The 288358-nt window shown below is 36.4% G+C and overlaps 1 protein-coding gene and 1 long non-coding RNA gene across 2 annotated transcripts; one reads left to right on the top strand and one right to left on the bottom strand.

The window, feature by feature from the left end:
* Nucleotides 1-58243: 58243 nt before the first annotated feature.
* Cdh2 (cadherin 2) lies at nt 58244-282236 on the top strand. Its single transcript, XM_048363252.1, has 16 exons — nt 58244-58604; nt 89423-89534; nt 222815-223041; nt 224683-224829; nt 225555-225710; nt 228620-228764; nt 230665-230837; nt 239061-239198; nt 239813-239998; nt 242356-242609; nt 244370-244512; nt 246728-246961; nt 247270-247503; nt 249419-249558; nt 269369-269533; nt 280823-282236. Exons 1-16 carry the CDS (start codon nt 58545-58547, stop codon nt 281027-281029), a joined length of 2721 nt encoding a protein of 906 aa, XP_048219209.1. The 5' UTR covers nt 58244-58544; the 3' UTR covers nt 281030-282236.
* On the bottom strand, nt 139629-153359 carry LOC125363914. The gene is made up of 3 exons (XR_007213387.1): nt 153348-153359; nt 144683-144685; nt 139629-141574 (listed from the first exon to the last, which is right to left on the bottom strand). It is a non-coding gene; the product is annotated as an uncharacterized LOC125363914 (long non-coding RNA).
* Nucleotides 282237-288358: the final 6122 nt, after the last annotated feature.

Below are 288358 nucleotides of genomic sequence, written 5' to 3'. Positions count from 1 at the left end.
ATCTGATATTTGACAAAGGAGCTAAAGACATACAATGGAATAAACATAGACTCTTCAACTACTGGTGCTGGGAGAACTGGGCAGCCATATGCAGAAAACTCAAAGTAGACCCAAGCCTATCACCATGCACCAAGATCAACTCAAAATGGATCAAGGACCTCAATATCAGACCTGAATCCTTGAAACTACTGAAGGACAGAGTAGGAAAGACACTAGAACTTATAGGCACAGGAAGGAACTTCCTGAATATAGTCCCAGTGGCAAAACAAATAGGGGAGAGACTCGACAAATGGGACTACTACAAAATAAAAAGTTTCTGCACAGCTAAGGACATAGCCACCAAAATAGAATGACTGCCAACCATATGGGAAAGGGTCTTTACCAGTACATCAACAGACAAAGGCCTAATATCTGTCATCTACAGAGAACTCAAAAACCTAAGCCCCTCCAAGCCCAGTAAACCAATTAGGAAATGGGCAAAGGAACTAAAGAGAGACTTAACAAGAGATGAGATAAAAATGGCAAAGAAACATATGAGAAAATGTTCAACATCCCTGGTAGTAAAAGAAATGCAAATTAAAAAAACCCTGAAATACCACCTCACTCCAGTGAGAATGGCCTATTCTCTGAACTCAGGCAACCACAAATGCTGGAGTGGGTGCAGGGAAAGAGGAACCCTTCTCCATTGTTGGTGGGAGTGCAAATTAGTACAACCACTTTGGAGAACAGTATGGAGGTTTCTCAAAAAGCTCAATATAGACCTACCCTATGACCCAGCCATTCCACTCCTAGGCATCTATCCTGAACATCAGGTCCCAAGATATCAAAAAGACATTTTCACTTCCATGTTTATCGCTGCACAATTTACAATAGCCAAAATATGGAAACAACCCAGAAGCCCCTCCACAGATGAATGGATCCAAAAAATATGCTACCTATACACAATGGAATGCTACATAGCGATTAGGAATGGTGAAATATTGTTATTCGCAGGGAAATGGTCAGAACTTGAACAAGTAATGTTGAGCGAGACAAGCCTAGAACACAGAAAACAAATGGGCATGATCTCCCTGATATATGACTGTTAAGATGGGGTGACGGGGAGACAGTAGAGACCAGATCTGTGAAACCAAAAACCTCTTGTCAAATGGTATTTCCCACAGGTTTGGGTCAGTGACCTACATTATATAACTAAAACAAAACAACTACTCAACATATAAAGGTGAAAAATTGACCTCTCAGTGGATCACAATAGCTCAAAAGCAGTGCATATAAAAAAGCTATGTTCATATAAGAATATTGTTGACATACTGTCAATTGTAGACATTACATTTAAAGACCTAGGGGAATTTTCTTTGGCGAAGGCCACGTGGCTACTCTATATGTTCTTGGTACATTGTGTATTGTATATATGTCTACGTGACCTAGGGAAAGGAAAGAAAAACACGGTGTAAGATAACACAAGAAATGTACATACTGCCCTACTATGTAACTGTACCCCTTTTGCACAACACCTTGTCAAAAAATTTTTGTTTAGTAAATAAGTAAATTAAAAAAAACACATCCAGCATATAATTTTGTTGAACTATCTTGCTAGCTATATATTAAAATTAGAACTCTGAAACCAACTGAAAAATCATCTTGATGCATTGCTATTTACCTTGATGGATATCTTTGCATAAAACATTTGTATATTCAGATTCATTTTGTTGAACAACTATATATGTACTCTGAATACATGTAAAGTTTCCTATCTATGTTTGAATCTAACTTAAAATGTTTTCTGAAACTCAGCACTTTTAGCAGAACACCATAGCTTGGAATGAATTTTGAATTATTAGGAGATTCTTTTTACTGGATTATTCTTTTATAATTATTAGTGGGTCATTCTTTTGTAATTAGATTTTCATACATATTTAATTATGTAATCAACTTTAAACATTTGAAGTTAGGGATTTAGCTCAGTGGAACAGTACTTGCCTGGTGAGTTTAAGGCCCTGAGTTAGGTTCTCAGGTCCACAAAACCAAAAAATATTGACTTTTACAGCTCGTTGATTAAAATGTACCAGTGTTGTGAAAACTTACATAACTACATGATTAAAAAAAAAAGTTCTACCATCCTTCAATAATAATTCTTTTGCTAGTGAATCAAAAAGTCTCAAGAACTCAATGACCTAAAATAGTCCCCACAGGCATAACCTCAAAGAATTCCAGCTTAAAATTTCATTTATTAATATTACATTTTAAACAGTAATATCCCTTGCCCCTGTCTGTCAATGTCACATCTGCATTATCAGTCATGGACAGCAAGTTCCTGGCCTCTGAAAGCTGACTGAGGGAGTGGACTGCAATGGCAGCAGTGAGCAGGGTTATGATGATGGGAAGAGGAACATTAGAACCCTCATGAAAGACTTGAGTGGAGGAGATGCACTCAAAATTATCATTATCATTAAGGCACTCTCCATTTTGAAGCAAGGACAAGAACATCCCATGGTAAGAAAGAAGCTTGTGGAAGGCAAGGAAACAAGGATCAAAATGGAGAAACCTATTTCAAAGAATGATAACAACATACCAAACACAATTATGGCCAGTTTCACAATTTTGCATAAAATCTGCTCAGCTACCTTCAGAAAAAGGAATCAATCAACTGCAATAAGAAAGCCTGTTCTGTGTTTTTCAAGATACTAAGGCTTCTAAGTCAGCCCAACATTCTGGCAGCTGATTGGAAGTAGGATTTATTGCGGTGACTGTAACTTGGGTGGGTAGATGCTTAACCCAGTATTCTCTAAAGCACTGTCACCCTGACAGGCTGACAACAGGTCCTATTCCAAATAATGTTTCCAGTTGATCAGCTTCAGGAAACTCGGCATCCTATATTTCTCACATAAAGAATCAAACTTTAATTATCGTCAAGTAGTTGCACGAAGGAGTTTCAATTCAACACCGAAGCTTGGAAGTTGAATGAATCTTGATTGTCATCCCTTCCATTGTTCTCCTATCTCTCCCAACCCCATGCATCCCCTCAAGTTATCTGGCTCCATTTTCATATACACACACTCATTATGACTGTATTCATCCACTCTTACTTGCTGCATTTGTCTTCCCCTCTCTATTCCACCTTCCCCCACAAAACACATGTTCCAGATTTCTGGTTTTCATTTTGATGTGTGTGTGTGTGTGTGTGTGTGTGTGTGTGTGTGTGTGTGTCTGTGTGTGTCTGTGTCAGTGTCTGTGTCTGTGTCTGTGTGCTGGTACTGGGATTTATACTCTTAGCTTTGCACTCTCGTTATTTCATTTATTCGTGGCTGGATTTCTATTACTTACCACAGTTTTTTAAAACATTTACTTTATTGTTGTTTTAGATGTAGCATAGAATGTGGTTACCATTACAGGTAATAAGCACATTTCCTTCCACATAGTGTCATCTCATTCCCTCATTCTCTTCCATTCTCACCCTTCCATCTCTACCCACAAGTTTCATAGTTCCCTTTCATCAATGTCCAATATCACGGGTGCACTCCACTGCTGAACTTTTTCAACCTTTTTCTCTGATTCCATGCCCTTTCCCGCCCTCCTCCAAATGTCCACTTGAATACACCATATATAAGGTAAAAAAAAAAAAAGCAGTCATCAGAAAAAATATTAAGAAAACCATTCTTTGTTTCCATGCCTGTGAAGTGCATTTCACTATGTATATTATTTTATACATGTATGAAGAGGCACTTGGGTATTGTGCTTTTGTGATTCTCTCCTATAATTATCCTCCTTTAGTCTCACTGTATGTGAATATCTAGAGTCCTGTGTAATTTGTCATATCCCATTATGTTTCAAATCTAACTTCCACATACCAGGGAGAACATGCTACTTTGGTCTCTCTGATCTTAACTTACCTCACTTAACACAATTTATTCTAGTTCCATCTATTTCTATTGAAAATGACATTATTTTATTCTTTCTAATAGCTATGTAAAATTCCATTGTACATAAGTACCAATTTTTTTTATCCATTCATCTATTGTGGGGCATCTGGGTTGTTTCCATACACACTGGCTATTGTGAATAGTGTGGCAATGAACATGGATATGCAGGTGTTCCTATCATATCCTTTAGCCAAAGCTTAATTCCAAATTTTTGTTGGCTAATTGAGGATAAAAATTGATCAGTTTTGTCTGCTTTGTCTAGCTTAAAACCTCATTTTTCACATCTCAGCCTCTAAAGGCACTAGTAGGCATGAGCCACCAGTGCCTGGCAATAATCAAAACTTGTATCATATTAAAGGCTTTGAAAGTTTTAGAGTTAAGAAATCTTTATAGAAATCCACATTTCTTAGAATTATTGAACCTTACAAGCATGTTGTAAAGCTTGTATTTTGCTGGAAGTGAATGTTGAAATGATTACAAACCACTTCATGTCAATGTAATTTGCTCTTAGTTAAAGACTGTGATAGAGTGGACAAGATAACTGATGTATGGTGCAACCAGTAATATCTACCACAAAATTATGGTGTATTACAGGACACATCTTTTTTTTTTAAGTTTAGATTAGGACAATTTATCTCTATATATTTTTTTTTATCCAAGGAGAAGGTCGGTTTAATAAAGAAAGTGCTGTAAAAGACACTTTACATTACATAGGATGCCACATTGTATACATACAATTTGGAAAAGTTAGAGTAAATACTGCAGCCCATTATATTAACCTTCTTTGTTTAGGACATTTTTTTTCTCAAATTTTTATTATCAAACTGATGTACAGAGAGGTTACAGTATCATACGTTGGGCATTGGATACATTTCTTGTACTGTTTGTTGCCTTGTCCCTCAGGCCCCCCTCCCTCCCCCCCTTTCCCTACCCCCCCAGGTGTTCAGTTCACTTACACCAAACAGTTTTGCAAGTATTGCTTTTGTAGTTGTTTCTCTTTTTTTACCCTGTGTCTCTCAAATTTGGTATTCCCTTTGAATTTCCTACTTCCAATACCAGTAAACACGGTTTCCAATATACTCAGATAAGATTACAGAGATAGTGTAGGTACAAACATAGGAAGGTGATACAAAACATCATCAATAATAGAAACTACACATACACATAGGACGTTGAAAGTAGTTACAACTGTGATATATCACTTGTTTCCATAACATGGAGTTCATTTCACTTAGCATCATCTTATTTGTTTCTAAGTGTATAGCTATTGGGCCTTGTGATGCTCTGCTATGGCTTGCCTAAACCTGTACTAATTATTCCCAATAAGGGAGGCCATAGAGTCCATGTTTCTTTGGGTCTGGCTCACTTCACTTAGTATAACTTTTTCCAAGTCCTTCCATTTCCTTACAAATGGAACAATATCATTCTTTCTGATAGAGGCATAAAATTCCATTGTGTAAATGTACCACATTTTTACAGGACACGTCTTTTCTGTTAATATGTCTTTTATTTAAAAATATTGTATGAAATAGAGTCTCCAATGGCCATTACTAAAACTTCACATCGTATACCTTAAAAATGTGCAAGGGCTGGGATGTAGCTCAGTGGCAAAGTTCTTGCCTAGCAAGTGCAACATCCTGGGCTCAATCCCCAGTATCAAATATAGAAAAGACAAAAAAATGTGCAAATGTTAAATTACAAGGTGCCTCAAACAGTGAGTGGACTGAGTGATTTAAAGCATAAATATACATTTGACCCATTTTACCATCACTGCTCCACTGGGGCCTCCTGATGAACTGATAATTGTGCTGGTAGTTTTAGGGATATTGCTTCCTGCCTATCTGAAAATAATTTCCCAATGACTAATCGAAACCAAACTTTAACACACAATATGACCAAGAAATGTGGTTTCTGCATGGTTTTGCCATGTCTATAAACAAAATTAGAAAAATACATTCTAATATGCATAGAGAATGTAGGACAGGATGCAAGAATATGACTATTTCTATGATTAATATGTTTTCTAAAGCAGTGTCTCAAATTCTGGAGTTCTTTATAGAACAAGATTATGGTTAAAGCCCTTCCTAAATATCAGAGCATATTGGGAATTTGAAGATTTGTGTAGCAATACTCAAGTTTTCTCAGTCTCTAGCAAAACTTCTATGCCATCCACCTAAACTTTTGAAAGCATTCATTTTGCTTACACAGAAACTAGGTTCCTTCAGATTACAGACTCCTAAGTAGCTAAGATTCCAGGCATGATGAACTAAAGACACTTGACTTAAATTTGCAATTTCTATATAGGTCAGGAATTTAACCATAAGCACTTATAAAACCAGATGGTAAAAAAAAACCCAGGGAGAAAAATGGAAAGGAAATTAAAAAAAGCATAGGATGCAAAATATTTCATATTATGAAATAACATTTCATAACTTTATTTCTACTTAGCTACCTAGATTGTATAAATGAAGATTCTAGAAAGTGCAGAATATTTTTGACCTCTATGATAGTGGATTCTCCTGTTAAATATCCATCATTTGAAAGATGATACAGTAAAATCTAGCAAGAGAGTATATGTGGAATAAGACATAAGGCCCCAAAACTTACTCCCATAGACAAAGCCTGGAACTACCTGGTCACCAGGCATAACCACTCTGCTTTGCAACATCACATTAGCTGCCCATTCCATAACCACATCCCTTGTGTTTGGACTATCTCAACTATTCCAAATACATTGCATTTCCAAGCTCCTGTTTTGCTGTGTTTCATTTTTCAATGTGTTACTTTTTTACTAATATTATGAGTTTCCTCAGGCACTGATGTATCCACTTCTTCTTATTCCACTCAACTAAATTATTTTTCCCTTGAAGTAGAGATTCTTGTCCTTGTCATGCTGAACATACTAGGATATGAGACCTTTAATAAATAGTTATATACTGTTGAAGAATATTACATAACCTCTTAGATCTGCCTCTTCCCTTGCTGGAAAACGATAATAATAGTTTTTGCAAACACTGAAAATAAGATGACTAATGCACCTAAGCATTTTGCATATAATAAGTCATCAAAAAATGAAAATGATCTTTGTCACGTCTTCTTTTCTGAGACACAGACCCTTCAAAAAGATGGAAAGGGTATATTATAATAGTTGAAAGTCTTTTACTTCCAGGTGGTTTCATAGCCATTTTTATAGAGATTTCAAGTAAAGATTATGTTTAAAATTGTATCATGTCTCCAAATGACTGTTCTAAACATTTTTTCAAACAAGCTAAATTCATTTCATTTTCAAAAACTGATTGTACCTACTTATGCACCGTTGTTCCTATATATCCATATAGATTATTCCCAAATGAAAAAGGTCAGGAAAAGATTGTTCTCATGAAATTGACACCTTGCTTCTGAAATTAAACAATTATATTTGCCACCTGCAAGGTAAATCTCGGGGAGACAAAAGGATAGGTAAGATAATTAAACATATACACCAAGAATGTCTTCCTTCTGACCATAAGAAAACTGCATTCAGTTCTGTTTCCTCAAAGATTGATCTTCTGAAGAAGAAAAAGAAACACAGACTTTCTCCTCTGAGCAATTAAAGGTCCCAAAGGAAAATCTAGAGCTAGAAAATTATTAAAAAAAGAAAATCATACAAAAAGAAACCATTAAAATAAAAAGTAATTAGGGCTGGCATTTTACAGAGCATAATTGAGAGATGATACCTCCTTAATAGCCCCCTTGATTAAAGCTCAGCATTTAAAGTGAACTTACTAAAGCCACATACACAAAGACAGAATCTTTCTTCTTTTTTTTTGAATAATTATTTATTGCCAAAGTGATGTACAGAAGGGTTACAGTTTCATACGCAAGGCAGTAGGTACTTTTCTTGTACCATTTGTTACCTCCTCCCTAATATCCCCCCTCCCCTCTCCACCTTCCCCTCTCCCCCCATGAACTGTTCAGTTAGTTTACACCAAATGGCTTTGTAAGTATTGCTTTTCGAGTCATTTGCCTTTTTATCCTTTGTCTCTCGATTTTGATATTCCCTTTCCCTTCCCTAGTTTTAATACAAGTATATACAGTATCTGAAAATGGTCCTCAAACAAGAAACAAAGATCCTTCCATTGACACAGGTGGAAAGTGAACCTTGGACAGCAGAGAAAAGAATAAGAATTTTCCAAAGGGAGAAAAAGCATTGAGAAAAAATTTCTTTTTTATTATCTTTAAGTAGTTATTCTAAAGTGTTCCCAAGAAAGCCCATAATCATAGATCTCAGAAATTTTCTGTACTTTTATATAAATTTTGTAGCTACTATGTAGAAGTAAATTAGGACACGTTTATTCATGATATTAATACTTTTGCATCCTGCTCTTTTTTATTGCTTTTCTACTTTTCTTCCTGTTTTTCTTTAGTTGTTCAAGTACTCATAGTTACATTTCTGACCTGCATAGAAGTAGAGTTTAAACCAGGTGCCTGTAGTTCATCATGCCTAGAATCTTAGCCACTCAGGAAACTGTAACCTGAAGGATCCTCATTTATTAATACAACTTATTTTTTTATCCAAACTTGAGTAAGTGGTTCCCCTGATTCCTTAATTAAAGGTCATTTGACATTTATACCAGAAATGCATCAATTATATTGCACCATAAATAAATATGCTTGTTTACAATATGGTTCACAACACATTTTCTTTTATATTAGTATTAATTAATTATACAATTATATAATTATACATGTCATTTTGACATGTCATGACACGTACAATAAAACTTGATCAGATTCTCCCTCTCCATCATTCTTCCACCCTCCTTCCCAAACCAATCCCAAGTAGCTTCACTATTTCATTTTCACACATGTGCATAAAGTATTTTGACCATGGTTATCACCTTTGCCGTCTCACTTTCCCTCCCTGGACATTCCTCCCTGTTTCTAGCAGTACCCACACCACAAACTGAACTTTTTTCTGGTTATTATTTTTTTAGTTCATGTAAATTTCTCTAAGGAGCTTCACCATGGTATTTCACACATGCATATACAGTGCTTTAGTCAGGGAGATTTTGGTAGAAATGTAGACATGATAATCACTGTGGCAGTAATAGAGATAAGGAAGTAGAAGGAAGGCTCTTGGAATAGAGATGAACTAGCAGGAGGGGAGAGTAAAAAAAGGACTATAATGGTGGGGATAAACATGATCAAAATAAATTGTGTAGGTGCATAGTGAAACATTAAGTATTCATATAATAATACAAAGCCCTTTTAAGATAGCTAGGTTGCTAACAATGAAAAGGAGAGGATTTAACACAGTGCAGATCTTAGTGACTGACTCGATCTGGTTTTGCTATAGACTAGGGAATGAAGTACAATCCACACCGATTTGTAGCTTGAGCTGATCTGAATGTGTGACACTGCAGTTCTTAAAATTAGGGGACAAGAGTTGGTTGATGGGAGAAGATCACAAATAAAGGCTTTCCATGTTGAATTACAAGCATGTTTGTGGTAAAGAAGCACAAATATTGTTCAAAGAGTTAGACATGTAGATATTTTTGTCAGAAAAGAGATAGGTAGAAAGGGTCTAAATTTGGAAGTAACAAAGCTTTAAATAAGCTATACATTTTAAGGTGTATGTAAAAATACTCTTTTTATTCTTCTCACTCCTGCTTGTTTTCCTCTTCCTAACTGCTTAGGGATCTCATCCTAACAGTTTTCCTTTACATCCTGTCCTCATCTTCTTCCACACTGGGCTCTTTTTCATTATAATTTTATCTATGTGAAAGTTTCCTTTATGTTTAACAAGTAAGAAAGCAAGCAAAGTCATTGTCTTCTACCACCACACTATTTCTACTTTACAGAATTATCTACCTTTCCTCTTTTTAATTTATTCATTTCTTTATTGTCAAAGTGATATACAGAGGGGTTACAGTTTCACCTTTCCTTTACTTAGTATTTCCTAAAATACAATTTCTGCTTTGTATTCCAATGTCCATCATCATGATTCTACCAGAATCATTCCATGTTTTACTATTTTTTGGTTTTTCATGTTTTACGATTATTTTCTATAAGTAGTTGCACCAAAAGGTTGCTATTTAACAAAGCAGTTAATGAATATAATCAATCTTGATCAATGTCACCCCTTTCAACATTCTCACCCATTCCTCCCCTACCCACCCTTCCCCTCACACTTCTTTTGTAGGATATACATTGGATTCCTGTGTGCATGTCCCCCCTCTTCTCCTCTTCATTCATGTACTCCTTTCTCTTTGACTCCAGTCCACCCCTTTCCAGTACCTGCTCCCTGGTGTTTTATTTTGCTGGTCTTTAATTTTTTACACTATGTGTACACTGTAGTTGGCTGTGAAGTGCAACAACTCAGAATAATGCTCACCTCAGGGGCTTCTGAGCTCTACCTGACACTGTTTATCCCTCACTTCTGGAAGCCCTCACTACACTTAGAGACCCTCTGTCCCTCTATTTCTGCTCCTAGGTCTCTTTTATTGCCCATCTCCCAAAGCACGATTCTCTTCTTACTCTACGTGCATGTCTATGTGATGCTATTTGCTTTTGTGGAGTACTGTTGTGGAATGGTGATTCCCAAGTCGCTGTATCTGTGACACAGAACTATCAGAGAAGAGTACAGGAAGACAAGATAAAATTTCTTCATCTTAGCTAACCTTGCAATCTTTCATAATATTGTGACTGTAGCTTATCTACTGAGAATTGCAAAGAAAACCACAGCAAGTACACTCAAGTTCTTTGATTGTATCTATTTCCTAATGTATATTTCTACAATGTCCTATTAATTGATCAGTATGTTTTATCACTCTTTTGGGACAGTGTATGATTTACATCTGTAGTAGTTGTTTCTTTAACCACTCCTCTCTCTGTATTTCTATAATGTGACTACACATACTCAGCACAGAAAAGGTAAGTACATGCAAATGCAAGTAAAACGGACCTAGAATTTTTCACCCTAGAAGATTTACTCTTCCTTAGGCCACAGAAAAGTGTGCTGATTAACTAATAATAACAACCATGAGCACAAATAGGAAAGGAGTAACCTCAACTTGCACTTTTATCATCTATGTTAGAGCTCTTAACATCACTGGCCATAAAAGAAATGCAAATCAAAACAACATTGAGATTCCATATCACCCAAGTAAGAATGTCCTATATCAAGAAGACTAACAATAATAAATGTTGGAGGGGATGTGGCCAAAAGGGAACCCTACTTCATTGTTGGTGGGAATGTAAACTGGTCCAGCCACTCTGGTAAGCGGTATGGAGATTCCTCAGAAGGCTAAACATAGAGCTCCACTATGACCCAGCATCCCCAATTTTGGGCATCTACCCAAAAGACCACAAACAAGAACACATTAAAGCCACCAGCACAACAATGTTCATCGCAGCACAATTTGTCATAGCGAGAAGTTGGAACCAACCCAGATACCCCTCAGTAGACGAATGGATCAGGAAAATGTGGTACACATACACAATGGAACTTTATGCCTCTATCAAAAAATATGACATTGCCCCACTTGTAAGGAAATGGAAGGACTTGGAAAAAATTATACTAAGTGAAGCAAGCCAGACCCAAAGAAACATGTACTTCATGGTCTCCCTTATAGGGAATAATTAGCACAGGTTTAGGCTAGTCACAGCAGAGGATCACAAGACTCTAATAGGTATGCCCCTATGAATGCATAAGATGATGCTAAGTGAAATGAACTCCATGTTATGGAAACGAGTGATATATCACTGTTGTAATTACTTTCAACATGCTATGTGAAACCATAGCTTCTATTGTTGATGATTCTCTTGTATGCCCTTCCTATGGTTGTACCTGCACTATCACTGTATCTTATCTGAGTACACTGGAAACTGTGTATACTGGTATTAGAACTAGGAAAGTGAAAGGGAATACCAAAATCGAGAGACACAGGATAAAAAGACCAACGACTACAAAAGCAATATTTGCAAAACTGTTTGGTGTAAACCAACTGAACAACTCATGGGGGGAGAGAGAACGGGGGGGAGGAGAATGAGGGAGAAGGTAACAAACAGTAGAAGAAATGTGTCCAATGCCTAACGTATGAAACTGTAACCTCTCTGTACATCACTTTGACAATAAATAAGAAAAAAAAAACTGTTGCTATTCATCTCAATTGTAAATGCCCTGTCCCTAAAGCCAGATTTTAAATAACAAGTCAAATAAAATAAAATGTATTTTGAGGAAAAAATAAATAAATAAATGGATTCATGTTAAATGACAAAAATAAATAAATAACAAGTCAAGAGCTGGGTTTCATTCTCCATTGTATTGTCATCATAAAAAGTTAATGATCAACATTTTAGAAATAAGTAATGCACCAACAAAGAAAGTTAAAAATACTACATGTCTTATTATCCTTTCTCTTTTCTTTGAAGATGCATTCCAAAATTAAATCACCTTACTCAACAAACCCAGATGGGATTATAATATTTTAAGAGAACACATTTTCCTTAGAATCTTATGTAATCTTTTAAAATTCTATCAGTCTTAAAGTATATATTGTGTTTGAAATGAGTTCTACAAAACCATAGCCTTTATCAAAGGCATAAGTGAGTTTTACTATTAAATATCCCTATTCATTTTCTATTTTTTTAAAAAATGACAGTTTGAAATATGAGGTGAGTTTATAATCCTGAATGTATTTTAGGAGAAAGGAGTCATGTGGAGAAGGTTTTACAAAGACAATATCACAAAAGTAAAAGATGATATGGGCAACAAGTGTCTATAAAAAGAATTCTCCCTTGTCCCTTTGCCATCTCCCATGAACTGTCTTACAAACATGTTCTTGGCATGCTGTATGGTTATGACAAGAGATAAGACATAAATTTCATAGTAAAGATGAAGGGCCTCTTTAAACATATAAAAATCAGAATCATGAACCATAGACTTAAATATTTAATATTTCTATTTGGTTCCCAGTTTAAATCATTGTTTTAATATTTTTTGTATAGGTTTGGTCACATTTAAAAGATAAGTCTGAATTTCCATAATTCCCAGACTTAGTTTTTAAAATTTTGTTTTCATTCTGTGCTTTGCTACCTTTCTGTAACTGAACTGCAGAGGAGAAAAGACATACATAATTTTCAGAATCACATAGGCCAGATTTGGAATCACACTTGGCTTCTTTATTTCCAGTGATTTCAGTCAAGTTGTTTACCGTCCATGTAAGTTGGGAAATGATTCTTATCAGCAAAACAGGGAGACTAATACGTATCACACATCAGGAGCAAGATGCCAGGTGACATCAGGAGACTAGGGAGCACAAAACTAAGGAAATGGAAAGGTTTGGAAAATTTAAATATTAAGTGAAGTAAGCCAGACCCAGAGAAACACAGTTTGCATGGTTTCTCTAATTTGTGGGAACTAGAATGTGCCTGTCAATCTAGAAGTAAGCACACTGGTGTACCCAGTGATTATTAATGAACTGAAGTACAATAGAACCTAAGGATACAGCAATTTGTATAATTCTTTAGAAAGACTACATCAAAGCCCAACAAAATGGGTAGTAGGAAATGGGTACATGAAAGGTGGGGAGGCAGCCAAGTGGAGAGGGGTAAATGAATGAATAAGGGAAATTAGTAAAATATGGGCAATAATGCTTTGTATATGCCACAGAGCTAAGAAAAAATAAGGGAAGAAGTGGGCCGAAGGGAGGTGAGGATGTTGAATGGATGATACAGATCCAGATGCCTGTACACATGAATTGCTTTGTTAAATGGCAAAAATTTAACATATAGCCTAAAAATTAAGAAACATGAGGGAAGGCGTGGGGTGAGAGTGGTGGGTGAGAATGTTGAAAGGAGTAACATTGTTCAAGAGGCACCGTATTCATAAACTGCTCTGTTGAATGGCAACTCCTTTGTTTAGTACAGTACTTAATGAAAATAATAATATATTTTCCAAACTAAAATAATGATCTAAATATCAGTTATGTAAAAAAGAAAATTTCTTTAAAAATTGAAAAGACTATTATCCACATTACTTCTCAACTGACCACACACACAAAGTATATGTATACATACACACACATATATGTACACACATATGTATATGCGTGTATACATAATACACACATATACAACATATAGTATCATAAAGTTGAATCACCTTGTGACATTGTAGCCTTCTTAGTTTGTGTACATATACTCAGAGATGTTCACGCAATAAAAATCACATAACTGCCAAAAAACATAAGTAGTTGCTATTTTTGAATATGAATCTTGTTTCAGAGATCAAAATAATATCACAAGCTGAAAATCTGAATGTAAATTCATTGGTAATTTTAGCATTCATTAAAATATTTGCTTGACTAAAATCGGAAAGGACAATATCAATTCTTAAATGTAAAAATAATTTTCATTTCACAAATGGTAATATTCAACCATTTGATTTGTCACATTGGTTGGGTTGTTGTTCATTATTTCTTCTCTGTTTTCACACTTTTTATACTTAGAAAATAAACAGTTGAATAGAAAAGTTTCTAATATAATTTACAGTACACCAATATTAGTAATATGCGGTGTATATTTAATATTTGAAATGAAATTCTTAGCAGGGCATCTGAGCTAGTTATTTTCAAAAGGTGTTCACAAAGTATCAGGCAGTTTCTTAAAGTTTTGTTCTGTTTTTTATGACTCATGAATTCCTAAAATCTCTTTTTTTTCCCTTTGTGCTTTTCTAAAATTGCTAATTATGTAGGAAGAATGTTGTTGATATATACCAGACCCAACACATAATATTTTTCAACATTGAGGATTCTTTTGTCCTTCTCTAAGAATCCTTAACAATCTCTGTTTGGGCTACCACTGACTGGCCTAGTGTGGTCAACAAGAGAGGCTGAGTGATGTCAAGATCCCTTCAAGCCTGAGCAATGGTCAAAATATCACTTGGGCTGGCCATGTGGCTTAGCAGTAGAGTGCTTACCTAGCATGCACGAAGCCCAGGGTTCAATTCCTCAGCACCACATAAACAGGAAGAGCTGGAAATGGATCTGTGGCTCAAGTGGTAGAGTGCTAGCCTTGAGCAAAAAGAAGCCAGGGGCAGAGCTAAGGCACTGAGTCCTAGTCCCAGGACTGGCAAAAAAAAAAAAAAAAAAAAAAAAAATCACTTGGGGGGAGGGATGTGGGTCAGGAGGTAAAAAATGGGGAGAAAAATGAGGAAGAGAAGTGACACTGTTCAAAAAGTAATGTACTCATTCCTTCACTATTATAACTGTAACCCTTCTAGTACATCATCTTTACAAAAAATAAATCAATCACTTGGCAGCTACAGCGAGTTATTTTTGGCAGAATGTAGGCACCCATCTGCCCCTTATCATTTCTGCACCGGGAAGAAGATTTTACAGAGATTTACTTTTTCAATTAGCGTGATACAAATTTTGATTGTACATAATGTAGCAGGTTTGGAGATGTGAGCTCCAACCCCAGGCTAGCATGAAGTCTTGTAAATAGGATAGGAAGAGACAGACGATGTCTTTTCAGGAATATCGAGAACATAGAGGCTGAAAATCTAGGATTAAAAAACAAATATATGATGTAAGAATTAAAATTTCATAGTACCAGGTGCCAATGGCGCCTGTGTGTAACACACAAGGGACTGAGGTTAGCAGGCATACGTGACAGAATCTTTCTCAACCAATAGCTCAGGCAAGGTGGTGTGTGCCAATCCTTTCAGATCTGAGGAGCACAATTCCAGACCAATCAGAGAAAAAAGTTCCATCTCAGGAAGCTGGACATGATGACAAATACTTATCATCCCAACTCCCATGCAAAGCCTAACATTCGCAGAATGCAGTCCAGGTTGCACACCCAAGTGAGAAGAGCAACCATGTCTTGAAAAAGAGTTTTCTACCACATAAAACTCTGTAATATACACTTAAAAGAAATTTGGAGCACTTTGAAATATATATATCAGAAGCTTTCAGCATCCTTTTGAGTAAAAAATAAAATAAAAACTAACTTTGTAAGCCATTCCAGTGGCTCACACTTTAACCCAGGAAGCTGAGGTAAGGATAGAAACTGAGTATGAGATTTCAACTCCAAAACTAACAGCAGAAAGCCAGGTTGGAGCTATGGCTCAAGTGGTAAGAGTTCCTGCTTTACAAGCTTGAGTTCAGTCAGAATATGGCAAAAAAAACAAACCTTTATAATATTAATAGTTTATATTAAAATAACTTTGTTTCAGGGTGTTCCAGAAAAGGCAATATGTTGTATATTATTATTGAATTTTATCGCTACCTGGATTTTCTAAGAAAACCACCTACCAGGTTCTAGTAAGATTAGGAAAATGACCCATAAAATTGAGTCATTTGCTGAACATTAATTCTCAAGAAAAATACAAGCATTATGCTATTTCTGAAGGGTGAAAATGTTGATCTCTTGGTAGTATTATAGGAATCAATGTGATAGTACACTGCAAACTCCTCAAATAATGGGTTTTAAGTAAGAATCAAAGCAGCAACCATATGTTAAAATCCTAAAAACTGTTCTCAGAGGTCAAAGACAGAACTTTTTTTTACGAAATAATCTTGTATTATGTTCTCTAAGGCTTCAATTTGAGAGGACGAAATTTTATTTTCTCGGATGTTTTAGTGACACATAATTCTATGAAACAAATTAGATCAAGATATGAAACAGAGGACACCTGGAGATAGATGAATTGGAAAGCTAAATTTGAAATGAGTCATTGAGCTAATGCATAAATGCTTTGGGTTTAAGTGTTTTATCCACACTTCCTTTTCTAATTGTTTTTGCTTCCTGCTGCTGCTGTATTGCCATGATGTTTTTAAAAACTAAATTGATATGTGTGAAGAATAAAGCCTGCCACCTTCTGTGCTTAGAGATCCTAGAGAGCTATGGCCTTTATTTAATTCATTGGTAAAATGATTTCTAAGGTTAGAAAATGTTGATGCTCCTATCATTTACAAAAACACTTCTTAACTACCTGAGGTAAAACTGACTGACCATCTTGAGCTGAGGGCTGACTTGTACTTTCCTCTTCTGTAAGATCTTCGGAAGTAGAGAGGTAATCTGATGATCTCCATGTTTGCCTCTTGTCAAAGTTTCAAAGTAAAAGGCCGACAAAAATGTCTACTCGAGAAAATGTTTGTTTCTAATTATTCAGATTAGCATACTTTTGCACCAAGAAATGAAACAATCATAGAAAACTTTGTTATTTTCAATTGGGACAAAAAATGAATATTGTCTGCACAGAGTTTAATATGAATCCACCCCATTCCTATAGGCTAGCTCAATGAAAGTGAAATTATTGTTATTCTCATGCATTAAGAGGAGAATCTAATCTAAGCAAAGGACCCAGACTTAAATTAAATATTAAAGTTAGGAAAAGTTAGTCCTTTAAATGATATAACTTGGTAGCTCTTTCCTACTAATTACTTTTATCTTTGTCATTATATACTTTTCTTTACCATATGAATCAGTGTTAACTTTTGTGGGTATTGCTGCCCTACTACACAGATTATATAGGGTACATATTATGATATTTAGCAATCTAAAGCTATGATAATTTGCTTTTGCACACAAAAAATACAAAATGATGATTTTAGGAACCCTATGCCCAATATTGTACACGTACAATAAATGATAAGAGCCTGTTGATGAAGATTTCTAAAGTATTAGCTGACATCCACACTATTACATCTAAGTAGTTAAGAATGAATAACACTTTGTGATTTTAGTATCAATATAACTAACATTAATTTTAACATTTATATTTTATTAATTTTAGCATTAATTTATCAATATAATTAATATATTTAATATTAATAACTACTATACACAGAAGTATCACAGAAGTACCCACATTGCTACCACATATCAATGTCCAACATACAACAGGCTTCCCACTATTTTACAATAGATAATCTAATAAAATAATTTGTCACAAAAATATATATTAAATATATTTGAAATATGTTCATATATTAAAGGAAACATTATTGTGTAGACTCTAATTATTGCTAATATTTTCTCATTTGAATAAAAAGGATTTTGCCAATTATAGTCCCAGCTGGAAACAGCTGGCTCACTCAAAATGCCACTGCAGTAATTTAAAGAGTAATTCCTTATTAAAACATAGTTGTTAAGATCAATCAACAAAACATGTTGCCTTTACCCCATTTTCCTAATATAAGTTAATCATTCTGATTATTCTTACTCAAGCTATAGAAATTCCTTTCTTATATGTGCTGTGTAATCATCACCCATTTTCTCACTTATTCCCTTCCCTGTGTCTTGCTTGTCAACTGCTTTATTTTATTGTTTAGTTAGTTGGTTGATTTCCTCTCTCTTTTTGTTTCTGATTACATATATTATTCTTCAGTTACTTGGAAATGCAGGACATATTTCCAATACTTATATATTATATTATATTTCATTAAGCTAAACTCATAGATATATTATTCTGATCCCTGCATTAATTTAAGTCTATGTCATTTACATTTTTGTTATATATGCATACTATTTTCATATAAATTCATAAATATGTAGGTACATAGCTATACATATACACATGCACATACACTTGTATACATATATGCATATCTACCTATAAATATGTATGCATATACATTTATACATGTATCTACATATAAATAGATATATACATATATATCTAAATGGAGATATTATTGTCAAATTTTATCACTACCTGAATTTTTTTTAATTTTTTTTAAGTATTTATTATCAAACTGAATTACAGGGAGGTTAGAGTTTTATACATTAGGCATTGGATACATTTCTTGTACTGTTTGTTACCTCATCCCTCATTTCCCCTCCCCTCCCCCTTTCCTTCCCCAACCCCCATGAGTTGTTCAATTCATTTACACCAAACAGTTTTGCAAGTATTGCTTTTGTAGTTGTTTGTCTTTTTTTACCCTGTGTCTCTCGATTTTGGTATTCCCTTTCAATTTCCTAGTTCTAATACCAGTATACACGGTTTCCAATATACTCAGATAAGATACAGAGATAGTGTAGGTACAACCACAGGAGGGTGATACAAGATCATCAATAATAGAAGCTACAGTTACACATGGCACATTGAAAGTAGTTACAACTGTGATATAACAATTGTTTCCATAACATGGAGTTCATTTCACTTAGCATCATCTTATGTGTTCATAAAGGTATAGCCATTGGGCTCTTGTGATCCTCTGCTGTGACTTGCCTAAACGTGTGCTAATTATTCCCTATAAGGGAGACCATAGGGTCCATGTTTCTTTGGGTCTGGCTCACTTCACTTAGTATAACTTTTTCCAAGTCCTTCCATTTCCTTACAAATGGAGCAATGTCATTCTTTCTGATAGAGGCATAAAATTCCATTGTGTATATGTACCACATTTTCCTGATCCATTCGTCTACTGAGGGGCATCTGGGTTGGTTCCAACTTCTCGCTATGACAAATTGTGCTGCGATGAACATTGTTGTGCTGGTGGCTTTAGTGTGTTCTTGTTTGTGGTCTTTTGGGTAGATGCCCAAAAGTGGGGCTGCTGGGTCATAGGGAAGCTCTATGTTTAGCCTTCTGAGGAATCTCCATATCACTTTGCAGAGTGACTGAACCAGTTTACATTCCCACCAACAATGAAGTAGGGTTCCCTTTTGGCCACATCCCCTCCAACATTTGTTATTGTTAGTCTTCTTGATAAAGGACATTCTTACTTGGGTGAGATGGAATCTCAATGTTGTTTTGATTTGCATTTCTTTTATGGCCAGTGATGTAGCACAGGTTTAGGCTAGTCACAGCAGAGGATCACAATATGAACACATAAGATGATGCTAAGTGAAACAAACTGCATGTCATGGAAACAAGTGATATATCACTGTTGTAATTACTTTCAACATGTGATGTTAAACCGTAGCTTCTATTATTGTTGATCCTCTTGTATCCCCTTCCTGTGGTTGCACCTGTACTATCTCTGTATCTTATCTGAGTACACTGAAAACCGTGTATACTGGTATCAGAACTAGGAAATAGAATGGGAATACCAAAATCGAGAGACATAGGGTAAAAAGGACAAATGACTACAAAAACAATATTTGCAAAACTGTTTGGTGTAAATGAACTGAACAACTCATGGGGGGAGGGAAGGGAAGGGGAAGGTGAGGGGGGAATGAGGGAGGAGGTAACAAACAGTACAAGAAATATATCCAATGCCTAAAGTATGAAACTGTAACCTCTCTGTACCGCAGTTTGACAATAAAAATTTAATAATAAAAAGACACTAAAACCCTTTCATTGTTTTTAATTGTCTGAAGTTGTCTGCCTTATGTTGTCAACGTAAATGATAAAAGGGAATATTTTAGCCAAATATTATTCAGTTGTGTTTATACAAATTTGAAAAATGGCCAGTTTCCTAAACATCAGAAATGTCTTATTCCTCAGTGTCTTCTTACTCCCAGTTTCTAACCTAATGCAAAACATATAATGAGCACTTACTAAATGACATTGATTAAATTACATGTTATATTAGGTGCAAGGCAAATCAACAGTTTATACTGTCACACGAAACATCCATCCAATCAGTGTTTGTACAAATTAGCCACTGTAGCCATTGCAAAGGAAAATTTAAGGACTTAGTTTTTATGGGTAGTCACAGACATTAAAATCCAAATAGTAGGAAATTTGAGATTATCAAAAACACTACTTCACTCTACCCTAAATTCTAACCCTCCTGAAGATCTACTTAAGTATAGAATTTTTGTTTAGTGATTCATGCAAATCAAGTAAGTGAGGTTTGAAGTATTTTTGGTGAGACTATTAAAAATGGATTTTGACAAAAATATTTACTTTCTAGTTTTGTGAAATAATTGTCTCTGTCATAAAATTTTGAATGGCTCTTTTTCATCAATTGCTTAGTCTCACATGCTTTGTTTGGAGTCATATGGTGCTTTCAGGATAGTTTTCCTTATCTTCAAATATGTTTTGAAAAAGACAAGCTATTAAAAAGAAGTGTGAACTTGCTAATATAAGGTCTGATAAATAAAATTTGAGTTTTAATTACAGAACTGGGCTAAGGAAGTTATTCAAGGCTCATGGCAAAGAGTATCATTACTCCACATCATAATGTAGGACAATAAGGATAATAAGCCTGAAAAAAGTGTCATTAACACATTGATCTTGTCTTCCAAACCAAAAAGCAAAAGGCCCAATCACAATTCTAAGGGTACCTCATGGCCACAGTGGGACAGCAATTTGGATTGGAATTGTTCTAGAAGATCTGAATATAGGATAGCAAGGTAACAACAACTAAAGTTAAATCAACAAGAGTGTTCAATCTATCTGCATCATGAGCAGTGGTTCTGCATATAAATAAGCTTTTCTAGAAGGTAAGAGATGTAGATTATTCATCTTTATCACTCATTGCCTACATTAAAAAGATCTGCCATTTCAATCAATCACTGAGGGTAGTTTTATTGAATATTTGTAATGAAGACCACTAACTAATGGAGACACTTCTTAATTGATTAAATAGGAATATATAACTCTAATGTCTAAAATTAAATTTGCATGCAATGCTTCATTACTGTAAAAAATGAGATCCATTGCGCTATACATATCAAGTTACCTGATTTAAAACAATAAATGATAGAAGTAGGAAATACACCTACATTTGTTCAATAATTGCAATGGATTAATCACTATTTAAGTATATTAGCGATTTTGTCAAAGTAGTGCTTTCCACATATGAGAAAACCAGTGTTCAAGAACAGTAAAGAAAAAATTTAAAGCCACACTAGTAAATGATTACTGAAATAAATGAATGCAGATAAGCCTGAATATGCAGAAATTAGAATGGTATTTGCTCTTGTACAAAGACCCTTGCTAAAAAAACTTAACATTTGTTCAAATGGATAATGTGAAAAAACAAATTATAGCAGTTTGGGTCTTTTGACTCTTTTTAGTAAAAAAATAAAATAAAATATATTACCTTTAAGTAGTTGTATAAAGGGGTCACCATTCAACAAAGCAATTTATAAGTATAATGTTTCTTGATAGCTATTACTCTATTCTTCCCCATTGTTAGTATTCTTAATGAGTTTAATGTTTTAAATCATTTTCAGATCAAAAAGTAATATAGAATTTCACCTTGCATTTCTTTATTATCCTCGCCTAGAAATTGGTGTGAAAATAGGTGATAGCACAATTAATATTTCTTATGTAAATATATTGAAAGCATCCAATTAGTTAGAGAGCTTTAGATTTAATTATTAGATTTAATTTTATTTTATTTAGCTTTAATTATTAAAAGAAATGCATTAAATCCAGTGTGTAAAAAGTTTAAAAATTAAGAAACAATGGTCAACTTTTACTTTTGATTAGAGTAAAAACTAACGTGTTGGGCTGGGAATATGGCCTAGTGGCAGGAGTGCTTGCCTCCTAGACATGAAGCCCTGGGTTCTGTTGCCCAGCACCACATATATAGAAAACAGCCAGAAGTGGCACTGTGGCTCAAGTGGTAGAGTGCTAGCCTGGAGCAAAAAGAAGCCAGGGGCAGTGCTCAGGCACTGAGTCCAAGGCTCAGGACTGGTAAAAATAAATAAATAAATAAATAAATAAAGTTCAATTTCCAGATCCCATTATGTCACAGAGCTGCTTTTATCATTCTCTCCTCACCATTTGTAGACAGAGAACTAGAAACAACATAAAGGAGTGCCTTCCTGCAGGTTCTTGAGGAGCAGAGTTCCTAACATACCCTAAATTTTTCCACCTGAGAGAACTTCATTTGAGACCACCTTGATCTATTGCTGTGACTCCAATTCACTGGGTGTTTGGCATAGCTTTAAAATACTTAAGCAGGGCGCTAGTGGCTCACACTTGTAATTTTAGTTACTCAGGAGATTGAGACTTGAAGCTCGTGGTTCAAAGCCGTCCGGGGCAGAAAAGTCTCCATGAGACTTTCATCTCCAATTAACCACTCAATAACTTGGGGTGATACTGTGGCTCAAGTGGTAGAGCCTTAAGCAAAAAGAGGCTCAAGAACAGTGCCCAGGCCCTGAATTCAAGCCCCACAACTAACAACAACAAGTAGAGGGTTAAAAAAAAAAAAAAAAGCTTAAGTATGTGGTAGTGGTTGTAATCATAAGGTCATGAATTTGTTGGTTTTATTTCAGTCATAACAAATGAGAATTTCCTAAGCTGCTACCCAAAATTTGAAAACCAAATGCTTCATATACAAAGACTGGCTCTACAGAAGGTAGGTAGAAAATGCTTGTATGTTGTTACACATGATGAGAAAGAAAGTGTAATACCCATTGCATATTTCTCAGGAATTCTTTGTCATTTTTCCAAAAATTCAGGAATTTGGGTCAGGGTATGATTTCAAAGATCATCAGAAGCTTTTCCAGAAACATTTCCAGAAGTTTTGGGATAAATGTCCTCAAATATAAACCAGCCCATGTAGAAGGCAGATTGAGGGTTGCCATCTCTCCAATTTCATGGTTTCAGGCAGTCTTATATTGGTAAGAGTTAAACTGAGGAAAACAAAGACGGAAAAACAAAACAGTTAATGAGCCAAGAAACAAAATAAGAAGAAATTGTTGACCATGATTATTGTCTAAGGGAAGTGGATGGAAGCCATTGGGTGTTGAGGACAAGTTGACATTAAAGAGTATGCCCACCTAGTCTCATGCAGCTCCCATTTGCTGCCTTAGAGAATATAAGGAAGCAAGGGGACCAAAAAGCTGGATTAGGGTTCAATGAATTACTCCCTAAACTTTGGATCACTTCAGCTTGTGGCTTTCTACTGTGGTAAAGCAATTCCCTCAAAACGTTAATAAGAAATAATAATTATTTTAGAAGACAAACCTGTCAGCCATAGAGGAAGTTGTTCACAGAATGGATGAAGAGTCTAAACAAAAAAATGTTCTTTATAGTCATGAAAACATGTTTACCAGAGGAATTTCAGTACTGCCATGGACTTCTGTTCATTTCTCAACCTTGCACTTTTGAAATGTAAAATTATGTTGGGGATATTCTATTCATGCTGTGTCAGTCTAGCACTTGTCAGAGCCTCATGCGCTTGTTCAGCTTTTTGTTGTTGTTTCTTTTTTGCTTTCTTTCTTTTTTTCTCATCACTGATGCTCTACCATTTGAATAGGCCTCTACTTCTAGATTTTTGCTGGTTAATTAGAGATGAGAGTTTTGTGGATCTCTGTCTGGACTTGCTTCAAACTCTGGTTCTCAGATCTCAGCCTCCTGAGTAGCTAGAATGATGGAGGTGAATTATTGGCCCTGGCATGCAACTTCCACTCTTCTTTATCAGGGGTGGAAAAGGAGATTCAAATAATTGACTTTTGAAGAACCATTTCGTGTGAAAGAGTTGTTTCTGACGCTGTTGGACTCTGAGTTGGACTCAGAAAGTGGAGGGGGCTCTGGCCCTTCCTCTTTAGGGTAGGGATAAGTGTGCTATCTGTGTGAGGAAGTGAGCACCATGCAAAGGCATAAACCACACCATTGTCTGTTAAGCTTCTTTTTTCTTTTTTCCCTCTGTTTTCTGTACAGATCACATTTCAGGAAAACTTGTTTCTTCTTTCTGTTTTACCTACAGATCACATTTCCATCTATTTCTTTTATTCCTGTAAATGACAAGTTTATTTACTGCACCTAAGTTCATATGAACATAACCTTCTCAAAAGACCATCAATGCTAATTAATTCATATGTGAGATTGTCTTCAGGAATGGTAGAATAAAGACTTCTAAAATTATTTGGATAACACTTTTTTCAATTTTCTTACTTAAGTATCTTCAACAAGAAGAAAAAGAGGACTTTTTCCCCCAACAAACCAAAACATCTTCTATATTATTCTCTACATAATTTATCCATAGAATAATCATGTAGTGATATAATTGCATTTGATAAACATAGTGCTGGTTGCATTTGTCATCTCTTAATAACATTTATTTAGAGATCATATTTTTTAAAGGTGACTTTTATGAAGCACTAGGGCTTTATGCCCGTTATCTTAGCTACTCAGAATGCTGAGATCTGAGGATAGTTGTTCAAAGCCAGACCAGGCAAGAAAGTCCAGGAGATTCTTATCTACAATTAGCCACCCCCCCCCCAAAAAAAAAGGCACAAGTGGAGCTGTGGTTCAAGTAGAGAGCATAGCCTTCAGCAATGAAAATCTCAGGGGCAGTACTGAGGCCCAAGACCTGGCATCCTCAGAAAATGTAGACAAGAATTCAATGGCATTTCTTTTGATTGAGATATGGATATTTCAAATCTAATCAGGGTAAGAAAGTTGGTGAGACAATGTCTCCAGAAGAATCATCAAAAGGCAGAGTTACAGGCATCAGTCAAGTGGAAGAGCACCAGCAAGCAAGTTAAGTGAACTTGAGGTCTTGAATTTGAATTCAGTATTGCCAAAAAAAAATTACACCAATATCTGACAAGATAGTTTATCTCTCAATTAAACTTAATTATTAAAAGAACAAAAAATGTATCTAACATCAATTCATGAGACTTAGTCCAGAAACTCACCTCATTTGCTTTCCTCTTTGGAAAACATTGAATGAACAAAACGTCATGTTACAATCCAATTTAGAAATAGTGAAATTGATGGTTAATGTGGCCATTAAGAAAGCACTAAATAGTTTTGTAGAGAGAACAAAAGAGTTGAGAAGATGATATCTCACAGTTAAGATGCTAATACTGTTTGACATGTCTAAAGTACAAAGGCTGAGCTGAGCTGCCTGAGACTCATGCTCACACAATGCCAGAGAGTTCTCCTGTGTTAGATCTTCAGCCTTACATGAAATAACACATTTATGTAAGAAAGAAAGGTGATATGCACATTTTAAGTATACGAAATAACAGTTATGAACTAGAGAATTAACACTGCAACTAAGCATAACAAAATTTTACAAAGCCATGAGGAAGAAAATACATTTTATCATCTTTTATGAACATGTTCTATTTTTTTAAACCCAGAGGAGATATAGAAGTATGTGGTGGGTTTTTTTATCTTTCTAAAGCAATTGTGTCATAAACAAAGAAAGCAATTCAGTACTGACAAGACAGTTAACTAGTAAGGAGGTTTGTCATATAAAAATTCATTTTACTAAATATCACACTATATTTATTTCTTTGCAGAAATTCTGGACAAGGTATGAAGGACATTTCTGAAACGGATTGGGTATTAAATAATTCAAAACCCAAGTGTTGTGATCAAACAAATCTGTAGGCATATGTAAGTACCACTGAGGTGAAAGTGCCAACCAAAGCAATTAGAATGAAAATTAATGTCTGGATATAATCAATGGAAGAACTGGCTGTGGTGCTACATGTCTGCATCATCTTTGTTTATTGCTGTATTTCGTAGGTATTACAGGAAAACCAACTCATTTCTCAAAGGCAGAGAGAGGATGTTTTCTTCAATTTAGGCATTTCTATATTAAATTTGAATCCATAGGAAGTGATTCCATGTTCAGAACTTAAGCTGATTTTTATTAATACTGCTGGCCAGTAATGAAGATAAATGGTAAGCATATTTCACTTAAGAAAGGAATACAAATGCAAGATTGGGATAGTTGGGAGTGATTAATTATATGCTGTCTTCAAGGGTTCATGGAAGGGCTAGGGTTACCTTTCCCTCCACTGTTGTCCTTTACGTGACATTAACATCACTAGTATAGGAGCCATCTACTTGACATTCTCTTCCGTTTCCAATTGTAACTTAGAGGTAGTATAATGAATGCTTCCAGGAGAGTCCATCTTGGACATGTTCATGGCATTCTATAATTTACATCATACCAGCTGAGAAAATTACAAAATTCTAACAGGACCAACATTGCAATCATTTGTGTGATAAGGGAAGCAATGTTAACCTCTCATGGACGAGATTTTCTGGATAACTGAGGTATGAAATAGAAAAACTTGTTTCATTCCAAACTAAATGTCTGAGCAAAAAGAAATCTTTGTAAAATGCATTAGTCCACTTTACAGTCTTGCTAAGTACAATATACCAACACTAATCTAATCTATTTTTTTATGATTGATGACTCTACAGTGCTTTGGGGTCAGTAGGAATTGTTGTTCAGGTAATAAGTCATAGTATATTGGACTCTGAATTTGAACTGACCAGATATTGGTTTATATCATTATGTTTTGCTTCTTTTTTCCTAAAATAGAATACAGAAAAATTGACTGGTTCTAGGTAGAGCTGTTTAGTATATGTGTTTGCCACATGTCTTGCTTTTTAGGACAAGTAATACACTGAAAGTCCTCCATAGTCCTGCCACAGAGTCTTAGAAACTCCAAAACCCCTGGTTCTAATTGTAAGAAATCACTATGAGTTCCAATTAATTTACAGGTATTACCATGACTTCACATCTCTGAAAATTTCAATGATATTCAATCAGTAAAGAAATATGCACAAGTGTAATTGGGCTGTCATTATTACTAAGACCTTCATGGCAAATTGGCAGGACAATTGTGCTCTGGATCCTGGTCTTTTAATAAGAAGATAATAATATAATTGACTTTCAAATGACTCCCTCAATGGAAAATACCATCCTCTGAAAGTATTGCCCGAGTAATAATCTGCAAATTTTTACCCAAGATTTCTCATTTTCTCTAGGGGGTTTTGTAGAAACAAATATGGAGTACTTCACCTAGAACTTCTTCTTCAAAAGGTCATGTGAAGATCCTATCACTAAATTTCTGTCTTTGTTATAGAGTCTCTTCACTTTGTTCAAACAAGGAACCATGACTATAAAAAAATAAAACCTTTAGGGACCAAATATAGAGAGAACATAATGGGACAGGATTTCTCAGGAATACTATTTATAAGAACTGAAGGGCTGGTTCTCTCTATTGCAGTGAAAAATCTCAGACTGGGATACCCATGGGAAATTAAAGAAAACTGCCTGGTAATGGCAGTGGAAGATGGGTGAAGGTTATTCCTAGTGTTTCCATAACTTTTCTAGCCTAAAGCTTCAAAAGCCTTAGGTTTTCATGTTACTAAAGGTTCCACAGTATCATCAGACACCTAAGGCTGGGGGAAGTTTGGGAAATATCTCTTCAGAAAGAACAAAAAAATGTTCCTTGCTCCTTTGTGAGAAAGGAGGTAGAGGGAATTGTAGGAGAGTGGAGTTTGTGTGTGTGTGTGTGTGTGTGTGTGTGTGTGTATTTTAATCATCAGTGACAACTCCAACTGATAGATACAAAAATTGTGATTTAATTGTGATATAATGGGATGAAGGAATCTGCCCAGGTAACAATAGCAACTACAGTAGTTTTCAAGGCCTAGAATGAATGAATGCAAGTCAGTAATAGAGTACCTTCTTAGCATGTACAAGACTGAATTTTATCCCCAATACTGCAAAATACTACTACTTCTACTACTACAACAACAACTAATACTACTATTGCTGATAATACTAATAATAACTGATAGTATTTATAGAAGCCAATTCTATCTCAGATGGTGTAAGTCCTTTATAGGCATCATGCTATTTAATGTTCACAAAACATGATAGAGAAAACATTATGTACTTTTAATAAAAGAAGAAGCAAAAGATCAGCTAGATTTAAGTGCTTCCTAATACTGAAAAAAAGAAGCTGGAATTTTTATTCTGGTTTTTCAGAGTCTAAAGCTTAGCTTTAATCAGGAGAACCTATAGCCTGGTTCCCACTAGTATTGAGTAATATACACAGATTCAATTATGTAATTGCTGAGTGAGAAGTTTTCTCCATCAAAAAATGAAATTTTTAAACTTGGGCATAGTGATCCACACTTGTAATTCCCACTTCTCAGGAGGTGGAGTTGGGAATATCATAATTTGAAGTAAGTCTGGGAAAAAAAAAACAAAGTTTGGAAGCACCATCAAAATTAATAGCTAATTATGCTGGCATAAACCTGTCATCCTAGCTACATGGGAAGCATGAATAGGAGAATTGCAGTCCAGACGGTCTGTACAAAAACCAAGAACCTATTCTCAAAGTAAGTTAAGCAAAAATGACTTGGGTTATGGCTCAAGTAACACACTTTCTGCCTAGGGAAGGCTCTAAGTTAAAAACATAATACTGCACAAAAAGAAAAGACTTTACATTGACATAACATAAAAGAGGTAAATGGAAGAAAATACAGATTGTGAAACCATAGTTAAATTAACATTTTCTAAATTTTGTTTTATTTTAGTTTATTGCAAAGGTGATGTACAGAGGGTTTACAGTTTAATAAGTAAGGTAATTAGTATATTTCTTGTTGAACAGTTACCTCCTCCCTCATTTTCTCCTACTTTTCCTCTCTCTCCTCTTCCTCCCCCACCCCAAGTTGTAAAGTTCATTTTCAACCAAGTGACTTGTGAGTTTCACTATTGCAACATTATTTTTCCCATTTTTTTCTTTATTGTCAAAGTGAAGCACAGAGGGGTTACAGTATCATATGTAAGGCAGTGAGTACATTTCTTGTTCAACTTCTTACCTCCTCCCTCATTTTCCCCCACCTCCCCTCTGCCCCCACCATGAGTTGTACAGTTGGTTTACACCAAATGGTTTTGCCAAGTATTGCTTTTGGAAGGGTTTGTCTTTTTTTTTTTCTTCAAATTTTTATTATCAAACTGATGTACAGAGAGGTTACAGTTTCATATGTTAGGCATTGGATACATTTCTTGTACTGTTTGTTACCTTGTCCCTCATACAGGGTTTGTCTTTTTATCCTTTGTCTCTCAATTTTGGTGTTCCCTTTCCCTTCCCTAGTTCTAATAGACATATACACAGTATCCAGGGTACTAAGATCCGACACAGTGATAGCAGGGGTAAAACCACGGGAAGGGAATATGAGAGAAAAAAAGAAAAAAAATAAGGGTACAGTTTAATATGGTGTGTTGAAAATAATTACAACAATAATATAACACTTGTTTCCATAATGTGGAATTCATTTCACTTAGCATTATCTTAGGTGTTCATAAGGGCACAGCTATTGGGCTATTGCGATCTTATGCTATGACTAGCATAAACATGTACTGATTATTCCCTATGAGGAAAACCATTAAGTCCATGTTTCTTTGGATCTGGCTCACTTCACTCAGTATAATTTTTTATTTTTATTTATCAAAATTTATTTAAGCCAGGATTCAGTGATTCATGCCACTACTCAGGAGGCTGAGATCTGAAAATCACTGGTTCAAAACCAGCCCAGGTAAGAAAGTCTGTAAGACTCTCATCTCCAGTTAATCACAGAAAATCAACAACAACAAAAAAAACGGAGGTGGCTCTGTGGCTCAAATGGTGGAATGCTAGCCTTGAGCAAAAGAAGCACAGGGACAGGGGCTGGGGATATAGCCTAGTGGCAAGAGTGCCTGCCTCGGATACACGAGGCCCTAGGTTCGATTCCCCAGCACCACATATACAGAAAACGGCCAGAAGAGGCGCTGTGGCTCAAGTGGCAGAGTGCTAGCCTTGAGCGGGAAGAAGCCAGGGACAGTGCTCAGGCCCTGAGTCCAAGGCCCACGACTGGCCAAAAAAAAAAAAAAAAAGAAGAAGCACAGGGACAGTGCTCAGGCCCAGATTTCAAGCTCCAGGACTTGCCAAAGAAAAGATATGTATTTAATGAAGAATTTCATTGTTAGAATTGGGATGTTCAGGAAGTAACCAAAATCAAGGGAAGATGAACCTACCAACTTTACTCCAGTTTTTGCTACCCCCGTCAGTCTCCCCAAGCTCATTTCACAGAGGACATAGAGTGGAGTAGGTTATGAACCAGTATTAGTTTGATTTCAGCAACTTTATGCATTTCATTGGACAACTAATATTATATTTTGATTAGCATAAGAAACCATGGGATGAGTAAGGTGCTGGTGGTGTGCTTTTAATCCTAGCTACTCAAGAAACTGAGATTTCAGGACTGATATTTGAAGTCAACCCAAGCTGATAAATCTATTACACTCATCTTCAGTTAACCAACATAAATCTGGAAGTGAAAGTGTGGCTCATTTGGTAGAGGCACAGCTCTGAGTGGAAAAGCTAAAGAAGGGAAAGCATGGGTCTCTGTATTCAGGCTCCAGTATAGGCAAACACACACACACACACACACACACACACACACACACACACACACACACACAGGGAAGGAAGGATAGAATAAAAAGAGAAAGGAAAGAGGGAAAGGAAGGAAGGAAGGAAGGAAGGTAACCATGGATAGTGAAAATGCAAAATTACCTTAAAAATTATAAAGAAAGTTGAACTATAATAATCAAACTATCATAAATACTTCCTAATTACCAATTATAGGACAACCTTGATTTCAGTGATAGCAAACATGAACAAATTACTATATTTTAGTCAATGAAATATTTAGTGATCCAATTCCCAATTGATTCTTAACCTTAGTCTGCAAATTGATTCTGGATTAGTGAAAATCTGATCTGATGACTAGGAATAAATTAAGGCTGGAAGAGTCTAACTAATAATTTACTTTAAAACAATAATATAATTAGAAAGAAATTACATAGTTTTGTAGAAAGAGCATGAATTTTATAATTAAGCATATTTAAGTTTTAACACTAACCCCATGCTGTATATGCAACATGGGGAAATACTTGATCATTTTATATTTAATTATCTCATCTATAAAATGGAGGTAATCCCTGGTGGATCCGCAGGTTCTCTTACAGGTTAAAGTCAGATATTAATATAAGCACAGATAAATATTCACTAAACAGTCGTATATAGACTTAGTGGGAATTTGCAGCCTACTACGTGAGTCATTCATATTAATATGAAGGCAAAGGATTTTTATCCAATCCTATAAGAAAATCCGCTGGCCCTTCTTTCCTTACTGTCACCACCATATACTTCTCTGGTGATGATGTGCAGAACAATGGAAAGATCCCTGAACTAATGAATGAATTTAAAGTTGAATAATTTGTAAATCAACTTTTCAAAATGCACTGATGATGCCACAAAGAAAACAAAATGACTAAATAATATTAAGCCCTATAGATAATAAATACTTTGTTTCACATTCAGAGGTAAATGGAGTCACAAATGTTAATATATTGCTTTTTTCTGAGGAATATACTATTTTCAAATGAGTTTTGTTTGCTTGCCTGGTTTAATTTGTTCATCATCTCTTATAATGATCTTTAGACTTTTGTTTCTCTCTGGGGATATAATTAACTAAACTTTCTTATATTGTGGCTGATTTCATTTGTGTACATTAAATTCATTTTGATCTCTCTTTGTACTCCATTCTAGCATATGGATGATCCAATGTCCTTACCTTTTGTACTTTTTCCTTCAGCAATATATGCTATCATATTAGCTTAAACCCAATACAAAGAATAAGAAAAGTCTAAACATATTAGAACAAAGAAATCTGGGCTCTCAAAAAAGCATTCAACCAATAAATATCCCTCTGAAAGCACATTTTTGTGTGTGAAAACAAAAATTATTTATTAAAGAACCAAGTTAAAAAAATAAGCTCCAAATAAAGTTAACCAAGAGCTCGCAAGAGAAGAAACATATATGATCAGTAAATACATGAATGGCATTAACTAATTAAAATGTAAAAATAAAAGTGATGTAAAGTCTTGTTTAAGCTCTCATTTTAGATCCAATATGACATGTCAACTAAACCATTGCTTTGGAAAGAAACACAAAATCTCAGAGAAAATGACTGCAAGTTCAATGCCTGTTCCAGGTGCCTAAGGAAGTAAAGATCACTTAATAGAGACCTCTCTCTCTCTCTCTCTCTCTGTGTGTGTGTGTGTGTGTGAGTGTGTGTGTTTGTGTATGTGTGTATGCATGTGTGCATCTGTGTTCTGGTTCTGGGGCTTGAACTCAGGGCCTGGGAACTGTCCCTGAGCCTCTATGCCCAAGGCTAGCACTCTACCACTTGAGCCACAGCTCCACTTCCAGCTATTTTATTTTGGCATTTATTGGAGATAGAGTCTCACAAACTTTCCTGCTTGGGCTGGATTCTAACCTCAAACCTGAGTTTTCAGTCTCCTGGGTGGCTAGAATTACAGGAGTAAGACACCAGTATCCAGCTAGAACCCTCTTAAAAAAATAACCTGAATTTTGGAAACAAAATTCATAAAAAATTTCCAATAAATCTAGAAAAAACTTCCTAACTTGATAAAATAAAAAGCCCTACCACCATATTTTTTGTGAAACATGATAGGCATTATTAAGTAAGGCAATTGGGTATTATTGGGTAAGGCAGTTATCTAGCACTTCCCTGCTGAGTAATAGCCATGAGGCTCTGCTCATGTATTATGCTGTAATACATGGAATGAGCACCAAAAACATCCTCATCAACAAAGATGATCTATATTTCTTATAGCCATTTAGATAGAAGAACATGTTTCTTAAGACAGTAGTATTGTCAGATATTTTCTACTGAAAGAGTCTTCTTTAGTATGTTTTTCTTGTCGTTTATTTCCACCTAAAGAAAAATCCTCTCACATTAGAAAGTAGATTCAAAAGTATCAGAGAGGAAGTGGCACTGTGGCTCAAAGTGGTAGACTGCTAGCCTTGAGTTGAAGAGCTCAGGGATGACACCCAGGACCAGAGTTCAAGCCCCATGAATCAAGACCATGCCTGAATTTTGCTCTCTTCTTGTCTAATTGCCTAAATGAAGTGTCCATTGAAGATGAGAATTTGGGGAAAAGGATACCATAATAATCCATTCTATTTTAAATAATAACCACAAGTTTCTGGAGGTAACCTAATAACTTCTGACTGAACCACATTTTTTTTCACAGAGAAACTGATGAGTTTAAAAATCTGAGAGCAACGCATGTGCCAAAAACAAAAGGGCTCCCTGAATTGTTCATGTTCTTGTAGCCAAATACAAAGCCAGTAGATTTGATAACTGAACTGAAGCCTAATGATGCATCTTTCAGAACTATAAAGCATATTGAATTCACAGCCTTTCTTAGTACTGTATTTGAAAGTTAAGGACCTTACTAAAAAGGAGTGAGGACTTGGTGGTCAATGCCAATGGGTAGGAGACTTTTTGCTCCTTTCTAAAGGCCAGAGAGACTGCCCCTGAGGCATTTACTTTGCAAGGTGACTTTCTATAGGATGTGTCCATCACCTAGCATTACTTCCACGTCTGGAACTAGAGCCAGATCATAGAATAAGTACAAGTCTCATTTAGTGAGGAGAACCTTACATAAAACGAATCAAAAGTTTTTGATGGTTTATATTGGCAGAATCTTGAAAAAGAATGCTAGAAAACCAATTAAATTATATTAAGCCATATTTACTAGAATAATTGCACTTTATCTATTATTCAAATCCAAGATCTTTGATGTCTGAGTATAGGACTCTGACTTACAATATAATTGCAAGTAATAGTCAATAGACTGAACTTGAACTTCATGATGACCAAAGCTAAACAAAATTGAGGTGCCAAAATTTCTATGGGTTAGTTTCTGTGAAGAAACATGAGGATGTACTTTTGATGGATCAAGTAGGACTTGTTCCCTGCATCTTCATGTGTCACCATAAAGGTAAAAAGGACATATTCTTTCCAAAACACTCAAGGGAAGTAACTTCATTGAAATGAACTTCTGAAATTTAATAGGGAATAAAAGGATCATGAAAGTGACAGAGGATCATGGTTGCAATTAAGCTTTAAAGCCTGAGGCAAGGTGGAAATGATTCCCAAGGGGGCACCAGGCTAAAGCATTGCTTTTTACATTGATGCTCTGGATTATATATATCTAATATCTAAGGTAACACTTTGCTGCTTTAGAGGTTTTTAAGATCTGTTGCATTTTCAAAGTAAACTTGGAAATTTTGAACTTAACTGTGATAGTACATTTTGGCCATTTCATATTGAGCATCTTTGCCCCACAGAGATAAAAATCCTAGCCAAAGAGATCACAGAAGCCATTGGACTGAAATTTTAAAAAAAAATCTGCCTCTACCTACTATATTTTCATAATTAAATGCATTATATATCTCATGAAAATTGACACTATTGAATCATGTTTCAGATTTCCTGAAATGAAGCATAGGCCAGACTCCTTTGAAGAAGTACCTGGTCTTCAACAGAATAAGAAATCCTAACCATTTCTCAAAGGGATTTACAATCAGTGACAAAGTGACTAGACATTTTATAAAGCAGGTAATTTCCTCACTTTCTGAAGGTATAGTGGGGAAAAGATATACTTCCAGAGCCATATTTTCCTATGTTGTTTCTTTAGCCTTTAGATATTAGGAAGGGATAATTCTTGGTCCTTGGAATTATTTCCTATTTCCAAGTACTAAGTCAAATTGGGAATTGCACAGATTCTTGTCATCAAAAAAAACTAGAACTATGAAGATATAGGATTCGTGCATGAACACATTGACCAGGGCTGAAAATAGATGGCCTTGAAGATAGTGAATTATTATAAACATAATCAGAAAATAACTCTGATTGCAGCTGCTTTCCCAGATGTGATCTCTCTCTCTCTCTGTGTCTCTCTTTTCTTAAGTAAATTAGCATACCACTGACATCTTCTGTACAGCTTTGGTCCAGAAAATATCTTTTCTATTTGTTATTAAAAATAATAAAGATATTTGATTCACCTTAATAGAGACAAAAATACTGTATATCATCATTTTATCTCAGGACTAGATCAACTGGCCTTCTGTCATGATTTTATCCACAGATATTGATCCTTCAGCCAATCTATATGACATTTTTCTGAAATACTGCATTTGTGACTACCACAGGTTGCATTTTCCAAAGTACAAGAATATATGTATATATATGTGTATATATATATATATATATATACACATATATATGGGCATATCTTAACCTGTGACTAACTCTACATAATACTTTGGCTTTGCTTGAGAAAATACTGAAGTAGGGTTGTTTTAGACTAAAGGAATAAATATTTCAATATGAACAATGTGTTGGTCCCAGCTAATACATCAAGATGCTATTTCTTTACCTTCCTTGCATTCTTTGGATATGGTTATGATGTGTATGGCTTGGAAGTGAACTAAAGATATCTGGTGCTGGTTAGAGGAGCCTTATTTTTCATTATGGCAGCTTGCTAGTTTTATAACATGGTAATTGGATGGTAATTCCCCTTCCTGGATAAGTGAGCAAATGATTAAATATTAATGTTAGCATCCTTGAACATATCCAAATGTGCAGTGTCTGGCTACTCCTTCTGTGGGGCTCTCACCATTCAAACTTAACAGATTTGGTAAAATATTGTTAAGTTGAGTCTTTCTTGCCTTCATTCAGTCATCTTTGTATGAATCCAGTAGATGTGGGGTATGATTTTGATTTTTTTGTTTGTTTTTTTCTTCCTGTTCCTACACCTCCATTTTCAAACGGTTTGTAGCTGACTTTCATTAAGAGAGTAAGTACTTCGAACTGTGCCACTGATGGGAGGAAATTCTAACTAAGAAAATATATTTCTTTACAGACCTGTGTCATGCCATCCTTTGGGCCTTTTGCTGGAAAAGTAGAATCACGTCTCAATAATGCCTTTTTAATTGTATCTTCTAGTATTATGGACATAGGACAGTACTCTATCATCTCTCTGTGAATATTAAATACCTATACCTGCTTCTTGATGCATAGTAGTGACTGTGCTTTATCAGAACTGTTTTTAATTATGTTACTTGAGAATGTTTTCTTTCCAGATGATGATTGAGAAGCTAATAAAAAAAATGGTTCCAGGTACCACAACAGTAACAGAACTACACATTTTTCTGTTTTTTTTTTAATCTTTTTTTTCCTTTTTGTTAATGGAGTGTGCTGGATGTCTAATTTTGTTCAGATGACTGAAGAACCTGGAAAAGCTGCTGCTGCTATTGATGCATAGCACACTGCTATTATTGGTGTTTTTAGATAAATATAAGTCAATATATACACATATATATAATTTGAATTTTTGGAACCTTTAGCTGTGCTGTCAGCTTTGGAAAAAGAAGTATTCCAATTTATTATGTTGGGTTGGCATTGTACAAAAATTAATAGCCATATTGGTCTATAAATGTTAAACTTATTTTTTTTCATTTGTGCCAGGGTAAACACACTGTGTTAAATATGTAAGGTCTTATCTACATGGGTTTGATTATAGAAACTAATAAATTGTTCTCTAAATAATTGGGGGGAAAGAAATATAATATCCTAGTGAATAAGAAAGACTAGTAAGATTAACTAATCTGCTCTCTGTGTGTGTGTGTGTGTGTGTGTGTGTGTGTGTGTGTGTGTGTGTGTGTTTACATCAGTCCTGGAGCATGAACTCAGGGCCTGGGAGCAGTTCCTGAGCTTGAGCCACAGCTACACTTCGGTCATATGTGGTGGTTCACTGGAAATAATAATCTCAAGAACATTCCTATCTAGGCTGGCTTTGAATCTCAGTTCTCAGATCTCAGCATCCTGAGTAGCTAGGATTATAGGCATGATCCACCAGTTCCTAGTCTTACTGTGACTGAAAAAAAAAAAATCAATGTGCCACTTTTGTTCAGTAGCTCAATGCAGAAAAGTTCTAGGGAAACCCTTCTATTTGAGGCAAAAGTCATTGGAAGTCTTCTTGTTCCTACGAGTTCATGATGAAGTACAAAGCTGGACCCTCAAAAAAGATAGTGTCCCTCTCAGCAGCTTAGAAATTGTGACATTTAATACTGATAGGCAGGAATAAATTGTTTACAGTTCCCTTCTAGAAGCTTCTTCAATTAATTTCCTTTGTTTGGAAAATTTTTATGCCTCTAAAATTCATAGGTTATTTTGTTCAGTTCTGTATCCAAGAACTAAAACTTTAACATGGTAGGTGCTCAAGAGAAAATAATTTGTCGACTTTGGTGTGTTTAGGGACGAGGTAACAAACAGTACAAGAAATGTATCCAATACCTAATGTATAAAACTGTAACCTCTCAGTAATTCAGTTAGATAATAAAAAAATAAGATACTCTGTCTGTCCTTAAGATTAAGTATGACATGACACTTAACAAAATTTGCCCTTTGGAGTTGACTGTTGGTAGGCTCTGTTCTCCTGGAGACAATGCATTTTGTTGTCCTTCTCTTCGTTCCATCTGCCCTTCTGTCCTTAATAAGTAAAGATGTTTGAGACAATATGAATGACACATGCCTCTAGTCCCAGATACTCAAGAGGTGGGAGTAGAGGATTATAATAGGATCTTGCCAGGGCAAAAGTGTGTGTGTGTGTGTGTGTGTGTGTGTGTGTGTGTGTGTGTGTATTAAAAATGTAGGTTAAGCATGTACAGGGTTTTTGTGGGGTTTTTTTGCCAGTCCTGGGGCTTGGACTCATGGCCTGAGCACTATCCCTGACTTCTTTTTGCTCAAGGCTAGCCTCTACCTCTTGAGCCACAGCAGCATTTCTGGTTTTTTCCGTTTATGTGGTGCTGAGGAATCTGACCCAGGGCTTCATGCATGCTAGGCACTTTATGGTTAAGCCACATTCCCAGCTAGCATGTAGACTTTTGTATCCCACCATTTTTAAGGGAATCTTGTTCTTTATACAAATCATATTTTTTATCATTGTCCTCTCTTATCTTTTTTTTTTTTTTTTTTTTTTTGTTTTTTTTTTTTTGGCCAGTCGTGGGCCTTGGACTCAGGGCCTGAGCACTGTCCCTGGCTTCTTCCAGCTCAAGGCTAGCACTCTGCCACTTGAGCCACAGCGCCTCTTCTGGCCGTTTTCTGTATATGTGGTGCTGGGGAATCGAACCTAGGGCCTCGTGTATCCGAGGCAGGCACTCTTGCCACTAGGCTACATCCCCAGCCCTCCTCTCTTATCTTGAAAACCTCAACTTGAAAATGTATTGGTTCTTAACAAGTTTTAAATCTGTTTTATATCTCAGAAACGCAGTATGGGTGGGTTTTTTTTTTTTTTTTTGCATCAGTCCTAGCACCATCCACATTTTCCTTAAGACCTTGCATTGAATAGAGGAAAAGGAGACATCTGGATATGGGAGAAACAAAGCTTATTCATTAAAATGTAAGATATTGATACAGTACACAGGGAACATAGAAATATTGTAATAGTTCCCTAAGTGTATGCCCTAATTTTAGTCACTTTACACCAAAATCCTACTATCAAAATAATTCTCATAAGGTACTCCTTTTCACATGTGATTATCCTCTTTCTCCAATTTTGTCTTTCTAGTTTAATTAATTATTTTAGAATAAAGATTGTTTTTTGTTTATTTGTTTTGTTTTTGTTGCCAGTCCTGGGGCATGGACTCAGGGCCTGAGCACTATCCCTGGCTTCTTTTTGCTCAAGGCTGGCACTCTAACTCTTGAGCCACAGCGCCACTTCTGGCTTTTTTCTATATATGTGGTGCTGAGGAATCGAACCCAGAGCTTCATGTATACGAGGCGAGCACTTTAACACTAGGCCGTATTCCCAACCCATAAAGATTGTTTTTTAATTTTAAGATTCACATATCTGGTGATATAGTCCTTTTTTTTTTCTTTCTTGGATATTGTAGGGTGAGAACCCAAGCCCTTGTACAGATAGGCCAATATTCAACCATTGAGTTGTATTCTAGGTTGCTTTTTCTGTTGACCATGATTTCTTTTTTTCCTTTGTGTACTTTTTATTTTATTTTTTTCTTTTATTGTCAAGGCGACGTACAGAGGGGTTACAGTTACATATGTACAGTAGTGAGTACATTTCTTCTCAGACATTATTACTCCTTGTTTTTGAGCATTATTTCTAACATATTACATACCCCCATTGTATTAACCTTAACTTATGTCAAAAGGATATCTGTATTGCAGATTGGAACTTTCATGATGGATGTATACCTTCTAAAAGTATATCTGCAGTAGATTCCATTTGTGGGTTTGGTCTAGCTCTAGAATCTAGCATGAGTGTTACATATTTAAGGAATATCTAAGTGACATTAGACCAAATGTCTACACTCCGAAATAAGTCACCCTGTGGGCCATCAGGCTCTGTGACAATAGATTTTCTGTCTTATTCTCAAGAATCAATCCTAACAATATCCCCAAATTATTGTTTGACATTTTTACTTTTTTTTTTTTTTTTTTTTTTTGGCCAGTCCTGGGCCTTGGACTCAGGGCCTGAGCACTGTCTCTGGCTTCTTCCCGCTCAAGGCTAGCACTCTGCCACTTGAGCCACAGCGCCGCTTCTGGCCGTTTTCTGTATATGTGGTGCTGGGGAATCGAACCTAGGGCCTCGTGTATCCGAGGCAGGCACTCTTGCCACTAGGCTATATCCCCAGCCCATTTTTACATTTTTTATTGAAAGCCAACCAACATCTTAAGTAACCAATAATATGTTCTTATTTTATTGAGATCTTTTCATTTTCCTTGCTACTCTAAAGCAATATATATACATATATGTATATTTATTTTTTTGCAGAAAGTAAAATTTACCACCAATTCTTGTAGTCTTTCTGCTATAACAGAACCTAGAATGTATTCCATTAGTCAGGATTTCACAGGGCTGCAAGACTGAGAACTCTTCAATAATTTATTCCAACACCTTGGATTCAGATAAATAGTCCTACTTAAATTTAGAGTAATTATAAGGTATACCTTTATATAATTTAATATTTGTCTAAAGGATTTTTCATTAAATGTGATATAAGACAAATGTGACTGCAATTCTGATTTTACATTTCTAATCTTCTCTATTTCATATTTTACTTACGCAAGAAATTCTGCAAAGGGTGAGGGAAAAACAATAGTTCTTTAAAACTTCCTTCCAGTGACATCATTAAACCTTTTACAGTTTGGAGCACTCTCTCTGATGACAGCTATTGTCCCAGAGCATTCTATTGTAATGGCAATTCTTCCCTGTCATAAGGCCATCTCTCAATACACTTCTGTAAAGAGATTGCAGTAATACAGTGATGCTTCATGACTTTTTTGTGGTTCTCTGTGGCTCCTTTTGAAACCTCCTTTTTCTCACTCACTCTCTGTCCTGGCAGGCTTTCAGTTTGGAGAAAGATCCACTTGTTCAAAATTACCCATATAACCATGCGTTGAATTAGTTATAGAGAAAGGATCTCTGTTAATACTGAAGAGCTCCATGATAGTCACTCCCTGGCCTCCCAGAAAGCTGCATGTAAAACTAAAGATATGAATGAATTCACAATCTCTTATTAGTATAACTTATGAAATTTGTTCATGCTGCCTCTTACAAGGTTGTTTTAAAACTTTGGAATAAAATATTGTGGTATCTTCAATTTACATTGTTTTTACAACTCAGATTTCATGTCATGGTATAACCATTCTGAGTGTACTTATTTCTTTTTAGAGTATTTGTATTTAGTGAATTTGGAAAAGAATACAACCCTTTTAAAAGTATGTAAAAAGCTACACCTATAGGGAAGCTAATATAAGTCCCATTTTCAGCTTCCATGAGTTTCACGGCTAAATAATAGGGCTTTGAATAAAATAACTCTATAATTAACCCAGTTGTAAATGAAGGCAATTTTTCCTGGGCATAGTTTGCAATATTTCCAAATACTACAAATTTTTATCATTTCTAAAGGAGTATAGAAAATACTACTTACTACTTACTACACTTGAATCTTTGTGTTAATCCTCTATTGGAAGGCATTAAAATTATTTCCCTGATGTATTTTAAGTATATAGCAACAGAAAACTAATATTATGACAATAACTTTTCAAGAAATCTGAGCTGTTTGTTTGCAAAAACCAAAGGTACAATTATAACTCTTTATGTCATCAGAAACCACTTCATTGGCTAAAGTTGTGTGAAATAAGAACAATTTTGTAACTCCAAAAGCCTTTATATTTATTTACTATCTCAATTTCAAGGAGAAATAATAAAGCATAAGAATTTACTTAAATGTACAAGTATCAACCAACACATTCTGTGTATTTTCCACTTCTAAAAAATTCACTTAATGGTGCTCATTATAAATTAAACTATATATACAACTTTATTTAACAAATCATAGGCTAATAAGTTGAGAGTGTTGTTTAATCTTAATAATACAGATAAATATATTTCCTCATTTCTTAAATAGCTAGCATTATTATCTATAGTATTCATGGGCTTTACAAAAACAGAGATGAAATGTTTACAGCAGTAAATGGAAACACAAAGGTATTATTACACTTAAAAGATCACAAAAACTGAGCGCCAAAGACTCATGTCTATAGTTCTAGCTATTGAGAAGGCTGAGATCCATAGGACTCAGGCTCCTGCCAACTCAGGCAGGAAGTTCCTGAGATTGTCTCCAAAATAACCATCCAAAACAGTGGTAGTGGGCTAACCCAAGTGGTGAAATACCAGCCAAGTAATCAAAAAGCAGAATAAGCATGAGATCCTAAATTGAAACTCCAGAACTGTACCCCCCCCCCCAATTATAGTAGTTTGCACTTTAACCTTCTAGTTGTGAATGAAAGTGAAAATACTGTTAGTTTGACAAGGAAGACTTCTTCATACTCCACTGACTACAAAGAGTTTGGTTTTTGTGTTGTTTTCACCTACAGTGCTCAGGAATGACTCTAGAATGGATTGGGGAAAGAAATGGCTGAATGGATGTGTGTAGAGGGCAGAAAAAGGGCTTCCAGTGCTGGAACCTGAACTTCCTGACCCTCCAGCACCACTGCCAAGAACCTCTCAATACTAGATAGAGTGTAGATGGAAAAATAACGCAGATCTCAGTCTTAACCAAAGATGTTGAAGATGGATTCCCAGGAAGCCTGGAGAGTATTCTTCAGCAGGAAGAGAAAGGGTGATAGTATAGCAATCCCACATGCCTCTAATAAGAAAATAGCAACAGTTAAGGCTTCAAAAATAAACCTTTGCAGAGCAAGCAAAAGAGCAGTCCTGTTAAGTAAATGCAAGGATGTTGTTTCATTTCACCCCAAATTTTTAGCATTCTGTGAAAAGCTGTTGATCAAAGGTCTAGCATTATTTTTAAATCGGAAAATAAGAACATTTCATTTGTGTTCAGCATATTTTTGAGTGAAAGAAAAAAAATCTAGCTAGAAGTTTTGACACACCTGCCCCTTTTTCCTATGATGCATGTGTGTAACAGAGGAAAAATGGCAGAAATAATTAGGCCAATGATACATTTTCCTTCTCTATATTCTTAAAAGGCACATGAAATCTTTTTGATCACACTGACGTTTAAACTTTATTATTATTTTCTAACTAAATTTAAGGGTCATGGTTCCTCCATTTAATCTAGAAAGGACATGCTTATCACCACAAGGCTTTCTTTACTGCAAAGACATTTTATGAAAAGAGACTGCATGGGGAGATTAATATTAGTCCCTAAAGACCCCTGACAGTGTTGCTGTACTGATTTTCTACTCCTTTATGAGGTATATGTCCTCTGGGAAACTTAGGTAGGCAGCATAAAGTCCCAGATGTCAGACTGCAGACTAATACCTTTATGGAAAATCTTTACTAATTTGAAAATGTTTATTTCTGTGAGGGACTTGGGCTGATACTAGTTGGAATAAATTAGTGGCTGCTTCTGCCAGAGACCTGAAAAGTCATGCTGGTCAAATGGTAAGATGCAAAAAGGTGTCATCCAGAGCTCAGCCTTCTACTCCTTCTTAGTACCATTCCCCATTTCTGCCCAACCACTCTTTCCTGCCCACCTAAATTTTCAAGGGCCCACTTTCAACATGGGTGATCTAATATTAATTCATTATGAGTTAACTAACTGAAACAGATTGCAGATTGTAGGATATGGAAATATAGGCAGACTGTAATCGCTGGACAATCATGTACCAAATTAGAGACTTAGTATATGACTATATCATACATCAACCTGACTGGTAAGAGGAGAATTGCGCAATGAACATCCTTTGGATTCTAAGCTAGTAATTAATGATAGTGTTTTGGAATTGACTTTCAATTTTTGCTTTTTGTCTTTCATCTGTAGATCTACAGCTAAGAATTAGAGAGATATAGACTATTAATTTGACCCACTGAGTTTTGGGGAGTTTATTTTTAAAGCACCTTTAGACAATTCTTTAAAATGTTAAAATAATGCATTCACTTTTTTTGGACTTACAGTCATTCTCCAGTAAGATGTAAGGTTAATCTATAAGTACTGATTTTAAAAGTCCACTTTACACAAAGGACTTCAGTGTCTTATGGATCTAGGGTGCAAAATGCCAGGCTACCAGGAGGTGTCACCAAATACACTGCCCAGTATGGACACAATCCCTCTCAAAAGTCCAGGTCAACATTTGATGCCTACTATTGAACTGAGTGCCAAAGATAGGAAGTAGAGTAAGAGAAATGTTCCTATTCAGTAAGAGTTGACTTCAGATAGTAATATTTTCTTTTAAATGTCAGCTCCCTATTTTCTCAATTGCACCATTTGGAAATGTTATGCATCATTTTCCTTCAATATGGAACATTTTAATAATGAATATTTAATGTCACTCTTTGTCACCCTGATCTTGAGTCGACACAAGATTATTGAAGCCATCATTAAATCAGGTAAGTAATTTAAGTGCAGTATTTTATACTTGCAGTATTTTGCAGAGAATCTAAAAATCTTTTAACAGTAATTTATGAAGAAGTAGCCTAAAATGCTTTGTTATTCCCAATGGGAACCCAGCAAGGGTTACTGTCCTTCAGTCTTCTCTGCTTAGATTGGATCTGTTCTAGCAAACAGAAAACAATGATGGTGGAAACAAAAACAAAAGTTAATGGCCTGAATATGCCTCTAATATATAAATAACTGAATCTGCTTAGGAACATAGACTCTAGCCTATAGGGTATATCTCTATATCCCTACAGGAGTATCCTATAGGCTTAATTTACCTTAGCAGAATCATTATATCCACAATATAAATATACTCTTCCATTTCACACAATTAGATGCAGCCCTTGGGAAAACTTACTGACCACTACTATCGTCATGAATCTCGACTATATCTCTCCAAAGGCAAAGGGTCCAAGAAGTTTCTTTTTTTCCTTGTCAACTACATGTTTTTCTTTTAACCTGATGTGTATGTCTGAGGGCCTATTGGTGTTCTGTGGTGATAGATGCCACAGAAACATTTGTTTTTTGGACTAATTGGATGACTTTGCTTCCCAGAGCTGTCAGCTTGACAACTTTGTTTTGTTTTGTTTTTCAAGTGGTGAATTCAATTGAAATAAAAATTCCATAATTAGATAAATTCTGTAAGATGTCAAATCTAGACCACAGCTAGTGATAAAGTCTTGAAGATTTGTTCCAAACTCTGGTCATCTCCCAATAGCTATTTCAAAAAGCAAGCCTCAACTCTACCCCATTAGAAGCAGACATTTAAAAAGCACAGAAAAGTAACAATGTTGATGACAGTGTTCCTTGCCAACTGAAACTACCTTGCTTTTTCCTTGTAGTGTGGAAAATACTGCAATCTGATAAAGTATATTAGAGATTATTTTTCTTCTTTATTGTCAAAGTGAAGTACAGAGGGGTTACAGTTTAATATTTAAGGCAGTGAGTATTTCCTATCTAACTTGTTAACTCCTCCCTCATTTTCCCCCCCATTTCCCCCATCCCTCTTTCTCTCTTCCCACCCCAATTGTTGTACAGTTGGTTTACATCAACTGGTTTTGTAAGTATTGCTTTTGGAATGATTTGTCTTTTTCTCCTTTGTCTCTTGATTTTGGTATTCCCTTTCCCTTCCCTAGTTCTAATACACATATACACAGTATCCAGGGTACTAAGATCCGATACAATGATGGCAGGGTAAAACCACAGGAAGGAAATACGAGAGAAAAAAAAAGAAAAAGAAAAAAAAAGGGTATGGTTTCACATGGCATGTTGAAAATAATTACAATGATATAGCACTTGTTTCCATAAGGTAGAATTTATTTCCCTTAGCATCATCTTACGTGCTCATATGGACATAGCTATTGGGCTATTGTGATCTTCTGCTATGACTAACCTAAACATGTACTAATTATTCCCTATTAGGGAAACCATAGAGTCCATGTTTCTTTGGGTCTGGCTCACTTCACTTAGTATGATTTTTTCCAAGTCCTTCCATTTCCTTAGGAATGGAGCAGTGTTGTTCTTTCTTACAGAGGCATAGAAATACATTGTGTAAAAGGCCCAGAAACGCAACAAAAAAAAGAAATGTTGGACAAATGGGAATGCATCAAACTGCAGAGCTTCTGCAAGGCAAAGGACATAGCTTGCAAGATACACAGAAATCCCACAGAATGGGAGAAGATCTTTACTGGTCATACAATGGAGAAAAGCCTCATATCTAAAATGTATTTATAACTCAAAAAATTAAATTCCTCCAAAAAAATCCTTAAAAAACCAACTTCCCCTCAACAAATGGGTTAAAGACCTAAAAAGAGACTTCTCTGAAGAGGAAATGAGAATGGCCGAGAGAAACATGAAGAAGTACTCTACATCACTGGCCATAAAAGAAATGTGAATAAAAACAACACTGAGATTCCACCTCACCCCAGTAAGAATATCCATTACTAGGAAAACTAACAATAACAAATGTTGGAGGGGATATGGCCAAAAGGGAACCCTACTACATGATTGGTGGGAATGTAGACTTGTTCAACCACTCTGGAAAACAGTATGGGCGTTCCTCAGAAGGTGAGCTCCCCTATGACCCAGAAGCCCCACTTTTGGGCATCTATCCAAAAGACTACAAACAAGAACACACTAAAGCCACCAGCACAACAATGTTCATCACAGCACAATTTGTCATTGCTAAAATATGGAATGGACCCAGGTGCCCCTCAGTAGACAAGTGGATCAGGAAAATGTAGAGTTGTTTTTTTTTTTTATATAAGTTGAATCTATAAGAGCAAAATTAGCCATCATATTAGCTATGGATTTTGAGTCAAAGAATGGCAAATGTTGGAAAATGTTTAAGGAATACCATAAACATCAAATATTACAAAATAAAAATGAAAGTTGAGTAAAATGTTAATGAACAATACAACAGTTTTAGGTTAAAAATTTTGCACAAAAATTTAAGAATTTTATTTCTGAAGAAAACATTATGTTGTTGATGGTTTAAGCAGTTAGGAGGGCCTGGCTGTTTTTAACACTTAGTTGAGATTTTTAACCTTCAGTTCTTGAAACATTAACTTGAAAAAGCTATAAAACTTCACCTTTGATGACAACCAGTTAGGCTCTATTATAAGAGAGATACTGGTAAAGACCTGAACTACTGAATTTAGGATGCAAAGGGATCTCTTGAAGATTTGCAGCATGCAAAAGACAAAATGTTCCTTGGGGAAATATTTTTAAGTTGTGAGCCAGGGTCTTGACTTAGCTTTCCTATGTTGTGCTGATCAACCTTAAAGATTTGTTTCTTATTATGTTCTGTGGAAGTTGCTTTCCTTCAAGCAGGAGCTATAAGAATGGATCCATTTTCACCTCTAGCTCTTTCCAGACAACTTGAAATGTAATATCTCACTGGAAACCCTCCCTCAGGATGTGGGTCCCTGCTTCCTCAGGTGTTACTACCCCCAGCCTGTTGATGGCGCTGTGGTTCCTGCAGTAAGTGCAACAGCTGCCCTGAGGTCGGCTTGCCTTACCTATAGTCAATGGAATGAGTAAAGGAAAGTGATGTGATGTTGGTCTCAAATTTAATTATTCTCACTTAAGTTCTCAAATTGGACATAATATTTTAGAATATTAACTTGATTTGTTTGTTAATTAATTAATTAATTTATTTATTTATTTTGGTGCCAGGTTTTAATTCAAGGCCTAGGAGCTGACCCTGTGCTCTTTTCTTTTTTCCTTCAGGGCTAGTCCTATACCAATTGAGCCACAGACAGCTCCACTTCCAGCATTGTAATAGATAATTGGAGATAAGAGTCCCACAAGCTTTCCTGCCCAGGACAGCTTTGAACGATAGTCCTCAGATCTGGTCTCCTAAGTAGCTAGCATTATAGGCTTGAGCCACTGGCACTCGGCTATAGAATATTAACACTTTTAAAGTATCTTCTGCATAAGTAAAAATTGCCCTTTCCATCTCCCAAGTTAATTATAAGTAGCTGGTGTTTCACTGTAAGGAAAAACTGGCTAGTTTGTACAGATATGTTAGAACACATTTCTTACAACATTGTTTGAAAATCTATGTTCTGATAAAGCAATGACAGATTTCCCCTCTCCTCCTTAATACTAGAATTCAAACACAGGGCCTCACCTTGCTTGGTTTGCTTGCTCAGCTAACCATACCCCTAACCTAGTTGTTGTTTTTTTCTTTTTCTTTTTTTTTTTTTGTTAGTTAATTTCAAATGGAGTCAGGGACTTTTTTAAAATTTTTTGTTTTGCATGGCTGATTTTGAAACATAAGCCTCTGGATCTCAGCCAGCTGAGAGGGTAGGATTATAAGTGTGAGCCACTTGCACCAGGCGGTGACTGAATTTTATACATCTATTAAGGGTATCCTGATAGCTAAATCTCTTGAATGAATCCTAGCATTGCAAGCCTAAGCTAAAAATCATCACAGATACAAACATCTATAAGGTGAAGGGACTCTATACTGATGGATAATAAGATATAAAGGTCAATGTATAAGACATCAAATGAATTACAGAAGGTCCATATTAAGTGAAAGTGAAAAAAAGCTAATTAGTAAATCATGATTCTTAACAGCAGGGTAATAAAAAAAGTAATATAAAAAGAAGGGATGTACAGATGTATAGAAAGAAGGAACATACCATGCTGTTTGGGGCAAGTTATACATTAATCAACATATACTAATAAAATGAGCCTCTCCCAATGTGAGCTGCTGTTATTAGTACATGCTAGCAAACGTGTGTAGTATGAAAAGAACAAAAAATGAATATAACCGTACCAATATTGTAGTTTCAGGGAATTCCTTTCCCTTCTTCTATGAATCCCAGGTGTGAATTACAAATATTGTCAACTTACATTTCTTACTGTTGATTGGAAACATAAATCTATGCATATTATGTAGACAGGTACTTTATTCTGGATTGATTTAGTGAAAATTCAAGTGGAACACATTAAGGAGAATGGACCCCTATGGATTGCTTCAACATATCTAATACTTTGAAAAAGGTTTTCATAACTACAATTAGATTATGTTAAAGAAGAAAGCATTTAGAATTACTTTTAAAATGCTGAAAATTATAGGGACTGAATTAATAATTTAGGACCTGGTAATTTGTGGAGATGACACCATTTCTATAGAACATGAAAATTTGAGGGAAGCGTCTTCTTACTAGCTTCTCAAAGGGCTGGGTTCCAATGAGATTTCTAAGCTAAAAGCCCTTCAAGTTTCTATCACCAACCTGGGCCTTTGCTGAGAGCGAACTGTATCTCATCTTTAGGAAGGGACAAAAACAACCAATTCAGACAATGAAATAAGAGTTGGCAGTCATTCAGCCCCCAGAAAATTGCACAGGGTGCCTTCTTTCTCCTTAGTTGAGGAATAAATCACAGATAATACCTTGGCAGAAGTCAATAAGATGAAGCCACCAGCAGAGTGCACTGTGGCTTGAGCCAGATTAAGTGGAGAAGGTTCATTGGGCAATGAATTTTCAGGGCAAGAGCTCCACTTGCAGAAGTGGAAGAGGCATCTGGTTCCATCATGGAGTGACCCCTCCATTCCAAAAGTGGGAGAAGGCAAAGGTTAGAGGGGGTTTAGCTTAAAAGTCTTAAAGACTGACTTGGAACTCATGATATAGCAAACTGAAGCAGGACTGGGTGCAATGTTCAACCCTGGAGGTGTAAATGAAATGCTGCAGGGGCAACAAAATCCACTCCCCCAAGAAGAACTTGGGTATAAATGACAGAAACAAGTACAAACACTGCAAGGAAAGAACAAAAAACGGAGCTAATATAGGAAGCAAGAACAAAATGACTTCTGAACAATCAATAAAGAAACAAAAAGAAACCCTTACATTCATATAGAAAAGAGCAATTTTCTATCAAATAAACTATTAGAGAGCCACCAAAAGCTCTTGGAATTTGAAAGTATTAACAAATTCTTAACAGAAATCTTGAAGGACAGAGTTAAAGAAATCTCTCAGAAAAAATAAAGTTTTCTGGTATTTTCAGACATCCTTGGGAAATGTTTTTCAATAACATGTTTGCAAGTGCTCATGGAGACATTTGTATTTCTTTTTTTTTTCCATTTCTTTATTGTCAAAGTGATATACAGAGGGGTTACAGTTTCATAAGTAAGGCAGTGCTGTACATTTCTTATCCAATTTGTTACCTTCTCCCTCAATTTTCCCCTGCCTTCTCCCTCCCCGCTTACCTCCCCCCGCCTTGAGTTGTACAGTTGGTCTATACCATATAGTTTTTTAAGTATTGCTGTTGCATTGGTTTGTCTTTTTACCCTTTGTCTCTCGATTTTGGTATTTCCTTTCCCTTCCCTAGTTCCAGTACACATATATACAATATCCAGGGTACCAAAATCAGTTACAGCGATATGAGGGGTAAAGCCATGGAAAAGAAAGACAAAAAGATAAGGGGCATAATTTCACATGTTACGTCGAAAATAACAACAAAAATGGTAAACCACTTATTCTCATAGCTTGGAATTCGTTTTGCTTAGCATGATTTTATGTGTTCATATGGACATAGCTATTGAGCGATTGTGATCATCTGCTAGGATTATCCTAAATGTGTACAAATTATTCCCAGTGAGGGAAACCACAGATAGAGTCTGTTTCTTTGGGTCTGGCTTAGTTCATTTAGTATGATTTTTTTTCCAAGTCCTTCCATTTCCTTATGAATGGGGACATTCACATTTCTAGTGTTGTTAGGATAGACCCTTGCTGAAACAGTAGTCTTAGAACTGAGAATAGCAACTCACGTTCCCAGTAAATATCTGAGAGACTTTCTAACTTGTGGATGTCCCAAGAAGCAATGTGCTAATGGGAGAGGTCAGACAGACCTTCTCTTGGAGAACTGTTGTCCCATAAGGTGGATCTTCTTATCAGTTCTGAATGCTGAAGGTCTGTCCCCTTGTTCAGCCTCTAACTCTGCTTCCGATTTTTCTGTGCAGCTCACTCTGAAAAACCAGGACAATTCTTTTTGAGCAATCACTAAGATTATGATCTTTCCAGTACCCTATAGTTTTGTCACCCACATTCTATTCATATCATGAGCTCCTTTCTGCTTCTGGAAAGACCAAACTTCAAGTGCTCTTGCTGGATAGTCATGTCCTTTTATCCCAGACCATGAATACACTCTTCAAAGTCCTCTTCCCTCAAGTTCAGACCTCCTGTATCCCAGACAGTCTTCAAGAGTTTCAGATTTCATCTAGGTTGAACAAACAGTTTTTCATACAAACACAATTTTGCTATTGCCTGTTATAAGAACTTTAAAAATGAGAATATTCACATCATCACTTGCAAACATGTCTTTGAAACCCTTTTCTCAAGTAATAGCCCCCCTCACAACTCCAGATAATGTAGATCTGCAATAATCACTCAGCTCTTTTGAGCTACAAAGCAAAAAACGGATCATGGTGACATATATTATACATTCTTTAATAAAGAGAAATGCTGGTTTTTTTTTTTTACACTCACTGTTTCAAATCCTGGCATCTCGACTAGTACTAAAATATAAGGAAGAAGTATAATGTATGAGCAATTGTGATGTGTTTAATGACACAATTTTTGCAACTATCTATGAATGTTGCCTTTGTGATGTGAAGGATAAATATGTTACTCTTAGAATTTGCAGGTAAGTGGAAGAAAAGGAGAATAATTTAATAAATACTTAGTGGCTTATTATGCTCATTGTTAAAACGTGGCTTAATTTGAGATGCATGACAATTGTTCCTTTTATAGTTGAATCCACCCTCTTAAAAAATAACATGTCTTTATCTAAGATGTCTCTGTAAAGGACTAAATTAGTTTTACTGTCATTTTCTTAGATTTTTCAACATTCTTGTGAAGAAAAATGACATTATTTTTGTTCTATAACTAATATATATGCGCATATGCAGAAATTGAATGGAATGCCTCAGATTCTTGAACTACCCAGAGATCTGGGAGGAGAAGGCTAGTCTCTTGAGTATAAGCCAATATTGTTATCAACTGCCTCAATTTTCATTGGAGCAATACAGTATGGTATCTCTAAGTTCAGACACTAAATATGTTTTAGTATCTTCTAAACACTGACATCTGTATGTCAGAACTCTTCTGAAGGCAGATCTCACTTCTAAAAGGACACCAGGGCAAATGTTTTGCACAGCTAAACATCACCAAAGTCTTCAGTGTGATTTGTTTTATTTCCTCAAGATCTGCTCATCATAAAAAAGTAGGCCTCTGGCTTTTAAGTAATCTGACATTACTCTATCAGTATTCATACTTCAGATGCAGAAGTTAAACTTCTGGGATATTATGAAAATTTTATTTTCCTGAGTGCAGCTCATCTTTAAATGGGAGTTGTGAGGTCAGAAAACTAGACTATTGCAGATCATTGGTGAAGTGGCTCAAGAAACAGAAGTCAAGTTCTCAGGAGAAAGGGTCTAAGTGAAATAAATTTTACTGATGGTCTTTGTAGTTTTGTTAATTCATGAAGTCACTAACTTCAAAATGAGTTTGTTTTTCAATATATAGACCAATATATTTATAGTGCATATATTAATTTCTAGGAATATTTTCATATGCCCAAATTTGTTTGGGGTAATATTGCAAAGTCACCAATTTTTAACTTTCTTAATCAATCTGTCAATTATTTACTCAGCATTAAGCTATATATTAAAGACTTTATGTTGTGCTATGAAATTTGAACAATCCAAATGAAGTCATATTTTAAAAATCCACATAGAGGGTTTCACAAGTGGTATAGCCCTGTAATCGCAGCAATTCAAAATGGAGGCCAGGGATCATGGTCAGAGGCTAGCCCTGGCAAAAGTGTAAGACCTTTCCTGAAAAGTACACCAAGACAAAAAGAGCTGGTGCTTGGCTCAAGTTGCTTGCCAGCAAGCAAGAAGCTCTGAGTTCTAGCCCCAACACTGCTTCTCTTATTATTATCATTACATTATATGAACATGGTAGTCAATAAAAATAAACATAAGAATTATTATAAATATTGATGTTGTTATGGACAGAACTGGGGGAGGAATGAAGAAGCTCCACTGAGAATCTTAAATATCTTTGCTTGGGATCCTCTATGGAAATCAGTATGTTAAATATATATATAAATTAAATGCTCAGGCTCAGTTGTGTTCCACTGGGCTCCTATAAGGCATTCTTATAAGAAATACTGGTGTTATTCACATTTTGGAAACAGGGAAAGAGAGGTTTAGAAATGTTAAGACACGTATGGTCATACAACTGGGTCTACTTGAATCCAAAGTTCCATATGTTTATTGTATCTTCCTACCTTCTAGAAGATAATTACTCCTTCCTTCCTTCCTTCCTTCCTTCCTTCCTTCCTTCCTTCCTTCTTCCTTCCTTCCTTCCTTCCTGCCTTCCTTCCTGCCTTCCTTCCTCTCTTCCTTCCTTCCTTCCTTCAGTGCTCAGGCCCTGAGTCCAAGGCCCAGGACTGGCCAAAAAAATAAATAAATAAAAATAAAAAATAAACTTCTACCTTGGCCCTTGTAGTTGAATTCTCTAATGCTAATGGGGGTCTGCAGAATAAGGTAAAAAAGTTAGGTATCTCTGGGAAGAAGAGAATTCGGCTTCCATTCTACATTACTTACCTACTCAGCTGGCTTCCTTGTAATATCTTTGAAGCTTCTGGAACACCGAGATGGAAAGTAAAGGGTTGCATAGACCATGTCTGAAGTTTTACTTAGAACATTCAACAACTTACTAAGACAGAAGGCAGGTCACTGTTTAAGGGGAAACTGAGGGTAGTTTGTAAAGGACAAAGGGCAACCTTAACTTTCCCTGGAGATTAGAAGTGAAGGAAGAAGAGTGTTTGTCCAATATTTGGGAAGAACTCTTGGCTAATACCACTTCTAGGCATCTATCCTGAAAAGCAGGTTCCAAGATATCAAAAAGACATTTGCACTTCCATGTTTATTGCTGCACAATTCACAATAGCCAAAATATGGAATTAACCCAGATGCCCCTCCACATATCAATGGATCCAAAAAATATGGTACCTATACACAATGGAATACTACATAGCGATTAGGATTGGTGAAATATTGTTATTCGCAGGGAAATGGTCAGAACTTGAACAAATAATGTTGAGCGAGACAAGCCTAGAACACAGAAAACAAAGGGGCATGATCTCCCTGATATATGACTGTTAAGATGGGGTGACGGGGAGACAGTAGAGACCAGGTCTGTGAAACCAAAAACTTCTTGTCAAATGGTATTTCCCACAGGATTGGGTCAGTGACCCAACATTATGTAACTAAAATAATACAACTACTCAACATATAAAGGTCAAAAATTGACCTCTCAGTGGATCACAATAGCTCAAAAGTTATGTATGTACATTCATATAAAAATATTGTCGACATATTGTCTAATGTCGACATTACATTTAAAGCCCTAGGCGAATTTTCTTTGGCATAGGCCACGTGGCTACTGTATATGTTTTTGGTACATTGTGTATTGTATATATGTCTACCTGACCTAGGGAAGGGAAAGAAAAACAGGGTGTAAGATATCACAAGAAATGTACACACTGCCCTACTATGTAACTGTACCCTTTTTGCACAACACCTTGTCAAAAAAAATTTGTTTAATTAATAAATAAATTACAAAAAAAGAACTCTTGGCTAGGTGTCAGACACACAGACAAGTGTAGGTGGCATCTTGGAGATGTATCTGCAGGGAGGGAAGGGGGCTATAGGGTAATCCACTGTTGCACTTGTTTCTAAAGTGAGAACCTTTGTACAAACACCCATTCGATCCATCCTTACAATAACCATCCTTTGTCGGAACAAAAAAAGAGTAAAAAGTGATCTACATTGCCATTCTGTTTTAAAATGAATCATGACGCCTGGAAATATGGCCTTGTGGTAGAGTGCTTGCCTTGTAAAATGAATCATGACATCTTCATAGTATTGAAGGCTGGTTATATTGTAGGTCACCATTGAATTCAGTCTGTCTACTGCTTGGTACACATTCACAACTGCAGAACTCTTTCAGGAAAGCAGCATTCCGCTGCTCAAAAGTCAATGATTAGATTATTCATTTACTTATTTGTGCTATTACCAAGGTTTGAACTAAGAGCTTTTGTGTTCAAGACTGGTACTCTGTCACATCATCCCTTCCAGCTTTTTGATGGTTAAGTGGAAACAAGATCATGGACTCTTCTTCCCTGGTTGGCTTCAAGCCACAATCCTCAAATCTCAGCCTTTTGAGTAGTTAGGAGTGCAAGCATGAACCAAAGGCATCCAGTTAGATTGCTTTTTAATAGCAATTAATTCACTAATTAATTCATACTTTTTTTCTGTTTTCTTCTTTCCCACCTCCAATACCAACTATTGGCTCATGCAAATCCTATCTTTTAGATATGCGATACTTTGAGAAGGGACTAAAAAGTTGAGGGTCTGATTGGATACTTCCTCAGATTAATGAATTGCTCCATCAGATGATGTTGGATATACTATTACACAAGTAATGATGTGCTAGATGCCATAGTCAACACCATATCTACTTTATTATAATCAAATAGGAGCACAAAATCTCCAAGAATGTGATATTAGGCCAGCCCATCCTTTGAAACGTTGATTAGCAAGATGAACTAAAAACAATTCACAACCATGGAAATGTGATAGGCATGCAAATATTTTTCCAATGCTGCAAGTTGTTTACCTTAATGATTAAAAAAAAACCCTACTGAAATCAGAGAAGTAGCTGACAAGACAGCCATTCCAAAGCATATTTTGAAGTCCTATAATTAGAGTTGAATTTATAGGGAACGTGGCATTTGAAACTTTAAACAAGCAGTAGTTAGTAATGCTAAATTTTGCTGCACCTCTAATCAGAATGGCAATAAAAATCAATGGCCATGGCTGGGGGGATTGAGAATACCCCTAGACCCCATACACAGGACCACAGTTTAATTTTAAGGCATGATAATGAGCTCCATAAATCCCATTTCTCACAGTGACAAGCACAACTCTGTAAAGCTATTATTCTACGCTTATGCATGACTCCCTGAGAATAAGTGCTACAAACTATTGCATTTAGGCTCTTATCAGTAGTGTGACAATAATATCTAGGAAAAAAAATGGAACAGAAAAATAAGCAGTCCTGAAGAGTACATTAGCTAAGTCCTTCATTTCATCTTTTAAACTTAATAAACATAACCGTTCTTATTTTGAGAAGAAAATCATGGAAAAATGAGTTTCATAAAAGTGGCTTACAATATTATGCTTTAATTAAAATTGAATAAACCTCCCAATTAATATGAAAAAATTAAAAGCCTCACCAGCCATAGTGCATTATTAAAAGCCGCATCAGTTATGTTGAAGAAATTAGTACTTGATTTCCAATTTCATCATTAGATTCTTAAGTGATCAAGGTCTTCAAACTTAAATTCAAATAATGCTAGCATTTCATTTGCTCCAAGACTGAGTCAGCACTAAAACAAGAATATGTTCGCTTACTGCAAGTAAAACCACCTATCTCCCAAGTGTTGAAATGCTTACATGAAACAGATACTTTATTTACCTGGAAAACCTTCAGGAAAACATAGGAGTCCCAGAAAATGGATCACCACATAAGAATCAACTGCTCCCCACCTTGCCTAGGATGAATGCCTGTGACTCAGATGTGTAAAGTCTCTCATTCTTTATGTCTCCTTCTAAATCCATGTCATAAAGCGACAATCCTTGACTTGCTGCAAACTCTTTATTATCATCTTTTAGATAAACCGTGAGTCTGCCTGTCTCCGTGTGTGTGTGTGTGTGTGTGTGTGTCTCCCGTGGAGATGGTGCAGGAAGGAGTTAAAAGTCCAGGAAATTGTTTGCCCTGAATACCACGCAGGGGTAAAGACCTCAAATGAGAGATTTTGAATAATAACAAAAAAAGCTAGCAGAAAAACGAAACAGCATTCGGTCCCCAACTCTGAGACGCAAGAAAAGCAAAACCAAATTACAAAAACTTGAGCTGTTCTAGTCCATTGCAAGGGTGGGGGCTGGAGAGGTCCAGGCGCCCGAGAGAAACCCAGGCCTCCACTTGGTTCCCCCGCCAGCAGGTTGCTCTTGGCAGATGCCTTGGACAACAATGGCCAAGTATTACTTTGGTAGGTTTGCCCCAACCCGGAAAAATAATCTATCTGGAAAGAACAACACAATAAAGAATCATGCTTTAGGGTACTAAGGAGTCATCCTTCTTCTCCCTCCAATTCGAATCCCTTGATTCCCCACCAATGACCAAAGGTGAACCCGCCGCCAATCAAGTTCCCTTTGCAAGTTTCCCTTTGATTTTTTGCAACCCTTGCACCTGCTGGGGGTGCTCGGTGCACACCAGCCATCTGTCCGGCGTCTCCCCCCGCCCCCGGCTGGTTGCAGCAATAAATAAATAAACAAATTGAAACAAAACAAAACAAAACGGGGCGCGAAGGAGGCAGGGCGGGGGCCGGGCGGCTGCCACGGATCCGGCCCGCAACCGCCGCAGCTTGGTGGCCTCCCATTGGCCGCGACGTTGGCGGGGGCTCAGCGGAGGAGGGAGGAGGAGGCCGGGGGGGGGGGGCGAGGGCGGCGGCGGGGAGGGACCGGAGCCGGGAGCGGGCCGCGCAGCCTGGCAGCGCGTGCGGGCGAGCGCGGGAGAGCGGCGGCGGCGGCGGCTCGTCCAGGTCGCGCTGGCGGAGGCCGAGCTCGGGGTGCGCAGGCAGCGGGCGGCTGAGGGGGTGACGCGCGCCAGTGAGCGGCGCCCGGCGAGGACTGGCGGGCGCGTGCCGGGTGCGTAGGCAAGCCAAGGAGCGGCCGCAGCGAGGGCTGCGCGGGACGGAGCCGCAGCGACTGCTACTGCGCGGGCCCCTCGCCTCATCCCCCGCTGGGTCGCGGCCAGGCAACAGTCTCCAAGTGGCTCAGGGGAGCCAAGAAGCCGCGCGTAACCCCTACGCAGCGGACGCAGGGGCGGCGGGGCTACTGCCCTTTGTGGGCGCAGCACGAACGGCTCCGAGCGCCCTCCCCGTGGCGCTCTTCCCCGGCATCTTCCTTCACACCGTGCGGCCCTGGAGAGGAGACCGGAGGAAGCAAACCCCAGAGCTTGAAAGCTCGCGTTGAGGAGCTCCTGGGGAGCGTCATCCGCTCCCCCTCCACCTCCGCATCCTCCACCGGCCGCGGTCCCCGCCGCTGCATCCCTCGCGGCTTCCGCTGCGCTCCGGGCTGGGGCACTGCCGCCTGCGCCGCTACCGCGGCCGCCTACACACTCACCCGCACGCGGACACACGCACACGGGCGCCAGCGCGCGCACTCACACACGCACACACACGAACTCCCGCCCTTCTCCTCCGCCCCCTCCCCGCCTCCTCCCCAGCTCCTTGATCTCCCGGTCTGTTTTATTACTCCTGGTGCGAGTCCCGCGGACTCGGCGGCCCGCTATTTGTCATCAGCTCGCTCTCCATTGGTGGGGAGAGAGGCCGTGGAGAAGGGGGTGGGGTGGGGAGGGGAAGGGAAAGGGGTGGAAACTGCCTGGAGCCGTCTCTCCGCGCTGCTGTTGGTGCTGCTGCTGCCTCCGCCGCCGCCTCCGGCTCCTCGCTCGGCCTCTCTCCGCCTCCATGTGCCGGATAGCGGGAGCGCCGCGGACCCTGCTGCCGCTACTGGCGGCCCTGCTTCAGGTAACGCGGAGGTCCCCGCGGTCCGGGCTGCGGGTGGGGTGGGGCAGGCGGCGCCGGGTCCCTTTGTTCCCCGCGCCGCTGCGGGGCCGGGCTGCGCACCCGGGAAGGAAGGTGCAGCACCGCGCGGCCGGGAACTGCGCAGGCACGAGGCTCCAGCCGGGTGCGGAGCTCGGCTGGCCGGGGCCACCTGGTCGGCGGCGCTCCCTTTTAGCTGGGGGCTGGATCACCGGTTCTTTCCCCGGCCCGTCCTGCTCTAGTGCGCCGACGGGGCCCGGAGAGGTAGCGGGAAATGTCCCCCAGGCAGCACGAAGGCTGAGGCTGGATAACTCCTAGCTTTTGCAGTTTGCTATGTGCTTTTCCCCCTTGGCGTTGCACTTTGATTTTTGTTCTCTTTGGTTTATGTCTTCCGGGATGGGTCGTGAGTTTGCAGGAGGAATTCTCTCTCTAGTGTCTTAGTTCCGGGACTTGCTTCCACCCCACCCCACCCCACCCTGGCACCCGCGCGCCTCCCGAGGCTCCGGGCTCTGCTGTCCTATTGTCTTTAAGACAGCCCGGAGTTTTTGCTTTCTTCTTTTTCTTCTTTTTTTCTTTTTCTTTTACCCTCACAATTTTCTAGGTAGATCCCACCAGGAGAAGCCTTGATCCCCAGTTCCAAGGAGAGCTTGCCCGCTGGTGCCTGGGCACGCAGCCTCTGGTGGCAATCGCCACCAGCTACCCAGCTGGCCAAGCGGGGAGAAAGAAGTTCTGCTACAGGGGTTTTATTTCTATGTCTCCCTCTCTGTCCCACTGCCATGCCCCGAGAGAGTCTCGGGGGCGCATTCGCCAGGCCCTCCTTACTTTGCACTACAGAGAGAGCGAGCAAGAGTGCCAGCCTTTTCTTGGACTTTGTGTGAGGCTTTTCGGCTGCTGGAAGCACCTGCTCCAGGCAGATCATAGATTCCCTCTTCATTCCGTGTTATGTGGGCCCCTCAGCCCTTGCTCCGTGCCCAACTTTCTGTGTCCCCAGGCCCCTCCCGTGAGGCCACGCCGCACAGCCTTGGCGGCGGCAGCCCTCGCTGTAAGCTGGGGTTGTGCAGCTGGGATCTGCGGTGGGGTCCCGAGGAAGCTGCGGGAGAGAGGTGGTGCGCCCTTGCCCCGGGGCCGGAAGATCTACAGTGGACCCCCGGTGCGCATCGCCCTGGGGATAGGGAGGTCTGCGAGGTGGCCGCCTGATAAGTGCGGGCGCGGCTCGGAAGTGCCGCCGCGCGGGGGCTGGGAGTGGGAGGTGGGGACAGATGGTGCAGATCGCCCCTCTCCCCGCCCTCCCCTGTGGTCTTCACGGGTCAGGGCCTGGCGCACTCGGGCCTCGGGGAGGCTGTGGGCGCCGGGGCAAATCGAAGCCGGCGCCCGCGGTCTCTCGCGCTTTTCCCCGCCTCCCCCTGGAGGGGTGTGGGCCGCGGCCGCGCGGAGCCCTGTCCATGGTGCGCCATGGTGCGGCGCGCCCGGCCCTGCCTGGCTAGGCTCCCTCGGGTCGCCCTCTTCCACTTTGTAGCTCTTTCTCTTAGCTCTGGCTCCTAGGCCGCCTGCGTCCGTCCTGTCCTTCTCTTTCCCCTTTCTTAGGTTTCTCCTTTTGTTCTTTGCTCCCCTGCTGGTCTTTCTCCTCCTCCCCCTCCACCCCACCCCCTTCCCTCACCCTTTTTCCTGACTCTGGGATTTCCGAACTATTAGACCACACATTTTTGGTCTCTGCAGTTTTGGGGGAGTAGATGGAATTCTTTCTAACTTGGAGGAGGAGACCTGCCAGTCACTTGCTAACAAAAGTACCTCCTGTTATAAAACCGCCCTTTATTCTCCCAGCGCACGCTCACTCTTTTTCCTCCTGTCACTTCATTTATTGTTTCTTCTTTTTAAAAATGGGGTTTTTGAAAGAGGTTAGGCTGCAGGAGAAGGAGGAGGGGGAGCACTCTTTCCAGTGTTTGAAGTTAGGGGGGTGATGAGGCAAACTTAAATCCTATGTGTATTATATTTTAACAAAGGAGATGTTATGTAAGTCAGACAGTTCTCAGAGTATGAGTGTAGCAGCAAATGGCCATTTCACCAACTTTTGATCTAAATGCAACTGTGCATTCAAGTTATGGCAGGAGGCAACATTTGTTGGTGATCAGTGCCAAGGAAAGTCAAAGTGGGGAGTGAGGTGTGATTTATGGACCTCGTTTCTAAGCATGCTTTATTTCTTGGGGGGGGGGCTCTTTTATAAACATGAACAAATATGCTCATTTTTCCCCATGGATGTTTCTTCTATGTTGGTATTGATTCATGAAAGAGGACATTATAACTTTGTCCTCGAAGTTATTTGTCAGTCCTGTAATTCATGAGTGCAAGTAGCAATACCTTTGAGTAACTTGGAAGGGCATTAGGAGTGGGCTCAGGGCAGTTTCTGCATCGTGAATTATAGGGTTAAGTGTACCTTGTGGACTGTACAACCGAGATTAGAAATGACTTTCAGGTAATGGTCTGCTTTATTCTCCAGAAAAATAAAGACCTAGTTATCTGCAAGGTGAACATTGAATTTGGTTCCTCTGCAATCATCTATTAAAAGTGTGTGTGTGTGTGTGTGTGTGTGTGTGTGTGTGTGTGTTTCACTCCAGAGGAAGCAACCAAGGTTTTAGAGAAGAGACTGCATGTTATTAGCATAGATACAGGGAAACCTTGTTTTATTTTCAGAACAGTTAAACATAATTGAATGTGCAGAGGACTGCTTTTTAATTGTTAACTGCAGAGTCCATATTCCTGCTTTAGTTTCAGGATACTCTTTTATTCGTTGAGTTATTCTGTTATCTTGACATATATGAATCTAATTTATATAATTCTAACCAATTCTGCATAATGTGATTTTCTATCTTCATATTTTTTTCCTTTATTCCTCATTTTAATCTTAGCTATAAGTGTTGTCTACTACAGTAAAAAAAAACACAGAATTTAACATTGAACTTGACTAGTTAAGGGGAAAATATATCAGAAAGTTATGACTATCATTCTTTTTAAATCATAAAATCTTGCATAAATTTATTGTTAGATTATATCTTTTACTAAGAATGCATTAATAGATCAGGAAACTTATTTTTTTTAGTTCACATCTTAATTTTTTTTTTTTTTTTTTTTTTTTGGCCAGTCCTGGGCCTTGGACTCAGGGCCTGAGCACTGTCCCTGGCTTCCTTTTTGCTCAAGGCTAGCACTCTGCCACTTGAGCCACAGCGCCACTTCTGGCCATTTTTCTGTATATGTGGTGCTGGGGAATCGAACCCAGGGCCTCATGTATACGAGGCAAGCTCTCTTGCCACTAGGCCATATCCCCAGCCCCGACACACATCTTAATTTTTTAGCACCTTCTAGTTTAAATATATTTGTATGACTTACATAAACTTAAGGATAATAACTTAATGTTCATAGAAATTGTAGATTCTTAGCCTGATCACTTAACTCCTGATTTCAAATCTACATGAGAAAGTTGAAAGAAAGGCATAAACTATACATATTTCTCATCCATTAGATAGAGACTTCAGAGATGTTAATATTCAACACGGGTCATAAAAAAGAAAGGAAGAAGCTATATTTTAGGATGTGAAATTTTTAATATTTAATAATCACCTTAAGTATAATATGTTTATTTCATTATTTTATTTTCTGGAGTCTGTAAATAAAGTTCTTAAGAGGTTTAACAAGATCCAACTAAGTTGGGCTATCATAGTTACTAAACATAGTTATATATTATATTATATTATCTTTGCTGTTTTCTTACCTTGGAGCATGTGAACATTAGTAATAGGTGATTCATTACCAATGAATTAGGTGTGATTTGAAAAATAATCTATATGCCCTGACGCATCTTTGCCTTTCTCTTTCTTTTTCAGATCCCAGTTAGCTCAGAAATTACCTACAGAGTGTAGTTTGTGTGTGTGTGCCTGTGTTTGTGTGTGTGTGTGCCTGTCTTGGTGCTGGAACTCTGGGCCTGGGTGTTGTCCGTGAGCTGCTTTTGCTCAAGGATAGCACTCTACTATTGGAGGCACAGCTCTCCTTCTGGCTTTTTTTTTTTTTTCTTCTTTTGTAATTAACTGGAGACTAGAATCCACAGACTTTCCTGCCCAGGCTGTCTTAGAATCATGATTATGGCTCCCTGCTAGAGTATACTTTTTTTTTTTTTTTTTGCCAGTCCTGGGGCTTGGACTCAGGGCCTGAGCACTGTCCCTGGCTTCTTTTTGCTCAAGGCTAGCACTCTGCCACTTGAGCCACAGCGCCACTTCTGGCCATTTTCTGTATATGTGGTGCTGGGGAATCGAACCCAGGGCCTCATGTATATGAGGCAGGCACTCTTGCCACTAGGCCATATCCCCAGCCCCTAGAGTATACTTTTTGATGTTCATTCCTTTGTGGAAATTTATCCTGATCTTCTCTGGAAAGTTCAAAATGAGATTTTAAGACTTCCCTCCTTCCCTCCCTCCCTCCCTCCCCTTCCCTTCTTTTCCCTTCCCTTCATCTCCCTCCCCCTCTCTTCTCTCTGTCTCCCCCCTCCCTCTCCCTCTCCCTCTCTTTTTCTCTTTAAAATTCCTATTTTATAAATGTAGAGATTGAAGTATTCCTGGAGCAGATTGTCTTGGTGACAGTATATTGTACCAAACTAACCTTCATTTTCTTCTTCAATAAAAAATTTTCATTTTCAAATGTGTTATGCCTTCATAAAGTTATAGGATTATAAATCAAGAAATGTGAAGAGTTAAAGAAACAGTTAATAATGCTTTAAAATGCTTCTTTTTAATCCTAAGTGACACAAATCTCCATCCTCTGTTCAAGGAGATGTTGTCAGTTTAGAAGAGACTTATACAGTAAGATCAGACTGTTATTTAGGAAGTGTAGTGTTTATGTATACACTCTTATATACACTCTTACCATTTTGCCCAAGTTAACATTATTCAAATTTGTTCTTTTGGCTCAAATACAAAAAGTAATCAAGTTTAAGCACTGCTTAGAGTTGGCAGTGAGTTTTATCAACCATTTAAAAATATGATAGGTTTGGATTTTATCACTTGAATAAGTATTCCAAATAAGCCATGAGTACATCTTCTACAATCAAAGCTTTTTTCAAGTTCGGTAAAGCACTAAAAGTTGAGGTATTTTTGTGACAAATCTTTGTGTTTTCCTGTGGTTTTCCTTAAAAAGCTATTTTTTTAGAGACTTTTGCCAGTTAATTGAACAGATATAGATATATAGGCTTAACAAGTTACCTTACATATGTTTTAATTAATCAGTCTAATTAATTAGCCTGCCTATACTGGACAAGAAGTTCATATAGATGAACATTTAACAAGAGCTCTGTTATCAATATATAAAAGTAATGGAGGGCTGGGAATATGGCCTAGTGGCAAGAGTGCTCGCCTCATATACATGAAGCTCTGGGTTTGGTTCCTCAGCACCACATATATAGAAAATGGTCAGAAGTGGCATAGTGGCTCAAGTAGCAGAGTGCTAGCCTTGAGCAAAAAGAAGCCAGGGATAGTGCTCAGGCCCTGAGTTCAAGGCCCAGGACTGGCCAAAAGAAAAAAAAAAGTAATGGAGCTGTTGATAGCAACTCAGAAGGTTGAGCTCTGAGGATAGAGGTTCAAAGCCAGCCCAGGCAAGAAAGTCCTTGAGATTCTTATCTCTAATTAACCAGTAGAAATCCTGAGAGTGGGGCTATGACTCAAACTTAGGGACAGAGCCCAGACCTTGAGTTCAAGCCTCAGGCTGACACAAACAAACAAACAAAAAACAATAGGAAGTAGGCAGGTGAAGGTAAGTTGAGAAGCTAAATGGAGCTATGACTCAAGCTCAGGGATAGAGCCCAGGCCTTGAGTTCAAGCCTCAGGCTGACACAAACAAACAGACAAAAAACAATAGGAAGTAGGCAGGTGAAGGTAAGTTGAAAAGCTAAATGGAGCTATGACTCAAGCTCAGGAATAGAAAGCCCAGGCCTTGAGTTCAGCCTCAAGTTCAAGCCTCAGGCTGACACAAACAAACAAACAAAAAACAATAGGAAGTAGGCGGATTAAGGTAAATGTTGAAGCTAAATGTGTTATAGGTTACAGAAGCTAAATAAAAGATACAGGTTTGAAAATTGTGATTTACAATAGAAGATTTCAGGGAAATTTTATATGACACATAAGACATGTTCCGTTTGCTATTCCTTGTTGCTCTTTGATACTCTTGAGCTTCCTTGTTGGAGGTCCATCTGAATTTTGAACATCTCAAGTCCTTGAAATAATACATGTACACATACACATACATGCCTCCCACATATATCTGTAATGTACATATAATATTTATTTTATGTGTTGCATATATTTGTTAAATATAATACATATACAAATATGCATACCTATACATACATATATAATGTGTTTATGGGTACAGGTATATATGTTGATTCTTATGTATGTTTGTGTCTCTCAGATTTTCAATATGATTTGACATCAACTACCAGTCAATAATTAATTGCTATGTGCATTATGAAGAATGGTTTGGAGGTCTGGGGTATAACTTTCTTCTGTGCAAAGGAGTTGCTTATGGATAGTATGGAAGGCAGGAAGGCTGGGGTTCTAATGTGGTCTAATGAAAATGACCTCCTTTTCCTAAAAACTAAATCCCTGGACCTGAGTAAATTAATTAGTCTATAGGAAATTTCTAATTCTGTAATTCTTTTCAACACTTGAAACTTTTTGAATTATGTTCCCTTTCATATATTTTGGAATGACTTTTTTACCTAATTATAAGGATTTTCATATGCCTAGAGAAGTAAAATGTGATTTTTGAAGGTTTTTTTTTGTTTAATAACAGTGTTTAATCTATCTTGCATGATAGATTAGAAATGATTTTTGTATTCTTGAATTTTTCTACATTAAATGTTTATTTTACAAGTACAGTGAAATCATTTTTGTGTGGGGAAGGAGCTTAAGCTTAAAAAAAGACAACACAAATATTACTTAAGATAAAAATGGTTTGTTACTTTTATGCTATTGCATTTCTTTGAGAGAAGATGACCTCCATTAAAACCTTCAGATGGAATGACATAGTTCCCTATTGCCTATGACAGTGACTCCCAGAGTCTATGACAACATAGACTTTGTCCTAAAAAGTCCTATAGTGATATTTCTGCAGATGTGTCTATATTCACATTGTACAAATGGTATATACGCATGTGCAAAGATAATCATTATTATTACAAATGATTATATTAATTTCATTAAGAAATGGTTTAATAAGTTAATGATATGATTTGCAGCCAAGTTTAAAAACTCCTACTTCATGGGACATAAAATTTTAGTTCTACAACATTGGGTTTAAAGAAAGCTTGTCAAGCCACCTGTTTGGGAGTAGTTATCATTAACCTAGAAAAACTTCAGAAGAGGAAGGATCCCAAATCATCAGTGGATTTTAATCTTTGGTGTAAAGATAGAGTAGAAAAATGCCACAGGCAGTAAAGGAAAGAACTGAAGAAAAGGATATTAGATATCATAGAAATAAGCTGAGGATGATCTAACAGCACTAGAACTTTGCAAAAAGTTTAGAACAACCTATAGCAGACTAAGCTACATGCAGGTCTAAAAGTTAGTTAGGGCAATTGATGGGTAGCTAAATAATAGTTAAGATTCCATACCGAGGTGATGGAAAGACCCCATTATATTTTTCTGTGTCTGAGAGATTAAGCTGGTTTGTTAAACTATTGTGGTAATTTTAATGTTTTGACTGATTGGATATTTGCTTTTTTCAACTAATATGACAGTAAAAAACCTAGTCTAAAGTAGGCCTTACCTGTAGCTGACATTTGAGCTACAGAAGCACAGTCAGTTTAGAAATCAGATATCTGATAGGTTGACTGTTTTCATTAAGTACAGCAAAAGAGTTCAGTTTGAGATTTTCTAAGAAGCATTGGAGGAATTGGTTATTATAAAACATAAGATGGCATGCCTAATAGACTAACATGTCAAGGTGCTTGATACATGATCTGTTCTTAGAAAGTTCCTTTCACCAATTATAATTATGTATACTAGGAAAGAAAGCAGAGGGAATGTAGAAAGAAGGAAAAAGGAAAGGACTGATAGAGGGTAGGAGAGAGGAGGTTTCACAGTAGTACTTACTACTACATAATATATTTTCAACATTTTAGGTGCTATCTTTAAAACATTTTTATTGGCTATCATAATTTTAAACACTTGGATTTTCTCCCCATTTGGATGAATTATTAATGTTATATTCAATCCACCTGTTTATACTTCCACAAGGCCAAGATGACATAGGTGATCCACCATATCCTGCTACTGGTCAGGAAATAGAGGATCCCACTCATTTTATTTTCTAGGCTAGCTTTGAACTTCCATTCTTCTGATTTCAACCTACCAAGTAGCTAGGATTACAGGTCTAAGTCACTGGCACTTGGCCTTATTTCCATTTTAGAGATGGAACTGTGACTTTTTGAATCTTAGGCACATGTATATAGAAGAAAAAAAAACGTGTTTCTTAGTAAAATTGAACTTGATTCCTAGGCAAAAGATCTTTTTCCTCAGGATGAAATGTATATAATGAATACTCAGCAAAAGTCACATGATAGGACTTCTCTACTGACTGGATTCTTTTTATTGGTAGTTAATTTTTGTGTTACACTCTTTATCTTGGCCTTAAACATTTTTCCTTATCATTAGCATTTGAAGCCAAAATGTAATACTGAGTAACAATTTTAATCCTTTTTTAAAAAATGCTAGAACTGGAGGTTTTTTCTTTTACTCATGGCTAACATTTTACCACTTGAGCTGTTCCACGACTTCTAATTTTGCTGGTTAACTTGAGATAAGAATGTTTTACACAAGTAAGTCATATCCCCAGATCTCAGCCTCCTGAGTAGGCATGAGCCACCAGCATCTAGACTGTGGCATCTATCTCCTAAATAGTTCAGTATGGAATTTTGTTTAATGGCTAGTGGCACATGTTCCATTTTTGTATATTTGGAATTACTTTTTTCCCCACAAATGAGGAAATTTGATATGTTTTAAAATAAATATGGTGACATCTCCAAATGACCTAAATAGGTTGCTGTGAAAAATTTATGGAATGACTAACCACAGACATTGATTTGTTTGTTGTTGAGAAAGTCTAGAACTATTTTATTTGCAACATGACCTGCTCTGGGTGGGTGGATACACTTGAGTGCTCTTTAATCTTGCACAAAATGTTTGTTCCTTGGTTGGGAAGTTATGAAGTGAAACCTGAAATAAATTACCAAAGTCCCATTAATTTTATTATGTTTAAAAGAGATGTAATCTACTACTGCTTAGCATAAATCTTTTAGTAAACTAGAAACTGTGCCCACTTTAACTTTTTTTTGTCTTTTGTTGTCACAGTTGGTTGATAACAAAGTTCAATGTCTGAGGTTGATTCTTCATGCCTTTCTGGTCCAGTAAATAAAGAAAATTGTGCTATGTGTTGCCAAAATACTGGACTTTGGTTATTCTTTTGGCACCCACTCTGGTTGTGATTTAATTGATATCACCATTTCCAAGGTGGCATTCTATTATCTTGCTTCTTTATATGTAAGGGAATTAAAAGCATACATATCCATAAATGCACATACATGCTCAGAAACATTTACTTTATGAAGTATCCAATGCATACAGTTAATTGAACATATAAATAAACTTCTCTTTTATTCTTCCTATACCAAATATGCTATTTGTACTTAAACTGCCCTGGACCAAAAAATATCGGCACCTCCAGAGTGTCTCTGCCAATTTTAGTCACCATCCAATGGTGGTTGCTTGAGTTTTCTTTCTTTTTCAAAATCTGTTTTTCAAAAAACTGTTTTTTATGTTGTTGTTGTTTGTGAACTTGAGATTTGAAAGTGCTTGATCTGTTGAGTCATACTACAAGCCATTCTGTGTGCATTCTGCTTCTGAGATAGGCTGTTTTAAAACAACTTTTCCAGAGCTGATGTTAACATTCAAGGTCCTCCTGTCTCTACTTCCCAAAGAGGCTCAATTACATATAGCTGCTACCTCACCTGGATATTTTGTTGTTTTTTTGCCTTTGCTAGTATGTCATTCAGTCACATGCCACATTTCCTTTCATGTCTGATACCACTCACTCAGTAGGTAAATATTATATATTTCTGTCATAGGTGTTTAAAATAGCTACAAAATTAGGAAAGATTCATGGATACCATAGAAATATCCGCAAGGTAAAGTAAGATTAAACACTGATAAAGTTCACTGTAAGTAAAGAAAGGTCACTTGTACTTTCATGGTTTGAAGCCACTAAATACTTTTTGTGGGTTTTCCTGTTTGTGTATCTTTTCCTGTTTTCCTGCTAAGTATATAATATTGCTTTATCCAAGAGGCAGAGAAATTTGGAGTTCTTTGAGTACTGGCCTTTCTTGCCCTTTTTCAGAAGGAGAGTAGAAACAAGAACTATATATCTTTTTCATGATAAATTTTCATGCAGAAGATTTGGGTGCTAACAGATTCTAATCTTTTTAGTGATGGTTCTCAATAGCTTCCCTCGGCTTACCAATGACCTACTTTTCAACAAGGCCCTATCCAGTTTTTATTTTCCTATTTAATTTTAAAAAGGTTACATGGAATGCTTTATAATGTTACCAATTGTAGTTTTCTGGCTACTCAGCATATATTGGGTACAGTTGACTCTGTTTTGTGTTTGTGTAGCTTTTTTGAAGAGCTCAGAGTTTGCCAGAAGAATTGCAGTTTCTACTTGTCCAAAGATCATTCCTGAATACTTTCTGTCCATTTTTATTATTCTGTTAGATCTTGTCTATTCTGTTAGATCATAGTGATTGTGTGGTTAGTCTAGATCGAAAGTAAACAAACCATGGGGAAGACAAGACATCTAATTCTATAGGCAGTTGCCCACTGAGGATTTGCGTTCTTTAAGTGGGCTTGTGCTGGTTCATATCCTTACATGTGTGGACTTCATGTTACTGTACCAAGACTGTGTTTTTCATATGGCCTTAGAATATACATATATAATTTAAAAATCAACTTGCCTTAGCCCCTATACATTGCTCATTATTTTTAACCATAAAAATGATTGTTCATATACAGTGTTTGTGATGTAGGCCTTAAATTTTATTTATAGTTTTGTCTTCTCTGTGTGGCAGATAAATGAGAACATTAGGTGAGGAAAATCATAAACATTGATTTACAAATCAATTTACAATTAAATACCTTTTAAACGAAACATGCAAACCTATCACTTGGTTTATAGGGATTTTTTGTTGTTTATTTCTTTTCTTTTGTCAGTTGTGTGGCTTGAACTCATAGCCTGGGCACTGTCCTTGAGTTCTTTGGCTCAAGGCTAGCGCTCTACCATTTTGAGCCACAGCTCCACTTCTGATTTTTGAGTGGGTTAGTTTGAGATAAGAGTGTCACAGAGACTTTCTTGCTCCAGCTGGCTTCAAGCTGTGATTCTCAGATCTCAGCCTTCTGAATAACTAGGATTGAAGGCATGAACCATCAGTGCCTGGTGCTGAGGCCTTCTTGATGGAGCTTTATCTTATAAGAAAATAGTTTACTTAAATGGCTTAAATAGCAATAGCTTATTGAACAGATTTGTAAGATTTCTGTGAAATGGTTAGGTTACATTGTTAGCACTGTATTTGCATGTAGATAGTAGATACTTTCAGGATTTAATTCCTTATTTTCATAAAACATGACCTGTAATAATTGATACATATTACTGTGTGGGTAAGCCAAAATAAATTGACCGATGTCTGATAGCTTATTCTGTACTGAGTTTTACTTACCTGTTTATGTCTGCACATTCAGAAACTTTACTTAACTGAGATTCATTTTTGAATGTGTTTTGAAGTAGGATGAATATGTCATAACACACATGCACATGGTAACAGTTATTCTCATTTATTAAATTTAATTTTGTGTTTTCTCAGATCTGAGATGCTTCTTTTACCAAAGCTACCATTTCTATAGCATTTTGGAATTTCATCCACAGCCCTGGGAGGCACTGCGATACAGTAGTTAAGAATGCTTGCTCTGGCGCTAGATGTTTTTTGGCTTTGATACTAGTTTATTGTGTGAGCATGAACAACATATTGGACATTTTTATCCTTCAGTACCCCCATTTGTAAAATGTGGATAAACACTATAATAAGGTATGTTGTTGTGAAGACTAACTTGGTATATGGGTATATAGAAATTACTTTCATGTAATGCACAAAATGTTTGATTTTTGAAGATTGTTGCATTGCTTTATACAAGCACAGTTAATGAAGGGAAAATGCAATTGCTTTAATAAATTTGTGCAGTTAATGTGGGAAGGCTTTGTTCTATATTATGTTCAGCATTAAATAATATGTATTTAATGAACTACCTACACCAGTGCTCCTCGAACCACGCTTGGAAACTACAATTGAAAGGCAAATATCTTCACCGTCTTCCTTATAGTCTAACAGATGTATGTGTAGGTCGATATACTCCCACCATCTTTGGAATTAGGAATAGGGATTAGTGTGCATAAAGTGTATTCTCCTGATGATTTAACCAGAGAATAGTAGATTATTCGAGTGGAACTAGTCATCTGTCTTTTCCTAGGTTTTCGTCTTGTTTCTCTAATTTTATTTTTTGATGTCCTGCTAAGAAATCATGCATTGAAGTGTGTGTTGTCCACATGCACATGTGTGTGCATGCACACACTCCCCCCCAAATATACATTGAGATTGGCTGATACCAAGTGAGCATAATTTGTCATCTTTGGTTGATAATCAGCATATTTTCAACAGGAATGAAGGTGGATTTGGTGTTATCATTGTTGTGATGATTTATTGACAGATGAGGGAATGTGTTTTTGTTGTTGTTTTTTTTACTTTATAGTCATTCTATTCTGGTCATGGCTTATTTTTTCTTAATTTCAACATATAGTTTATGAGTACAGTGCATCTTGACCAATGTGACCCCTTTCATAATTCTCCCTATCTATGTGTCAGACCCTGTTCTAAACACTTAACATTTATCAATTTATTAAAAAAATTTGCACATTATGTATCTTGCATGTCAATATGAATGGGTTAACCAAGGTGTTAGAGCTTCTTATTACAAGTAATGGAGCTAGGATTTATATCCAAGTAGCCTGATGTCAGAGTTTACATTCCTGGGCTTGATATATATTTGAATTCTAGTTAGAGGGGAAAAAAACCCCTTCAGATTTACACTCACTCATTTCCATTATTTAATACATTTGAAGATCACCGGGTCATCACTTCCTTTTGTTGTGAAGTATGATCACAAAAGGAACATGTAAAGCATATGTATATGCCTTAAAGAAGAAAGTATATAAAAATCATCAGTATAGCCACCAGGCAGATTAACAAGTAGTATATTGCTACTATAATGGACATCCCAAGAATACGTCTCTATTCTCTTCTATTTTTCCCCCTTCCTTCCTGACACAATTACTATCTTGAATTTCCAAATATGTATTCATTGCTTTTCCTTATAGATCTATTGTCTATGTATGTATTTGTTAAATATATATGTACATAAGCACACGGGTATGTTTTATATACATATATATGTCATTTGATAGAAGTATAAATACATAAAATATTTTTCCATGACCTTCTTTTTCTGCTTCTTATTGCCTATAGGATACAGTTGAGCTGTGTAGCTATAATTTGCTCATTTTCATTCATGTAGAGCATTTCATGCTATGAATATGGTATAGTTTTCTTACTTGGTTTATAGTTGATAGGCTTGGATGTATAGGTTCAGATTTTTGCTGCTGTCCATATTCTGATACATGCCAGTAGGGCATGAATGCTGGAAATACTCAAGGGTTGTGTTTTTTCAAACTTGAGCTTATATAAGAATCATCAGAAAGCTTGTTAAAACAAACCCTACTCTCTGAGCTTTGATTCAGTAAGTCCACAGTGGAGTCTGAGAGTTCTTATGTCTAGCAAACTCCCAGGTGATGTGATGTTTCTCTGTTCTGGGTATGTACCTAGGAGTACAATTTCTGGATTACAACCTGTGTACAGGTTCACCTTTAGTAGCCAATATAGGAGAAATTGTCAAATGTATCCATCAAACATTATATACATATATTCTTACAGTTTGTTTTAATCAAATTTCGAAACTTCTAAGTGGCTTAGATGGTGATATCTCATTTAGGTTTAAATATGAGTTCTGATTGCTAATGAATTTGAGCATGTTTTTATGTGTGTTTTAGCCCTTTATTTCCAGGATTTTTAAAAATTATCTTTAACTTCTACAAAGAAGTTGGCATTTAACAAAGCTCAGTTTATGAGTATAATGCACCTTGATCAATGTCGCCCGTTTTGACATTCACACTCATTCCTCCCCAAACCACCCCTTCTCTCACTCTTAATTTTGTAGGATATACTCTGAATTGGCTGCATTCTCTCCCTCTTATTTTTGTCATTTCTTTAGTGAGATGATCACTGCCCAATTGAGTGAAGGTCATAACTTACCTTACGTTTGTTGCCCATTCCCTTTGCCTAACAACTTCTAAGACTCGTAAGAAGATGACTGCCCAAGGATTTCTAGCCTTCTTCAAAGTGGATGTATGGTATAGAACTCATATTTGCTGAGGGCTTACTCTGTACTCAACCAACCAAGCAAAGACAGTGATCTTTGCAGTGTTTCATGAATCCATATGTCAATCCTTTTTTTTTTTTTTGGTAACAGCCCTAGATACTTCTTATAAATCTTCAAGATAGTCAATCCATTGGAAGCAAGATAAGTCTCTTCTAGATGTTTCTAAACTGCCACCTTGAGCAAGATATGGGCTTTAGAAGGAAGGCATCAGCCATTTCAGTTTCTGTGAATATGTTGCAGCTTTTGAAGGGAGCTTCTAACAGACTGAGGTAGATGTGGAATAAATTACTCTTGAGCTGGATTGATTCTGCCATTGGCCATGCAGCTGTGTAGAGATGACTTAAATAGATCCATGTATATGACCAAGGGTTGACAGCTTCTGTAAACTGTTCTTATTCTTTTGACTTTAACATTAACTTGGTCCATAATAGAACTCACCCAGTAAACTAGGGGTATACATGTGGGTTTCTGTTTCCCAAAGCACTTACAGAGTCTTGGTGGTCAGCTCTCAGGTCCTCAGTGACCTTAATAAGCACCTGCTCGGGGCTGGGAATATGACCTAGTAGTAAAGTGCTTGCCCTGTATACATGAAGCTCTGGGTTCAATTCCTTAACACCACATATAGAGAAAAAGTCAGAAGTAGTGCTGTAGTGCTGTGGTTCCAGTGGTAGAGTGCTAGCTTTGAGCAAAAAAGAAGCCAGGGACAGAGCTCAGGCCCTGAATTCAGGCCCCAGGAATGGCAAAAAACAAAACAAAACAAAACAAAGCACCTGCTCATATCCTTAATGGTATATAACCATGTTATTTGGTCTGACTCTCTTTTTTACTCCCTTCCTCCCTTGCTCCCTCCCTCCTCTTTCCTCCCTCACTTCTTTCCTTTTTATTTTTTATTTTTTTTGCAGTAACCCAACTCCTTGCATATGCTAGGTGCCTGGGCCATTAGCCAACCTAATTTCCTTTTGCTTTTTAGCTTTGACCTTTTAGTCCTTGGTAGAGTTTTCAGTTTGTGAGACATTTTGTTGTCTTGGAAAGTTCCTAAACAAAGTGTTTCTCACCCTTCAAAATTCTGGACAAGAAAGACAAAAGAATCAGAAGATGGAGAACCAGAATACAACCTTTGTTAATGACAGTGACCAAGTCAGTGAATGTAGCTTCAATGTATGGAATTAATGATTCCTCACATGCCATCTTCGACAGCTTAGGATAAGGTCATCCCTCTCCTTAGGACCAGTGGTATAATTATACTGGCACTGACTATAACTCTGTGTATGTGTGTGTGTATGTGCACGCACGTGTGTGTGTCTATGTGTGTATAACAGCTGATGAGACAACTGTAGTCTATATGCTTCTTTTATCCAAACTGGCCAGAGAAGTAGACACAGCTCACAAATATCATTTCTAATTTAATCCCCACTCCACAGAAGTAGGGAATAAAGGTTCTATGAAACTGGTCTCAGATTTTGGAATCAGCATTGAGCTCATATTCTTAACTACCAAATATGTTCTCAGGAACCAGTATGGTGACTCCTCTCAGTGGGGAGATAAACATCATTTAGGAGAATTTTACGTCCAACTTCCTGATGTCTTAGGAGGTCTACAGCTACTACTAAGAGTCCCAAATGGGTTATGTAAGATGATTGTAGCCATCATTTTAACATCCTATTAAGTTAGAGAACAGACAAATCTCTGCTCTTATATGTGTTATCCCAGACAAAAAATGATTCCCAAGAACCTGCCCTTTGTGTTCCAGAGATTATAGTAGGTAGTTCATGATACCTTCAGAAAAGCTTGAGAGAGTCCAAAAAATGTTCTCTATTTTAACCTTTTCTGGACACTAAGCTAAGCCTCTTGTCTGTAATCTACTACTGTTAAATTTTAAACAGAGTTCAAAGGTGAAAGTGTTGCAACTTGAAGATACTAAACATACTGGATGAGACCCGGAAACAGTATGAAAACGATGGACCAAAGGACAACATCTCAAATGCCAACTTTCCGAAAGAAAACCCAGTATGACAAGTGGATCCCTTTTCCCTAGACAGTAGTAACCCAGGCACTGAACTTAATCTCCCAATGTGAGCTTCTCAGTTAAAAACTCAGCACTTCTGAATGCCCTTTCTCTTTGTGCCCTTGAGTCTGACAGCCAGTGAAGGCTTCAGTGAGGGCTCAATCTGGTGAATTACTGGTGGACGTGCTGTCTGGGGAGCAGCTGTTCACAGCCTCTGGTTACATTGGCTTCAATGGCACTGTGGGATTCTTTACCAAAGCAGGCTGGCTATCCGGTAGATTTCTCCTTCATTCGTAAAGAACATCCAGACTACTCAGTGGGAGTTTGACCTTGACCTATGGTCAAGCCATGAGAATCTAAGATGTGTCCTTCTCCACCCTGAATGGAGAGTGGAATTTGAGGCTGAAGCTGCCAATCCTTTGCAGCATTCTGCTTGTCATGAATAATTTAAAATGAGAGCCTTGCTAAGGCTTTTGAGCTCATTGTCATTTAAAAATAGCAAATATTTTTCTGTTCACTAGTCTTCAGGCAGTAGATATTAAATAATCCAATTTTTTTGGTACCTCAGCTGCTTCTACTTGTGCAGGTCAGGACCCACCAGAAGTCCTGTATTAACTAATTCTCTGTACTAAGACCAAAAGTGTGTGCCATTCATTAAGGTTACTGTAAATCCTTCCGTTTCTAAGATTCTTTATTTTTGTTCTAAGACCTACTTCTCTAAAAACCACTTCTCTGGAGAGTAGACCACAGTATGCTCTGGTCACATATCAAGATCAAAACACCTTGTGGTTTATTTTATTTTATTTATTTATTTTTTTGGGGGCCAGTCCTGGGCCTTGGACTCAGGGCCTGAGCACTGCCCCTGGCTTCTTCCCGCTCAAGGCTAGCACTCTGCCACCTGAGCCACAGCGCCCCTTCTGGCCGTTTTCCATATATGTGGTGCTGGGGAATCGAACTGAGAGCTTCATGTGTAGGAGGCAAGCACTCTTGCCACTAGGCCATATTCCCAGCCCACTTGTGGTTTATTAATTAAAGCTTCTTGAAGTTAAAGTCACCTACCTAACCATAAAAAACAGCCAATGCACAATAAAGACTGCAAACCACCAACTTAAAAATATCCAGGATCTGAGTAACACACCATTTCCTTCTGCCTGAAACTTGAGTCTCTCATGAGCACTTTGTTCCCCAACATTGGGACTCAATTTTTTTCTTCTGTATTTCTTAAGGTCCTCAGATGGTTCAGTGAATGCTAAAATCTTTGAAGAGACCCACTGAATAGGAGGTCTCCTTTGGGCCCAACTTCTGACTCTCTGAAGAGTCAGCAGATAAGAGAGAAAAACATCACATGGGTTCTGATAAGTGCAAGACTAGAGGGCAAGTCTTCATTCTAAACCTGAATTACTAAATCACAGAATTCCAAATATGGCCCTCCCCCAAGGCTGCAGGGACTGCAAACTCCCAGCATGGAAAATGAGGTAATCACGCTTGTTTTCTGAGGGCTAGGCACTCCCAGGTGAGAGAGGAAACAGACAGGTTGGGCACCAGATGCTCAAATTGTTCTTTCTAATGCAGCCTTCTGGCAAATTCAGTCCATCCTTCTCTTCTCTAGAAAAACAATTTACAAGCTTTTTAGTCTCTGGATTCTTTTACATTCTTAAGATTTAAGTACTCCAGTGATCTTTTAAAATATATGTAGTATCTGTTAGTCTTCACCACAGAGAAATTAAATTAAGAAAAATTGAACAATATTAATCATTTAAAATATTAACTCATTGCATGTGTAACATAGATAGTATTTTTATGGGGGAAAAAGACTACATTTTCAAAAAAAAATCAGTGGCAGGAGTAGCATTGTACTTCTATGTTTTTGCAATATCTTTGGCTTCTGGCTTAGTGACAAGACTGCAGATTTTTCTTATCCACTTCCGCATTTATTGCATAAAGGTATCATATGCTACACTGCTTCTGGAAAAACCCACTTTACTCTTATGAAAGAATGGGAATGGAAAAGGCAAAGGATATTATGATATTATGAAAGTAGTTTGGCTTTTGCAATTCTCCTGAAAGGATCCTGGAAACTCTTAGAGGAGTTGTCATAATGAAGAGAAACATTGTGCAATGATTTTATTACCATATAGCCTATGTTATATCACATAACATTTGAACATCATATTTTAGGAAAAATCAATTATGGGAGCAGACGGGTATTTCACTTGTTCAGAATTCATGTGGAACAATTTCCAGGTCTTCAGCCAGTCTGCAAGGACCTTGTCATAAGAACTGTCTTCTTGGCATGGCTGGAGGGCAGAGTGGAAAGAGTGGGAAAGCTACAGTTAGAGGAGTCTAAGCATCAGGAAGAAAAGATCTATTTCCTTTACATAATATGTCCTATTTAGGTCCCTCCTGGCATCCACACAGTAGGAAGATGCTAGTCCTGGGCCTTTGAGTTGAAACTCAAAGTCTTCTCTGATCTTAGCAGGATAGCCTCTCAGTTATTGTGAATTGCTGACTTCCTTCTTTATGGCTTGATCTATTTGAACTACTTTGGACAGATTTCTGCTTCTGGAGCAAGTTAAGGAATGGCTTTGAACTCTAAAATTACTGACAGTGCCCTCCTTTTCACTGCAGCACATTTCGTGCCACAACTAGTATTTTCTCCCAAGAATATTATGATTATTGGGCTTTGTTTATCTTACCCTGGACTCCAAATTAGGTAAATTAACACGGTGGCTAGCTATTCAAATTAACTCAGAGTTATGTAGACTATAACCATCTGTAACCATTTTTACAAAGTGAAACCATACTCAAGGTTGTATGAATTAAGCCTAATTGTACATGAGTATCAAGGACTCCGGAGTACATGTACAAAGAGTATATTACAGAAAGACTGTAATTATTCTCTCATCAGTATCACAACTGAAAATTAATACTCAAGTCATGATTAGTACTTACTGCTAAATTTCCTTCTGTATTTTTAGGAGGATTTGGGGATGAGAGGGCTTTGATTTGAGTTGCATAGAAGCAAGATATTTCAACAGGGTTTGACCCGTTGTCTTCCTTTCCCCTCATAATGAACAGAAGCATTGGAATGGTTTTATTATATAACACATATCATATGAGTTTCATGTTTTAGGTAAAAAAAAATCGTGAGAGCAGGAAGAGTTTTTTTCTAATAGTTTGAACTTATATAAAACAGTTTGCAGCCCTTTAGCCAGTTATATATTATGTGTCATTACACATGGCTCCCTGCCAATGGCTTTCTAGAGTCATTGGGCAGTGGTTAAAGGTGATCCCCAAAGCTCTTTGGAACTATTTGAAAACCATACCTATGTTGATTGGCTAATCACCTAAGGCGAATTTCCTCTCATTTTGCTTCCCTCACTCCCCCCGCCAAAAAAAAAAAAGAAAAGGCACTGCTATTAGTACTATGGTGCTCTATTTCTGATACTATGCATGGAATCTACTGTAGCACACTTCCTGGCACACAGTTGGTACTCAGTAGATATTGGTAATCATTGATATTCTATGTAATCAGTTGAATGAATTCCCAAGTTGATTATAAATTCAGGCTAATGCCAAGTACTACACTATTTGACATTTTGATTATTACATACAGGCATGTTGCAGTCTCTGGTGAGTATAATGAGTTCACAATGAAGAATCAATCTAAGGTGGGATTGACCATCTCTTCTGGAATTGCCCTGGGCACTTCTGGAAGTCTTAATGACAGTTTAATTGCACAGCTGACTGTGCCACTGTCTAATGGTTGTGTTAAACTTTTAGTGAAGCAGACTATAGCATTGTTACTACCCATTCCATTAACCATGCAGTACACTTCATGTTAGCTCATGTCAGACTTTTGAGACTCTCAGAATCCTAGGAAGCCCCTAATACTCACATGAGAGGGGACCTGGGGCTATACAGATATATGTGAATGGCACTTAATGGACTTTTGTATATTGTCTCAAACTTCCATAGGCTTACCTCTTGGGAAGATGACATTCTAAACCATATTTTGTATGTTGGACTCAGACTTTATTCCATTACAAATAAACTTCTTTATGTGGTGCTGACTTGTGCTGACTTATGCCTTTCAGTACAGTTTCTCCGGGTTGTCAGGTTCCTGTGCCAACATCCAGGCTAAACCTTGATCATTCTATTTGTCCTCTTTTGACTAAAAGAAACAATAATTCAAAAAAATAATAGTGGTGCTAGAGATATCCAAGTGATATATTCTAATAATATACTTGGAACAAAGTAGGAACTCTCTGGAAGATGTGGCCTTGGGCAAGTGTTTTTGAACTTAAGTTCATCTAGAGTCCAACATGAAGGTAAAGAAAGAGTCCAAGACCCCCTGCAAAATTCTGCTCCCTCCAGACATGACAAAGAAGCAAAATATCCAGGATTAAGCTGCACATTTTAAACATGTTTCTAGGGACATGAATTTCTAAGTGTCATTAATGGCAGTAGAGACATAGAAAATATATTAAGAATGTCAGCAGCTCTTGAATAATCTTAACATAACCAACTTCATGGAGGCAGTCCTGTGAAATGTAAATAATTTGGTAAATGAATTTGCATGAATTGGATTAAGAAGTAAAATAAGACCAAATGTGTAGAATTGAGATTGGACCATTCCATAATTCTATTATGGAGCAGCCAACTAACCATGTTAATGGTGTCTTTGTTAGTTGTTTATATTTGCTTATAGTATTTGGAAGATGTCACCAGATAATAAAAGAATTGCCACAGTCATACCTCTCAGCCCACAAAGCATATATTATGAAAGGAATTCCACCTGCATTTACTTTTGTCCATGTTTGTGAGTGAAATTTCTTTTTCACAAAAAAGAGAAAATCTGCCTGGTGCAGGTGGCTCATGCCTGCAATCCTAGCTACTCAGGAGGCTGAGATTTGAGAATTGTGCTTCAAAGCCAGCCCTTGCATGAAAGGCCTAGAGACTCTTATCTCCAATTACCCACCAGAAAACAGGAAGTGGCACTGTGGCTCAAAGTGGTACAGCACGAGCCTTGAGCTAAAGAGCTTAGGAACGGTACCCACACTCAGAGTTCAAGCCCTGAGACAGAAAAATAAATAAATAAAAACCCCACAAAAAAACCTATAACCAGCACCATAGCAGTAGTGTAATAATTATCCCTTATGGCGAATCAACAATTACTTTTAAGTCCTCTTTTATTCTTCACTACAAACATCTTAAGGCTTGACTTTGTTTCCATTACTGTTATTATTACAGAGATTGAGGCTGGGATAGAGATGAGGTCTTTAGCTAGTCACTGTCAAATCAGTAATGTGGAGCAGGGGCTGGATTTAAACCTAAACAAATTTTCTGTAGATCCCTCAATCTTACACAAAGCTGCCTTTTTTGTTGTTTTATTTTGTTTTTGTTTTCCCTTGCAAAGAGAAGAGACACAAACACCTTAGGGGCATTTTTTTTCCTCCAGTTCAGTTAGCTGCATTTTATTATCAACTTCACAACAATCGATTGTGATTAGATTATGGCCATAGGATAACAGATTGTGAAAAAGGAAGAGATGAATGTTTGTGCAGAGACCAGTAGTTGATTAAGATCTTTGCGATAAAGTGGTTTAGGCTTTAGTTTTGCAGTTTTCCTAGAGAAAAAAGATAATGAATTTCATAAGTATGTGATATTTTCAGATGGGAAACTTTCAATTTTTATAAATGAACTGGATTGAGAATAAAGTGAGACAAGTGATGTAGAGGGTCTGTTCATTGTAACTCCACATGGAATATTTAAGAACTTGGATTTAGGAGGGAATTGGACGGAATTGGAAAGCAGATCCAGAGACCAAGCATAAGAACTAAAAAGAATAATGATAATGGAAACCAAAAAAACACAGTGGATTCCAGGCTTTAAACTATTGAGACTGTGGAAAAATTTTAACAAGAACAAAAAAATCCAAATAGAGAGGCTAATACTGACAGGCAAGCAGTACTCCCCAACTCCTATTACAGTGCTACCTTTTTAGACCAGGAGGTAGATCTTCAGCTCCGAAAGAGTAAATAGTTGTAAGAGGAAATTGAAACTCAAGATGGGTGAGCTGATTGTGTAAGGGTGCAGAGAGGCACTAAATGAGTTCAGATCCTCTGACCAGCATGAATCTCTGCTCTGATAGTCAGAGAAACTTCTTGACTGCTTGTCACTTTTGAGCAGTGGTGCAGAAGAGAATTCTGAAAGAATGGGCAATGGATGACTTCCCTATTAAAAGCCAAATAACAAAATGAAAAGGTGTAGTTTTTCAGTAAAAAAAAATAACATGGCATTTAGAAAGGACCATGCTTGTTTCTTTCTTTCTTTTTTTTTTTTTTTTTTGCCAGTCCTGGGGCTTGGACTCTGGGCCCGAGCACTGTCCCTGGCTTCTTTTTGCTCAAGGCTAGCACTCTGCCACTTGAGCCACAGCATCACTTCTGGCCATTTTCTGTATATGTGGTGCTGGGGAATTGAACCCAGGGCCTCATGTATACAAGGCAAGCACTCTTGCCACTAGGTCATATCCCCAGCCCCATGCTTGTTTCTTATTTGCTAAAGTTATTAGATATGAAGACTAGGACTAAAAAGTAGATTGTAGTTTCTAGAGTTCTGAAAGGTAACTGCAGACAAACATATGTTAAATATACAAATTTTTCTACCATATTTCTTGAATTTCTATAAGGGAGGCTGTTGGGATCCCAGAATTTGTCTTACACTTTATTTTTATTTTGTGGTGGTACTAGGTCTTGAACTCAGGCCCTGGGTACTATCTCTTAACTTTTTCCACTCAAGGCTCCCATTTTCCCACTTGAGCCCCATCTCCACTTAACATCTTTTTTTTTTTATGGTTATTTGGAGACAAGAGTCTCATAAACTTTCCTGCCTGTGTCTCTCAGATCTCAGCCTCCTGAGTAGGTAGGATTACAGGCCTGTGGCACCAGCACTCAGTGGATTTATGTTTTTGACAAGAGTTGTAATAAGGTTGGGAACTACCTGGATGTATGACAGACATCCCATGAGTTAGATTCATGGTGAAAATAAGTGTTAATCCACTATGAGTCAGAGCTGAGACAGTAAATGACCATGTGCGAGACACTCTCATGAGTGCTTTAGACATATTAACTGGCTTAATCCTCACACCTGCTTTTATGAGTGCTAGCATTAGTAATCTCACTTCACAGATGGGGGAACTATGACTTTTCTGAGCTCTCACGGACAGTAGTGATGGGCTGGGATTCAAAGCCAGGCAGTCTGGTGTACTTGAAGTCCATGTTGCTTGGCTCACAGCCCTGTGTCAGTAGGAAGGACCATGTGTGAGTATGTGGCATGCCCAGTCTTTAGCATCTGAGTTTGATTTTTACAAAACACTGGGGTCTATTACTGTACTTTCTTGGTGAATAAGGCTGGAAGGAATGTTTAAAATTAACTGGAATCATTTGTAGAGATATAATTTGAGAGAGCTAAACATAAGTGACTGCTCCTAGTAACCCAAAATCAGTAGCAGAGATGCTAGAAAATGGCCATGTTTTGTAAGCTTGGTTAAAGATGAGGGGTATTATGGTGGACTACAAGCTCAAGATAAATCAGTAGGTGCTTTGTTCCACTGTACCTTTTGCCTGGGTTGCACTTTTCCACTTCTTCCTCTTTGTTCTGGGGAAAATTTTTTTAAAATCATTTTTAAAGTCAAGGCCTAAATGTCACATCAGCCATGGAGTCTTCTTTGACTTCCCTGGGCAGATTTATCATCCCATTCTTTCTGCTTCTTTAGTACTCTGTTCCTGGAATTGTAATTTTGTGATTATCTTTTCTTGTTGGTGGCACCTGTGTCCAGAGTTGCACAGCTGGAATTGGGGCGGGAGGATATCATTTCCTCCCTTCCTCCTGTAAGGTCTACCCCTGGGAGGGCTCCATATTTAATCTGTCCACCTATTTAAGTCTGTGTCCAGTACCTGAGTTACCTAGGTAGTTGGCACACCTGGAGGCAGTTGCCTCGTTCTCTGAGGTCACATCCAATCTACCTGGCCAAATATCCCACCTTTTCCTATATAATCCGCCTCAACACAGTCCCCGTCTCTTTCCTTTTCTCTCTTGCTCTTTTCTTTTTCCTTCTTCTTCCCCTCTGTCTCCCATCACCTCCATCTTGTGTGGGCTGGCAGTTTGCTTTCCCCCCCAATAAACTCCTTTCTGCCTGAACCATGTGACTGGTTTCCTTTCCTGGGAACCTTACACCTCCCACTGCTAGTCTCTGCTGTCACTAAGCCCTGTCGATTTTAATTGTCTGCATATTGATAAAATCTGCCCCTTCTTCATCCCTGAAGTCCCTGTGCAGCATACATCCTAGTCAGTATGCTAACTCCTCTCCCTACTGTCATTTGTCAGCCACCCCCTTCGCTCAGGCCCAGGAAGCAATCAAAAAATTCTCTTATCAAACACAATCTTTCTGAGAACCCTCACCTCCCCTTCCTATCCCCCCCACTGACACCCAGTAGAGTAGCCCTCAACCATCTATAATCTAACCCTGTCTAACTCTCCAGTCTCAACTTTTGACTTCCTGCCTTGCTGCTTGGACTGCAGTGACACTGAACTCATTGTAATTCCCCAGGCACTGCTGCTTCTTGCTCATTTTGCTCAAGCAGTGAGCCTGGGATGGCTTCCCTGCCACCCCCAACCTTCTCTATGGCTATGTTTGGCTATGTCCCCAAGCCTGTTTGCCTGGGCTCCGGATTATCTATTTCTACTTCCATAGGAATCCTGGAATTTTTGAAGTCAAAGATTCTGCTTTATTCTAATTGATGTTCAGTGTTTTATTTATTTATTTTTCTTGAAAGAATTGTTGTAATTGGAAAGACTGAATTCTGTCTTTGCCTCTTTGAATGTGAGGTTTGGGGTATTTTGCTGATATTTTTGTCCCTTCCCTCAGTAGACCCCTATCAGAATTAAGTGAGATAGCAGTGTTGTCTAAAACTTTTACAGTTCCAATGATCTGCACATGGTAGTCTTGTTGCCTGTTTTTGTATGGTCAACAATTCTTTTCCACATTTTTACAAATGTGCCAATGTTTTTATGAAAACAAAATCAAAAGTGAAATATTTTTGACAGTAGACAAAATGAAATTCAAATCCTGGTGTCTGTAAATCAGGGTTTATTGCAATAATTCTATCCAAGCTCATTCATTTGCCAGTCTTCCCTTTCATTTCAGTTGTAGTGCTGATATCTTCAGCAGAGATCCCATGGCATACAGCACATACTGTTGGACCCTTAATAGGGAAAAGCTTGATGGCCTTGCTCTATCCAGATACAGGAAAATGCATGTCATTCACAAACTCCTCCTGTATGCATAGCAAGTTTGAAAAAGGAGACAAGAGACAATCTTTCCTTCATCCAAAACGTCATCAAGGGGTCTTGGCAGGGTGAGGGATTAATGTGAAAATATGCTACTACAAGGACTGCTTTGGCTTTCTGGAAAAGGATAGTCAAATAATAATTCAGAGGATGAAATAAGGTTATAGTGAGCTTCCCACTGATGTAGGGATGAAAGTGTATATATAAAAAATATGGTTAATCTAGGGCTGGTGGCACATGCCTGTAATCCTAGCTACTCAGGAGGTTGAAATCTGAGGATCATGGTTGAAAGTCAGCCCAGGCAGAAAACTCCCTGTGAGACTCTTATCTTCAATTAAACCACTCAAAAACTGGAAGTGGATCTGTGGCTCAAAGTGGTAGAATACTCGCCTTGAACCAAAGAGCATGGGGACAGTGCCCAGGCCCTGAGTTCAGGCCCATGACAACAATGACAACAAAAATCTGGTTATCATTTTATTAACTGGTGTTTATTGCTATTTTGGGTGAGATAGATCCTGTCCAATACATGGTAATATTTAACAACCTGCCTGGCCTGTACCCACTAGAAGCCAGCTTCCTCTGCTTAAGATGTGACAGCCAAAAATATATTCAGACATTTCCTGATGTACTCTGGGATCAAAATCTCCCCGGACTCGTGTAATGTGGATGCTTCAGTATACATTAGACTAAAGAACTTGCTGTGAGTCATTATGGAAAAGTTCAAGAGTAGATTCAGCTTCTCTGAGTAGTTTCTTGCTAACTATATAATCCCATTCAACTATAAACCTAGTACTAGCCCTGATCTTTGCCTGGGAGCACAGATGAAATATAGATTTACTAGCATGGTACTTAGCATAAAGAGGGCTACCATCTCTCTAGTGTGGAGATTTGTATTCATTCAAGTGCTTCCTTATTGATTGACCACATAAATTGGTTATATTGGACTAAAAGTCAGCTAGAGGGGGATTAATAATCAATTAGTAGATAAAAACATTTTAATAATTTCATGGAGCCTCTAAATTCATAACAGCATGGTATGTGTGGATCTGTTTTTGTCTTTGGAAAGAATTTAAAATAAACCTTTAACTGAAAATTTTGATACAAATACAAGGAAATGGGTTCTTAAAATGGTTAGGATGGGTCAAGAGGAGGGTTTTGGCACATGAAGAGAAGGTGAGGATAATGCAGTCAAAATTTAATGTATAGCCTGAAGAGAATTGAGGGAGGGGTGGATTGGGAAGGATGGGTGGCAATGTTGGAAGGCTGACATTGATGAAGATGCACTGTACTCATAAACTACTTTGTTGAAAAAAAAAAAGCAGAGATAAGCTGAAAAAAAATCTCCACACAATAGAGGGTCCCAGCAGATATTTATTATGAGTAGTCAAGAGCTGTTGGGAATGTTCTTTACAAACATTGTTTTGGCCATTCTTTGTCCCAGCATACTTAGACAGGTAGGGGCATTTCATAGTTGAGTAGCGTGAATACAGAGAAGCTAAGTAAGGAGTAATATATTGAGGACAGAAGGTCCTTTCTTTAAAATAAGTGGAAAATTGAAGATTAGAATAGCACAGCCACCTTATCCCTGATGCTCTTCAAGTGGCCTTTAAATCTCATTTCTTTAGGTTTGGACCAAGAGACTATTACTGCTGGTTTCATCTACTTTAGTCCAGGCAAGTCTTACAGTTGAAGAAAGTCTTCCTTCCATTTTTCCTCTGTTTTCAGACTTCATTTATCTCTGATTGCTTGCATATAAAATTGTACTGCATGTTGTTCTAGCCATCAGGCCAGATTAAATGATACTCATCTTTTCTATGTTCCTCCTACTGTTCCCTCCTGGCTCTCTGCTCTGCCCTGACCTACCTCACTGGCTAAATATTTCAGTCTTTTCCCTGGTTAGAGACCTGAGTTAGAGGTGACAAAGTAGACCTCAGACATCCTAGTGGCTTATAGGTTCTTGGCACCTTGGTTTCTTGTAATGTGGCCAAGTGGAAAGTTCCCTTTATTTGGCTAGATAAAATCAAAATCATTTTCTCACTGATTGATCATTCTTCCAAGCTGATAAAAGTGCCTGGTATTGTAATACCTCCTGGAGTCCCAAACTGGACAGATAATGGAAGCCTTACTTCCGAACTTTTCAGTTGTTGCCTAACATTTGATCTTTTTTATTATGAAATATAGAGAGCATATAGGTCCTAGGGAATAATATAATTTGTACCCATGGGCTTATAAGCTTATACATACATAGCTTCATATTTTACCTTGTTTTCTGTGTGTGTGTGTGTGTGTGTGTGTGTGTGTGTGTGTTTGAGAGAGAGAGAGAGAGTGAGAGAGAGAGAGAGGTATGTACCAGTATTTGGTCTTGATCTTAGTGACACACACTACTCTGTACCATTTTAGTCACTTTTGGCTTTTTGTTTTTTTTTTTTTTGTTTTTTTTTTTGGCCAGTCCTGGGCCTTGGACTCAGGGCCTGAGCACTGTCCCTGGCTTCTTCCCGCTCAAGGCTAGCACTCTGCCACTTGAGCCACAGCGCCGCTTCTGGCCGTTTTCTGTATATGTGGTGCTGGGGAATCGAACCTAGGGCCTCGTGTATCCGAGGCAGGCACTCTTGCTACTAGGCTATATCCCCAGCCCTACTTTTGGCTTTTTGCTGGTTAAATGAATCAGGGTACTTCCCAATCTAGCTTGGAATCACAATTCTTAGATCTCAGCCTCCTTAGTGACTAAGATTACAAGTGTGAGCTACTGGTGCACAACTATGAGATTGTTTCTGAAAGGGATGAATTATGACATAAAAATTTAAAGCTACTTGTATATTTTTTCTGATGCCTATCTTATTTTTCTTCCCTCTGGGATTACTACTATTACTAACAGGTACATTTTTTAATATTCTTTTTACATGTGTATGTCCATAACATTGTGCTATTTTTTTGTATTTACATTTTACATAAACAGAATCATTATTCATACTTTCTATTCTATGGCAAGATGTATCTTGCTCTGGGTTTTGCCTTGTTTGAATTTGGAGTACCACACAAATAGATTTTTGAACTTATTCATAGTAATAGTTATCCCTAGGTTGATCATTTAATTTCTTTTTCTGTCTTATGTGAGACTTAAATTGAATTGGCTCCTTTTTTGTTTGTTTGTTTTGTTTAGTTCTGTTTTTGAGATGTAGCCTTGTGGATAAATTTAGTTCTACTTCTTCAGTTTTAATATTGGTAGCTGGGTTTTTTTTTTGTTTTTTTTTTGGCTATGTGAAAATGCATTGGTCTATTTTCCTGCTGATGGACATTGATGATAGACATTTACACCCAAGGGGTCCATAGTCCTTCTTTAGTCACAATGTTGCTACCACCGTGCTTTCAGGGGACATTCCTGCTCATGTCTACTAGGTCTCCTAGCTTTGCTACGAGTTTACAGCTTTGGATTTGTGCACATTCTTCTTCACTGTATTGGCCAAGTTGCACTCTTAGGTGACTGAACCGGCTTCCACTCACACCTATGAAAAGGGGTCTATCTCTCTGTAGTGTGACTTTACACAATCTTGTCTTGCACACAACAGACTTAAAACTGTTCACGAATTTGATGGGTCTGAACTCGTCTAGTCTCTTACTATTGTTCAGAATAATATTTGAGATTAAAGACTGATATTTAATGTAGTTTAATTGTGTTCTTTGTATTTTTTCATCCTTGAAATGTGTAGTGTTGCTTTTGGATGAGTCTTATTTGCACATTTTTCTCTGCATAATCCAGACATTATTGTAATTATGAAGCTACATGGGATAGCATCATCCAGACACCTGTTCTTAGTTCTGCCTGTTGCCAAGGTTTTCCTGTCTTCTATCTTTGGTGGTTGAATCTCTGAACCATTATAAAGTGTGCCTACTGCTATCCTTGTGGCTATTAGATGGCCTCCATGTACTCTTCTACTTGGTTTTTATCTCCAGCGGTGCAGGGTAGAACGTCTCAGAATTAATGGAAATGCTACCAGAAGTAGTGACACTCACTTGGAGAGTTATTCCAACAGCACTTGGTATGACTAAGATTTAGGCAAATGAGTGATACACTGAATGTGTCAATCGAGAGCAAGATGGAAGAAGATCTGTAGCTACTGTGTACCTTGATGGATAAAAGAGAAACATAACTGGATTGGCCTTTGTTTGCTATTTTTAATATATCCCTGTTCTTCACATCAGGAAATAAATATATTTGATTTTTTTCATTTTTGGCATAAATTATATCTTTTTTTTTTCTCAAATTTTTATTATCAAACTGACGTACAGAGAGGTTACAGTATCATACGTTGGGCATTGGAATATAAATTATATCTTACAGCATCTGCATTATCATTTTGTTTTTAAATGAACAGGGCATAGTGAAACAAACAATACAGCATCAGATAAGAATATAAGGATCTGTGTACTTGAATACGTAAATTTTTTTCCTGGGAAATCTGGTTACTAGCAGCAGTGTGTGGAATGCGAATGTTATTTAGCTCTCCCTCAACCCCATCTCCACTTGGTCCTTCTGCAGTCACAGTGGCCATTTTAATGGAAATGACCAATCCTTAGAAGGACCTGGAATTTGTATTATTTAGATTTTACTGGACTAGACAAGTGGTATTTGTTTCTTCTCCTGCATTTATCAAAAGATTAACCCTTTGCCCTCTTCAGTCTGATTGTAACCAGTCGGAAACAAAGGAGTTGTTTGTACAAGATAGTTGAAAAAAAAAAAAAGAGGCCCCCATGCCTAGTGGAATGTTTCTCAGTTGAAGGAGGCAGCAATCATTACAACTTTTTTTCTTGTGTTGCAGGCTTCTGTAGAGGCTTCTGGTGAAATTGTATTATGCAAGACTGGATTTCCTGAAGATGTTTACAGTGCAGTCTTATCGAAGGATGTTCATGAAGGACAGCCCCTTCTCAATGGTACCATCTTTTAAGATATGTTTGTGCATACAATATCGATGCTTTTGAAACACATTAGTCATTTAAAAAGTCTGTAGATCATCTGTATGGTATAAAGAAGTTTTTCACAATCTCTGTAATGAGATTGTAGGGGCTTTGTTTTAGGATTGCAGAATAGCTCATGTATCTCTCACATACACAATTGAAAGGCTCCTGGTCTTTGACAATTTCAAATCTCTTTTCAAAAGTCTGTGGTAAGTCCTTTACACAACTGCTTTTCACTGTATTTCTGCATATGCTTTTCTTATTTAGAAGAACTGTTTTTCAGATGTCTAATTCCAGTAGTTTTTTAAATTATTATAAGCATCTCCTTAGAATTCCCAATTAATGAAAGAAAATTATTATAATATCACCTCTGGTAAAATATGTCAAAGTTTAATATTTAACTAAATTATAGTAAAAAAGTTTAACAAGTAATGTTTCAGTTCTGGAGCATGAAATCTGTGTTTTTTATGATATTGTTTGTGGAAATTATTAGATGGCTGTAGCATATGTAAATCTCAAATATAGACCCATTTTCCATGTAAATATGGATCAAGCTCATTATAGTTATATGAAAACTCATGCCAATGAGTATAGATAAAATATGAAGTACAACCTGGGCACAAAAAGCAGTGTTGAAAACCACCTTCCTCTAGCTCCAATAGATAGCAAATACAATTTTGGATAGTGGTATTTTCATGTGCTTATTTATCATTATGCCAAATGTCATTGAAATGTGAAAGCAAGAAGAAAATTGATTAGTAAATTATATTTAAGCCATATTTTCTCACAAATCTTGCATATCTCAGAAGCTGTTTTTGAACGTTGCATTTAGAAAATCTGTATAACCTCAACTAATTAATTTACACAGTGCTCTACACATAGCCTTAATTGAAGTGTTTCCATGACACCAACAAATATTCCTGTTACAGTTCTTTAGAATATCATAGAAGACTTTGAAATGTAAATGGCTTCTTACCTATTAAAGTTCTTTGATGCATCTTCCATTTCATTTTAATTTTCTGTTATGTCTCTTATGTCCAACTAGTTTTTCTAAGAGCTGATTTTTAAGATTTTCTTAAAGCTGTCCTCCACTGCCTCATTACATGGTATTTTAATGGGTGCCTGAATTGCTGCTATCTCTAGAGCACAATGGGTGACAGGATGGCAATTTAATTCAAATCATAATGTGTAAATTTTGTTTAGTTCAGTGTGAATCTTGAAGCTCATGTTTTAATTTTCTTTGAATCTGTGAATTATTAAGCATCATCCTAAATTGTGTAATATCGAGATATTATTTGAATATGTAAAGAGATTTAATTCTAAGAAATAATTGAGACATATAAAATATCAATGGAATTTGCATCTTTGTAATACTTTTTTTGTGATTTATTTTTAAGTGAATACTAACTTCCTCTCAAGTCTCACAATTTGTTGGTTACAAATAAGCACATGGCCTGTCACTAGAAGCCATTGATTTAAGATTACTTGTGCATGTTGAATGGTTTTGAAAATAACACATTGTTTTCTAATCATTTGATAATGCTGCTGACAGCATAAAATGAAAATAGTTTTCCTCCAGCATCTTTTTAGTCTAATCTAGACACTTGAGATCTTTGCAAACATTGTAAATGTGAAAGATTAAAAACAATTTTTGACTTTGTGCTGAGAACAGTATGATAGAGATTTCCATATATCATGCTATTACTTTTTTTTTTCTTCCCTGAGATTTTAAATAACATCAGCATCTTAAAGCTTATAACATACTGATTAAAAATGTTGGTTAGTAGAAAAAATAAGTTTTTGAAAGGAGGAAACTTTCTTATGCTTTCGTAAGTCCCAACATCCTTCTTTCCAAGAGTGTCCTTACCATTTAATATTTCTTACAGAAAAATTGTTCCTGAAAATAGTTTTAGGCTTTATCTTTCATGTATTTTTGAAGATTTTAGCGGTATGGTTATCTCTCTATACACAAAGCACAAATAGGTTGCCATATTATTTTAATGAACGTTGTATACTGCAGTCTTCATTCCGTTCATTTTATTTACCCAGCAGCAGAAAGGGACCCATGGACTAGTCAAGGAGACTGATTACTTTTGCCATGGCTTAGTGGGCTATATGGTTTAAGGAAAGAAATAATTGTACATAAGAGGTACATAACAATCTTTGAGGCCTTTGCTTTATAGTATATTCTGCCATTTAAGCTTGACCTTAGAGTCATCACTATTTAATTTCATATTTTTTTCTCATTTTGTTCTCTCTTTGTTCTGCCAGAAACATCCCTTTTTAAGTATTATGGCATACATGGGTTTGGCCTTTTTTAGGATCAATTTTAGTATACTTAGGCAGTAATTTTAAGTTGAGCTTTTCTGTTCTATTTTTTTTTTCATTTTTTTCCTCTATTATAAATGTGTGGTACAGAGGGGTTACAGATTCATATGTAAGACAGTGAATACACTTCTTGTTCTACTTGTTACTTCCTCCCTCATTTTTTCCTCTGCCTACCCGCGTCCCCTTCCCCTCTACCTCCAAGAGTTGTGCAGTTGGTTTACACCACATCATTTTGTAAATGTTGTCTTTTGAATGTTTTGACTTTTTGTTCTTTGTCTCTTGATTTTGGTATTCCCTCTCCCTTCCCCAGTTCTAATACCTGTATAAATAGTATCCAGGGTACTCAGATAAGATACAGTGGGGGTACAGCACAGGAAGGGAATACAAGAGAAACAAAACTAAACAAACAAATCACACAGACAAACAGACAAGGAAAACAAATGTATGAGTTCACATGACATGTTGAAAATAATTACAAAAGTGGTATAACTCTTGTTTCCATAACGTGTAGTTCATTTCACTTGGCATCATCTTTTGTCATCATATTGATGTAGCTATTGGGGTATTTTGATCTTCTTCATGACTAGCCTAATCATGTACTAGCTATTCCCTATGAGGGACACCATAGGGTTTCTTTGGGTCTGGGTCCCTTCACTTAGTATGATTTTTTTTCCAAGTCCTTCCATTTCCTTATGAATGGGGCAGTGTTGTTCCTTCTGATGGAGGCATAGAGTTCCATTGTGTATATGTACCACGTTTTCCTGATCCACTTGTCTACTGAGGGGCCTCTCAGTTGGCTCCATGTTTTAGCAATGACGAGTTGTGCTGCGATGAACATAGTTGTGCTGGTGGCTTTAGTGTGTTCTTGCTTGTAGTCTTTTGGGTAGATGCCCAAAAGTGGGGCTGCTGGGTCGTAGGGGAGCTCTGTGTTTAGCCTTCTTAGGAACACTGCATTCAAGAGGGGTTGAACAAATTCGCATTCCCACCAACAATGTAGTAGGGTTCCCTTTTGGCCACATCCTCTCCAGCATTTGTTATTATTGGATTTCCTGGTAATGGGCATTCATACTGGGATGAGGTGGAATCTCAATGTTGTTTTGATTTGCATTTCTTTTATGGCCAGTGATGTAGAGCATTTTTTCGTGTGATTCTTGGCCATTTTCATTTCCTCTTCAGAGAAGTCTCTTTTTAGGTCTTTAGCCCATTTGTTGAGAGGTCTGTTGGTTCTTTGATTATTTGTTTTGGAGGAATTTAACTTTTTGAGTTCTGTTTATAGTTTAGATATCAGGCCTTTGTCCATTGTATGGCTGGTAAAGATCTTTTCCCAATCTGTGGGCTTTCTATTTATCTTGGAAGCTATGTTCTTTGCCTTGCAGAAGCTCCACAGTTTGATACAGTCCCACTTGTCCAGCCTTTCTTTTATTTGTGCATTTCTGGGCTTTTGTTGAGGAAGTTTCTTCCACTGTCTGTTCTATTTTTTCAACATAAATCGTAGCTCCTCATGCTTGCAATTTCTTTTAATTTCTCATGGATGACATACAGGGAGAAGAAGGCAGTGTCTTGCTAGTTTATATAATGTGGTTTCATGGGATATATCTGGCATGCTAAACCTTGTACAAAAATTCCATTTTTGATATATATATATAGAGAGAGACTATGAATGCTAATTAGTTTTCAAACCATTGAGTAACCATCTCTTTGAATGTACTTGAAAGTACTAAGCTTGAGGATCTAAGGTGATAGTACTCATGATTGAAAGGTTATGGAGAAAAATCATGAAATATACACACTAGACATCTGTTCAGGAGCAGCCTGTCTTCTTTTATCCTCCTGTTAATTTTTGGTTGTCATAGATTTTATAGAAATAACATAACACATCTAAAGAACCAGACCTGCCCTTCTAGATTATCTTCTGTTTTTCTTTTTTTTTTTTATCATGGTTTTTGCCATCTACCTTCATGTCTCATGCTGTATCATGTGAACACTTGTACTTGTTGAAGATACTCTAGCATTTTTTAAATGGCTATACAGACCCATGATCTATTTTGTTAGCCAAACCAGACTTTGCTTAACTGTGTCTCTATTTTTGAACATACAGGTTGTTTCCAATTTTTCTGTCTTATATATAGCGCTGCTATGGAGATTCTTTTTAGAGAAATTTGATTTTTCTTTAGAGATATTTTCTGTGGGAATTTGTGTTTGGAAGTAGAATTACTAGGTCAAAAGGAATACAGTGTTTGATAACTGTTTTAGTTGGTTTTATGAATTTACAATTTTTAAATGGATTTTATAGGAATCTTCTTTACAAGAGTTAAAGTATGTTCTTTCAGAGTACTCATAAGTAATTTTACAATGTTTTCCCTTTTTTGCTGTAAACTATCTCTGAAAAAATATTTCTTTTGTTACTCTGCAGAATATATGTGTTTGCCTTTATAAGTTAGGATTGGTTCTTCTGTGTTTAGGTCATCATTTTTACCTTGCATTTTTCTATTCTGTTTTCAAAGCATTTATTGCTAAGCCCTTCATTTTACAGACAAGCAAATTAGAGCTCAGAGAGATTATAGGCTTTTTCTCATGATTATATAGCTCTTTGGACTGTTAGCTTCAGCCCTAGAATTAGAACTCAGGCTTCCAAATAATTAATTCAGCTCTAGTGATACTGATGATCTCTCTCTCTCTCTGTCTCTCTCTCTCTCTCTCGCACACACACACACACACACACACATACACATACACACAGAAGAATGAAGGTTGAAGGGCACTAGTTTTTGGTCTCAGATGTATAGTGGCAACTTTCTTAGAGTTGGTTTTTTTCCCCAAATTTGGACTATGGCTTTGGCACTTCTAGACATATTTTGGAGATATTAAATTTAAAACAGAGTACTTCCTCTAGTTAAAAATAAATTTTCACTCAGCATTCTGTGCATACCATTATAAGCAGGAAAATATAAGTCTCTGGAAGATATTTAGTCTGCAATATTTAACTTATACTCCACTCGAAAGGGAAAACAAAACTTTTGTAGTAGAATATACTTGAAAATAAAATAACCACACTCATAAATTTCAATTTTTTTGCTAACAGTGTGCCTGACATTCTGGAATCACAACCACACTGTGACTTTGCACAGAGGCTCTTGGTCTGCCTTTCCTGTGGAAGTCATGAGTTATATTCTTGAGTGTTTTTCATTGGTTGTCTAAATGCTTAGACATTTCAACTAAGTAAATTCCTCCAGATCTGGTCAGCATAAATAGCAACCAGCAATTACCATAAATATTTTTAGTAATCCATTCATATTCACCACCTCTGGGCAGCACATGATGATTATTTTCAACTAGATGGAATTTGATTTAGATTAGTTTGCTTACTCATTGAGGCTTGTCTGCGTTAAATGGGAGCTACAGTGTTGGACTGTTCTTATTAGTTTAGTAGAACTATACTGTATAGCTGTACTAATTTTAAAAATAGGAATACGTACCTTTGTATGACATGTTTTACTGAATTATAAAAGAGACCCGTTTCTGTTAATCTGCCATGAAACCATGGCTTTTGTTTTTTCTTTTAAATGGTTGGTAAATTTTTACTGCTAAGTGTGCAAATATTTTTAAATATTTGAAAGGTGAGTTTGTAAAATCAGGCAGGCTTTTGCCATCCATTGATTTTCATTTGATTATAGAAAGTAATATGAGATTGAGTGGATCTTGGTGCTAAATTAAGGGGGAAAATACATGAAATTCAGCCAGGAACATTCTCATGAATGACCTTGGCATATGTGATAGGTGGCAGGATTTTCTTTTCTTTCTTTCTTTTGTTTTTGTTTAGTTTTGTTTGCTAGTACCAGAGTTTGAGTTCAGGGCTTCATATAAACTTGGCTTGCTCACTCAGCTGGTTCTCTACTACTTGTACAATGTCTCCACCTCAGATTTCTGCTGTTTATTTTTGAGATTATGAGTGTCACAAATGTCAGGTCCCACTCAGTATACTGAGTAGGTACCATTATACACATGAGCCAATAGCTCCTGGTACTTTTTTTTTAATTAAATTTTCTTTATTGTTATTATAGAGGTGATATAAAGAGGGATTACAATTACATGAGTCAGGTAATGAGTACCGTTCCTTTTGTACAGTGCCTTCTGTTCCATCATTCTTTTCCAGTTTGTCCCTCCTCTATCCATGAGTTGGATAGTTCACTTTCATCAATGTCCAGTGAGCTACACTATTGTACTTTTACACCCTTGTCCTTTTTTTAACTGTATAGTAAGATCAAGAAAAGAATCAAGAACTTTCAGCCTTACTTTTATTATAATTGTATGCAGACTTTAATGCTTGGAAAATTTTCTATCTTTTAGGAGGTGTTTTTTGATAACTGTGCTATAACTATCAACAAGTCTAGTTGTGCTATTCTTCTTACGGTCTTTTGTCAGTTATTTCCAGACTTTGGTAGTTTGGGATAGTGAAGGCTTACTTCTCCATTACCTTGCATCCAGAATATATGTGTTAAAACATCTCAAGGTTCTACACCTACATCCTTAAAAGCACCAGCAAGCAGACAACTTAGATATTTGAAATTTGGCCTTATTCTGTCTGCCATCTTAATCGGTATGGTGAACATCTAGCATGGGCTAGAAAATAAATACCAAACATAAGAATAATACATATGTGTTAGATACTATGAGGAAAACTAAAGCAGAAAAGGGAGAATAGTTGTTTCTGAAGTTTCAATAGGGAGGTAAAGAGATGACATAGATGACAGTGGAGTGAAAACTGGTGTTGATGTTGTTCAAGGGCTGTAGATATATTAGGGTTCAGGCATTGCCAACAGATTAAACAGCAAGTGCAAGGACCCTGAGGAAGGAGTGTGTCTACAATGTTGAATGAGTAGCAGTGAGCCCGGGACTGGAGTGGAGAAAAAGAGAGGAGGAGGGCAGATAAGGTCAGAGCAGTAATGGGCTACTTTGTATGGTGCATTGTAGACCATTCTAAGGACTTTGGCTTTGACTATGAGAAGGTAAAGAACTATTAAAGAGCTTTCAGCAGAGGAAGGACATGATCTGACTCTCAAAGCAGGATATTATTGGCTGTTATGTTGCAGAAAGACTAAAGGATAAGAGAAAAAGATCAGAGAGAAAGTTGGTAATGACCTAGGTGGGAGAAGGTGGAAATAATGGATCAGCAATGAGGTAAAAGGAAGGAACTGGGTTTTGAATTTTAAAAAAAGTTAGTCAAGTGAAATTTACATAATGTAAAATTAACAGCACACCGCACTTATTATTTTCAAAGTGCTGTGTAACTGCACTGTGTAATTTCTATCCAGTTATATGCACATCCTTTATTATCAAAGAAAAGCCCTCTAACTGCTAAGCACTTGCTCCCTTGTTCACCTTGCTTCACCAGATTTGGACCTTGCCTCCTTCACTTAACGTAATATGTTGCAAGTTTACCCATGATCTAATTTGTGTCAGTACCTCATTTTTTTTAGGGACTAATAGTATTCAATTTCCTGCTCACATACACACATACACACATATGATGTGTGTATATTTTATACATATGCCTAACTTTCATTTATTGTTGATATATGTTTAAGATGTTTTCATCTCTGCGCTATTTTTAGACAGTACAAGTATGTGTACTACTTATGAGTACGTATTTTCATATTGCTTTGGGTATACACCCAGGTATGGAATTGAGAGGTTTTGTAGTAAGTCTGTGTTTTGCTTTTGGAGAATTTACCAGATTATGTTCTACAGCAGGTGAAGAGCCATATTCTATTCTACCTAGAAAGCACGTGGCTCTGTTTCTTCCACACATTTGCCATCGCTTACTATTTTACATTCATTTTCAATGTCGCCATCCTTGTGGGTGAAATGGTATCTCATTTATTTGTTTTGCATTTCTTAAATGACTACTGATGTTTTCTGTCTTTTCATGTGTATCGCTTATATATCTTTTTGGTAGAGATATTCATTTAAATTCTTTGCCAATTTATTTTACTTAACTGTCTTTTTTTCTGTAATAAGTTTTCATATATCCTGGATACTTTTTTCTGATACATGATTTCTAAATATTTCTGTTATTCTGTAGATTTGTTATCTTAGTCTGCTTAGACTACTATGACAAAGTATTATCAGTTGGGTGGCTTATCAACAGTGAAAGTTAATATCTCACAGTTTGAAAGGCTGGGAACTTCAAAGTGTGGGAAGGAAATTTGATGTCTGATAATGGTCATTTTCCTCATAAAGACCATCTTCTCATGGGCACAAGTGGTAAGGAATCTGTCTAGGACTTCGTATAAAGAATACCATTCATATTAAGGATAGGGTACTATTCATCTAATCACTTTCTAAGAGTCTTATCACAGTGGTGGTTAGATTTTTAGTATATGAATTTTGAGGGCAATATAAATATATATTCCGGCCATAGAGAAGTCTTTTCAATTTATTTCTTTTTCATTATGTTGATATGTGTCCTTTTTTTTTTGCCAGTCCTGGGGATTGAACTCAGGACTGGGGTGCTCTCTCTGGCTTCATTTTGCTAAAGGCTAGCACTCTACCACTCAGGACACAGAGCCACTTTCTGCTTTCGCTGTTTATGTGGTGCCAAGGAATCGAACGCAGAGTTTCATGCATGGTAGGCAAGCACTCTACTCCTAAGCCACATTCCCAGCCCAATATATGTTCTTTATACATATTTTTGAGGATTCAGAGTCCCCCTCTGTACTTTTTCAGTGATGTCCTTTGATGGACAAAAAAGTTTTAAAGAGGCATAACTTAATGTTGTTGCTCTTATTTTTGAGATTACCTTTAAGAAACCTTCATAGAACTAAAGGCTGTGATTTACCTGTTTTCTTCTAATGGTTTTGTAACTAAAGAAACTTTCATGTTATTGATCTGTGTTTGTGTATGGTGTTAGATAGTTTTTAGATTGTTTTCTAAGTATGCTTTAAGATATAGCTGACAGGGGCTGGGGATATTGCCTAGTGGCAAGAGTGCCTGCCTCGTATACATGAGGCCCTGGGTTCAATTCCCCAGCACCACATATACAGAAAACGGCCAGAAGTGGCGCTGTGGCTTAAGTGGCAGAGTGCTAGCCTTGAGCAAAAAGGAAGCCAGGGACAGTGCTCAGGCCCTGAGTCCAAGGCCCAGGACTGGCCAAAAAAAAAAAAAAAAAAGATATAGCTGACAGGATATGATGAATGGTGGATATATGTATTTATGAAAAAAATTGAGATTCACTGCATGCTGCTTATTTGAGTACTGGGAAGGTTGTTATTGCTTGTGTTAAAGAACACCAGGAGCTCAATTTGAATCTGTTGAATTGAAGATGTGAGATATCAGGACAATGACACATGATTTCAAGTTCATTGAAGAGGACCCAGCTACAAAGAAGACAGTGCCAGTTGTATACAGTGTAGCTAAACTATGGCACATTAAGAAGCTAGTTTGAGGAGGAAACCAAGGAAAGAAGAGAAACAGTTTTGATATAAAAACTTTAAGGATTCTAGTGTAGGAAATCATAAACTGAGTAAGGACATGAGACTGAGAGAGCAGAGAGGTGGGAGAGATGCATGTATAGGGCAGTGTCTTAGATAATACATAAAGAAGTATTTCTAAGGATCAGTGTATTCATCTTCAAAAGAGATCAACTCACATGAGCACTGAGAATTCACCAGTGGATTCAGCACCATGGAGTTATTCTGATACAAAGTCTCAGGGACAAGGTTGCAAAAGCTTGATTTGTGTGTATATGATAGGTGGATGGGGGATGTTGAATACAGATTAAATTTTCTACTAAAAGAAGGAGAAATTGAGTCAGAGAGGAAATAGGTCAACTAGGGAATAAATTTTCAAGGTGGGAGTTAATATGTTTAGATGACAGGGGAGGCTGGAGAGGTCATGGTACAGAAGAGTGGAGACAAATACAGTTACTGGGTCAGTATGGAGTAGGCCTTGGAAATGAGATGAGGTGTGATCAGACCACACATGTGGTATGTACCTGGATTTACAATGCATTATGCCATGTTTTGTTGAGTTACTCCTCAAATGGTTAAATGTCTTTATTTCAACTGGTTTTTGTCAGCAGACGTTTTCTACAGAAATGACATAGAGGATAAAAATGAAACCCTTGTGGTGTTTGCTGTTTCACTGCTGTCCTATCCTGGACAGATGGCTATCCATTCTCTGCAAGAGTACTAGTGCCACTTGCTTTCCCAAAATGGGAAGGATATCCCTCCCTTTCCAAGCCTTCTCCATCCTTGGAAAATTTTATCTGTCAAAAAGTGACTTCTTAAAGAGTTTCACTGAAGCATATGTCTTAAAAATTTTTATCCATTGGTGCTTTTGGCACCATGTAGAACAACTGTAGTCCCTTATGCTCTGATGATTTCCTTCACCATTTGTTCATTTCAGCAAGTATTGCTGAACACTTGTCCCTTACCACACCTATGTCAAAGAAATAGGCAATAAAGTTCAATAGACCAGGAGAAGCCCTGTAGAAGGTGATTGCTGGTAGACATCTTCAGATACCTCAACAGGATTTCCTGAGTTCCTTTAATTTGATTTCTTAGCTGAACATTCAACAATTTCTCAGTGGTGTTTGAACATTCTACTTCACTCTCTCCTCCTGACAGAGGAAAGTGAGTTTCCCTCTGAACATAATACCTTGTGCCCTGGTGTGTACCACTGGCATCCCTCTTGCCTTTGATGTGAATGCAGCACTTTCAGCCCTAGGTGGAATTGGCATTATTTATAGCTGTATTGTTCTGTTTGCTCCTGCTAAGGTTGTAGTTAACTAAATCTCCTGGGTGCTTTTCAGACACACTGCTTATCATCTTGCACTTGTAAAATTGATTTTTATACACAAATGTTAGACCTGTAGGTTGAGGTTTTGTTAAAGACCTTAGCTTCAAACTAATCTGCAAAATCTATTAACAACCAAATACACAGCAACCCTGGGAAACAACATCAGTATTTTGAATCCTCTGTAAAACTCATGGAGTAAAATCTTTCCTTCCTTCCCTCCCTCCCTCCCTTCCTCCCTCCCTCCCTCCCTCCCTCCCTCCCTCCCTCTCTCTCTCTCTCTCTCTCACACACACACACACACACACACACACGTATGTACATGTCAAACAGAGACTCACAAACATTCACACATTTTCTTTGAGTCATTAAATGATTCAATCATTAAGTTCCCTACAGCAAGTGACAGACATATGTAAAAATTATATTTCAATTTTTGGACCATGACTTTCTTCAAATAGTTTTTGTAATGTCAGGCAGTAGAGAGAGTGCAGCTATATACTTTCTTTTTTTTTTTTTTGCCAGTCCTGGGGCTTGGACTTAGGGCCTGAGCACTGTCCCTGGCTTCTTTTTGCTCAAGGCTAGCACTCTGCCAACTTGAGCTACAGCGCCATTTCTGGCCTTTCCTATATATATGTGGTGCTGAGGAATTGAAACTAGGTCTTCATGTATAGGAGGCAAGCACTCTTGCCACTAGGCCATATTCCCAGCCCACAAGTGCAGCTATATAAAGGCATCAATAACAGGGAAGTTGTGTTATCACCGCATCATGGCAGTATGTCTACTTCAGATTACTGCTGAAACATGAATTTCATTTTTAACAAAGAAATAAAAAGCTGCCTGTTTTCAAGAATCATATAGCTTATTATAAACTGTTCATTTCTTTTAGTACACTTTATGTCAATAGATGGTTCTCCTGTGAACAAATAGAACAAAGAACAAGACCAAAATCTTTATCATATTTATTGACATGATCACATTTTGTGGGGCTGGGCATCAGTATCTTTGTGTTTTACCTGTGCCTCTATAGGAGGCAAAGGTTGTCTTCTTTAATTGCTCATTGTTGAATCTTTTATAGGTGGTTTTAGTTGGGATTTTACTTTGTAAGGAGAAAGTTGTTGGCAGCCTTGTTTGCAGGTTTTCCTCCTTCAGTGTGAAAAGATACTCTTTATGGGTGATGTAATTTGCTGTTATATGTATGTATGGGGTGTATCTTAGGGTTCTTTCTATGTAGAATTGTATTTGATGCTAATATCCATACTTTGTTGTATCAAGAATGAAACTGAGAACATCACTTCTGAAGATTGTGTGCATTTACACTGGGGCGTGCCTCTGTGTATGTGTGTCTTTCCAGGAGCCAGCCACTCTGTGACAACACATCACTTTTCCTGTGATGAGAGTTTTCCTTACTGAAAGGAAGTTCCCTTCAACAAATGTACTCATTAGCTTTTATTATTATTATTATTATATTATATATTATATATTACATATAATATATGTAATATATATTATTATTGTAGCACCTTTTGTGTTGACTGCTACAAGATTCTGCCATATTTCTGTGCATTGATTTTTTTCCAGTTCAATTTTTTTTGTTTTCTGTGACTGTATTAAAAAAGAAAATGGATTTGAAATTCTCTTGAATGTCTTTAAATCCAATAGCATTGTTTTTTGTTGTTGTTGTTTTTGTTTTTCAGATTTTGTAGTGCTTGAGAATTAACTCAGTTGTTAAAGTGTGACTACCTGGGCTCCATCTTAAACTTGAAGTCTGCATGTATGTCTGCATGTATTCAAGTGAATTACAAGTGATTCTGATGAATGTGGCTTTTTATCACACTTATATAGATGGCTTTAGTATTTATCTTCATAGTAGAAAGACATGTCATGTTCAGTTCTGTATATAGACAGTCAAACCATACTAATCCATATGGATATCCAGGAGTGTTTGGGACGACTACAAATTATCTTCTGCCTTTTTATGTAGAAGCCTACTTTTTGTCTTTGTTTGGACAGATATTGCCAATATCTAAAATAGAACTTGAAAAAAAATCTAATTCATGTTATCAATGGACCAGATCCTATCTTGTATACACCATTATTATATGTTTGTTTGCTTTAAAGGATCTGGATATTTATTTCAGCAGATGCTCAAATAGAGTAGCAGGTTTTAATAAAAAATGGTAAGTAAATACAAACTAAGGTTCTTTGCTTACCTGATAATAGTAACAAACTAAAGACTATAGTAAAAGAAAATGTCCCCTAAGATCTACTTCTCATTTCATTCCTAGAGCTGAGAGGTCCTCCCTCATGTCCACTTGACTTACCTGCTGAGACTGTGGTCTGAGTTGGTTGTTCTAAGAGGCAGAAGCAGCTGTTAATATCACTTTTGATTTTCTTTTGACCTCATCTGGCCATTCTGGTACTCTCCTTTTCATCTCTATCCTTGGTAGTTTGTTGGATTCTGTTTTCAAAACCTATAAATCAGGTTAGTTCATTATTACTTTGACTATCATTTCAAAAGTTATCTTTAAATTTAGCATTTTCAGATTTAGTACATGTTATAAATTTAAGAAAGTGTTGACAACAAGGAAGTTACAGGAATTAGGAAGTATTTGTGTTCTATGTATTTATTCAACAAATGTCTTTTTTCTGCTGTTTATGAAGAAGTCACTGTCATTGCCTTGCAAAATGCCAGTGCCTAGATAACACTGATTAGTTGTGGTAGTGGGGTAGAGTAATTATTTGTGGAAGTCATTTGAATTATAAATGTTTCCTTAAAGAATTTCTACATGATTTTAAAGGGCAAAAAATAATGAGACACATTAATGATAAGATCAGAGATTAATGTCCAAGGAGTTGAATATTTGTTCTCCTAATTTCTTGGTAAAATTAAGTTCTGAAAATTCACAGTATGCATATATATGTATAAAATATATGTATATATGATTATTTCTTCCATCAATCATTTAGTTCTACTGTGGCATCTTTTGCTGATTTGGCATCTCTTCTATTCATACAAAAGACAAATTTATTGAAGGATTTTGTTGTATTTATAATGCAGGAAATCATCTCTTATAGGGTAACCGTGTACTATTTCTCAAAGTCACATAGTAATTCTCAAATATGGTGTGCTCACTCCACTAACCATTTACAAATTAACATATAGCATCAATTTGAAACCCATGTTATTGATCCATTCTCCTAGATTTGTATTTTATATTTAAATATACTGACAGTTTAACTACATCTTAAGGAATAATTTCTTATTTTCCAACAACCATTAAAATAACTAAGAATAGGTTCATCCTACGTTAGTTATTGATATATGTGTTTGCTTTTCAGGCACAGATACTTCATCAAAGCCACATTATAATTTGTGGGAATCAGGATACTTGTGGCATTCAGAGTGGTTAATTGTAAATAAAGTCTAGTTTCACAACATTTTACATGTCTTGAATAATTTTATAAACCTTACTTTAGATGTTGTAAGATGTGTAAGCGCAGACTGTGATCTGGGATTGTGCTCTGACTTCTGTTTATCATAAATGGACCTTTTCCTACTGCCTGTGACATCAGTATTTCTCAGTAAGTATACTTCTGATGGAGCATTTTGGGCACATTCCATTTTCTCATGTCCCACATGCCAGTACTCACTTACTTGGCAAAGATTTGCCATCCATGTTGCCAGTCACAGTGCAAATTCGTTTTCCCATCTGTTTCTCAAGAATGATCCTAAAACCTTTCTTGATTTTATTGAAATGCCAGTGAGTGCTCTTAAGGTTCTTCTGTGGTCCTTGATTTTACTATTCTGTCTTTGTGAGCAAGTCTATTTTCAGCAAGTCCAAGTTCTGTTTTGAGGGTAGGGCCAGTAGTTGGCATCATCAGCTATCTGTGTAACATACTTTAAGGCATAAGTATTTTCTTTAGAGACAGTAATTAATTTCTATGGTGGAGAATAGGAGACAAATGCAGCACCTCAGCTTTGCAGTATACAGAGATAAGAAGTTATGCCTTTAATGTAGATATAGACATCAACTTACTAGTTTCTCCTAGACTATCTGTTAAGTGAAGATTTAAGTGAAAAGCATGAGAAAGCTACAAAATTTCATACAAAGCCAAGCATGGGATATCATAGCTCAATAATATTATTCATAATAGATTTTATTTATCAAGTCAATTATATGTGCCCTGTTCTTAATAAAAATTATCTCAGGTCTTTAAAATTGTCTTGAAAATGTTAATCTGGTTCAGATGACTACAGAACCTCTGGAAACGCTGTTGCTGCTGTTGATGGATGACATACTGCTATTATTGGTCTTTTAACCAAAAAAAATATATATATGCATATATACATATAATTTGAATTTTTGGAAACTTTAGCTGTGCTATCAACTTTAGAAAAAGTTTCCCAGTTTACTGTGTTGAGTTGGTATTATACAGAAATTAATAACTATATTGGTATAGAAATGTAAAACTTAATTTTTTTCCATTTGTACAAGGTAAAACACACTGTATTAAATATGTAAGGTTTTTTCTATGTGGATTAGGTTACAGAAACTAATAAAGTATTCTCTAAATAATGAAAAACATGTTAATCTGTTTATGGTAAGGGAATTCAGATACAAATATTTTAAAGTTACTTACTAAAGGCATATAGTTATTGAATAATGGCACTAGGATTTGAAATGAGGCATATGGAGTTTCTACTCTTATGTTTCATTTTTATTTTTGATTTTGTTCTTCAGATAGTGTCTTTATGTAGCCCAAGCTAGCCTTTTTTAAAATATATATATATTTTATTATCAAACTGAATTACAGAGAGGTTGCAGTTTCATACATTAGGCATTGGGTACATTTCTTGTACTGTTTGTTACCTCGTCCCTCATTCCCCCCTCCTCCCTCTCCCTTTCCCTTCCCCCCACCCATGAGTTGTTCCGTTCATTTACACCAAACAGTTTTGCAAGTATTGGTTTTGTAGTTGTTTGTCTTTTTTTACCCTGTGTCTCTCGATTTTGGTATTCGCTTCCAATTTCCTAGTTCTAATACCAGTATACCCGGTTTCCAATATACTCAGATAAGATACAGAGAAAGTGTAGGTACAACCACAGGAAGGTGATACAAGAAGATCATCAATAATAGAGGCTACAGTTACATATGGCACGTTGAAAGTAGTTACAACTGTGATATAACAATCGTTTCCATAACATGGAGTTCATTTTACTTAGTATTTTCTTATGTGTTCGTAAGGGTATAGCTATTGGACTCCTGTGACTTGCCTAAACCTGTGCTAATTATTCCCTATATGGGAGACCATAGAGTCCATGTTTCTTTGGGTCTGGCTCACTTCACTTAGTATAATTTTTTCCAAGTCCTTCCATTTCTTTACAAATGGGGCAATGTCATTCTTTCTGATAGAGGAATAAAATTCCATTGTGTATATGTACCACATTTTCCTGATCCATTCTTCTACTGAGGGGCATCTGGGTTGGTTCTAGATTCTAGCTATGACAAATTGTGCTGTGATGAACATTGTTGTGCTGGTGGCTTTAGTGTGATTATGTTTGTGGTCTTTTGGATAGATACCCAAAGTGGGGCTGCTGGGTCATAGGGGAGTTCTATGTTTAGTCAGGCTAGCCTTAAACTAGCAATTGTCTAGCCTGTCTCCCTAATGTGTTACATTTCTGACTGTTCTTGTATTCTTTCTGATGTACTAAGCTGTCATCACAAGATTGCCTAAAAATTCAGGTGAGAGATCAACCAGATCAAGTAGGTGACATTTTCAAAAAGGCCATTGAGCTCTATATTGATTATTTCTATTGGAAAATATATCCCAAAGTTTAGACATGTTCTGAATATGCTGAGTGCCAGAATGAGGAATCTGTTGACTGTGTGTGTGTGTGTGTGTGTGTGTGTGTGTGTGAGTGTGAGTGTATGAGTGTATGAGTGATGTGTATCTGTGTCCCTTTGTATATAGGTACCCTCTTGAGCCATGAAGAAGACTTAAGCAGTTGGGAGTGGAAAGTGGAATATGGATGAAGCTTTCTTTAAAGATGGTGCGAGAAAACTGTGTGTGAATCCAGTTGAAGAGTGGATATTCTGGTGATCTCTTCAGGAACCCATTTCTTCACTTTATGTTTGCGTATTTACTTCCTGCCTCCCACAGGCCAGGCATAGCTTCACAAGAAGCTAAACTTTCTGGAAACCTCTGCCTCTCTAGGGATGAGATACTACAGTTCTTTTCTCTTACCACAGTAGCCTTTTGGGCCAATGAGATCAAATAAGGGAAATTGTCTTACTTCTCATCCTGTCTGTCTTTTGTCTCTTTGTTCCTGTTTCTCTGTTTCCCTCTTTCTTCCTTCCTTTCTTGGATGAGGACAAGAAAACAATCTCTAAAGCCCTTGTCACCCACCCACTTGTAGGCAGAGTGGAAAGAAACCTGTCCCTAAACAAAATTACTGAATTGCTGAATTAATATAATCCAGGGTCGTTTCCTATCCCTGGGCCTCTAGTCATCTTATTGATAAGCTCCGTTGATTAAAGCACTGTGAGATAGCTTTGTGTTGCCTGTAGTGAGTTGCATCCTAATTGTCCCACTGAAGGTTACCATAAAGATGTGAGCTCAGGCTTCATACCTTCAGAAGAAGGAAAGGCTCTTACAGGTAATACATTCAAAAAAAGGGACGAGACATTTTAGAGATGCTTTGACCAGGGGTATATGAATCTGTAATAGTGGCCAGCTATCTAAAGTGAGGACTTACTTACCCAGTACTCCCAATACTGAGCACAGTGCTTGACGCCTTTAGATATGTTGATAGATTAAAAGTGAATTAATATGAACAAAAGTTTGGAGATTTACTGAACACCAGAAAATGTATCCAGTTTAGAATGAAGCCTCATAGAGAATAGTTTGAATTTTTTAAATGAGGTATTTGTTAATTTACAAAGATAGAAATGAGATGGGAGCTTGTAAATTGGTAGAAAGTATCTGGCTAAAAGGAAATTTTAACTGAGCTTTAGGGGCACATTTTAGGTTATAAAATGGTTTCGGGAACAGTTTCTTCTGTACTTTAATTGTTTTCTCACTCTCTAAATGGACTCACTTTTTTTCTAAATATATTCCAAAATATTTTGCTTTCCTTACAAAATATCCTGTGAGATAGAATACACAGGGGAAAAAAAATCAAGGACTTTTTCTAGGTCATATCTTAATATAAAACCAACATGACAGTGATTGATTTTGCTGTGTGAAGATTCTATATAGGGGTGCCTGTAACTTGCCTATATAGAGGGAAAAGGTTGTCATTAAAAACCCACCGTGTGCTCACATAGGGTCTCTGCTATGATCATTTTCAATACCCCCTCCTGGGTGGTGTCTATTCTTCCAAGTTAGTGAGGCAAAAGTCACTTAGAGTATTAGTCTTAGAAGCTGACAGAAAATTTACTACTTTCTTCCTAGCAGAAAATCACCAAGCTTCAGTATTTTTAGAAAAGCCATAATGTATTAGGTGATCCTAGATTTGCAGAAAAGGTAGAAGGAATTTCTCAGGAAATTATTACTGTCAAGTACTGTAGAACTTAGGATATCATTTTGAGCTTTTCCATGTAGGTCTCTTTGTCACAGAATTACATTGATGTTTCATTGATCTTAAATAACATCTACTTTTTCAGGTTTTTGAAAATGCTTATTGGTTATATGTCTGGTTAGCTGGGAAAGTGAAGAGCTGTTTGTTTTTTAAAATTAAGATGCCAGTGAATATATGAGTGTTTTTTCTTGTCTATGTGTCTTGTTCTAAATTTTTAATGAGCTTGATCTTTCAAAAGTAGCTCACCAAAACTTAAGATTACTCACAGCTCAGTCTCCCATAGATATTTAATCCTTTTTCCACTCTAGGCCACTTTCAAGGAAGGGGTGATTGCTCTGGCAGTCTAACTGCTCTTTGGAAAGGTTTGGCAGCATGAGAAAACTCACTATGCCCCTCAGGAGGTAACATAATTTTCAACTTCAATCACTGGAGACAAGAGCTCAAATCCTCTCCTGCAGAGATCCCTGGAAGAGGCCTGCTCAGTGGCCCTGCACAGATCTAGATGGCCTCAGGACTTAGACCAATTGGTTCGGGCTTCTACATCCTAGAATGGCATGGTGTCATTACTGTATAAGTGTCCTACCTGTACAGAGTGGTTGTACACTCTTGTCTTTTAAAGCAGTTGTGGTCAAATAGTTATGCAAGAACTTTGACTTTGTGAGTCTGTATTGATTCATCTATGTATTTTACATTATGTTACCCTTTCATTTGACTGTTCAGTATTCCTTTTCACATTGTCCTGCTCCAATTATAATAGTAAATACACTGTTTCACTTTGAGTGGCAAGCACTGCCTTTTTTCTTGTGAGCATTTTGGGAAAACTGGTCTCCAGGGTCTCAGGTATGTGTCTTTGTGTCCTCCAGTGGATGTGGCTGGGGGAGGGGGGCAATCATGACCTACACATGCTCATGTTTTTTGTTAGCATTCATGCATTGATGAAATATTCATGATTCTGACTAACAATTCTTGAATACCATGCCATGGTTATGACAGTGTTTTGTGTGAATTATCTTCAGTGTACTTAACATTCATCTGTTAGATATGGGTGTTACGATTGTCAGTCTGTTTTATAAAAGGGAGTAGAAACAATGATAGGTTCATTACTCTTCCAAGGAAGTAGAAGAGTTATGCTATGCTTAATACCACATTATTTCCACTCTTTTTCTATCTTGTGGCCTAACAAGATACTTACGTTATGTAATTATAGATTTCCTAAAGAAGAATCATAATTAAGGTATCTAAATAATCACTGTTGACATAGATTTGTTCAGTTTGTATAAGTTATTAACTTATTTTTTCAAGTTGTGGCCTGGTCTAATGTCTGACAGATAACCATCTGTTTTGTAAATCATAAGCTAGACTGCCCTTAAGAAAAATACTTTATTTTTGTTTCATATACCAAATATTTTAAGGCAGACTTCTTTCATATATTTTTGACATTTATCATAATTAAAATAAATTTGCTTAAGCTGTAGATACTATTTTTATATGTAAGTTGATGGGCATTTTTTGTGAGCTTGAATTTTTTACAGCTGTGAATTAAAAATGTTAAATTTATGATATTAATTTTCTTAGGGAAAAATAATTTAGCATCCTAATGCATCAACATTGACTCAGTGCTATTTTGAAAGGCAAATTATGACTTTCAGTGGAGTAGCTATTAGCCAGAAGACTACACAAAGGCAGTTGAGGTTCATTTACATAGTGCAAGGACAAGAATTATACAATATTTGATGCTTAACTTTATTGAGTGGATTAGGATACATCTGGAAACTACCTATGAAGGGCTGATGTCCTGAGATTGTGGGTGTGACCTGTCAACTGTTGTTTGCATCTGAGATTAGTTTGCAAATTGGCTTTTAAATGTAAGCTAAACAGTAGTCCAAATCTTCTTTTTATTCGTAGCACTGGCTTATCCACCAGAATAGAATAAGTAGTCGCTATTGAAAATGTATGGCTGAGTTCATCCTATTGTGCTTTTTGTCTTTCTGTGGGGAGTAACTTCATTAATTATGGGCTTAATTCTGAATGTACCATTCATTTAACTTTTTAATTCAGGAGTACCAATGAAGCATATTCAAATAAACTCCAAATATTAGAATCAAGCAACCAAGCTTCTGTGGAGTGTAGTCAAATTTTGTACATTATGAGAAATAAACATACTGCAGATATGTTAGGTACATATTTATATTATACTTGTGGAACTCTTAATGCACAATGCACAATGCACAAAGTACTTATTTGTACTTAGTACAAAAAAGTAATGTGATTGTGAATCTTAGTTAAAATTCAAGGTTTTTCAGAACCTACTTGCATATCTTGGTTTAGCTTATTAATTCACTTTCAATGTTCATTTTCTTTCAGGAAATCAAGTGAAAAACAAACTTCATGATAAAAGTTTTGAAAGACTATCAATTGAATAGATATCTTAAAGAATGTCAATAGAATATCAAAAAATTTAAAGAATATAAAACCTAATCATCACAACACTTTTATAGAACTGTCAGATGTCAAATAAATATTTTAAATCATGTGAAGTGAGTTGTCATAGCGCCCATTGAGAGATTAGTGACAATCCACCTGCCTTGAAAATATAGGAGGTATTCTAGGATGGCAGCCGGTTTGTTACTGATTATTCTTTTATCATTTACTCCACTGTTTAAGTTGTTTGGCACTCAACATTCTGTTAGAATTAGAATGTAATATTTAGTAGTTTTGTTTTATAAACAATTGGACCACTCTTATCCTTGGCAAATATCACCAGGCACTTTGATGCTTGTGTGCATATAACTTCAAAGTAGTTTAATCATGCGATTAGTAAAGTTTACATAGAAAAAAAAATGAAAAAGGAAATGTCACATTTTTATTCCCTCAGGAAAGAATTCTCTTACTGTGTTTGTACTGTAATAGTAGCCTTGATGGACTTGTTTACATTAGTGAACCTTTACCTCCACCTGTAACCTGTAATCAATGCTACTTTTTGCTGGATCTAATTGTATTTATAACATTTGCATTTTTGACATGACTTAAATGGCTATCTTGTGGTTAGTGTTGTTATTCTGTAAATAGATTATTTTCCTTGAGTGGAATGAAAACAACTCTGTTGCCCCACTCTTCTAATCCTGAGATCTGAGGATCAAGGTACAGAATCAGCCACTTGAATTATACATTCGGTTAATCAGCAAACTGCCAGACAAATGGTGTGGCACAAGTGGTAGAATATGAGCTGTGAGCAAGAAAGCTGTGTGAAAGTACAGTTCTGAGTTCAAGCTCTGTTACTGTCATGGAAAAGAAAAGGTGGAATGGGAATTACTTTAATAACAGTAAATAAAATCTTTGTTTGCCATAGCCTGTTCACAAGGTAAATTGGCTTGTTAATTGCTCACTATGAACAAAATATATTTCTTCTGCTTGGGCTTGTGGCTGCTTCCTAAACTTTAGAAAAAGCTGGAAAAAACTGTTACTATGGCTACCAGAATTTGAATTTGCTGCCATTAGGGGGAAGCTAAATTCCCAAGCCACTCAGATGTTGGATCCATTAACTAAATCCATAACTACTCTCATAGGAGCTAGAAAGAAAGCCCTTGAGTTTTTTGTATTTTTCCCGTGCTTTGGGTTGGAGGATAGGATTACTTGGCAGTTATTATTTTATCTACAAGTGACGATATTCATAAGAGACACAATAGTTACCTTAAAATAATAATACTGCAGTTTTTTTTAACCTGTCCTTCACAATATTGCCGGAATTCCTCATACAAATAAACAGTTTTCCTGTATGAGCCCACAGTGCCTTAGACCCTTCTCTAGGACCAGCATTCACACTTTTGGACCTGGCTCTTGGAGCACTTACACAGAATCTTTACCTGCCACTTTGTAAACATTCTGGACTCATTATATGGAATTCTTACTGATGATTTCCAGCTACATGATCACATTGGTACACCTTTGCATATGTTGATCATTCTCCAGAATTCACTGCCTGTCACGGTTCACCTATCACTTCTACACAAAAGTCATCTTTTCCTTACCAGTCTGTTGGACTTTCTGGGATGGTCTGAGTATAGTCACGTTTCCATATTCTGTGTAAGTACAACTCTCAATACATGTTTAAAGTGTATGATAGATACCCTTTCCTTCTCTCCTTATTGAAATGAAATTAGAAAATATTGGACCAATCTACTCCCAAATTAAGATTTATAGATAAGACTTTAGAAGCTTCCTGACCATACTTTTATTTGTGGAAGATTGCCAAATTTGCTTTAATTCCACATACTGTGTTAAAAAGTCTAAATGAACTAGATTAATTATCACAGTAACCAGTTTGGGTGGATTTTATGTATATTTTAAAGGAGTTGACAAAGTAAATTCAGAATTGTTTGGGAGTTTGTACCAGCACCCAATGGAAAAGGAAGACGTTTTATTTTCCAGAGGTCACATACTAAATATGCACTATATTTAAAATAAATAATTCATTTTTATTGTGTGTGTGGAGGGGAGATTTTTTTAGGTAGCCATATTGACCCCTTGATTCTTTTTAAATGTCATTTTACATGTGTGTTTTTCTCAGGGTGGTGGTAGTCTTTGTATGAGAAGATTTGAACAGTTTAAAAACACACACACCTAGAAGCTCTTACAGAATAAAAATAATATGATAATCTAATAGTCTCATTTTTATTAAGTATTTACCTGTCTTTCTTTAAACGTGGACCATAGTCCTTTCAATTGGAACAGGTAACAATATTAGATAGTGCTTTTGTCCATTGATTTTTATCTTTTTTCCTGTAAACATACTAAAGTTTCCATGGGTTTTAATTTCAGTGGTACTTTCAGTTCAAATTAAGGAAAATTTTTTTAAGTCTTGCATATTTTGTATACCTCTAAGTATTTCTTAAAGGTAATTTCATATGATATTATATATATATAGTAACTAAGAGTTGTGATCACTGATCATAAATGATAGCTGAGATTTAACCATTTACTTTCTTTGCTGAAAAACAAGGATATTAGCATTTTTATAGATCTTGTATGCTTGTCAGGATAAGTATATTAATTAGTGTTTATAAAGCACAGAATAATTCTAGCAAATATTAAGTGCCAAATAAAAGTCTAGTAGGGTAGTTTAGAATTTTTTTTCTTTCTACAGCTTTTCAATGTGAAGCAAATTTGGAAATACATTTAATGTTTACATAGTCACAATTACATGAATGCATTAGGATAGCTAAGTCTTTTGATGTAAAAGGAAATTTCTGTTTACTTCCTCCTCCTTTCTCTTTCCAATGTATTTTCATTAAATCCTAGCCAGGTTATTTTAAGGAGAAAATTAGTTATAAAAATTAAGGTAAAACCCTTCCTCTTGCTTCTTAACTAGACATTGCTTAATACCAACCGCCCATCTATAGCACAGTCTTGATAAAGTGGATATATTTTATCATTTAAATTCCAAATAATTTTTAAAGTAGCTCATATTTATATCTAATACTATTTTCCTTTTTAAGATATAGTTTTATTGTTATTATTAAAGTGTACAGAAGAGCTACCATTTGGTAAGTCAGGTAATGAGTGCATTCCTTTGTTTGGACAATGTCACTCTTTCCTTTGCTTTCCCTCAATTTTCCCCTCCCATCCATGTGCACAAGTTATATAGGTCATTTTTCACATAGTGTATTTAATACTATTTTAAAATTGCTAATATAAAATTATTCACGAGAGCCAATCCAATGAATGGGTAACATGTGCTCAGTAATACTAAAACTGGGAGACCAGTTGCTGAAGATGCTGTGCTGTCAGCTTGGTGCTGGTGGCTCACAACTGTAATTCTGGCCAGTTTGGAAGATGAGAGATAAAGGATCATTTTTAAACAGAAATATTTAAGAGGTGACTTCTGAGCCAGTAGGAGCAGCAGTATGCATATGAAATGCCAGTCATCAGGAGGCCCAGGTTGGGAGGATCACAGTTCCAGGCTTGCCCAGTCAGAAAAGCCCATGAGATCCCTTCTCAACAGATAAAGCTGGGCATGGTGGCTGGTGCTTGTCATTCTAGTTGTGATGGGAAGCATAAAATAAGTGAACTATGTTTCATGCACAGGCCTGGATAGAAAACAAGACCTTATCTCAAAAATAACTAGTGCAAAAAACAAAAATAAGGTTGAACTTATAGCTAAGTGTTAGAGTACCTGCCTATGAAGTGTGAGACCTTGAGTTCAAATTCCAGCACTGAACAAACAACAAATGCTACACTGTTCAAGAAGTTAGGGGCCAAACCAGGATTTAGATTGTATTCCAGTTCAAATACAGCCCTGAGATGACTTTCAAAGGGGAGCCTTTATTTCTTTGAAAGGAATTAAGAAACTTCAGAAAGATTACTGCAGTGATCGAATACAAAATTATGCCTTTCTCTTTTTTAAATACCAGAATATTAGGGTAGTAACAGCAGATGAGAGTATTTAACCTTTGAATTTGGAAGACAAAATGGAAAGCCTTTGGGGAAATATTCACTTGACTGATGTTTAGAAATACAATTAGGCCTTTCTTTTATTTGTTTAAAATTCACAACTCTTTGACAGTGTATAGATGAACACTAATGGAATTTAGCAACATGTGGTTGACCTGTATTCTGAAAATATTTAGGGTAAGGGGTATGGTTCTATTGAGACAAAATTGTTATTCTCCTTAGAAACGTGCAAAGGAAATATTCCTTTTTTAAAACATCATTTCACCTTTAAAATATTATTCTATCTTTTTTTTTTAATCCTGAAAGTCTTTGAATTTAACAAGAGCTGTGGCTCCCTCCCTGTTCTCTAACTGAATGCTGTCTATTATTTTAATCATGTTAATCTACTACTTAGGGTAAAATGCTGCTCTGTGGCTGCCAGCGAACAAAAGTACTTTCTGTTCTTCTTTCCTTAGTGAACTGAGCTTCACATCAAGCATGGTGTGGCAAACAGTTAGGGGTTTAGTCTGAGCTGATCAATACATTCAGAACCCTTTATTTGGTGAGATCAATACTGTGTAATGAAGTCTGTGCTTCAATTCCCTTCCCAGCATCACTTATAGGGTAGGAAGGTGTCTGTTTTTCAGTTCTAAAGCAAATTTTAAATTATGTTAGAGGTTTTTGCCTTATTACTCAGGACAGACAACATTTTCCTGAACCCTTTCCAAACAAGCTCCACAAAGCTCATTCTTGGCTTCGTCTAGAGACTTGCTCTCTGTGCCTACCAAAGAATGAGGGAACAGGAATTAATTCAAGAAAGAGAAATATGTATGCTAGCAAAACACTGATCCAGCTAATATCTATGACTTATTCACATAAGATGATTTCAGCTAAATGGTTTCAAGTGAAACTCATCATTTTTATGAAAAATGTATCCACAGATTAGTGATATGCTTATGAAAAGTATATGGCTGATCATAGGATCTGAGAGGTGATCTGTCAGCTGTAATTTTAATATAGATACAGTCATATTCATCATGAATACAATAAATTTTAGTATGTTGGACTCATGAGTATTCATATTTTGATCAGGGTTTGCCCTTTAGTATCTTTTAAGTTTAGTTTTCTTTTTAACTTTAAAAATATTGCATCTGTTCTTGTGGATGACTCATGCCTGTTATCCTAGCTATTCAGGTAGCTGAGAGTTTAGGATTGAGATTCAAAGCCAGCCAGGGCAGGAAAGTCAAAATGTGGAGCTGTGACTCAAGTTGTTGAGTTCCAGCGTTGAGTGAAATGCTAAGGGAGTGTCCCAGGCCCTGAATTAAGTTCCCATACTGGCACAAAATGTAAAAATAACATAAAAATACTCATATTGGCTGGGGATATGACCTAGTGGCAAGAGTGCTTGCCTCGTTCGTATACATGAGGCCCTGGGTTCAATTCCCCAGCACCACATATACAGAAAATGGCCAGAAGTAGCACTGTGGCTCAAGTCGCAGAGTGCTAGCCTTGAGCAAAAAGAAGCCAGGAACAGTGCTCAGGCCCTGAGTCCAAGCCCAGGACTGGCCAAAAAAAAAAAAAAAAACAAAAAAAACAAAACTCATATGTTTGGAGTAGTAATTTAGAGTATTTGACATACTAACATTGTATGCAGATAGGCTGAGCTGAGGCAGCAAAATTGATTTCCTATACGAAAGCATTAAAATAGTATGACACTATTGTCTAGTGTTTTAATAAGCCATAACATAAATTTATGATCTTAGAATGTTTTGAGGATTTTTTTGCTGGAAAAATATACTTTGATGGTGATTTTTTTTCAGAAATTATTTGTTTGGATATGATACCTGCCAAGTAATTATATCAGCCCAATTAGAGAATTTCTGTTTTGTAGTTTATATTTTACTTAATGTTGGGAGAAAATGTTTATATTCATAGACATTACATGTTCATACTCTTTGTTATTAAGAATGAAGTTCATTTATCTGCTAAAGGGACTGTGTTTAAGAACATCTGGAGAAATCTTCCTGGTTGTTGACCGAAAAGGTTGTTTTTTTTCTGTATTTTTTATCATTAAATATTCTTCAGCCATTTATTTTTACTGAAATATTCAATATTGTGAATACAGAAAAAGTAGTAATAAAATAGTACTTTTTAAAACAACCTAATATATTAAAATTGTGACATTTTTTATTTAAAATTATAAAGTAATATTCCAATATGAAAAGAAATAAAAATAATATATGATGTGTGGTAAACTATATTAACTTTTTAAAAATAATTATTTATCGTCAAGGTGATGTACAGAGGGGTTACAGTTTAATACATAAGGCAGTGGGTACATTTCTTGTACAATTTGGTACCTCCTCCCTCATTTCCCCCTCCCCCCCTCCCCTCTCCCCCCATGAGTTGTTCAGGTGGTTTACACCAAATGGTTTTGTAAGTATTGCTTTTGGAGTCGTTTGTCTTCTTATCCTTTGCCTTTTGATTTTGATATTCCCTTTCCCTTCCCTAGTTCTAATACCAGTATATACAGTATACAGGGTACTCAGATGAGATACCGTGATAGCATGGGGGCAACCACAGGCAGGGGATAAAAGAGGATCATCAACAAAAAAAAGCTATGGTTTCACATGGCATGTTGAAAATAACTACAACAGTGATATAACACTTGTTTCCATAACATGGAGTTCATTTCACTTAACATCATCGTATCTATTCATAAGGGCGTAGCTATTGGGCTCTTGTGATCCTCTGCTGAAATGTTAGTGCTAACTTTTCTTAACTAACTATATTTTATGTGCTTGAAATCTAGTAGAATTCTGGACTTAAAAGAATTTCTTAGATTAAAAAACTCCCTTTAATCTTGGAGCTTACTTAATTAGGTTTGGTAATAGAGTAAAATGAGATTGTTGAAATATTCTCTATAACCAAAGCCAGTGCAGTAAGTACAAAACTATCTACTTGGAGAAAAAGCAGCACCTTTGAGTACCTGTTATGTACAAATATCAGGGCAAGAGAGTGAAGAGCAATACTTTTGCTTTCCATGAGTTTTCCAAAACAGTAGCAGCGCTATTGAAATACAAGTAGTCAGAATATTAAGCAATGTTTGAAAGATTAGTGCAGTTTGAGATGGGTTGGGGAGAAATTTTTCTGTATTCAAGTCATGTGTACTAATCCCTAAACACAGGATTTTCGGTTTGGTGGTTAGTGAGTGTGAGGTAACAGAAATTGAGAGAAACTTAAGAATTTCAAGGTTTTAAGTATAAGTGATCAAGAAGAATGCTGATATCACTAAACAAAATAAGGAAATAGCAAGACCAAGTGTGAAGAGTGAGAAGGTAAGGCCATTTTCATTCACTGGTACCTTTGATCCTCATTCCACTGAATGAGGCCATTCTGAAACCCTCAGTTCTAAATTTCTGTTCTTACCACTCTTACCCCCACAACTATTTCACTGCTATCTCCTCTGCTGGACATTTTAGAAAAACCCAGATTAAGTGACACAGGCACTGGGTTCTTCTATCCCAACAGATAAACCTGTTATTTAAAAATCACCATTGATTTGAGTATGGTTTTATTGTATGAGACTACAGTGAGTTTGTTTTTCTTGGCAACCCTGTACCAGCCATGATTCAATAGATATCTGTTAGGTTAGTAAAAAGAGGGTAAACATTACCATTCATTGGAAAGGTGATTAATGGAAAGACATCCAGTATTAGAGTTGATGCCTGGAAGCCAAAAGGTAGATAAAAGGAAAAAATACAGAGGACTGATATGTGGGACCCATTTGTGGAGCTGAGGAGATTAAAGAAGCCAGTAAACCTAAATTGCAGACAAAGAAAATTTCCAGACTGAAGAAAGAACCCAAGAGTCAGAATAGTTCAATGACTCCAAGAAAAGTAGGGCATAATGAAAAGGTAGCAAATGGTGAATAAGCAGGCTTTGAGGTCCTTTGAGAATAGTTGAAATAAAGTGGTTAAGATGAAAATATGTGTTTCCTTATGTAAACATTCACACGTTTTCACATGACATGTGCAATGATATGTTGGACTATTTTGCTTATTTGGATGTTCTGTATTGGCCCTTCCCTCCTGAGTAAACAGAAGGTTTAGATATCTTGTGGTCAGTGGGGGTAAGACATATTCAAAGGACTGGATAATTATGTGAAACTGCATAGATAAACATTAGTGTTTTTTTCTGTGACTCCCATGGATTTCTGTTTGTCTTTGACTTAGAATGCCTATATTAGCTATAAGTTATCAACAATTTATATAGGAGAAATCTGATGCCATCAGTCAATGTTTCTACCTGTGATTAAAGGGGATCTGTTTTGAGAACGGGAAAAACACTTGCCTAAGGAGTTTAATTTCCATACTAGAAAATTAAAATTAGTTTCAAAGGAAATGAAACCAATACAAAACAACTTTCAATGGGGTGGGTAATAGTTGTGCTTTGCAGTGACTTTTGTGTATTGTGTCTGAGCATCTGTTTGATACCGTTCTTTCACATTTCGATTTAGGTTTATAGTTACAGATAAGATAAATAGTCAATGAAGTACCATAGGTTTTCTATCTTACTTGGACATAAATCATACATTCTTTTTCTATCTGTCTTTTCTGAATTGCTGCTCATATATCTTTTTTATTGTGGTTATGCCTTGTGTTCTAAAAACACACAGGCTGTTCAGCCACGTACTATTGGATGAAATAATCAATTTCGGTCATTTGTAAGCATGTACTCATTTTATGTCTGTGATGATACAACAGTAGAATTTTTATGTTCATAACTTTATTCTTTCTATTACTGAATATTTTGTGCCTTCTTTGCCCCAGCTCTTTCAACTAATTATGAATGAATTGGGAAGAGAGACTATTTTGTTCCTGTCAGCATGACAGGTCATCTGAAAATGACTAAGATTTATACACACGTATACTCATATGATGCACATGCATGGGAAGCCATGCATATGTGGGTATATAGGTCCACTCACAATGAATAAGTGTTTCTGTTACAGTTTTTCCCAATATACATTGATCTTCCCCTTGGTTTGTGAACTAAGTAAAATAAATACTTGGCTGTGTGAAATAGCAATTATTTAAACAACAAACAAGGTTATTATTTTTAAAATCTTTTTACAGTAGTGGTGTCCTGTCTGTTACGTCTGTGTAACTTGGGTTATAGGCACAATCACCAACCTTATTGCCTAATTTGTGAATCTTGTTTAACTTTTTGCCAAGTTGTAACTGGTTAATATTGCAGGAATTTTTTTTCTCAAAACCTCCTCTCCTTCAATTAGAATACGATTTATCTCACATATTACCAGAATATGACCAAATTTAGACCTGTTTGCTAGTTTTATGAATGTTTTTTTGAAGATTAATGTTCCCTATGTTTCCTGAATGAATTTTTGGTTTTGAATTTTTTTTTGTGTTATGATGCTTTTGCTGTTAGGGCCACTGGAACATAGTAGTGAGCAAATAGAATACCATTATATAGATTTCTTTTTTCAGAATGTGGCAGTTTTTTTTCAGTATAAACCTGATAAGCCAGGTGCTAACCGAAAGAGCTAAGTCCATGAGGCTCTGACCTCCAGTTAACTTCCAAAGAGCTAGAAATGGAGGTATAGCTCAAGTGGTAGAGTGCTAGCCTTGAGGAAAATAAAGCTTAGGATCAGCAGCCAGGTTCTGAGATCAAGCTACCTGACTGGTGCACGTGCAGGCACATACACACACACACACACACACATATGCACATGCACGGGCACATACAAGTAAAAAGAAGCTATATGTAGGACTATAATTGTTGTTTCCTAAAAATTCACAGTGAAAATTTTTATCACTTAATCAGACTATTACATTTGGATTTTTAAAATAATAAAGTCTTAAGTAATAAAAACCTGATTTTTTAAATATAAAATTAATGAAAGGCATCAATTATCATTACATGTGCTAGACAAACCATTCATCATACTGGCTGAAGTGCATTGTTTGGTTTTTCTTTTTACAATCCCAAACACAGCAAATTATGGAATAACCTCTAAGCAGCTCAACTTGGAATCAGTATACATGTATTTTTCATGTACATAGACACACACAAACATATGCATGAAAACACACATTTAGCTAAACATACATACAAACCAACATTCCTTAAAAGTAAATGCATGTATTATAAAATGACAACAAAGAGCTCCTGGCATACCCAGTTTCATCTTAACTTTTGCCATTCTTTTTTTTTTTTTTTTTTTTTGCCAGTCGTGGGCCTTGGACTCAGGGCCTGAGCACTGTCCCTGGCTTCTTTTTGCTCAAGGCTAGCACTTTGCCACTTGAGCCACAGCGCCACTTCTGGTCATTTTCTATATATGTGGTGCTGGGGAATCGAACCCAGGGCTTCATGTATACGAGGCAAGCACTTTTGCCACTAGGCCATATTCCCAGCCCTGCCATTCTCTTTAATGGGAACTGTAGAATTTTTCTTGGTAAGCAGCATTCTTTCCCAATAAAGTTGATTATTTTCTTTGATCATCTAGAGGAGCAATACTGATGTCACTTAATGCCAGACACAATAGAAGATGGAGTACTTTATATACTTATGAATATGCAGGGCTAATTTGTGGCAAAATCAGCATTTGGTTTTAATTCCATTTCCCTGTTGCATTTGTCCTTTTTTATTTTTTTACCTTCCTTTCAATCTTCAACCACTCTCTGCCCTTGAACATAGATGTATGTGGACATTAATTATCATATAGACAGCTTCTGAAAGTTGCTATTTTATAGTCTGGCTAGAATCATATTGAGAGAAAATACACAAAAGCATATAATGTATATTACCCTAAGTTTGATATGAGAGATTGCATTTAAATATAGATATGCAACATCATTATCCTTTGGTTATATTTTTAAAACTTAAGTCAGATGAAGCACTTAGTTTTTGCTAGATGAAAGCTATTGCATCTGTTTCCCATGGGGATGTGCAGGCCATTTAAGCGACAGATGGTCTAACCTATTAGGAAAAGCATAAATACTCTAAGAGTCAGGGAACTGGGATTTAGCTTGGGTTAGTCTACTAACTTCAGTATAAATGTGTCATGGAGTTCATTTCTGAGCACACCCTTCACCTTCTCATCCTCTGTACAATGCTGGGTTTACATTAGGTGACTACTAAGATTTTTCTCAGGTCTGTGGTCACTCTGCTGGCCACTTTAATTTGAAAACCAGCATAAGATTAAACAAAAAGTCAACATTAAAAAAATCCATGTTCTGTAAAGCAGGCTTTGTACACATATCTGTGTCATTCACCTTGCCTTAAGGCTGAATACTACTTGATCATTTAAACTCTGTGAATAAATGTTTTTACATTTTTTTATTGTCAAAGTGCTGTACAGAGAGGTTACAGTTTCATACATAAGGCAGTGCCTACATTTCTTATCCAACTTGTTACCTCCTACCCCCCCACCTTTCCCCCTCCTTATTCCCCTTCCCCATGAGTTTATACCATATTGTTTTGTAAGTATTGCTGTTGCATTGGTTTGTCTTTCTATCCCTTGTCTCTCGATTTTGATATTCCCTTTCCCTTCCATAGTTTCAATACATGTATATACAATATCCAGGGTACCAAAATCAGTTACAATGACATCAGGGGTAAAACCATGGGAAAGAAAGACAAAAGAAAAAGGCATAATTTCACATGGTATGTTGAAACTAACAGCAACAATGATAAACGACTTCACTTAGTATCATCTTTTGTGTTCATATGGGCATAGCTACTGAGCTATTGTGATCTTCTGCTAGGACTCTCCTAGACATGTATTATTCCCAAAGAGGGAAACCAGAGAGCCCATGTTTCTTTGGGTCTGGCTCACTTCACTTAGTATGATTTTTTTCCAAGTCTTTCCATTTCCTTAAGAATGAGGCAATGCCATTCTTTCTGATGGAGGCATAAAATTCCATTGTGTCCTCTAAATGTTTGGCTTTGGTCTCTGAATTACAGCCTCAAGCCTCTTTCTATTATACTGTAAGATCTCTGCCCCAGCTCACAAAAAAAGCTCTCAGTGGCAACTTGGAGCAGACAATCTAACCGGTTGAGTATCCTTCAGGGGTATAGGGCCAGGTGGCAGCTTTGAAGGGGGATTTGTGTCCTACTGGTAGTGGAGACTTGGTCTAGCCCTCTATTTGTCTTTCAGTCATATTCTCCTTAGATCATGTGTCTTCCATATAGATTAGTTTACTTACTTTAAGGTTGTTATTTCCATTTTCCGTTAATCTTATTTAGAACAATTTGGTTTATTCCAGGAGGTGAATAGATTGTGCATTGTGTGCTATTCCTTTATTTTTGGTAGTTGCAATCAATTTAAATTTGAAGGGCATATTAAGTATCAGCATAAAATTGAGTCTGATAAGTAAGCCTTGAAAAGTTAGATTTATTTCAGAATACATTGTGATTTGTGAGGGAAGGCGAGTACACAACCAAATTGCAAGTATATTTGTGGGAGATAAAGCTATTTAATGAACCCCTATCTAACCTACAATATTTGAGTAATACTGGTTTGAAAAACATGAAATACAGATTCTTCTCTCTTCATTGTTAAAACAGGTACTTATTATATGAAACAAACAGCTGTTTCTTTTGACTTTGTCAGTGTTAACTCCTTTTAAGTAATTCAGTTATCTTTGGTAAGCCCGATTCAGTTAACTAAGTCAGAAGTTTCTTATGCTAAGATGTTCAAGGTTGGGTGTTCTAACACTGTTGTGCCACACTGATTTTGTGCTCAGAATCAAAGACAGAGGAAGGACAATTATGACTGTGTTTTTATAAAAACAAAACAAAATTCTTAAATGCCAATGACCTTTGGTGTTATCTGATTTACCCTGGCCTTTTTGAGAGTTGTTTCAAAATTAGGCACTTAGATAGTCCATCTCTCCCATTAAAAATCTTAGGTAAATAACTGATTTCTTATTGGAAGTGTTATTTTTTTGAGAAACATTGCTTTATATTAAACTACCCAAGGTTGTTTGCAAAGGGGCATTCAGAAATAATACCAAGCCAGATGTTGGTGTCTTATTCCGACAATCCTAACTATTCAGGAGGCTGAGTGCTACATGAGGATTGCAGTGTGAAGCCAGCCTAGGCAAGAAAGTCCAAAAGACTCTTATCTCCAATTAACCACTACAAACATGGAGCCAACAAGCAAAATAACTTGTGAACAGTGCTCAGGCCCTGAGTTCAAGTCCCCAAATGGGTACATACACATAACAATAATAAAAATACCTGAGTCAGATGAAGAAATACTAAGATATTTAGTAGAAATTAAAACAGTATTTGAATATGCTGTTTGTCGCCATTTTCATTTTTCTAAGTGAAAGGGTTTGAAAGTTATTTAATCCAAAAATTCTTTGATAATCAAACCCTGCCTTTATCACCCAGTGACCTTCCCTTAAATATGGTCCTTTTGCCTAGCAGTGCCAACCCTTTGAATTTACAGTCAAGTAAAATATCAACAAATACACCTAGTAAAGATATTAAACCATAGATTCTCAACTTGGTTGATTTGAAGGTTCAGCCAAATAATTATTTAATGTGGGGTTGACCTGTAGAGTGTTTATCAACATCTCTGACCTCTACCTACCAGATGCTCAGTTATAACTATCAAAATGAATCTCCAAAGCTTGCCAGATACTACTTTGGAAGAAAAAGAGTTGTTTTTGGTTTAGAACCACCGCATTAAATAAGAAAACCATTATTTAGCATTGTTTACCAGTGGTTTCATAAGTGGCATAGTATGACAACTAAAACTGACCTAATAAAAATGCATTATTAAAGTTTTGTGAGGTTTACTGATTTTACTTGTTTTTGTAGACACTTGTGACCAGAGAGTACAGGTGAAGCAGAGTTCAGCAGCCTACTTTGTTCTATTACTTTAAAAAAGTTATAAAAATTCTAATTCACATAGATGTACTTTATATAAATGGAGGTAACAATTTTTAAATTGTTCCACTGACTTCAGAATATTCTGAATGCGTCTGAAAGCAAGCCTGTGATTAATTGAATGGTGGTTCTGATGTGGCTCCAATGAGAGCTTCAGATATCTTCCTATCTGTCCTCAGGATTGTGTAACTAGAGGATCCGATATCAGGAATTTCTCTGATTAGCGGAATCTTTGCTACTAGCCCAGTGGCAAAATCCTTAAGGGTTGACTACCTTGACTTTTTTTCCCCTAAGTCACCAGTGGATACTGAAGTGGTAAGCTGCAGTGAGCAATGTGCTTCATACTGGGGCCCATTCTTTCATCTCTCAATTTGGAGAATCTGAAGAGCAGCTCCGGAGTGAAAAGGATATGACTCATGTTCCCTTCCTGCACGGTATTTCTTATGGAAGTAACCTCTGTTACTCTTGTGGATAAGGGAACCTTTGTCAAATATCTTCCATCTTATCTAGTCCTAACTTCTACCCCAGGAGACAGCATTGGGAGTAAATCTAGGTCTTTCTGAGATGTTACTTTGGTTCCTAGGCTGCCAACACAAATTGAAAATTCTGAGTATACTAAGATCCTTTCTCCCCCCCCCCCCCCACCTACATACATGCACGTTCTTGTTATGCTAGGGATCAAATCCAGATCTAGAAGAGATATTTCTCAATGTAGGTTTTTCATTTTGTAGGTAACCTATAATTTGGATGGGAGAATGGTAAGACATGTTTTAGGATGTTGGAGAGAAGTTGTGTTGTGCCTAAGAATCTGACATATTTAATAACACAGTAAGAACTTCAAACTTTGTAGACTTGATAACTAAAATCTCTCATGACATAGTGACCTAAGTATTTTACTGACACTAACTCAAGATGTCAACTTCAGAGCTATCTCTTGATATGCAAGCCATTGTTAAACACTATCTTTTGACAGCCCCATGGCATATAATGTAAAAAAGAACATAATTTAAATGAAACCAAAGCCCATTTTCTTGTTCATCAATCATTAGGTCAGTTTAGGAATAAATTTCGATAAAAGCTCAAGCTAGTGGGAACTACTTAATCACATATTTTTTCCTGTTGAATATGTTTCTATGCTAATGATATGATTACCAGTTGGGGAAAAACAGCTTCTAGTGTTATAAGCAGACTTGAAATAAATTCAAAGTATTTTCAGATTTACTTCTCTTGCTTTGCCTAACATGTTATTTGTTGGAAGATGCTATTGCTAAATACTTTGAAATCTGATTTTTTCCAAGTGACTTTCCAATAACTGTAGTATATTTTGTCTCTTCTTACAGATATTGTCATTATTCTTTGGTGGCTTTAGAAATTACATGAATGTCTTCATCAAGCTCCTAGCAGTTCATATGAATTTCTCATCCTCTCATGGAGGGTAATTTCAGATACATTAAGTTGTTGATAAAATTACACACACACACACACACACACACACACACACTCACAGAAAAGCAGTGATAATTGTTTTTTTTTAATTATATTTATTTTATGTAGTTTTCCATAGAAGTGGATTCTGAACAAATGCTACAGTAGAAATGCTTTGGTGCTATCAATTATGAAGTTCTGACTAATGTGACGAATGACCTTTGTGTTTATTATCTAACTTTATCTAACTCCCTTCCCTTCTTGAGCAGTAGAAGTATCAGTACCATATACTGGATGAATGAACATATTCTCTTCTTTTTATCTAGCCTAGTGGCCTCAAGTTCTTTCCATTCCCTGGTGTCTCAGAGTATTCTGACATATCTGCATTCCTGAATATTAACTATGTAGGTTTGTGCATACACTGTGTGATTTACAGTAGCCATTTTTGGCTGTAGATCAGCTATCATGTTGCTACTGTAGATTTTTAAGAATGAAAATAATGAATAGTAAACAAGTTAACTCCATTTAAAATGTTAATTTATGTTGACATGATATTATTTTAGATACACTTAATTAAATATACTACTGGAGTTATGTACTTTTTTTACTTTTTATGTCAATTTTTCAAAATAGTATGTTACATGGTACAGTTATTATACATGATTATAAGGGTACTTTGATCCTATTTATCTTCCTCATCTTCTCTTACCCTCTACCCTTCCATTATTCTCTTCCTTTTCCAAAATAGATCCTCTTCTAATTTCATGTTGTTTCATTTAGATTCTAGATGAAAAAATATGCCTTATTTATCCTCAGAGTTTTATATGTCTCTTAAAATGGTGGCCTCCCAATCTATTCATTTTCCTGAAAAAGACACAATTTCATTCTTCTTTATGGTTTGGCTCTATTATTTAGTATACCCTGTTTGCTTTATCCATTCACCTGAGGAGTGTTTCTATAACTTGGCTGTTGTAATAGTGCTACAATAAACATGATATGGAGATATTTTTATTCTGATTAACCTTGATTCCTGTATGTATATACCGAAGAGTAGTAAAGCTGGATTATAATGGTAGTTGATTATGTTTTTTTTTTCAGTTTACATTCTTGCTAATGGAGCATTTATTACTTCTCTCGCCATACTAAGGTTTGAATTCAGTCCTTCTTTATCAACCTTGATTTGCTTGCTTGTTGTTGGTGCTCTACCACTTGAGCAACACTTTCATCTCAGCTTTTTACTGGACATTTTGGAAATGGAGACTTTTAGACTTCTCTGTCTGGGCTGGCTTTGAACCACTTGAGTAGTTAAAACTTATAGGCAGGAACCACCTGCACCTGGCTGTCTTTTGTTTAGTGATTACTGTTCTGACTGGAGAAGAAACAATCTCAATGCAGTTTGGATTTGCATGTTTTTCTGACAGCGAAGGATGTTGAACATTTTTTCTTGTATAGTTTGGCCACATTTACCTATTACATAGTAGCTTACCTAGTCTTTTGACTCTGGAAATTTCTACTCTATATCTCGGGCAGTCCTACTTTTTATGGTTGTTGTTGTTAAATTTTTATTGTCAATCTGAGTTACAGAGAGTTTACACTTTCATACGTTTGGCATTGGATACATTTCTTGTACTGTTTGTTACCTCCTACCTCATTCCCCCCTCCCACCTCCACCTTTCCTTTTCCCCCCCATGAGTTGTTCAGTTCATTTATACCAAACAGTTTTGCAAGTATTGCTTTTGTAGTCGTTTGTCTTTGTTTACCCTGTGTGTCTCGATTTTGGTATTCCCTTTCTATTTCCTAGTTCAAATACCAGTATACCCGGTTTCCAATGTACTCAGATAAGATACACAGATAGTTCAGGTACAACCATAGGAAGGGGATACCAGAGGATCATCAATAATAGAAGCTATGGTTTCACATCGCATGTTGAAAGTAATTACAACAGTGATATGACAGTCGTTTCCATAAAATGGAGTTCATTTCACTTAGCATCATCTTATGTGTTCATAATGGCTATTGGACTGTTGTGATCCTCTGCTGTGACTAGCCTAAACCTGTGCTAATTATTCCCTATGAGGGAGACCATAGAGTCCATGTTTCTTTGGGTCTGGCTCACTTCACTTAGTATAATTTTTTCCAAGTCCTTCCATTTCCTTACAAATGGGGCAATGCCATTCTTTCTGATAGAGGCATAAAATTCCATTGTGTATATGTACCACATTTTCCTGATCCATTCGTCTACTGAGGGGTATCTGGGTTGGTTCTAAATTCTAGCTATGACAAATTGTGCTGTGATGAACATTGTTGTGCTGGTGGCTTTAGTGCGTTCTTGTTTGTGGTCTTTTGAGTAGATGCCCAAAAGTGGGGCTGCTGAGTCATAGGGGAGCTCTATGTTTAGCCTTCTGAGGAATCTCCATACTGCTTTCCAGAGTGGCTGAACTAGTTTACATTCCCACCAACAATGAAGTAGGGTTCCCTTTTGGCTATATCCCCTCCAACATCTTGTGGGAAATCCTATGTTTTTTTTTTTTTTGTTTTTTTCCTTTTTGGTTCTTGGATGCTCAGATTCAGTGTTTTACTTAAGGCCTGATAAATTCCAGTTGTGTTGAAAGCATATATATTAATCACTACACTATGTGAACACTTTGAAGTACAGTAACCCCTCAGCATCCTAAAATTTTGGATAAAATCTTTTATGTGTTTTCTTATGTTTTATTTATTTACTTTTGTAAAGGTTATGTACAGTGGATTACAGTTATACAACTCAGGTAATGAGTACATTTCTTTGTAGATAATTTTACTTCTTCCCTTTTAAGGTTTTTAATCAACTGATGTGGTCTCTGATTCCCTGTGTTGTCTCTGTGGTTAACTTTCCTTCCATGAAAGAGATAGTGCACACACACTCCCACTGGCCCTGGACCTTGTTTGTTTGCCAGTCTGGGGAGATAAGGGAGCTTTCATTGTGGGCTTTGATCTTCCTGTTTGACTTTGGAAATCTGTTACTTTGATTTTGGGCAAGGGATTTTCTGAGGATTTTCCTTTGCTTTCCCCCCCTCCCCCTTTCTTGTTTATTTTTTCTTTTCCGTTCTTCTTTTTTCTTTCTTCTCTACTTTTCAAATAAAGTTTGAGTTGGGGTTAGGAGATATTTATGAGACTACTTTTAAGAAGTAAAAATGATTAGGTGTTAAAAAGATGACCAAAAGATCACTACAATGTAATTTTAAGATACACTTTTTTCATACAGGACTCAATCATTTCAAAGAGTGTTTGAAATGCTGAGTGAAATTTAAAGTAGACTTAGCAGCTTTTTGTGGAATCCATCACCTTGGTGCCTTTTTCAAAGGAATTTGAGTCTGGCCTTTTTCTTGAGTAGCCATTTGGGATCTTGTGAACCTGAGCAGCTTGGAATCCCTGTGCCCTTTGTGCTCATTAAGACTATGGTGTGGAATTCCTTGGGCTGAGACATCACTAATCCATTTTGGGACATTGAATCTGGAAAGTCAGAAGGTTTTATTTTGGCTCAGTGAATTTGTCTGTGACCATGGAGCTGAAATATGAAACAAACCAGGTCTGGAGACATACAGTCTTGCATTTATAGTGGGAGAGATTAGATAAGTGGTCTTCTGGTGACAAGGACATGATTCATGCTCTATCTACTGATGACTAAACTTTCTAAATACTTTCAGTATCCTGATAGCACATTTCTTAAATACTAAATATATCTAACTGTTAACAGCTAATTGTCTGCCAAGCTCATTGTCTGTTGACCTTAAAGGCTAAGGTCAAACTGTCCTTCTAGTTTAGTAGATAAAAAATACAAATGTGTGGCAGAGGCAAGGGAGGGAATTCTAGAAGCTGAATGAAGGGAATGGGAGGATAGTAAGGACATAGGACTGAAATGCCAACAGTCAGGAAGCTGAAACTAAAGGGTTTCAAGTTCAAGGCCACCTGGGAAACATAGGTACAGCCTGTCCCAAAAAGAAAAGGAAAGAGAAATTCTGTTAAAAGTATAAATGTAGACTTACAGAACTTGGTTACCTTAATGTTTTGCAATTAATTGTTTTCACTGCTGTGAAACTATTGAAATTTTATTATTATTATTTTATTTATTTTTTTTTTGGCCAGTCCTGGGCCTTGGACTCAGGGCCTGAGCACTGTCCCTGGCTTCTTCCCGCTCAAGGATAGCACTCTGCCACTTGAGCCTCAGCGCCGCTTCTGGCCGTTTTTCTGTATATGTGGTGCTGGGGAATCGAACCTAGGGCCTCGTGTATCCGAGGCAGGCACTCTTGCCACTAGGCTATATCCCCAGCCCTGAAATTTTATTATTTTTGGCTGTTGTTTAGTTTGGAACAGAATCACAGAACTTTATATCTTGGGGCAGAGGGCTTTGAAATAATTGTTTCTGATAGTTATGCTAAGCTAACAGATTAAGTGACTTTTCCAGGTTTGTGAGTTAAGTGATTTCATGGTGAACCCAAAGTTTTGACAGTTCAGTGTTCTTAATGTCAGTGTTTGGCTCTCCACTCCGTTTTTATGTGGTTCAGGAACTCTTGTCTTTAATTTCACAGAAACAACACTTGCCTCTGATCCGCAGTTACTTCACTTCTAAAATGATGAGCTTTAGATGATTTCCAAGATTATTTTCTGCTCACATAAATTATAGTACAGAGTTCATTCCTGTTTTTCCTTCTTAATGTGGGCAGTTGTGATGACCTCAAATGCAAATGTTTTCAATCTTTTTAGAAAGCCATTCTATTTCAAGGTTATGTTAAGTAACATTTAAAATCCAGATGAAATGCTGGTGTTTGGAGGAGGTGGAGCTGGAGGCACTCATATGTAGACACACATACATATGTGTATAATACACAGGCACTGAGGTGTTCCCATGAAGGACAGTAGGCAGGTTCCAGGAGTCTGAAGTTGAGATTTGATAATAAAATCCTGCTCCCTTGTTTTCTTCCCTGGCAGCATTTTCCTGCTATTTCTATGGCCTGTAAGTAGGCCAGGAAGCCACTGCAAGTTGGCCTTGGAATTGATAAGAATTCTTCTCCCTGTGCAGCATTAAGTCAGAGAACCACCTGCTGTGGATTTGCACATTTTAATCACAGGATGAACAAGTTCGTTCTTTACATCCTCCTTCATTTCTTTCTTATACTAACCTTGTTCAATCTGATTTATTCTGAGTTCTGTTTGCTTTGTGAAATAGTCCTTGAAGAAAATGTAACTTGGTAAAGAGAACTCAGGATTTATGGACAAACAACCTGGATGCTAGAACCAGTTTTATCCTACTGAGCCACATACCCAGAGCAAAGTCTTGGTACTTGTCATAGGTTTCAACTACAGCTTATTTATAGAAATGAACTTCTTTCTCATTTGAACATATCTGCTGAAGACATGCATGTATATCATGCTTATTACTTCCTTCCCATTTGCAGCAGAAAGGTATCTTCACTGTTCCTTTAATTTTCTGAAAGTATATATACTCCTTCGCCCTTGATCATATCAACTTTTGCACAGGTGGATGAGCCCAGTAGCTTGCAAATTTATTATTTCAGGCATTAGCCAGAAAAGGCTAAGGCTTCTGAGATAGGAAAATACTCTGTTACTGTGAACATTTGACTCTGGTCATCTGACTCTGTTGGTTCTGTCCTCATTATTTCCCTCTTTCTAAGTTTGATTGACCCTCCCTCATTGTAGAAATCCCTCACAACTTCTGGCTTTAACTCTCAGAGGCTCACTTTAATTCTGGAGAAATAATCTATGCCAAGAAAGCATGTTGCTGACAATGGGTCCCATGTAGTGAAACATTCTATCTATTGTTATGTTAGTCTTTGGTTGAAAATAAAACAAAGTAGTATTAATAATGAGACACTGCTTAACAGCATAGATAAGAGCAGAGGTCCCTATGTGTGTGATTAATACAGAACTCATTTCATGTATTAACATGGACAACACTTCGTTCTTAATTGAGATGGGGAATAAACTCATATGTGTGTCAGATTATTACTTCTTACCTCAAGAAAGGACATCCTAGGTCTCTGTACTTGTATACTCTTTTCCTGCCAGTTCCTTCTGTCAAAAATGATTTTATCCAGAAGTATGGAATGTTAATTCTTGGCTAATGGTTCTGAAAAAGGAGGAAATAGTACTTATTAACAAGCATTTTTGAAAATCCAAGCTTAGTGTCTTTATGTGTTGACACTGTGTTTTTAGCTATCATAAGGATACACAATTTTACAGACAGTAAGAAAAGCTTTCTTTTTGATGTTTAGATTATCTGGACATGAAAGATAACTATTTTCATATGTGCAGAGTTTCATATTCTTAATAGGAAAGGCATCAGAAAGATTTGACACCAGTTCTTTATGAAATCACCTTGAAGCCAATACTTGATTCTGTCATGAATATTTCTTACATTTGCAATAGTAAATCATTTCTTATTTCTTGAAGCTAACCAGCAAAGGTGTCATGTATGTCACTCCCATATTTAGCTCCTCACATAGTTTACATTTATTTATTATCATAATACTTATGAAGAAAAGTGGCCAGTGATTTTCAGTGATTACATTTCACTTATGTTCAACAAATCTTTCTGTTTGAATCATTCAGGAAGTCACCTGGGCAGAAAACAATCACTCTTTACTTGTAAATATGTGAGGATATGGGAACCTAATATTGAGTGATAATGCATTTTGGTCATTTTTAAAATAAATTAGTGAAAAACTTCTGTTCATTTCTTTAATGGAAAATAGTTATTTAACATCACAAGCTAGCTAAAAACGTATTTATTTTGCAGAAATCCATATCTTGTTTCTGCAGAGAATGTTTTTAATTCCTATTGGGCATTTAAAGAATGAATAATCTCTTGCTCCTTACTAGCTCCAGTAGTAGAACTTTGTAGATACAGTAGTTGTGTCATTAGCAGCTTAATTATTCTTCCATCCTGCTATGGGTCAAATGCTGGTTTAATAAGATTAATCATACTGCCTTCAGTACTGAAGATGGTGCTCTTGTGTTGTTGAAATAGTATTTAATGTTCAACATGAACAAAGCTTTTTGGGTTATGACTGTCCCAGGAGCTTTTCATAATTCTGCTTTTCTTGAATAGCCAGGTAAATAGAATTCTACTGAGTAGGAGAATCGAGAAGGAAGCTTGTATTTTTTTGTGTAGATGTTACTTCTGCTTCTACATTAGGATATGAAAATTTGGGAAAAGTTGTTCTAATAGCAGATTTTTTTTAAGGACCTCTAATGTTTGTGCAAAGCAGAGTTCATATGACCTGAAAATGGCTATTTAAAACCTCCTGATAAGATATTGAGTACATATAGATCCATACAGTAAATGCAATTTAGAATTTTCTAGTTGAAATTTGTATTCATTGGACATAGGAAAATGTGCTTTGTAGATTTAGAATAAACGACTTTGTGAGATTCCTCATTGGATGGGTGCTGTGTTTGACTGAAGGGACACAAATGTGGCTTTGAGCTGCTGTTTGATTAAAATCTGAACTTCAGTCTATCAAGGTAAGTTAGATTTGGCAAGGATTCAAGTGTGTATGATTGTACTTCATCTTTTTGCAATCTTAACAAATGGTTCTCTTTCTTGGAGTATTTGTAGTTTTTCCTTCAACAATGATTGGATTTACCAATGACTAGAGACTCCACTGACCAGAAATAGTTAATAACATTTTTTTTTTGTAGAAGGTTATGGTTCCCATAGTAGTTTTTAAATTTGTGGCTCAAATAAGCAACTAAGGAGAGTCTTCAGCTTTTTGAGGGGGCTTTGGAAGCTGTCTTCAAAGCCTGGTCCAAAGAAAATGAGGCCATTTTTCTTTCCAGGGGTTTCTGTAACCTCTAAACACCTATGTGTTAATGGGTTAAGTAAGAGTGGTTTTCACTTTTTGAATCCTGCAAGCTATCAAATGGAGAGCAGGAAAAAAAAATGGAGAGGTTTCTGCTTCCTCTGTCTATCAGGTTTTATTATGGAAACTATTTGGCTAGATAATTGGGTTTAATTTGTAACAGGGGGGAAGATCTGTATTGCAAACAAGAAAGTTCTTTGAAGATAAATCTTGTCAGTAGCAGTTGGAAGGATGCTGGAGGAAAGCCTTGAATTATCTCTCTTTAATGGCCTGGAGTTGGAAGGTGTTTTGCCTTCAGTCTTTTTTTAATTCTTCTTTTTTTGCTAGACTACAAACTGTTGGTGGGGGCTCGAAGGTGATAATTAGTAGCCTTCAACTGCTTCCTTTTTTTTCTTGTTGTTTTTGCATGCTGACTAATTAAAATGCATTAAAACTTTTCACTTTCCCAAAGGGAAGTGTACTTCTTAGACATCTGCCTTTTTTCTGTTTTCTCCCACCCTTCCTTGCTACCTTTGTGTCTTATGGACTGCTTTTTTATATTGTTGAGTAGAACTCTAAGATGTTTATTTGTAACTCTTAAACTTGATGCCTATGAATCTGATATATAAATGCAATATTTGTGGCAATATGTATAAATGAGTTATGACCGATTTAAGTTAAAATTTCTTTCATTTTTTTCATTCTTCATTTTTTTACACATTGGGCTTTTTATTGTCTAGTGCTGTCATTTTAAGTGAACTTGGTTAATAGTATCTCTAGAATCCTTTATCTTACAATACACTCTTAAGGAACAGTTTCCATTTTAGTTTACCTGCTATCTCACCCAGTACTTCACCATCACATAAAGAATCAACTAATATTTCAGCATTCTAAACAAAATCACTAGGATTGGGTGTAGGATATTTAAGTGCAGATTCCTTTTTTAAAATTTTAGTCTCCTGGCTTCAAATAGTTGATTATTCTTACAGAAGGGGATTCCTTAGATCACTGAAATGATGAGCTTTGATTTTTTTTTTGTCTGAAAAGGTGCTACAATTTTTTAAAAATTATTGCCTTGTTATGTATTCTTTATGTATGCTTTAGTTTTGCTTGTTTTTGAAAGTCAAACGTGAAAATTTTCAATTTTGCTGTTTTCAAGTTATTTAACTTCTCACAAAATATCATTGCAGTTGGTCAAAAGTACTTTGTGTGTATGTGTGTGAGTGTGTGAGTGTGTGTGCGCTTAATGCCAGATTGAGTTGCCCCTTTGTACATAATTTTGAATTCTAATGGAGTTGTTTTGTTGGTCTTGGGGTTTGAACTATGGGCCTGGGTGCTGTCCCCGAGGGCTAGCTCTCTACCACTTGAGCCACAGCGCCACTTCATGATTTTGAATTCTTTAGTCATGCTATATGCAACATAATTTAACTAAATATTTGTCACTGGATTAAACTCTAGAAAATAATTATTTCATGCAGTTGGTGATATAAATTATATAATTAGAGTGGCCAAGCACAAATTATATACTACTTTAAGGGCTTTAGTTTGAATTTTTAAATGCTGCTGTGTTTTTATCATTATACAGTAGGACAGTTTTAAGGAATAGTTTAGTTTAAGCCAGAAACAGGAGCCTATTATATGAGACAGATGCTCTGAAACTCAGAAACAGAAATAAAGGCTTCTTATAGTTTAGCAGTTGGATGCTGTGTGAAATTTGTAACTTTGGTGGGTATTTTTTTCTTTTCACATAAAAATGTAAGGTCAAACCATCTTTTTGGTGGGGGGGAGAAAAACTTGTCTTTGTGCTCACAACATACCTAGGATGTTCTCCTGTTTCACATATGCTAATGGTGACTGCTGGCAGGAAATGAACATGAAGAATTTTAAGAACCTCATATTCACAGTGTAAATTAACTGTGAGTGAGGTCCTATCTATCATGAGGGTATTTCTGAAGAGAATCACTTCCCCTCCATTACAACTGCTAGTTACTTTGCAAAAACCCTCAATTAACCAATTCATATAGTTGACGTATTTCCTGATTAATTAAATCATGTAGAGGTTAATCAGAAACCCATTGTTATTTCAAGCCATATTTTTAAATATCCTTGTAAAACATACTACTATAGTTTGGCTACTATAACATCTAAAAGAGGAGATTGACCCAGGTGACTTCTGAATTTAACATTTCACAGTACAGTTCTGTGATTCAAGCCATAGCTCAGAAGCTAGAGAGTAAAAAAGGTTTGTTTAAAAATTGATAGAATTTTCCTCAGTTATCATTTTGAACTTTGCTTCTACGATTGGAATATATTAAAAAAAAACTTAGGTATGTAACAGATTCTGTGTAACTGAGATTTTATTTTTCAGTATGAGAAGCCTCTTTTGAAATGATAGCAGGAATTTGGGAGTATTCCAGATCTCTAACATTCATTTTTAATAATTTTCTTCATTCAGATTTATTTTGATTGGCATGCTATGTTGTATTCTGAAATTTCTGAAATCACAACCTCTTCATAGAGTGTGCTCTATTTTTGAATTGTTTTAAATAGTAACTTTAGAATTTGCATTAATTGAAAGGTACCTTGTCATAACATTTGCTTTGTGTCATGAAAGGTTATCTATATTTGGAAGTAACATTTTGGTAAAAAGAAGATATGGAATATTTATGAACTTTTTTCTCTCACCGACTCATAGGTTAGTAGAGCAGGATGGAACTTCAGAGCTTTTCAACCACAGCCTTCTCAGATTACAGGTGATTGAAATGAGTTCCAGAAAGATCAAATGACATGCCCAAGGACATACCACTAACAGAGGATGTGGGAGGGATTGTTGATGGGATACCTAGCACCAACCAGGTCAAGCCTTGAATTTACCATGCAAAATGTTTTTCAGTAAATATATAGTAGTGAAAAAAATACTGTGATATAAAGCTAGAATGGTGTGAGTTTGAGCTGTATACTTTATTGTGGCTGTGTAGATATTTGAATATATATATGTATATGCACATAAACACTTGTATTTTTTTACACATTTAGATAGTAAAATCCTTTTATCTTTTTGCCTACAACAGTAGGTTTGATTCTGTTTTTGAATTAATCATGGAGATGGGGATGATTGTACTTGAATGTGAGCTTAATGTTTTTTATTCTTGTGACTCAATTTTGGGAGTATTACTCCTTGATAATATCTCCATACAATTAAGAGATGAGGATAAGAGTTCTATGTAAAATAACTTATTCAAATCTTGGACTGATTCATGGTTTCAAAAATTTTTTTGAAGAAGTATGAATATTAAATGCTATCTCTTCATAGTCCCTGATTCTGAGATACCAGCAATTCTTAATTTTCATGTAACCAGTCTTTCTGTATTGACAATTAATATCATATTTATTTATTGGTGGTGCTTCAGTTTGAACTCAGGTCTCACATTTGGCCGACTCTGTACCACTTGAGCCCACACATCCCTCTAGCCCCTTCAGTATTATTTTTCAGGTGTCTAGTGCCTTCACCTATGACTTTGATCCTCCTAATTTATGCCTCCTGCATAGATAAGATCACAAGCATGTTCTACCATGCCTTGCTTGTTTTGTTGAGATGGGGTCTTGATATCTTTTTGCTAGGCTGGCTTCAAACTGCTATCCTTCCTATGACTACTTCCTGCATAGCCTAGGTAACAATTTTACCTTAACCTGCCCTACTTTGATTGAATTTCTATTTCGAAGCACAAGTTTTGGAGGGACTGTTCAATGAGTATATGTTACATATTTTCATGAGTGACATTTAGTAGTGAATAAACAGAAACTTTTCATAAAACATTGCAATTCTCTATTGGAAATTTGTTTTAGGCACCAAAATCAATAATATAACCAACTGAAATGAATGCTGATTGCTTTCCTCCAGAGGCAGTCTGGAAATCGTCACTATTACTAGGCTTCAAGTAGTTCTACAATTTTCAGTGTCGCTGGCCAGAGCTGGTCAGATTCAAAGAAAATAAGTGCATCTCAAACTTGCCTGGAACTCTGTATCCCCTGTGGTCCAAGTAGATTCCTCAAGTTTTAAAATGCACTTTGTAGATATAAAGCAAAGCTTAATATTCAGATTTAGTATTATTCATTTGCTGAATATTAACTGAGTGACTAATAGACTGCATTAGGAACCTTTTATTAACAAGTGAAATCAGTGGGTTTTTCATAGGCAAACTATATGTTTTGGTTACAATATGTATGAATGTATGTAAAATGTATTTCATCTGTCTTAAAATTCATAGCCTATTTTTAAATTTTTTATCTTAAGGGTGATGTACAGAGGGATTACAGTTATATAAGTAAGGTAATCAGTATATTTCTTTTTTTTTTTTTTTTTTTTTGGCCAGTCCTGGGTCTTGGACTCAGGGCCTGAGCACTGTCCCTGGCTTCTTTTTGCTCAAGGCTACTAGCACTCTGCCACTTGAGCCACAGCGCCACTTCTGGCCGTTTTTTTTCTGTATATGTGGTGCTGGGGAATTGAACCCAGGGCCTCATGTATACGAGGCAAGCACTCTTGCCACTAGGCCATATCCCCAGCCCCAGTACATTTCTTTTTGAACAGTGCCATCTCTTCCCTCAATTTCGCTCATTGCCCCCTCCCTGAACCCCCCACCTCCTCCAAGTTGTACAGTTACTTTCCAACATAGTGTCTAGTGAGTATCACTGTTACACTGGTTCACTCTTTGTCCTAGCAATTCTGTGATTTCCCTTCCCTTCCCCAAATCAGATAAACTTATATACAAAACAAAGGGTACAGTTATTTCTTTTGTCTTTTGTCTTTTTTCTCCTTTGGTTTATAGCCTACATTTTATATTATAGAAACCAGTTTGAAGAATCTTAATGATTCTTAGCTATATAGCATTGCACATTCTGCTCTATCCTATTTTTGTGCCTTATGTTTTATTTCCATTTCCATTTCCAATTCTCTGATAAGTAGTTTTGGGCAACTTCCCATACTGCTTGCCACTGCTCCCTGATATCAGCCACATACATAAGTCCTCTCAACGACAATAACTCTCTCCAAACCATAAGATATGTTTTAGTATTTTCTATATTTAATTTACATTAAGTGCCTAAACTCTTGACTTGAAAAGGCAAGGGAATAATTTGCATACTCATTATGAAGTAAATAATCTGCTGTGTGACTGCTCTTTCCCAGGTACTCCCTACTGTCGCTCACTGCTGGGTGCTCACTGTAGAAAGGGGCCTCATGTATGGAACAAGGCCCCACTGTCTGGCATGCAGGGTTGCATATGCACTATCAGAACACAAGGAAACTGGGCTCTGGCACTGTCCCTCTGCTTCCAGTGTAAGAAGAAAAGATTTTAAGAAATGATTCTGCAGAGATAGACCCTTAATACTTTGATTGTGTTTGAAATTTTCATTTCTTAATTCTTTAGGCTTTTTGCCCATTAATCAATTGCAAACACTTGAGATTTCATCTCTCCATTTAATAAAGGCTTTTTTTCCTACTAAGATTAACCCTTGACTTTCCGATTAGTGGAAAATGGAATTTTCCTCCAAAGAGAGAAGAAATTTAGTTCCTTTTGTGTGTTCTTCCTTACTTCCCTTTCTCTTCCCCTTCTTTTTTGTGACAGTATAGTGTCTTGAAGTTAGAACCTGTCATTAGCTTGGCTATTGTGCTCATGATTGGTGCTCAGCCACTTGAGCCATGGCTCCAGCCTAGCTATTTTCTGGTTAAATAAAGCTAGGCTGCTTTCAAACACAGTGCTCTGATTTGAGCTTTCTGAGTTGCTAGGATTCTAGGTGAGAACTACTGGTGCCTTTCTCTTTTTTTTCCTTTCTTCTAACTGGACAGCAGGTACATGGTAAAATTTCATACTAGATATGTTTCCCACTCCATGGTCAGGGCAAGTGGGTGCAAAACATGGACATTTCTTTTTATATGACTGTGGGAAAATAGGACCATGCCTCATTCTCTTAAGCAATTTGAGAAACAGGAAGCTGGAAACAGGCAGAGGAAGAATGAAACAGGTGGGCAAATGTCTAATTTTGGATTTGATACAATTTTTTAAATTATGCACAAAGCAGGGCATCTTTTGGAGTGAGCATTTTTCTTTTTGATGTGTTAAATCCTTAAATAATGAAGGAAATTAGAAAACCTTTCATTGCCTAGGACAAACTTTTGTGATCTAGCATGTGCCTGGTACTATGCAATTAATTCTTCTGGACTGTGGGAAAGTTTGTGTGTTTCAATCAAATTTTCCTCTTTTATAAGATCCCCAATAAATCTTATTACAAGCAAATATAGAGTATTACTCAGGGTAATTGCATACAAGTATTCAATAAGCTTGGTGAGAATAAATTCCCAAATGTGTTAGGGTGCCTTTTTTTGCAAATCACAGGTGCATTTACAGTCAAGTCTCCAGATGGCTTTTAGAGAAATATCAGGTCTTAGGGTCCTGTTTAAAATGCATACAGGTGCAGATGACTTTGAAAGGCATAGTCACGAACTTTATTATGTTACATGAAAATTAACTTATGTATTAAAAATAGCTACATGGGTCATATGACACTGCTTAGTCTGTAGAGGTTAAATGGGAAAGTGATTGCACTCAAACAATAGAATGGACACTTAAGATAGAAATTGGGAAGCAAACTGCTAAAGGTATTCTGAGTTCAATGTAACTAAAAATTACTTAAACCATTGTTTTTGGTCATTCACAGTAGCTGTACTAGAGGATAAATGGTTTCTTACATTGCCAATTCCTCTACTGGGTTGTTCTAGAAGGTATGTGCTGAGAGCAATTATGAAGTGCCATCAATAATATGATACTGTTACTTGTTGGTAAGTTTTGTAAAGTTTCACTTTTTCAAAAATATCTGAGTGGCTTGTACTTAATCCTGGTTTATGAGTATTCAGACCTTCCTACTCTGTGGGATGGAAAGGTTTCAAGTTTCAACTAGGCATTTGGTGATATTGTTTACATATGGTTCAAAAGTGCCCTCCAAGGGGATGGTCATGCGAATGAAGTTTGGTCCCCAAGATGGCAGTGTGACAGGTGGTGGAATCATAGAGAGGTGAATGTTGGTTAGGTCATCAGGGGGATTGCACTTGGCGTATCTCCAAAGAGATAAGTGAGATTGTTTTTCCAAGAGCTGCTTGTTATAAAGTGAAACTATCCCATATGTTTGGCCCCTTCTCCACAAAACAGCTGGTTAACCTTTCACTTCTTCATCTGTCTTTCTATCTGTGTGTCCATCCATCCATCTATCCACCTAGCTACCGGAAGTGAAACTGCTCATGCTGTTATGAAGTCTGACAAGTCCCAAGACTTAGAGTAGATCAGAAGCGTGAGACCCAAGAGAGCTGATTTTATTCTAGTGTGACGTGTAAGCTGAAGAATTAATGTTTGAATTCAAGTGTGAAGGCAGGACAAAGCTGATGCCCCAATTCAAATTCAGTTAGACAAGAGGACCTCTCTTGCTTAGGAGAAGCCTTCAGCTGATAGGAGGGGACTTCCCGCATGCATTATGGAGAGGTATCTACTCAGTCTACTGACTTAATTTTGAATTTTATTCAGTGAGTACTCATAAAAATACCCTGATTAATATTGGGCTTAATGCTCAGATACTACAAGGACCAATCCAGTTAATACAATGAATTTTACCACAACATCAGCTGTCTAAGACATTGCTTTACCTTCGGATGGATGATTTTTTTAAATCACAGAACTTAAAGAATCACAGTTTACATGTTATGTTTCTAGAAATACTTTGGTTTTTCTAGTTAAAAATTAAGCTTCACAGGTACTTGTGTAAAATATAGTGTGGGTTGATGTTTTTTATAGAGCAAATGGCTCAACTGAAGACTATACTTACCTTTGAAGGTACTTCAAAGACACATTTTTCATAGTATTTCCTTCCATTATTAATACACTGTTTCAATTTGTCTTACACTTCCATGGTTTTGCTTACATGTGTAAGTTTACTTAATGTTTATATTTGTTTCTCTTTATCTCTCTATATATTTCTTCATAACTCATTTTGATTGCAGTTGTTTTTTTGTTAACATCTTCCCATTGACTTCTTTTTGGCTAATGATGCTTTTTTTTCTGTACTCAGTGGAATCGGACAACTGTTATCTTATTAATTTGACTAAAAATATAAAAATATGAGGTAGAATATGAATGTTTTGAAACAAAATTGTGTCTGTAATACATAACTTAAATCAATATTTTCTCTTCATCTGTTCTTTTTTTTTTTTTTTTTTTTGGCCAGTCCTGGGGCCTGAGCACTGTCCCTGGCTTCTTTTTGCTCAAGGCTAGCACTCCGCCACTTGAGCCACAGCGCCACTTCTGGCCATTTTCTGTATATGTGGTGCTGGGGAATTGAACCCAGGGCCTCATGTATATGAGGCAAGCACTCTTGCCACTAGGCCATATCCCCAGCCCTTCATCTGTTCTTTTAACCATAAGATTATAAAGTTCTCATGACTTTTGTTTTAGATTTTACTAAATACATACAGACAATATTTAGGAGTTAATGACAAAGAACTTATGAGCAAATAATGTAGGTTGATAGTTCTCACGATATGATAATCATGCTATACATTAAAAAATTTTTTCAGAATAATTTTCTTCTCAAAATCAAGATAATACATAATTTTTATTAGAAAAATTGGAATTCTCACAAGAATTACTCTTTTTCAAATAGTCTAAGCATAATGAACTTACCATTAAGTAGTAGTTGTACAAAAGAAGGCAGCAAGTTCTACCTGTACTAGAACTTCTTAGCTACACTCAGGAATTCCTAGGTTAGTTGTATTTAGTTCTTATGTTGGTGAGTATCATCTGTCAAACTTCCTTGTTTTCAGGTTCTGAATTTGTGGATTCACTTAATCCCTTATATTTGCTTGTAACCTCAAATTTATACTATGACAGTTTCTTGGTTATTTGTGGAGACATACAGGTTGGCAAAACATTTGGATTTCTAAATAGATTTTCTAAGCTAAAGCTGAAGGAAATGACACTCTGTCTTATTCTGATTATTTTTCATACAACGTAGGGACTCTCAGACTGTAGCTAAGTATTGTTTATGGTGAACTATAAAGTATCTCATCTTAGTCTGCATATTGATAACTCTGCTGTTTAAAATGACCCCTAGAGTGGACTGGGGATATGTCCTAGTGGCAGGAGTGCCTGCCTCATATACATGAGGCCCTGGGTTCGATTCCCCAGCACCACATATACAGAAAATGGCCAGAAGTGGCGCTGTGGCTCAAGTGGCAGAGTGCTAGCCTTGAGCAAAAAAGCCAGGGACAGTGCTCAGGCCCTGAGTCCAAGGCCCAGAACTGGCCAAAAAAAAAAAACAAAAACAAAAAAACGACCCCTAGAATCGAAACTTAGGTGCTGTGTAGTGTTCCTAAGTTTAAGAGGCTAGGATGTACCTCACAAATAAAACATATGGAAGATAGGTTATATTCAGAGTTCCAATGATGCTGGCTGTACATTCAGTGATGAGAATCTACAGTGTCATGAAATGAGGTATTTTAAATAGAAATCTATGTAAACAAGGTATTGATCAGTCATCAAAAATATTACAACCAGATATTTGCAGGAACCAAATCCTGCACATTTTCTTTAGAAGTAGCTTACTGCTGGTAAATTTGGTGTTCTCTTCAACTTCATATAGGCCATTGGTATTGAGAAAGGCAAGAATCACTTCAACTTTTTCTTTTTTCAAAAAAAAAAAGATTTCTACTGTACTATCTCCTTAATGGTATATTAAGAATTTTTTCCTGTATCATGATATCTTCTCTAATATCATTTTAATGTCTACCTAACAATGCAGCCTACAGATGTGCACTTAATTTATTTAATAGAAGCTTTTATAGATCATGTACTAGTCCCCTTTTCCAAGGTTTTCATTATTATATGCAGCTCCACAATAAATTTCCTGTACTTATTTGTTCTGCATCACATCCATGATTATTTCCTTAAATTTTGTATAGATGATACTGTTTGGATATAATATATGCAAAATGCAGATAAACATGTTTTCTACTCATGAGCTTTGTTTCTGCTGAAATCTGTATAGAAAATCAACAAAATCACTTCTATCAAGTTTTGAAAATTGATACCGGAATACCAAATATTATGAATGTTAATTTTATCTCTTAATCTAGTGGCTTTCATAATAAATATGATCTAATGTGCTTACGTTGCAATGAAAAGTCCTTAGATATGGGTAGAATTAAGGAGTAGATATGAATGCTCCTGCAGGAATGATTAGTGATCTGAGTCCCAACCTTCATTTTTAATTGATAAGATTAAGACGGCTTTACCTTTTTATTGTGAATTCAATTTTGTAAAGAGAACATAGATACATGGATGGATTTATTCGTTAAAAATACACCGGAAGACTCAGACTTCTTATTACCATTTCCAGGTCAGACTCTCTTTGACTAACTTTTCTTTTAGCTTTGTTTCAGAAATCTAAATTCAAGACACACAAATGTATATATGTATGAATGTATGTATGTACCTATTATTTGTAGGAACAGACGTAGAAGTGAAGAACTGGTACCTTTTCCTCCCATTCAGCAATTCAGAACAGACATATCTACACCTTTTGCTTAAAGGGAAGTCTGGATCAGTACCTCTAAGGACTCTGAGTAAAGTGTATGGAAATTCAGAGATGAAAGATAATAGTGCTTTTAATGGTTAAAAAAAGGATAATAAGAACAGTGGTATGTTAGATGTGGAAGGATGACTTAAAAGTTATCATTGGAAAAATTACCTCATGTAACAAACTTGCATACTTCTATATTGGCAGATTTTAAACTTTTGTAAGACATTTCTCAAGTGAGTATCTTAGCTTGTTATTATTTTATGCATTGCTGGTACAGATGAACAAATGGAAATTTTCATCATCAAATACTAGATTTAGGAAGTACATCTGTCATTTCATATATGTTTCACATTCTCAAAATTTTTGGTTTGTTTCTTCAGTTCTTTGTGATAATAAATTATTGATTATTAAACACAGATACATATATATTGTCAAATAATTTTATGTTGACCTCATTGCTTAATGAAAATATTTGGAGTTTTGCTGGACTTTTTCATGATTATAATTAGTCAAACGAATAGGTTAATGTTTTTATCTTTTTTGTTTAGCATTTGTTGGGCATAGAATTCTATATGAAATCACATGAAGCTAACTGGTAGCTTTTGTTGGGTACTTTCAGTGTTACTTTCTAAAAATATATTAATAATCAATAGTACTCCCTACCAAGTATGTCATCATTGTATGTTATGTATAATAGTTTAAAAGTCTTAATTTCTTAGTCATACAATGACATTTAAAAGTTGCTTAATTTGCACATATTTGATTACTAGCAAAGATCATTTTTTTTCTTAATATATTTTCTTCTGGAATATTATCTTAAGCCAAACTTTAATTTTTGATCCAATACTTGCCTGCGAGAGCCTTCCTTAGTCTCAAGGAATGTTGTTCCATTCTTAATGGAGTTACTCCAAGTTAAATGATTTTCTGTATTTGTAAAATTAAAGGTCTGTAATATGGACCATTGTATTTGGTGTGTAGGGAATAGTGCCTCATCTTGTTGAGTTCTCATCTTGCACCAGATCCTGCACAGAAGAAAATTATGTCTACACCACCCTTCCAGTGACCTGTGACAGAAACAGGGCTAGTACAAAGTGTATAATTCCCAAATCACTTATTTTCGGAGATTGGAATGCATCCACTGTTTCACAGCAGTAAGTTCTCATGTCTTATGCTAATTTCATCTCCCCTTTGTGTTGTTGCTATACTTTGTTACTGTGCTATGTACTTTGTACATAGATTGTGGAAATCAGCTAGAGCAAATTGTTTTTAATATGTAAAACATAAACAATGCCTCTTCTGGAAAATTGTTGAGATGTAGAAATCCATAGTCAGATTCTTTATTCTTTTTATCCATCATGTCTAATACCTCACAGTATATTTCTTCATTCCTTTGTCGACCATTTCTTGAATGTCTGAGTGCTCTCCTGGTTTTTATTGAGCATGGAGTATATAAAGATGAAAAAGCCCTGGTCCCTGAAGTGCCACAACATTTATGGGAAGGAAAACTTGAGTCTCTGGATAATGGACAGAGTGTGAAATCTGATTTCAGAGTTTAAAATGTTCTTTAAGCACCTCAAAGTATGAGTAGAGACACTTCATTACAGCAGTAGATTAGAAGTTACTGCAAAAAATCTATATAAAATACTATAAATTCTTCACAATGTATTTTCTCAAACATTACAAATATGTAGCTAAATAGACTAGATGTGGCCAACAGTGAGTGGATCACAGAAATGCTGTATTTGGAGTGCGCTGGAGCCTTAGCATACATCCCAAACCTTTCTTTTTGCAGTGGAGAAATTTTAATTCTGAAGCAATTTAAATTTTTCCATTCCACATTAGGGCTTCCCTCTTCTTCCTCCTCTTCCTCCTTCTCCTCCTCCTCCTAATCCTCCTTCTCCTCTGTAGTATTTCAAAATAGTGGAAGGATCATTTCTTCTAAGTGTAATGAAGACCATTCATTCAGTGTATCCATGGACATTTGAATCTTTTTAAAATCAGTGGGACTAAGGGCTGTGTCCAGCGGCTGATTGTTCATGTACCATTCCTTTTATCCTTTGCTCTAGGTGTACTTCAAAAAAAAAAAAAAGCCTCAGGAAACAGCACTGTAATATTTCTTAAACTTCTGTACTCTGTTTTTTTTTAAAGATGAGTTTGAAGTCTTTATTTAGTTACAATTCCCTTTATCATAAAAACAAGTACAAATCAGTAGGATATTTTGAGTTTTAGTTTTTCAGTGTAAGAGAATGAGATAAAGTATGTCATAGAACATGTAAAATTGAACTATCTGGCAGAACTAGCATTCTCAATATTTTATCTTCACTTTACAGCCAAGTTTTCTATTTTTACCTTTCTAATGAATAACCCAATGTTTAGTTTTCTTTCTTCACTTAGGCTTAAGAAGATAAAGACCCATCTCAATCACTCAGACAAGTTGTATCCATTTGGGCTTAAATGGTGAAAGGCAGGAAGAGACCTTAGAAGTTCTGTGTTATTGGTTCACAATTTTAACAACTTAGTTATGATTCCCACTTACTCTTTATTATGAGAAAATCTTTCAATTAAACAAAAGGGCTCAGGCAATTGAATTCACTTATCTTCAAAATTGGGCTTTGTTTCTTTAGATCTAAGATGCTTTACTACTATGGTAGTTTTCAGTGGTCACATTTCAACTCAGAAAATGCCAACTTTTAGCACACACACACACACACACACACACACACACACACACCCCAAGACGAGAATCCTAGAATCACTGTATTATGAAATGTATTCTTAAACAAGAAAATGAGAGAAAGTATTGCTCCAATCATTTTAGCGGTAACTGTTAGATATTGCTAACTTGGGAAATGGCAAACACCGTTTTTTGTCTCTGTCTCTTTAAACAAGTGATAGAATTAACAGTACAGTTTTATCTACATCTGTGATTTCTTCAATAAAACAAAATAATACTAGTTCATTGTTTTGTCTTTGGAAAGGAGATATGACTTAGTGGTACAAGATGGCTTGGACTTGACTATTGACTGATTCTACTGATTGTCAAGAAGATAATTTCTTCCATAGCCAGTGCTGGTGACTCATGTCTATGATCCTAGCTACTCAAAAGGCTGAGATCTGTGGATGATCACAGTACAAAGGCAGCCCAGCAAGAAAGTCCATAAGAGACTCTTATCTTCAATAAAGCACCAACAATGCCAGAGTGGAGCTGTGGCTCAAGTGGTAGATTGCTAGCCCTGAGCAAAAAAAGCTAAGGGACAGCATGCAGACGCTGAGTTCAAGCTCCATGACCAGCCAAAAAACAAAAAAAGAAGATAAGTCTAACATTTCTTATTTGGGATAAAGTTTTTTTTTAATCTATTTTTTCCTTGGGTTCTATTCCTGGTGGTTGAACTCTGGTCCTGGGTGCTGTCCCTGAGCATTTTGCTAAAGGCCAGTGTTCTGCCACTTGGGCCACAGTCCTTCTGAGTGTTTGATGGTTAATTGGAGATAAGTGTCTCACAGACTTATCTGCTGGTGCTGACTTCAAATGGTGATCCTTAGCTCTCAGTCTCTTGAACTAAGAATCCAGGCATAAACCACTTGTGCTCTTCTCATTTTATAAAATTATGTTTTCGTTATCATTAAGTAGTTATACAAGGAGTTGCCATTCACCAAACCAGTTTATATGCAAATGTTGCCTCCAACATAACTCCAATGAGGGAGTCTTAAAACTTGGTATTTTGTACATAATTTTCCTTCAAATAAAGATCAGTAGGTTTTTAAAAGTTTTTTTCCCCCATGAATCTTCAGGAATTCTAACTACGGAAAAGGCGATTTGTATTAATCATTAGACTAATTGTTTCATTCCTATCAAAATATTATTTTAATGGTAAGAAAAATGGTGAGAATGAGTTTGCCACTTTATGAAAAACATATGAAAAGAATCATAAAATATTTTCCAGACAAATTGAAGGACAAAGTCTACCAGCTCACTGAACTAAAGAATAAAAAAGAATTAAGAGTAGGTAAGAGATATTTGTGGTTCAGGTTATATGTCTCCTTTTTTTCTTGATCCTTAAAGTAATATAAGAACTAGTGCAGAAAGGATGAAACAGAGGGGAGAAAAATTTTATCATTGCTTTTCCCAGCTTGGTTTATGATTCGCCACTGTTTATTTTCCCTGGTGTTGATTTCTAGGAAAAACAAACCAAACAAACCCTCTTTGCAATCATATAGGCATTACTGAAACCAGTATAAAAGTTTGCTTCCTTCTCTTGGCTTTCTATCCCAGTATATCTATATCTTTTCATTTTTACAACTCTTAAAAAATATGGGAAAGTCAGCATAAGGAAGTAAATGCAAAATCAGTGTGTATTTCCCAAAGGACTAACTTATTGGCTATTAGCTTGTAGAGACAAATGCTTTTGTAGTCTTCCTGTGATTCAAACACTGTAGGATATAGAAATGTAAGGCTTAATGTCTATGATCTCAATGTTCCAGTTATAGGTACAGTAAAAGGGAATAAGGAAAAAATTTTCCCTTCCAAACTAGAAAGATACATGCTACATTAGAAATATTATACTGGCTTCTGGGTATTTTTAGGTCATGATAGATATAAAATCCTATAGTGCAATAAAAGAAAATTTCTCTCTTGCCCTGAAGTTACATTTTAGTTTTTGTTAGGTTCTTATCTACCATAAAGTTGGAAGGAGAAAACCCTTTATAGCACTGCCAAGAGTTTGTTGGAATGCAGAAGAATATACTCTAATAAATGTACAGAGAGGTTATTGCTAAAGAATTGTACTCCGTGGGAGAAAGGTTGTGAATGTTTTCTAGGCACGTATTTATGGACACTACCAGGATAAAATCCATGGCCCTTAACCTTTTCCCCATCAGTGATATAATCTTGAGAATGCCTCTGTCATTTCTAGCCTTTAGGAGCATTTCAAAAGTGACAGCATGGCAATAGATCACACTTTTTAACTTTTCCTTTAAGGTTCTTCAGAATTATTACTCCACTGGAAAATGTACATGTCACACAATAGTGCACATTTGTCATTGTTCTTCCAATTCTTTGCTAGTGAAATTGATGTAATTCATATGTATTTAAAGATATATTCAATTCAAAGTAGTTATCACTTTGCATTTTTTTACTCACTTGCTCACATTCATTATATGGGTATTTTATGAGGTTTTTTTGTTTTGTTTTGTTTTGCTTATAAAGTTATTCACAAAGGAATGGAAAAAGGAGGCTTATTGATCTCCAAGATTCTTACAGCTATGACTATCAACAGTGTTTTGAAACACTATACACTACACTGTATTTTCTCATTATTATGACATGAAACTTTAAGAGGATTTTTTTTAAGCTCAATTTATGTACAATAAGATTTTTTCCATCTGCTAAACAGGTCTGAATTACAGAGAGCTCCTTTGTGGCAGGAATCTGAGGGTCTTGTTTTCAGTTACACTCCTGAAAAGATCAACACAGCTATAGGTAGTAGGTTCACCTAAGAAATATTTGTTACTGAATCTGTCTCTTGAAATAAGACCTGTTACAAGTACTAATCATGAACACAGCTAAATTTTGCTTACTATAATCTTGAAGGTTCAGAAAAGAATTTTCAGATACGACCAATAATGAAATAAATTTAAATATAAACATTTTTACAAAGATTACAAATGAAATTGCTTTAAATTATTTAAATATTTCAAAGAAATTTCACAATTAAAGTAAGACTATTTAGTGTCACATGTCTTATCTAAGTTAGCTATGAGTGAGCCTCAAGGTTCTATGCATTCAGAATTGAATTATTCTCTGGTTTCTAAGCCTGTGAAATTTAAAAACTTACCTGTTTCCAAACTATATTGATGGCTCAGACATAGGATAGAGATTCCTGTTCTAAAATGGACAAATTAACAAGAAGAAATGATCCCAAATTGGTCCATATCCCATGAGGAAACATGACGCATTAAAATTGGAATTTTTTCCCCCTTGGGATTTGTGTCTCATATCCTGGACACAAATGCAAGTTAGCCCAGGGTGTTCGGCAGTCCTGTCCTGAAGAGTTTTCTAGGTTTGGTTCATACTTTGGATCTTGTACCCTGGAGGAGATGAGGCCAACAGTTCTCCCAAGCCAATGTTGTAAACTGGTATGTGTACAGACTGTGGGGTCTGATGATTGAGCCAGCCCCCGACAACTCCAGTAGGGACTGTCATAGTGGAAGTCTTTTGTGATGGTTCTAGCTCTGTGAAACACCTTTACCTGGATCTCCAGGATGTCTGGAAAATCATTTAATTTCCTCATAGGCCCCAGGGCTATCTGGAAAATGAGCCAGGTTCCCCAGGTCTGCATGCCTGCACAATTAACATCATCTGGATACTTCTAGTGATTGACAGCTTGTACTTCTGGACTAGATCAAATCACAACCTCAGCTAGCTTGAGCTATGGCTAGGGTGGCTGGTGAGCACTGCTCTGTTACTCAGGGGCTGAGATCCAAATCATCTCTGAGCACCAAACCCATGGAGGGTTCACTAGGCTCATCCCCAGAAACTACTGTCCCTTCCTTGAAGTCTGGGCCTATGTTGGGCAGAGTGACCTTAAAGATCTCTGAAATGCCTCTGGATCATTCTGCAGGTATTCTAACGAGCCTTTTCATCCACACTTAATACCTTTATCAAAGGTGTCTTGGACACACCTATATGGCCTCTTCTTTAAACCCACCCTTTCACAGTTTACAAGGCTAAGAGGATAATTTTCCAAATCGGTCCATTCTGTTTCTTTTTTAATCTAAATTTTGTCTTTAAAGAACATTTTCATTTTTCTCAGTTTATTGAAGTGGTTAAAAATAGTCACTTATTCTGGTGCAGTGGCTCATGCTTATAATGCTACTAGCTACACAAGAGGCTGAGATTTTAAGATTGCATTTCACAGACAGCCCAGGCTGCAAAGTCTATGAGATCCTTATCTCCAGTTATCCACCACAAAGCAGGGAGTAGAGCTGTGTGTGTGACTCAAGTGGTAGAAATCTAGACTTGAGCACCAAAGCTCAGGGATACCATCCAGAAACTTGAATTCAAGATCCAGGACTGTCACATGCATATGTGTGTGCACTCACACATATACAGAAACACACACACACACACACACACACACACAAAGTCACATATGTCTTAGCAGTTCTTTATTTTTCTGTAAGATATCTTGGGTCATTATTCTTTCTTATAAAGCACTTACATAATGACATAATTTAGCCAAGTTCCTTGTCACTATAATAAGGATGATTTTTATTTCATTTTCCAATAATCCTTTATAATAACCTTTAATTGTTTTCTGGAAGATTATGAAAAATTATATACATGTACATTAAAAAACCATATATAAATATATGATACACACATGCTTGCATCATGCATGTATACACACATAGAATAACCATAAAAATGGACTTACATTTAGGAAATGATACTGATAAGAATGTGAAGATTGTATATTTACAATGTGAAGAAATGTGCATGATTTGTTATATTTTATCCTTTCCATGCCATGATTAGTTTGTCTGAGGTTATTATTTGAAAGGACTCTCATTGTATTTTTTATGTCATTGTTGGTTAATCTTTATTTCCCCTCAGTTATGTCAGTTGATTGTATTCTAATCTACCAAAGATTCAGAGAACTTGGTTTGACACTTAGGTGGCTGTTTTGATTAAAAAACTGTCCTCTGAAGCATGGTTAGGTTGGAATCACTAATGAGGATCAATCTCCTGATATGTTGTTCTTTATTCTTCTCTCCTTTGTATTCTGACATCTTGTGATGAAGAACAAATTAATAAAACCTAGTTATGTAAGTGTGGAGTTTTATTGGTGTACAAAACTCTTGTTATTTGGCTATTAGTGAATTACATACCAGAGTATAATTCTAAGTATTCATTTTTCTTAGTCATTTGATTTCCCTTTTGAGGGTACCGTAGTACTTACCGGACACCTGGCATAGAGCTTTAGCTTTCTTCTGGGACGTGCAGGGTCTGCTTCCACTCACTTTGCACTCGACCTGTTTTGTGTCATGGCTGTCTTCTGCTATGCTCAGGCGGCCCCCAGTTTAGAAACACTTGACTTACTCTGAATGTGGCAGCTATGGAACATTCCTCAGGCCAGCAGGAATGCTTGCACACCCTGTGAGAGTTGTTAGAGCTGGATACCCTTACTCTTTCTGTTCACCTCCTTGGAAAATCCCCAGTTTGCCAGGCTTCTCTTGGACAGACCAATACCCAAGGTTATTTCCTCTCATCAAGCTGAGAGCCTATGTGTCTCCAATGACATAAGGCTGGAAGGCAAGATTGTGAGGATGGGGTGTCGTTAATTCACCATGTTCCAGCTAAGAAAGGCTATGGTTTTCAATTTCATTTCCATGAAATGTATTGTGACTCAAGTTCCAGATTTATAAATCAACATTCTTGTCACTTTACAAGTTTGGAGCCTGTGATATGTCTGCTTTCTCATTACATTTTCAGTCTTAAAAGGCAAAGGAGGGCAGTTGATTCAAAATGTTTATAATGTCTTTTGTTTGTATCCCCATAAATGTAGTTGATCCTGTGAATATCAATATATTCTCCCATAATATCTTTCCAAAAAGAAATTTCACATTAAATGATGTCTTACTTTCCTTTAACCTACTCATCAAGCCTAATGAATCAAAGTAGTATTTAATTTTCTCTGCCTTATTGTCTGGCTTAGTATTTTCATCAAGCAGCCTCGTTACCAAAGGGCCAACTTTCCTTTTGGACAAATCAAGTGTATTCATAGAGGAGCATCTTGTGTTTATAAATTTTTCATTCTATCCAATTGGAGGAGAAGAAAAAGTACCATGGGACAAATGATAAAAATCTGTGTAACCAAAGCTATAATTTTCCTGTCCCAGGACTCCTATGATGCAAGTTTGGTTTGCCTTGCTTCTGTTTGGTTTCCTTTTCTTTCTTTCTTTTTTTTTTTTTTAAAGTGGCTGACCCTATAAAGATTGGAGTAGAGGTAAATATGTTGTCTAACCAAACATAATAGCTGAGTGTTTCTGCCATCATCTTTTTTTTTTCTAATATAACAATGCTTTTCCAAAGGATACATGTTTGGGATTTGAGGTATTTGAAATGTAGAGAAAAAGATTATTTTTCTTTCTTCTTAACCCAGTGTAATGAAATGCTTGGATGAAGACAGTCCCAGGAGTAAACCCCAGTAAGTCTAACTAGTATTTGCAGGAAGGCAATGTGCCAGTGGCACTCAGACCCCGTGGTTTGTTTGTGTTAGCATGTGGCATGTAGGGAAGGCATCTTAAAATACCCTGGCATATGAGAGTGCCCAGAGATGCCTGTAGTACTGTCACACTCTGGCGCACTGTTGGAACAAGTACCTCTGCTTCCCTTAGGTAGGCTTGTTGTGTTTGCATCACTGTATCTTGGTCTTTCTTATGGTTTGGAGGGAACTGCTCTGTGCTTTATCATGCATTTCTTCAGCCAGATGCACAGCTTTTGTGTGCCTTGCATCAAACCAGCCTTTCATCCTGTCTTTTGTATCTTTTGCAAGGAAATTGATCTCATAAAGAATGCTATCAAATTCATCAACTGGCAAAAGATATCATTTCAAAGTCTAAGTAAGAGACATAAAAAGGATGTGTTTGTAAGCTTGACTATTTCAACACTGCTGCTTAGCAGAAAATATTAAATCGGCCTGCTTGCCATTAAATGGGGCTGGGCATAACTCACCAAAGAATTTCACCATGTGGATAACCTCCAGCCCTCTGACTGTATGCAAAGCAGGAAGACTGAATGAGAGCATTGTGTTTGAAAACCTTAAGCTGGAGCAAGACTACAAAACCCAATCTCAGTGGTTATTTTGGACATTCAAATGCTGCCTAAGAGAAAAGAACTCATTATGACTCAGTTCCGTTAATTAGACGTAAATTACCATCTTTTGTCCTATACAAAAGAAGGTAAAGGGAACTCTGCAAGACCAGAGGATACAGAAATTCTAATGAGATGAGGGCATAGGCTGGGAAACTGAGTGAACACAAGAAGCCATTCAATGTGAGCAAGTCCCTGGTATGTCTTGTGTATGAGCAAGAGGCAAAAACATAAATTTGTAATCGTCCAGATTCATACACTATTTAAAACTATGGTCCATGTCCCAATAGTACACAGAGGGTCTGATTTTTCACAGGATATAAGGCTCACCTAGGAAATATTTTCTTGTGTTCTATCCCTGATTATACTGTGGAAAATTCTTGTTATGTACTGTCTTTCTCAGTGGGAGAGAAAAGACCTGGAAAGTCACTGAAGTCTAATCAAATGGACATTTTACTTAAAACAATGAAGTCAACAATGAAAGGAAATTAGCAAGCTTTCTGTGCAGGAGTTTAAGGAACCAAACAGACTTAGAGGAGTTGTTTAAGAATAAGGATAACTGAAAAGTGATACATTTTTCAACACTGGAAATGATTTTGGTATTTCTGGAAGTGAAAAACTACTTCATGAAAACAAGAAATAGAGAAACTAGTGACTCTCTTAATCTCTTCCTTAGAAATATATAAACATATTTCTTAAAAATTGAGTCAATTTCTTAGTTTCCAACCAGGCTGTTCAGAGTAAATTTAGTTGGATCTTTTCTCCCAACTAGAAGATCGAAATTCTCCATTACACAGTGATCTCAGAGTTCCTGTAATCTGGTTACTGAGTGTCTTCTGTTTTTTAAGCAAATTTATAATTCAGTTCTGAGTGTAATTCCAGATGGAAATTACTTTTATTCTTACAGAAGATGAGTGTGGTGGAGAAGGACTTGTAATTTGAGCTCTATAGCATTGGCTATCACGTTGTTATTTCACTGGATCCAAGTACTTATTTTGTGGGAAATTATAATAATTGTGTTACAAGTAATTAATTGATTCACTGAGCACATTAAGCATTTACTAAGTCCCAAATACGTTGTTGAGGCATTGAAGAATTACATGACTTCAATGCAGAGAAAGGGGATTACACAATATAGGACCAGATGAGCAAAAAGTTGAAGGTTTCCATCAGAATGTTGGATTTAATGCTGGGTGCCAGTGGCTCATACCTAATCCTAGCTACTCAGTAGGCTGAGATCTGAAGATTGAGGTTCAAAGCCAGCAGGGCAGAAAAGTCCATGAGACTCTTATCTCCAATTAACCAGCAGAAAGCCATGAGTGGCACTATAGCTAAGTGGAAGAGGTGTAGCCTTGAACTGATAAGCTCGGGGACAGCACCCAGGCCCAGAGTTCAAGCCCCATGACCAACCAAAACAAAACATAACAAACAAACGAAAGAAGTTGTAATTTACAGAAATGTCTCAGCACATTCTTGAAACTCCAGTACTCCAGAGACTGATACAGGAAGATTGAAAGTGAGAGGCTAGCCTGGGCTACATAGGAATATCTTTTCTCCAGAGAGAGAGAGAGAGAGAGAGAGAGAGAGAGAGAGAGAGAGAGAGAGAGAGGGAGAGCAATACTAAACTAAAAGCAACAGAAATTTCACACTGTGATGCCCACAGACATGATAGTTGCTATTACCAAGCAGATATTTGCATATGATTTGGGGGACTAGAAAATCTGAGCCTAGGATTAATCAAAAGGGAGTTTTTTTTGCAGATACCATGTCATATTGGATGAAATCATATGAAGTAAATAACAAGAACCCTCACAGGGAACACCCATGGAAAAATGAAACTTATTTAGAAATGCAGAGTAGAACAAATTCAATGTGATGGTTGCACTAAACGGTTAAAAATACAATTGGGAAACCGTTCCCCCCCCCTCAAAATGCAGGCTTTCCTCCCAACAGAACATTAGAGTTAGAGGTATATGGATATTCACAATTAGTAATAGGAGCATGGGAAATGGAATTCTATCATAGCCAATGGCTCTCATCTTCCCAAAATAGTTGGAGATAGAGTAACCTGTGGGTTAAGTCAGAGCCTAGGAAGATCAGAATAGAGGGGACTGGAGAAAGATCTGTAACTGAGAAGGCAAACTAATTTTATGGCTACGGGTTTACTGGCTTGGACTCAAAGGATTCATTGGACAAAATGCATAGCTGCAAGATCTTTCTCAGGATTTTTCTGCTTACTTCATCTCATGAGAGATAGTGCTTTTCTATATTATTTGTAGTTTAAGGGTTTTGTTAGGAGGATGTAATGGGTGGAACAGGACCAAAAGAAAGCCCAGGATATGTTGACCAACTACAGGCATATTGTCTATGAATGTGTGTGGGTGTGTGCACGCATGTGTACATGCGTGTCTGTGTATCCACTTCCAGAGTAGTTCCCTGTACTAGTCCTTCTCTGTTTATGAAATTGTGTTGAAACTGGCCTTCTTCCCCATGTGGCTTGGAGAAATTGTACAAAGAGACAGAGTTTCTAGCCATTTCTCAGATGGTTGACCACAGATTAGAAACAAAAGTCAATTCTTGACATATTGATGATTCTTACTGTTTTCTATTCCTGAGTCTTGTAGAAACAAAGCAGAAAAGAAATAGCAATGATAAATGAACCAAGAACATCGCTGCTCTGTTCTGTTAGAACTCAATGACTTTTTCCCAGAGTGTGTCACATTGAATTTCATCTTTGATATTGCTAGCTAATTCTCAGACAAGGTAAAATTGCAGGTACAGCCTTTGAGTGATGTTTGTAAAAGCTCAGAAGCTAATAGGTATATCAAGAATTAAATATGTAAGACTCATTTATATATGCTTGCTCCTAGCACTGCAATCTCTGTTGTTGGCATTTGATCATTTGAATTTGTCAGACAAAAGTCTTCATGGCTGATTTGCTTACTGGTGACCAGGGACAGGCTTCAGATTCCATGTGAGCAAAGCTGGGCAAAGCTCTGTATCCTCAGCAAAACTGCTCTCTGCTGATCTCAGCAAGGCTGAGACTGAGCTCAGTAAACCTGAAGTGTCACCGCCCCTCACCCCCATGTGAAAATGCGAATGTGAGGCGCTCTTCTGAGCCCCTTGTAGTGTGGCATCTTTGAAGCACTGCATTTAGTGGTTTTCAAACTTGAGTCTCTGCTCTCTGTGTCTGTTTCCATTTGCATCAGCAGAGTTGGTTTCATTCATTTGACTGCAGTGTTTATATATTTGCAATCAGCCTGAAAATTTTGCTATGCCTTTTATGAATGACAGACCATACCCAAATCAAACTAAAGTAGGGGGTGAGTGAATGTGGTAAATCTTGGCCTTCAAGTGAGAAAAATCTGCGTGCTGATTCAAGATCAGCTCTATGACCTTGAGTGTTGTTTTTACCGCTGGAGTCTTCCTTTCCTTCATGGTAAAATCATCATTAAGAACTTTTCCAGCTCTTAATAATTCATGATTAAATTTTAACTCAAAGGTTTTTATTTTTTAATTTTTATTGTAACACTTCTCTTTACAATTTTTAAAAATATCTTTAGTTAGTTGTACAAAGGGGCATGTCAATTTTGGGTACACTTCATCTTGATCAGTGTTATCATCCTTACCATCTATCCAAACCGTACCTATACCTGCAAGTTACCATTTCACTTGTGTACAGAGAGTATGGTAATTACATTTGTCTGAAATCTACCTCTCAATTCACCTGTAAGACTTTCAATACATTTCATTTTTCTTTTGTTTTCTGCCTAGTCCATGTTACCCCCCTGCTCTTTTCTCTGTTGTGATAGTGCTTTTATGGTGGAACTCTAATTGATTCATTTTTCTGTTGCATCAGAGCGGTTCTTTTTTCATCTTGTTACTAAGTGACTTCATTTGTCAATTCATTAGTACCTCCAGCAGTGGGTGGACTGGGATAATAAAGTAGGAAATTCAAGCAAGGTACTGCTGCAGTCTTGGTCTGGATGCTGAAAATGAGTTTCTCGGGAGGTGTTTTACTCAATTATACTACCCATGTCTTCATGAGCTAATTGAGGGAATGGCTCTGCTAACAGATCAACAGCAGTGAATGTGACTTACAAGGCCTTCTCCCCTAGGAAATCTGTAGACAGAAAAATTTAATATCAGCATTCTTTCCTGCTCAGTTGGCATAAATTCTTTCTTGCTTTTAGGCTGCACATGAGGTATTTTTAGACCCTGCTATATTAGTTTACTGTTCAGAAGATCAACTACCTTTAACCTTGTAGTCAGAGATTGCAGAGTGAAAGAATCCTATAGAAGGTGCAATCCAGACTTCAATTCTGCCTAAAGAAATAGTACTAACTTCTGTAGCAATGTTTTTCTCCTTACTATTGTTATTATTTTGTAATTACCAGTGCAGTTTATTTCTTTGCCATATAACAAAGCAGTTTATGAATACAATGCATCTTAATCTGTGTAAACCCCCCCCCCAACATTCTTACCTTCAACCCTTTACTTTTCTTAATTTGGTGGTATGTACAATGAATTCTTTACTGCATTCTGTCTTCTTTGCCCAGTTCATTCGTCTGCCCCTGTTCCCTTTGTCCCATCCCTCCTCTTGGATGTACCCATTTCATGGTATTGATTTTGTGGGGCTTTGACCTAGTCTTTCTAAAAGATGATACTGTTTGTGCTCTGCATAGAATGTATTATAGTTCAGTTAATTCATCCGCAATCACTTGTATACTGCCCAACGTGTTTACTTATGGATTTATAGGCATATTCTATCTACCACAAATGAAGGAAGCCATGCAGCATTTGTTTCTCTGGATCTGGCTTACTTCACGTAATACTTTTTTTCCATTTTCTTGTGAATGGTACAATTCTTTCTCACAGATGAGTAAAATTTCAGTGTGTGTGTGTGTGTGTGTGTGTGTGTGTGTGTACACACATATTTTCTCGACTCATTCATCTAATGAGGAGCATTTGGGCTGATTCCATATCTTGGCTATGGTGAATAGTGCTTCTTTGAACATGGCTGTGCTGATAGCTTTATTGTAACCTTGTTTATGTCCTAATTGATAAGTGCATTGTCATTTTTTCCTAGTGTCTTAATTTTCTTTGTTTATTTACTTATTCATTCATTCATTTAATGGCTCTGGTGATTGAGTATCTTGCAGCCATACACATGCTAAGCATGGAGGGCCTACCACTGAGCTTTGCTCCCAGCTCCTAAAAATGAAAATCTTGTAAAAACGTATTTCTCACTGTATGCAAGAAACTAAAAGCTGAATGCAATTAAGACAACAACTGTTAGATGAACAGCTGTGTAGTCATAAAACAACATGTGTAATGCACCATTTTATAATCTAATATAAAATAGGATTAATGAGGTGATAAGAATTGCTTTGTAAGTCTTTGAGCAATTTGTAGGAAAAAAAGTGTAACTTAAGTTTTGGACAGGATTTTAGGGTTGTGTGCTGAAATCTCCAGTGTTACATACATTCTTCAGAATTTTGATCTGCTTCTGTTAGTCTTCATCCACCTTTGTTAAGGTGTCTCTAATAAAGAAATGCAACTATGCCTTATATATTGCCACATCAGTGCTCCTTCTAATAAGTGGAAAATATTTGGACTAGTCATTTATTCACAAAATGTTTGTCAGTAATAGAAAGCAGATTTTCTAAGTCTGTGTGAACTTAATTTTATACTTGATTTTATGATTTAAAGCGCTGACACTGACAAATGATGGTATTAAAGAAAAAGAGGAAAATGGGAACTTGTTAACTTTCTTGCTTAAAGTGTGCATTTTGATCTAAATAAGTACTCCAGAGGAATTACAGTTTCATATGTAAGGCAGTGAGTACCCCTCTGTACATCACTTTGACAAGAAGTTCTCCACTCAAAATAGTTTATCTTTGGCAAGAAACACTTATTTACTTTTATTTTTATACTGTAATGCTACGTTACAGGTGAGGTTTGGCAGCCACTCAGCTATTTAACTACTGTCAACTTGTGCTAATGTTTATAACGTAGAAAACAATCAATTTTATAAATGCACTGTAATCATTATTAAGCAAAGTCTGTGAGCTATATGGAATTGAATGATTTTTCTTCATGTCAAGTTGTTATATATACATCATGAGTCAGACACTGCAATTAACATTGTGCTCATCTAATGGAGAAAATTTGCGTTTGTAGGATGATATAAGAGCGTACCAATTGCTAGTATGACAACTTGTAAAACATTAGCTAGTATGTAAAAAAGTTACTTGTTTGTGAGTAGTTCCTTATAATTTCATTTACCATCCATGATAAATGAATCAATAAATACTAATTTTTACTAATACGTTACAGGAATGAGATGGGATCTATTATCTCTCTGAAAGATATGAAATATAGCTAGAGATAAGTATGATAAGTAAATAATTTAAAACTAAGCAATACTAAAGTGCTAAACCAAAAGGAAATCAGGAAAGGAGAGTTAAACTGATTTGCATAGCACCATGGTCTGGATTGTGGATGCTAAGACCAAGTCTGACTTAGCTCCCATGTACAAGGAAGCACATAGACCCTTTGTGGATGGCTTGCCCTCACAGCTGCCTTCTCTCAGGTGAGGAAGCTGGGGCTCTGGTTACTCCTCCTGGTAGCATTACTGTTCAGGGGAGTCGCTTACTTTTGGGAACATTGTCTTTCAAGTTGGAAGAAATGCTTGAAAAAAGATATTGACATGGGCCCGTATGAACTTCCCAGTAATATTAGGAAAGCTCAGAAGATATCTGTGCATTACCGGCAATCTGGTATGAGGATGAAGAACACAGCTTGGTGAGTTCTGGGAAATGTTTTTCCTTATGTTAGCAGGTGTGGAATATCCTAGCTGCTCATTAATATTAACTGACTGAAGGAGAGAGCTGCATCTTGTCCAGAAGGTTATCTAAATCATGTCCATCATTTGGTTAAATATCATCTTAAGCACAGTTTCACAAATAAGCTAAAAGCATTATACAAAGTAAATGTAATCTCTAGTATGATTTATAATATTGTTTCAGTGCTTTGCATTTAAAAAGTCAGGTTTTAAAGTTTTTTATAGTACATGTTTTTCCTCTATTGTCTTGTGCTTTGTTATTTTTTTGAAGACCTATTTACTAAATGTATGTGCTATCATTATAGCTTCAAAATGTAGAAGTTGAGATGTGTCCACAGAAGACCCCAATTTATATTTTAATGTAATTTCTATGGATTATTTATTTATTTATTTGTGTTGATACTAGGGCTTGAATTCAGGGCCTCAGTGCTGACTCTTAGTTTTTTCATTCAAGCCTGGTAGTGCTCTAGCCCTTGATCCACAACTCCATTTCCAGCTTTTTGGTGGTTATTGGAAATAAGGGTCTTACGGACTTCCATGCCCAGGATGGCTTTGCACATAGGTCCTCAGATCTCAGTTTCCTGTATAGCTAGGATGACAGATGTGATCCACTAGTTCCTGGCTGTTATTTCTTTTTGAAGGAGAATAAAAATATTTCTGGTTGTCTTATTCAGTGGGAAGAGGAAACATATTTTCTATATATTCTGTTGTTCTTCATGGCTTTCAGAAACCTGGTGAGTCCTCCAGGCTTATGTTAGCTTTTAGGTAATGATCTTACTTATTCATTGCCAATTCGCTGTTTAGCCTGAAAGTCAATATCTTTTTGGTTTCTGTTTGCTCCCAGGGTCTTGTCTTTGCTCTACCATCAGATAAGTTAATTACCAAGACATTCTTGATTCTCTTGTGAATTTTCATTCCTGTAGCCTCCTCCTGAGGAATCTGTCTTTAGTCACTGAAAACTCCTCAGGGTCTAATAATCATATTCTGGTGAAGCCATTCTACAGAATTTCAATTCATATATTAGATATAAGATATGTTTTTCTGGGTTCCTTTTTGCTAAAATTTTATATTTCTGTGGGATTTTTTAAAACTTGCTTAGAATTTTTTCCCCCTGGTACAGTGATGGTCCTGATTGTACAAACCAGTTGAGTCCCTATGATTATACAGGGTTATGTATTATATATGTAACGTGCCCCTTTTCATATACAGACTTCTGTTTTGAAGGTGTGGCCCCTATCTAGTGATGTTATTTTGGGTGGGCCAGGGACACTGTAAGTTGGGGGGACTGGCTAAATGAAGTAGGTCCCTGAAGGTGTATTTTGGAAGGGTCTCTTGATCCTGACCCTTTCTTATCTCTCCTTTATCTGCTTCCTGGTTGATGTGAGGGGAACATAGATCTCCTTCAGGATACTCTGCCCACAATGATGGTCTACCTCACCACAAGCCCCCACAGCCATGGACTGAATGTGCTGATATCATTAGTCCAGATAAATCTTTTCTCTTTTAAGTTTTTTTAAGGTGTTTATAACAATAACAGAATCATGACACAGTGTGCTAGAATAAAGGCCCTGTGGTAAGACCTTGCCAGGACAGTGCATGTCTGTGGATTTGGGGGAGTGTCTTGGTTGACATGGCTATCCTCCATTTGATACCAGGGCTGGAATTGAGAATCTTAACTACATTAAAACACTGACAGTTCCTTTTAAAGGAATTCCTTTTAAGGGAATTCCTTTTAAAGGAATTTTATCCTACTAAAGAAAACATGTTCATTGAAATTATGAAAATTAGCTATGTCTATTAAAATTAATAATTTCCCTAAATGTAAGCAATTTAGATACACAAATAACTGAGTAATTGAAGGGACCCAAAATACATCTAAATAAAAATGGCTGATTGAAGATAAAGACACATATGGGAACCAGAAAAGTCTTCTGCTGATTCTCTATTATGGTATACTACTTTTTCTGGACAGTGGCATATTTTAAGAATTAGTTGAAATATTAAAAGAAGGAATAAAAATATGTAATTAGTTAGAGGTTTTATAATCTGGAAAGAGGATGAGAAATCCTATTTTTTCCATCTATTGATCTAGGTGAGATGAATATCTTTTTAATTATCATTTTATTTTTAGATAAATTAAGATTCACATAGGAAAGAATTGTAGACAATTCAGATAGTTGAATTTTACACCTGATTTTACTTTAATTTTTGTGTGTGTGCAAATATTGAAATATGAGATCTTGAACTCAGAGCCTCAATATCTATCTTGGAGCCTTGCCTCCAGTTCTGATGGGCTTTATGGGTTAATTTGAAACCAATTTGAGATAAATGCCTCAGATTAGGAAGGAAGTCAAAGGTGGCTTCCTTTAAACCTAGATTCTCTTATCTCAGTCTCTTAGTCTAGGATTGTAGGCTAGCGCCACCAGCAGCAGGCTACTATTTTACATTTTTATTTAGCAAATATTGTTTGAACATTTACTAGGTTGCTAAATAAGTATAAATAAGAAACATTCTTGAATGCTTGCTGAACCAAAATCCATTACTAAAATCCAAGATAAATAATGAAAGTTCCAGATATTTCTCCTGACTAGAAATGGTTACATTAGGATCCAGAGGAAAAGTCCTTTTCTGAGTTATCAAGAATCTTGACTGTGGAACCCAAGGAATCAAGCCACTCACAAAGAAAGAGTGAGCAGTAAGATTAGGAACCATGGAAGTCTGGAATTAAAATGCTAGGGGAAGGATATACAAAGCTTTTGATGTGTGCAAACATTTTCCTATCACCTGGAAATGTAAGTAGGCTTTTTTTTTTTTTTACTTAAGTAAATGCAGTGTGCAGAGAAAAATGAAATGTGTGTGGATCTGAGTGCTTGAGGGAATGTTATTTTGGAAGGAAGTGTATAGTATAGTGAGGTCATGAACCATGAGGGAGCAGAATCAGAGGTTACCATAGGAAGGTAAGTCAGGAGAGGCTTGTCCTGCCCTTCTAAGGAGTTGATACTTGGTTCTGAAATCAGAGCATCATTCACTCTCTCACTTGAGTATTGTACTTAATCACTAACTGTAGCTTCTACTTCCTAAATCTCTCTTAGTTAAGAGCTTCTCAATACTCGACCTCTCCAGTCTCTGAATTTCATATACCCCTCTTGTATCCAAATACCGAAGTTGATAGACCTCCATTTTCATTTATATGTATACTTTTTATGTGAAAACTTAGTCAGTATATTGTAGTCTTTGACCAATATCTGGAAAGTTTTCTCACAATTGGAGAATAATTTTCAATCAATCTATACAGTTCTGGGGTCCAAAATGGTCTTGAGAAGAACATTGTAAGATTTTAAATTTGAACACTTTTCACATCATTTGGAAATATCAATCAATCTTTGAGATATCCACAGATTTGATTTGAAATTTTTCAAAACTTCCATTTTATACAGGTAAAATAAATATTAGTTATAACCAGTGTTCTTTCTTTTTTTGGAAACTAGATAAATCTTTTGTAAATTTTTTTCTGTTGATTTTTGAAGCATTTATAGAATTTGTTTATTTCGTGTGTGTGTGTGTGTGTGTGTGTGTGTGTGTGTGTGTGTGTGTGTTTTGCCAGTCTTGGGCCTTGCACTCAGGGCCTGAGCACTGTCCCTGGCTTCTTTTTGCTCAAGGCTAGCACTTTGCCACTTGAGCCACAGTGCCACTTCTGGCCGTTTTCTATATATGTGGTGCTGAGGAATGAATCCAGGGCTTCATGTATAAGAGGCAAGCACTCTTGCCACTAGGCCATAACCCCAGCCCCCATTTATAGTATTTAAAGAATGACCTTTGTTGAGTGCCTGTAGCTCATGCTTGTAATCCTAGCCACTCAGGGTGCTGAGACGTGAGGATCTAGGTCCAAAGCCAGTCCAAATAGGAAAGTCCTTGAGACTCTTTATCTTCAGTTAAATCTGCAAGTGCTACCCTTGAGCACAAACTCTCAGGGACAGTACCCAGGCTTTAGCACCAAAAAAAAAAAAAAAAGTTGTATTTCCAGAATTTTAATTTACTCACAGAGTATATTGTCTAAGCAAGAATGTGTGGATATTCTGGTACTGGAAATTTCTTTATTACACAGTGACTTGATATTTAAATGTATGATCAGATACCATCTTCCTTTATATGTTTATATTTTGTTTTCAATTTGAAGATTCTACAAATAAATCTATGATGCAATTCATTGACAGTGTTAAAGATTACTATTTTTGTTGTTATAGATAGCAGAATAGTTATGTCACATATATATTGTTTTTATATATTCGTTTTAAAAGGCTAAAGCAGCATACAGTGTGGACAATCTTCCAAATAATTATTTAAAACAGAAAAGTTAACATTAACAGAAAAGTTAAGTGCCAGTTTGCCTATTTGTTGTAATATGATAGTACATTTATTGCATCTGGTATCATTGCTGATAGTGATGATAATGATGAATACAAAACCTTTAGTTAAGGCAAGTTACCTATGCAGTTACTTAATTTTCATAGTTCTTTGCTTGCTCATGTATCAAAGATTGACAGACCTGTCAGGTACTTTTATAAGAGAGGTCTGATAAATTCATTAACACGTTTCCTAAAAACAATGCTTCATCAGCCTGAGAAGATATTAGTTAAAATTGTGCAAAATACAAAGGCCTCATCTCTAAAATATATGCAGAACTAAAAAAATTACCTTCTTCCAAAACAAAACTGCAAAGAACCAATAGCCCCCTCATCAAGTGGGCTAAAGACTTACAAAGAAACTTCTCTGATGAGGAAATGAGAATGGCCAATAGACATATGAAAAAGTGCTCTACATCACTGGCCATAAAGGAAATGCAAATCAAAACAACATTGAGATTCCATCTCACCCCAGCAAGAATGTCATATATCAAGAAAACTAATAATAACAATTGTTGGAGGGGATGTGCCCAAAAGGGAACCCTACTTCATTGTTGGTGGGAATGTAAACTGGTTCAGCCACTCTGGCAAGCAGTGTGGAGATTCCTCAGAAGGCTCAATATAGAACTCCCCTATGACCCAGCAGCCCCACTGTTGGGTATCTATCCAAAAGCCCACAAACAAAATCACAGTAATGCCACCAGCACAACAATGTTCATCGCAGCACAATTTGTCATAGCTAGAATTTGGAACCAACCCAGATGCCCCTCCATAGATGAATGGATCAGGAAAATGTGGTACATTTACACAATGGAATTTTATGCCTCTATCAGAAAGAATGACATTGTTCCATTTGTAAGGAAATGGAAGGACTTGGAAAAAGTTATACTAAGTGAAGTGAGCCAGACCCAAAGAAACATGGACTCTATGGCCTCCCTTATTGGGAATAATTAGTACAGGTTTAGGCAAGCCATAGCAGAGCATCACAAGGCCCAATAGCTATACCCTTAGAAACACATAAGATGATGCTAAGTGAAATGAACTCCATGTTATGGAAACAAGTGATATATCAAAGTTGTAACTACTTTCAACGTCCTATGTGTATGTGTAGTTTCTATTATTGATGATGTTTTGTATCACCTTCCTATGTTTGTACCTACACTATCTCTGTAATCTTATCTGAGTATATTGGAAACCGTGTTTACTGGTATTGGAAGTAGGAAATTCAAAGGGAATACCAAATTCGAGAGACACAGGGTAAAAAAAGAGAAATAACTACAAAAGCAATACTTGCAAAACTGTTTGGTGTAAGTGAACTGAACACCTGGGGGGGGGAGGGAAAGGGGGGGAGGGAGGGGGGCATGAGGGACAAGGTAACAAACAGTACAAGAAATGTATCCAATGCCCAACGTATGATACTGTAACCTCTATGTACGTCAGGTTGATAATAAAAATTTGAGAAAAAAAAATTGTGCAAAATATTTAAAGGAAAACCCTTTATTATAATGTGTGTATCATATAAGTGCTTCCAAACAATGAGCTAGAGACATTAACACCAGAATTACCGCATTAACGTAAGTAACATCATATTTAATGATGTCTTGTTGAGACTAAAAACCTCATAGCAATAATAGTAGCTGTGTATGCATGTGCAGGTTGATAGCTAAATTTCCTCCCTGATTTTCTTATTCAGATGACTCAGGACTTCATTCAGATGTTAAGGCATAATTCGACCTTAGCTTGTCAGTAAAGCATTGTCTACATGTTATGCTCACATTGACCTAACTACTGTTTCCTTTGTTGTACATGTGAACCGCTGAGTCATTAAATTATTCTTTGAAAATTGCTATGGGAGTAAAACCCAGACATTAATTTCGAAAGTTTTTCATAGAGAATTTCAAGTATTCTGGAATTCCTTGGACACATTTCCTTTCCTCTCGTATGCTCCCTGGCTCCCCAATTTGCAGAGGAAATGAATTTAGTGGAAATAGCAAGGTAATGAACCAGGCACTTCACTTAAGCTCTTTATATGTATTATCTCATGGAATCTTGCAAGGACCCTATAGTCTTATTATGCCTTCTTTGAAGATCAGAGCACTGAGCCTTAAGTAAATTCTCCCCAAATCACTTGGCTAGTAGAAAGTCAAACTTATTTTGAACCCATATGGTCTTACTCGAGCCTGAAAACCCCGTAGATTTCATACTTTTGTCATTTCTATAAATGAATATAATATACTCTTCCTACAAAGAGTAGCAACCAAATGTTTAGCACACATTTAGTCTTCCTCAGCCAAGTAGGTTCTACCACTTTCCATTAGAAAGTTAAGAAGCTCAGTGCTACCCATATTATAATAATCTCCCCAACCTGAAGAGATTATTCAAAAAGAAAACATAAATTTTCTGTGTAAGGAACAGTCTTTTTTTTTTGCTGAATAAAACAAGCATTTTATACATATATACATTTGTATGCATATGAATACAACAATATGCATATATACATACAATATACTTTTAAAATACATTTTCATTATCTTTACATAGTTGCATAAAGGAGTTGCCATTCAACAAATCACTTCATGAATAAAATTCATTTTGACCAATGTCACCCCTTTTAACATTCTCCCCCATTCCTCTCAATCTCTTCCCGTGAATTTCTGAATTTGTAGAGTATGCACTTTTTTTTAAAGTTTTTATTATCAAACTGATGTACAGAGAGGTTACAGTTTCATACGTTAGGCATTGGATACATTTCTTGTACTGTTTGTTACCTTGTCCCTCATACCTTCCTCCCCCCTCCCCCTTACCCTTTCCCCCCCTGAGGTGTTCAGTTCACTTACACCAAACAGTTTTGCAAGTATTGCTTTTGTAGTTATTTCTCTTTTTTTACCCTGTGTCTCTCAATTTTGGTATTCCCTTTCAATTTCCTACTTCTAATACCAGTATACACGGTTTCCAATATACTCAGATAAGATTACAGAGATAGTGTAGATACAATCACAGGAAGGTGATACAAGAACATCATCAATAGTAGAAGCTACAGATACACATGGGACGTTGAAAGTAGTTACAACTGTGTTATAACAATCATTTCCATAACATGGAGTTCATTTCACTTAGCATCATCTTATGTGTTTATAAGGGTATAGCTATTGGGCTCTTGTGATCCTCTGCTGTGACTTGCCTAAACCTGTGCTAATTATTCCCAATAAGGGAGACCATAGAGTCCATGTTTCTTTGGGTCTGGCTCACTTCACTTAGTATAATTTTTTCCAAGTCCTTCCATTTCCTTACAAATGGGGCAATATCATTCTTTCTGATAGAGGCATAAAATTCCATTGTGTATATGTACCACATTTCCTGATCCATTCGTCTACTGAGGGGTATCTGGGTTGGTTCCATATTCTAGCTATGACCTACTTCATTGGTGGTGGGAATGTGAACTGGTTCAGCCACTCTGGAAATCGGTATGGAGGTTCTTCAGAAGGCTAAACATAGATCTCCCCTATGGCCCAGCAGCTCCACTTTTGGGCATCTATCCAAAAAACCACAAACAAAATCACAGTAAAGCCACCAGCACAACAATGTTCATTGCAGTGCAATTTGTCATAGCGAGAATCTGGAACCAACCCAGATGCCCCTCCATAGACGAATGGATCAGGAAAATGTGGTACATGTACACAATGGAATTTTATGCCTCTATCAGGAACAGTCTTAAAAGCAAAAGTTAAAGTAGTTTCTTCATTTGTTAGAACTAGATTTACAATATTCAAAAAACCCAATTAAGAGATCTTCTATTTACATTGATTTTTTAAAAATAAAAACTTTAAAAATGTCATTAGAAAATGGGCTCTGTTAACAAAAATGGGCCCATTAAATGCCATTGTGGTATATGAACCTTGACAAAGGATATGAAATAAATGCCTTGTGAAATGAACTTTTGTATGTTAAAAACATTTTTGGTCAGCAAATTTTGTGGTAAATTTATTGACGTGGTAAATATTTCATTTACTAATAGGGCTATTTCGGAGATTTGTTTACACTAGAGAATTGAAGGAAATGTCCAAATTACAGGCATAATGATTTTCATTGATATTCTTTCTGTGCCCTCTGGCTTATGTGCATCTACAAAATGATTTTGTTGTTTTTTTTAAATATTCCTTGTCACCATTTAAATTTATGTGACATTTGACAATCAAATGACCAATAACTAAGACAGTAATAGGGGATCTAGGTGGGTGCTTACGTCTGTGTATGTATATATGTATCTATCCATGTAATATGTGTGTATGTGTGTGCATTCATGTAGTTTTAAAGTAAGTATCCTTTATCCAGAGTTCTTGAAAAGAGAAGTGTTTTGGGTTCTAGAGTAATTTGAATTTCTATACATTTACATATACATTACTAATTGAGCATTCCACATGTTAGGATCCCAAGGTAAAATAAATACCGCCAAAGAAAAATTTGTAAAGTATCATTCTGGTGTTCAAAAGCTTTACATTTTGGGTCACTTCAGAGTTGGAGTTTTTAGATTAGAGATGATCAGCTTATGCATACATGTACATAGACATATATGGCTTATGTAACCCCAACTAAGATCCATATGCTGTAAAACAGGTTTTTATGTGAATTCATGATGCCATTCATTTTCAACTATTTTATTGACTACTGCAGAAATCATTGCCTTGTGTGTGAGCAACTGTTTAAGGGTTTCCTATTGATTGGTTTTGTTCAAAAAATATCTTTTAGGGCTGGGAATGTGCCTTAGTGGTCAAGTGCTTGCCTAGCATACATGAATTCAATTACTCAGTAACACATAAACAGGAAAACCCAGAAGTGGTGCCATGGCTCAAGTGGGAGAGTGCTAGCTTTGAGCCAAAGAAGCTCAGGGAGAGTGCCCAGGACTGGTGGCTGTGTGTATGTATGTATGTATGTATATATATATATGTATGTATGTATATATACAGACAGAAAGGGAGAGAGAGAGAGTTGTACAAATATAAAATAAAGCTCAGAAACCTCACTGTTTCTCTCATTTCAAAGTTTCATGGAACCAGGGGCTGGTTGTTCATACCTATAATTCTAGCTATTCAGGAGGGTGAGATCTGAGAATTGTGGGTTGAACCTAGCTGGGACAGTAAAGTTCATCCGAGTCTTATCTCCAGTTAACCTCCAAAAAAAAACCAGAGATGGATTTGTGGCTCAAGTGGAAGAGTGCTATCCTTGAGCAAAACAGTTCCTAGACAGAGACTTAAAAAAGTTTCATGGAACATTTTTTTTTTTTGTTTTCGATTTTAGTCTCTCTCATTTGAGTATGACCTTCTAGTCTATTTTATTACCAAAAATTCTTTATTGCTTACTAGGTTCTAAGGAAAGCAATGGTTAGCAAGAGGGATGGACACTATTCCTGACCCAAGAGAAATGGAGAGAGAATGTGATCGCTAAACAGCACAAGTTTTGGTTTTGACGAGATGGGAAAGACCCATGCCAGTTGTAGTCTTCAAGGTTAAAAAGATGGTAGTGAGGACGGAGCCTTGTAGAGTGTCACATGAATGCAGACACTCTGAAGTAAGACAAACCACACTACTTAGCTGGAAGCAACAGGGTCACATAAGGTCAGTGTTGTGAACAGGTGGATGATTAACTTAGACAGCAAAAGGCTCCATAAGTCATTTAAAGGAAATTGAACCAAGGAATCTTGGAACACACCTGTGCCTAAGAGAGAAAAAAAGGAGAATGAAACGGCAGACAAAACGGAGAGAGAAGCTGGAGAGTGTTAATACTGAGCACTGTGGTTTGGGAGAAGGAAATGGAGCTTCAAGGCAGAGTACAAGGTCCATTGTCAAATGTAGCTGTATTTTTCAAGAAGAATTGTGCAGACTAACTACTGTCAGCAATCAAGGAATCATTGTTGATCATATATTGGATTTCTAGGATTTTACACAAAGAATCCTATATGTAAGTCTCATCAACTGAGCCCTTTTTTTTCTTATGTAGTTGAAACTAGAGTTTATAAGGGAAAACAAAGTGGGGAGAGCATTTCTCAAACTATTTCAAGGAAATTGACAGTAGATAGGCTCATCAAGAATATTTAAGTGACAGGATTTATCTTAAGTAGCTTAAAAACAAAATTAGGCTGCTGATTAAGGAAGCTTGTCAGGATTCCATTGGATTGTTAATTATTTAGCAATAAAATAGGTTTAATTTTCACTGCTTTCTAGCTAATGGGAAGTATGAGACAGTGTCGGGGGACAGAAAATCAGTCATGAAGGCTCAGGGAGGCAGATGTCTGCCTCATGTCCTCAGAGCTCTGATGAGGGTGACATTGATGGACAGATCATCTGTCCCACCTGCGCTTTCTTTATTTCCAGCCATTCTCACTTTTCCATCTTGACTTCCTGCTTCATCTCCAAGGAGCAGTGAATGACCTTCTGATGTGTGCACACCTGCACTTTTGCTTAGTGGTACTTTTTGTCAGTCTCTGTAGGAACCAGCACATACATATTTTCCCAACTTCAAAAAGGAAAAGGGGGAGAGAGAGAGAGAGAGAGAGAGAGAGAGAGAGAGAGAGAGAGAGAGAGAGAGAGAGAGAGAGAGAAACACATGAAAATTGACAGAAAACTAAGAAAAAATGAATTTGACAGATTTGTTTGATTCTGCACTCCCATCTTCCTGTTTTCCAAATGTGTCAGACAAGCTAAGACCCTCCCTTATGATGAATGATGAATGAAATCCCTAAGGCCACTGTCTGAAAAGAGGGGAGACATATATTGTTTTCTCTCCCCATATTACCACAGGAAGATCCTTACAGGCAGAACCAAGACACAAATCATTATCTCTAAATTATTGGCAGGAAATCAAATTGTTTGGAGCTTTAAAAATGAGTGGGCTAATGTGGAGTAGAAAAAAAATAATCAAGAAACAGAATGTCTCTTGCATAATAAATAAGTCGGGTGTAGTTGTAATTTAATCTGAATCCTACCATTATCTGGCTGCTCCATGTGTGCTTTTTACCATTTCTGTCATGTTGACCTAGCTACCTCTCCATCAGTACCACTGTCCCCTGCAAACTCTATCATGTGGCTTAAACTTCTGGTTCATATTCTAGTTGTTCCCAGTTAAACCAAGAACTCTATGAGAACTGGGATGAGGAATATTGTACTCCATTTTGTAGGTTTTGTGTGGGGGTGGGGTGGGGGGAGTGTTATGCAAAATCAGAGAAGTCAAACAGTTTGTATGGCAGAGGTTGACTGATCATGTGAGGAGTCCTCCCTGTGAAGGGAGGCTAGCTGGTAGTGTTCTCTCAGATGCATTGGCTGGCCACTGAGGTCTATGTCCTTTTCCTTTGTGCTGTTATATTGTAGTCTCATGCTACATGAGAAAACATGGTGCCATGGAATAAAAATACATGGTTTGCAGTTAGTAACATCCTGTGCAAATCCTTTTTCTCCTTCTCAATGGATTTCACTTACTTTCTCTTGACCTATCAGTTATAATACAGATAATTATAGTGTTATAATATGGCTCAGCTAATTGCATCTGGGATTATAAGAAGACATGAGTGTAGTAGCTGAAAAGATTACAATTTGTAGGCAACTTTTTATTCTTGGCAAGAGTACTTTTGTAGACAGGCATAACGTGAGTTCTCTTGCCTTGCAGAACTCTGGCCTTCTTCAAAAGCATGTTCTCAAACCACACACCCCAGATGTCACCCTATCTGTGATCCTACAAAGATGAATTAGGTATCTGGTTAGTCCCTATTTCTTGTTCTCTTGATCCATATCTACCTGCCAGGTTTCTGTTGGTTATATTTATACACTGAATTTCTTAAAATGGACTTTTCCTTTTTTGCATTAATGTCTTTGAGAGGTTTGTTTGATTGTTTATGGGGCTCTCAGGAAGATGATACCCTTGACCATGGGAAGATAGGAGATCAGTTCACACATGCATCCATATAAATGGGAATATCAACATTAAATTCAACATTGTCCTTATGATGGCCACTGTATCCACTGAATTGAGTATGGCCAATGCCATCGTGTGCCTCATAGTCATTCTCTCTGTGGGTGTGCAAACAGTGTCTATAATGAAACCTAGGGCCTATCACCTCAGTGACTGTAGGTGAGATATTGGTGGCTATCTTTGATTTTACAAGATTTCAGGGGAAGTGTATTTCACGTGATACACCTTGGAAACTAATGCTAAAGTAAGTTGGCTTTCATTGAGTGGATTGGTTCTGGATAACTGGAAGTTGAAATTTAAAAAGTGGAATTATTATTATCAAATAAGTACAAGTGAGAAGGGAGGGTAGTGCCTTTGGGAGACAGAAACTTTTTGCTGAGTAGGGGTAGTATTGGAAATTCAGAATAAAATCATTCTCTTCCACTTAAAGAATAATCATATAGGCCTTTTGAGATCTCTGCCTCCAAGCAGTTTTGAAGAAGGATGTCAAATTCTACGTAAACAAACCAAGGAAAGGTTAGCATTACAATCCAATCAAATGCTTAAAATTGAAAATACTGTCATATAAGTGTAGCATGAAGTTTTAATTTGAAAATTTTTACATAAAATACATCCCCTAAATTAAAAAATATGACAAAATTACTATAATTTAAAGTTGGCTGAAATGAATTCATTTTCATGGGATTTCTACTTTATGCAGTCAAAAGAAATGTTCTATTTTTTTTCCAAATTTTAATTATCACACTGATGTACAGAGAGGTTACAGTTTCATACGTTAGGCATTGGATACATTTCTTGTACTGTTTGTTACCTTGTCCCTCATTCCCCCCTTCCTCCTCCCCCTTTCCATTAACCCCCATGAGGTGTTCAGTTCACTTACACCAAACAGTTTTGTAAGTATTGCTTTTATAGTTGTTTTTGTAGTTGGTTCCAGATTCTAGCTATGACAAATTGTGCTGCGATGAACATTGTTGTGCTGGTGGCTTTTACTGTGATATTGTTTGTGGTTTTTTTGGATAGATACCCAAAAGTGAGGTTGCGGGGTCATAGGGGAGTTCAATATTTAGCCTTCTGAGGAATCTCCATACTGCTTGCCAGAGTGGCTGAACCAGTTTACATTCCCACCAGCAATGAAGTAGGGTTCCCTTTTGGCCACATCCCCTCCAACAATTGTTATTGTTAGTTTTCTTGATATATGACATTCTTACTGGGGTGAGATGGAATCTCAATGTTGTTTTGATTTGCATTTCTTTTAAGGCCAGTGTTGTAGAGCACTTTTTCAAATGTCTCTTGGCTATTCTCATTTCCTCATCAGAGAAGTCTCTTTGTAGCTCTTTAGCCCGCTTGATGAGCAGGCTATTGGTTCTTTGCGGTTTTGTTTGGGAGGAAGATAATTTTTTTAGTTCTGCATATATTTTAGATATGAGGCTTTTGTCCGTTGAATGGCCGGTAAAGAACTTCTCCCAGTCTGTGGGCTTTCTGTTTATTTTGAGAGCTATGTCCTTTGCCATGCAGAAGCTCTGCAGTTTGATGCAGTCCCATTTGTCCAACCTTTCTTTGATTTGTAGCCTTTCTGGGTCTTTGTTAAGGAAGTTCCGTCCTGCGCCAAGGAGCCCAAGTGTTTCTCCTACTCCTTCCTTTAGTGTTTTCAGGGTATCTGTTTGGATTTCGAGGTCTTTAATCCATTTAGAATTGATTTTGATGCAGGGTGATATATAAGGATCTAGTTTTAGTTTGTTGCATGTGTTGAACCAGTTTTGACAGCACCATTTGTTAATCGTTCTTCCAAACGATTGTTTTAGCTCCTTTATCAAAGGTTAAGTAGGTGTAGTTCTGTGGGTTCATTTCTGGGTCTTCAATTCTGTTCCATTGGTCTTCAGGCCTGTTCCGGTGCCAATACCAAGCTGTTTTTATCACTATAGCTTTAGAATACAGCTTGAAGTTGGATATTGTATTTCCTCCAGCAATGTTCTTTCTGCTTAGGATTGTTTGTGCTATTCTAGGTACTTTATTGTTCCATATGAATTTCTGGATTGCTTCCTCTATTTCATTAAAAAATGGTGTTGGGATATTAATGGGTATTGCATTGACTTTGTAGATAGCCTTTGGCAATATTGCCATTTTGATTATATTAATCCTCCCAATCCAGGAGCATGGGAGGTTTTTCCATTTCCTTAGTTCTGACTTAATTTCATTTTTCAAGCTTTTAAAGTTCTCATCAAAGAGGTCTTTCACTTCTTTGGTTAAGGTTATTCCTAGGTATTTTATGTTTTTTGGGGCTATTGCAAAAGGACTTGCTTTCCTGATTTCAGCCTCTGTCTTCGGGTCGTTAACATAGAGAAAGGCCGTTGATTTTTGAGGGTTTATTTTATATCCTGCAACTTTGCCAAAGTTTTGGATCAGCTCTAGTAGCTTAGGTGTAGAGTCTATGGGGTTCTTTAGGTATAGGATCATGTCATCTGCGAAGAGAGAAAGTTTAACTTCATCTTTTCCTATTTGGATCCCTTTATATTTTCTTCTTGCCTAATTGCTCTGGCTAGGAATTCTAGTACTATGTTAAAGTTTAGCAGGCAAGAGAGTGGACATCCCTGCCTTGTTCCTGATTTTAAAGGGAATGGCTTTAGTTTTTCACCATTTAGAGTTATGCTTGCTGTTGGTTTGTCATAAACTGCCTTGATTATATTGAGGAATGTTCCCTGGAATCCCAGTTTTTCCAGTGCTTTTAGCATAAATGGGTGCTGGATTTTGTTTTTGTTTTTTTTTTTTTTTTTTTGGCCAGTCCTGGGGCTTGGATTCAGGGCCTGAGCACTGTCCCTGGCTTCCTTTTGCTCAAGGCTAGCACTCTGCCACTTGAGCCACAGCGCCCCTTCTGGCCGTTTTCTGTATATGTGGTGCTGGGGAATCGAACCCAGGGCCTCATGTATATGAGGCAAGCTCTCTTGCCACTAGGCCATATCCCCAGCCCTGGGTGCTGGATTTTATCAAACGCTTTTTCCGCATCCAAAGATAAAGCCATGTGGTTCTTTATCTTGCTCTGGTTGATGTGGTGGACTACATTAATTGACTTGCATATATTAAACCAACTTTACATCCCTGGGGTGAATCCAGTTTGATCGTGGCGTATGATTTTTCTTGATGACCTGTTGAAGTCGATTGGCCAGAATTTTATTGAGAATTTTTACGTCTATGTTCATCAGGAAAATAGGTCTATAGTCCTCTTTCTGTGATGAGTCCCTGCCTGGTTTTGGGATGAGGGTTATACTGGCTTCATAGAATGTGTCTGGTATTGAACGTTCTCTTTCATTTTCATTGAAGAGTTTGAGAAATATTGGTGTGAATTCTGTTTTGAAGGCCTTGTAGAATTCTGCAGTGAATCGTCTGGACCTGGGCTTTTCTTGGATGGGAGATCATTTATTGCCGTTTCTATTTCAATACTGGATATGGGTCTGTTTAGAAGGTTTAAATCTTCATGGTTGAGTCTGGGGATATGAATTTTTTCTAGAAAATCATCCATTTCTTCCAAGTTCTAGAATTTGTTGGCATAAAGGTTTGCAAAATAGTCCCTTATTATTTTCTGAATTTCCATTATTTCTGTGGTGATGCTACCTGTTTCATCTCTTATCTTGTTTATTTGAGTGTGCTGCCTTTGTTTATTGGTCAGGTTTGCCAGGGGTCTGTGTATCTTCTTGATTTTTTCAAAGAACCAACTCTTTATTTTGTGGATTCTTTCAATGGTTTTTTTCGTCTCTAATTGATTTAATTCTGATTTTATTTTAATTATTTGCTTCTGTCTATTGACTTGGGGTTTGGCTTGTTGTTCTCTTTCAAGGAAATTAAGGTGATTCCTTAAATGATTGAGTTGCTGTTTCTCCAGTTTGTTGGTGTATGCACTCAGAGATATAAATTTTCCTCTGAGGAATGTCTTTGCTGTGTCCCAAAGGAGCTGGTACGTTGTGTCCTCATCTTGGTTGAATTCCATAAACATTTGAATTTCCGTTTTAATTTCTTCAATGACCCACTGATGGTCCAGCAGTGTATTGTTTAGTCTCCATGAATTGTAGGATTTTCTGTGGTGGCTGGTTGAGTTGAGCTCTAATTTTATTCCATTGTGGTCTGAGAGAATGCAGGGAATGGTTTTGATACTTCTGAATTTGTACAGATTTTCTTTGTGCCCTAAGATGTGATCTATTTTGGAGAATGTTCCATGTGCTGCCGAAAAGAATGTGTATTCTGTCCTTGCTGGGTGGAATATTCTGTAGATGTCGATTAAGTCTAGTTGGTCTATGCAATTGTTTAGTTCTGTGGTTTCTTTGTTCAGTTTTTGGCGTGTTGATCTGTCCAGAGGTGATAGTGGAGTGTTAAAGTCCCTCTATCAATGTGTTTGGGTCTATGAGTGTTTCTAGAGTCAGTACTGTTTGTTTGATGAAGTTGGGTGCTCCTGCATTTGGTGTGTAGATATTTAGAATGGTTATATCTTCCTGTAACCTTCTTTGTCTCTTCTTACGTTTTTTAATTTGAAGTCAATTTTGTCTGATACTAGGATTGCAACTCCAGCCTGCTTATGGGGGCCATTTGTTTGATAAATTTGATTCCAGCCTTTCACTTTTAGAAGATGTTTACTTTTGCTGGATAGATGTGTCTCTTGGAGGCAGCAGAAAGATGGATCTTGATTTTTGATTCAACTTATGAGCCTATGTCGTTTGATTGTCGAATTAAGTCCATTAATGTTGAGAGTTAGGATTGAGAGATGATCGTTTGTTCCTTTCATTATCACTATCTTTTTAAAAGCTGTGTCTTCCCATTTCTTCATCTAATATTCTGGTTTTCTATTTAGGGTTCATTTCTCTTTATTGGGATCTTGATTATTTTCCCTGTATAGTACATCTTTGAGGATTTTCTGTAAAGATGGTTTGGTGGAGACATATTGATTCAGTTTTTCCTTACTGTGGAAGACTTTTATTTGACCTTCGGCTATGAATGAGAGTTTGGCTGGGTACATTATTCTTTGTTGGTAGTTATTTTTATTTAGTGTTTGGTATACCTCTTTCCAGGCTCTCCTTGCTTTCATGGTCTCTGAGGAGATGTCTAGGGTCATTCTGATTGCCTTTCCTTTATATGTGATTTTTTTCTTCTCCCTAACAGCTTTAAGGATTCTTTCCTTGAACCCTACTGATCCTGTTTTGATCACAATGTGTCGGTGGTATGTCCTATTCTGGTCTGGTCCATTTGGGGTTCTAAATGCTTCTTTTTTTTTTCTTTTCAAATTTTTATTATCAAACTGATGTACAGAGAGGTTACAGTTTCATATGTTAGGCATTTTATACATTTGTATCTGTATAGGCCTATCCTTCTGGATATTTGGGAAGTTCTCAGCTAATATTCTGTTAAATAGGTTGCCTATCCCATTAACTTCTTTCTCCAAGTTTTCCTCAATACCTATTATCCTTAAATTGGGCTTCCTGATCGTGTCTTGAATCTCCTGTAGCGATCTGTTTTGTTGATTGGACTGGATTTGTATTGATTTTTTATCTTTCTCCATAGATTCTAGGGAATTTTCAGCTCCTGAGATTCGATCCTCTGGTTCAGTTAGTCAAAAAGAAATGTTCTTAATCCTTCATTACATTTAGTCTTGAAGTTAGGGAGAACTTTTGGGATATACCTTTTGTGTAATTGATAACATCATGCCTTTTCAAATTTTGAGACTGAAAGACAGGGAGGGACAGAGAAAATATGACCAGAATGGTGGCTTATTATTTGTTAAAGATTGATGTTCAGTTTCATTTCAGCTAAAGTGTTTATGTTAATGTATAGATTTTCGATTAAACACCTTAGGTATTTACTAGCTCAATGTCTATCAGGTTGTGTCAAATGAGTCACTATTTAATGAATTTGCATAGATTTAGTTCAGCAAGATGAGTTTGTTCTTGGATCTGCATCTATTTAGCTAGAGAGAATTTCTTGTCATCTTTCTGAAGACCAAACTTACTATTACAGCTGCTTATACTGGTTGATAGTAACTCTGGTTATTATCTGTGTATTAACATCAGGTGTCATGATCGTGCAACAGGCTTAATGAAGCTATGTTGGTCATGCTGTGAACACTTCTATTTTTAATACTTGATTATCTGCTGGTGGATAAATTTTTTATCACTGATTTCCTGGTAAGTTGTACTAGTTAGAAAAATCAATCTCTATTCCCTCTTTGAATGCTCAAAGTGGTCTTCACAGTCACATTATGAGTGTTTTTATGTGAGCTTGTTCATTTAGTCTTTCTCTGAGCTTCAGAAATGCGCACTGAATTGGACTGTCTGAAACATTCTTTGTATTTATAGAAAAATTTACATACTAATAAGGTTGGGACCTTGAAGCAAGCAGCTCTGATATTTTATGTCTTCTTTTCCCTTATCTTTCAGCTTGAAATGCGGTTTGAAATAGCCATAAGTTCAACGCCAGGAGGTCTATGTGGAATCATGAGAGGGTTCTTTGGCCCTATTTCAGAATGGATTCTAGACAGCAAGTAAAAAAGAGGGTAGAAGAGGGTAATTTATTATTTTGTTTTCCTTTTGGTAGAGTAACTTTAAGGATCAGTGTTATTGTAGCATATTTGAAGTATTACTCAACTTTATTTTAATAACTTTTCTCTAAGATAGAAGTGTCAGTATCTAGATTTTTAAAGTTTGAAGCCAAATACTTTCATATTTCATCATACATAGGCAAACTATTGTTTTATAAATGGGAAAGCTGAGGTCCACATATAGTGGCCAACCTATTTAGGAAAATTAAAATTTGACTCTGACCACAATTTGGAGGAGAAAGAAAATTACAATTACTTTGACTTTGGAGAGAATGTGTTTCATAGACATGATGGAGAAAATATCTTTACTCAAGAAAGAAAATCTAGATAAGTAGTATCTGTCTGTCTGTCTATCATCTATCTTATTTTTACTGGTTCCAGGGCTCCAGCTTAGGAAGAACTTTGAGCTCTCACTAAGCTTTTTCACTCAAGTCTGGTAGTCTTCTATTTTAGCCACACTCACAATCTAATTTTTTTCTAGTTAATTGAAGACATTCTCCAGGACTTTTCTGTTCATGCTGGCTTTTCACTGTGATCCTCCTTTTTTTAACCTCCTTAATAAAGAGGGTTACAGATGTGAGCCACTCATATAACAAGAAGTAATAATTTAAAGAAAACAATCAATTGGAAACAACACATATGTCCATTGACTGATAAATGGATACATAAAACATGGAATATCTATTCAATGGAATATTATTTAACTATAAAATGTAATGTAATACAGGTTCCCTTAAACCGAGGAGAGTAGTTCAAACTATCAGCACAGTCAGAAAACTTTACTAGACTCTATCTCTAAAATAACAAACAAAAAAGCAGGGCATATCTCAAGTGGTAGAGTTCTAGCTTAACAAACAAGAGTACTTATGGTCAAACACCAAGGAGGAGGAGGAAGTGGAGTAAGCAAAAATAATATCATAATGAACTCATTAAAATGTACAAAAAAAAGTTCACAAAATATGTACCATTATTGGTGCTGGCAAAACTGGTTCAAAACATGCAACAAACTAAAACTAGATCCTTATATATCACCCTGCACCAAAATCACTTCCAAATGGATTAAAGACCTCAAAATCAAAACAGACACCCTGAAAACACTAAAGGAAGGAGTAGGAGAAACACTTGGGCTCCTTGGCGCAGGACGGAACTTCCTTAACAAAGACCCAGAAAGGCTACAAATCAAAGAAAGGTTGGACAAATGGGACTGCATCAAACTGCAGAGTTTCTGCACAGCAAAGGACATAGCTCGCAAGATAAACAGAAAGCCCACAGACTAGGAGAATATCTTTACCGGCCATTCAACGGGCAAAGGCCTCATATCTAAAATATATGCAGAACTAAAAAAATTACCTTCCTCCAAAACAAAACCACAAGGAACCAATAGCCCCCTCATCAAGTGGGCTAAAGACTTACAAAGAGACTTCTCTGATGAGGAAATGAGAATAGCCAAGAGACATATGAAAAAGTGCTCTACAACACTGGCCATAAAAGAAATGCAAATCAAAACAACATTGAGATTCCATCTCACCCCAGTAAGAATGTCATATATCAAGAAAACTAACAATAACAATTGTTGGAGGGGATGTGGTCAAAAGGGAACCCTACTTCATTATTGGTGGGAATCTAAACTGGTTCAGCCACTCTGGCAAGCAGTATGGAAATTCCTCAGAAGGTTAAATATAGAACTCCCCTATGACCCAGCAACCCCACTTTTGGGTATCTATCCAGAAACCACAAACAATATCATAGTAAAGCCACCAGCACAACAATGTTCATCGCAGCGCAATTTGTCATGGCTAGAATCTGGAACCAACCCAGATGCCCCTCAGTAGACGAATGGATCAGGAAAATGTGGTACATATATACAATGGAATTTTATGCCTCTCTCAGAAAGAATGACATTGCCCCATTTGTAAGGAAATGGAAGGACTTGGAAAAAATTATACTAAGTGAAGTAAGCCAGACCCAAAGAAACATGGACTCTATGGTCTCCCTTATTGGGAATAATTAGTACAGGTTTAGGCAAGTCACAGCAGAGGATCACAAGAGCCCAATAGCTATACCCTTATGATCACATAAGATGATGCTAAGTGAAATGAACTCCATGTTATAGAAACGGTTGTTATATCACAGTTGTAACTACTTTCAACGTCCCATGTGTATCTGTAGCTTCTACTATTGATGATGTTCTTGTATCACCTTCCTGTGGTTGTATCTACACTATCTCTGTATATCTGAGTATACTGGAAACCGTCTATACTGCTATTAGAACTAGGATATTGAAAGGGAATACCAAAACCGAGAGACACAGGGAAATTAAAAAAAAAAAAACTACAAAAGCAATACTTGCAAAACTGTTTGGTGTAAGTGAACTGAACACCTCAGAGGGGAAAGGGCAAGGGGGAGGGGGGAGGAAGGTATGAGGGACAAGGTAACAAACAGTACAAGAAATGTATCCAATGCCTAACGTATGAAACTGTAACCTCTCTGTACATCAGTTTGATAATAAAAATTTGAAATATGTACTATTATTGCTAAATATGTACCATTTATTGGATTTTATTTACCTAAAATAGCTAGAATAGGTAAATCCATAGACAGAACTACATTAATAGTTGCCTTGGTAAACAAGTTGGTGATGGAGGTAAGTTGGGATTATGGTTAGTTGGATGGAAATTTCTTATTAGTTAGAGAAAATGTTTTCAGTTGGACAGTTGTAGTAGATATCTAACTGTGAACAGACTAAAAGACATTAAGTCAAAATATAAATGGATGAACTTTATGATATTTAAATTATTTCTCCATGAAGCTACTAGAAACTAATCATTAACAAAGGAAACCCAAACCAAAAATACATAATCTCCAGAATGATAAGCATGTATAAACATTGATGATCAGCCGTTATGAAGATTTTCTGATTCCTTGATTATCAGTGCTGTCAAGAAGTATGTTAATTCCTGCATCTGTTAGTACATTTGTAGTGTTTGTTTTCCGCTCGTTTCATGAAGTTTTACTTTATTCATTTGTTTCTTTACAAGGAAGAAGATCCAAGCAGAAAACCAAATTGCTGTAATTCTCTTATTTTTTGGTTTTTATTTTAAGTTTCACTAAAATTTACTTTTGGTTTTTTATATTGTTTTGAGTTTTGTCAGGTTTTTTTTACACTGGTGAATACATATAAATGACTGCAGGAGTCTTCTGCATGTTAAATATGCTTATATTGTGGATTTGAAATCATGACAGTAAACATTTTTATAATCTACAGATAATTTTTTCCTCTTCTTATTTGCTGGTAAAGCTTATTCTTTATGCAACTCAGAGTCAGCTTGACTAGAATAGAAATTATTATTCAAAGGTAGAGTACTACCAGCTTTTGGTGACATCTAAGCCCAAAAGAGAATTAAGAAAATGGTTTTAATTACGTTCTTGTCTGTTTGACAGGCAGTAAAAAATTTGCCTTTCAAAAATGAAAAGGGCCTGTTCGGAGCTTGTCAATACAATTCCATGAATTCCTATCAGAATTATTCTTAAAATTCTGATGCATCAAACACAAAAGCCTTTGTTCAAACTCTTGCTCTGAAGGTGGCAACCTTAAAATCTAAAATTACTCTGCTTAGAACCCCTACTTTTTCTGGTAGTAGTGTAAAATCAGCATTTCTCTTTACAATGCTTATGTATTAACTTTTATCTGTAATTAATTTTAAAGGTACTATTATTTCACATTTAGTAAGGTTTTGTTTTGGCTGAACCTTTTCCTGTAATATAACAGAAATATTTTCTCTAGTTCAGTCTAGTTGAGTTAAAACTTTTCAGATGAGTGTTTTAAAAACAACTTTCTAAAAACCAGTGGTTAAATATTTTCAAATGGTCCTTATCAGAGGAAGTTGTAACATGAATAAACATGCAAGTGCTAAAAGTGGCCCTAGATGTTTGAACAAATAGAGTGTGTTTGGAATGTGCCCAGAGCCTGGCTTAGGTGCAAAGCTCAGGATGGATGCTTTCTTAATTACATTTTTGTCAGATTGGCGTACCACTAATTATCAGAGTTTACCAATAAAAGTGCAAGTTTTGTGATCTTCACTCTCTTTCTCATATTTAAGTCTAGGAGTTGTCTACAAGTAAAGAAGAAAGCGATTGCTTACTTTTCTCAGTCAATTATCCCTTTTTAACCTGCAGGCTTCTGGGGTCTTTTCTGACATCTCAGATATCATCAGTTCTGTCACATCAGTGTTGGAGGAATTGGACAAAATGATGATGATGATGATGATGATGATGATGATGATGATGATGATGATAACAATTAAGAATAGAGAGGGCTGGGGATATGGCCTAGTGGCAAGAGTGCTTGCCTCGTATACATGAGGCCCTGGGTTCAATTCCCCAGCACCACATATACAGAAAATGGCCAGAAGTGGCGCTGTGGCTCAAGTGGCAGAGTGCTAGCCTTGAGCAAAAAGAAGCCAGGGACCGTGCTCAGGCCCTGAGTCCAAGCCCCAGGACTGGCCAAAAAAAAAAAAAAGAATAGAGGGATATCGTATATTTCTTATATATATTAGTACTCTGAGCATACAGGAAGCCAATTCTACAGTTAATGACCATGGTTTTCTTGTTTGAGAATGTAAAACAGTAATCCCTTTTTCATATTAGGAAATAGAAACATACATATGAAGTTGAAAATAGCAATCCTTTTGAAAGATCCTTTTATTGTAATTGCTCTAGAATGGATCCCTTGTAATTACTCAAAATGCCTATTTGTTAAATCATCTTGGCAATCAAAGTCATTTTCCTCATGTTTGTTTCTCAACCTACTCCTTGGTTGTCATATATGAGTGTTATTGGTTGGTGAAGCTTAGTAGAACTGAGACTCTGGCTTAGATGTTGGCTAAACCTTACCACCATTCTAAACAATTAAGTGTCAACAGGAGATCAAATCCTGTTGATATTCCACTTCTGGCTCAACTCCCAAGAGTTTTACAAACAAGTGTTGAAATGAGCTATAGGCTAGGGTATAGAATTTGTAGTTTTTCTATTAACTCTTGAACATAGCACCTGAACTGTATCTAATGCAACTTCACTGGGTCTGAAAAAATTGTGCTATAGTAGGTAGTTGCTGAGAAAGGAGGCAGATTAAAAAAATTTCTTTTTTAGTTTTTGAAAAGGATGAGCCAAGAGAGGAAACAGTAGAAGGTTTATCAAAGCATACGGTTATCATTTTCAGGTCCTGAGTAATGGTATATTTGCTGTGATTTATCTCAAAATTTTCTAGAATGGATGGAAGAGAATAGGGGATGGGAGACTTATTTATAATATGGAAATATTTCTGGTGTATTAACTATAGATAGCTAAAAGAAAGGCCTCAAAAACTGTAAACTTTGGTGTTTTGTCACTTGTCATAAATATTCACTTGGTTTTTTTGTGAAATAGGACTCTAGATTTCTGAAAAATTTAAATGTTCTCTTACTTTAAAAATCATTGCAAAACTAGGGGAAGGGAGCCAACTTCCTTGCATTCTTTTCTGCTTTAGTTTCTCTATTTTCTTCTTTTTCATTTATGTATATTTATCCTTATTTTTCACTCTCTTGTGTCACTCTTCATCATACATTGGTGGATACTTCCTATAACTTAAGTTTAGGAAGGCAATAAAAGAACAGGCTCAGAAAACTCTCCTCATGACCAAGGATTGATTCCATTTCAATGCCATGTTCAAAGAAAATCGCCTTCTACCTTACTTCACTCTCCTTTAAGAAATTCACATTGTTAAGAGATTTAAAGGTGTTTCTTATCCAGATCTATCAGGAGAAATAAAGAACAGCAAATATTTGAACCTGCTATGGTTGTTAATGCCTCTAAGGCAAGTGATAAATATTATGTTACTTTTTCCTCTGTCTAACTCAATTCATTGGTACTATCAATTGGGCTTGGTTATATGGGAATGCATTGTGTTGCTGGCAATATTTGAATGTTGTAGAATATAGATAATAACCAATGCTGATAACGAAGTTCTTTTTAGCAAGAAAATGTGAAAAGCTTATTAGTATGTTTTGAAGCATCAAAGAGGATACTTTTGTCTAAAAATCTCAGAGAAAGGGTGTGAAATTTGACACATACAGACCTGCTGTCAGATCTGTCCTAGCCAAGTAAATTTGTCTGTGTATACACCCTGCTGCTAATCATTACTAGGTTCAAGCTTCACTTTATGGCTTCCTGAAGCCATAGGCCTCCTGCTGACAGTTCTGCATGCAGATTAGAAAGGAATCTCTGTGAAAAGTTTTTATTAGGATGTGTTAATGATGCTTTAGTGCTGCATTCAATGGGTGAGAGAGGTCTGCATAAGTGGTGGGTGCAGGTTGCCACAAATAAATTGCTGGAATCCACCAGTTTTTTGTTTTTTGTTTTTTTACTCCAGATAAAAGGTCGCCATAGTCTTTCATTGAGCAATTCCTGAAAGAACCTATCTCCTTCAGCTCCTACAAACAACAGGCTGCCTGCACTTCTGTTCTTAGTAAAAATTACTTTCTAGATTGTTGACTGTTGGTTTCCCTGCCTTTTCTCTTTGACTTTTGTGTATTTTTAAAAACTAAATAGTGATAGTATGCTTTAATAGCAATGGAAAGTTCAGCAAAATGATTTAAGTTTAAAGATGAGTGAAAAGGCCATTTAAACATTGCTTTTGCCCCCATAGTAATTTTGGGGCATGAAATTTAAAAAATTCTAGAGTTTTTAATAAAATGGGATTTAATGAAAATAGGATTTTATGAAGCCATATATGCCTTTAAAATATCACTTTAGTGATGTATAGGGCATATACTACTACTTAAATCGTACATTTAGAAGGCTACTTTTAAAGCACTACCTTTAAAAATGGTATTGTAATATAATTTTTATAACTCAAGATCCTGTTAGGTTTTTGTGAAATGTGTTTTTCTCTATTTGTGGTGTTTTCTGTTCCATTTTTCTTAATATCACATCATTAAAATTTGTGGGGATTTCTTCAATGCAGCCACTTGATTTCATGCTAATGGAGATAATATTTGTACCATGAGCTTTGTCACACAATTGGGGCTAATTTATATACCAGGACTTGTTGTGAAAATAGTTTTATTATTACAGAGAACCCTGGGAAGATAACAGTTTTCATCTCTGGCGTGCAATAAAAATAATGAAGAAAGGCAAAACTGAAGCACTATAATTGATTTAAGTTGAGTCTATTAGATTTTAAATTATGGTTAATTAGTTGAGTAAATTATATATTTTCTGTTGGAAAAGTTGAGAGATTTTCATTTAGTGAAGAAATAGATAAATATTTTCCAGTAGGGTGACCTATTACTGAATTATATTCTCTTCCTTTTGAAGTAATTTTAGCTACTTTTCAATTTTTTGAAAAGAAACAGATGAATGGATTGAAAAAATGTTAACTTTCCTACAAGTTTATTTATTGCAGAAGAGGCTAACTTAAAATTTAAAGACCAAGACAAATCAATTGACTATGAATCTGAGACTAGTTGAATAGATTATAATATACTCACCTAAGGAGGTAATCTGTGCAGCTCTCAGTAGGAATGAAGGCTAACTATAAATGCTACACAGAGATCTCCAGGATAAAGTGCCAAATGAAATTGGTAGAGGAAGTTGAGATACAACTTGAGTGATAGTGTGCCAGTCATGGATGGAAAACAAACAAACAAACAAACAAACAAACCCTGGTGAAAGTACAGGCCTGAAGCCTCAGTACGAGAAAGGGAAAGGGAAAGCGAGAGGACAGGAAGCAGAAGAAATGAAAAAGAATTGTATAGCAGAAGAAAATACATTTAATTAACCTACTATTTAATCAAAAGAGGGGTGTGTTTTGTAGATTTAATTTTAGATATACTTATATTTTATATAAGTATACAGCAATCAACAAAAATTAAATAAAACATTGTATATCTATATACTTCACATTAAAGAATAATTTCAAATATTAATGTTATATAAAGCAAAAAATAACTTTAATCTTTCTCATGTTTGCGTTTGGTATTAGTACTAGCTGGGGGAGGAACTGTTATCTTTGCATATTGTGTGTACATATCTTGCTATGTCTCAAGTAAATAAATGTTTTTGGTTGGAAGAAAAAGACAGGTAAGATGAAATGTAAGTAAAAACTACTGAAATTCTAAATTTGGATTGGAAGTATCAAATGAATTTGATTTAAAATGCTAATTGCATAAATATATACTTTCCTAATACCTGAAGACAGTTCCTATGCAATAACAAGGACCACATTTGGGATTATACTGAGGCTGCCTGGAAGTAGCCCTAGCTCTTTGAAGAAGTGACTGATGCCATGTAGAAGATAAGAAATAAATATATGGGAAAATCTGGAATATCACCTTCTCTTGCCTGATAGAAAGGGATTTCACTGATTTCTACTCTTTATCAGAAAGTTTAACAAACTGATGCCTGACTTCTTTCTCATACTTCTGGAGACTGGCAGTCAGATTTAGATATAAGCAGGTTCAGTTGCTCTTGAGGATCTTTCTGTAGCTTCTTTTACCTGTATTTGCATGGGATCATCCCTCCGTGCTTATGCTGGTCTATGCCCAGGTTTCCTAATCAGATAAAGACTCTAATCATTTTGGATCAAAGCCTCCACTTACTTTAACTACTTCTTTAAAGCCTTTAGCTCCCAATGGTTGTCATATTCTGAGGTGTCATGGCATAGGACTTCAATGTATAAAATTTAGTGGGAAGGCAATTCAGGCCTTAACAGGTGCAAAGTAATTTTGAGTGATTCAAAGGGGACCAATTGATATTCTTCAATGGATTTTCATGAATTCTTTCATGATGTTGAGCAATTAGTTGCCACCCAGAGAACTTCTGGCTGCTTTGTCAGGGCTCGTGTTTTCATTTCTGCTTTGTTCTATACTTCTCTCTTTCTCTTTGCCCCAGTATTGATACTATTGACGAATTTTCAAAACAGGAGTCAGATCCTCTATTTAATCAACTTTTAACCAATTCTCTGCAATCTTTGAAATTTCTCTACCTTTCCAAATAAATATAAATGAGACCTCAGAGAGAATCAAACCTCAAATATTAGTTTTCCACTAACTTAATCCCAGAGTAGGAGGTTTTTCAGAGCTTACCTTTGTGTATAATGGCATAGGAGACCCAAACATTAAGCTTCTCATTTGCTCTTCTTACAGATTAAATAAAAACTATGGTAATTTCTCTTCCTTCAATTTGCTATTAATTAAAATGAATATGCATACCAGTCCCCTTTTCTACTTTCAGTTGTACATCCTGATTTCTTCTTTTTTTTTCTTTAGGAAAAGCACTGTAGACTTAGGAAACACAAATATTTTTCTTTGTGAAATGCACAAAAGTTAACCCTAACCTAATAGATTGGTTATCCCATGATGCCAGCTGGCTAGCATTAATGTGTTAGGGTTCTGATGGCATAACTAGTGGTTTTCTAAGGAAGTGCTCACATTTTCAGATGCCTAAGTATGCATCTCAGAGGTGATGCAGAGGTGGGTACCCAGTGGATCTTGAGTTTGCTTTGACATTCTTAATAAATTGCAAAAAGGGTGTTAAATTAAGCTTATATATTGAAATTATGATAAGTGTCTTACCTGGCTGACTATATGAGGCCATTTGACTATTGTCTGGTTTTATATATTTTGTAATCATTCCCTATTAAAATATTTAGTGCAGTTACAAAATTACTAGTGCTACAGTTTTTTTCTGTAGGAAAAGATAGAATATTAAATATTGGACATATTCAAGAGGTTGGTTCTTAGAAGCCTGCATACACAACCGTTCTTGTGTGATGTATTCTGGGAAATTCAGTCATGGATGGTCTATATCTGGCTTAGGTAATTCTCCTTCCCAGATGGTCTATTCGTATAAAGGATGCAGTTAATTATTGTGTGTATGTATGTGTGCATGCACACACGTACATGTTGTGTGTGCATGTTCAAATAGAACCTTAGTTTTGTAGTTCTAAACTCCTGTTAAAGATAAGAATGATTCTTACTCAAAGTTTTACCATCTTACATACAGATGTCTTTGTGTATTGCATTTCTTAGGATGAACGGGTATTTTAGTCATAGTCTAATATTAGTGACTGGATAGAGATCATGTTCTTATACAAGGGTTACTTTTAACTGCTTGTATTATTTCCCTAACATTTAGTTTTTCTCTTATTTCCCACTCTTACTCCTAATCATTTTATGTAGGTAGCTTTTGGGTTGTTTTTTTTGTTTGTTTGTTTCTTGTTTTTGAAGATTTTGCCTTGTATCATTTTAGCTGAATTTCCTACTCTTCTACAAAACAGATAAATGTACTACCTCAGCCCTCTCTAAAGTATTAGGAAGCGTATTAGGTAATAACTTGTATGAATGAAAGAAATATTGATAGCAACTTGATATTATGCATAAAAAGACAATCTCTGTATCAGTATGTTTCAATACCTCCCTCAAGGAAATGTTCATAGTTTTAAAAAAATTTAATAACATGCATGTGGATTTAAACTTGTGAAAGAAAAGTCTTTGATAGATTTAAGACTTTTTTTCTTGGTTCTTATTATATTTTGTTAAGAATATGGTTGTTAGGGCAATGTATGTTTTTTTTCAAAACTGTAAATCTGAGTTTTTCTTTGTTCAGTCTTTATCCTTACTGAATTATCTTATTATAGACTAAAAGAAATGAACTTTTAAAAAAGAATCTCCTGAGCATAAAACTTATGGCTGTCCTAGGAGTTTTCTAGACTGTACTTCTCCTTTGCAAGAAGAGAGCTTTTGGGCATCCCCAGAGGCCTCTCCTTGTCAAGTGGACCATCTGGGGGTAGGGATGGGAGAACTATTTCAGTGCTAGATGAGTCCCCACAGAGCAACAAAATAGAAAAAGACATGCTAGCTTTTCTGTGGAGCCCGCTTGTTCCCTTTTTAAACATTTCCAAATAGAAGGAAAAAACAAAGACCTTACTGAAATATGGTAAATAATAAGGTATAAGGTAGCACTTTCCTGAAACCTGGAGGGCAACCTTTACGCTCTGGAACCTAGTACTAGTTACTGTAGGCCTTGATTTTTGTTGTTGTTGTTGGTGGTGGTGGTGGTGGTCTCATGAGGCTTGACCTCTCTATCTGGATGCTGTTCCTGAGCTTTTTCATTCAAGGCTAGCATGCCATCACTTTGAGCCACAGCAACACTTGCGTTTTTTGGGTGGTTAATTGGAGATAAGAGTTTCAGGGACATTTCTGTCTGGTCTGTCTTTGAACCACAATCCTCAGATCTCAGCCTCCTGAGTAGCTATTAGTACAGGTGTGGATCATCATTGCTCAGCTGATTTTATTTTTAATCAGGAGCATTATGAGAATTATTTTAAGAATCAGATGAGACAAAGGCAATTAGGAGACATAGTATTTAATACAGCAGCTTACTTATGTGGGCACAGCAAAGCCAGAAAAGGTTAAAGTGAGAAAGTCCAGTTGTACTAAGACACATATAATATATGCTATCAACAATACTTGAGTGTCTTTTAACTTTATTCTGCACCATTTATTTACTAAATAGAGCTCCTTTTGAAGATACGGTTATCATATACTTATTAGCATAGGTATCTCAGTTTTTACCACAATGATACTACATAACAAATCGTCTCCAAAGCTTTGTGACTATAAACAGAAATTACTGCTGGTGGCATACATACACACACACACACACACACACACACACACACACACACACACACACACACATTGCGCTCTCCTTCATGTGTGGCTAGGATTAAGTTTAGCTAATCCCAGGTGGGGTAAGATTCAAGCCACAGATTAGGTCAAAATCTGCCTTCATACTTTTTAACTTGGTAGATAGATCGAACTTGTATCTTTATCTGGTGGTATTATCCGAGAAGAACTTGTACATTTTAGGCACCAGATCCACTAACATCCTAGTGGTCAATCCTGGTATCAAAGGAAGACAATAGGGAATATCTGCTGTACCATAATCCAAAATATTTAAATGGTAATTACCATTATTGCTAATCACATGCGTAATAAATTGTTAAACACATGGGTTATACAATAACATAAAAACCATCTAAATGATCATTATCATTATTACTAATTGTGGCTACATTAAATTGTTGCAAAAGTTTTGAAAAGCAATAGCTAAATCTACTATGTGTACCTGAGATGCTTTTGTGGTGGTGATTGGTTGACCTTTTGACACTTGGTGTCCATGTGGCCTTGATATAAACATAATTCAGTAGTGAGATAATCACTCTGCTTCCTCAGGGTGAGTATGCAGTCTCTGATGAGCAAATGCTAATAAAAGGGTTAAAGCACATTGATGCTTCTCTGGAACCACTAATAATCTAGTCCATCTGAACACGTATTTCACCTGTTTTGTCAATTTGTTTTATTAGGTCTAAGTTTCCCATCAGTGCTATCACAGTATGTATTTGTACTGTTCATTTCATCTCTGCATGAAAGTTTCACCTTTCACAGAAGGCAGAGTTGCATGCACGTGTTTGGCATCATAACAGGCTCACTGGAAATAGCCGCATAGCACCTACTGTTTGGGCAGAAGTACTTCAGGTCCATAGCTCGTTTTCATGTAGTCATCACAGAGGACGCTTTTGACATGCATTTGCCTTGCTTGTTGTCACTCACCACTTACAAGTGCTTATTTTTTTTCCACAACTTTTCCTTTACCCCCACATGACCCCAAACAAATCAATCAGAAGCCCTCCAGTTGAAAAGTTTTTCAATAGATGGCATGCCCTTCAAAAAAAATACAAAACAAAATTGTATTCCTGTGAATGTACAATAACTAGGGGCATCAGTTCTGTTCAGGGAATGAAACAGAGTCTGAATAGACATTCAAGACTGCTGTGGATTTTGTGATGAAGGACAGAAAGTAGACTGACAGGGTTTGTCCTCCTACTTGCATGCAGATGGCATTGTTTATTTTATTTATTTATTTTTCCTCATGGAGCAGTGGGAGGAGAGGGCTGTTTCAGCTGCCATTGATGAAAATCAAACTCCCAATGTCTGATGGCAGGCTGCTATTTCACGCTCTGCCCCTTTTTTTGTTTCAACAGGAATTTAGTTTCTTGTTTCTGCTGGCAGCCTTTGCCTATTGGGAAGTAGAGTGACTGCTGCATTTAGTTAGGGGTTCAACATTCTTTGCTTACATTCAAATTCTTGTCATGGTTATGGTTCTTCATATTTATTAAACAGAAACACCTTCACGGAGGATGGGAAATAGTATTGTAAATAACACTGTAGGTTTGATGAAATGCCAACAACCATCAGTGCTGGTCTCTAGATACCCACCTTGTGTGCTCTGGGAACATTTGACCAACATTATATGTAAAACACAGTCATTCCTTATAAGAGCCCAAATCATTATTTAGCACCCATATGAGGAACCTTTGTATAGGACTTTTTGTAAGTATACTTTTAGCATAAAAAAAACCTTTTTACAATTCTAAGTTAGGAGATATAGGTGAAGCAGAAATGTCATGGAATATTTAGCTTCAGCCTTTACACCTCTTACATATTATATCTTACCATGGAATACTGTATACAGGTATAAAAGAAAAAGGTATCACAGCTCAACCCTTTCAAAGGCCTTATTCTTCTTTTAGAAGCCAAATTCTAACATTAGTTAGGGGTCAGAAAGCTCTGCAGGCCAATAGTACCCTCTGAATTTGTAACATCTTGAAATGGAAAATGATTTTTTTTTTAAATATATTTACTTGCTGAGCCATGAATATATAGGCTATAGCCAAGGCTTTCTATGATGGATATCTGAGTTTTATCAGTATCTCATTTCTTCTTGGCTTCTAGCAAGCTTCTAGGCATTTAAATCTCTTATTGCCTTTTTTTTTTCTTTTGGTAATGTAGTTTCTTCTCTTAAAAATCCACTTCCTGTGGAAGTGATGGTAATTTGTTTGTGAACTGCCTGGAGCCTGGCAGATCAGAAGGCCATAGAATATTTGAAGTGTAAAGACATCCCTCTAGAACTCACATGAAATACAATCATTCAGTAGCCAGAATATCTCGGCAAAGCATAATTCTTAAAATTCATAGTCTTTCCCTATTCTCTACTAGATTTCACAAAGGCAATTGCTGTGTACCTACCTTAAGGCTGCTTCTGAAAGAGAAATACTTGCGCCTAACCAATTGAAGCTCCTGTCACTTTGCCCATTACTCCAATTTAACATAAGTGAAACCTTAAATGCTCTGTTGGAAAGTTCAACAGGTTTTATAAAGAGTGTCAAATTTAAAATAAGTAGCACCTCTGTAAAACTATAAAAATGTCCATTCACACCCTTTAGAGTTTTTTTTAATTATCTTAAGTAGTCATACAAAGTTTTAATTCAATGTGTCAGTTTATAAGTACAAAGAATATTGATCAATAGCACTTGTTCCATCGTTCTCCCTCACCATTCCCAACCCCACACACTGTTTTTTAATTGCCTGCACTGACTTCTGTTGAATTATATTAGTTTGATTCAAGTTGGTCAGGTTTTATAAATTGTTACCTAGGATATATTTTGCAATTTGCAGAGCATGCCTTTTGTTTTGGTGTTTCTTGAATTGTCATTTATAATGCAGTAGCTATGTTATGAAAAGGAAGGCATGACTCAACCGCTTTGGAAGCCATGTAAACTTCATCATCTTCTTTCTTACCTAAAATACTGAGTTCTTTGTGACTGTGGGGAAGGGTGTGCTTAATTACTAGAAATTGTAACAATGATTTGTTATTGTAATTAGTGTTATGGTGAGTCTTGTGAGAGACATGGAGTTGAATGTCAACTGTAGGTACTACATGGTAGTACCTACATGGTAGGTACTACCATCTCACATGCCTTTCTGCCTTCCTGTTCAGTGTGCACACGTGCATGCAGGGTGTGTTTTAATGCCATGCTTAAGCTAAGCTCCAGGGCCAGAATAAGGCAGAATAAAAGGTTCTGCCTTTCTGTCTGGGAACAGTGTTCAAGTGTAATGATGTCAATATTTAAGAAAGATAGTTGGAACACAAACTTAATAGAGGGATTTATTTACCAAGGCCTCATAAAGGAAGTGCTACTTGAAAAATGAGTATTCACATGGTGATACCTTTAACTATCTTCCATTCAGATGGATCAGCATGGGAAAAGACCACAGGAGCTTGGAACAGTTGGATGCATTCCAGAAACCATAAGCAAGAGAAGGTGCTTGGAATGGTGCTCACTAACAAGGTGTGATAGAGAATTGGCTTTAAGCCAGGGCCATGATGGGGAAGGACATACATAAGGGTGAAAAGAGTAGCTCTTTATTCCCTAATCAAAGAGAAGATACTAACTTAAACCTGATCACCCTTGAGCTTAACAAAGACATATTCATATTTATTCATTGTTCTGTCTTTAGGGTAGGTAAGGGAGGCACAGAAATGAAGGGACAAATGCTAGCTTGCAACTTAATACATTTAAGAATAGATCTTTGCCTTTATTTATCTGTACTCAAAAGGCCAAGAGGCTGAGAAAGATGAGACTGAGAGGAATTGTCTAACCCCTTTCTTAGCCTAAAAAAGGCAACTATGATCATTCACTTGTAAAAACAACATTGCAAAATTACTAACTTTTTCAGCTGTTGACTTTAGGCTAAGCATTTCTTCTATCTTTGTTAGTGAAATGAAATCAGGGGTAATAGTGATAAGTATAATGCTGGTCAGATGTTTACTTTATGAGTACAAAATGATATGGGTGAAAATTCGGGACTGTCAGCTACTAAAGAACTTGTTTAGGTACCCTGCCTGACACCTCACCAACTCTGTTAGCTGCTTCACAGGACACATGTTGTTCCGTTGTCAACAATGTTTCTCCTCCTAGATGGGAAGGAGTGTGTTCTTCCATCTAATCCCATATTGCATCAGCTTTCCTGCTACTCCTTCTCTGTACTTTTTCTTAAATGGCATGGTGAATTGCCATCATTTCACTAACTTCGAACAGAATCATGGCCAACACGCTGTCCTTTTAAATCCTCAGTTTTCTATAATAACACGTTTTGTCCATGAATATTACTTATGTATATTTCCATTTTGTTTTGCTTACAGCTATAGCTTCATTTTGTTTTGCTCATAAAAGTGCCTGGCACACAGTAGGTCTTAAATATGAAATACTTGAATGAATCAATGATTTTGTAAGCCATGCTGAAGTGAAGTCACCTGTCTCATTGCTTATATATAACTTGAAAAATAGAACAGAATATTTCAAGGTTGAAGATAGCATAATGCCAGACCATCAGTGTAGATATATCACCCTAACACCATTACATTAAAAAAGTGGATTTTAGTATCAAGCACCTTAGATGTCCTCTGAGGCAGGTTAATAGCAGAATTGCTGAAGCACCTCTCACCTAGAATGCTTTTAAAGCAAAATAACAAAACATTATTCCAGTAATTCTTCTGCTGTATTATTGGGCATTATAAAAGCAGAAAAGCTTGTCTGTGGGAAAACAGAAAAAAAAATAGACCAATTGTGCTAAACATAGTATAACACATTTTCTTTTCTATATTCATATTTCTAAAAAACCTTTAAAAATAAAATGTAGCAATAAGGCATAAAAGCACATATGCTTAATGAAAAGTGATCATTAGCAGTTTGTTATTTCAAATGTACCAATTACAGCTATCCTATTTGCTGTTTTTATGGTGGTGATTGTCCTCCTTGTATTTGGTAATTTCTCAATTGCAATACAAAGAACATAATAACAATTAGGAGAGCTATTTAGAGGGAAAATTATTCCTTGGTGTTAATTTATTTCATTTATAAAGATATTGTACTTAAATGAAATCAAAGTAAATTCTTCAGGTAATTGGTACCATTTCATTAGAATGGCAGAATTCTGTATGTTCAATTTTAGAAAATAAGTTTATGTTTTCATTTCTTTATTGTTACTGGTAACCGTATGCATTGTTCCTGAAGTCCAAGAGAATATTTAAGATGTAGGATGGTTGAAGGGTGACTGGGCTAAGAACACAAGCTCTCAATGGATTCAGGGAACAGGTATAAAATGATGGTACAGGCTGGTTCCACATATCCTGCATTGCCTCTCCCTAGCCCACTATCATTCATCATTGAGAAGGAAGGAAAGAAAGGAAAGCCAGGCAAATTCTTTCTTAATCTCCAACAGTGACTCTAGGCTCTCTCTGCTGGGGCATTTCTTCTTGTTGTCATGGACACTCACTCATGCATTGAAAGCACACAGATGCCTTCTGATTCTTTCTTTTGCACATTGCCCAGTGAAACTTGTGTCTGATTTGAAGCTTTGATAAAGGTAAAAAGGATTCAGCAGAAATCCATTCTCCATGCTTCTATAAAATTTGGCATGTGATTCTGGTAAGAAATTAAATGAATTCTGATTTTGTTTCCTATAAAAGCCAAATGCATTTGTGTGGCCCACGTCCCTAAATATACTTTATTTTAAAGTAAAACTGATATATTTTTTCACTTCAGAAAAAACACTTTTATAGACATGTTAGTTAAGAGAGATTGTTTCAAAAATACATCCAGTAATAACAACCTCATTATTTTACAAATTGGTAATCAAGTGTTTCAAAGGAAACATTTGTAGTCAGAAAGGTATTAATTCATGATTTTTTTAAATTCTGCAGTTATATTCATCATGAATTCTTCCCAATAAGCCAGTGTAGATTTTGAAAAAGAATACCCAATTTTGGTATCATATCTATATTAAAATATCATTTCCACTACTGGATAACCTTGGGCCTGGATCTTTATCTCTCTGTGACACACACAGGTGTGTGTGTGTGTGTGTGTGTGTGGGTGAGTGCACGTGTGTGAGTGTACACCTCTAAGTATCATCTCTCATGTAGAGTTGTTCTTAGGATGGTATGAAGTACTCTATAATGTGTGTCTGGCATAATCACTGAATCAAGGGGCCACATATGTTTCAGTGAGAAAGTGAGGAGCTACAATCCTTGGTATGTGCTGTTCTGTCAGAACATTCTTAGTCTCCACAGAGCTAAAGCTGGAATCGCCATGTTGAGATCCTGTATTTAATATGATTGTACTTACTAGGACAATATTTAGTAAAGTGGGTTGACAGAATTCTGTGCCAAAGCTCATCCTGATTCTGTTGACTCAACTTGTACTTTCTATTCCCTCTGCTCTGTGTATGTGATCTTTTTCAAGAAGTTGCCACATTTACTACTTAGGGATAATTTTACTCCCAGTACTTCTGTTAACAGGAAGTAAGCCTAAGTGTTTCGGGGCTGAATGCAGATGGTGGGAACACTTTTTTTTTTCTTTTTCAGCAGGATGTTGACCTGAGAAAATTAACACTATCTGTTTATGATGGATTTTTTTTTTCATCTGCTTGAAAGTGAGCTAATTACTTTGGTGATGTTTTTGGACTCCAGTGACATTGAGTTTTTGGAGTATTGCCATAGCATGGATTGTAATTTGCCTTCTGAATTGTAATTTGACTTCCATTGATGTGAAAGCAGTTTTGGAATTGAGTGAGTTGTATGTAAGACAGGGGCACTGCTTCTAGCTCGATCAGTGAGCAAAGCCAGAATAACTCTTTCTACTACAGGCCACGGACTTATGTCAGGTGTAGGACAATGAGTGTGGTTATAACCACAGCATATCACATACTAGACTAGCTATATAGTCTAATACCCTGTGGACTAAAGTTCAATCACCTTTCTGGAAATATCCTTGGCTATGACCAAACAACAATTTATTCTTCAATAACACTGTTTTAAGGTAGTACTATGATAAAAAGCTGTTCAAAGTTTTTATTCTGTTCAGTTTGTCAAGAAGAAATTCACCTTTTTTATTTTTGGCATTGTCAGTCTGTTGTTGTGGATATTAAAATTTTTGTTTGTGTATAGTTTAAAAGATGACTGATTTTCTAGTGTTCTCCTTTTAATAAATTATACATGTTCACTGACCTTAACTTTACTTTGTCCCTGTATTATGACTATAAAATATCAAGATCCATTTTGTAGACACATAGAACTTTAACCTTACAATTGACAAATCTAGGGAAAAATTATCCTTACAAATTAGTGGGGAGATAAAACTTGACAATAAACCATGTGACACAGACTACAATATCCCAGCTTAACACTGGTAGAGCAGAAAATAGGTTACTACAACAAGCCATAACAAAATGTGAATGAGAACCTATCATCATTTGTAGTTCATTTTGTCCCTAATATGGCAGTTTGTTCTGTTTGACAGTTTGGGGACCTAGGGCGAGTTGCTTCATCTCCCTGAGCTATAATTAATTCATTTATAAGAATGGAAATATGAGCTGCTGCCTACTCAGGCTGGGTTGTGATGATCAAATATGATCATGTGTATGGAGTCACTGAAATATCAATTCAGCCTCTTGGATCCAGGAGCAGACTGGAAGAATGAATTTGAGCAAAGATTGCTGATATATCAGAGTGTCCTGCCCCCAAACCTCTGCCATTGTATGCTTTGTATACCTTATGTGGAGGAATTTCAGATGTTGGAAATATGGATTCACATGAGACTGAGTAACATATAGCTTACAAGAAAATGACTCTCAATGGTTATGGGAGGTAAGAAAAAGAAAGGGACTCTATAAGACATTAAACCCAGTCTGGCAGAGCCTTTAGCAATCAGAGTCTGAAAGATGATTCATAGAGATCTCTGTCTTGTATTCAATGCTAAATATTCCTTGTGCATTTCTCAGTTATCAATGTTTAGCTATATTACTTTTATTATTATTATTGATACTTGAATATGACTAAGCTCACAAAAAATTGCCAACTCCTCTTAGATGTTACAAGAGTTGACAGGTACTTTACATTCAGTAGGTACTCAGATGTTATGATGGTAGTAATTTTGTGAGGTTTTCATTTGAAAAATGGTAATAGCACATTAGTGTACGATGAAGAGAAGAGAAACCATCAAAAGCCCAATAGGAAAGAAACTAATAAACCCAATAAAGACAAAAGGCAAAGCAAAGGCGGCTGATGTCAGTACATTTTTAATATATTTTGAAAAAAAAGAATTAAATGTAAAGAATTGAATGAAATAATCTCAATAGGAACATGTTTGTTCAAACATAACTTTCTCCTTGAGAGATTTTACCTCGTTCTGGGGATTCCAACTGTACAGTTTGTATCTGTTTTTATATTTGGACAACTAGAAGCTTCTACAGGGCCTGGCTGTGGGATAATTTGACTTCTCTATTTCTAGACTAATGTCAACCCCTGAGAAAATGCATACATATAATACTATTCAAATCAGCCATTCTGAAAGACAGCTTTTATAAAACCTATTCCTTCAAATTTAACCTATTTCTATGCCCGTTTTCACCAGTCAAATAGATGAAAAATAACAGAATTACTTGACTCCTTACCTTCCCTTTATCCTCACAGCGAATTAATTACCAGTTACTGTGAATTCATTTTTTACTACTTCGCTGTACTTGTTTCTTCTTTAATGACTCTTATTCCCATTATTCTTGGTCAAATCCTCTGTTCATGTTCAAATATTATTCTTTCTAGTATTCTTCCAGTCTTGGGTTTTTATTCACATGCATTTTCTTTAAGTAATTTGTCCTAAAATGCTGATTTTATTTCTCTTGCCCCAAAATGTTTGGTTCTATATCCCAGATTGGTACAATTTCCCTATGAGGTGCACATACACAAGTTATAGAAGATACATCTTATTTTTATATCTGTCACTTCTCTGTCTAAGCAGTGACTGACTGCCATTCCTTGAACATGCCATTGCTTCTTTTCTTCTTCTGTGTTATTTCAGGTACCCTCTGGAACTCCTTTCCATCCTAGCCTCACTTCTTAACTCTCTAAGGTCCAATGGTACCCCCCAAGTATTTCTGTAGGCCTTCTTACTGCTTCCCACAATGTTCTTGGGCTATCACCAATGATGTATTCAGTGCATGGTACGTACTAGAAGGTGGATTCTTGAAATAGAGATGATTAAAAACAAGACATTAAAAACAATACAAATGTATGTTTAACATTGCTAAGCATATATTTGCCTTTGGGCTGACAGCCTGTCTCAAACATCATAGAAATTTAACAGAGTCAATAATGTCTGTTAAATTTGGAAGAAACAGTACCTTTTTAGAAATCTGTTTTTCCTATCCATTAGCAAAATTTTAAAAAAAAGTAAAATTGGTGTGATTTACACATAGAGTATCTTTTGTTCTACAAGGAGTACATTTTTTAATTATGAAAATTTCTCTTTTAATGTGTAGTCCTAGATAAACTCCTTTTGCCATTAATTTTAGGTTCATACCCATTTTTTTTTTTTTTTTTGGCCAGTCCTAGGCCATGAACTCAGGGCCTGAGCACTGTCCCTGGCTTCTTTTTTGCTCAAGGCTAGCACTCTGCCACTTGAGCCACAGCGCCACTTCTGGCCATTTTCTGTATGTGTGTTGCTGAGGAATCGAACCCAGGGCCTCATGTATAAGAGGCAAGCACTCTTGCCACTAGGCCATATTCCCAGCCCCCAGATTGATACCCAATTTTGAGCATAAAAGCAATGACTTTACAGATCTAAATTATTTCATAAGCAGCATGACTGTTGATTGATTTACGAAGCATATATATACATTTCTTTAACTTTTCAACCAAGTTGCCTCTTTAGAGAAAGTGAGGAGAGCTATGGATACATATTTTCTTTCTCTTCCAAACAATAAGTGACAGTTAGTAGTGGGGGAAAAACAAAAACTAGAAAGAACATGTCAAAGATAGGCAAAATGAAGACTTGCACAAATGCAAATGCTATTCTACCTTCAAAAGATTGTTCTTAGGTTAGATTTTGTTTTGCCAACAGACAAAAGAACCAGCAGGGCACAGGAAGGTTTTGTATTGTGCTCAAGGTTGGGGGCAAGAATTTGAAAGGGATCAGTGAATCAGATGTAATATGGGCTCTGTCTGAGCCACCCAATCTCTGTTTTGCTGATGGCCAGTATTTCATTTATAAAAAGCTGTGTAGGCATTTCCGCCAGCTCAAAAGAACTTTATCCCTGTTTTCATTCTGACATACCTATTATGACTTTGTTCACTAAGCAGAAGGAATTCTGGGAAATGGAAAGTCAATGGCATGTTTTTATTAAGAAGTGATGGGTGTATCCTTATAGAGAAATTAAAGAACCAAGGAGGGTTATGTGTTTTCCTTTCAGGTTACCCCCGTCCCCAAAAAATAATAACAAAAGAAAAATCCTGCCTTATTCATTTCTTTACTATAATGAGTATTTTCTTCTCTTTTTTGCCTTCTTTAGAGTTCTAGGCTTAGAGAATTACATGTTTGTATTTTAAAACACGGTGCACATTTTCACTTAGCTTGTAACACTTAGTAAAAAGCTAGCTGTATTTGCTCCCATTTTTATAATAGGCATTTCTGTGCATACTGCAAGTAAATGAACTTTTCACAAACCAAATCTTTTTGATGAAGTGTTTGCTTTTTGTGATGCTTTCATTTAATGTCACATTTTTTAGCATTTGAATTTTTGTCCTAACATCTCTAGACCTCATCTTTGTGTGCCAGTACTGGGGCTTGAATATAGAGCCCCAGGAGTTGGGGCTGTGGCTTTGCGTCTGAAAGGGGGTGCTGTACCACTGGAAACACAGCTCCACTTCTGGCTTTATTTTTCCCCATTGGAGACAATAGTCTCATGCTTTTTTTGCTCCAGCTGGCTTCAGACCTGGATCCTCAAATCTAAATCTCTTACATAAGTAGGATTACAGATGTGAGGCTTTGGCACCTGGGGCATGATCTTTATTTTAAGTAACATATTTGCTAGAGAAATTTTCAGATAAAATTGTGCACTTTTGATGGTGCTTGTCGAATTCACGTTTGTATTCCCAGCTCTTGTGCAGTGCCCATTCTTTCATTTGAGGTATGCATATTCAGCATAGAAGGAAGTGGGCAGCCACTTAAAATGGAAAATATTACCAATATCTCTTTAAAGTTCAGTTTCAGAGTCTTAATTTTTATAAACTTAATTTATTTTAAGTGGGATTAACCTATATTTAGCTGCTTTATACATATACTTAAGACTAAGAATATGTTATATATGTCTTTCATTTTAAGAATCTACTTTGAGCTTAGGAAATTTTCCTTTTAAAAGAAGTTAAGCTAAAGAGCCCTTGAATATGACTTTAAATGAGACTCCTGTGATAACATAAAGTAACTTTGAAAGTCTGAAGAATGAAGGTTAACCTCATTAATTTTTTAGAAATCTGCCAAACACCTAGGGGTTTGAAACTGCCTAGAAAAATAGTAAGATATTCAGCAAAGTTGCTTGTTTTATGGTCTAAACTGTATTCCATGAAAGAATTATCAGAAAGTAATATGTGTGATAAAATAAACTGTTAACGCAAATGACTTTGAATCTGTAAAAAGTAATATTGCTTGTTAGCAACTCAAACTCATAAAATTCAATGTACATATGTACATTGAGGGGATAGATGAGATTGGGAGAGAGAGAGGAGAATGATGGAAGTGATGACGTTGATCAGGGTGCATTGAGTTTATGTAATTGGAATCTCTTAGAAAATAATGTCACATAAAGTTAAGGGAATACGTTTTCTGTTGTCACTCACCCAAATTGGAATTCATTTTCTTGCCATATATCTCTCTAGGAACTTTAGATGGCTCTAGATTATTTTCTGAATCTTATTGTGAAAACTTCTGAGAAACAATTAATAGCATTCTTGGGGATCTCCAAGTCCCATTTTATTTTCCATTTACATCTGTTTTGTGTTCCTTATCAACTACTTCTGAAAAGCTCTTTTAGAGAAGTGTATTCTCAACAAAGTTTTAAGTTTTACCTTTATAGTTTGATATCTACTGTGTTAAAAGGCTTGGGCCACAGAGTTTGCAGCTGCCGGTATGAGGTGGAATCTTTTCGTTTCCAAGAATATAATGTAAACTCATTGTGACACTCGGTGCTGATATGACTGAAAAATGTTTCATGCACAAAGGCAACTGATCTATTCCAGGAAAAGTTTGCTTTAAGCACACTAGCTTGAGTTTCTTCTACTTTTTGTGATGACATGAATTTTAGCAAAAGGAAAGCACCTAGACTATAAATTACAATTTATTAGTGCATATATAATTTTAACCTATTAGAATAAAGAATGACAACTGGATACTGCCATGGTTTTTATTAAAATACTTATTATTGTCCTTCTATTGATATTTGGATGCGATATTTGAGTTTTAAATTTGCTGTGGAAGCTACTGTCTCTTAAAAACCATATAAAATATATTTCAAATAATTTTACTCCTGGCAGTTTTCCTTGTGTCTTGCCCCAGAAAAATCACTATATTCTTCATAAGATTTTTTCAACAACAACTCAGAAAAATCAACTTTCAGTAGACCTATTATTTCAGGGATATGAAAAGATATGGAATTTTAGATTTTGGAGTGTGCATATTTTTGGTGTTGTAAAAGGTATTCGAAATTATTGACCTAGTGCGATTCCTTCTTACTAATGCTAGAGAGAGGAAGACCAGAGCTGTTCAGAGTTTATTGATATAAGTGGAACTGAAGCCAGAAGTGGTTTTATCAGCTTGTATATTTAAAAAAAAATTGTGCCATAAGCATGAATGAAATGATTAAGGTCTTACTAGCAATGAAACTTTTTCTAACATAGAAAAAACATGCAGCTGTTCTAGACTAGTTGAGTATGAAATGATACTGGCTTATTGAGAATAACTCATAAAATACCAGAGGTTAGAGTTGGCCTTTACACAAAAGAATTTTAAGTATTAGCACTTATTAATAATTTGTTTCTTTAGATAATACTGCACTCCAAATTAAAGTGTATATTTAGTGCGCCTGTTGGGTAGATTATAATTTATATGACAAGTGACAGTTATATAATGAATCTGATTTTTCTGTGTGACATGTAAAATTATCTCACTTTTATAACCATACCATACAAAAATTGTACATTTTTAAAAAGAATTTCTGTGTTTTAAAATGTGCCAGTAATGACCTTCCGGCAGGCATTTTTTTCAAAAACATAAATCTCACAAAAATGAAGCGGCATTTAAACTTTAACTCCTAATCCAACTGTTAAATATACAAGTTACATAGGCATACACACATTCTTACAATCTGTGAACCAATTCATGTGCATTGGTAATAAGATAATTACTTTGGCCCTATCTTGACTTTTTTTTTCTTTTAGCCAAATGGATCTCAGTTTGCCTGGAGAGGGCTTCTCGGCTTCTCTCTTAATGAGATACTTTAGTGTGTAAAAACCTTACCCCTACAAAAATAAAGTGTCCTAAAAACACCAATGCCAAAAAATATGCCCTAGAAAAAAAATTCTTTCCAAATACTCATCATTAACAAAGACATCAGGTAAGAAACCATTTTGCTGATCCAACACTGTCTATTTTGTAAATACTGATACCTCTCCATATTGACTGTCATGGCCCTGCTTCCTTGTGTTGCTTCATTCACTCTGAAACTTCTCTTTTGTATACCCTTATTTGGATCACATCCAAAAGGAGCTTCATTTCTCTTGTAAGCTCCTCTTATTCCTCATCCTCTCCCACCCCTCCTCCTCCTCTTCCTCTTCCTCTTCTTTATTCTTTTTATTCAGTGTATTTCCTTATTACTGCTGTGTATTTGGTCTACTCTATCATATCATACTATCTAAAAGTCTTTTTACCTTGAGTTTTTAAACAAAGCAATCAAATTTAATAGTCCTGTCATTGTTTCTGTTTAGATCTGTGGGCTCATGTTTCTCTCATTGTCTCAGTTACTCAAATCTATTGTTTGCTTAAATTTGTACGTTACTGAAATTTGGCTACTGCATGTTTTCTTTTTGCTTATTTTAAGAGCATTTGATTTATTATCTTAAAATGTGAGTATTGCTGGGGCTTTGGGGCAAAAGAACATAATTCAGACTCATCTGTTTATTGTATCTACTTATGAGGACAAGATAAGGATATTATTTTAGCTCAACTCGATTTATTGGAACTAATTTGTACAGATTGGGAAATGGTAAACTGGAAGCAAAAAACACATGCACAGGATATCTGTTCTGACATCATCCTAGCAAATGTAACAAGAAGCCTTTTAATAGGTGACTGTGTACTTACAACAGATAAATTAAATGCAAAAAAAATCAGCTTATCTCTGTAAGATTTAAAGTAACTTTGGACCTTCAAATTACACCTAAAAGCTGGACTAAATGCCATGCTGACATGAGGGAGCGGGCAGTGTGGGATTAATTCTCCTCGGCAGAGCACTAATGTACTTAAGATGTTTTCCAGATAAATCACATGATGTAGGGCTGGAGCTATGTGAGATGGCCCTAATGTTACAATGTATGACAATTAATCTCATTCACTTCGATGTAATTAACGAGAATGGTGAGATGGGAATGTAATCACTTCTCCAAGAGGAAATGTCACCCCATTAATGTGGATAAGGCTTATTATCATCAGTGGAAGAGAAATTGCTGAATCGTTATGTTCACACTGGTCCATGTTCACTTTGGTTGATATAACAGAAAGCAAACTTTTGAAGAGGAATTTGGGCTTTTCTTCTAAAAAAATATGATATTTTGATATGAAAACATTTATAGGGCATCATAATTATAAGGTTATAAAGCATAATACATAATTTCTGGATATAACTGTCTTTAAAAGAGAGCATTACTGAGGGAATGAATGGAGTTGGGAAGAATGGGGGAGGATGATAAAAGTGGTAACATTGTCCAAGGTACTTTGCATTCAAAAACTGACATGTTGAATTAAATGCCCTCTGTATCACTACATAAGGATAATAAAACCTAAATAAACTAAAACTAAATAAAAAACAAAAACCATCACAAATGTATAGATTCATGTTAAATCAGATAATCCTTAATTATTTTTAATGATCACACTTAAAAATTGAATCTATGCTGGGAATGATGGTTCTCAACTATAATAGTGTTAGTTCCCTATAAAGTGAAGCTGGTAGATCTCAGTGGGCTGCATAGAGACCTTATCTTAAGAGATAAATCAATTCTTACTATGCACCATAAACTACTTACTGATGTTTCTCTGTTATTGTTCTGGATCAGAGGGAGTTGAACTGGATCTGAAAAATACTATCACTTTAGGTCATTTTACACAATGCTGTCCACTAGCAGAGCAGCTTACTAGGATTTATACAATAATTCCTCAAAAAGGTCGAGGGTTGTGAATAAAGACAATCATAAAAAGATGTACTGGGAGGTCATCGGTTTTTTTTCCAGAGTATATGATGATGTTTATTACTAGTGCAGTTATGAATTTATATCAGAACTAGTAAATTTCTTTTACTACTTAAGATCTATTGGCAGTTCAGGGATTTTATGGGCTTGCTTTGAATAACTTCATTGCTTTTGTGAAAGAAATAGTAATACTGCTGAAAATCTGGAAGTCTGCGTATATTAAATTTTTAATGTACATCATACTGGTAATGTTCATAACATGTACACCATCTTTATAAACAATAGAGTTTGAAGATTGCATCTGTTAACTGTTTATGCTTTGCTTTCTATGAGAAGTCCAATGTTGCTACTTACAAATTTCTTTCCAGCTGGGAGTGAGTTGATGTATCTTTGGTGAATTGGCAGTAAAAACAGGGAATTTAACTTTTAAGTGATGAGTTCTATCCTATTATGACACATTTTTAAGAGCTGTTTTTTACACATTGTTATTTTTTCATATATGATAATGATCTTTTCTTGCTAGCAAGTAAATTCATATTTCTTAACATTTTATAAGTACTCGGAATAAAGAGTTGCCTTTCTGTTTGTCTTATGGTTTTGTACCTTAGAGTTTAATAGTCAATAGGCTTTAATTGCACTTAATGTGACACCATATACAGAGTAGGGCTAATTTATGCAAAGAAAAGTCTGTGCTGCCTACTTGTCAGTTAACTCATGTAGTGTCCTTTTGTTTCTTGGTGTACCCATAGTGGCGCACTCTGAAAACATACTCTTACATCTGTGTGGCACATTTTGATGTCACATTGTTTGAAAATGAAGCACAGATTTAGTTTAGTTGGGTTATTATTTATTTTAGGTCTTCTATCCTTTTCCTGGTTGAGTTTTTGAAAACTTCAGTGATCAATGACTTTTTTTGTTTTCAGTAAACTAAATTTTGAATTTTTTTGGAATTTAGCAAAAATATGCTATAAACTTAAGATTCTTTCTTTGTGGATATAAGCACCTTGAAATATGCAGCTTGCTTAAATAGATTCAAATCTCATATATTAATCACTAAACATCGGGGAAAAGGGGATGTACTACTTGTACTCCGCAAAAAAACAAATTTACTTAGCAATAATGGTATTTCCATTTATTCCAAGTTGTTAATGAATTTGTATTATGAGAGAGAAAAAAAGAGCATGTATACCTCTACATGAGCAATGGCAATTTTATAAATTTGTAGCCATACTCTGTTAAAAGAAAGGGTCTTCACCCATTGAATTTCATGACATAGAGTTGCCTAGAGGGAGAATATCAATGAAGTGAAGAAATGTTTAAAATCTTTTAAAGTTATGAGAATGCATATAAGAGAGAAAATAGTCACCCTAACATATTTGCCAAGAGTTTTTATAAAATTGTATTCATAGAATTTTTTTATTTTTATTTATTTATTTTTTTTTTTTTGCCAGTCCTGGGGCTTGGACTCAGGGCCTGAGCACTGCCCCTGGGTTCTTTTTGCTCAAGGCTAGCACTCTGCCACTTGAGCCACAGCGCCATTTCTGGCCATTTTCTGTATATGTGGTGCTGGGGAATTGAACCCAGGGCCTCATGTATAGGACGCAAGCACTCTTGCCACTAAGCCATATCCCCAGCCCTATTCATAGAATTTTTAGACTATTATAAATCTGAATTTCATAGTTTTGAGTGTTAGCATCATGTTTCTACTATCTTGATTGCTGTTTTTGGTTTCTTTCCATTTCATATCATAGAACACCACACACTGTATGCCTTTCTTTTATACTTGGAGCCTTGTATACAGATGTTAAACATTACATGACTTCTTCATAACAAAGCAAACCCTGACTTTTCTCACAGATTTTACAAAATTTGAGGACATTATAATAAAACTTCTCTTTGTGGAAAAACATCAAGATATTTGGAAATAAAAAATTACTTTGAGTTTTATGAGTTCCATCACAGTAGGCTTAATTGCAACTTATTTGTATATAAATAGGTCATTCTAATTTCCATGCGTTGGGAGAACAACAGGTTATCACTAATTACAGCAGCATTATTAGGTGTGGTAATTAAACATGTACTGTCGCAATAGTTCCACCAGTTTCCTGTCAGCCCACTGTGGGTGGGTTGACTCACAGGGCAGCTCTCCACAGGGCCACTCACTCATCCCCAGGCTTGATCTTGTCTTACCTTCCTCTGACCTGTTGTCTCATAATCACCACTGCAGGGGAAAAGAGCAGTAACTAATCATTCTGCTGGGAGTACATAGCTGTCACTTCAACCCTCAGGTTTTGTTGCCTCACATGGTCTTGCCTAATGTCAAGGGCTACGTGAAACTGTTCTGATTGTCCAGAGTTAGGGAGCAAAGTTGAAAACATTCACTTGAATATTTCTGCTGCCTGCGTAGGGCATATTTCAACACTGTTGGCAAACAGATTGGAATATCCTACTCAAAATTCCATTTATGGGACACAAGAAAGACACCAATACACGTTCCACCTGAACTATTTTAGTTTTTAAGGCAGCTACACTAGAGTAAATCAAAAACCACAAATGGCTCACATTGTATTTCTACTGGACACTCCTACATTGTATGTCAACTGGACACTGCTGTCCGTGTGCAGCTCTATGTGCTGAGAGTGGAGAGGAATGCCCAGGTATCTGGAAGGTCTCTGATGAGGTACTAAATGGATGATGACCTCAGACTGTTTATATCCTAATGAAGAGATGGTACACCTTCCGTGATACGTCTGTTATTCCATGGAGAATCATGAAATACTGTCTATAATTAAACACACTCTTTACTTCCACTTGAATATTCAAAAGGCAGTACAAAAATCATTTATTGATTCAATCCATCCTTGTGTTTTGGTCCAAATTGCCCTGTACACCCAGTTAAGACAAAAAAAAGAGATAGGTCATTGAAAACAAAAGAATAGTACAGAAGTAGGAGATAAAAAAAGATAGGGAGAACGTTTTTATAGTATCTAGTATAATTTTCTGATCAAATTAAAAGCTTTGAGTTTATCTGTTGGCATTTAATCAGAGGTAGAAGAGAATATGAAATTACTTAGTAGAAAATGATGCATGGGTCAAGCCAGCATATCTAAATACTACTATCATGTGAGCACTTCTCTACAATTTAGGTTTCACCAAATAACCCCAAGTTTCCTTCCTTCCTTCCTTCCTTCCTTCCTTCCTTCCTTCCTTCCTTCCTTCCTTCCTTCCTTCCTTCCTTCCTTCTTTTCTTCCTTCCTTCCTTCCTTCCTTTCTTCCTTCCTTCCTCCCTTCCTCCCTTCCTCCCTCCCGCCCGCCCTCCCTCTTTCTCTTTCTCTCCTTTCCTTTGGGTGAGACTGTAGTTTGAACTCAGGGGCTTATATGTGCTTGGAAGTTCTCTGCCATGTATCTTCAACCCTTTCTAATCTGTTGATTTTTGAGGTAGGGTCTTGCTTTCTGCCTAGACTAGCCTAGAGCTGGTATTCTTCCATTCTCAACCTCCCACATAGCTAGGATGACAAGCACATGACGATTTCCTAAGGGAGGTGAGACTGGGTGATACAAACAGGAAGATGACACTTTGTTCAGCTATTTGAGATGGGGTTTTGCAAATTTTTGATCTAGTCTACCTTCACTCTGTGGCTAGGATTATTACAGTACCTGATTACCAGTAACTGAGCTCTTAAATTTTTATAAAGCCATTTATTAGCCAACAGTATTTATGACTTATATCACTAGAAGCCAGCACCACACCCCCACCTCCCCTCTGGCCCCTGAGTATAATACTTCTTAGGAAATAGAATAATGATTCCTTCAGATTTGCCCTTATGTGCAATTAAAGGTTTTAAGAAATGAAAACAATAAACACTGTATGATCAAACAGTAATAGTTATATTTGAATACTTTTTACTGGCTCTCTGAAATATTGCACTTGGAAGGTTTTTACATTTATTTTTGACAAAAAATTTAATTTTTACTATTTTCTATTATTTTTCCTAGGAACACTTGTTTACAGACTCACTAAAGGTGTCATCCATGGATATTTCATCTACATGTTCATCTCTCTGATCATAAACTCTTGTGTCAACCAAAAGCCAAACTTTGCTAACTTTGCTACCAAATCCTCAAGTATTCTCATAACTACTTTACTCTTAGTATTTTTAACTTAATAAGAATTTTTATACAGGCATTAGTATTACTAAACTTCGATTTAATTTGTTTAAAATTTAATTATGCTCCTATTTTTCATTTAATACCCAAATAGAATACATACTAGTTTATACCTAGTGTTTTTGTTTGTTACTTGAAAATTGTTTGTTTTATTAACTTCAGTTAATTCTTCTCTCCTTTTCCCCCTCTCTCCCCCTCTCCCCCAGTTATTTGCTTTCATTTTTCCCTGTTGTATTTTAACTCTTAACAATTGGAAGTATACTTGACGGAAATCAATGATTTGTGTTTGTGTGTCATGGAAGTAAAATGTTATATTGTGTGAAATTTATACCAGCTTTTAAGAACCTAATCTTTAGAATTAAATTAGTTCTTCTGAGAATAAAATACCATAAATTCCTAAGAAACACTATTAATTGCATAAATTGACTTTTTAAGAGTATTTTAATACCTAAGGTTATTTTAAAAAGATTTATTTTATTTTGTTTATTTTGCCAATCTTGGAGCTTGAACTCAGCTAGGTGCTGTCCCCGAGCTCTGCTACTTGATCCATAGCACTGGACTTTTCTGCATATTTTATTGGAAATATGAGTCTCATGGACTGGCTGGCTTTGAACCGCAGTCCGCAGATCTCAGCTTTCTGAGTAGCTAGGATTACAGGCATGATCCACTGGCAGATGGATAAGATTTATTTTTAAAACATTGGAAATACACATCATCTTCAAAATACATTTATATGCTATATGATGCTACTCATTTAAACAAAAATATTATTTACAAGTTGACTTATTTACAAATTGACTTTTCTGAAATTATATATGCCTTCAACCTGGTCTGTCTCTAATGTTATGTGCATTTATCATCTTAATTTAGAGGAGAATGAATCCTTTGGGAGTTCTTATAATACATCCTACAGTGATCGAGATACTAACTCAGATAGAAATATAGCAATAATCCTCTGAAATTGAAACTCCTGTATTCTCACACATGAATTGAACATGTAATATTTGCATTGAAGTTTTTTTGTGGGTAATATACCACAAGATGGTCACATTATGCTGAAGTAGTTTTGAACTCTTTTGAGCAGAAAGTAGGAAAGTTCTTTTATGTGATTATGACACTGCATAATCCAAATTGAAAAGCCATTCACAATGTTTCATATTTAATAACACTTTGAGCCAAAATCTCTCCAGTGTTTGAAGAATTCCTGATTTTACCAGCCTACATATTTTTCGTGAGTCGTGAACTGAGAAGTAGGAGGGGAGCTAATGAGCCTGAATGAGGATGACATACTTCATTTGCATGTATGAAAATAGAACAGTGATACCCTGTTGAAATTGTTTTAGGGGGAGTGAGTGAGGAGTATGATAGAGGGGGAGAGGTTGGTTGAGATACACTTTATACATATGTGGAAGTGTCACAAAGAAACCCTTTCCCCCATATAACTAAGGGGTGCAGGTTTTAAAGTAAAACAAAAAACAATAGTGCACCAAGAGCCAATGTAGCAGATGCAATAGAAAAAGACCAACATGTATAGAATACCATCAGAACAGGACCTGTGGATGAAAAAGCAAAAGGATTATTAAATTGAAATTTTTATTGCATTTCAAAAACTTGAAGGCATTAGTAAATACGCTAGGTAATTGGGCTGGAATGAATCCTTAGAGATTATCATTTGCTCTGAAAAAATAAAATTAGTCGTGTATAGCTCATATATGCAATGAATCATATGAATACTTTAAAATATCATGTTCAGCAAGTATTTCATGGTGCTGTGGCCCTGATGGCATGAGGTATATATAAATAACATGAAAGTGGTAAACATTCAGAGTTTGGCTCATTCGCGTTAAACCCTTTGAATATAAAATTTTACTCATAAATCTTTAATCCTATGTGAATTGACATGAAACTATAAATATCAATAAATGGTTACAGCTCTATGCAAAGATAAGGGACTGGAATATCATTTTTACTGATATGTAACATGGCATACAGGCTGTCTAAAAGATAGGTTTCCATCCCAGATGTGTTAGTTAATAGAAAAATGGGTTCTGGAATTGTTATTTATTGCACATTTGCTAAAGGAGAATTATTCTCTTGAAAACAGAGCTTACTTATCTGACATTTTGGAGCATCTAATTGAAAACTGCAAAATCTTGTAATAAAATATTACATGTACAGAGCTGATAGATTTGAGGCGGCTTTCAGAAAAGGTTAAAAGTGACTTATTTTGATGGATAGTGGTTTATTTTAAAACCTAAGGAAAATTTGGTAAGAAGGTGAGAGGGTAAAATCTGTGAATGGCTAAGGTAAAGTTTCACACATTACTCTGAAATAATTAGGAAAAAAACTTGAAAAATATTTACATTGGCACAAGAAACTTTGCCATTAGACTTGTGAATGTGAGAAAAAGGAGCATAAAATGTAATTAATTTATCCTTCATTGCTCATGACAAAGAACTATGTCGTTTGGAGAAAAAAAAAATATGAATACTACATTTTGATAAAGGATAAATACTGATCTTTGCTGTCCCAAGCTTTTGGGAATATTTTATTAGCAGATTGTGATTAAGTATTTTAATATTTTAGGCAAAGCATACTTGTAATCCTAGTTAATTTGGTAGTAGAGTTCAGAGGATAGCAATTCTAAACCAGCCCTGGCACAAAAGTTAGACTTCCATATCATCAATAATCCAGGTTTCCACCTGTGAACCCTCCAGTAGGCTCATCTCAGTTGAGTTAGGACTTTGGTGGAGATGTAGGCTCTACCTGAAAAGTAAATAAGGCAAAAAGTAAAAGGTAAAAGGGCTGGGAGATTGGTTCATATGGCACAGTGTCTGCCTAGCAAGTGCTTAGGCTGTGAGTTCAAATCCCAGTAGCACTGAAAAAAAAATCATATTGCAACCATAAAACTTCTCACAAAAGCCAGTGTTTCATGAACACACATTCAGATGTATTACTAAACATTTTAAGTTTTTTTTTTACATATTAAATGCTAGTTACTAGATCCCCTAAAACTTTGTATCATTTTTTTTTTCAAAACAAAATTATATGGTATGAAAAGGACCTAATGACCTCTTCCAGCATCAAGCTTCCTACAGGCATTCAGAATCTGGAAACTATTTTTAAATGGAAATGAATCTGAATGGATCTAAAGAGATCCAAAGCCCTTCCAGGTACCAGTTATTCAGGGGAGAGTATTGTTTCTCCTATTGAAATTTGAGAAGGTAAGAAGATGATAAAAGGAACTCTAAGCATAATTTTGAAATGAGTGAGTAAACATACCATTTAGTAACCGTTCTTATTTAAATCTAAATACTAGTCCTATCATTTTGGTAATTATTCTTTTTTAAATGTCTAAGTATTGTGAAATACCAACTATCAAGACAGCTGTGCTTCCCTTTCTTCCTCCTTTTCTTCTCAGGTCCACATGAACAAATTAATAAATATTAACAAATAGGGATCTGTGCCCCCCCCGAAGAACTTCTGTTAATACTGGATCTATTTCTATTTTCCTAATGTACATTCAAAAATACAATATGAAAAAAGTCAAAAGGCATAGTTAGACCTGAAAGTATTTTACAATGTGTTTTTGTAATTGTTTCTAAAGCTAGTGTGTTGATTTACTAAAGCAAAATGTATAAACCATGTGTGAGCATTTTTCCATTTCCATTCATATTGTTTATGCAATGTTATTAACTGCAAATACATTTAGCATAACAGGTCTGTGGTTTTCTGTTAATACTTTATGTAAAGGTATTATGGTTTTATGGTTACATTAATTTGAGAAATTGCTTTAAGAGTAAAAACGTACTTTAACTTAGTTACTTCACTGGTGTTTAATTTTATATTAATCATGCTAACCAAATTTTATGTAGGCTAGAGCACAGTAGCTACATATTATGGGTATAAATTGTGCAGTAATCTAATAAAATTTTCTTGCTTTCTATTATGTTTTTAGGCATAAATACTATAGATTTGTTTCAATTTTTTTTTTTTTTGCCAGTCCTGGGCCTTGGACTCAGGGCCTGAGCACTGTCCCTGGCTTCTTCCCGCTCAAGGCTGCTAGCACTCCGCCGCTTGAGCCACAGCGCCGCTTCTGGCCGTTTTCTGTATATGTGGTGCTGGGGAATCGAACCTAGGGCCTCGTGTATCCGAGGCAGGCACTCTTGCCACTAGGCTATATCCCCAGCCCCTGTTTCAAATTTGATTAACCCTGTGGGCCAGGGTTATTCTTTTAGTTGTCCAAGAAATTGCATTTCCTTTTCTCCCATTTTTCAAAAATTTTTGGGTTATCTGAGCACTTCTGCAAAATTAATCTTTTAATCTAGAGAGAAACATCAGGAAAAGATGGTAAGGCCACATTCTTTGGTTTTATTTAAAGTAATGTAATTTCAGCTTCATTATATTCAATAAATATTGTGACTTTCATTAAACCCAAATTTAGTATTTCCATACTTGGAATACTTATGCTAATTATGGATTTAATTATTTTATTCAGCTTCAACTAATACCAGCACGAAGCAGTTTGCTGGAATGTCTAGGAGAGACAGGATATTGGCAAATATCCGTTTCAAACATCAAATAACACACCAAGCCATCAGCTGTTTTGTTTTGTTTTTCAAATTTTTATTATCAAACTGATGGACAGAGAGGTTACAGTTTCATACATTAGGCATTGGATACATGTCTTGTACTGTTTGTTACCTTGTCCCTCATACTCCCCCTTCCTCCTCCCCCTTTCCCTTTCCCCCCTTGAGGTGTTAAGTTCACTTTCACCAAACAGTTTGCAAGTATTGCTTTTGAAAGACAAACAATCAGCTGGTATTTTTATGGCAGCCTGATTTATTAAACTTTGCTTTTTTATACTAGTTTTACATTGATAGAAGAATTAAAGAGATATCAAGAGTTCTATGCATGTCCCTCTTTCCCATTTTACCTGCTAAAGCAACTTGCATTAGTTCACTACATATATGTCAACCAATTAATAAATCATGATACATTATTGTTAGGTTCTTTCCATGTTTTGCATTTCAAAGTTGTTGTGTTTTTTTAACCCAAAACATTACATTCTGCATCCAACATTGTAATACACAAAACAGTTTCACTGTCAGAGATATGATGTCATTCAAGATAAATATACCTTTACCCTTTCTAAAAAATCCCACATTAATGACAAAACTGCTTTCTGTGTTGGAAAAATTAAAGTTGAATATTTTTTTCATATTCTTTATTTTACTTTATTTTTCATAGTCTTTATTTTAGGAAAAGTGGTTTTGTTGTTGTTTAATGTGAGTACTAGGGCTTGAATTCAGGGCATAGGTACTGTACCCTTACTTTTTTGTGTCAGATTGGTACTCTACTGTTTGGGTCATGATTCTCATTTCTGGCTTTTTGGTGATTACTTTTACTTATGGATCTCAGGGGTTTTCTTTCCTGGTCTGGCTTTGAACTTTGATCCTCAGTTCTCTTTAAGTAGCTAGAATCACAGGCATGAACCACGAGCATCTTGCATAGAAAAATGTTTTAATAATCAAGCAGTTGGCTCCAAAGCACTACATAATTATGTTTTTGTTTTGTTTTTGCCAGTCCTGGGGCTTGGACTCACTGAGCACTGTCCCTGGCTTCTTTTTTCTCAAGGCTACCACTCTGCCACTTGAGCTATAGTGCCACTTCTGGCCGTTTCTATATATGTGGTGCTGAGGAATGGAACCTAGGGCTTCATGTATAGGAGGCAAGCACTCTTGCCACTAGGCCATATTCCCAGCCCTTATGTTTTAAGAGTCAAAATGTAAGATGTTCTGCAGAGAAACACAGGCTGTATGGTTTCCCTCAATTGTGGTAGCTAGAATGTGCCTATAGATCTATAAGTACACACACTGGGTAATAAAAAAAAAAGTGTTTACAAACTGAGTTAACCGAAGTGAAATAGCCTCAATAGCGAGGACATATAATATCTGTCTGTCTGTCTCTATCTCTGTCTGTCTGTCTGTCTATTTAAAGACAAAGTCAAAGCCCAACCAAATAAGTACCAGGAAATTGGTACTTCCTAGAGGGGAGGGTGGGACAAAGAGGGGAGAGGTAGAAGAGAATGGGGAGGGGAAGATAATGCAAGCAAGAAGTCATCACATAACACAGAATTGAGAACTGTAAGGGAAGGGAGGGGGGCGCGGTTGTAAAGGGGTAAAGGTGTTGAAGTGATGACACAGATCAAGATATATTGTACACATACACTGCTTTGTTAATTGCAAAAAGTTCAATACATAACCTAAAATTAAGTAAGGAAAGAAGTGGATTGGGGGTGGTGGGTGAAAATAATGAAAGGGGTGACATTGATCAAGAAGCATTCCTGTGTAAAACTACTTAAAGATAATAGAACTATTTTTTTTTAAGATATATGATGTTTTGGGTCACTTTTTCCTTCTTCAAAGTTAAATTTGAAGTCTGCTTTTAATAATTAAACCATGTCTCCTGGACATTTCCCCTTGAAAGATTTCTGTGCCTTATTTTAAAATTTTTAATTGTTATATAAAATATGGAGGAAATATGGAAGTATTATAGAGGCATTCTAGTTTTACATAAGTCTGGTAAAGAGTATATTTCTTTTTTGACCTTGTCATCCCTTCCCTCAGTCTCTCCCAGTTTTTCTCTCTCTGTTTACGGTTTCTTTGCAACATTCTGTTCCTTCTTCTGTTTTTAAATTGAAGTCTTTTTAAGCTCTGTAAGTGAACATAATTTATTAAATATGAATATATTAGTTGAACATATATTAGTGGTCTAAGATTCTGTAACATAGCAGTTTTTCACCTTTATTTTTACCTTTAACCTTTAAAGCAAGTCCTCTACTATAAATTTCAGAACTTGGTCCTAGGAAAGAGGTGAATGTTGTAAAAGTTGAGAAACAATTCCATCTTGTCCTAAATGAGTAAGATAACGGGCAATAAACATTGATGAGTGGATGATAAATGAGATTCACAGATTGACAATAGAAATTCTTAAGCATTTTAATTCATATCCTTATAAATTAATAAGACATGGAAGCTCATCACTTTAAGCCAGGTGCTACATATGGAGTACTTCACCATGTAGTACTAAACATGTAATCCAGACTCATGCACTGAGAACTTCTTTAAGGTAAGGATTCTGTAGCTGGGTACCAATGGTTTGTGCCTATTGTCCTAGATACCCAGAGGCTGAGATTTGAGAAAAAAGATTCAAAGCCAGCCCAGGCATGAAAGTCTGTGGGATTCTGATCTCCAACTAATCATCAAATTGCTGGAAAGTGGAGCTGTGGCTCAAGTGGTAGAGTGCCAGCCTTGAGTGAAGTAGCTAAGGGACAGTGCCTAGGTCTGGAGTGCAAGCCCTAGTACTAGCAATAAACAAACAAAGTGAACTCAAATAGTAAGGATTCTTAGTACTTCTGGAATGTATAAGCGGAATCATATTATTCCATATATGTCTTTAAGCCTAAATAGGGCTGATAATGTAGCTTATGGCAGAGAATGTACTTAGCATAGATAAAGTATTGTATTTGATCCACAGCACAAGTTAATTAATTTGAATAATATTCAAATATTGGCTTATTTTAATATTAGAGTAAATGAGTACTAGCATTTATATCTTAAACTCAAGAAAATTTAACTGTATATATTAAATTTATATTGATTATAAGTTACAGGCAAGAAGAGAACAGCTCACTGAGTTTAAATAACTGACCATCTTACAACTTCCTTCAGATTGCTTTTTGCAGTGTCAAACTCTCTGAGATGGGCTTCATCTCATTCATAGGCTGTGCAGTGACACTGTGGAAAAAGCACAATTTTTTTAATTTCCTTGCAAATGCTTTTTTTTTTTTTGACAAGTCTCCTTTCCCTTCACTAAACACTTTAACACCTGAATACAAATAGGTAATAGAGTGCCAGATGAACAGAACAGGTACCCACTATAACCTCCACCAACCAGAGAGCTCTCCAACTGCTGCCCTCTGTTGGATATTGTGAGTATACCAATTAATATACTGTGTACCATGGTGCTCTTCGAGGTTAAAAATTGGCTTTATTCTCTTCATTAGATTTTATCAGTTCTCTTTGTCACTTCTGTAATTTGGTTTTCATACTGTAGGCTTCAACAACTCAAGAATCACAGTTTAGTTGGATTCTTTTTTGTACTTGCTTTTTTATATGTGAATTCCAGAACTGAAACTTGAACTCAGGGCTTTGTGCTCTCTAGATCAGCATTTCTTTCCTTCTCCTTTTTTTTTTTACACACAGATGGCAATTCTTCCATTTTAGTCTTTCCTCCAGTTCTGATTTTGTGCTGGTTAATTGGTGACAAGAGTCACAGGACTGGTCTACCTGGGTTGACTTCAAACAGCAAATCTTAAGATCTCAGCCTCCATAGGATTATAGGTGTGGTCCACAGGTGCTGGGTTTACATCACTTTTCCTTACATCAACTAGTAAGCAAGCAACCAATGGCATGATAGAGTTTCCATTCTCCACTGCAGAACAGAAATATCGAGGTTTACCTAGGAGGTAATTTCTAAAATGGAAGTATGTAACATAATTATAATTGTCTTATACAATGCCTGGAAGTCAACAGATATTAGTTTAGTTTCTTGTACTACCAACAACTTAATACAAAATCTAATTATTTGAAATAATTGGGCTTGGTCTGTTTGTTGATTACTTGATTTCACTGGCATTTATTGCTGAGTGTTGCTATACCAAGTGATGGATGCTTCTAAGTTTCCAGTTGGTTTTCTACTTTTTTGAAAGTCGGAAGATATTTACATGTATTTCAAGATCATTTACCCTATTCCTGCTCGTGTTAGGTGCCTTAGGAAATAAAGGAACCAAAATTTGCTGCCAAGAAACCAAACTAAGCTTACTGTCTACATGGGAAGAGGAAATCTAGTCACACGAAACCCCTGACACATAAGCATTACTTAGTATAATTGCTGCAAAGAAACCACATTAGTGTATGTAGATGGACAGGAAATGCAGAAAGCTAAACTGAGAAATATATAACACTCTCAAAAGTGAGGGTATAGGCTGATATCTTCTGCTGGACATCTTGGTGAGTTCTTCTGTTCGGATCACTGGATGGATCCTAGGGCGGTGGCACAAAATGTGGAAAGATGCTTCCATCGAGGTTATGAGTGCAGGCACTGGTGAAGAGGGGGATGACTATGGAAACTGGAAGACAGGAAGCAATTAATAATGAAGAAACCATCGTATACTGGCTTGAAGTGTTTTTGTACCGTATTACTGATTTTAAGCAGGAAAGAGAAAAATCTCAGCAAAGATTTCCTTTAGCACTGGATATTATCATCGTACAACTGGGAGAAGACTACCCAGGAGGCAGGCTGCAAACTGTGTTAACTGGTGAAGAGTAATGTTGAAGTGGTAATATTTAAAGAGGTAGTGCAGAATACTCTATAGATATTTTGTTCAGTTTAAATTTTATGAATTCCTTTGGTGATACAACAAAAGGTAATTTTATGCTTAAAAGATGGCAAAAATGTACCATTTAGACTTCTCAGCAAAGTTCCAAGAATTTTTATTTTTGTCTTGTTGTCTTTAATAGAAAAGATAAGCAGAAAATACTATTGTTCTCATAAAAAGATTCCTTTAAGAAAAAAAAAAAAACAAAGTCATATAGTATGGAAGAGGAGAAATCTTTTGAATAATCCTACTCCAAGGACCAGCATTTTGATTTAGCACAATTTAGTTGGAGATGCAACTTGTATTTCCATTTTAAACTGATCAAAATCTGAAGGGTGATATATGTAATATCATATGGAAAATAATATATTCAATAGCTCAAGTATTTTATTACTTCTGTCTTGGATTTCATAGCTACTGAAGGAAATACCTCTGTGTGTGTGTGTGTGTGTGTGTTTATGTTATTTTGTGTGCTCCTATGTATGTCACAGTAAATTTATTTTAATAAAATAAAAGAACTATCATTAGTTTTCTTGGAAAGGATGTGGGATTTTAAAAGCTTTACTTAGATCCTGGAGAAATGAGGAAGTTGGTATACACGACTGTATTTTGTATTGTGAACCTATTAATTGCTTTACAAAGTGTACACTATACAATTGTAGTCAGGATGCAATACTGGCTGCTCATGGAAATGAAAAATTGCTTTTTTATTTGATTCTTTATTATTTTTCTCAAAAATGTGTAAGGGCAGGCTGGGAATGTGGCCTAGTGGCAAGAGCGCTTACCTCGTATACATGAAGCCCTGGGTTCGATTCCCTAGCACCACATATATAGAAAACGGCCAGAAGTGGCGCTGTGGCTCAAGTTGCAGAGTGCTAGCCTTGAGCAAAAAGAAGCCAGGGACAGTGCTCAGGCCCTGAGTTCAAGCCCCAGGACTGGCAAAAAAAAAAATGTGTAAGGGCTGCTAAGGGAATAATATTCCTTAAAGAGCATTTTTAAAATTTTCTTTTGCCTATTCTGCATTCTTAAATGCATGCCCATTCTACATTCATGTACACATGATTTAATTTTTAACCTCTGTTGGCATATAAGCTAATTGATATTGCATTTAAGAAGGAGCCAAATTTTCGAGTTTTAATGCCATAATGCAAATGAATTCATTTTTATCTTTCACTCAGGATCTGGGAGATGCCCCTTAACTTTTGCTCAAGGTTTGCACTTCAGCCACAACTCTACCTGGATTTTTGGACATTGGTGCTTGGGATGGTTTTGAACTGCAAACCTCAGATTCAGCCTCTAGAGTAAGAATTAAAGGCATGAGCTACTCGCACCTGGCATTTAATTCTTCAATCAATTTCTCTTTTTGCACTAAAACTGTTTTTTTGCAGCTAGGCATCAGTGGCTCCTGCTTGTAATCTTAGCTACTCAAGAGGCTGAGATCTGAGGTCCACCTGTAATGCACATGATTTCTTCTAATGCCTAATACAATGTAAATGCTGTGTACATAGCTCTAGCTTCTTGTTTGGGGAATGAAGAAAGGAAAAGGTCTGTACATATTCAGTGCATCAGTACACATGTAATTTTTTGTACTTCTAGTCTATAGTTAGTTTAGGTTGGCCAAATCTCAGACAAAACTTGCAGGATGCTGACTATTTTTCTCTGGGACAAAATTGCCTTTCATAGTTTAAAAATAAAATGTGTATGTTTCTTTTGACTGTGTTTTGTGATTTAACTTAAATCTGATATAAGCTTAGCTGTTAATTGTGTTTGCCTTCATGCTGTAATTAGGTTTTTCTACCTATGATTTTTACAGTGAATTTCAGCAACTGCAATGGCAAAAGGAAAGTACAGTATGAAAGCAGTGAGCCAGCAGACTTCAAGGTGGATGAAGATGGCATAGTGTATGCCCTGAGAAGCTTTCCACTCTCTTCGGAGCAGGCCAAGTTCCTGATATACGCCCAAGACCAAGAAACCCAGGAAAAGTGGCAAATGGCAGTAAAATTGAGCCTCAAGCCCACCTTCGTGGAGGAAGCTGCCAAGGTATCATATCCAAATATGGCTTTGGAGCAGAAGTGTAAAAATCAGACATGAACACTCTGATCTAAACATATACTTGGCTTCATGTAAGTGGGTGGCTAGTATTTGAATGGTTATCAACTTCAGTCCCTCTTATTATTAGTATTTTCTTGTGTTTTTGATGTGTTATACTTCCACCAAATATTTAGTAATCAACCAGAAATTACATTTGGAAGGTTTGTGTTTTGAGATTCATAATTTAAATTAGGAGTCATTTCTTCTAAATTTCTTAGAAGCTTTAGGAGCCATTAAGTAAAACCACAAAACTAACATGTCTTTCCAAGACATCATCAGTCACGTTTAGTGGCTAGGAAGTACAGATTTACAGTGATAGCAGGAATGCATTTCTAGCCGTAAGTGTTGGGTTCAGTTTTGTTTCTTAACAAACAAATGGAGGAGTATGAATTATCTATACTACTGGTATGACATTTAGGAATGATATACTCCCTTTGCTAAAAACTAAAATGAATGAGATTTCTAGCCTAGCACTCCTGTTTAATTCAATACACATTTATTGAGCACTTACTTTAAGTTACTATATCAGGAACTTTAAACAAGATATAAAAAAATTCTTCTAAAAAGTTATGATATTATGTTCTGAATATCCAAGCTCTTTGAATTAATTTTCTCAGATATTTGGCAGCCTGTGGTTTTATGAACTTGGAAATTCTATTCTTTTATATTTGTTATAGTGACAGATAAGAACATGCTTTCCTTTCTGGTGTTTAATTATAAATGTGATATATGGAATTATACGTTTTCTTTACTACTAGTGTTGTGGTATCAACTTTGAGATTTAAGTTGTTAACTTCTATTAACTGTTAGAGGGAATTGTGTCATTTGTGTATGTAGTGAGAAGTGGAAAGTGATGGGGTTTAAAAGGTATTGTTGCTGCTATTGTTGACTCTCTGCGTTCTGGCAAACTAGCTTCAACTTAGCTGTTTGCAGGGAAGCAACAAGAGCTAATGGCTAAAGTGTCTGCAGATTTGGGGGGAAACAGAAGGAAATGTTGACATGTAGGAGAGATTAATACCTGGTGTGCAAAGCAGGTCATTCACAGCATTCATCATGACTGACATAGGTTTAGAATAATTACAGCATTAATTCTGTGGGATTTAATAGGGTCATAAATATTTGAGACATTCTTTAGCAGTATGTATTAAACTTCTAGGGAACTGAAATTATATTTGAGCATATCAAGACCTAAATTCAATGTACATTAAATTTAAAGCACATTACCTGAACTATGGTTTAAACTAATGAGAAATATATAAAAGGGTATTATTTAATTTAGCCTAATGTTAACTATTATCTAAGATGGTTTATAGAAATTTCCAGTAGTTTACACAACTAAACCATATATTAAATGGTTAAGTATTCAATTTTTCAATTAACAGTGCACGCCCCTCCAAAAAAATTCCATTTTCTATTGTTGCAAAGGGAGGAGGTTAAGAGAAAAAAATAGGAAAAAAAAGCATAGGTTAATTCTTTTTGTTCATAATGAAACATGGTTCCCACACTTACAGGTATCCATTAACATTGACATCCTGTTAGAAAATGCTTTTCCTAGTACTCAGAAATGTCTTGTTGTATTTTAATGCAAAGGAGTCACATGAAATTGAAGAAATAGTATTTCCAAGACAATACACCAAGCACAGTGGCCACCTACAAAGACAGAAGAGAGACTGGGTGATCCCTCCTATCAACTTGCCTGAAAACTCCAGAGGACCTTTTCCTCAAGAGCTTGTCAGGGTAGGTGGCATGATATTGATTCTTTCCATGTAAGGTGGCAAGTATATGTTAGATATGTTAGAAATATCTTTATGTTGGAAATGATTTGGCATTATATGTATTTTTTAATATATCAGAACTTAAGACCTGTATGCACAAAAGCTATTTTTGTACAGGTAGATTTTTGTGTAGACATATTTTCTATAGTGTTGCCGAAAACATATTATTTTCTTTTGTTATCTCTTGGATTAGTTACTTGTGCAGCTCTCTAGATAGTAGACCCAAGATGACAATGCTTGTTGGGTTGCACATTCATGGACCCACAAGTGTATCCATGTGTCTCAACTCCACTCACACAGCATAGACCCCAGAAGAGAAAGGTACCTATCATATGTGGGATCCTTCATGAGGAACTCTACCCTTCACAGATAGCTTTGAGGCTAAAGAAAAAAAAATGCTATGGTTTGCTAAAAATGCAAGAAACAAGTGCATCGGACAGTTTTTGTTTGTCTGTTTGTTTTTAAGATGGAAGTGTTGCTCAGTCTTGCTGCAAATAAGTGACAATTCTTTTTAAAGCCTGTCACCAAGAAGCAAAAAGAGGAGGAGGACCTGGGGGAGTTTTTTTGATGGTGTAGGAATAGATGGAGCAAGTTTGTTGCTGAACAAGGGCATGAAGTATGGCGTGCCCTGTCTCTAATGAGTTCATTTATTCTTCCATTTAATGTGATTGTTTTCTTGATCCTCAGATCAGGTCTGATAGAGATACAAACCTCTCACTGCGGTACAGCGTCACTGGGCCAGGAGCTGACCAGCCTCCAACTGGCATCTTCATTATCAACCCCATTTCAGGACAGCTGTCCGTGACAAAGCCTCTGGATCGGGAGCTGATAGCTCGATTTCATGTAAGGTTTCAACCTTCCAATAGGTCTATATAATCTTTCTCTTCTGAATGTGTATGGAGTTTATCAAAGCCTCCTTTCACTAAAGCCTTTGACAGTGAACATTTATACACCAGAAGTTGATCTGTAGCCTCTTGACCTATTTTAATAATTTTAATGTTTTTGTAGAATTCATGGATGCTCTTGGTAAGAATGAAATTATGCTGAGAGGAGATAAAGAGTTGGGGGGACTATACTGGCTAAAATCCCAATACTGTTTACATGCTTGCTTACCTTTAGGTGTGTATACCTATAAAAAACTATGAATTTATAGGACTGGGATGGAAACTATGCTATATAAAATATGAAAGTGACCACATCATTATCAATCTCATGTATTAGAATTAAACATCATCCCCTACTCTTGTACTATGCCCAATTTTCTTTTTTATTGTTTATTTTTCTCTCTGTTGTTGAAAATCTTTGGTGGGTAGATTGTGCCTGTAATTCTAGCTATTCAGAAGAAAGAGTTGAGAAGACTGTGCTTCCAGGGTGCCCAGCTTGTTGGCTGAGATGGTATCATGCAAACATTTCCCCCAGGGTATCCTGGAACCACAGCTGACCCAGCTAGACCATAGGTGAAATGATATTCATGGTCTAAGAAAGCATCCCTGGGCAAAAACATGAGATCCTTCCTGATCCTTCCTGAACATCATTTTCACCCATCAATTTTCATTATCTCTCTCTGTTACTAAACCTTGATTGTAATTGTGTCTGTGTGTATGCAGGTCTGTGTGTGCCAGTCCTTGAGCTTGAACTCAGGCCTGTGTGCTGTCCCTGAGCTTTTGTGTTCATGGCTAGTTCTCTACCACTTGAGCCACAGCTCCACTTCCAGCTTTCTGGTGATTACTTAGAAAGAGTCTAATAGATGTTCCTGCCCCTGACTGGTTTCAAACCACAATCCTCAGATCTTAGCCTCCTGAATAACTAGGTTTATAGAGATGAGCCACTGGTATCTGCCTTTATAAAATAGTTTTGGCATTGTGAAATTCATTAAACAATTTGTGATATATTTGTGTTTTCCAGGAATATTCTTTTATTTTTTGTCTTTTCTTTTTTGGTACTGGGGATCAAACCCAGGAGGTTGCACTTGCTAGGCAAGTGCTTTGCCACTGAGCTACATCCCAGCCCTCCAGGAATATCCCTTTAAGTTTTTCATCTCCCCAGTTAACAATTTTAACCTGTGAGGAATGATTTTTACTAAAAGGGATAGGAATGTAGACCCCATTTGTTTTCTATTATGGCTAGCCTGGTATCCTAATGCTAGCTGATCTTGGATGTATTGACACTTAATCATCAGAATTTCATTACATGTTGTCATGTGTTTGTTGTTAACCTCCTATTTTTTTCTCACTGATATTTATTGAATCTTGTATTTGAACAAACATGTAAAACTATGCATTTTTTAAAAAAACTACAGTAGATTCCTCTATATCTAAATAGACAAATAAGCACATAAAGAATTAAAAATGTGTTAGCTTCAGAGCACTCCTTAATATTACCTCTGCCAAAAGCCTTGGTTATATATCAGCCCATTATTTAAAAATTCTTGAAGGACTCGGTTATTGTAATACTTTTTAAAACTGTTCTTGAAACCACAGATAAAGAAGTAAGCCTTCTTAATGTCAGACTGCATGGCATTGGGGGAGAAACTTGATTAAGTTAACACATAATACTACACTCTCTATTGGACTAGTCTCTGACTTGTGAATATTTGTAAATAAGAATAATAGAAAAACCCATTGTCATCTTGTGTGCACTGAGCTTGAATGGTTAAAAGCACAGGAAATGAATAAGTCAGTTTTGGAGTAAACTTTATTCTTCAAAAGCTTGCTACTTGCACATTAACAGACCAATGCTGAAAGCAAAATGGAATTAGTTACAGAATTCCAAGTATTAATATTCCATATTTTATATCATTATAACTTAGGTTCAGAATTAAAAGTATATTAATTGAATATAACATATTAAATGTGTCAAGGGAAAAATAAATTATCCCTATAGGTATTGAAAAGAAACAATAAAATTTATGTTTTACCATGTGTTTAATAATCTCTAAACAATAATACATTGGTGCATTTTTATCAATGTGATGGAACACGTCCAATCTGAGCCAACAGGAGCAGGCACAAGAGGAAAACTGTATCAGCATTTCAGTTAATAGAGACAAGTCCATGGAACACTAATGCTACCCTTGAAAGAGAAGGGAAAAAAATCTATTTGCCAGATGAAAAGACTTTGCAGATAGTCTGCCAAGAGTAACTAAGTGATTACATTTGTTTAAAAAGAAAAATAATGAAACTTCTTAAAGGACACTTCTCACACTGAGAGCTAGCGCGGTGGAGAAGAACAGCCACCTTAGATGCTCATGTATTTTTAATGTTCATGAATGCGTTTGCAATTTAAAAAGCAGTGTGTGAATACTCCCTGTGCATATTTAATTTTTGTTTCTGTCCTGTTCTCTGGAACTTTGTCACTGTTCTGTGGGAATAAGACAGTTTTACTTACCCTGATTCTATTCTATATATTTGGTTAATAAAAAAGTTTAGATCAGGACAGAACTGGCTTTGCATCTGGGTTCTGTCAACAGATGGAGCAGTATCACCACGGGGGTACCTCACATTCTGAAACTTGTTTCCTCATCTTCAAAGTGCCAGTCATTTCCATCTTACTCTTTGGTGTTAGACCAAATGAGTTAAAATCACCTGATCCCTGGATACGATGCTACTCTACCTGCCCTGATATGGAGTTGGGCTACTCAGGCTTTATTTTGCTTTTGAACTCTCAATCCCTTCACTTTAGTAGCAATGCAATTGTGTATTTTATCTTCCGCAGACAAATGTGTTATGTATGTTTTTTGACTACTTTTGCAGCTGAGGGCACATGCAGTAGACATTAATGGCAATCAAGTGGAGAATCCCATTGACATTGTCATCAATGTTATTGACATGAATGATAACAGACCTGAGTTCTTGCATCAGGTTTGGAATGGTACCGTTCCTGAAGGATCAAAGCCTGGTAAGTTGGCAGATAATAATTTAAAGATGTCTTAAGTAAATATTGTGTAAACTGACACTGTCATGTAAGCTACAAATGAGGAATAGTGTGAGCCTTTTATTGTCATTTAATTTCAGCCATAATGCTTTTACAGCAAAGGGAAGGTAACTGAGGAAAAAACAAATTGAAAGTAAAAACAGGAAAATACCCTTCTTAACTGCACACATGACCATTTTCCCTCATCTTTGAAAACAATATCTCCTACACTATCAGATGTTTATCATGTAGGATCTATAGGAACCTTTCCTTGTGCTCCAGCTGATAAAGTCAGAGCAGCTTGAAAACAACAAGAAGAAAACCTTTTTGTCTGTAAAGGACAGATTTGATGACAGGAGACAGAGCAGGAACTAAAGCCCAACTGCCTTGAAGGTCAGTGTTCCTGAGAGCAGGTGGTGAAGGAAAACCAGTAGCAATCAGGAGCTGGTGACAGCTGTGACTGCTGCCCTCTAGCTACACTGGACACTGGCGTGAGGCGGTGTCCTCTGCTGCCCCGTTTTCAGCTAGCACATGGAAAAGGGGCCTGGCCTAGAAACAGCACCTACTGGAAGCTTCTCCCCACTAGAAAGTGGTATTTGACAAATGTTTCAGGTCCTTGCACTGAAAACACTGAAGGACTCAGACACAGTAGACTAGCTAAGCCTGAGAAGCCTATTTAAAAACCTCTAGTGGACAAGGCTGTCAGTAAGCTTTCCTGAGAAGAGTTGATGCTTAGAGAGATTTAATGAGCTATATTATTTATTTTGTATTATAAAGCCTCTACATTTAAAACTGTGTTACATGATGTTTTGGTCACCTGTATGGGATCATGAGCTAAAAATTTATAGAAATTGGCAACTGTGCCATAAACAAACATTTTTTTCTTGATGCAAGTGAGCTTATCTATAATCTCAGAAGAGGACAGGAGTGGGAGGGAAGGCTGAAAAGGAGCTCAGGAAGTTGTGGCTGTTTTCTGAGACATATTTACAGATGAACTCCCATCCATGTTATAAAACTTGGTATGAATGAAGCACGTTAAATATGTCCATACCAAAATATACAAATATTCCAAAAATAGATTAATCTTAGCCTTTTTTTTTTTGCTACCGAGGTTTTGTTTCTTTAAAACCTTTTCTTCTTTTTGTTTTCTTGGATTGTTTCAAACTTTATAAAATAAACAGCTTCCCAGATATTGTGCAAAGTAAGCCATTCAAGTTATATTCATTATTCATTTGACAATGAATTTGCGTTTAAGCCTCCCATAAATAAAAGACTATCGGTACAGTTGAAGTAATGACATTTCGTGAGTGTATTTCCTAAAGTTTGAAAATACCTTCTAGTCAAAGATTGTTAGTGTTATGACTCTTGAGTAAAACTGAGCTCAGAAATATACTTTTTAAAAACCATTCATTCATTCATTCCTAAATGAATGGTGTAAAGCAGTCACTTTGTGCTTGATCCTGTTCCTTACTGTGTTTCTAGGAATGATAAGCAAGTTTCTGGCCCTGTATGAACTTAAATTCTAGTAGGGGAGAAAAATAACAAGCAAACATGTAGATATGGATGAAGTTTTTGAAAAAATAAGCATGTAAAAATTATATTTGTCAAAAGTGTGAGCGAGGTACCAGTGGCTCATGACTATAATCCTACTTACTCAAGAGGCTGAACTATGGAGGATATAGTTCTGAAGCCAGCCCAGATAGAGAACTCTGAGGGACTCTATACACAAAATAATTTGCAAAAACTCCTAATAGAACTGCATCTAAAGTGGTAGAGTACTGGCTGAGCAAGTGAGAAAGAAGCCTTGAGGTTTAAACAGTAGTGTGGAATGGAGTAAACTGTAATGAAGGCTAAAGTGTTCATTATTGCTGTTTACTGTCTCCAGGGACATATGTGATGACTGTAACTGCAATTGATGCTGATGATCCCAATGCTCTAAATGGGATGCTGAGGTACAGAATCCTGTCCCAGGCTCCAAGTACCCCTTCACCCAACATGTTTACAATCAACAATGAGACTGGAGACATTATCACAGTGGCAGCTGGACTCGATCGAGAAGTAAGCATGTCAAAATTTTTATTCTTTTAACCCCAGTTAATAATATACCTACTTATTACTTATATAATAATTTTCATAATACTCTGCCCTATTATTTTAAGCTTGTATTTTATGTATATTGGATAAATTATTGGTGGCCTGTGTAATAATTGACTAAGCTAAACCAATGCTTTCTAATATCTAGTTCTTAAAGTGCTAAGGACTCCTTCAGGTTTCCTTAAGAAAGTTTTTTTGGGAAAGTAAATTTAAGATTATGGCCAAAAGAAAGATGTATAAATGCATCATGGGTTGTTTTTTTTTTGTTTTTTTTGTGTTTTTTTTTTGGCCAGTCGTGGGCCTTGGACTCAGGGCCTGAGCACTGTCCCTGGCTTCTTCCCGCTCAAGGCTAGCACTCCGCCACTTGAGCCACAGTGCCGCTTCTGGCCGTTTTCTGTATATGTGGTGCTGGGGAATCGAACCTAGGGCCTCATGTATCCGAGGCAGGCACTCTTGCCACTAGGCTATATCCCCAGCCCCGCATCATGGGTTTTTAACATTTGTATTTTTAAGAGCCTACAAATGACACATGTAGTTAGGTGATTTTTGGAGGCTCAATGAATAGCCTGATTTATGTAGTATAGGAGATATTTTTTCCTTTATTAGGACTTGCACCTTAACTCTAGTTAATTTAACATGCTTGAATACTAGTTACTGTGTTTATTCTTTTGACAAGCATTTAAAGGTATACATGATAGGTAGCCCTATTTCTGCTGTATTTTGGTGTAAAGGCAATGTTGGGGCAATGAAATGTCGTGTAGTGTTCTATATTGGTAAATGTCTAGTGGACTGTCAGTCACAGGTTTACAGGCTGCACCACTGAGTTCTTATGCACGTCTGTGCTATTGTCACAGGATTTCTTCTGTGAAATTTTTTCTGCCCTTTTTTTTCTGTCTAACCTTCCAATTCTCTATATTCTGATTCAAGTTCTTCACCTACCATTTGTTGAATATTCAGCTCCCATGAAATTGTTATGTTCTTTCTCATTTCTCTGTTTTGTGTCCTGATCATTTTCCTACAGATTCTCAAGGTCATTATGTGGACTATCCATAGTTATTGTTAGAGTGAATTATCCAAGTGGCAGCTTATAGAGATTTGTGCTTTGCAGATTTCTGGCTGAGACAGCTCTTACTGTAATGAAACCACAGATTATGTATGTCAAAAGGAAACATTACACCCACTGCAATAAACGTTATTGACAAGGATTTTGGAAACTAGGTTTTTGACACTTTATTTGCTATAGTAGCTAGCATTGGATCGAAGAAAACATTGCTATTACAATTAATTATATATACACAATAGTGCTTGGAGCACTATAATAAAGTAATATGAGCCAATCAAGATTACTTTATTCACAATTTACTTAGGAGTTAGATGGATGCCTGTGGCATTGTACCTATTAGTTTCTGTCTGTCGATTCTTTTTCTAGCAGTGTTTTGCATCAGAGATTGTTGAAATGAATTTCATTCTTACAGTAGTACTTTCAGTTCAGCGATATTCACAACATGGATGTCTTTTCAACTTTTCTATTACAGTATGAAATACTATTCTTATAGGTCAATAAACTCAGCATGGATGCTCTATTTTAGAAGATTAGGGGTTATTTTTCAATAGTCTTTCTTGAGTGCCAGTTTGTTCATATACCAAGTAGATTTACCTTAGTTCACAATCCTAATATTGCTCTTTCATTTACACTGTCATTGTAAGATAGAGGAAGGGGACTTCATCCTATGTTATCTAATAATATTCATGTCACATTTTCCATGGCTCTTTTATTGCAAGAAGAAAGTATGGAGAATTAAAATGCACTCTTCCTAAAGCAGAGCTACCATGTCTAAAAATGAAAGAGACTGTATTTCGTTTAGAGGGTGAAAGCTTGAAGTGGAGCTGTAATCTCAGTTTAAGCGTATCTTCCAGTGGATAGTGGAGCCGTTCACTCCCTCTCGATAACACTAATGCAGAAATAGACTAGAAACTATAGAGTCATGGATAGAGATGATATGAGAAATTGCTTTTTGACAGTGAAATTATTAAACACAACAATGAGTTACTAGAGGAAATTATGGAAAACCTTCCTTGTCTGGAAGTCATTTAACATAGAAAAAATATCTATCTTGGATGGTTTATGGTAATTCTGCCTGAAGCTAAGGATAAATTACTTTAACTTCTTCAGGCCTTGCACAGGCTTGAAATTATTTTATTTCTATTAGAATTCAGTTTCCTTTTTGTCGGAAGTAATTTCTATTGTTGTTCACCCAGGATAGGATACCTTTAAGTGACAGGAGTCTTAATCATAGTGCTTACCTGGAATCAGCTTCTTACATTTTCTGAAAGTTAAAAAAAAATCTCTATGCTTTGGATTCTCCATATCTAACGTATACCTACTATGTTATCCAGTCTTCAAACCTTTGTTCTTGTTATAATACTAGGTGGTAGAGATTCCTGGACTTCTTGTCCTTCTCTAGTTGTTTCACTTCATGGCTGCTTTCTGCCTTTGTTGGACAGACTTCCCATCAATCTCCACCAACTTTGAATTTGGCTCTGTGAGTTCAGTGGGCTGTTTGACCTTCATTGGCCTACAGTCTCAACTCTCACATTGGTAAATAGAATATTAATGTGAGCTGTTTCATGGGGTGATGGTGGGATTGTGTAGTATGGTACATGAAGCACTCGTGTAGCACACTGACCATCATTTTCTCCATTGCCCTTGGAAATGGTGATGTGCCTTCACTTATGGTTATTCCTTGTCAGAACTTTTCTCATGGCAGAAAATGAATGATAATTTCCTATTTTCTAGGCTTAATAAGTCTTTTATTTTCTGCTGTCTTTCTTCATGCACGAGCTCTGGTTTTCTGTAAGGTCTCCAATCTTCCCTTTTCTATAGATTATATCATAATTCACTAAAAGGCATTCACTTTTGCAACTGTGAAATAGCTCTCCATGCCTTCAATATGGACTCTTTAATGTGGCATCCCAGGCATCAATGCCTTCCTTAGCCCAATCCGTTGCAATCCCAGAAATATCTGCCCTTCTGCTTTCAAACCAAGGATGTTCACCACTACTTCTACAACCACATTGAGTTTTCATACAACAATTGTTTTCTCTATTCTGCTCCTGTTTCCTCTGTTTCTTTTCCACCTGTGATACTAATCCTCACCTTCTGAGATCCAGTCTCATCTGCTTTCCTGGTCATCATACTGTCAGTGACTCCTCTATTTACAGAGGTTGTTGTACATGGAAAGTTTATCTAGATTTCTATTATCATCATTCATTGAGACAAGTTTTCCTCATCTATTTACCTTAAACAAGAACCATGAAGGGATAGATGTTCAAGTTATTAGACTTTCTCTTTCAATTCAGCATCAGAGGGCTGGGGATATGGCCTAGTGGCAAGAGTGCTCGCCTCCTATATATGAAGCCGGGGTTCAATTGCCCAGCACCACATATCCAGAAAACAGCCAGAAGTGGTGTTGTGGCTCAAGTGGCAGAGTGCTAGCCTTGAGCAAAAAGAAGCCAGGGACAGTGCTCAGGCCCTGAGTCCAAGCCCCAGGACTGGCAAAAAACAAACAAACAAAAAAAAACAACAACACATCAGACTTGTTGAAAGGGAAGCCCCTGCTCCCTGCTCAGTTCCCACTCCTTCTTGACCCATTTGAAATTTGGGCTTCTGCCTGCTTCCCCCAGTACAGACAGGCAAATGTTGTATATATATATATATATTTTTTTTTTTTCTATTTTGGAGACAATGTTTCACTACATTTTCTAAGCTGGTCACAAACATCTATTGTCAAAGTCCCTAGAACAGTGTCACCTACTGAAAGTATGAAAAATAGAAGGTAAGCTATAAATTTACAAGGTAAATAATACTTTCAAGTTCATTTTCACAGATTAGGAAATTGGTAGTTAGCATTTAAAATAGTAACTTTTTAGTAAAAAATTGCTTATTTTTTAAAAATAGTTAAAGCAAATTCCATGTAAACGTTACTCAGTAATACCTAAGTATTTTTCTAGGTTTCATAATTTCCAAAGTACCTCCAGATATGTTAATTTGATTTCTAAGCAGTCTTTATATTTAATATGCCTATCTTTAAACTTTTATTTTGAGACAGTCTGAAAAACACAGTTGCTTTCCCTGCACCCCAGGTAAAATTTTAATTCTTACTGACAAACCTCTTCTTCCCTTCTAAGTTTGCTTGCTTGTTCATCCATTGACACTGTCCAGGAAATATCTAAGTGTATTACCTTTTCCTTAAACCTATGGTCATGAATGATTTCCCATTTTATTATGACCTCTTCCCAGTCTTGCAAGGTCATGTCTAATTGCTTTTAGCAAACACAGCTTTTCACCAGCCCCAATCTATCTGGTTATCAAGTTCTTCTCTACATCCCTCTAGGGAGTTCTTATCCTTATTCCTTTCTTCCTATTCTTACTACAGTTGCATATTACATTTGGTCCTGTAATCTCTTATGTTCTCTCTGTCTCCATCACTTAGTGGGAGAAACAAGATTATATATGGTTTTGTTTATTATACTTTCCAAATAAATACTGCCTTGTATTTAGTAGAATTTCAACAAATGTTTGTCAAATGAATAACTGAATGTCGTTCATTCACCTACATCACTTGAATCCAGTAATATAGTACTGTGCTATACATATGTACAGTACTGGTTTTAGTTTGTTCATGTAGAAAAGCCTGTAGGAACAAGAGACACCAAGCTTCTTAGATGCTACTCTATTAAGCAGAGCCCACCAGAATTTGAACAAGGTCTTGTGTTTATTCTTTACAGTTATACTTATGGCAGTGATGCTGCTTCAATTCATGGTAGCTTTACAGTAAATCGGGCTTTGTAAGGGAGTTAAAGATAAATCATAAATTATTCTTGGTTTGGAAAAATGTGGCTATGGCAGATTTAGGAAGATTGGGTAGGAGTCCTGTAGTTTGGGGAATAGTGAGCTAGTTTATTGTACTCTTACATAAGTTTTAATAAGTAAATATAAATAAGAGGATGGTTTCTCCCTAAACAGGAATGATTTTTAAAAGGTAATACAACACTAAAGATTTCTCTTTAATTTACTCTTCAACTAGGAATTCAAAAGCATTCATACTAGCTTCCTTTTTTGAACATTGTACTATGTATCAGGGACACAAATATGAGCCAACCAGAGGTCTCTAGGGAAAGGGGAATGTGTCTTCATGCCTCTGTGTGTGTGTGGGGGGGGTGGTATATGTGCACATTCTGAGACACACAAAATAGAATAAGAACGGGCATACAATGTGACCAGAAACTAGAAACTGTGACAGAGATACAGTTGATGCAAATTCTGAGGACCCAAATAGCTCATCCCGAAGGATTTTCAGAAGTCATCTCAGATTTAGTCTTTTGCAGACTCAGAGTGAAGGATTATGTATTCTTGGATAATGTTCTCAACCATGGCACTACTAACATTTGGACTAGGTATTTATTTCTCATAAGGGTCTGTCCTGTCGAAGAATGCCTGATCTCTCAATAGGTATCAGTCATACTCTCCAAATTGCAACAACTAAAAAAATCACAGGCAAGGCACAATCACCTAGTTGACAGAGAACCAGTGTTCTAGGCAGTGGAGTCTTAGGGGGATTGTCAAAGGCAAGAGTGTGGAGTCATGAAAATAAACAGCAAACACTCAAAATTGTTATGGCAAAGAAATGAGAGCACATTAATTTTGTGAAATGTCTGGACCAGAGAGAAGGAATGATAACAGGCAGAGGAGTAAAGATTGATCCCATCTAGAACAGGAAGTCTCATCCCATCCCATATGGGACTGCCAGGATAGGAAGTCACATTCCTGAGAATCTAAATGTCACTCATTCACAACCAGATGCCTAATGACTAAATTATGCAACGCCCAGCCCCATAGAAAAAGAAGAAGCTGCTGTTATAAATGGCTCCATTGCCTAAAATACAAGTTATCAAGTCTTCCTTATTAAATATAGAACCATTTTACCAATCAAACATTTGAAAATGAGTTTTAGTTTCCTAGTAGGTGCTTAAGAAATTAATAGATATTGTGTTTTAGAAGTAACAATGTTGTATTAAAACATAAAGATTTCAAGACCACATTGACACAATAGGAAATTCCAGTTATTGTCTACAGATCCCAGTGTTTCAGCTTACTACAAAATTGTGTGCATTATGAATATATAACTTTAAAATGTTTATAGAATAGAATACTGATATGGTTTTAATTTTAAAACATACAATTTTATAAGCTAACCGAATTCAATCCAATTTTTTTCTTTCTGAAATTTTTTCCTTTTTTTTACTCTTGCTATTTTTTCCTTTTCTTATTCTCCTCCCTCTCTCCTCTTTCCTTTCTTGGTCTCTGTCATTCTCTCTGTCGATCTGTCTGTCTCTGTCTCTGTGCCACCCCTCCCCTGTGTCTCTCCCCTGTTTCTCTTTCCTCTTTTTTCTCTCCTCTACAAATTGACTCAGAGGCTTAGATCTGATGAGGAGGAAAGTCTGTGAGATCATCTCCAATTCACCACAACAAATAAAAAAGCTGAAATTGAAAACTGTATTGCTCAAGTGGTAGAACACCGGCCTTGAGTGAATAAGCTGGCCTGAGTTCATGTTGTAGTACTGGCACACATGCATACATACCCACAAAAAAATGAAAGAGTTATAACTGGAAATTCTAACTAGCAGCTAACAAAATGGTATTTCAGTAGTCATCACTAATTTTTGTTTTCATTGGGGAAATCAAATTGAAGGTCTTGCTAATTCTTCTAGTAACCACAAGATCACTAAACTGTACTGACACTCTTGGTTGAAAAAGGAAAACATTGAGAAATATTGCAGCCCACTTACTCATTAGAGTTAAGTGTAGTGGGTTAGGAAAAAGTAAGGTAGTTCAACCCATACTATTCTTTTATGCTTTTTTTTAACTTAAAAATGTGATATTTTCTTTTCTAGTAAGACAAAAAAAAAAAGAAAAAGAGAAAGAAAAACCCTAAAATAAATAACTGGAAGAGATTGCCATTTGTGTGTACAGTCTGAAAATCTGATGTGAGATGTTTGCTTTCATTCCCACTCCTTTCTTTTCCTTGCCCTTCCCTCTAACAACTAAATCAAAAGGTACAATTTGTGTCTGTTCTATGCTAGTTTCAGAAATCCCTTAAGAATGGCCATTCATAATGTCAGCTATATTTAGAATCCGAGGAAACCACACTTTTCAGTGACTGTTGTTTTGTATGAAGAAATGAGGTTTGTTGTTCAGACTGGTTTAACATTCACAAAAATGATCTTTAGATTTTTTTTAATTCTGTGCCAATTTCCACAGACATTCCAAACAATTTTAGTTATTGTTTCTGTTAGTTTTCCTATTACAAAACCTTGTCAAGTTTTGGACCATAGCTTTCTCAATCTCACATATTTTCTCTAAGATAACATTGTTAAATTTTCTTAGATACAGCTGAGTTTGGTTCCCTTTTAAAATAGTTGATCTGTATCTTGAGAGTGTTGGATTCCTGTCTGTTGAGAAGCATGTACAGATATTCAGTAAATAGTTCATATCTAAACATATGAAAGGGATGTGCTTTAAACTATGTACTCTATCTAAATGGCAGCACATTAAAAATAAAAGCATTCAGTATCTGTAACCCCTTTAATGAGGCTTGTTTTAGGACTCTTATTAGAGGTTTAGATAGATTAGCCAGTGGAAATTGGAGGGAAATATTGTGTCCACCTTGTTACAATGGAAAGAAGACTGTGTAGAGGAATGCACAAGTAGAATTGTGTACCCTCTGTGAATTAAATATTCTTCCTCTCTCACTTCTTCATTGTCTTTAGTATCCTTCCTTAACATATAAGAGAGTAAATATAAAGCAAAAGACTTCAGTGCTTTATTACAGTCTTGTGGAGGAAAGGAAGAAGTTGAAACCAGTTGTAGGCTTGGCTTAGCTGTGAAATTCACACCTGCAGTGGTTCTTTCCTGTGAGTGGAAGGGAATATATACAGTTAAATCTCTTTAGACAAGGACCAGACTTATAAGTTAAAGTAAACTCCACTTGGGAAATTTCAAGTAAATGTTAATCAGAATGAATGATGTTGTGATCACCGTGGGTAATAAAGCACCATTTACAGAACAACTGTAACGTCTTCGTAGAAATTAGTTTCATTGAAGTTGCTGTCTTGATGTCTTTTTAGAAAGTACAGCAGTATACATTAATAATTCAAGCTACAGACATGGAAGGCAATCCCACCTATGGCCTTTCTAACACCGCTACTGCCGTCATTACAGTGACAGATGTCAATGACAATCCTCCAGAGTTCACTGCCATGACGGTAAGTACAGTTTCTCACTCAGAGAACTTTAGCTCTGCTTGTTTTTGTCGTGAATAATAAATGCATTAAATCCAAGTTGCTTAACCTAATAGTCAAATGGCTACTGACTCAGATGTTTCTCTCCCTGGAGCTTTAAAACAGACATCAGAGTAATTTGGTTCCTTCCTGGTGGCCTCCAACTCCATTGTTGAAGACATTAAATTATGCTGCCTGGAAGAAATCCTAAAAAGACTTTATGCTGTTGTAACAAGATTCCTATAAATATTTCCAGGTGCATAAATGACATGAATCTGATTCATGCTGCTTTTTTCAGTATGTAATTTTGCCTTAAGTAAAACTACTTCCTGTAGACTAGTTCTTTCCCTTGATCCCGTGTTAACCACCCAGAGACTCACAAATGGATGCTAATTTTAGTATTAATAAAACAAAGGAATAATTTGTTTTGGAAATTGTTACAGTATTTTAAAGTCAGACATAAATGCCCTGATTACTTCTATTACCAGTGTCCTCATTCAGTGTAGAGAATGAAGATTTAATGGGGTAGTAAAATTAGGGTTGTATGATCAAGACAATTTGTCCTTCACTTCTTTGACTGAGGTTTGTCTTTCTTGTAGTTCTATGGTGAAGTCCCTGAGAACAGAGTGGATGTCATAGTTGCCAATCTAACTGTGACGGATAAGGATCAGCCCCACACACCTGCCTGGAATGCCGTTTATAGAATCAGTGGTGGAGATCCCACAGGGCGGTTCGACATTCAGACGGACCCAAACAGCAATGATGGATTAGTCACCGTGGTAAAGGTAAGTCCTCCTTTGGCCTTTGGCAGAAGCTCAGCAATGACCAGGATGTACCTGTCTTTTATTGTGCTATTGAATCTTGGGACGTTCCCTTTCAAACATCTCTACATCTGTATTTCATATCTGTTTAGTGGGTTATATGTTACAGTGTTGCATATGTACTCATTACTTTAAAATCAGCTTGAAAGATTTACTAAGCTGAATAGAGGCCTGGTCTCAATAATGTTAATTGAGTTGAAATATTATTAATCTCTCACTTCCTGAAGCTTTGATCATCAATTGAGAGCTATTAAGAACTATCTGCCATAACTACAATCCTTGTTTCTACAACTATTGGGGTTTTGGTAGGTAATGAAGGAATAAAAAGTATTGCAGAAAATAAATAGAATGAATAGGTTTGAAGAGAACCTACATTTTTTTAGAGGATGTGCCATATTTACATAGCAGCTTTTGATGTTACTTTAAACATTTTAAGAAACTGATTCTTAATTGTCAAAAAGATCAGACAAAACAATCCATTACTACATGCAAAGTAAACATTCTTCCTATGAAATAAATGTACATACAGCTCTAATGTAAATTACCTTTCAAGTAAGTGCCCTTTCCTTTTAACCAGCTGGTGGAAGTTTATTTCCTACTTTGCCTCACATCAAAACATGCATGATCTGTAAGTGAATCTACTTGTTAGCTTTAGAAAAAGAGCTGTGCATGTAAGTGTCCTGCCAAGAATTATGTGCTGACCTGCATGAATTGAACAGACCAGCAGCTGGAAACTTCCTAAACAAATAATAAAGGAATGATGAGGAGCACCAGTTCTGAAACACCAGTTTTCTGTGTTCATATCCCATCTCTACCCTGATATCTGTGAGACCATCGCCAGTTATTAGAGGCACCTGTGCAACTTGGATTCCTTACAGAGAAAGTGGGACTTGATAACAGCATCCAAGTCATAGCACCTTTGTGGGCAATGAGCTTTTGCACACTTCAAAGGACTTGTGCATAGTGCTTAGCACGTTACCTCAGGGACAATTCATGTGGCTAATGGACCCACTCAAAGTATTACAATCTTATTTCTGGCTCCTTTCACGTCTTATTTAAAATACTTCAAAAAGGAACATTGAGTTGAGACTTTAGACTAAGAAAAAACTGTGTACTTGAAGATTTGAGATTAAGAAACATAGTTTATTCTGATAATGTGACTTTTTCTGATCAACTCAGTGTTTCTTGGGCTACCAGCCATGGTATGAAAGCTTTCTGTGCTCTTTCTTTCCCACTATCATTGCAAAGTAATGCCTGTTTGCACCTCCACAGAAAGGTAGACAAGAGAAATGTAACATGAAAGTTCACTCTGGTTACTGGACTCTGATGACATTCTAGTGAAAGTAAGATTCAGTGGAACTTTGGAAGTTAATATTTACACAAAGCATTTTCTGTGCGTTGCATCAATATGGAGTGTTGTTCTTAGATTCAGGGCTTTTATAAACGGTTAAAATACTTAAAATTATTTTGGATAACAGCCAGCTTTAGTTACTAAATAAGAGGGAACAAAAAATAAAAAGCCTTCCACCTAGAAACCTTTGCCATTTTCAGTATTGGGGCTTGAACTCAGAACCAGTATATTGTCCCTGAATTCTTTTGTTCTTCTATCTTTTTGGTGACTTAATTGGACATGAGTGTCACAGACTTTCCTGACTAGGCTGGCTTCCAACAGTGCTCCTTAAATCTCAGGCTCTGGGTAGCTAGGATTGCAGGCATGTGCCACCAGTGCCCAGCAACTCTTATTTTTTTTAAATGTATTTGTGCACACACATACACTCATATGTAGGCCCAAATACTTTTACTTCAAAATGTGTATTTCAAATTATAAAAAAGATGCTTCTAAATTGGAACATTAGCTTTATAAAATAAATCAATTTCTTGTTTTGATTTTTCTTTTATCACTGGCTGGTTAATTTTTCTAGATAGGGTTGGTCTTTGAAACAATGTTTTAAATGTAAATCTTCACATTTTTATATGACTAACATTAGCTGTTATTTTGATCAACAATGCCACTTATAAAGAATATCCAAGTATTTAGCTATATTGCCTAAATAAGTGGATCCATGCCATAGTCATATGCTTTCTTTGATAAACATAAGCCTTTGAAGTGCCAAAGGATTATAAATAGAATTAAATTAAGATAATATTTCAATCATTTGACTGTGCAAATGCTTGTTTCCCAGAAATTTGAGAGGAACTTTATACTGTGGTAACTGAAAAATGTTCACATATGGAAATGGAGTTGATAGATTAAAACCTCACCATGAAAATATTCTTATTTCTGTAAAAATGTGGTTTCTCCTTTTCTTTTTGTTTTTCAGCCAATTGACTTTGAAACAAATAGGATGTTTGTACTTACTGTGACTGCAGAAAATCAGGTGCTATTAGCCAAAGGAATTCAGCACCCACCTCAGTCCACTGCAACTGTGTCTGTTACAGTTATTGATGTAAATGAAAACCCTTATTTTGCCCCAAATCCGAAGATTATTCGTCAGGAAGAAGGTCTTCATGCAGGCACCATGTTGACAACATTCACTGCTCAGGACCCAGATCGATACATGCAGCAGAATATTAGGTATGAAATTCCATCTATGATATTTTTGAATTTACGTTGCATTCTGTGTCATGCATAGAACTTATTTAGTTATCATATAACTAAGAAATTTTCATCAGAACCCTAACAACTGATTATAAAGCAGTCAGTCATATTTTGTCTTTCATTTCTCAATTTTAATTGTTTTGGATCTTATAGAAAAGCTTTATCAAAAGATAAGACTCTCAAGAGAGAAAGGAATATCTATTATGAAAAAAATGCTTCTACAGTTCCCAACACCCAGAAAAACTAATAAAAGTGTAAATATTTTCCAAGTTATTTTGAAATTATTTGGGAAACTTATTTCTCAATATATAATGACATAGGTACAAATATAAGAATGATTCTATGCCTGTATTTTTTAAAAGAAAGATTCTATACCTTTGTTTCTTTTATCTCTCATTTAAAAATAACTAGCCTGTAATTTTATACCAAGCACCTGGAAAAGTCCCATGGTAAATAAATGGAGACCTTTCAGAGGTCTAAAAAATTTATCTCTTTCTTATATCAGGAAGAAAACTCATGCCAAAACAAGGATCTAAGAGCTAATTAATTTGATCCTGTACCTATACAGTGAATTTAAAATGTATCAGTAAAGAGTCCCAGCTTCAGAAAAATGTAATTTATCCTTCCTGGTGAGGAAGCACATGACTGGCAGAGCACAACATTATGACTATGATCCATCACTGGTGATGATAATTTTTTTAATTAGCTCATAATTTATTTAACTTTTTATGAACTACTGCTAACAGATAACTGTATAGTCTCCATTTCTCTATATATCATAATGAAGCTATATAAGAATCCTATAGCTTTTACCTCTTAAAACAGCATATTTTCTCCAACATATATACTGGTTATCTGAGATTGAAATACAAAAGGCAGTTAAGTAGATAGTACTTCTAGTACAATTCACACCTGTGAGATTCTAAAGAATGTAGATGTGAGATTTGGCCGTGAGTGGGACATACTTGTAGGGAATAGGATTGTGTGGGGATCTCTCATGAGACTTTGCTTCTCTTATGAAAAGGTAGTAATACATTTTAGTAGTTGTGTGTGATAAAAACCCAACCTAGCCAGGCACTGTAGTTCACATTTGTCATCCTAGCTACTCAAGAGGTTGAGATCTGAGGATTGTAGTTCTAAGCCAGCCCAGACAGGAAAGTTTGTGAGACTCCTATCTCCAGTTCATCACAAAAAAGCTGGAAGTAGTACTGTGGCACAAGTGGAAGGAAACTAGCCTTGAGAAAAAAGGAGGTCCAGCGCCCAGGCCCAGAGTTGGAGCCTCAGGATTGGCAAGTGGGCACGTGTACACACACACACACACACACACACACACACACACACACACACACACACACACACCCTAAAAACTTATATTCTAACTTCTCTTAAGTTCTAGACATCAGTCAGTCCCACTGATGATTTAGGAGGTATATTTGATCTGTTTTATCACCATTTTTGAAATCTGACAAAAGTGTAAAGAGATCTGTCCAATCAAACTTAGCCCATCATAGGGAAACAGTGCTTCTTCTCTTACCCCTCAAACACCTACACATGATTTGTGCTTCCCTGTGTGCCTCTGAGAAATTGCTGCTCCATAAATACTGTATTAAAGATGTATTTGCAATCACTGTTTACAGAAATTCAAGTTAAAGAACTGGCTGAAATCATTTCTCGTTTATATTAATGCTTTATTTTTTATATTCAAAAATTAAATACCCTGCACTTTTGTTTTATAGATATACAAAATTATCTGATCCTGCCAATTGGCTTAAAATTGATCCTGTGAATGGGCAAATCACTACGATTGCTATTTTGGACAGAGAATCACCAAATGTGAAAAACAATATATATAATGCTACTTTCCTTGCTTCTGACAATGGTATGTAATTAAATATACATTTCCCATGTTAGGGACCAACATACTGTATAACGAGAATAGAGCCTCTCATATGTACATAGGAAATGAGGTTTTCCACAATGTGGAATTATCTAGAAAAGTGATCCTTTCTTATTCTAAGACTATGCATTGTTCTTTTCTTTATTTTGTGTTTTAAGGCCACAAGTTCCTGGTTCCTGGCACAAACCAATAGCTCAAATAAATATTTCTAATATACTTAAAAGGTCTCAAGACAGAATAATTTTTATATCTCAAAATATTTGTAATGTGGGCTGGGAACATGGCCTAGTGGCAAGAGTGCTTGACTCGTATACATGAAAAACGGCCAGAAGTGGCGCTGTGGCTCAAGTGCTAGCCTTGAGCAAAGAGAAGCCAGAGACAGTGCTCAGGCTCTGAGTCCAAGGCCCAGGACTGGCAAAAAAAAAAAAAAAAAAAAAAAAAAAAAGGTCAGTCCTGAAAAAAAAAAAAAAAAACATAAAAAAAAAATATTTGTAGGGGTTGGGAATGTGGCCTAGTGGTAAAGTGCTCGCCTCGTATACATGAAGCCCTGGGTTCGATTCCTCAGCACCACATATATAAAAAACGCCGGAAGTGGCGCTGTGGCTCGAGGTACAGTGCTAGCCTTGAGCAAAAAGAAGCCAGGGAACTGTGCTCAGACCCTGAGTCCATGCCCCAGGACTGGCAACAAAAACAAAACAAATAAACAAAAAATATTTATAATGTTAGGGTATGGATGTGTGTTTAATAAAAATAGATTTCAAATCGATGGTCAAGATGTGCAGTTTGAAAAACATTGTGAGTAACATTTCTCATAAAAATAATTGGAGAAAAGATTATTATCTGAAGAAAATCTACCTGGTGAGAGTGCCAAAGCAATATTCTCTCCTCTTTCTAAGATGAGACCTACATTCAAATGTGTAAAGCTTCTGCCATCGTACTTCAAACATTACATTAGTGTCCCTTGGTTAATACTTCCCTGCTGTATGTAATCAGTTCCTTTCCTCTACAGTAGAACTTAATCAATCTTCAACCATTATGCTGAAACACAAGGAGTCATAAAATGATATGTATGTATGTTATGAGTTGCAACCAGATTTTCCATTCACTAAGGTGGATCATTTTCTAATTGAAAGTGTATTAGATATGAGAAACAGGTGAGCTGTTAAATCTCTGTAGCTGGAATGCTTTGCAAATATACTTCACTTAAATTGAAAAATTGGATTTGCAGCCTTAGTTCTGCTCCTTGTGATTGGGCAAACAGACTCTGTGCCTGTGTTTCATTATCAATAAATGGTTTTATAGTTGCCTACTCTATAAAGCCTTTACAAGAGTTAATCTAGTGATCATAAATGTAAAAATTTCTCAAACCATCAAATATCATAGTGGTCACTATAGTAGTGGAATATTGTAACAAACATCATATACTTTTAATTCTCCAGCTCAATGAAGTATACATTCCTCCTCACAGAGGGTGAAGAAATTCATACTTACCCACTTCTTACAATAGTTTGTTGTGTGTATGCACTTAGTTACATGACTTTGGGCAGGTCACTTAAATCTCTGGACATTGCTATGTACCATTATTTTTTAAATATTTGCAAATATATTCTACTCTGTAAGTTTAAGGTGAAATAAAGAGCAGCCTCATCCTTTCTTAATCAGGTAGTAGATTGGTCAATAAATATTGCTGCTCTCTTTCACAATGTTTCTTCCGAAAATGAGGCCCATGATCCTGACTTACTTGTCAGTAGCAGTTCCCAGTCATAGCTGTGTTTGAACTTTCAAAGAACTGTTCTGTTTTCCCATGCACATGTGTTGGTTTCTGCTTGAAGAAGACAAGACCCCTGAGATCATGAGCCTAAGTCTTGTTTCTTTGGCCTTTCTACCATGCCTGGAGGACTGTGGTGTATGGACCCTGACTGATAGCCAGGACAGGAAAGGTGTGCAAGTCCATGAAAAAATCATGCACTGTCATCATGCTTAGGTTCTACAGAGCAGCACTGGAGCTTAGGATTCTCCTTAGGAGGGAAGCAGGAAGTAGCCTTGCTCTGGTCTGTGTGGATTCTGTGACAACCAGATTTTGTCAGGCTAACATAGTGATGGGGGATAAAGGCTAGAAGCTTTGAGAATTTTGCCGTAATTGATGTTCATCCGAGAGAATTGTTCAGCATCAGTTGTGATTTTCCTCCCTTTCCAGGTATCCCCCCAATGAGTGGAACTGGAACGCTGCAAATCTATTTACTTGATATTAATGACAATGCCCCTCAAGTGTTACCTCAAGAGGCAGAGACTTGTGAAACTCCAGACCCCAATTCAATTAACATAACAGCACTTGATTATGACATCGATCCAAATGCTGGACCATTTGCTTTTGATCTTCCGTTATCTCCAGTGACTATTAAGAGAAATTGGACCATCACCCGGCTTAATGGTAAGAACAGGTTAATTGTTTGAAATATACATATACAGTTGAGAGGTTTTGAAGCCTGGTATGAAAAGTTAATTTTATGTGTTTTATAATCTCTTCATTAGATATATTTTCAAAGCTACTTAAAGTTTAAGTGAGATATTAAAAGCCCCTAGAGCCAAAAATTAAATTCTTCACAAGGCAACATAGTTTTGAATTGCTTTATGTATTCAATTAGGTAATAAATACATTCTGGAAAACATTCTGTGGGTTTTTTTTTTGTCACATTAGGTATTAACTGTCACAACTTTTGTTTTCCTTTCTTGGTACAGGTGATTTTGCTCAGCTTAATTTAAAGATTAAATTTCTTGAAGCTGGTATCTATGAAGTTCCCATCATCATCACAGATTCGGGTAATCCTCCCAAGTCCAATATCTCAATCCTTCGTGTGAAGGTTTGCCAGTGTGATTCCAACGGGGACTGCACAGATGTGGATAGGATCGTGGGCGCAGGGCTCGGCACAGGCGCCATCATTGCCATTCTGCTGTGCATCATCATCCTACTCAGTGAGTGCTTCAATTTACTTCATTTACGTAATTTAATTACAACCTTGGCTTTCCTTTCCTTTTGCTTCTAGAATGTTCAGCAATAAGACATATTGCTATTGCCTTACCAAATAATTGAACAACCATTTTTGACCTCCCAGCATTGTCTTGTCAGTCATAGATGGGACAGCTGTGAATCTACTTTAAAATTAAAAAGAAAAACACACCACCTCTCAGCATTATTTTAAGCACTTATACACTTGCAACATGCCTTCCCAGAATTCTTCCTCCATGTTCTCTGTGTGTTTTCTGATTGCTGATGGCTTGGGGAGCTTTACAAAACTCTTCTCATAGAAAAATGTTAAGCAGCCCCAAGTCTGAGCACTTATCTTATGATTTGAGTATGAATTTATGGCACGTAGTTGATGATTTGTGAAAATAAGTATATTGCTTTCCTTTCCTTTCCTGCATATAAAGCACAGTCAGCAACCTGCTTTAGTCAGGCGAGGATCAGGTATTTGTTTCTGAAGGGCTGCACAAAATAGGGAGAAATTGTACTTCACACACAGCACATTTGATAATAGAGATGATTACACAGCTCAATAAATTGTCTGTCTTTAGAGTAAGTGTAGATTAAGGAATTGCTCTTTTCTAAGATACTTTGCAATCTTTGGTTCAGTGGAATGCAAGAAATTAACCACTGGAAAGTACTTTAGGAACCACTTCTGAGCATGCAGGTTAAAAGAATAAATTGCCTGGGCCTAGTGTTTTATTGTGGAATAGCAGCAGGACTTAGTTTATTGTACGATCATGCTATGCACCAATCACTTTTTTGAAAATGTTGGCCATTTCTTTTATGTTTTCTCCATTTACAAGTGTTCTGGTAATTTAGAATTCTGTCCCTTTATTCTAAGCAATTACCATAGAAGCCTGAGCATTTTTTACTTCCTGTGTGGAGACTACTTTGGCTATAATTTGAAACCTGCATGCTATACTAATAATCTACTTGCTAGATTTAGCCCTGGAACAATGGCAAATGAGATCATGTATCTGCCTTTAAAAGGAGGATATTTATTTTTATGGCCAATAATAAAAATGTGCTCAAATAGGAGTCATTAAATCTTTTGTTTCAGGATATAAACTGATACCCTCAGATTTTAGAATTTATTCCTAGTTGTGCACTTAGGGATGTTACAATTGCTGCTGAAATGTGGTGTATATGCCACCCTTATCAAGACAGACTTAGGTATGATGGATTGAGGCATTAGGAAGTGACTATGGCATTTTGAAGGAAAATGAATTGGTGCTGATTCCATCAACTAGAGAAAACTTATGGTTCCAAGCCTGACATCTAAATGCAAAGGATCAAAACGAATACTATTTTAGTGCTCAACACAATCCCCACACCTTCTTGGATGAAACATTCAGCTTGATAAGGAAGGAGAGGCAGAGAAGCATGATAGAAAAAAAAAACAGTGACATCTGGGACTCAAAATCTCAAGATCCAAAAGCTGAGCCAGTCCCAATTTTCCACTCTAGTCACCTAAACAAGTACTTGTCCCTGTGAAGATGTGCTACCCTCCGATTTTTGAACTACAATGAGGACTGATAAGACAGAATCCCACTATACCACATTTAATCTCTCATCTGAAAACACTGTCTACAGATGAAGCATTCTATTAAGAGCATCTATTCTCTAGTAAGCCAAAATTAAAGTGGGTTCAATAGACAGCAATGAATGGAGCCCTAGTTTTCATACTCTATACCTAGAGTTCAGCTTCCTTGTCTTTGCTCTGTTGGTGGCAGGCCAGAAATAGAAACAGAGGGAGAATAGAAACACACGTTCAACACTTCTAAGTGTAAGTCACTATGTTGGATGTTGTCTTCAAGCTTTGAAGATGATAATATTGTGTCTCTTTCCTGTATTCCTCCCTAGTCCTTGTTCTGATGTTTGTAGTATGGATGAAACGCCGAGATAAAGAGCGCCAGGCCAAGCAACTTTTAATTGATCCAGAGGATGATGTAAGAGACAATATCTTAAAATATGATGAAGAAGGTGGAGGAGAAGAAGATCAGGTGAGCAATATTTTGAATCTTTAAAAGGAAATGATGGGGTTGGTAATATGGTTTAGCGTTAGATTGCTCACCTTGCATGCATGAAGCCCTGGGTTCAATTCCTCAGCAACACATAAACAGAAAAGGCCGGAAGTGGCACTGTGGTTCAAGTGGTTATAGTGCTAGCCTTGAGCAAAAGAAATCTAGGGACAGTGCTCAGGCCTTGAGTCCAAGCCCCAGGACTGGGAAATAAATAAATAAATAAATACATACATACATACATACATACATACATACATACATACATACATACATACATACATACATAAATAAATAATAAAAGGAAATGCTGTATAAGAAATGGGAGGGAGATTTGTTAACACATAAAGTATGAAAATTATCAGGTTTTTTTTCTATTATATTATCAGATAGTTGAATTCATTTATTGTACATTACATATTTCTTAAGCTTTTAACTAAATACCACATGCCATGGTATTTATTTTGTAGGACATTCATTAATATTGTTTCAACGAGTGCAGAATTTAACCTCAATCCATTTGTACTAAATATAAATTTCCAATTTATATTTGTACTAAGAAACTATTCACTGTCTTTTTCCTGCTGGATATTCAAAATGTAACTAATTTCTTCATTGGGAACTCAATACTTATGTTGATGTTAGAAAAATCACTAAAACTCTTCATTCTGTAAACATTTACCAAACAAATTCAATATTCCAGGCACAGTTTTAATCTCTGGAAGTATAGAGAGGTGGGCAGAGAAAACAGATACTTGCCTTTAAAGGTCTTCCATTATGGAAAAATATTTGAAGTCATATAATACATATACTTCATCATTACATTCATAGTGTCTGTATGGCATATGACTCATAATGTTGATTCAACAGAAATATAAATTCTTTTCTGTTAACTACTGTGAGCTTCTAAATTGCAGTGTATATATTACATGTGGAATTACCCCCATTTCAAGAATAAGAATGTGCAATATAAGGAAAACAAAGATTCTTGTCTGCACTGAAGCAACATCTTAGTTACTGTCATAGTAACACTTATAAGGTTTGTGCTATAAGCCAGACATTGTACTAAGTATATTAAATACTATTTCTTAAATGTTTTAAATCTGTAATATTGCTCTATCTCCACTTTGAGTAGTAGAAAACTGAGCATCAGCTGAATTCTATAAAATCACATGTAAAGGATACTGGACTTTAGTCCAGGTTTTCCTAATTTTACAACCTAAACTAACTACTGTGATGTAGTTAGTCTGGAAATCACTGGGAAGATATTGCCCTAAACCATAACAAATCACTGGCAGTTATTTCTTACATGCATTTGTTAGTTATGCATTTACTTAGTAAAAGATTGTCAGGATAGTACTGTAAAAAGAATCTACAGTTCTTGGGTTTACACAATTATTCATAAATGGAAATAGCAATTTTCTTATGTATATATGACTACCACAGCCTTGGAACTATTAATTTTTATAGATGTACCTTTTGTAAACATTGTTTTCCTTCCCTTCTTCACTGGTCTACTGAAAAACACCACTTTTTTATTTTGCAAAGCACAGTCATACTCATTCTCTCATTTAATCTTAATGGTAGCCTGTTAGAATTTTCCCTTTCATATTTGCAGAAACTTGTATGATTTGCTCTCAGCATTTGAAATTCTGAGAGCTAGGACTCAGATCCATACAACATCTCTTTCTGGTTCTGTGCTTGCTTTATAAAACCACCACTCTCTCATTTAGAAGAGATACATGTTTAAGTTATGTTGAAAACTTGACTCAGATGTGTAAAGCTGTGTTGAATACTGACTGATTAAACTGACTATAAATATACCCCAGGGTTTCTTGCTTGTAAATGTCTTTGAATTTTAAAATTCATGTTTAGCTTAATTCTTCATTAATATATCCTTTTACTTTCCTAGACTGTATTCAAGATTAACAAAGATATATTGATTACACTCCCATAAACCTTCTACTTTATTTATATTATGCTTTCAGTCATTGCTTATCATTTTCAGGACAAACCTAAAGGCCAACTCAGTGAAGTCTCAGCAAAAATAATAACCACTATAAAGTCATGGGAAATAACTAGATAGTGCTCAAAGTGGAAGGCATAAAGGCAAAGAACCTAGACAGTTCTCAGCTTTGAGTGACAATCAGGTAACTTAATGTCACCAGTCTGAATCTTTCCTCCCTTTCATCCCAGTCCCTTCAAGAAATCATTGAAGTTTCTCTTGCAGTTATTTTAGGAAAGACCTTTATATTTTATTGACTTCATCCACTTAGATTGATGCTGAGAACAAATGATAATCCTTGCATATTGAAGGAAATGCAAAATAGCGCAGCAGAACAACACCAGCTTCTAGAAGCCGGGATCCAGTTCCTGACCTAGGTCCAGTTTATTGCCCAAATCATCTTTTCCCCTTGGAGAAATACCCACTGTGCTCTTGTGAGTCTGAGAATATAATGATGGCTGACCAATACTAAACAAAAATATTTATATACTTGTGGTTTATATCTTCAGGACTTATGAAGAGTGTCATAATGTTTTCTTCAAAATTCTTTGGCCTCCCAGGTTCCACATAAATTTGTGGCTGTGTTTTTACTTCTTGCCCACGTTTCCCATAGCCTCAAAAAATTTTCTGGGCCTTTCTCTGTGCTGTACTCTATGACAAACCCTGAGGATTTTTCTGGAACTTTTCCTATGTACTTTAATTCTTTTACATAGTACTGGTCTTCCTGTTACATCTTTATAGCTTCTTGGTCTCTTCATGGCATTTTTGGTCTATATCAAGATTCTCATCTCTGATTCACCATTATGATTTCTTGATACAGTTCTTGTTCCAGACAATTGTGATAAAATTAAATAATATACCATTCAATTTTCTAATAATCACCTCATTGTAACAGTAAAAGAAAACAGAAATCCTGTGATAGAGGAATATTACACCAGGGATTCTGTGTGCTGGATTTCTGTCATTCTTATCCAACACCTGCTTGTTAACCAGTCATCAGTCTCTGGATTAACAACTCCACCCAATGCTTTGACATTTATCAAATCCAAACTTCTTTAGCGTTCCTCTACACAAAGTAGAGGTCCATTGGAAGGCGTTAGTGGTGGGTGAACTCTATCAGGAGGCAAACCCATCAAGTCTTTCTATGTATGGTCCCAGTGCTTTTGCTTTTTTGGGTGATATATCCTTCTGTCCTTTAATGGCAGATTTCTTTTTTTCTTTCTCTTGTTCTTTATCCATAGATAAACATGTCTTCTTTGTCATAGTAGGTCCACTTTGTTCCTTTGTATTCATTCAGATAAGCTTCATTTTGTTCACAGCTGTCTTATAGTTTCAAAAACTCTGATCTGTTCACTGATCTGACTTGTTATTGGCGCTAGACTGTGACGATGAGTCGGTCATTTGACTTTCTTAATTACAGCCAGCAGCAGAAGGCTTCCTACATAGTTAATAATGTAACCAACACACCTGGCAGTATTTTCAGTAGCCTAAGAGATTCCTTTTCACCTTGTCCAGGCCATATTATTGCTGTCAGACGTATCCAGTATTTTTTTTCAATTTCTATTGCTGTTGATTGGCATGATATGTTTTTTATTTATGTGTAAATGGATTCTGTACATTAGAGACTTTGTGTGTGACTTCCCTTATTCAAAATTTTGCCTCTGAGATTCATCCATACTGTATACAAAAGTAGCTCACTTTTGCCATTGATGACTAATGTTCTATTGTAAGAATTATCAACATTTTATTTAATCTTTGTCCTACTCCTGGACAGTGATGCTTTTCCAATTGGATACTGAATATCACGTGTCATGTTGCATGTATTGGGTACATTTCTTTTGGTGTGTGCCTATGTGCAGCAGCAGCAAAGTTCTGCCAGCTTCCCATCTCCCCTCCCTGCATCCTGTCCAAGTTGCTCCACATTTTCATTTTCTATGGCACTGGGATTTCTTTTGGCCTAACCTTCAACCATTGAGATGGTATGAGTTTCACTCATTATGATTTAATTGGGAGATTATTGCTGCCTTACTGAACATTTTGGTGTCTTCTTTTATCAGTTGTCTCACTCTTTCTTCATGATTGCTATTGCTGTATAATCTCAAAGAGCGTTTTTGGGGGAGTGTGGTAAATGTATTTTATAAACAATTCTCTCATTCTGTAGCTTGTCATTGTCATTATAGTATAGCATGTCATAAAGACATATTTTTACTTTTCATGAAGCCTACTTTTCTGCAAATCTGTAAATCATAGCATATTTAATTAAATTTAGTTTGTCCCAATGTAATGAGCCCTCCCTCCCCACACAAACACTTTCATGTTGTCCCATTGAAGCCTTGTTATGTTAGCTATCAGAATTGTGATAGATAATAATTGTAAATCAGAATTGTGATCTATATTCTACCTTGTCTAACATGTAGTTCAGGACCTTTTTATTTCTTGAAGCATTATAGATACCAATCTTCATTTACTTAAAAAAGATAATTGTAGTTCACTGTAAGGAAAAAAGGTAATCATAGTCCACTATGATGAAAGCAATAACTAGGAGAGAGAATGTGTGTGTCATGAAAGTTCTTGGCTTCATGACTATTCTGTACTACCTGTTCTGTTTATTTATTTTTGCCCAGTAACATTTTGTGTTCATTGCTGTTACTATATTTTTAATTAATTAATGTATTTATTGTCAAAGTGATGTGCAGAGCAGTTACAATTCCATATGTAGGGCAGTAAGTACATTTCTTATCAAACTTGTTACCTTCTCCCTCATTTTTCTCCCACCTTCCTCCTCCCCCATTCCCTCATTACTGTTACTTTCTAATATACTGATACCTGGTAAAATAAATTCTCTAACCCTTCAAAGACATTTTTAAATGATGGACTTTATTCTTAGGAAAATATAAATTATTTATGATCTTTTTAAGTGTGCGTAATCTAAACACCTAATTCTAAATAAATATTCTTGCTTCAAGTCTCAAAAATCATGGTCAGTTCCTGAGAAGTCCTGCTTTCTTGAAATGGACAATTTTCCATAATTCACAATAACAGCCTTACAAATGAGCTGATGCGAAGCTACATTCTAGACAAATTTTAGTTCACTTTTATTACACATGTCTGGTGTTTTACAGAGCATGTATATTGCCTTAAAGCATAAATGTGCCAAAGTGCAAATGGCTTGTGATAATCAAGACTCATTTGCTTGATGTCTCCCGTAGACAGTCTTCTAGAGGATCATTTCTGGCTTTGGAGAATTCTGAAAGGAATTAAACACATTTAATCTGTCTAGCATTGGAGGAACTAGAAGCCTCTGGATTCAATTTAGGTAGTAGGTGGCCACCAGGGAATAACAGTGGCTACTACAGTGGCTACTGCACGGCAGGCTTATAAAAACCGCCTCAGGATTAAGCTGAAACAGATTCTTGTTCTTTATGCCAAGTCAAAGAGCCCTTCTTCTTGGCAACTCTCTGATTGGAAAGAACCAAAACCAAAAAGAGACTTGCGCAAAGGTGGTCTTTATCTTTCTTGCTTTTGATTAAGATCTTCATCTGAGTTCTGTGTCAAGGTCCCTAATTTCTTAACAAGAACAAAAACAAAAAAACATAATGACCTAAGGAAAAATGAGGGGGAAAAGAACACTTTTTTTTCTTGTCTGTAGCATAGTAGACATTTATCAGAGCATGTGGATTTCTACCCAGATTTCTGCAGTCAGGAGACCAAGCTAAGCCCACTTCTGAAACTGGCTTTCTGTGTGTTCTGAAAGGGGCATTATCTCTGCCCTGCACTGTTGGCCCTTAGCACTTTTTGTACAATGTCAAGTCCCTTTTCAGAAGCTGAGATTCCTTTATCTGCTTCACTGCTATCACCAACCGGGCTTTTCTGATATCAGGCCATGTTTAATTACCTTCATTAGTAAATGTCCTTAGTGCCCTTTTGCCTAGTGGGGTTGGTTGCAGACAAGATGTCACTTCCCTTTTGCCTAGTGGGGTTGGTTGCAGACAAGATGTCACTTTCTGTGATCTCTGCATCTATTTCCTTAAACATCAGCAAGAATGTAGGAAATAGCCCACAGATCATTTGCCCTGGGCCTCTTTTTAGGCCTAGGAAAGAGAAGACAAACAGTTACCTTGCTACTTAGAATTTACTACCATTTTTTTTTCTTTATTGTCAAAGTGAGATAAAAAGGGGTTATAGTTTCATATGTAAGGTGGTGAGTACATTTCTTACTCAACTTGTTACCCCCTCCCTCATTTTCCCCCGCCTCCTCTCTTCCCCCCTTTTCTTCCCCCCATCCCATGAGTTGTACAGTTGTTTACACCAAATCGTTTTGGAAGTGTTGCTTTTGGAATGGTTTGTCTTTTTATCCTTTGTCTCTTGATTTTGATATTCCCTTTCCCTTCCCTAGTTCTAATACATGGATATACAGTATCCAGGGTACTAAGATCAGGTACAATGATAGCAGGGATAAAACCACGGGAAGGGAATATGATAGAGAGAGAAAAAAAAGGTATTGTTTCACATGGCATGTTGAAAATAATTGCAACAATGGTATACCACTTGTTTCCATAAAGTGGAGTTCATTTCCCTTAGCATCATCTTATGTGTTCATACGGGCATATCTATTGGGCTATTGTGATCTTCTGCTATGACTATCCTGAACATGTACTAATTATTCCCTATGATGGAAACCATAGCGCCCATGTTTCTTTGGGTCTGGCTCACTTCACTTACTATGATTTTTTTCCAAGTCCTTACATTCCCTTACGAATGGGGCAATGCCATTCTTTCTGATAGAGGCATAGAATTCTGTTGTGTATATCTACCACATTTTAATTTATTGAAATTTAGAGACATACTTGGAGATAGTTTTTGTTTGCTTGCTTTTGCATCAGGGATGGCTCTGAGTGCTCAGGGAAGGCAACTGATAGCAATGCTGATGGTTTGGGAGACCCATCCAAAAGATGGATTCCATGCCCTGCAAAAGTCAAAATTCACCCACTAGTGTCTGTTTATAAACAGTTCACAGCTGTTATTTTAGTATACAAATTCAAATATTGGAAAAAAATCACACTAAGTTATTACTGTTTCCCACTCAAAGGGCCCCCAACATGGGAAGGAGGTTGAGAAATATGGTCTGCATTCCAACATGACAAAATTATTGGAAATGAAACAAAAGCTATCTTAAAAAAAGAAAAAAATAGTAAAGCATGTGGATATTCCAGTAAAAATTTTCCAGCTTTATTGGTTGTTGTTATCAGTGTGCACTTTATAGATGCATATTTTTGCAGACTTTGATTAAATTACATACTCATTATTTGGCTTTCAATGAAGAAAAACAGATTTTTATTGCAGAACACACTATTCTGGAATCACAAGATTGTTTTCTGTATTACTGCCTTAAGAGAAGATAATGGGTAGATGCTAGTGGCTCATCTCTGTAATCCTTGCTAATCAGAAAGTTGAGACTTGTGATTGAAGTTTGAAGCCAATCCTGTCAGAAAAAGGTAGGGGGAGTAGATTGTTGAGACAAATATGTTTATCCTAATGTATTAGTTAAAATTAGCTAGCAGCTAACTTATTGTGACTAACTGGTAACAAGATGGTAACTTTCAGTAACCAAACTCCAGTTGAAACACATGTCTACTTACTTACTAGTAAGCTAAATTAATTTATGACAGTGCATGAGTGAGATGGAGAAAGATTTAATCCATTCTACACAATCACTCCGAGACCAAGCATGCTTCATTGTGTCACCCATAGGTTTCCAGGGTACCTAGCCACACATACTTATGGTCATTGGATGATACCAGTTTGCAGAGGATCATTTAGGAGAAGTTCTTACCAGTCATACCTGGAAGTAGCACAGGAGACTCACTCCTAAAACCCTAGGAAAACATTGGAGCTGTGCACCTAGAAAAAGAATAAATGTTAGTTATCAACATTAGGTCTCTCCTCTTTCCAGATCAAGTATCTGAGTTTGGAGAATCTTTTGGGAGGTTGTATAAAATGAGTTTTTACCCCACTCCCATAGATTTTATCTTTCTGGTCAATCAAGACATGCAAGAGAGAAATGAGTCCATGGGCAAAAATAAGACACAGGTGTAGTTTCCCTCAAAAAGTTTCATAAAGATATACACAATGGAATGTTATGCCTCTATCAGAAAGAATGACATTGCCCCATTTGTAAGGAAATGAAAGGACTTGGAAAAAATTATATTAAGTGAAGTGACCCAGGCCCAAAGAAACATGGGCTCTATGGTCTCCCTCATAGGGAATAATTAGCACAGGTTCAGGCTAGTCACAGCAGAGGATCACAAGAGCCCAATAGCTATACCCTAATGAACACAAAAGATGATGCTATGTGAAATGAACTCCATGTTATGGAAATGACTGTTATATCACTGTTGTAATTACTTTCAAAATGCGATGTGAAACCGTAGCTTCTATTATTGATGATCCTTTTGTATCCCCTTCCTGTGGTTGTACCTGCACTATCTCTGTATCTTATCTGAGTACATTGGAAACCATGTATACAGGTATTAGAACTAGGAAACTGAAAAGGAATACCACAATCGAGAGACACAAGGTAAAAAAGACAAATGATTACAAAAGCAATACTTGCAAAACTGTTTAGTGTAAATCTACTGAACAACTCATGGGGGGAAGGGAAATGGAGAGGGGGGAGGGGGGAATGAGGGAGGAGGTAACAAACAGTGCAAGAAATGTATCCAATGCCTAACGTATGAAACTGTAACCGCTCTGCATATCAGTTTGACAATAAAAATTTAAAATAAAAATAAAAATATTGCTTTAGAAAAAAGCAGGACAGGTGGATTTCTTCATGTGGTAAAAAAATATCGAGTAGTCTGTCACACTGGTATCTTTTTGAGCTGGTCCCAACAGTTGCACATGTGAGGGATTGTATCTATCTCTCTATCTGTCTATCTGTCTCTCCATCCTATAGAGAGTTCTACCAGTTCAAATAGTAGATAGATAGATAGATAGATAGATAGATAGATAGATAGATAGATAGATAGATAGATAGACAGATAGATAGATATTTCTTAAGTGAAGGGAGGCATGACATGAGCTCTTTCAGAATTCCCAAGTTTCTAGAACTTCAGAGATCCAGATGTAATCAAGTGTGTCAGTTGAAATTCCTTTTTAAATCAAATTGATTTCTTCTGTGCATTGTGTAAAAGACTCTCAGTATTTAAATAGATGAGACCTCTAGAGTCCTCATGACCGAGAGCACATTCATCAGAGCTCAGGGCCCTAAGAAGAAGGGAAGCCCCACAGTTCCCATGCCCAGGGACTAGGTTTTAGGAATGGATACTTTGGGTATAGGTGGTTTAGTTTCTCCTCTCATTGTCACTCTGCTTGACATTTTATACTGCAGTAACATTGAATTGACGATACTTAATGTAATTATATTATAGTTTACATTCTTAGCTCAGTTCATGACTACACCTATCTAATTAACTTAAGCCACCAAGACTTATCTCAAGGTACTTTGTCTCTCAGGATTCAGGCTGAAACAAACTGTCTCTGCTTTGTGAATTGCTGGCATCCATGCCTACTTCGGTGTCCAAACCTGTTCCTGAATCTCTAATAGGGCAGGGACTTATAATCCCATATCTAGGACAGTTAGTGTCTAGCATCATCCATAGACTATAAGTTACTGAACTGTGTTTGCTTTCCCCCTGAATTTCTTCTAACATAACTACAATTCTACCTATAAGGTCAATTGAGTACCACTGATAGCATCACTTTCATATTTGAAAAGCTCTGATGTGTTCACCAAATGATAATAGCTTACAAATGCTTGCCTTCCTCAGATACCTGTCCTGTGCCAAGCACTAGGCCACACTCTCAGTTTTGTTTGGTATTAAGAGCCTTCCTGGCATTCCTATGAAGTAAACAGTGCTCAGGCTCTATGCTTGACATATAATGGGCAGATAATACTGGGTAAGAAAAGCAAGGCTAGGGGCTTGGCTTCAGCTTATTCAATAGATACGGGCAGCCTGACTTCAAAACCAGCAAAGGCTGAGACCCAATTAACTGGTGAAGCATGGATTGCTGAATTGAGCACATTAGTTGTAATGTGAAAAAAATAAGTATTGAAATTTGAGTTTCAGACCCCAAGTAAAAATTCCCAGACTTCCAAATCTGAGGTCTGGCCCTTTGCCCTTCTTCCCCAAATAGGGATAATGGTGAAGGGTTGACAAAGGAGTTTTATCACATGGCTTGAGCAGCCATAGGACGACAGGACTTGGGTTCATCTTCAGCCATCTTTTGGATACAGATGCTAGCTGTATGTTTACATAGAAAAATAATTAAAGGAAAGCTGTGGAAAGGATGCATGGATAACAGGCCAAGTCCACAGATGTGTTCTGGTAGACAGAAGTGAAGTTAGAGATGGTCTTAGGTAGTCTGATAGTAAATTGTCTCAATTGGTCAGATGGGGGCCTTGTTAAAATGTGACATTGATTCCTATCAGGTGCTCCTGTCTCCTCTCTGCTCCTTCATAGCATCCAAGAAGGCTGTAGAATAATTGCAGGAGAAAATGGCTCAAAAGACACAGATGAAAAATGGAGACAGGGATGTTTAGATTTTATACTGCATTTAGTTAATTTGTGAGCCCAAGTAAGACATTAGTGCCCTTCAACAAAAGCAACTTTTATGTACAACAAAGTTATGAAAAAATAGAAAGTCTGAGTACATAATTTGGACCAAAATCTGAAATACAGGCAGGGTGACTAGACAGATGAATAAAGAACAGGTACCAAAAAAATCCTCTTGAAGCCAAGGTGGTTCTGTGAGTCAAGAAATTCCCTGCTTGTGCCTGGGTTCTCTGTAGAACCTGCTGAACTCCTGGACTAGCCCCAGTGTGCTCAACCAACCCTGGCCATCTGGCTAAAGTGGAAAATAAAGTGCAATTTCTTAGCTATGACATATTTTATTTCTTGACTAATTATTTTACAAAGTTCTGCTTTATAAGCAATCTAACAGATGGCAGAACTGGACATACCTATGGAGACCACATTCCACATTGTTATGGTTGCCTAAAAGTTCACCCTGTTAACAATGTTTCCACGTCACTCATCCTCATATGCATTCCCACCAGGAGAACACAGTCTTGGTTAGTAATTTAAGAAGAATACAGGAGTACAATTTACCAGGGATTTGCCCTTTCCTTTTTGTGTACTGTTGTTCTCATATTGGTGACCAAGGGACACAAGACAGTTAAGCTGCATGTGGCACATTAAATATTTTTATTTATACATGCTTTGAGTATGATTCTTTCTTTGTTACTCCTGTCACTTCATGTGAATGAACATATATTTTATGTAATTCTTTTTACTGTGTGTTCTTTCTAGCTAATTATAAATTTACTATATAACACTTCAGGAAATGGAACAATCAAAGTAATGACACCGTAAGGATTTGAATGCCAAGCTTGTGTTAACAGCTACAGTTAATGTGCATTAATGCTACAGGTTAATGGCAGATCAGCATCCAAATCCACTAACTGCCTGGTACTCTATATAAATATTTGCTTGCAGTGCTATGTATTAAGTCCACAATTTATATGTTGTGCATGCTACAACAACAACAGACTAGAACACTTACAACAGAGATTATGTGACCCAACAAGCCTAAAATATCTGGTGACTAATACAGAAAAGAGTCTTTAAAACTTGATATAGACTTATTTGTAGAGTCCTAACGTTTTTTCTTTTTATCTTATCTATAGGTAGCTGTACAAAGGAGTTGCCATTTAACAAGCAGTTTATGAATAGAATATATCTTAGTCAGTGTCACCCCTTTCAACATTCTCAGCTATCCCTTCCCTAACCACCCCTTCCCTCACTCTTCTTAATTTTGTAGGATATACATTGGATTCTTGGCTGAATTCACCCCCTAATTAACTTTTTCTATATTCACTATTAAACTTAGCCCAGGAAATGTATCAAATATGCTTGCTCAAAAGCATACTGACGTTATAACACCCAGAATTTAAATCAAAATACTCTGACTGAATTGACTGTGTGTAAAAATTTATCTCAAAATGAAAAAACAATGCTTTAGGAAACTCTGAAATGTCATAAACTGAGGAAAAACTATCTCTTCTCACTTTTTCCCAACCAAATGCTGTTTCTCTATTAACTATATATGTGTTTCCACCAAGAACAAATAAGTCATAGAATGGCTTCTTTATCCAAATGGTGACATTTTGGGGCTTTTATAAGAAGTTAGATGTTAGGTAAAAATACAACATACTTTACCTTCCAAAGAGACAGTGCTTCTGAGGGTAAGGAAATGAATTCATCTGTGTAACTAATAGGCTACAAAAAGAAGTCGAGATTGCAAACATTAGAAGAAAGCATTTGGGCTTGTAGGTATGTGCCTATAATAGATATGAGACCCAAAGCTCTATGAGGCCAGTAACAACATCTGTAACCCAAGACAAGGTATTTGAACCTCATCGTGTATTTGCTTCACTTTTCCAAAAGAATGTGCCAAACATTTCATAATGAGAGATGCTTTATGATAAAGTTTTTCAATGTGCCAGTTTTGGAGACAATGCCATGCTTATTGCACCAAGGAAAAGAGCTTCAGCTCACTCAGCTTTTTTTGGCGAGTCCAGGGTCTTGAACTCAGGGCCTGAGCAGTGTCCCTGGCTTCTTTTTGCTCAAGGCTAGCACTCTGCCACTTGAGCCACAGTGCCACTTCTGGCTATTTTCTACATATGTGGTACTGGGGAATTGAACCCAGGGCTTCATGTATGTGAGGCAAGCACTCATGCCACTAGGCCATATTCTCAGCCCACAACAGGTACTTTTTAAAAGCAGCCTTTCTAGGCCACCATTCACAGCCATCCAAGGAAGCAGTAACAATGGAAATGCTCTTTTTTTTTTAAATTAATAAATGTATTTATTGTCAAAGTGTTGTACAGAGGGGTTACAGTTTCATATGTAAGGCTGTGAGTACATTTCTTATCAAACTTGTTACCACCTCCCTCCTTTTTTTCCTACCATCTCCCCTCCCTAATTCCCACCCCCCGAGTTGTACAGTTTGGTTTATAGCATATTGTCTTCTAAGTATTGCTCTTTCATTGGTTTGCCTTTTCCCTTTGTCTCTCCATTTTGATGTTCCCTTCCCTAGTTACAATAAACATATATACATTACCCAGAGTACCAAAATCAGTTACAGTGACATCAGGGGTAAAACCATGGGGAAGAAGGACAAAAGAAAAGGGCATAATTTCACTTGCCATGTTGAAAATAAGAACAACAATGATAAACCACTATTTCCTTAACTTGAAGTGAGCCAGACCCAAAGAAGCATGGACTCTATGATTTCCCTCTTTGGCCATAATTAATACATGTCTAGGATAGTCGTAGCAGAAGATCACAATAGCTCAATAGCTACATATGAATACATAAGATGATGCTATGTGAAATGAACTTTAAGTTATGGAAATGCTCTCTTTCTCTGGGCCCTCAGCCACTTCGCTTATAGGGAGTGGAGGACTGGCAATGAGATTAAAATGCCTATGAAAATAGAAACAGGAGGCCCTTCATCCGTATATTTTAAGCCCGTAAGTTATTTTATCCCAAGTAGGTTTATAACTAAATCCAGAAAAATGCTTAGGTTTGGGTTTTTTGGAGGAATTTTAGTAATCTGTAGAATCTACTTAATTGTTACCATTTCACCTATACAGATGGTTGCCATCCTAACCATATTTACTGGGGGAGAAAATCAGGTTGTAATGTAATTTACTGGAAGTTTGCAAGGGCATTTGACTTGAGTGTCATTAATAACATGGTAATGTGTTGACACCTTTCACTATTTTATTCAATTAATTTAATACCAGGCATTATAAAGGATTAGATAGTCAGGTTCTACTCTTCCTTTACATTCAGTTTTTTCATTTGTCTGAAGTTTCTTGCTTTATGCCACCTCTTTTTTTACTTCACAAAACAGGTACTTATCTTTTCTTGAGAATTATATCTATTTCTGTTCATGTTAGTGTTTTCTCACTCAATCTTAAAACATTTGAAAACATTTAAAATAGGAATTTAAAATTTTAACTTTTACTTTGTTATTATGAAAGTAACATTTTCCGCTGATACCAGGCTTGACCTAGGAGAATAACACTCCTATGGGTCATGGTGGGCTCTGTGAATGGAGGATGACAGAAGACCATAGAAGCCTGCATCCTCTTTCCTTGGTTCAGAATCTTTATAGACCTAAGTACAGATTTTTGTTTTCCTGAACAGAAGTGAATCTTGTTTCAACCAGATGTTCACAATGCTAAGAATTCAGTCTTTCCTATCACACATACCAGAGTGCAGTGTCTAAATAGCATTTCCACTTAAATTCTACTGAACCCCCATCCCACACACTTTTAAAATCCTGTTGTTTCTCTTCCACAATCTATGTGGTGCATTTCTTTTTTCAACAAACGTTTCAGTACATTTATTTCACTTGCTCTGATGGTCTCTGATTTATCTTTTGGCTTTGCTTAACTGAGTCTGTGACCCTGGACAAATCATTAACCTCTTTGAAGGGCAGTAGTCAATAGAGTGGGAAGCATAACAACCATTGGAAGGGCTTTTGTTTGGATTACATGAGGTGCCATGTGGGAAAGTAAGTACTTAATGTGACTCCTCACAGATAATGGGGTAAAATTGCATTTCCTTCTTTCACTCTCTCAGAGCTGAAAATGGTATTTGGCACCCAGTAAGCATTTCTTCAAGATTTGTGGACTGGTAGATAAATGTGTTCATCACTCCCTGAAACAGGCTGCTAGATGGTAGATTCTACCTGAAATACAGTTTTCTGAGATATTTACTTGAGATTACAGAATTCCAATTTATTCATATATGTGTTTTATTTCATCTTTTGTTTTAATTTCATCTCATTTTGATTTAACAACCAAATACCCCAAGGTAGATTTGTGCCATTGTTCTCTGAATCAATTTCAAATTGTTAAAAGTCAGTGAGATTTTAACAAGTAAAGCCAGAACTAGAGCTTTAATTGCTATTAACCTCCTCCTAATTCTCATATAATTAAATCGCCCTTAAAAAGTTACAAATCATGGAAAAATATGTTGTTACTTGTAATATTAGTATTCTAAAAACCTAATTCCTTGCCTATTTTAATGATCATTTCCAATTTATGCCCATTCTAAACATTAGCTAAAATAGATTTTCTTTGCTTTCCTTTGATAGTTAAATTTCTTTGGGAAGTGAACATCGTAAAGGTTGACAAGTACATGAAAATTTCCAGATCCATTCTATCTCCAGAATTTTAGAATCCAAATAAAGATTTCTTCTTGAATTGTTCATGGTCTTCAGAAGTGAGACCATGAACCCAAAGACCTTGAAGATATTTTTGGTCTCTGTAATTCTCAACCTACATGTTGTAATTTGTGTGTTTAAGTAAAGCATGAGGGGATTGCAAAGATGTATAATTTCGAAAATTCACATAACATGATCCTTTATCAAAATATCTAAATTTGAACCCTCACTTCAGGATTTTTGCCATATAACACAGTTGAACATCAGCAGAAGAGCCCATCCCTGTGCGTCAGTCATATGCTTTGTCTTGGGCTGCGGTAGCCACTAGATGTTTCTACCTTGTAATTGCAACCAGTGAGGAAAGGCCATCGCAAAGAAACTGTTGTGTGTTCTCACACAGTGTCTTACTTCTTGATTTAATGGCTTTCTGATGCATCTTTGACAGCATTATCTAACAGGAATTTAATACGATTCCATCATGATGAGAAGACTAACCCTGACAATCATTCTCAGAGACAGGACAAGACATTTTTCTCTTCCTTTTAGTATCAATTACTGATATGGAGTGTGAGGTTATCTAAATCACATTTCTTAATTGACAAGTCTTGTGCTATGACTGTCATCACTGAGATGATATTCAATGCTAATTTTGAATGGATACTTTCGATCCATCTGATACATTGATGGTCCGAAGAACTGAGCAGAACCAGAAGTTGTAAAACTATTTCTGATCTCAAGTAGGAAAGGATAATCAAACAAAACATAAACAGCTGTGATTCACATGGTGTTCAAGTGTGTTGTATGCACATTAGTAAGTGAATGAGGCAGGCCAACACGAGGTACAGTCATTGTCCCAAGGGAATGAATGGCTGCTGTCACATGCATGATTGACATTGCTGTGTTACAGTATAAGCTATCTTGCAGATCTTTCTATTTACAGTTGTGATACACTTAGGCCTAAATGTTGGCAACTTACTGGAGTATTTTTGGAACACTCCTGACCCATCAAAATGTATTTGTATTTGCAACCTTGGATCCGATTTGGATCCATTGGGAACTTTGAAAAAGAAAGGATAAACAGGATGGCATGGTTTTCTCTACATACAGCATGAGCCAAGCTACATGCTTTTCTTTTTTTGTTTCTGATTACATAAAAGAAATTCTTATATTCCTGGGCTGGGGATATGACCTAGTGGTAGAGTGCTCGCCTCGTATACATGAAGCTCTGGGTTTGATTCCTCAGCACCACATATATAGAAGAAAGCCAGAAGTGGCACTGTGGCTCAAGTGGCAGAGTGTTAGCCTTGAGCAAAAAGAAGTCAGGGACAGTGCTCAGGCACTGAGTTCAAGCCCCAGGACTGGCAAAAAAAAAAAAAAGACAAAACAAAAGAAATTCTTATATTCCTATCTTTATCACAGTAGGTTATCATGCAATAAATATATCCAAGACTATCAAGTAATATGTAACCACAGAATAGGTAGTGCTTATATAAAATTCAATTGCATATTTTTCTATAATTCAGACTTCCAGCAAAGTACATTTTACCTTCAGGATGGACATATTTATTAACTTTCAAAATACAATTTATGTATATGCATATATGTATGTATACACAAATACACACACATTTTTATATATATATATATATTGCTTTCTGGAACACACTCAGAATCCACACAAATCCACAGTTTATCCCACTCTACAGTGTTGGTAGTTATGCAATTAAAAATGGTCTGGAAAGCCAGGTTTCTTCATGTGGAAGCATTCACAACTTTCTAAATAAATCTTTCTTGATCTTGAACAGCATTTTTGCATTTCAAAGGCTTTTGCGTGTTATATTATTTTAGGCCTATAAGATATTCTGTAACTCATCAATTCTGTAAAATTGAAAATGGAGCACATTTGTGCAAGATTAAGCTGTTCTCGCTCATTTTATAGGGATGATTTGAAATATTCTATCCTGACAACCATCCCATGCCTTTGCTCATGTCATTGATTTTCTTAAACAGTACTTTCTCCTTAGCCCACATGTTTCAGTGTTCAGATATAATACCAGTTTTTCTTCTGGGTATTTTATGATGTGTGATATACAAAGTGTACATCTCTATTTGCCTTGGCTTGCTCTGTGTATTGCCACCTTACCTCTTATCATGGTACACACTTCTGAGATGGATAGCTCTTCCATCATTGTACCTGTCTGGCTGGATGAAGCTCTAAGTAAATAATTAGGGGAAGAGCTGAGGTCAGGGGGAATTAACATTCTAGGGTTTTAGGTTTTTCTATTATTATTTTTGATGCATGTGCGTATGCGTGCGTGTACAGGTGCACCCTGAACAGAGGCTCCTTGCAATTGCTTGGGTTTTTCTCTCAAGACTTGCACTCTATCATTTGAGTCACACCTCTGCTTCCAGCTTTTTACTGGTTAATTGGAGTTAAGAGTTGGCTCAGATTTATCTTCCTGAGCTGGCTTTGGTCCTCAGATCTCACTCTCCTGAGTAGCTGATTACAGGTGCGAGCCACTGGTGCCTGGCTATAGAGCTGTGTTTTATATCATATGCATCAAAGACAGATATATGTGGTTTGGGCTCCCATCTTAAATCATCTACTACCTGTGTGACTTTAGAAATTTTACTCACCACTCAGCATAAATTTTAGCATTTAAAGACAAGATAATAAAACAATTTTACATATTTGTTAGAAAGTATTAATAGTGAGAAAATCTTTAGCAAGAATCATGGTAGAAGTAACTTATGTGCATGTAGAAATAGCACAGTAAAATCTTGGTTTAATTAATACATCTCTTAAGAAAAAAAAACTTGGTAGAATGCCTGACATGGCATGGGTGTGCAGGTTAGTGACCTTTCCTTTATCTCCTCTGTTACTTTAACCATTCCTGACATTGCTCTTCTTTCTGACTGTGGATTCAACTATCTAGTCATTCCTCTTTAATTCAGCCTTGTAGCTTGAGCTTGACTTTGTGTCAAAGGTGAAAAGAGCCAGGCTGTGAAGCATAATACATTTGGAATCAGAGTTGGATTTTGTGTCTGTAGACCTGGGACCATGGGCAAGTTTCTTGGGTTACTTGAAACTCGGTGTCTTCTCTTAAGTGGGAATGATCAAATATGGTCTGAGGATTAAATGAGCAGATGTATGTAAAACACCCAAAACACTGCCAGATGTGGTAAATGGTTGAGAATTGAATAAATGAAAACTACTGTGGAGATTCTGAAGAAGGATGTAAGCTGAGTTTAGACAGAGATGCAGCAGGGATAAAGATGTGGACCAGATTATTGGTATATTCTGTAAATGTTAGCATTGAATTAGGGCATTTAGGTTAAGATGGGAATATGACATTTTATAGCACAGGATTCAGAGGTGTTTAAAGTGCAAGTACTTGCTTAAACATAAAATTGAATTCATTTCCAATGCATAATGTGTTTCCTTATACATCCCTGTCCAGCCAGCTGATATATTATCTGAAAATAGTTCATAGGACTCAGTCTATACCCACATAACCCGTATACTTCTTCGTTCCTTCCTTCCTGCAAGTTTGGAGGCTGTCTTTCCATAATATGCCACGTGGCTGCATCGAGGACAGTCTGTACTCTCCCTGGCATAGCACTCTTAGATTAAAGGTCTCCAAACTGTTTCTGTCCAAGGCTACATAGGAAATGATCATTAGGTTTTATGGACCACATGTGGTGCCCTTATAATATCCTGGTTGATATTTTAAGTAACACTCTGAAAATATAAAGGCCATTCTTAAGGGAAAATAGTCCACTGATCATACTGACCTACTAACTATATAATTTGTGGACTCTGGCTCCAGATCATAGAATAGAGAAAGCAGTGAGATTGACTTTGAAATAGCAAAGTACTGATATCTTCACTATTTTTTGTTGTTGTTGTTCTACTCCTGGGGCTTGAACTCAGGGCCTGGCTGCTATCCCTGAGCTTTTGTGCTCAAATCTACCACTTTAGCCACAGCTCTACTTCTGGCTTGTAGGTTGTTAATTAGAGATAAGAATTCCTGCCTAGGCTGGTTTTAAACTGTGGTCCTCAGCCACCTGAGGAGCTAGAATTACAGATAATGAGCTACCAGCGCCCAGATTCAATCAATTGAAAAAATATTCAAGATATTACATTCGTTTTTTTCTTTTTTGCTTCTATGGTACAACTATACATTCTAGTTGGTTTTTTAGTCATTTGGTAGTGAGATCTCGTCATACTGCTCTTTCCCATTGAGAGTTGATGAGGAACGGTTTAAAGCAGATGGAGCACAGACTGCAGACATGAAAAACACAGAAGAAAGAGCTGTGTGAAAGAAATATTTAATCATAACATGAAAAACTCCTAGTGGCAACTTTTCCATTATGTTAAATTCCACTCATTTCTATGCATTCTGAGGATGTGTTTAAACACAAAGGTTGTAATTTTCCTTCTTTATACCGTCTACCATGGATTTTGGATTTTGTCTTTTGCAGGATTATGACTTGAGCCAACTCCAGCAGCCTGATACTGTGGAGCCTGATGCCATCAAGCCTGTAGGAATCCGACGACTCGACGAGAGACCTATTCATGCTGAACCACAGTATCCAGTCCGGTCTGCAGCCCCACACCCCGGGGACATCGGAGACTTCATTAATGAGGTACAGAGAGAGACTCATTTTCTTTATAAGCCTTTTTATTTTAATATTATTATTTTTATGTACCAGTGGGCACTGTCCCTGATCTTTTGTGCTCAAGGGTAGCACTCTACCACTTTAGCCACAGCTTCACTTCTGGCTTAGACTTTTCTGCCCTGTCTGGCTTTGAACTATGATCCTCAGATCTCAGCTTCCTGAGTAGCTAGGATTGTAGACATGAGCCACCAGCACCCGGAAAGGTGTTTTTTTTTTTTATTTTAAAATAATGGTTAGCTCTATGTAGCTCTATGTAGACTGTAGGTTGCTTAAGATATAGCTATGTGATTCATTAAGACATACTTTTCCTATATTTCTTCTTATCTGAAAGCAAATATGGCTACAGTAACAGAACAAATTTAATTATAATAACCAATACAAAAGAGTTAATTTATATTCTGTGTTTCTAAAATGAAAGTCATATATTCTCAGTATTAGTCACACTATATCCAGAAAGAACTTTTTCCTTAGATTGTAAGTAGTAAGCTAACTATTATTATAGGGTATAATAATTCCCTTGAAGTTTTCTGCATTCTACCCTTTGCATTTGACACTTGGTCAGGATTCAGGGCCTATCCAGTGATTCTAATGAAGGAAATCAGTTGGAAAAGCTGTTGAATTAAACATTATGTAAGTAATTTAGATACTTACCTAGTTCAAGAGTATTAAGAGCCTCAGTAAGAGGAAGTTAATTCTCTGTTGAATGTAACAGATATAATTTTCACTGCCAAAATTATCTCATTGCTGACCAAGAATTCTACCACATTTAATAATTAAGTGTTGGAGTAAAAATATGTATGCTGTCTTTAGATCATGACTTACGTTTTACTGCACTTCTCTTCTTTTTTTTTTGGCCAGTCCTGGGCCTTGGACTCAGGGCCTGAGCACTGTCCCTAGCTTCTTCCCGCTCAAGGCTAGCACTCTGCCACTTGAGCCACAGCGCCGCTTCTGGCCGTTTTCTGTATATGTGGTGCTGGGGAATCGAACCTAGGGCCTCGTGTATCCGAGGCAGGCACTTTTGCCACTAGGCTATATCCCCAGCCCCTGCACTTCTCTTCTTGAATTGTTATTGTTAGTACAAGACAGCAGTATACATTTGTATTGACTGAATATATAACAGGTGTTGTGTCCTCTAGATGCTTCTTCAATATCTTGAAGATAAGAATGGTAATCACCTAGTAATCCTAGCTACTTGGGAGACAGAATAGGAGGAATAGGATTCCAGGGAAGCCCAGGCAGAAAAGATTAGACCTTTTCTCAACCAATACCTGATACATGTCTGCTATCCTAAGCAATGTGGGAGGCTAAGATTTTAAAGACTGTGGCTTCAGGCCACCACAAGGGAGAAAAGTCCATGAGACTGTCTCAACAGAAAAAAGCTGGACATGGTCAATGTTGTCATTCTAGCAAGCAAATGGGCAGGGAGCAAGACCCTTTCAAGACCCCTTCTCAAAAATAACAGCAAAAATCAGCCAGGGGCTTGAATCAACATTAGAGAACCTGCTTATTAGCAAGCATGGGACATTGAGGTCAAACTTCAGTACCATTGGGGGGAAAAAATCAATCAGTCTTCGTGCAGTATAAAATGTAATATAGCAGTTACATGTGGCCTAGGAGCAAGCACTGATAAGCTTATTTCCAAATATTCACTAAAATACTCATATATGTAAATAAAAGCTCAAGGTTTTAGAGTATTTAGAGCTTGTAGGAATTTTTGAAACAAAGTTGGAATATTTATATACGTCTGTGATTGTCCATTACTGTCTGTTCCTGAGTGATCTGCTACTTTCTGAACATATGTATTGTCTTTTCTTAAGTATCTAGGAGGAAAAAGATTAACAGTATGCCAGTATCTCCTTTTATCTACCAAAATATGCTCTGACTTTCTCAGTTCTTGTTCATATATGGATCTGCTTGGAGAATTTTCCAGAAAGATATAAAGGACTTAAATCCTTTAGTCTGTGTAGAAGTTCCTGATGATTTTCATCTAATTTTATGCTCATTATTATGAGGAATTGTTCATGGTTTATTCCTGTGATCATCAGCTTTCAAGATGTAGTGAATCTCTTGATCGTAGGTGTAGGATCTAGGTTGTTAAAAGCAAAAACCTTGGCTTCAATATAAATCAGCTAATACTTGTTGGGTACTTGTCTGTAATCTGTGGAATTCAGTTCCGTTCTTTAAGCCCCTCCCCTTTTTCTTAGTGATAAAAATTAAGACCTAAGCAATTTATAAGACTGTTTACAATTTGATTCCTGCCCACTTCCCTTGCTTTCCCCATTCTCTCTCACTATTTCCCCTAGTGAGTGATTTGCCAGTTCAATGAGAGGATCACACTTTGAACAAACAGTAACATCTCGAAAATCTCAAAACCCAACCCTTCTTAACCATCTACAGCACCTCCCTCTCCCCCTTAAGCTTGTAAGGATTCTGTATTAACATCTCTATGAAGTCATTCTTGGAATGTCTAAGAAGGGCTTACACAATATCCAGCTATCTGGCATGTAACTGTCAATATTTCTTCCTCCCAAGGAAGTATGAGAGTTCTCTCTACAACAAAGACTATTTCTTGTTCATGTTTCTGTACAGTAAGCATCTAGTACATTACTGGCTTCTTAGACTTGGTTATTTCTAGGAATTTAAGTACTGTGGCCATTGTGTAGGGCATAAAGCTCTAGGCACCACAGAATTTGCATTTTAATGAGATTCAGCAGAAACCAAATCTGGAACCTCCTATTGTAGTGCTGGTGAGAACATTCAGAAAACAAAAATATGGTTTAAAAAAAGTGTTATTCTACATTTGTGTTTTAGTGTGTCTGTGTGTGCTCATTGATTTTTTTTTTTGCAGTGATTAAATTTTCTCAGTAAATAGAGCAGAGCATCTAGGTAAGATTCAGTTCTAATAACTACCACAGTAGAAAGAGATACAGTAGGAATTTTCATTTGGAAATTATTTTCTCTGAAACAGTGCTTTGGTTTGGCACTTAAAAAGTATCTTGAAATTATAACAAAACATATATTATTACTTACATGAAAGTTTCAATCCAAACAACTGGTTGCAAATTCATTTCCATTATATAATCCGTTCAAAATTTGAGGATCACCTGCATGCATATGTTAAGAATAACTTGTTTTTAAATATTAAGCTGGGTTTAGGACTAGCCACTCAGCAAATCACTAGTGAATATCTCCGGGGCATAATTTAACTCTGCCAGTAGTATGTGAATTGAAAAAAGTAAATTGGACATGCATATCTTCCCTACTTTGCTTCCAGGGCAATCTTTGTATAGATAGTTCTTGACTTATGATACTTCAACTTAGAATTGCTCAAATTTACATTGGTGCAAAAAATGATTACATTCGGAGAAATTGTACTTTCTAATTTTGAATGTGTATGTCTTCCCAAGCTAGGAATAAATACTACAGTGCAATACTGTCTGGCATGCATGAGAGCAAAGGAGAAAAGAACGGAGACCACAGTAGTTTCTTGTTGCTAAGCTACTGTGTTCAATAGGTTTAGGTATATGAAGTACATTTTTGACCTGTAATATTCTCTCCTTACCCTTCATTGATCAAGATGTAACTGCATCCTAAGCTGAGAAGCATCTGTTCAGCCAGTCATAGGAAGCACCTTGTCTGGCTTGTTACTTGCTTTCCAGTCGCAACTCAGCACCTCCCTAAACTGCATCTTGTAGGACCAACAACAGAGGCCAACAGGCCAATGACTATTTGTATGCCACAGTGTCAGTTTGCTGTCTGTTCTTCCTGCAGTTTGTCTTCTTTGCAGTTTGTTCTCCCTGCCTCAAGTTCACTTCTCCTTCATTCTAAAGGAAGCCTTTACCAAGCTAAGAAGGGCCAGGCACAAAAAGTATGGGCTTGGTGGCCTCCAGTGGATCCCATCTTACCTTGAGCTCACTTCCCTTGAGAGCCCTACCCTGAGCTCTTCTATGGTCCCAGGAAGAGATGTTTATCCTTGCAGGGTAGTATGGGGCACCTTGGTATGAGGAATGAATGAATGAAGTGTTGATTTGACAGTTATCCCCCAAATGGCATGAAATTCATGAAATTGAATGTGATTCCAAGATTTAGAAATTCAAAGGAAAGGGGTAGAGGACCATAGACAATGCATACCCAGAAATGCCTCTACAGCTGGAGATGGAAAGAAGCTCTAAGGAAGTTAAAATGTTAACAACCAAAAACAGAGTTCTAGGTCAGTTCTGTTGGTAAGTTCAAGGCACTAAAAAGTTACTGAAAGATACAAAATACTCAGAAGCTCCATGCTGATTCTTTCATCCAAAGTACTGGTAAAGACTTGCTCTGAAATCTTCCTTAGCTTGACAGACAAAAATAAATAGATATCAAGTTTTAAAACAGATGAAGGCACATAGAAAGAACTCAAGCACACTTTGTAAAAACACTGCAAATGCACACAAATTTATTTATCTCCAGGTCTTATTTGATTTAGCAATGTACCAAATGTTCCAAAGGAAGAAGAATATAGTGGTGATTATAATTGGAGTGCTTTTATAGATGTAAGGAATAGGAAAGCTCATGAGAACATTTTCTAGTTTGTTTATTTAAATAACGGATAGATGTTGCCTTGAATCTTAAAAATAACATTTCTAGTCAGGCAGGTAGAGTGAAAACAAGTCATATGTTTTTGAATTGCAATTGCAGGATTTTGCTTTATTTTGAGTTTTCAAACTTGACCTTCAGAGAGTGAGTGAGAAGTTGTAACAAATTCATTAAATCTCAGCCCTACAGTAGACATAGAATGTCTCCAATCACATTAACAATTATGTAAATCCCCTTATCTCAGAGGTATTAAAAGCCAAGTACAGGGCTGGGGATATGGCCTAGTGGCAAGAGTGCCTGCCTCGGATACACGAGGCCCTAGGTTCGATTCCCCAGCACCACATATACGGAAAACGGCCAGAAGCGGCGCTGTGGCTCAAGTGGCAGAGTGCTAGCCTTGAGCGGGAAGAAGCCAGGGACAGTGCTCAGGCCCTGAGTCCAAGGCCCAGGACTGGCGCAAAAAAAAAAAAAAAAAAAAAAAAGCCAAGTACAAGCTGAATGCCCATGGCTCACACCTTTATTCCTAGCTACTTAGTTAGCTGAGATCTGAGGATCAGAGTTCTAAGTCAGCCCAGTCAGCAAAGATTGAGAGACTATTATATTCAGTTAACCGCCAGAAAGCCAGAAGTGGAGCTGTGCCACCAGTATCCTTGAGCTAAAAAGCTCAGAAACAGCATCCAGACCCTGAGTGCAAATCCCAGGACTGGCAAAAAAAAAAAAAAAAGTTCATCCATCTGTTAAAAACCTGACTTGTGATTTTTACTGTTTAAAAATAAGTGATAGGTTCTTTTAGAATAATTTGCTGAAACTACTGAGGTTTAAACCGTCTATATTTCTCCAAATAATTATAATTTTTTTGTAAAATATCACATTCCACTCTTATACAAGTTGGTTGAATTCAAATCTAGCTGTCTTACTTCAAAGCTCTGTTACCTTGCTCAAGGATTTTACCTCTTAAATTTCCAATTTTCTTGTTTTTCTTTTTTCTTATTTATTGTCAAAGTGATGTACAAAGAGTTTACAGTTTCATACATTAGGCCTTGGGTACATTTATTGTACTGTTTGTTACTTCCTCCCTCATTCCCCCTCTCCACTCCCCCTTTTCCTCTCCCCCCATGAGTTGTACAGTTGGTTTACACCAAATGGTTTTGCAAGTATTGCTTTTGTAGTCGTTTGTCTTTTTATCCTTTGTCTCTGGATTTTGATATTCCCTTTCACTTTCCTAGTTCTAACTCTAAATTTCCAATTTTCTTAGTTGTGAGATGGGGATAAATTGCAGTTGCAAAATTTCAGTGAGAACTTAATGAGATCATGTAAGGTAAAATTCTTAATTATAATATCAGTTATACAACAAATTCTCTTAATTATTATGAGTGCCATATTCATGAGTATTACAGGTAAGCTACCTTTTAGATCTAAAATATTTTCTACTGTCCTCAAATTTTAAGTAAAACAGTTGAGATCTCCTTCCAAAAAGGTGCTTTAAGCAAAATGAAATGTCTGATGTCAGACTTGAAAAGGAGCAGTAATGGAATTTAATTCTACATAGTGTTATATAGTGTAATGCATATGTAATGCATATATTTTAAACCTCTACTCTAAGTTCTTCTGAATAGAATAAATTTAAATATGAACTATATGCTGATGGGAGTGTGGGGGGGGTGGTTAAACCTAGGAAAGCAATGCAAAGTTACCTTGTAGATAGCTGTCAGACATCTGTCATTCTTGGAAAGCAGGACATGGGTACAAAACAGCTTACAAAAAGTATGTCACAATTTAGCTCCAGCCAAACATGAAAATAAAACAAGGGTCCAGAGGTCCAGAGAGATAACAAGAATGACTCTCAGTCATGGTTGAGGAAGAAAAATCCATGGAACAGAAGTGATATTTTTAATGAGATTTTGAATGGGTAGATGAATGATTGATGGGTATTAATTAAATGGGGGAAAAAAAACTACTAGGAGGAGCACATTTCCAAAAGAGTAGATCACTTATTTTCTTAAAAGGAAATGAATACCCATTAACAAGGTGAAACCTAAGCATATACCCCTTTCCAGTATAGGAGAAGAGTACATGATTTGGTTGGGAGTTGGGCATAATTGAAACAGCACTGGACCATGTTCTACTGTCACTCAGTGTTCTACTAAAGAGTTTTGATTTTATCCTGTATTTTACTTGAACTTCAGGCAGTTGAAAAACACTGCCTAGTTTCATTTTTTCCTCTCTGCATATTTCTTCTAGTACTTAAATTTTAATCAACTTTAAACTTGTCATGAAAAGTTGAAAACTGTCTTGCCTTGCCCATAGAGAAGCTCAGACCTTATGTAGGAAACAGTGCTCCAAGCTATAGAAAACACTTGGTGCTTTATCTGAGGGAGTGCCATTAAATTGGTGATATAAGCCAAAGTAGTTTGTATGAAAGGAACAGGAAAAGAACTGAAGATAGGAAGGCCAGTTAGTCAGTATCTTTTTTTTTTCTTTTTTTTTTTTTTGCTCTTCTCTACTCAGGATATAATGAGGATCTGAGCCACAGTAATGGCAGTAAGACTACAGAAGACAGAATGTAAGGGGATCAATAGACCTCTTTCTTCTTGTATCCTCATATGTTCCTCACTGAAGGATGTGGGGTTTTATTGGCCCCATAAAAGCATGTATCCACCCATAAAGCAGAGGATCAGAAGTCTATAAATATCACCTCAGCAAGAACATAGCCACAGCTTGTTCAACTCTGCAGAGGAGCCTCCAACTACAGAAAAAAATTATAAATATATCCAGATAAATTTATCTAGAGTTCAAGATCTGCCTCTCCAGGACAGGTGAAACAAGAAGCAGACTTTTATGAATATAGTCAAAACCTAGAGAAAAACACTCAGCTAGTTTGTAAATCTGGCAACAGTACATTTTGCATCATGAGAAAAGGTGTCCATATCTAAGAATACAATAATCCCATAAGGGAAGACCAGAAGGCTCTGTCGGCCCAGATTCATTCTGCATTCCTTCTGATTGTGCTCCTGTTGCTTGTCAGTTTCTTAGGACTTCGACTATGATCTTTTTAGAATTACTAAAATATTGCCAAGAATTTCTATAATGCCACACTCAGAAGCATCTTATTTTAGTTTCCAATAAGAATATAGACTATCCAAGTAAAAGCAGGTAAGATACTTAAGTAACCTGCCTAGAAAGATGATTTGTCTGAGAATTCTTTAAAAAATGCATTGGTTTTGTCTTTTCACAATCACTAAATACTAAGATGATGTGTCATGCTTTAGTGTGGCACAGTGGTCTCTCAGCAGTGGATTTCATGACTGTAATATCTTTAAAGAAAAAAGGAAGGCGGAAAGTAGGAGTGAAGGAAGCCCAGAAAAAAGGGAGGGAGGGAGGGAGGGAGGGAGGGAGGGAGGGAGGGAGGAAGGAAGGAAGGAAGGAAGGAAATATTTTCAAGAATCTCAATACCTGGTATGGAAGTTGATTGCCTCCAGGGTTATATTTATTTTGTGGAATTGAATCAGGTTGCTTAGTGGGTTGACAGAGAGTTCTGGCATTCTTTAACAAATCATTGATGACCAGATCACTTGTAGTGTGTAAACAAAAGCTTATCACTTTCTTAATGCAGACATGCTTGAGCCCTGCCCACAGCCAACACCTTATAGTGCTGACACCATAAGGATTGTACAAGTCTCTGAGTCTATTTTTGCTGAAAAGTGTGACTGTAATCACAATGTGATACCAGTGCTGTTTGCACTTGGTATTTTGAAGCAATTGCTGTGATGACATTCTGATATTTGTTTTCAGAAATTCATTCATCTTATCAGGAATTTCCTTCAATCTTATTGAATCTAAAGGAATTCAGATTCTTCTTGGTCCAGTTATTGGGTGACTCTAATTAGACAGTGCTGAGCTCAAGGAATCATTTCTTAGGTTTGCAGTTTCTGAATTGTGTGAGACAAAGGGAAGGATAGGGGAGACAGTGGAAACAGCATTAACAATGAGAGACCATACCACAAAACTTTGCAATGATAAATACTCATCCAGCATGTCTTTCGTTGAATAAATGTAAACAAAACAAATAAAGGTACATTCTGTGAGCTTTGCTACCTAAGGTTTTAACTTCTACTGACTCCCAAGTATTGTTGGCTTTCAATAGCCAGGATTCATCCCACTCCAGAAGAGGCTCTTGTGGTCTCCTCTAGGAAAAAAAAGAGTAGTGAGTCACTGAGGCCAGTAACCCTGACCACAGAAAGGAGTTAGGAATTCTGATAAATTGTAAGCTTCCATGGTTCTCAGCCTCAGCAGAATTGCCTTATACTTTATTCTAAAAATAAGATAAGGAAAGTCACATCTATAACTATTTCAGTTTTTTATAATGAAGTAGTCTCCCTTAATTGTTTTTAACAGCCTTTCCTGGGGTGTAAATAATATAATCAAACCTGAGAGAAAAAAGTGGTGCTTAATTAAGTGGCCAGGACTTGGGATAGGAGAAGCTTGGAGACAGGAGAACACTTTTCATCTTTGCTTCTAACAATTGCCATTTTACTCCTTAAAATATGACTTCCTCGCATTTATTTACAGTTCCAAAATAGGATATTTCTTTAAACTTCACACACAAGCAGTCAGACTAAAGGAAAAAGCCAAAGGCATAATTTCTGTGAGCATCTGAAATGCTATTTAACCAAGATGAATTCCAGGAAATAGAAACATTAATTGTTGTTTTCAAGATTGTGGCTTGTTTTTGCTGTGGGTTTTTTGTTTGTTTGTCTTTTGGTCTTTTTAGGGGAGGTTACAAGGATAGCAAAGAAAGGGAGGGAGAAAGGATGAACAAATGCAGTCATGGTATTCAGTATACTCTATATAGAAAACAACATGTGACTTATGGGCATGGTGGGTAACTGGGAGAAAGCTAAGGGAGGAGTGACATTGTCCAAAAGAAATATACTCATTATCTGACTTATGAAATGGGAACCTCTCTTGACAACCTTAAAAAAAAATTAGTATTTTTAAAAAAATTTATAATAACTGATATTTCTTAATTTCTACATTTGCCAGACATCGTGTTGAGCCAGACTCCATTTACCTCATTTGGCCTTCATGATAATTTTATTATTGTCACTACCATTGCAGATTTGGAAATTCTGAGCTCCCACAGCTGGTACTGCAGAGGGCTGAGGTATCCACAAAGATCTTCTCTCTTAAAAACTATATTGTTTGGACTCTGACTTTAAAGCTCATGCTTCTGAAAATCTCTCGTCTGAAAATTAAAAGAATAGCTTTTTTAAAAAACAGTACTTTTAACAAAAGATATGTACATTCTTATAAAAACATATGGACTGTAAGAACCAATTTCTCAAAGAGGAAGAGTCAAAAGCACTTGAAAAGGAGTTACACAAAGAGAAGAATTGCTTGAAGGCTAATAGTTCTGTATCTCAAAATTCTAGAATGAAACTGAGAAATTACAATTAAAAACTAATACAATTACAAGTTAGCTGCATATCTCAAAGCATAGATGAGTTAAATATGGATTATAATTCATTTCTTTTTAAAAAAACTTTTTTTAAGAACCAGATATGTATTTTGTTTTAGATTGACACATTTATCCTCCCCTGACAGTTTACTTTACATGCAGGTATTGGATTCTATGTGCTCTACAGAAAACAGACGTTATCCTATTTAAAAAATAATGATATTTATTCACAATTTAACACTTATTTCCATGTTTTGTGTGCATTGAATAACAAATGATTTAATGAGTCCCTTTCCTATATAGCAACTTATTTGCCCTATCTTTATTCTCCCTTTGATCTCCTTCCATAATTAGAGCAGATATAATGTTTCTTCTTCCTCATGCACTCTTCCTGGATGTCTGAATGACATTTAAGCATCCTGGGGATTTTTACTTAGACTTCACAGTTTTGTTACTTGTTTATCATTTGCTTCTGATTACAGTCATACCTGTTAGCTTAGATTGTAAGCTAGTAGAGAATTAAGGATGCTGGCATTCATACTTCAGCCCTTCTCTCTGCCTGACCTGTAGCTTGTGTTGAACCTCTTAATTGTTAAAATCCTCCAATACATGAAATGCACATATTGCCTGATACTGTAGTTGACTGTTTGCCTCAGGTAACCTATTCCAGCACTCAATTATTCTTTTAAAGCTGACCTTATCCAGTGGATTGTAAACAAGGGGTTTATCAGAGATCCTAGCAAGAACAGTAATCATTCTACCTTTAGTGAATTAATGAGAAAAAATTTGTAGTAATTACTACAGTGCAATTAATTTTGTATTTTAATATTTTTAAATCTAGTAACCTTGCTCCTTATATTTTGCTATGTCAAATCCTCTGTATTCTACTTCCAGCAATTGGCTTATCCTTTCTGTCCATCTTTCAAACATCTTCTCTAATTAGACCCCTCCCATCTTATATCTCAGGCACTCTGGGTAGACTCTTTTTATAACCTGTTTGCAGAAGAAAAGATAGTTTCTGTTTAACTTTCATACCATGATCACTCCAGTTTTGAAAATGTTGTGTTCCTGCCAATGGAAATTACAGACAAGTTGTTGAACTCATGAAATCCCATGAAAGGAAAGGACACGTGTGTGTGTGTGTGTGTGTGTGTGTGTGTGTGTGTGTGCAAATTGCAGCCATCTCTTAATTCTTTTTCTTTCTTTGACTCTCCAAATTGTAGGGCCTTAAAGCTGCCGACAATGATCCCACAGCTCCGCCCTATGACTCCCTCTTGGTCTTTGACTATGAAGGCAGTGGCTCCACAGCTGGGTCCCTGAGCTCCCTCAATTCCTCAAGTAGTGGTGGCGAGCAGGACTATGATTACCTGAACGACTGGGGACCTCGCTTCAAGAAGCTCGCGGACATGTATGGTGGAGGTGATGACTGAACTTCAGGGTGAACTTGGTTTTTGGACAAGTACAAACTATTTCTACTGATATTCCCAAAAAGCATTCAGAAGCTAGGCTTTAACTTTGTAGTCTACTAGCACTGTGCTTGCTGGAGGCTTTGGCATAGGCTGCAAACCAATTTGGGCTCAGAGGGAATATCAGTGATCCAATACTGTTTGGAAAAACACTGAGCTCAGTTACACTTGAATTTTACAGTACAGAAGCACTGGGATTTTATGTGCCTTTTTGTACCTTTTTCAGATTGGAATTAGTTTTCTGTTTAAGGCTTTAATGGTACTGATTTCTGAAATGATAAGTAAAAGACAAAATATTTTGTGGCAGGAGCAGAAAGTTAAACCATGATATGCTTCAACACGCTTTTGTTACATTGCATTTGCTTTTTGTTAAAATACAGAATGAAACGAACAAAACAAGAACTCATGGAGTGATTTTAGTATCTTGGGGGGAGGGTAAAACCATGAGATTGGAAAATGTACATTACTTCTAGTTTTAGACTTTAGATTTTTTTCCCACTAAAAATCTTAAAAACTTACGCAACTGGTTGCAAATAAAGGGAGTTTTCATATCACCGATTTGTAGCAAAATTGAATTTTTTCATAAACTAGAATGTTAGACACATTTGGTCTCAATCCATGTACACTTTTTTTTACTGTATCTTTTCCACACCACTGTAAAAATGGTATGTGTACATAATGTTTTCTCAGCATAGTCTATGGAGAAGTGCAGGAGCTTCAGAACATGTATATGTATTATTTGGACTATGGATTCAGGTTTTTTGCATGTTTATATCTTTCGTTATGGATAAAGTATTTACAAAACAAAGTGACATTGGATTCAATTGTTGAGCTGTAGTTAGAATACTCAATTTTTAATTTTTTAATTTTTTTAATTTTTTTTATTTCATTTTTGTTTTGGGGAGGGAGAAAAGTTCTTAGCACAAATGTTTTACATAATTTGTACCAAAAAACAGGAAAAAAAAAAAAAGGAAAGGGAAGAAAAGAAAAAGGGGTGGCCTGACACTGGTAGCACTACTAAGTGTGTGTTTTTAAAAAAAAAAATCAAAATTTAAAAAAATGCTTTTAAACTGGAGAGACTTCTGACAACAGCATTGCCTCTGTATTGTGTACCAGAATATAAATGACACACCTCTGACCCCAGCATTCTGAATAAAATGCTAATTTTGGATCTGGTGACTGGTTTGAACTTCTTTTCTGTTTGAGCTGCTTTGAATGTTGCAAAAATACCAAATGCTGCAGTTTCATTGAGACAACCATAGAAAAGCATACATTTGTTCTTGCAGCACAGTATGTACTATGGCAGCCATGATACTGAGCAGCAAAAACCATCATGTCAGACCATACTTCTGCCATAGAAGGAAATCATCAAGTGACTCAAGAGTAGGAATGATGGGTACAATTCCAGTATCTTGTTTCTGCTCAAAGGTGCTCACTATGTGTGTTGGACCAGGTGCTTTCTTTAGGCACCAGTATGAGGGAGACTTTTGGAAAATATTTGTAGAACTGGACTGGAAGCTTATAGTAACACCTGGAATTCTACTGGAATTCATCAGTTATTCTCTGTGGCCAGAATGAACCACACTTAGGCTTGACTGACTTTTTATTCCTTCCCTCATCATTTATTTTGTTTGATATATGTGATACAGCCTCACAGGAGGAACTACAAAAGAGACAATACTCTACATTTTGTAAAATTTTTATGTATCTTACTATGATTCATGAGTTTATTTTACCAGATCTGAAGGAATGCTCATCTATTTTTCTATTAGCTTCTTAGTCTTTATCTCATCATGTATTCCTACATATTAAGATTTCAAAAAACTCTCACACAAGATACTTCTCCTAAATCCTTTTTCTTTATTTTATTTTGGCTTATCTCAAAAGGTTATTATATGTTAGACAGCATAATTTGCTTTTCTTATGGCTCACTTGGAGGGCGGTACTTTCTTGTTACTTTTCTAATCATTAAATGCCAGAGCTTGCATCTGGGAATTCCCATAATGAAAACTTAACCAAACTTGCTAATTAAAACTGTCTTTTCTAAAATGGATTCCTCAATTCTGCTCCATACTTTTGTACATCTAAATAAATTCAACGATCTTTTCAAATTCAAACATCTAAAGTTTACATTATTGTTTAAAAGAATATGTCTAATGAAAATATAATACATTGTATAAATACAATGTATAAATATAATATATAATACATTGTATAAACATTTTATGTGTATATACAATCTTTAAATGTAAGCATTATTGTTGTTGTTGTTTTTTTACTTTTGTTTTTAGCACAACTATTATTTCCCTTGAAAAAGCATTTTTTTTCAAAGTAGGAAACAAATATAACGCCATACTCTTCTACAGATAGAATTTCCATTCAGCTGGTTTTAATTCTGGTTCTTGTTCCAAAAGGCATTTTTACACATGTATTTCCAAAAAAGGTTTTACTTTGTTTTGTTTTCATGATTAATTGGGGTTATATTTTTCTATAAGTTGTATATTTCACTTCATATATCTTGGAAATTTTCCCATGTTAACACACATACATACACACATACCCCTAACTGGTCCTTTTTAACTGCTATATAGTATTCATTGTATATCTATTGTGAACATGATAGTTTTATTGCGTCCTTTCCTCATTAATGCTTTCTGTGTTTTTTTCACTGTTAAATGTACTCAAGTACATTCTTGTGCTGGTTTCTGCATATGGGAATATTTCTCTAAATTAGATGCTTGGAGATGGAATTGCAGGACTCAAGAAAGTAGAGAGGAGTTAATTAAATATGGTTGCAATTATAAATGTTTTAACATGGCTTCAAAGTGCCTTTTAGCTACATGTCAAGGCTTTCAGAAAAAAGCCAGCAACTTCCTCTTCTGGCAAAGGATTTTATGCAGCTCAAAATAGTAACCACAAAATGTAAGACAATCTAGTAAAGCCTTATTCTTTTTTTTTCTGTGTTTTTGGAAGTTAGCCTTTGAACTGGGTCAAAGTAGTCATTTCAAATACAAAATTACTGAAAAAGAAAAACAAAAACACTGAAAACTATGCTTATGAATACACTCATAACAAATCCTCCCAGACTATTCTTGGTGATTTCCATCTTTTTGGCAGTATGTGCAGTCAAATCTAGAACCTTTGTGTGATAAAAGGTCATTTCCGTGAAAAAAGCACTTGTGCTTTAAATCTTAAAAAGTTTTTATCAGATATCCCTAATTATATGCTATACCAATTAAAACTATCAAAGCTATCTACAAAAAAACTGCTTTGCTATCTACAAAAATGTGCTTTCTCTACAGTCCTGGACATGACATATATTTATATTTGCCATGATGATAGTGATGATAAATGATAAATGATTCCTCCTGTTAATAATTACACTTTCCTGTTACTGAGAAGAGGTAGGGATTTGGTTTTTCTGCACATTTATTAAACATTTTTGTGGCTTTGTCTCTGTTATCATTTCCCTATTGAGTGACTTTTGCCTTTTCCCCACTAATTAGTGAGATCTCTGAAAAGCCAATTTCTTTTCTTGGCTTTTGCTAATCTTGTAAATTCATCTATGATATATTCTCTCATAATAAAAAAAAACATTATGTGGTTTATTCTCACCTCTCCAATGTAAGCTTATGAAGTAATCTACCTAGTTTACATATAGAAATTTAATTCACACAGAAATTTTGTGTCAAGTAGACATTTCATCATGTGACATGCAAACTTTCTTATATCAGTTCAATATACTAACGTCTGCTTTGAGGAGTTTTTTAAAATTATGTTTCATTGATCTTTCATTTAATATCTGTTCAATATCAGATTAATTATACAAGAATATCTGTTCTGCTAGGCTATCCTCTCATGATTTTCTTTTGGTCAGAGTTTTCTATATAGTTTTTCCACATTTTCTCTTGTGCATAGTTTTAGAAACACTGTCAGAGGCTATGCAAAATTATATTTGAAATTTTAATCAGTTGCAAAAAGTGAACAATTTAATTTATTATCATATCCAAGTACTATTTAATATATCACTTTTCACTTCATAGAATTCCACTAAACATCTAATTTTATTGCATTACAGCTTGGTAATTTTCATAGCTGTTATGAGTGGGTTCTACTTTTCATAGCAGTTTATCTAATGATTCTTTTATTACTCTCTTGGAAATTTATCAACTTTGATTCCTCTAGCTTCTGGGTTATTTTACTATTATATTAGTTCTAATAGTTTTTTGATGATTCATTTGGATATTCTTGACAGATAATTATGACTTCAACTAATGCAAGTTTTTTTTCCCCTGCTTCCAAGGCTAATCCATGTTCATCCTTTATGCAGTTGCTAGTTGTGATTATTGTAAGAATTATTTTGTTATTCATAACTATAGTCAGAATGCTTTGTGAATTTTACCATTATACATAGTATTTCCTATAGATAGGGTTTATACCCAGCCTAATTTGAGACATGTTCAATTGTATAAAACGTCTTTCCTTCATCTACATAGGTGACTCTATATTATGTCACTAATATGTTTGCTGAAACTGCATCAAACTTTCCTTGAATAAATTTTAATTATTTTAATATTATTCTTTTAGTAGACTTGATACAGTTGCACTGCAGCTATTTTACTAGGAATTTTAAGTGGTTTCCTCCTTATACTGATTTTTCATTATTCTGCAAATATTATGCTAGCCTAATATAAATATTTTGGGACATTTGTCTTTTAGTGTCCTAGAATATTTTTTATAAGTCATGATCATCTCTTTATAAAAATTTGTTAAAAGGGCTGGGGATATAGCCTAGTGGCAAGAGTGCTTGCCTCGGATACACGAGGCCCTAGGTTCGATTCCCCAGCACCACATATACAGAAAACGGCCAGAAGCGGCGCTGTGGCTCAAGTGGCAGAGTGCTAGCCTTGAGCGGGAAGAAGCCAGGGACAGTGCTCAGACCCTGAGTCCAAGGCCCAGGACTGGCCAAAAAAAAAAAAAAAATGTCTATTGAACTGTCCAAGAGCTTTCTGATTGTTCACTGCATTATCAGATACACATTTGTCATTTACCATTTGGTTATATGTATATGTAGCCCATTAGAGATATATGGTTGAAACACTTATTTGTAACTTTTACTAGTGCAAATATTGATGTATCTTGCTTCATGACTCCCAGTGATTTTAGCTCTGTGTTTTACCTTGCCTGGTATTAGTGCAGATTCACCTGTGGCGTTTTGTTTTGTTTTGTTTTGTTCTCATTTTGTTTTGGCCAAATATATATTTGACTATATCCTAATGAAGCTTAGTCCATCTCTTTACTATTTAAAACTTTCTGTGCTGTTCTGAAATAGGCATGAATGATTTGGATTTTGCAGTTCAGCATCTTTAGTCCCCAGCCTCGAACTTCTAAATGTGACGCTAATGAGCCAGGCATATAAGGGACATTCTCCTCATTGCCTGAAGAAACTTAAAGCCACACTGGCATGTCAGCTTACCTCAGTAGTGTAAAACCTCAGAGGAATCATTAAAAAAAGAAAAAAGAAATTCGAGGCTTTCTAGTTTACCTCATTGAAGCTCTTGTGCGTGTAGAATCTGCCACAGTTTCTCATTGGGCTGAAAAAGTACCACTTTCTTAATTTACAAAAAAGTCACTGCAACACAAACTCAAGAAAATTTGAGAGGCTTAAGAAATATGTGTGCTCATAAACTGTCAGTTTTTTCACTCATAGATTTCTTTTTATCTAAAGCAAATTTTAAACCCTTGATATGTGGATTGGTCTCTTGTCCTTAACAGCAACAAACAAGCCATCAAACACATCTCCTCACCCAGAAAATCATTACTTGAATTGCCCCTTCAGAAAAAGAATTGAAAAGTAGATGTAGTATTGCAAGTCTATAATGCCAAACTCGGGGAGCAGTGGAGGCTGAGTCAGGAAAATACTGTTAAGATCAGCTGGCCTTTATAGCTAGACTGTGTCTCTGAAAAAAGTAAATAAAGTAAAAGAAGGTAAGGGAAGATGGCAGATGAAAAAAGGAATGAAGCAAGAGAGGAAAGAAGCAAATGAAAGGGATAGCATACATTCTCTGTGTTTTCTTGTTGCAACAAATTTAGTCATCTCTCATTGGTCATCAGTGCTTCTCCAAGATAAGTAGTAAAAGGAGCTGCATTAATGGTTGGTGTGAAGAAAAAGAAGTGATGTTTCAGCAGCAATGCAATTTGATTGAGGAAATTATTTACAAATTTTTTAATATATTGTGATAAGTGGTGTTATATGATTCTCTTAATTTCTTTTACACCAAAGGACTGTGAGGATTGTAGCCACAACTTCAAGCTCAAGAATACATTCATTCTTTATGTAGAGTTCATTCCATAGAAACTAAGTCCACATTAAAATTGTAATTTTCATATTTTAAATACCCGCTCTGACAGATGAAGTAACATGAAGAGAGATGCGTTTCTCTTGATTGGAAATATTTGTATCAGCCAGAAACCAGAAACATGGTAGACACTAGTCTGCCATGTGTTGTTGCTCTTAACCAAATATGTATTTAGTATATTGGTTTCAATGTGTTCCGTTTTTGAAAGTTTGAACATTTTAATCTCAAGAGTAACTCTTGAATGCAATGTAAATTTAATTACTAAATGGATATCAGCTTCAATAGTAACTTGCTTTTAGTTTGTTGCTGCAGTTATGAACTTCTTATAAAGATTTAATCAGGTAAGGTGGCATGGTTAAGTCCCAGTACTTATGAGGTAGATGTAGGCTGATTGTGAGTTGAACAGGCCAGCCTGAGCTACAAAGTGAGGTCCTATCTCACAAACACAAAAAGAAAAAGAAGAATCTTGAAGTCTAAGAATGCTGTATTTTATTGTTTAATACATGTTCAATTATTAGTGACACTTAACTTTTTTTCTGTTTTCACTTTGTAGAAATAGTTCTTACCTTATATGGTACAATTTTAGAGTTTGCTACTTTTTCTCATGGGATTTTGATTGTGTATGATTGTGTATGGTCAGATGTATATTGCTTTATAGTCAGTGTCAGAAAAGTATGACTATATTAGATGAGAATATTTACTAAATCTAGCCTCTTTTCATTTTAAATGACTTCTATATTTTGGATCATGTTGAACCCATTTTTTATAATTTCTTAATTCATTAAACTATTTTATGCATTTCTTTTACTTCCATCTTAATCACTTTTTGTTTCTTTGAAACAGAAGCTTAACATTTAGCTCAAGCTGACTGGCTTTATCCTCCTGCTGCAGCCTCTCAGGTAGCTGGGATTATGGATATGCTCCACCATGCCCA

The sequence above is a fragment of the Perognathus longimembris genome, chromosome 15, assembly GCF_023159225.1.
Source record: "Perognathus longimembris pacificus isolate PPM17 chromosome 15, ASM2315922v1, whole genome shotgun sequence".
NCBI lineage: Eukaryota > Metazoa > Chordata > Mammalia > Rodentia > Heteromyidae > Perognathus > Perognathus longimembris.
Note: the sequence above shows the minus strand (reverse complement) of the source record. Positions and strands in the feature narration are given on the sequence as shown.

Excerpts from the sequence above, each read along its gene's own strand:
- Cdh2 (XM_048363252.1), top strand. The coding sequence starts at position 58,545 with ATGTGCCGGATAGCGGGAGCGCCGCGGACCCTGCTGCCGCTACTGGCG. Across the intron at positions 224,830-225,554 it reads TTCCTCAAGAGCTTGTCAGG|ATCAGGTCTGATAGAGATAC; the intron begins GTAGGTGGCATG and ends CTTGATCCTCAG. Across the intron at positions 239,999-242,355 it reads GATTAGTCACCGTGGTAAAG|CCAATTGACTTTGAAACAAA; the intron begins GTAAGTCCTCCT and ends TTTGTTTTTCAG.